The following is a 288,358-nucleotide window of genomic DNA, read 5'->3' as shown; positions in this document are numbered from 1 at the left end:
AGGATGGCTCGACATACTGCATCCTTGAGGGTTTTTGGCTCAAATACCTTGACACCCCCAATTATACGGTTGTTGAAACCTCTAATAAAGTGCTATGTCAACTGAACTAAATTTTTACTGAATCTTGAAAAGGACATGAGCTCATAAAATTTGTGCTCATACTCAATCACTGACATAGTATACTGCCTGAGATTATGGAACTCATCTGCCCTTTGTTGCTTCCATTCGTCTGGTAGGAATCGTTCACAAAAACTCTCTACAAATAGCACCCAAGTGACACTGCTCATATCAATACCCAACTTCTTTTCCTCAATTGTCCACCAAGTGGCCCCAAAATTCTCCAAGTTAGTAATGGTGAATCTTGCCTTAAAATTACTATCAAAGTCTTGCATAGCAAAAATCTTGTCAAGGGCGATAAGCCACTGTTCAGCCACATATTCAGAACCTTTCCCATTAAAGGGCTTGACCTTGGATCTCACAAGGTCCTTCATCTGAGTAGATACAATGGATCTTTTTCAATCCTTCTGAGGGCTCCTAGACTTGGGTCTATGCTCTTGTTTCTATCTGATGTGCTTTAGGCTATTCATGAGCAGGAGGTAGACGATCAAGAATGGTCTGCATCATCTGTCTCAAGTTAACCTCCTCAGATTCAGCTTGGTCCTCTCTACGGCTCTCTTCCTATTGCTTACTAGCATGCTCTCCTCCACTCTCTTGATGAGCAGATCCTTCATGGGAAGACTCATGGACACTGATAGCTCTGCCATGACCATGGCCTCTACCATGGCCTCTACCATAGCCTCTAATAGAAGACCTTGTCCTAGATACAATCCTACAATAGTACAAAGTACTATTACAATCAAAAGACACATGTTTGTAATAGACTAAGTTCAATCCTATGATTAGGTTTCAGTAAAATTTTCAGTTTTGAAAGCTAAGTGTTGAAGTATGAAAAATATGCAAATAACAGTTTTTAAGCTCTGTTTCAGTTCACCTAGTTTTCAAGTTTGAAAGAGATGCACATAATAGTTCAAAGTCCTAGTCTATTCCGAAATACCCAGAGCTCCCAATGTAGAAACTCGGGCTCTGATACCAAATGTAATGCCCCGCCAAGGGATCCAAAGAATTAACCTAAAGTTTCACTAAGTTTGGTAGCATTTTTATTTCTTAAAAAATACATGAAAGTAAAAACTATTTACAACTTATACATAATAATGGAAGCAATTACAAAAGTACAAGTTAAAGTAAACATAACATACATAACTGCTTGTATTCTTCATGGATCCCTTAACGTTGACTTACATCTAAACTAACTAATAATCTAACATCACATCCCCATGAATAAATAATGATACATCCAACGTACTTAAACAATATATAAGTGTCCTTTAAGTGATTACATCTCAGATTTCTCAATCATCCACTGTACATGTCACAGGGTATGAAAGGCATAAAAGAATATAAATATATGAAATAAAGTATATCATCATTCTAAATCTAATCCATGATGCAATAGCATAAATGAATCCAAAAATCATACATGATACATCATCATAAGAGATAACCATAAGCAAACAAACATAATTAACTAAGTGCATGGTTCCTCCCAACCATAAATAGCATCATTAGACCATCGTGGATCCTAGCCATCCCACCCTGCGTAACATTCCAAATTACCGAAGAGATCATTGATATTAACATAGTAGGAATGTCACTTCTAAATCATACTGCATCATTGTAGAAATTAATCTAACATACAAAGTAAAGCATAAGATATCATCATCTAACATATGCAAATACCCAATGTAAGGATACATGTCCACCATCATAATCCATGAAGATAGATGGCAACAAAGAATACATCAGACACGCTGTCTCAGACGGATCTCAAATGATAAGAGTGATAAACACTACCACCCGACCACGTGGAACTTAAATTGTCCACTCCCACTATGCTAAGGAGATAATATTAAGTCCCAAATAGGTTAACAATCACAAAGTATAAATACTCTCTAAGTATAGGAATCTTAAAAGTATACTAACTCAAAGGTTTCAATCACAAAATCAACATCTAATCGCAAAGGCACATAATGACATGTAGGAAACCTACTCTATAAGTGGGAAAGTGTCATCACATAAATCATGTAGAAGTTACCCTCGTAGTTAGCTTAGGACTCTAGGGTCCCTACTAATCCTTATGCAGCCACTAGTATCCTCTCATACTGACAAGGCATACTATGGAATGCAAGGTCGCAAGCAATCATTCTCTCTACTCCCATCCTAGTCTGTACTAGCACTCGAGGCATGGGCGAGAAAAAAACAATTATCTTTTTAGGTTCATTTAGTTAGTATTAGGTGTGAATGTTTTCACTTATTAAGGAAACTTACAATGAGTTACCTTGGCAGCATCTTAGGGCCCCGACCCCCGTTGCAAGCCACTTCCCATCACTACAAGTAGATAACCCACCCTAAGCTCATGGAATCTTAAATCTCAAAATCACAAAAGATAATTTAAACATCAAATCTCCATCAGCAACTGAAAAAAATCATAGATAATCATGACCACAACAGTTCCCTATTAGCAACTGAAGGTATCCCTAATAATCAAAAGTATCCATTGGTTCTCAATAACCAAAATATATCTCAAAATCATACTGATCGAAGATTCCAAAATGGTTGAGTAAAACATGTCACAACATGAAATCATCAAAAGTAAATCAATGTTTCAATCCCATCATGGCAACTGGAAAGTACTCCAAGGATAACTAATCGATGACTCAAAATGAAGTCAAGTGTTTCAGACACATATAACCACCATCACATAACCATGGTTGGGTTTATAAAGATCGAATCAAAAGACATCATCATGACATCACAATCATAAGCCGCAAGCCTCTGGTAGACATCCTATAACTGCTCAACACTAGTCAACCCAAAAATCCAAAACAGATAGCATAAAGAAAACACAATGCAAACGCATGTTTTGGTTTGTTAAAATTGCATAGTTGAGTAATCTATGGAGGTCTCAATTTTCATTTTCAAATTTAGATATTGAATGGAGAAATTCATAATTTTTTTTCTAACCCATGAACTAGTTTAAAATTTCTCATAACTCTAGAATCGATTTTACCAATTATTCTATTGATATTAATAGCTCATGTATGACCCCCATCAAAATTACATAGTAGATTTTTAACATAAGAATTTACCAATTGTTCTTATTATCAATTTTAATGGGTCAATTTTCAATTTCAAGAACCCTAAAATAATTGGTAACTTATAGAATCCCAATAACCTTATTTGAACTCATAAATTTATTGAATCTAAATATAAACAATATTGTTTAATTGGCTTGAATATTAAAATTTCATTAATAATATAATATATGCATACATACATACATACGTACATACGTACATATATATATAAAACCTTTATAAAATATCAAATATTAAAATCAATTTATATATATATATATATATAACTTTTTTAAAATTGTAATTGAAGTTCCATTGACTATTGAAATCACATATTAATCATATTGTAAAATGATATAATAAAACAATGTACTGTGATTGAAGACTGGAACAGGCTTAATGACGTTGCCCAGCATATGTAAAGGGTCGTGCGATTTTGCCTCTACTGCAGGGCCTGCAACGGCAGTCATAGTACCTGTGACAAAAGGCACGGGCTGTCGACAATGTTTAAAGGGTACGGGGTGGGATAAAATGGCCTCGACCTCCCATACCTTGGTATATAATTTTTTTTTTAAATAACATTTTTTCAAAATTATTTACAACTGTGATTTTGATTTTTAAATGTATACTTTCTGCAATGATTTTAACATTTGGTTTATTTTATATATATATATATATATATATATATATATATGTATATATATATATATATGTATATATGTATATATATGTATATATATGTACATATAGATATATATATAGATGTACATACATATATATATATGTACACACACACACACACACACATATATATATATATATATATATGTACATACATATATATATATGTACACACACACACATATATATATATACATATGTACATATATATATATATATATATATGTATATGTACATATATATATATATGTATATACATATATATATATATACATATATATATATATATATTTACATATGTATATATATATATATGTACATATATATATATATATATATATATATTTATATATATATATATATATATATATATATATATGTGTGTGTGTGTATATTTATATTTATGTGAGTGTGTGTGTGTGTGTGTGTATAAATGCAAAGATTTATATTACAGCATAACATGTACATATATATGTAGGTAGATAAAAATATATAAACATGTCTATTTCCATAGAGAACATATTACACAAATTTAAAAAAGGGCTTCCAAATTTGAGAATTTCCTATAAAATATTTGTCTCTAAATTATCCAATAATTCTTCTAATGGGTTTGGCTTTAAATTTTAACCCTAGTTTCATAATTTCTTCGGATCTACGCATGAGGGGTTTTCCAACATAAGAATTGAATATCCATGACTAGATTGAAATAATTGGAACAATCACACATAGAATTCTCAAAAAGTATTCAGAAGACAAAAGAAGACAAGAAGTACAAGAAGCAAAAATAACATTGGTAAAATCATAAGAGTCTACCCGGATTCTGATGCTAATTCGCTTCTCCTCAAAAATTGTAGAGCAAGCTCTTTCCTTCTCCCACGTTCTTGAGTCCTCCAAACACGCTGTCCAAATGTTCTCCCTAAGTTTGTAGCAGTGCTTGAATATAAAAAACTCTAACGAAGCACCAAGAATGTCTCTAGAAACAACTTGAAGGTGTTGACAACTAAGCATGAGTCTATTCCAACCTTCTAGATGAGTCATAAGGTTGTAGACACCATGTGCTTAATTGGTGCACTAACTCCTGTGTTGTTGACATATGTGCAATCAAGAGGTGCATTTACTCGTAGGAAAGCTTATAACTTTTATTATTATTATTTATTTATTACTTTATTATTTTTTATTATTAATAATTTTAATTTCTACTTTCTTTTATTTAATTCTTTTTCTCAATTAATTCTCATTTAATTAATTAAAATCAAAATATCTAAAGGTCACGATATTATATTAATTTTTCTCAAATAATTTATTTATTAATTAAATCCATTTATTAAGACTTAATTAATAGAAAATTCACCATAGAACTCCAAGATAAAATATGAAAACCCATCATAAAACAATTCATACAAAATCAGTCTAAAGGGTTAAAAATCTCGAAATATTTTATCCAACACATTCAAAAGGTAAAATGTCTAGATACTTGTCCTACCTTAGTAGGAAAAATGGTTTAAGGGTTTGGAATTTGGATTTGAGAATTTATCTCCCTTCTCTTATCATTGAGATAGTGTAATAGGGTACGCTCATCCTAGCAATTTGGGGAAATCAATACCCGGTACATGCAACCTAAATAAAAACTATGCATGTACATACAATATATATATATATATATATATATATATATATATATATAATGCTAAGCTAAATAGGCAATGGCAAGAAGTGGTACATTGTGGAGATCCCGACTAGCAGGTGACTATGACTCCCTTCTTTAACCACATCAGAAACACCATACATAAGAACAAACATGCACACCATACACATGCAAGTATGGGGTAAGTATCCATAATAAAACACATGTGATCATAAACCATTTAACTAATCATCATCAATAACTGAACGCAATGTAATAACCATCATGCATACATAAAAAGTAGAGTCTAATTAATCTCATCATACATCAACTGAATCCATAACATAGTGTCTGATAGTCTCAAAAAAATGCTACTAATCCATCAACATAAACTAGTCTAACATAGTCTGATAATAATAGCGACAATATGTCCAAAAAGATGTGAATGAGGGTAGGCACTATTCTGTGTGTGTGTGTGTGTGTGTGTGTGTGTGTGTGTGTGTGTGCGCGCGCGCGCGCGCGTGCGCGTGCATGCGTGTGTGTGTGTGTGTGTGTGTGTGTGAAAATGAATTAAAAGCCCTCTAATAAAGAGTCATAACCCTAACTAGGGTTTCGATTCCCCAATTACTAAAAGTTGTTGACTTTACGAAATAATAATATTTAATAATTTTATCCTTTCACATACACTTAAGAAAGATTTTAATTATTTTCTTTTTTCCTCCACTTATTAATCAAGTACTATTTAAAGTATAGTTTATGATTTAAATCAATAATACTAATAAAAAATAATTATTTAAATTAATAATACCAATTAAAACTAATTATTTAAATGCAACTCTAATTTTATTATTATTAATCAAGTAATTATAAGAAATGAATATTAAATCTTTAATCTTTTAATTTTTTAATTCAAATTTTCAAAATAGATCTTTTAAACTAAAACACATATCTAATTAATTTCTAACTAATTTATTATCCTAGTAATTAGGCTATGGATGGGATTTGACCTGAACATTATCTCCTCATTCCTACCATTTAGTTATTGTGATAGGGCACACTCATCCTAGCAATTCAAGGAAGTTGTTGCCCAGTCGCTGTAATAGATACATAAAAGGTGTGTGTGTGTGTGTGCGCGCGCATATGCGTGCATGCGCACCCTAAACAAATAATGGAGGGGAGTGCTATATCGTGTATATCCTAACTACCATGGGACTATGACTCCCTCCCTCAACCACATCAAACACATCAAATAGAAATGTAAAATAGACACACACCATACACATGCAAGTATGGGGTAATATAATAGTAAATCCTAAATATAAATAGTATCAAAATCTAACATAAACATCTCATCATCTTGAGGATATAATAAACATCTTTTGAAGACACACCATATGACATCATCATGAAAGTAATTTCATTAATGAACTAAGAGAAATTAAATCATAATCATTGCAAGTATGTAATCATTACTACCTGACATTATCAACTCCTCAACATATCAAAGTATTACATTTCAATTATTAATTAAGAGCTAACATATCCACAAGAGAGTTATATAGAACTTTAACAACTAAATATACAATGATAGAAAAGGATGGATATTACATATCCAACATATTCTTAATAGAAATTATTTAATTGTAAACACAATTATCAATGACAATAATAAGCTCCTCTTTTCCTTAACTTTGGTGATAGTATTCTTGCCATATATGGTTGGAATGAAATCGAAATACCTTGCACCCTTAGTATCCTTAACTAGATGGACCTCCTTAGATTTAGACGCCGAATATTGCACAATATTCAAGTCAAGGGTTTCCATCCTATTATCATTTTTGTTGTCTTTTTTGTTCGTAGCTGAATTTTCCTTGCCAATCTCTTGAGCATCTTTCATATTTTTTTGTAGCAAAGGAGGAAGTTTTTTGTTTTTTTGACAGGAGGAGTCTTCTCACTCTCATCCCTCACTTCCATCATGTTCCATCATCACCCACTAATCCATGAAAGCCCTATCTTCCTGTGTATCTACCGAGGTGGCCTCTTCCTCGCCCCCTATATGGATCCGAGTATCTTTATTCTCAATACGATTTTTCCCCTTATCATAACTAGAGAATTTGTCTTTACTCAAAGACCCACTTTCCCTTTTAGATTTCAGACTCGGTAAGAATTCTAGTGTTACATTATTCAGAAATGAGAAGAGTAAGGCCTTCATAAAAGATGGGACGTATTATTAGAAAATCTAAATCAAGAGGGGGCTTTTTTTTGTTTCTTTCCTAATCGTCCCCTCCCCTAATACGATGAGTGGATAAAAGCTGGCATCAAAGTGGTGATGTCACGCTTACATATACTTTATTTTGTTGATATTTGATATGTCAAAGTATTTGCACTTCGATAAGGAGCGATGCTAATGCACGAAGGTGTTATATATATCCTATTTCTGTGGCGTTTAGTACAGATGAATTAAGAAGGAGAACAAAAGAGGCTTTCCATATATCACAAGGAAAGCAGCGCCGTTTACCACAATTCCCAAAATGAGGAAACATTCGAGCTGGGAATGTGGGGAGACGCACACAATGTTTGTGAGAGCAAATGAATCAAACTTTAAAAGCACTGTACAGCAATTGACAGGACTGCCAACGGTGAAGAAGAAGAACGCAGAGTTGATTGAAAGGCCAAAGATAATGAAGCCCGTAGCCATGAGACCCATAGTAAACAAATTACGCGGTAGCAATTGCTCATGGATTGATTCACTCATTGATTCCATATGTGAAGATATCCCTCCCATATGAATATAAAATTTTAAATTTTAAATACATTTTTTTATTGAAAATATTAAGAATGATTTTATTTTTTCAACATACTTAATTTATTGAAAATATTAAGAATGATTTTATTTTTTCAACATACTAATTTATTGAAAATATTAAGAATGATTTTATTTTCTCAACATACTTAATTTATTGAATATAATTGTTATTTTTGTTGAAAAATATGGAGAGAAATGTAAAAGTCTTTCTGTTATGCTTATAGAGAAGTAGATTTTGAACATTCAACATGGTTATTTTTAATTAAATAAGGTAATAATATTTTATATACCGGCCTTATGTTTAAACATTCAAATAGAAATGTTGAAAAGAAATACATGTTGTTCCACTTATTCAACCCCAAAATGATTACACAGTAAAGGACACCATAAAAATAAAATAAACATACAGAACAAACTAAGAGGGATTTATATTGTTCACAATCATAGAACTTAACTTGTTAGCAACTAGGCTTTATCTTTTATTCTACATTTTGAAAGATATTTTCTCATTACACTTTTCACTTCATAGAATTTATTTATCTTTTTTTTCTTGTTTTTGCTTTTTGTGTTCTCCACCTTTCAATTTTTTTTGTTGTGACCTTCGTATAAATTATTCATGGAGAACTTCATGAGGTATTTGATTATATAGAGTAACATGACTAACGATTCATTAATTTGAAAAAATCTCTAATTGATTAAGTTAATTTTTTGGTCTATATTACATTGTTTACTCTCTATGTAGTAATAAACACTATCATCCTTTCTCTGCACTCTTATTATTCTATGAATTTTCAAACAGTGATGATAATTGAGATCATGAATCCCAAAGTTAGTTTTAAAAGAATCTTCCTTTGTAATCGTCTAATGGGACTTTGAGATGTTTATAGGTGGTAAATCCATGAAGATTTGATTAGTAAATTCAAATTAATCTTATAGGTAGTACATCCATGAAGATTTCATTAGTAAATTCAAATTAATCTCCTTGACTTTCATTAGAAACGTCCAAGATGACTTATATACTATTATTTTTAATTTTTTCACCTTTTACCTCATTATAGGTACATTTATTTTTATTGTTAACCAAGAATGTTTCATAAACCTCCTCTTTTCCCTTTCATTCTAATCATTTTCCTTTTCCTCATTATGATATAGCTCTTGAACCTTTCACTATTTAGATCTTTTCTTTTTACTTTGATGGGTATTCAATTATTTTAAAAATCATTCTCCTTTATCCTCACTACAAGAACTATACTCTTAAGAGAGTATGCACTCCTAGATACCTTTTCATGTTCACCTTGCCTCTTTTCAACACAATCCTTATCTATGCTTTTCCCTAAAGTTAAATTATGATCATCCAAAACAAAAAGGTAGTTGAAATCACTAATATTTGATAGTTCCAAACTCTTTCACACCATCTAATTTGCACAAAATATGATGAGTGTTGAAAAAATGATGGCACGGTAAATATTTCACTCAAAACTAGAAACATTTCAATCTAGAGAAGATGATTCTTTTTTAATATAGTAAAAGTAGGTTTTGACATGACCCAAAACTCTTGAGCATCAAAACAACACAAGAGATTAGAGAATATACATGAAACAAAGAATACATACCTAGAAAGGTGAGAAATGTTATGATAACAATGAGATAGAGAGAAATAATGGTATTCAAAGACTATAATTAATGACATCTATTGAAAAAATAGGGATCACAAGAGAAATAGTGGATGAGCTAGACTAGATCTTTAAGATCTTAGACACATGAACCTCTAGAAAGGATGTTTTCCTTGCCACCTTCTTCAAGTCCATATGCACCATGGGCATAGTAGGAACCTTCCTCTTCAAGCTATAATTTCTCATGTTCTTCTAATAAAATGTATCTTGGTTCTTTTCATTCTCTAACATGATCAATTTTTTCTTCTAGTGAGCCTTGTCTATATCCACCAAGAGGATGATGGATTAAAACATTTTCTTGATGCTTTTGTGACATTGAGACATCACTATATGAAAAAGACATTTTATACTTTCCCAAAATTCTCAATGTGGTTAAAGTTGTTCTTAGTATCATCCTATGGATTCTCCAAATCCATATTAGTTGACTTGAGGACCTTGAAAACTAATAATTTATATTACAAAATTGACAAACTTTAATAAAGACCACCACTAGAATCATCACTAGCCTAGGCAGAGCCATGAGAGATACATCTAGTCACATGATTCTCTATAAATTTAATTCTAAAAGTCATGCCTCCTTGTTTCATTTTGATCTATTTCATTTCTTTTGAAAATCATTTGAAAATGGAGAATAATTCAATAACATTTGCCATAGCTATGCCAACAACATACATATAATCCTAAAGATCAAACTTAAAATATTGGAACTGGGTCTTAATTCCAATGAGGATACAAATTTATCCTCCCTTGGAGGTATGTCCTTGGAGAATGAGTATGGCTAGTGCCAAGAGAGGGAATAACTTAAATTCCAACTTGTAATTAATTACCCTTATTTTTCTCAACCACCATCCTTTTATCCTTAATGTCACACTCTTTTCCATCAAATGCAAAATATCAAGTGAGTAGGGTCATCTTTTTCATGGGGTTTAAAGACCCTATGCTTCAATATTTATTTTCTTGAATTTTGTAATCTTTCTAAAATCACTAATGGGTTGCTTTGATATTTGAGGATGGGACATACTCCTACTCATTAGGCTTTGTGCCCCTTTACCTCCTAATATTCATAGTTTTCCCCTTATTTCATGGAATTTTCTTTTCTTAAAAATAGGGGCTCATCTTACTCCTCTTCAAAATTAGTTTCTTGGTACCCCAAAAATTATGAATTTGTCTATCTCATCATTGTTCCATCATTATTAAAGAGAATGCTAGGGTTTGAAGAAACAAATATAATTGTAAAGTAGCTAAAGGTGAGGATAAGAGTTCCCTCATGAAGAATGAGGTTTTTTAAAGGGGTTGTTCTATGAATTTTCAAACTATATTTCAAAGAGGACAAAAGATAGAAAGGTAGTCAAATCATTTTTACATGGAACAAAGATCCAACAAAATAAATGATGACCAAAAGATCTAGTGAAATGTCCATCAAGAGTAGAATATTGCATAATAACCCTCAAAATATAACTCCAAACAGATTTTATAATGGTCAAGTCATATATTATCTTGTTCTCTTCATCTTCTTCCAATCACCCAATTCCTCACACTCTTCCTTAGTTATTCGAAACCTATAAATTGCCCTAAATTCTAAGGAATTTGAGTTATTTTTCTATACCACTCTTATAGAAAAGAACCTTTCTCCAAAAAAATGCTATAGTCCCATCCTTTAATCCCTATCAAATAATTAAATAATTTTAGCATCTCAACCATGTGAAGTCATTGTAGATAAGTATTTGAGCCCCTTTCCTTCAAATGTTACGAACTTTATTATTGGACATGAGACTATTGTAGTCAATTGGCTCAACCTACTTATGATCATTACCCTTTTTAGATTTATAACTCTAAACCATACCAAACTCACTACCATAAAAATGAAAAAAACTAGGTAAAAAAGAGGGTAGAATGCAACCAAAATCCATGCAAACGATCAATGAAATTATGAAGTGATGTGTTGTAAATAGAACCCAAAGTGTCTAAAATAACACCACACATAACAATAATACATTTTTTTTTTCAAAATTAAACTTCAAAAATAAATAGAGTGGTACTTATAAGTCATGTTATTCTATTATTGAGTAAAAAAATGATGAGCCTATCCATGTAAAGTAGCCTATACTTCTAACCCCCTTGTTGGAAAACTACATAACAAATTTTCCTGTCTCTTGATATATGGGATATGTAGTTACATTTTTCAAATGAGAGAAAATAAATTTATTTGTTTTTAAATCCAATAATTCTCTATACTCCAAGAAGGTTCATTTTTACCTCATAGATGATTTATGTTGTTTTTTGGAGTCATTTTCATGTCATATATTTTTTAAGTTCATTGGGTATGCTGACCTAATTCCCTGTAAGGCACTGATGGCTTTGGGTAGACAATTTATTTGAACGACCAAGGTGAGAGTCACCATGAATATAAAAAATGTTATTATCATCTCTCAACACCCTGTCACTCTTTTGTGGTATAGAATTTCTATGGACTGCCCCATCAAGATTAAGTTTCATGAAACCATGTGCTAGAGGAATACATAGATAGTCATGCCTTAGGTTCTTCATAGTAATAGGAGGCAATGCTTTTAGGAATTTAAAATATTCTTCCTCTTAAAGGAGCTTTACCATGTGACATTGTTGATATTCTCATAAATGGATCCAGAAAATTTCCAAAAATTAAAGTACAAAGGAAAATAACTATCTAAATTATTTTGTTTGTCTAATTGAAAATACCCCCAAGTTTGTGTGGGAGAAGAAAGGATCATATCATAGTAAGAAAATGATTGGAAGTTGGAGAAAATCATTGAGAAACAAACTTAGAAAATGATAGAGGGGATACAAACCTAAGATTCCATGTTTAAAAAATGGTTTTCCATATCTTCATAGCCCAAGAGAAATGAAGAATTAGGCGGAAGTGAAATTTAATGTCAAAATAGGAAAGTTAACATTTTTTTAGGATGAAAAAGACTAATGCAAATATTGTAAATAATAAGAATGGTATTTCTATGGATAATAAAAAACACAAAATTCACCATAGGAATACAATTATTAACCACACATTATCCCACTAAGGAGAAGCCTTGTTAGGAGACTAGAAAAGAAAGAAATAAAACAAACAAAGAGACAATATAGGATATGTATGATTCATCTAAGAGGGAATCAATAGTTAAATATTTTTTGGTGCTAATGAAGGGACTGATGGGGAGCCAGTTTGAAGTGAAAAATATGCCTCATTGTGGGTCCATTGGGTCCAACATTTACATATTGGATTGTTTATGTTAGCTAGGACTTGGCATGGTTTATATTGTAAACTTTTAGTAATCCAAGTGTTGGACAAAGTAATAAGTGAGAAGATGCGATGCTAGGGAAACCTATCATTCTCATAGAAACCATCTCGAAAGTCGCACATAGAAACCCGTCATGTAGTTTATCATAAATTGATACGTTAGGAGAATTTCCATATATCTCAACTTATAAGGAACTAGGATTTGCGCCTTAGAAAAAAGGAAGTACTTTAGGTCCTCTTCAATTTATGAAGTGCACAACCTCTAACCCATTGCATAAAATTAGTTACATAGTTTGCAATAGGCACCAAGAAACTAGAAAAATGTAGTTCAAACTTAAACTCAATCCATCCAATATCTATGAAATCATGAGGAAAGGTTCTCCAATTTGTCTCCAACACATTCCTAACCATGAAAACATAACTCCAAAAAAATCCAAGCTCAAAGTTCCTCAAACCTTAACCAAAATCCCTCCAAACATGCACGATTTTAGTCAAGCCTAGGATTCTCCTACATTAAACACCATAAGTTTGAAAAGATGTTATAGTAAATTGAAGAAAATATTCTAGGATTCAACACATAAATCCCAAATTGGTTCTTCACATACATGTCCTCTAAGTCTTCAACTTGCACACTCGTTCCCTTATTTTTCTTCTTCTTCTTCACATCCATGTTAGAATTCTTTAAGAATAATTGAGAGGAGGGTGAATCAATTATTCAAGGTCCAATAGTGTCCAATACAAATTTTTCTTTCTAGCCTTTTTACTTTCTTTTCAAATCATCAATGGCATATAATTAAAATTATCATGCATGCAAGTAAACATTAAACAATCATGAAAAGCAAACATGCATCACCACATAACACAAAGGATTTTGGTGACACAGAAACCCTTTAGGAATAAGAAGGTAAAACTGAGGTGGGGAAGACACCCACAAAATAACTGTGCAATTGATTTCAACCACTTCTGATGGTTTGCCCTGTTAAAGGCTTTACACACTATAAGATGTGACCCTATTAAAGGATTTATACACCCTATTAGGAGTGTGCCCTGTTAGAGGACTTAAGAACATTCAACTTGGAATGCCACCCATTTAAAGGATTTACATAGAGCTGTTAGGCCCACCCAAGTCCATGGTATTTACAGTCACCTTCTCAAAAGAATGTTTTATCCCTCTCTAAGGATCTCCTATCCTTCTCCTAGGGATCTCTTATCCTTCTCCTAGGGATCTTTTATCCTTTTCCTAAGGCTTATCCACCTAGCTGTTAAGATAACCTAGCAATGTAGGATTTCAATGTCTAATAAAATGGTAAGAAAGTATTAGAAAGGTTTTGAAATGATAAAGATTGAAACTCTAACCTTGCAGATTTCATATCACTCTTCAGTTCTTTTCTTTGCTTGGCTTTTCTTCCTTGCAATGTTGACAGCTTGTCCACCCTTCAAGATCTGTCTCCTTGAGTTCTTCCAATCGTTATACCAATGCATTCTATGGTCACCTGATCAACTCAGAGTCTTGATGCTCTATGCTTACTCTTCACTATGTCCTCTTCTTGACACTTCACACTAGCCTTCTCTGGGCTTCTTCACATGACCACACTTATGACCAAATACCTCTACACTTTTGATCTCTGACCTATAACTCCTTATAAAGAAGTTTTTTTCTTCATTTCCTGCTCAAATCTTCCCAGTCATTAATTTGATTTGATCTAGGAGAACGATATTGTTTTCCCTCCCAATTGCCTTTTTCAAAAACTTCATGATAAGTTCATCAGTATTCACCTTGAGTTGGTTTGAATGGTTTACATAAAATTTTGTGACATCTACTCATCATCCTTATCTTCCAACTAATTCACAAAATTCAATGTAACAAACTTATCGTTACTAATCTAGCAAATCTTTTGACTTAACAAATAATGCAGCAACTCGGCATCATTTGTTTACTGATGCTCGACATTAACTAGGTTACTCACCACTTGAACAATCCTATGTTACTCGGCACCTAAACAATCCTGTGTTACTCGACACCTGAACAATCCTATGTTACTTGGCACATGAACAATCTTGTGTTACTCAGCACCTCAAGTATTTCTTGACACACACTGAAGTTGAAATTTCTTGGCTCCAACTAAGAATTTTCTCAACTTCAACTAGCTTGCTCAACTCTCTCAGATGAGCTTAGTTAAACCTTACATCTTTGATGTGTCTTAGTGTGTCCATTCCCTATGTCTTAGAGTATGTCATCAATACACTATTTCATCAATGGCATAGCTGATCCTGATACTTCATTACAACATCATAACTTCAACCTTTCTCTAGGTGCTCTAGTTACATCTTATTGATTGCCCCCTCCTTGTCAATCAACCAATTGATAGTATTTGGATCACTTAAGCAATTGTCATTCATAGAAGTGGCAAGTTTGACATCAATGACAAAAAAATGATTGAAAACATTCTTTACCAGTTCCATTATTCTTCATTCATGATCTTTTCAATCATTTCCAACAATCTCCCTCTTTGGCATTGATGGCAAACTAAACTGATCAATTGATTGAGCTAATCAACTTAGTTACCACCAAAATTATATACCAAATAGAAAACTTGTTTTCATTACATATGTTCCTTTTTGTATCATGTCTCCCTCTTTTACTGATACAAACTCAATCCTTTGTTATGCTTCTCCCTCTTGACTGTTGCATCCTTACTCTGTATTCCTAATTCTTCATAGCTGTTCCCTGATCAGTTTCTTATCTCTTCTGAATCTCCCTCTTTCATTTCTCCTTTCATTGATCAATTTCTCATAAATCTCCCTCTTTGACATAAGTTCCAAAGAAGTAGTATCTTCAACATGATAAATATAAGCTTTGCATCTCGAGTTTTCTCCCTCTGTCACCATGCTTGTGACTGATTTGGAGTTTCTGCTCCTGTTAATATCCTCTGCATCATTCTTTTGATATTTCAATGACCTATTCCTTGTTGATGTAGGAAAGCTCCTTTGTTGCTTTATACTACTTGAGTTAGGGGCATTACCCCCAACTTGCCTCTAAGATATTCATAAGTATCCTTGGGCATTGGTTTGATTAAGATATCTACAATTTTTTCCTTTGTGCGAATGTACTCCATCTTCACTTGTTTGTGTTCCACCAATTCTCGAACATAGTGATACTTGATTGCAATATGCTTAGTTTTTGCATGCATTACTGGAATCTTGGATATGTTTATAGCACTTGTATTATCACAATACAGTATCATGGGTTTGGTTACCTCTTCTTTCATTCCTTTCAATAGATGTTTGAGCCACAAAATGTTTGTGCAATTGACTGCTACTACCACATATTCTGCTTCTGTAGTGGACTGAGATGTGCATGTTTGTTTCTTGCTAGTCTAAGTAACTAGCCTTTTACCTAAGAATAATGCTCCTCCACTTGTACCTTTCCTATCATCAATGTTGCCTCCCCAATCTACATCTGTGTATGCATTGAGCTCCAACTTCTCATTCTTTTTGTAGTATAGGCCAAAATCATCAGTTCCTTTGAGCTACCTCATTATCCTTTTTACTACCATGAGATCATTTTCTCTATGATTAGTAGAGAATCTAGCCACTATTTCAACTGCTAATGCTATGTCTGGTCTGCTATGTACAACATATTATAGTTTTCCAATCATGGACCTGTACATTGTTTGATTGACTTCAGTTGATTCATTATTTTTGGATAGCTTATGTCTTGTTGCCATTGGTGTGCTGATAGGTTTGGAATCTTCCAATCCAAATGTCTTTAATATCTCTTTGATGTATTTTGATTGTGTCACGAATATACCATGTTCTAGTTGATGTAATTGTAATCCAAAAAAGAACTTGATTTCTCCAAACATAGACATCTCAAACTTATGTTTCATTTTGTTGGTAAAACTTTTGCAAAGTGCTTCCTTTCCTCCAAAAACTATGTCATCCACAAAGATTTCAGATACAAGGATATTCTTACCTTCTTTTGATTTGATGTACATGTTGTTGTATCATCAGTTCTTTCAAATCCTATTTGCACTAGATACTTGTGAAGTCTCTCATACCAAGCTCTAGGTGCTTGCTTTAATCCATATAGAGCCTTATGCAATTTACATACCTTGTTTTTGTTATTTTCATCAACAAATCCTTCTGGTTGCTCTATGTAGACTTCCTCTTCAAGTATACCATTCAGAAATGCAGATTTAATATCCATTTGATAGACATTAAATTATTTGAAGGTTGCATATGCTAGTAAGGTCCTTACTCCTTCCATTCTAGCAACTAGAGCAAAAGTTTCTCCATAGTGTAGTCCTTCTTCTTGTGCATACCCTTTATAGACTAGTCTTGCCTTGTTCCTTGCGATTTCATCATTTTTATCTAACTTGTTTCTAAACACCCACTTGGTTCCAATTTGATTCTTGTCAACTGGTCTTGAGACTAAGGTCCATGTCTTGTTCTTCTTAATTTGTTCTATTTATTCTTTCATAGCATTGTACCAGTCATCATCTTTTATGGCTTTAATTACTATTTTTGGTGTCATTTTACTAAGAAGACATGTCTCACTTCTGAATCTATTCCTTGTCATTGGTCCTGCCTCTTTGTTTCCAATAATTTGATCTATAGGATGATGTCTTCTTACATACTTTACCAATACTGGTACTTTTCTTGTTTGCATGTTGTCTCTTTTAGAATCTGAATCTTCATGTGTATTTTCATCAGATATTTCTTCATTTCCTTCATGTTGATAGTTCTCAGAATCTGAATGAACATTCTTTGTATTCTACAACTCGATTTCTGAATGTGTCTATTACTTGACATTCATTGTTTGTGACTTAGCAAATACTAGATTTTGTTGCTAATTGTCATTCTGAGTTGCAACTTCACCATTATTAGGTATACCTTCATAAAAGTATACAAAGGTCTTGTATTCTTCTTCTTTCTTGGTGTTCTCAACACTTTAAACTTCTACAAGCTCATCAAATTTCACATTTGTGCTTTCTACTACTTTGTTAATGTTAACATTCAAGCACTTATAAGCTTTGCTTCTAGTAGAATAACTAAGAAATTTTCCTTCCTCACTCTTTGCATCAAACTTTCCATTTCTAGACTCTTTATATATGAAGCATTTGTATCCAAATATTTTGAAATATTTTACATTAGGAGAATGCCCATACCATAATTCAAAAGGTGTTGTATTTGTCACTTTCTTGACTTGAACTCTATTGAGTGTGTAAACTACAGTACTTACAGCTTCTCTCCAGTACTTGAGTGCAACATTTTTCTCCATCATTAAGGTCCTGGCACAGTCAATAATTGATCTATTCCTTCTTTTTGCTATACCATCCTGAGGTGGAGTCCTAGGTGCTTATGTCTGCCTTTTGATTCCTCTTTCATTTTAGAATTTTCCAAATTCTCTTGATGTGAATTCACCTCCTATATTAGATCTAAGACATTTTAGGCTCTTCCTAGACTATTTCTCAACTCTGGCCAAGTACCATTTAAACATTTGGAACACATATGATTTTTGTTTTAGAAACATGACTGTCATCATCCTTGAATAGTCATCTACAAATAGCATTATGTATCTGTCACCTTTGTAGCTTTACACTTCAATAGGACCACACAAGTTAGTATGAACTAGCTCTAATACTTCATTAGAAGTATAAGCCTTGCTTTTTAAAGTTGACTTGGTCATCTTCCCTAGTTCACATTGTTTGCACATGGTGTTATCAGGCTTCTTCAACTTTGGTAGACCTCTGACTTTCTTCATTTTTCTAATGATTATCAGATTGTAAAAATTTACATGACATAGCCTCTTGTTCCATAACCATACACCATCAATTTGAACAATGAGTCAAGAAGCATCTTCCACATCTAGGTAGAACAAATAAATCCTAGTCTAGTCACCTTTTCCTATTAGACTTCCTTGAGAATCATAGATCTTGGCAACTCCATTTAAAAATTCAATCTTGCATCCTATGTTGCCTAACTGTGAGACACTTAACAAGTAATAATTTAGGCCTTCAACATAGTATGCATTATCACATGATATGTCTTCAGTAAGCTTGATACTACCTTTCCCTTTGATCTGACATGGTGCATTGTTACCAAATCTAACACTATTTCCTTCATATTGAGCAAAGGAAATGAACTTACTTTTATCTCTAGTCATGTGATGAGAGCATCTGCTATCTGTGATCCATTTGTTATTCTTGTTCATACAGGTTACCAGGGAAATTCCTTCATCTTCATCTAATTCATCTTTCATAGCCACATAGACTACTTCATCATCATTCTTGTCAAAGTCTTCTTCAACAATGTAGCATCTTTTGCCTTTACCTCTGTAGTCCTTGTTGTCCTCTTTCTTGTTCTTGAGGTTGCCTCCATCCTTGTAATTTTTCTTTTGTGTGCATCTGGCTATAATGTGACTAACTTCATTACAATTGAAACAAATGATTGGTCACTTACCTTTGAATTTGCCTCTTCCTCTGTGAAATCTTCTTGCTAGTAATGCCTCCAATCGGTCTACATCATCTTCGTCAGTGTTGCTATCACTAGATACATACTTTCCTTTTCCATTCTTTTTCTTTGTTTGCACCTCATCATTGTCTTTTATTGTCATTTTGGCTTTGAATGCAAATTCAAAGTTTTCTGGCTTGTAGTTGTCAAATTTGGATAGCTCAAAGGAAATGAGTCTTCCAATTATTCCTTCAAATGAAAATGTGTTGCCTAGTACACACCTTAGCTATTGGATGGATGATACTCTAATAGCATAGATAGGAAGCAAAGTTCTCAAGTATTTGCTGCATACTATTTCTTCTAATAACTGTCCTCCTAGGAATCTTATGGCACTTACCACTTCTTTCATCCTTGCACCATACTGAGCAACATTCTCTCCTTCTTCCATTTTCATGTCATCAAACATTCCTCTTAGGCTCTCTCTCTTTTGGCTCTCTTGACATTGTCATCTCCTTCATAGATTCTTTATATTGTTTCCAACATTTGATGTGCAGTACCACATTCTTTGGTGTCATCATACTTGACATAGCTTAGTGCTGAAGCAATATCTAACATTGCTTGATTGTACTCCTTCTTACTCATGTCTTCTATAGTGAGGGGTCCTACAGGGCCTACATGATCAACTATGATTGAGGTCTATGCATAGTCACCTATTGATCCAAGGTGCAACTTCATCAGACTTTGCCATGCAACAAAGTTGTCTGTGTTTAGCTTGGGAACTTCTCTCTTGGACATCTTGATCTTCCTATTGCTAGTACCTTGAAACAAATCAAAAGTGGGCTCTAATACCAATTGTTAGAATTATTTTAGAATAACTGAGAGGTCGGTGAATTACTTATTCAAGGTACAATAATGTCCAATACAATTTTTTCTTTCTAGCCTTTTTATTTTCTTGTCAAATCCTTAATGGCATATAATTGAAATTATCATGCATGCAATTAAACATTAAACAATCATGAAAAGTAAACATGCATCACCACATAACACAAAGGATTTTGGTGACCCAGAAACCCTCCAAGAATAAGAAGGTAAAACTGGGGTGGGGATGACACCCACAAAATAATTGCGCAATTGATTTCAACCATTTCTGATGGTTTTCCCTGTTAAAGGCCTGCCCTATTAAAGGCTTTACACAGTATAAGATGTGACCCTGTAAAAGGATTTCTACACCTATTAGGAGTGTGCCCTGTTAGAGGACATAAGAACATTCAACTTAAAATTCCACCCTATTAAAGGATTTACATAGAGTTGTTAGGCCCACCCAAGTCCATGGGATTTACAATCACCTTCTCAAAAGAATCTTTTATCCCTCTCTAAGGATCTCCCATCCTTCTCTTGGGGATTTTCTATCCTTTTCCCGAGGCTTATCCACGTAGGTATTAAGGTAACCTAGCAATGTAGGATTTCAATGTCTAATACAATGGTAAGAAAGTATTAGAAAGGTTTTGACCTGATAAAGATTGCAACTCTAACCTTGCAGATTTTAGATCACTCTTCAGTTCTTTTCTTTGCTTGGGTTTTCTTCCTTGCAATGCTGAGAGCTTGTCCACCCTTCAAGATCTATATCTTTGATTTCTTCCACTCGTTATGCCAATGCACTCTATGGTCACTTGATCAACTCAGAGTCTTGATGCTCTGTGCTTGCTCCTCACTGTGTCCTCTTCTTGACACTTCACACTAGCCTTCTCTTGGCTTCTTCACACAACCACACTTATGACCAACTCCCTCTACACTTTCAATTTCTGACCTATAACTCCTTATAAAGAAGTTATGTTCTTAATTTCCTACTCAAATCTTCTCACTCATTAATTTGATTTGATCTAGGAGAAGGATATTATTTTCCCTCCAAATTTCTTCTTCTAGAAACTTCATAATAAGTCCATCAGTATTTGCCTTGAATTGGTTTGCATGGTTTACGTAAATATTTTTACATCTACTCATCATCCTTATCATTCAAGTAAATAACAAAATTCAGTGTAACAAACTTATCATTATTGATTTGGAAAATCTTTTGACTTAACAAATAATTCAACAACTTGGCATCATTGGTTTACTGATGCTCAGCATTAACTAGGTTACTCAACACTTGAACAATCCTATGTTAATCGGCACCTGAACAATCCTGTGTTACTTGGCACTTGAACAATCCTGTGTTAGTAGGCACCTGAATAATCTTGTGTTACTCAACACCTCAAGGATTGCTCGGCACACACTAAAGTTGAACTTTCTCAGCTTCAACTAAAAATTTGCTCAGCTTCAACTAGCTTACTTGGCTCTCTCAAATGAACTTAGTTAAACCTTACATCTTTGATGTGTCTTAGTGTATCCATTCCCTATGTCTTAGAGTATGTCGTCAATACACTATTTCATCAATGGCATAGCTGATCCTGATACTTTGTTACAACATCATAACTTCAACCTTTCTCTAGGTGCTCTAGTTACATCTTATTGATTGCCTCCTCCTTGTCAATCAACCAATTGATAGTATTTGGATCACTTAAGTAATTGTCATTCCTAGAAGTAGCAAGTTTGACATCAATGACAAAATAATGATTGAAAACATTCTTTACCAATTCTATTATTCTTCATTCATGATCTTTTCAATCATTTCCAACAATCCACCCATGTGTTCCATAGGTCTACTTTCCATGCTAATATCCAACCTTCTTAGAATCTATCAACTCAACTCAGTTGCCAATACTCAAGTTCATCCTACCAATCTCTTCATTTTGCAAAGGAATCAGGGAAAACCTCTTGCCACCTTTCTCAACAATATACACGTTCTTGACACAATCATACACAACCCTATAATCATACTGCCAAGGTCTACCAAGAAACACATGACAACTATTTATGTCCACAATATCAAACAACACTTGATGCTTATGCTATCCAATATTGAAATTAACAAGGCACTGCTCTCTCACTTCCAAAGCATGCACACCTTGCAACTAGTAAATCTTATAGGGATAAGGATGTCTCACTCTCTTCAAAACAAATTTTTGAACCATCTCTTTAGCAATAAGGTTATCAATACTATCACCTTGCAGATTTTGCCACCAGATTTAAAACAAGTCATGAACAAACTAGACCTCCAACAAGAATCAAATGTCCTCTCACCAATCAGTACTTGTTGAGCCAACCAACTCTCTCCTTGCTCAGGCTGACTATCTTGGACAAAAACCTCATTCAAAATAGTAGATGTCCTACCAATTGGACATTGAAAATATCTATGCCCTTCTTGACCACACCTGAAATAATTACCTTTGAACCCACCTCCACCTGTCCTTCATTTCTTTTCAATAGGTTTTGGTTCACCTTCTTATTTTTGTTTAGCTTGTGCTAAACTAACCTACTTCTCCTTCCCTCAGGAACTACCTTGATTCTTCCTCTTTAGCTTCTTCTCTGCTCTCAAAGCATATTGATAAGCATCCTCAACTGTTAAAATATTTAGCATACCAACATCATCTTGAATATTGAATCTCAAACCATTAATACATCGAGCTACCTTCTCTTTTGACAATTCTTTATCCCTAGATTGAATAGTCAACTTGTAGAACTCCTTGGTATAACTCTCACATTCGTATCTTTCTGTTTCAAATTCTATAACTTCTTAAACAACTCAAGTTCATAATTATAAAGAATGAACTTAGCTTTCAACTTAGTCACCATCAATCTCCACCTAGTGATCTTCTTTTCACCTTCTTCCTCTATATCTTTTTGTAGTTCTTTCCACCAAAGAGCATCATGTCCTTCTAGTTTAGTCTGTGCCAACCTTACTCTGAGTGGATCCTCAATATCATCAAGCTCAAAGTAGTCTTCCAATTCACTAATCCAATCAATCAAGTCATCAGGATTCAAAGTACCTAAAAAACTAGAAACCTCAATCTTATACTTTAGCTTCAACTAAGATCCTAGTTGAGCAAATTGACTAGCCCTAATTCCAATAGGTCTCTCCACATGATCAATTTAGTCCTCACTACTCCATCCAGCAACTTCAAAGTCTTTGACAACTTCTTGATAACTACCTTTAGTACCCACATGCTTAGGTATGCCACCAAAAGCACTTAGAATTTCACCAACCATGTCACTCTTCATTAATGTTATCTAAGATCTTAAACTAGCTTTAACCTCCTCCATCTTAGATCTAAAATTTGCTTTAACCTTCTCTAAGATCCATTCTTCTACAACATCACTAAGGTCAGCAATTTCCCTAGGGTCCAATCTTCATGGAGCCATCTTCAAAAATTTTGGTAGACCTTAAGCAACAAATCCACCAATCTAGAAGATCAATCAACCACAAGATCAGCCTTCTTTGCAAATACTAGTATAAATTGGCTCAGCTTCAGCCATCTGTCAACACACTCGTGAACAACCTTTGCTCTGATGCCATCTAATGCAGTGCAAGGTAGGAGTATCCCCAAAGGATATTTCCTAGCCCCCAACAATATAACTACATAGTGGAAACACAATAGCAAGAAGTAGTAATGTACGATCTAATACTAAATACAATAATTTGTTGATAAAATATAACTGATTACATGCAATATGCCCAACTATAAGGCCTTTCGAGTTAGGGCCAAATACAAACAACAATTACAAAATAAGTTCTGCAAGATCCAACAAGATCCAATTTATAAAACTGATCTCAGCTGGTCTAGATACACAACTAGATAAGAACACCAAGAAGAATCCACACTTGTACCCTTAGGTCCACCAAGATATCCTCTAGTTCCTAAGCTGCAACCCTAGCTCTTTAAATTCGTATCTATCCTTCATTCCATCCCCAACTAAATGACTAAAAGACTCCACAAGACCCCTACTCATACCAATCTAAGCCACAAGTTGGCCTAGAACACAAATTAAATACTCATACATAAATGAAATGCCACAAGTCGGCCTATAACAGCAATTAAATGTCCAAAAATTGATATTTGAGAAAAATTGAGATATATCCTAGATCTAATTGAATTAGAACTTGTTCTTCAAATTATAGTTAATTCACAAAGGCTGATTCCCTAAGGAAAAATGTTCATCCATCCTGAAAGTCATGCACAGTCTGTCAAAAATTGACACTTTAGGAAAATTGCCTTATCTCCCAACTTATAAGGAATTAAGACTTACGCCTTTGATAAAAGGAATTAATCTAGATCCTCTTCAATCGTTGAAGTGTTCAGCTTCTAACCAATTGTAGAAAATTAGTTATATGGTCTGCAATAGGCACCTAGAAATGAGAAAAACATAGTTCTAGTAGCAAGGTAAAAATAGTTCAAACTTCAACTCAATCCATCTAATATCTATGAAATCATGAGGAAAGGTTCTCCAATGTGTCTCCGACACATCCCCAACTAGGAAAACATAACTTCACCAAAATTAAAGATCAAAGCTCCTGAACACTTAACCAAAGTCCCTCCAAACATGCAAGATTACAAGCAAGCCTATGATGCTCTTGCATTAATAGTCCCATCTGTTAATCCCTATCAAATATAATTAAATTATTTTAGGGTCTTAACCATGTGAATCCATTCTAGATAAGTATTTAATCCTCTTTCCTTCAAATGTTGCAAACCTTATTACTAGACATGAGATTATTGTCATCAATTGGCTCAACCTACTTATGATCACTACCCTTTTTGGAACTATAGCTCTAAACCATACCAAACTCACTGCCATAAAAGTGAAAAAAAAAAGGTATAAAAGTGAGTAGAATGCAACCAAAATACATGCTAACCATCAACAAAATGATGAACCGATGTGTTGTAAACATAACCCAAAGCGTCTAAAATAACACCACACATAACAATAATATAAAATTTCATTTCAAAGTCAATCTTCACAAATAAATTGAGTCATACATATAGGTCATGTTAGTCTATTCCTGAGTAAAAAAAAGATGACCTCATAATGCAACATGGTTTTACCTCTCCATGTAGAGTAGCATATATTTCTAACCCCCCTTGTTGGAAAACTACACAACAAATCTTCTTGTCTCCTAATATGTGGGATATGTAGTTACATTTTACAAATTAGGAACAAAAAATTTATTGATTTTTAAATCCAATAATTCTCTACACTCTAAGAAGGTTCATTTTTACCACATAGATGATTTATGTTGTGTTTTGGAGTCACTTTCATGTCATATATGTTTTTAAGTTCATTGGGTAAGCCAAGCAAATCTAATTCCCTATAAGGCACTCATGGATTTGGGTGGAAAATTTATTTTAATGACCAAGGGGATAGTCACCATGACTATAAAAATGCTATTATCATCTCTCAACACCTTATCACTCTTTTGTGGTATAGGGTTTCAGTGAGCTGCCTCATCAATATTAAGTTTTATGAATCCTTGTGCTAGAGGAATACATACACAATCACACCTTGGGTTCCCCATAGTCATAGGAGGCAATGCTTTTAGGAATTGAAAGAATTCTTTCTCTTAAAGGAGCTTGACCATGTGGCCATGTTGATATTCTCATAAATGGGTCTAAAAACCTTCCCAAAATTAAAGTACAATGGAAAATAACTATCCAATTTATTTTTTGTTCCTCTAATTGAAAATACCCCAAGTCGGTGAGGGAGAAGAAAGGATAATATCATAGTGAGAAAATGATTAGATGTTAGAGAAAATCACTGAGAAGAAAACTTACAAAATGATAGAGGGGATACCAACTTAAGATTCCATGACTAAAAAATGGTGTTCCATATCTCTATAGCCCAAGAGAAATGAATAATTGGATGGAAGTAAAATTTAATGTCAAAATAGAAAAGTTAGCATTTGTTAGGGATGAAAAAGCCTCATGCAAATATTGTAAGTAATAAGATTTGTATGTTTATGGATACTAAAAAACATAAAATTCATCATAGGAATATAGTTACTAACCACACATTATCCCACTAAGGAGGAGCCTTATTAGGAGACTAGAAAAGAAACAAACAAACAAACAAAGAGACAATATAGGATATGTACGATTCATCTTAGAGGGAATCAATAGTAAAGATTTCTTGGTGTTGAAAAAGGGACTAATGGGGAGCCAGTTTGAAGTGAGAGATATGCCTTGTTGTGGGTCCATTAGGTCCAATTTTTACAAATTGGATTGTTTATGTTAGCTAGGACTTGGCGTGGTTTATATTGTAAACCTAAAGTCATGCAAGTGTTTGACAAAGGAATAAGTGAGAAGATGCAGTGCTACAGAAACCTATCATTCTCACAGGATACTAAAATGGGAGTCACTACACTTGGAAGATAAATGAGTAGGTCAGAATTCAATTCCATTTCTAATGTACTTTTCTTTAAACTTGAAATTTATAAGGAAGCTATCAAATAATCTTTATATTGAGATATTTTTGTTTGTTTATAACATTTAAATTCTATATCCATAACTGCACATGTGTCTATCTTCAATTGATAGAAACCATGAATTAATAATTAGCACTGGATTTCTTAAACAACAATTTAGTGTAGATAAAGAAAAACTTATTAAGAATGAGTCATTAGAACTATTTGAGTGTGAAAGAATCAAATCAAACAACACATTTTAGTGTGTCATTTTTTATAAAGAGGCATCCATGAAAACATAGGTTCAAATTTAAAAGAGCCTTTTTAAAATTATTCTTTCCATAATATTCAATAAGACTAGAATGTAATCTGATCTATGATTTAGTAGAATGGAGAAATAGAACTTGTTATGAAAAATAAGGCATTAATTAGCGATATGAAAATGATGAATTCATTTTATAATTTAATGAAAATTAGATCTTTTATTCTTCTATGTGAAACATACTTGGTTTTGGACACACATCCACCAACCTATTATTAAGCTAAATCAGTCATGATCATAACTTTCTCTGATTCAAGAATTCATCTTATTTTTCCCTAATGATCAAAATGGATGAAGATTTTCATTTTGAATTTGATTGTTCTTCAGAGATCTTACCTTGCAGTTTCTCAAAGACCAAGCAGACTATTGAGATAATGGGCATTGTACACATTACATAATATTGTTATAATATATCATTTTATTTTATTATGTAATGTTGCACCTAGATGCGTATCCAACATGAAAGATTCCCATGGGATATACTTGATGAGTTGTATTGTAATATTGTGATAATATTTCATGTAACTATTTAATATTGGAGAAAAGAATTAAATTTCCAATATTAAATGTGGGATCAATGAGGTAGGTAGCACACAGTTGATTTAATATCACTTGGTGGTTCTGTGAGACTTTATATTATATAAGCAGCCACAAGGGTAGTTTTTTATGTGAAGAAAGAAGACAAAAATGGAAAAGAGTCGAGTGGGACAATACTTGATAGGTTAGCCAAGGGAGCATTTGTGAAGGTTAGAAGCATGGCATGGGACGTGTGGATTCATGCTTGTTGACATGGATTTATTTGTTGTGGCTATGACATTGAAGGCTTCCATGGTTGTATTGCAATATTTTTTTTTTTGTTGAATAATACATGGTGATGGATGCTTTTGAAGGTTGGTTTCTTTTTCCCTCAATGAGGGTTTCCCAGGGAATATCTTGTATCACAATTTTGTGGGTATGTTGTATATTCTCTTGCATGTGGATTTCAATTGCATATTTATTTTAGATCTATTATGGGTTATGTGGAAATGGTTATATTATTTGTTGCATTTTTTATTACAAGTGGTATCAGAGCCATGGTTTTATTATTGTAACCCTAGATTGAATCCATGGGAATGCATGAGAGGATAAAAGAAAGGGAAATATATATGAATTTTATAGGTTGTTTATTGTACATTTGAGAGGTTTAAGTTTTCTGTTATGATGGGATATTGGTGGATTTTGGGCATGTAAAATTATTGGAGAAAAGATTTTTTTAGATGTTTCATTTAAATGACACTTTTAGGGGGAGCTTCTAGAAATGACCTCTTGTGTAAAACCAAACCTCACCATTGGATCTAAGTCAACATTTTCATAAATTTTGATATATAATATGCCCTAGTTTGGCCATGTTAAGAGGAAATGAAAGATTTTTTTAGTTTTAGCCTATGATGGTCATCAAATTTTATCTTGTCAAAATTTTTTGTCACAAAAAAATATCACAATAAAACTAGTAAAAAGATTGATTTAGTAAAATGACCATAACTTTCTTTCAAGATATCATATTTTAGACTTCTTATAGGTGTTGGAAAGATAATTCAAAGTACTACAACTTGGTGTAGGTGTGGTTCTATGATTTTCATATTAAAAAAAGGTTTTAAGAGCCCAAATGTCATATTTTATTTATTTTGAGCACAAATTAGGGCATAACTTGGGAATACAAAGTCAATTTTTGACTTCGAGTAGTCAATAGAAAGATCTTGGAGAGCTCTACATATTGGTTTAGATTTGGTGTAAGTTTGGCATGGTTTATTGGGTGATGTATTGATGTGAATTTAGTTTATGGTATATATTGACTATGGTAGCATTATGATTTTATGACATTGTATGTTTGGAGATTTAAGATTTGATTTCATTGTTTACTTAGTTCATATTTTAGAGTGGTCTCATGATGATATGATTATTAGTGTTTGATTTGGATATGTATGATGACTTTTTGGGTCCACAAGTTGTGCAGTGTTGTAAGCGGTCTATACTTACAGGTTGTATTTATAGCATGGTTATGGATTGTCTTTGCCTATTGATCTATAATTATTGATGCATATTTAGATTGGTGGCTTGGATTTGGGTTGTCTATACCCTAAGTCACATGATTTTCTAATTTTTTCCCTTCATGTAGAAGGTTATGAGATGTTGTTACCAAGTATAGTCATGGTGGAGGATTGTGGTTGACTATTTTATACTGATAGGTTGGACACACTTTAAGAGTTAGATGTTTGGTTCGTTGATGTAATCATAATGACATGGATTTTGGCATGACATGATTGGATATATAGATACATTCTTAATGTTCATTAGTTTAAATTTTTGATTTGGTTATGGTAGTATATCTTCTTGGTTGAGGATCATGCTCATTTGGTTTCTTTTGAGGAGCTCATGATGTGCACTTTGACTTCTTTGATGGTTTGATGCCTTGGTTGATTCTCATGGTTAGATGATGGTTTTTCATCATGATGCCATGGATATCTTGGATACATGGTTTCGTGGGAACTTGTGATAGTGATGAGGTGACAGTGCAGGATTAGTTTCTGGTTTGGTTTGTATCTTCTTAGTTTGGAGATCTTGGTTTCACTTGGTATTGATACTTTGGTTGTGTGAGTGTAGACCTAGAGGATCTTCATATAAAAGATGGATTTTATGATGACATAGGTGACTTGGAATCACGGGTGAGTGAGAGCTTTTTTGCATTGATATATTTATTGAGTATTTGTAGATGTTGGAGATTTGTCTTAGATCTTGTTGCTAGGAAAGAATATTTGGCATTTAGATGGTGCACTTGGTTATCTTCATGGTGTGTGAATATGGTTAGATCTTGAGGACTCGTGGGATTCTTGGTTATCTTCATGGTGTGTGGAGATGGTTTTTCATGGTATGTGGAAATGTTTTTTTCTTCATGGTATGTCGAGATAGTTGCATCTTGAGGACTAATGGGTTTCTTTGTAAAGGTATGGTTTATGATTTTATTTGGCATGTTATCCTTGGCGTGAGGGAAGTTTCATTATTATTCCATTGTATATTCTTGATACACATTTAGAGTGCTAACATGTTATAGTATGTTCATATGGAGCATGTTATATCTTTGGTTGAGATGGTTTAGATGATGTTGTCATGTTTATGTTCCTTAGGCCATGGTTGGAACTTTGAGAGTGATCTTGGTTTAGTTTCTTGGTATTAAGTACATTGATCATAAGCTAAATACTTCATGATATTGCTATGTTGGATTTGGAGTTGGCATGGATTGATTGGTTATCGACACTAATGCATACTTAGAGATGGTGGTGATGCTGATTTCTCTTGCATTACAGAAGAATTTGCTGGGACAATTATTTGGTTTCAGAAAGAAGTCTGAGGGGCATTCACTTGATATGGACTTGAGAGGAGATTTTTCTTAGATGAGTCTTGGTTGGAGAGTTTGATATCTTGATGAGGATTCTCATTCCCCACTCTTGGTCTACTCAATAGTTTTCTACTTGAGAGGTATAATTCATTGTTTCTCTCAAGTGCATTATAAATTTATGTTTTTCTTTCATGGATATGGATCTTGAGCTAAAATACATTAATTACTTTTGGAGGGTTCATTTGAGAGATGGTTTAGCATTGGTTATCTCCATTTTCATATGTTGTTATGTTGGTTGAGTTTGGGAGATGATTTTATATTGGGCATATTCATTGTTTTAGGAATAGTTTATGAGTTTGATATTCTTGTGAGAGGCTTACATCCATGATTAGTTATATGGTATGGTTTGGGTATTGTTGGGCCTTCTTGATTGGATTTTTATGGAGGAAATAATACTTGCATAGTTTACATCTATAGGTGTGTGTAGAAGCACATGATACATGTTTTTTATTTGCATGGTTTCACTCTGGTCTTGGTTTATCTTCCTGGATGTTCATTTTCACTTACATTGGATTTGAGTTTGGTTAAAGATTGTGATCACTAGTTTGTGCTCATGGATATCATGTAAGAGATGATAAGGTTATTTCTTTATCTCCTTTCTCTATTGGTTGTAGAGAGCTTGGGAGACTGTTGAAGATTTTTTATGAGATTTTTTCTTATAGGTCATTGGTTTATGTGTTGCAGATGTCCTTGAGACTAGATGGATTTACTTCTTTGAGATGTTGTGAGTGGATTGGTTATAGATTTGATACTATCTTTTGTAGTGGAAGCTTTTTGGTATATATTTTGTAAGTATTTCTCTTGAGGATTGTGATTGCAAGTTATAGATCAGATATGTTGATGATGTGAGACTCACTTGGTATACCTTTGGAGGTATAGATAGTTGGATGAGTTTGGCACTTGTTGTGGTTGTTATTTCAGCTATGGATATTTTGAAAACTACAGATACATGTGATTACCTTTGGATCAACTTTTTTGTGCTTGGCATTTTAGTTGGTACATGATTTTATGATCTTCTAATGTGATAGGTTGGGTGGATTTCTCTTTGAATGACTTCTAGGTATATATAGTGGTAGTGGCATCATAGGAGGTTAGATTATTCATGTTTGAGATGCTGGATACTTAGATTTTTTTGTGGGTACCAAGATGGAGCACTTCATGTACACTGATCCATGATGGTAGATGTGTTAAGAAGGATTTTTTGCTTATTCATTTATGCAGCTATAGATTGACCCTATGCAATGTATACAACAAGTGGGAGATTATTGAGATAATGGGTGTTGCACACATTGCATAATATTGTGTTAGAAACAATAGTCCACCAAGATAACTAATGTGGGGGGAGGTGCATCATTTATCCAACAATTAAAATGGAAACCCTTGTCAGAGGGAAAACCCTGGTGGGAATGATGCCCACAAGATGATTTACTAATATAAATATTCCTTGTTCGAGGATGGACATTGTTAGGAGTCTATTACAATATTTAGTACAATGAATCCATGTTAGGAGACTTTGAATACATGTTAGGAGATTCCAATCCTATTGGGAGTTTCAGAACAATGTATACAAGAAGAGTCCACTACCCAAACATGCAACGTTAACTACAAAAGAGCTCATTTCTCAAACAAATAGTTTACTATTATTTTCTTATTTTCTTATTCTTTCCTCTATCCTATCAACTAGACCAACCACTGTTAGACCTTTTAGACTAGGTTGCAAACCTTGGATCCAAATACCAAGCCTCATATCACTCAGTAAAACCTCAGCAATGAAGTTTCCTTCACTTTTGCACTACTTTTCTCAACTTTGCATTCCACACTCTTTGCTGCTTTTTGAACATTCATAATTTGTATTTATCCATTCATGGTAAAGGAAAATATCCTTCCTTTATACCAAGTCCATCAAAAAATTCCATGAGTCGATTGTTAGACCTTCTAAATTAATGATTATAGGTCCATATTAAGAACACGTTACACATAGTGATAACCTTAACCTCAATTCTCAATATATCAACTTTTCTAGGAAATATAACAACTTTACCAGAACATGTCTCTGTAAAATCTATCTTAGAATATACATCACCAAAAATTACATAACTTCTTCCAGACTTATCCTTTTTTGCCTCTAATGTTAACTGCATGTGTTAGATACTCAAAAATATCTCCCATGACCTCGGGAGGTTATCATGCTCAACTAGTCGTCCAGACCAACTTGATCTTTCCACTATTCTTCTGTCAAATACCATAGAAGACATCAATGAAAAATTGAGTCATGAATGTAACATATCATCATCAGACCAATCTTCTAAGAATCTCCCCTTCTAGCATTGATGGAAACATAGATGAAAAACATCTAGTTCCAAGAATACCAACAAAAGGTTGTTCATCTTCAAATCCTCTTCATCAATCATACTACCCTATTGATATATCTCAATGTGGTCTATACCAAACTATTATTTCACATACATGCTTATGTTGAACATCTTCCATAGCATACTGCCAAAAATTTTAGCATAATTTTTTCTTGTAATGCTTCTCCCCCATTTAGCACAATATTTTCATGCCAGACTTCTACCCCATTGATATCAATGTCAAAGGTTTCTGCAACCAATATCTCTACATCAAACTCTGCAACAACTGATACTTATTTATCTCAAGTGCCAAAAGATACTATTCACAACAATATCAATCAAGAGTCCTAGATGACTCTGTCCATCATAGATACTCCCCCATATAGTAAGCATCAGCATCCAATCTAGACAAACAATGGTGCTATCTTACCCTAGGTTGATGCATTCTTGCAACTTCTAATCTGATGTAGGAAGGGGCATAACCCGAAGCATACTTCATAAATCTACAATATTCTCTTTTGTGCTCACATACTCCAATCTAATTTATTTTTCTACAACTTTTTCTCTCAACATATGATACTTAATATAACTGTTCTTAGTCCTCGAATGCAACACTGGATTCTTAGACATAGTTACCATGCTTGTGTTGTCACAATCTATAACAACGGGTTCACTGATTTTTATCCTTATATCCTTCAACATCCACTTCATCCAAATAACTTGATTGCAATTATTTGCTACTACAACATACACTCCTTCTACTATACTTTGAGATGTATAATCCAACTTCTTGCATAACCAAGAGACCAATCTTCCACCAAGAAAGAAAGCTCCTCCACTGGTGCTCTTTTCGTCATCCATAGTACTTGCCCAATCTGCATCAATATAAGCACTTAGAGTAAAATTATTATATCTATCATACAAAAATCCAAATTTTGATATTCCTTTCATATATCTAAATATCCTTTTCACTACTGCATATTGTGCTTCTCTAGGATTAGCCTAGAATCTTACAAAAATTTTAATTATATTTTATATATCTGGCCTTGTGTCAGTTAGATATTGAAATCCTCTGATCATAGATCTATACCTTTTTTGTCAATAGTAGGTGTCTCATCCTTTATAGATAACTTGTCTCTAGTTACCATAGGTGTTCCAAACCAAACCTTTTTAATAAATCCTTTAATTACTTAGTCTGAGAAATAAAGATTCCTTCTTTATTCCATACTATCTGCAATCCTAGGAAATATATTATTTCTCCTATCATACTCATTTTAAATTCTTTCTTGATTTCTTCTGTAGACTTCTTGTTTTCTTCATTATTACCTCCAATGTTATCAATAAAATTACCAAAATCATCAATCCATCATCAATTTATTTCTAATACAGATTACTATCTGCCATACCTTTTCTATATTTGAGCTTTTTCAAATGCATGCCTAACCTTGCATACAGGTTTTAAGTGCTTGCTTCAATCCATACAATGCTTTCCTTAATCTACATGCTATTTCCTCATCATCTATCAAAGGACATCCTTCAAGTTGCTGAATGAATGTATCTCTTCTTCAAGGTCTCCATTTAGAAATGTTGACTTGACAACCATTTGATATACATTGAATTTCTTCTATGTTGCATAGCTAAAAATAGTCTTATTACTTCTATTCTAGCCATTGGAGCATAAGTCTCCTCATAATCTATTCCTTCTTGCTATGAGTAACCTTTACATACCAATCTTGCTTTGTCTCTTACAACTTCTCCTTGCTCATTCATCTTGTTCCTGAATACCCATTTGGTTCCTATAACATTCTTGTCTGCTAGTTTAGGGATCAATTCCCATGTTCCATTCTTTTCTATCTAATCTAATTCCTCTTTCATATGTTGTTTCTAGTAGTCATTTTTACATGCTTCATCTGCATTCTTTGGTTCAACTTGAGATATCAATCATAGTTCTTCGTTCACTCTGCTCCTTGTCATTACACCTTTGTCTTTGCTTTCGATGATCTATTTGGATGGGTGGTTCTTTATCTTGTTCTTTCCTAAAGTAGGGTTTGCTATCTCTACTCTTCATTCTACTGAAGGTTCTAAGCTTTGTCCCTACCTTGGCTCTCCTTCATTCTGCAAATCATTGTTAGTATCAAGATATATCTCATCATGTCAAGGCTTAATAAAAACATCGTCATCTAAATTTTAGTAAACTATTCTCTCTTGTATTCTAAATTTTTCATCAATTCTCACATTTGCACTTTCCATAATAGTCCTAGTTCTCTGATTATAACACCTATAAGCCTTTATTTTCAATGAATAACTAAGAAACATACCATCATCACATCTAGCATCAAACTTACCAATATCATCATCTCCTTTTATGTAACACTTACTTCTAAATATTATGAAATACTTAACTATAGGTGAGTGTCCAAACCATAGTTCATAAGGTATCTTGTTTGTGTCCTTCATGACTTGCACTTTATTCATAGTGTAGATTGTTGTATTCATAGCTTCTCTCAAAAATGTCTTGGATACATCATTGTCTACTAACATAGGTATTGCAGCCTTTGTAATGGACTTGTTCTTTCTCTTTGCAATGCCATTCTATTTAGGGGTTCTCAGAGCTAATAGCTATCTTTTAATTATATTTTCTTCAAAAAACATGTTAAACTCATCTAAAGTAAATTCTCCTCCTCTATTTGATATTAAACATTTAATCTTCACACTAGATTCATTCTCAACTTTATTCTTTATTTTTGAACTTTTCAAATGCCTTAGATTTCTCTTTAAGAAATGCAACCTACATCATTATATAAAAATCATCAACTAGAATCATAAAATACCTTTCACCATAGAATCCTCTAGATTGTAGGACTACTGAGATTTGTCTGTATAGTCTCCAACTCAGTTGTAGTGGTAAACCTCTTGCTAGGAAAATAAGTTCTGTTATTCTTTGCCAAAACACAATCCTTGCAAATTATGTTAGTAGGCTTTACAATTTTTGGCAAATCTCTAACAACAAAAATTCTACTTTTCCTCATAATACTATCAACGTTTATATGATAGAATCTCTTATTCCATAACCAACTATCATCTATTTTTGCAACCAAACATGTCATTTAGTAGGATTCAACTAAAATACATTACCTTTAGATCTAGTTCTTGTTCTGATTCCCTTTCCATCTTTATCTCTGATCATGCATGTCCTTTTTGTGAATTGCAACTAATAACCTTTGTCTACTAGTTTTCCAACACTCAAAAGATTGTTCTTTAAACCATTAAAAAAGTATACATCCTCAGTATTAGTTTTATCATCAAGAGTTACAAATCCAATATATTTTACCTAACATGTTGCATTGTTTCCAACTCTGACGATCCTCCATCCTGGCTTTTGAAGTCAACAAATTTGTTCATGTCACTAGTCATATGATGCAAACAACCACTGCCAATTATCCAATTAGATTTATTCTCAACCTATGATACCAAAGCTACCTTTTTTCTGATGCAGGAGCATCTTGCATGGGAAAATTAAATTATTAGAAAAAAAAAAAAATAGAAAAAAAAGAAGAAAAATTATGGAGGAGAGAGAAAGTGACGAAAATGGAAGGAAAACAATTAAAAATAGAAAATAGGAAAAGTGGAGAAAAGAGGAATCTCTATTTTCAAGGTGCATGGGTGGCATAAATAGAAAATAATAAAAATAGTTGTCATTCCATTAATCGAGGTGTGTAGGTGGCATCTTAGAAGTTTGTGGAAGTTCCTTAAATCATGCATTTAATATTTGTTGGGTGCTTAGTTGTATTTGGGTGGGAATTTAATATTTATTTAAAGGTAGTTGTATTTACCTTTTATCCCACATTGGTTGTGTTTGTAATGTCTTGGGTTAGAAGTGCCTATTTAAGCAAGACTTATTATCATTTGTAATCAAGTTCAAGAAATGGAAGCTCTTCTAATGGAAGTTGGAGAAATGGAAGCTCTTCTAATGGAAGTTCGAGAAATAGAAGTTCTTGAATTGTAAGCTCTTCAAATGTAATCTCTTCTAATGGATTTCAAGTATTAATGGATGCTTTATGAAGCATTTTTTTGTGATCTCTCTATCTCCATCTTGTTGCATTTTTTTGTGTTAGTTGGTACAGGTGGTGTGGCTCGTCATCAGTGGTATCAGAGCGGGAGTTCTTGAGCGTGCGGACAGATCACCGAACATGAGGCAGTTTGCACCAGGACCTTGAGTTGGGAGAATTTTGTCAAGAAGTTCTTGATTGTGTAGACATAGCGCCAACTGTGAGGCAGTTTGCACAAGGTTCTTGTGTTGCATGAGATTTTTCTTCTAAAGACTTGATTATGGAGAAGAGAAAGAAGAAGATGACTTTTCTGATTGGATGGATTCTGAGGATTCTTCGACTTGAGAAATTTAGAGCAAGAAATCAACAACCATTGCTAGTTGATTTGCAGAAGCAAGTGAATGAATTAGAAGCTGAGTTGCGGAAACAAAGAGCATGTCACCAGAAAAGAGATGTTGATAATTCCTTGGATGTGGAAAAGAAAGATGATCCAGTGGAAGAGCAAGCAGATGAAGAGGAGATCATTTGCAAACCTAAAGTTGAAGAAGATGAATGAGAAGAGGAAGAGCATAAAGATGACAATACTTACGAACCTGAAGTAGATCAAGATGATTTGAAGATTGCAGCAATGGAGGAGAAGTATAGTGCCTTAGTTGGAGATCAAGCAAGTGGAGTAGTTATGTGCATTGTTGATGACATAAAAGAGGCAAGCAAAGATGAAGATGTCAAATAGGTAAATTCTTATGAATCATGAGATGTTGTCTTTGATATGAGTTTAAAAGATATTAATGATGGTTTGCATGAGGATCTTGTTAGTCATGTGTGGTATGCAAAGGAAGATTGGTATGGTGTTACTGGGTTTATTACAGGTGTGATTAATTCAACAAAATTGGATGAGGATGAGAGTTATACTTAGTTAGAGTTCATTGCGAAGGATTATTTTCAGCAGCAAACACTTGTTCTAGCCAGGTGTTGGAAAAGAAGAAAGAAGGAAATATATCGGCATTCGATACTTGTTCCAGCTATGCGTTGGAGGAAGAGAAAAAAAAAAAATGTCAACAGTGCCGACTTCATTTTGTGAATCCATATTCACAAAATTTTTCCTACCATGGGAGTCGGATGCAGGAGCATCATGCATCAGCAGAAAAAAAAATGTGGAAGATTTGCATGTTGGTTTTCTTGTCCCTATTGAGGTGGAAGCTTGTGGTGAAGATGAAAATGGTTCTATATCTTTCTTTTGACATCAAAGTGTGGGACACACTTTTCTATCTACCAAGGGAGTCTGATGCAGGAGCATCTTGCATGGGAAAATTAAATTATTAAAAAAAAAAAAAAAAAAAAAAAGAGAAAATAAAATAAAATAAAATAAATTATGGAGGAGAGAGAAAGTGACGAAAATGGAAGGAAAACAATTAAAAATAGAAAATAGGAAAAGTGGAGAAAAGAGGAATCTCTATTTTCAAGGTGCATGGGTGGCATAAATAGAAAATAATAAAAATAGTTGTCATTCCATTAATCGAGGTGTGTAGGTGGCATCTTAGAAGTTTGTGGAAGTTCCTTAAATCATGCATTTAATATTTGTTGGGTTTTTAGTTGTATTTGGGTAGGAATTTAATATTTATTTAAAGGTAGTTGTATTTACCTTTTATCCCACATTGGTTGTGTTTGTAATGTCTTGGGTTAGAAGTGCCTATTTAAGCAAGGCTTATTATCATTTGTAATCAAGTTCAAGAAATGGAAGCTCTTCTAATGGAAGTTGGAGAAATGGAAGCTCTTCTAATGGAAGTTCGAGAAATAGAAGTTCTTGAATTGTAAGCTCTTCAAATGTAATCTATTCTTTTCACACATAGGTTTCTGGATATTAATATTGCTATGTACACTAAGGTGTGTCTTTGTAATAATGTAATTATGCAGATTCTAGTGCAAGCTAACAAAGTGGCCTTGGAGGTGGCTCGCCTATAGGAGCTACTAAATCACTAGGGCAATGCCCCCTACATTATTGCCAAAGTTCCTCTAGATGCCTCAGCTAATACTTCAATGCGTTGAGGCCACTGTCTATGACACCATTCCTCAAGTCACCACTTGCACACTCCACACTCCCAAGATTCCCATCACTGCTCCCCTAGTGGTGCCTATGGTGGATGGAGGTACCGCTCAACTTCCTCATCTCATGATGGCTCTAGCTAGTGCATGGCTCTCCTCCTAGTGCTCGGTGGGTGCTTTCTGGAAAATGGCGTCGCTTGGTTCTAGCGATTTCTCCTCCACGGCCAAAGTTAAAAGATGTATAGGCTGCCATTGATCCTCCTACTACTAGTATTGACGATGGCTAGTCTATTCCCAACCCACCCCCAATTGAAAATATGATTGGCGCTTCCATGATCATGATGAACCACCACCCTCAGCAGACACTACTTTGGTTGGTTGAGGTTACTTTATATGTTTTCCATATATGCTTTTTTTTTTATGAATAGTGTTTGATTTTAACTGTGGCCATATGAACTTTTCGCGGGGTGATCTTGTATCCCCCGACCCCTTTTTGTGAATTGTAATCTTAGCATATTATTTATTAATAGAAAAGGACTATTCATAAAAAATAAATTAAATTTTCTAACATGTACACATGTATTTAAAGACAAAATAAATAATAATAATAATAATGGAAATATCTTGTTTATTCTAAAAATGTTACAACTTGCAAAGCTTAAATAGAATGTAAGAAAGAATGAAGTAAATGAAGAGCACTCATGTGTAGATGTATTAAGAGAAGGAAACATTGCTACTTACCTACAACATTGAGACAGCAAGTGAATTCAATGCTCTTCTGTTATGAGTAGAATTAGAAGAAGACTCTAGAGGAAAATCTAGTTGTCTTCCTCCACATATTTGGAAAATATTTGAAAAATAGTTGATTTGGGAAAGGATATTAAGTAGGTAAGGGGAATGAGAGGATGGGAAAGTGGGAGGAATCAGTAAACAAATTTTTGGTTTATTTTTCCCTCTTCTTTCTTGTAGTGTTAGGGTTTGGCTATTTGCAATAGTTTTGTGATGGTTCAGTTGTCATTTTACTTTGTTAATAAACAATGACACTAACATGCGGGGTCATTTTTCTTAGTGCTCATGTAGAAAATTATTTTATTTTTTATAATGGCTATTTTTAATGAGTGGCCGATGTGAGGTATGATGTAAAGGAGGTGAGATAAGTGAGATAACGCTCTCGCTCAGTAAAGAATAAGGGCACTATCTATAGTGCAACTTATATGCACCTTTTTAAAGTGTATTTCATTTTTATATTAAAGACTTTAGACTATTTAACACTAGTCTAGGTGCATATAAGTTGCACCATAGCAGGGCATTTTCATTTTGGGGTTACATTAATGTTTTATTAAAGTACACTTCATTTACTAGTAGTAGTTTCCATCTCCCCCATTTTATATTTATATTAGGATAAGTTAATCCTTTGAAAAATCATGAATGTTATGCACATATCTATTCATATAATAAATGCTATCATATTCATACTTATCTTATGTATGATGATGCAAGAGACTGAATAGACTTAAGGGAACAAATTTCTTAGCTAGTCTTTAAAAAAAAAAAAACTAATCTCCACCCAAAATTTGAAATCAATTTCTTCCTTTTATAGTTGTAAATCCTCCTTTTTCCACTCTCATTTATTCATTTACAGACCATTCATTTCGGAGCTTCTAAAATGTCACTTTTACACTCTCATAATTTTTATGTTGTTGTAGATCTAAAGTAATGTATTCTTGTTCTTTCTTATATTGTGTGTTTAATTATAAAAAAATATATTTTTAGATGATTTACAAAGGATTTTTTGTAGATATATTCTAAATTTTAAAAATATTTGCAAGAAATTTAGCAATGGAAGAAGCAGTCTCCTAAGTAGTGAGAGCAATCAATATTTGGTATATTCTTTAATTTGGTTATTGTAGAGGATGGAAACCAAGACTTGTGAGAGGAAATCACCACATCTTTATATGAAGTTCTCATTCATAGAGATGATCAATATTTATGTCCTCTTCATTTAGATTCTGAAATTTGTATATTTAGATTTGAGTATAGGAGGCAATAGATGTTGTTTGAACACTAGAAATCACAAAGGGCGCTTAATGGTTGTATTATGAATTTTGGAAAGCATGGTGGAGAACATGAACTTTTAAGTGGAATTTTCTATAGGCTGATGCAACACATGTCATCATTAGAAGATTTTCTGAAGAAACTACAATGGGAAAGAAGTGCAGAGGCAAAGGGAAAAGGAGAAATACACATGTCAGATGGAGATGGATTGAGGGTTCCAATTTATTATCTAAGCTATACAAAGGCAGAGTACAAATCAATGGAGGAGTGGAGGCTTGATTATCTATTTTATTGGTATGTCTTGGACATCACCGACAATATGGGGTACAAGTTAAACTATGCATTTGATGCCTTTCCCCGACTTAATTAGAACCTTTGTAATACATTCTTAGTAGGGTTTTCAAGTGTAGTGCTTTTGGTTTATATTTTAAGGTAATTAGGAGATATAAATTGTAAGGTATCTATAATCATTCACTTATTAATAGAAATAAACTACATCTATTTTGTTATCTTCAAGTTTTAAAATGTCTTTCTTAGTGGCTAGTTTATATAAGAAATCTTTGGATGTATCGTATATGAAGAGATTTTTGTTTAAGTTGTGAAGAATATTATTATCATTTATTTTTTGAATCAACCAACAAATTATTCTCTTATTTGGATTTCCTAGATCACACTAAGATTTTTCTCTCATCACATCCACTTGTGATCATGCAAATAGTCAAAAATATAAAAAAATTGTCTCTTTTTTAGTTTCAATATGTCTTTTTTAATTGGTGATTTATATAAGTAATCTTAAGATTTTTTGTATATGAAGAGATTTTTGTTTAAGTTGTGAAGACTATTTTTATCAATGTTTTTGGAATCATTCTATAATTTATTGTCTTATTCATATTTGGCAACATAGCACCAAGAAATACCTTCCTTCTCATAGACCTTATGATGTTACAAAAACACAAAAATACACTACATTTTTGGCCTACGTAACATCACAACACGAAATCCCTTCTTGCACAAAAGACTTGCGATGTTGTGCAAGCATGAAAATAAACTAGCATAACATAGACACAACATGAATTTACTTTCTTCACTAATGACTTGTGATGTTATGAAAAGTATGAAAATATATTGGTGAAACATCAAAACATGATTTCCTTTGGCTCGCAAAAGACCCACGACGTTGTGTTTCAATATGTCTTTTTTAATAGACAATTTATATAATTAATTTGTAGATGGTCTTTATATGAAGAGATCTTTGTTTAAGGAGTGAGGAATATTTTTATATTATGCATTACAATGGATACTCAAGAAAAATTATTGACTATACTCATAAGAGGAAGAAAAGATACTTCAACATTTTTTTCTTCAATTTAATTACTTGTCATTTTTTCTCTTCTTCACTAAATAATCTTACACTATAATTCCAAATAATGTGATTCAATTTTTTCCATGCTTATGGTTGCAAACTAATTTTTATCATTATTTGAATTGTTGACATTTTTATTCATCATTTATCCCATTACAAATAATCGATCAAAGATATATTTCATGGGATAAGTGCTGCAATTTTTGGCTAGATACAGTTGTGCAGTTTTAGGCATTCTTGGGTACAAATAAATATTGTGTAGTTTGGTGTGTCAAAGGAACTACATTGAATGATTCAAATATCAAATGAATATCTTTCTTCTTATTCAACATTTGTAGGCTAGAATCAGTGGTGCATTTTCTTTCCTCCACAAGGTCACAAGATTATTAGAAGTGAAGAGACTCCTTGTTGCGATCTTACAATGTTGTATAGTTTTGTGCATCAAAGAAACTTCATCGAGCGAGTTGTCTTGTCGAAGGAATAGTTTTTTTGTTATTCGACACTGTGAAGTTGTGAAGTTATGCAAGCCAAAATCGTAGAGTATTTTTTTTGCTTGCATGACATTGCAAGTATTTTCTTAGGAAAATGAAATCATGTTGCATTGTTACATAGGCCACAATTGTACTATATTTACATACTTGCATGACATCATGTGTCATTTATATAGGAAAAAGCTTCATGTTGTGATGTTACATAGGTCAAAACTATTGTCCATTTTTAGACATCATAAGACCTTTTCAAATGAGTTTGGCTTATTACATGAAGCCCTTTTTGTTCATTCAATGTTGCAAAGCCCTTTTTGCTCATTCAATGTTGCAATGTTACACAAATCAAAATTATAGCATATTTTCATGCATGCATGGCATCATAGGTCATTTGTTCAAGAAGGGATTTCATGTCAGGATGTTTCACATGTCAAAAATGTTTAGCTTTTTTAGACATTATAAGAGCCTTTCGAATGAGTTTGCCTTATTGTAGGAAACCATTTTTTCTCATTCAATGTTGCGATATTATGCAGGCAAAAACTGTAACATATTTTCATTTTGCATGATATTGCAAGTCATTTTTGCATGTAGGGATTTTGCAAGATCACAACAAGATTTTTCTCTCTTTAGACCCACTTACGATCATGTAAAAATTCAAAAATATACAATTTAAGTGTGTGATCATGTCAAATGAGAAATAAACTCTTCCTATGATAAGTTGAAATCCTTTGATGTTGAAAAAACACCATATTTTTTAGCACCTAACTATAATTTTTTTTTTGTGATCATGTCAAATGAGTAATAAAATGTCTGTATGATAAGTCACTCCTTTGATTTCAAAACACACAATTTAAGATAATAATTTTAAAATGTGAAAATAATAATAATGTAAAATAATAGTAATTGAAAAAGAAATATCAAAGAAGGATTTCCTTTTAAAACTAAAATATTCATTTCATGTGTGATGAATTTCCATCAATCAAATTGGGTCTTCTTAAACCAACAAAGTATTCTCCACTAACTCCATTTGTTATGTTAAAGATGGATGGTATGTATGAATAGTTCTTATTTTCTAGTACAAATGGATGATTCTTTGAGAGGATAGTTGTGTCCTTTTATATTTAGATATCACTGAATCTTCATACCTCTCTCTACTCTTTATGGTTAAAAACTACACTTACTAATTTTATAATTATAAATTAATATTATGAAATGTAATGTTAAAATTTTAGCATAAAATGACTAATTTTTTTTTCACTAAAAGATCGTAGATCTTTGGTTAATATTAAAAACTGATTTATATTGAAAATTACTTAAAAAATTTTAAATTACATTATAGTAATTATGATCCATGACATCATAAAAATTTGAATAAAAAAGATGGGGCAAAGCTCAAACCTCAATAGTTGGAGTCCAATGCATGTTACCTTAAATGAAGATGCTTGAAATGAGGGATATTGTCAATGTCTAACAGATTAAATCAAAACAATAGCTTGGGATATTTCAACCACACCCCATCTCATGTTACCCATTTCTTTCAACACATTTGACATTGATTCTCATCAACTTTTTTGGATCATTGAAATTGATGTCACCTTCAAATAGTAGGGAAATGTGATGCTAATATGATAATATCTTATAGATAATTTGGCCATGAGAATACAAATGGTGAAAAGGAATTTTTTATTCCAAAATAACAAATTTCAAATTTGTTATTCTAGACTCATTTGTTTTGGAGAAAATTAAGATTACAAGTATAGTTGAAATCAAAAAATTTAATTGGAATTATAGGTCAAAAGATTCTAGTTGCTATCAATGGTGACTCCAAGGAGATGAAGAAATTTTCTTTACAAGTGGCCTCTATGGGAGATTTTTGTTCCTTAATTTTCCCCATCAAAGTAAGCTCAAAACTATATGGTTCAAAAATATTAAGTATGCATAAAATATAAGTAAGAGTATTATGTAAAAAAATTATTCAATTTGAAGAATTTGGATATTCAGTTGAACAAATCCTCACATAAAACCTTGTGCATTCTTCTTACTTATCTAAGAAACAACTTTACTCTACTAATTTATCTTGCGTAGATCCAACATCCATCTCCACCATTATTTCAAATCCCTCCACCTTAAGGTCATGTGTTGATTCATGTCACACAAACAAAATATGAACGAAGCCTCATATTTTGGCTCACTTCAAGCTGATGAGAAAGGATGAAATAACATTTCCACACATAGAGAAACACAAGGGTGATGATGATTATACTATGTTGGATCACCCTTAGTCATTTTTAGTCTTCCATGGTATCTTTTACAACCTATATTTTCCCTCTTGAAACTTGTGTAGGTCAAGATGGACTTCAAAATTGTATCAAATAGTCAAAAGTAAAATGACAATATGAATAGGAATTTTACATTCTACCTATTTACTTTGAATAGAAAAATGCTCATTTTTGGGAAATGATTGGAATATTTATTCCTTGTCTAAATTCTAATTTGAAGCATCCAAATGGAAGATTCAAAATGTAAAAAATTTACAGATGCCTATTCTAGTCCAATTTCTCCTGCCAAACAAATAATTAGAGTCAGAAGACGTGAAGAATGAAGAGAAATATGTGTATTTTATTGTATGTACACATGAAAATTACTAGAAATGTGGCCATTAATTTTATCAAATTTTTTTTGAATACAATATATTCTTTTCCAAAGATTCCCTTCTTTCTCTTCAACCACAAACACCAGAACACTAGAAAAGGGGATATTCTCCTTATAAACTAGAAAATAAGGCTCTTAGACAAGAAGCAACTATGCTTCCAATAAATCAAATAGAGAATTTCGTAAGGAGGTTATCGAGATTAATTGAATTGAAAAATTTTCTAACAAAATATATTAGAAAGAATATTGGGAAAGAAGACAATTTGGAATTTATGTAATTTAATTTTCTTATGACATAATTGAACCTTGAGAAATGTCCAAATGGTCAAAATTGAAACTAGTTATAATTTTATTATTGAGAGCCAACCATACAAATTCCCTTGGCTTTAGAAGAATGACATGATTCTAGTAGAAAGGGAAAGCTCTATATATTTAATGGGGCTCATAAAATATTTACGATTTGGGTACATATTTGAGTACTTAATGGTCGATTTACTTTAAGATCAAATTAGCCAACTTGTTTCCACTAATAAAATTAATATTTTTAAATTAGGAAATTTAAAGGGAGAAGATTTCCCAGGCTATTTGAATAGGTGATATCGGAACCCTTTCCATCAATAAGTGAAAATGCCCCCCTTATGTGATATAGCTATCTTGTTATCAATTTTATAGGCCTGGGTTATTTTTAAAATAGTTTTAGGGTGTTATTAATGGAGGGAAAAAGAAGCCTTTCCATTCTAATATTCCTCCCAAAATAATGCTTTATCACCTCATTTTATCAATGAACCTAGATATGAGAGAGTGACCTCTCTATTTCAGGTAATGATATTCTACATGGTAGATCATATTAGACAGGGATAAAGATTTCTTAGGGGAATTAGTGTCTAGGTATTTAGCTTGAAAGACATTAGACCATTTCAGGAAGGGCAGAATATAAGTTCCAATCTAGGATTGCACCCAAATTGAGATTTATGTTATCAAGGTTATAAATTTCTGATCAACCATCATTTAATATTTTTCAAATGGCTTTACATATGATTTAAATATTTCTCTCATTCTTAATGTTACCTTTTCACAAGAACTCTCTCATAATTTTTTTCAAATGGATGGATAACTTTTGGGTGAGAATTAGTAATGAGATGTTCTTAGGGATGATACTCATGATGACATCTATATAGATTTACATTAAAAATATTATCTTAGATGAAGAAGAGCATATTCAAACAATATGATACTTTTATCTTTTTAGAGTAGGGAACATCAATCCACTTAAAAGAAACAAGTTTCGTGTTTAAAACCCAAAAAATATTTTAGGAAGTTTTCTATTGAAAGTGGTGTGTTGAAATTTTTTTAATTTTATTTTTCTAGACTAATTTTCAATCTAGATGCTAAGAAATATCTCTTCAATTATAGCTTAGCAAAAAGGAGTGTGTACTCCACAAATAATGTATGCATTATAGATATAGAGGTGTTTAATATAATAATTTTGTTGAATGAATCTTTTAAGGCCTTCTATTAAAATGATTAATAGATAAGTTTCTAAAATATCTCCTTAGATCATATTTTTTAAGTAGGAAGAAAAATAATCAATTTTCTTATTTGCTAAATCTTAAAAGCAAGACCATTCATATCAAACAAGCATCCTTTCATTATTTCTCTTCTAGGGAATAATATACCTTATTCAAGAGAGTTAATGGAAGTTATATGAAAAATCACTTGAGGATATTTATTTCACAAAAATATTATGGAAAATATTATATTATGAGATAGGTAAATACTCATTGGAAGAGGGGGGATTACTAATTTCTAAGTCTACAAGACATTCTCTCCCCAAAAATAGAATCAATTTGGTATCCCTAAGCCAAATATTTTTTCTCTCCCTCTTCACCATTTGAATAACTTACAAGTTCTACTTATACACTTCAACAACCTCTTCTAAAATACTTTTTCTTTTAGGGGTTCTTGCATGATTTTATTTAGAAAATGTGTTCTTTCACTTTGCAAGAGTTTTAAAAAATAGGGAATGCTCAAGGGTTTGTTTTATGACCTTAGAAAGCATTTTTTTTTTGGATTTTATGCACATCTCCAATGACTGGAGGGGCTTTCTCTCATGCCTTTTTAGGCACAAGAGAGGGACTATCATTTTAAGGTAGATAGCTCCCCATACTAGGATTATGAAAGTAAACATTATTATATAGGACAAAAATAAGACCTTGGTGGATAGACAAATTATCCTCATAGTTATTATATTAACCAAAAAAGAATATAGAAAAAAAGAACAATGATTTTCTCATGATTCCTTAAAATTTCAAAAAAAGGAAAGTTATAACCATGGTAGGTGGTGAAACACGCTTCCAAGGAAAAACATTTCATAACCCACATGCAAAGAATGGCAAAAGGACTAGGGAGAGAAAGGATATCATACCCATTGTTTGACTTGACCCTTATTGACTCTTCAATATGCTCAAAAAACCTGTGGTTGAATTTTCTCTAGTACCTTGAGTCATTGCTTTCCACTTTCACCCCTTCAAAGGAAAGCTTAGTAGCTTCACCAATAAGTTCCAGAGTCACCATGAACTTAACACTCCCAATAGCCACCTAGCCTTTCTGCCAAGAGTTGGAAAAATTTGAGGGAAGATGAGTATTGTGGACTCTCATTATTTGAATGTAATTATCTAGCCCTACCATTTTGAAGTAGTTGTAAATTTTTATTTTGTAACAATTCTCTACAAATTCTAAGTTTCGTACATTTTGAGAGGGCCTGCAATAATGTAGGCTTTGTCTAATGTATTATTTTCCTCCTCAAGGTCAATATTAATCTTCACAATACTATGATAAAAATTGTTTCTTGTCATTAAAAAACTTAAATTGACATAAATCAACTCATGTAACATAGTTTACCTGAAGAAGGCTTCTAGAGAGCCGATAATCAACAATATTAAATCATAAATGATGGGAAATAATTATGGAAACACTTATAAATATGACATCCACTCTAAAACAAGCCTCCTCAATTCTTGAGGTGTACACATTGATTAATTTGGTAAATTTTCATGTTATATTGGGATATTTAAAATTAATAAAGAATAGGATTTTCTGGTACTTCCATTTTTTTAAAAATTGCTCCAAATTTTTGGTCTTGATTTTCCTAACCTTGAAATTAGTACCTAGCATAAGTTTCATAAATATAGATTTTAGAATTCAGTCTAGTAAAAGTTTAATGATCAACACTAAAAAAGGTATTCTTACTATTTTTCAGAATGCTTCTAAAATTCATGTAGAAGGGTTTAAATAAGTATTGTTTGTGAAATTCCTGCACAAACCAATCTTGACACTTAATAACTTTTTTCCAAGATTTTGGTGCATTAATAATAAAACCCATTTTAGAAAACCCACTGTACACATGTAACTTTTGTGAATACACCTCCCATTTTCCTATGATAGCCCTTAAAATGTTCGTCTATTATTTAAAAAAATCTCCATTAGGTAGTGCATGTATTCCAAAGTCATAATATGATGCCACTCCTCATAGTCTAAGCCCTCGTTAGCCAAATAATCAAAAAAATTCTTTCTTTCTCTCAAGGTGTCTTGAATTATAAATTCTTAAAAGGAGACAAGGTGTATTTTATTGTTACTTAAGAGATTGTATAATCTCCACAGATATTTAGGCTTGTTTTGCAATATATCAATAATAGTCTTTGAATATGCCTCCACCACAATATTGTCTGCTCCATAGTCCTGAAACATTTTGATTCCATACCACATAGCTATTCACTCAACAAAGTCATTGTAGTTAGTTCTTAAATTCTTAGCAAAACCCATAATTACTCCATCAATTCCCATATTCCCTTTAGAATAATTGTCCATGTTTAGCCAATCCTCTTATTGAGGTCTCAAACTATAGTGTATCCTATTCTATATGGTTTTCCAATTAATTTTGTTCAAGTTGTACGTGCTATTCCTGTTATGTTTGATTGTCAAGTCTAGTAGTCCAAGGAACAAAAGAACTTTGGAAAAAGTCACAATATTAATATATAATAAATAATATAAAAATGAATTCTTTATTTTCTTCTCTAAATATTTTGTTGTTTCTTTCTTTCCAAATACTCTAGGACACATTAGGTAAAACTAAAAGCCAAAAATTCCTTAAAATAGAGTGATGAAAAGTGGGTACTTCTAGATAAGAATGAAGCCTTTAATAGAACTAGGCATCATTAAATTGCATTTTAAGTACTACATAACTAAGGTCCATAGTTCACTAGTGTAAGAACAATATATAAATAGATTCTATATTGAATCTACATTTTTTTCAGATAAAACATGTCTATTAACCAAAAAATCTTTTAGAAACTTTATCTAAAGTAAGAATTTTTGCATTAGAAAATGCCATCCAAAAGCAATTTTTTTTATGGGGGCTGTGAGGGATCCAACCCTTATTCCAAAACTTATCTTTACCTCCCAAAGTCTCTATAAATAACTAGATTGAGATGACTGAGAAGAGAAGATTTATGTTGTCTCCTAATCCATTTTTCCTCTTCTTGCTAGATATATAAACTTGGGTCCAATAGTTCATCTACCTAAGAGAGAAGAAATATTCCCTTCTAACATGATCAATCCTCTGGGTTTCCCTATGCTTTTTCCAACTATTAAACAAGTCTACTCATTTCACTTTTACATTATTCCAGTTTGACTAATTCTCCACCTTGTACCTGAGAGTAGCAGCAAGCTAATCAATCAAATAGTGGTTATATATTGTCTCCTTTATTAGAACATCATCATTCAATATCTCATATTAAAGAAAATCTTTTTCCTTTACCAATGAAATTTTTACTTCTTTTTCTAACAATCCCTTTCATTTTTAAAACAATCTTCCACAAAATAGGGAAATCAAATTATAATTATTGATGCTTAGAAGGAGACTGGGAGTATTGTATGACATATATTTAGCTATAATAATTTTTCTCCACTCCTTGCTCCCCTCTTAAATAGACTATCCTACTTTGGAAGCCAATGACTTTTTTATTCCCTTTATACTTGTAAGAATTTTCTTAAGGCAAGAATTCAATGCCAAGATCTGCAAGAAGCTCAGTAAATAGCACAAGAGAGACAAATAGTGATAAAATGAGAATCTCAATAATGATCCAAATGATAATGGACATCAGATGAGTACATCATATAAGTGCCTTGTATATAAAGGAAACTAGAATGACTAGGAGTCAGAAAAGAGAAAATCATTACAATTAAGGACATGTCCACCAAGAGTGGATTATCCTTCATTGTGCATAAATGTACATGCAACAATGAGAGGATAAGAAAATAGCTACTCAATTGGAGTGAAAACAACTATGTTTCCTACATGAAAACTAATGTGCTAAAGCATTAACCTAAGTAAACTTAAGTAAAGTTTAAATAGTAAATACTTATTTACACCAACAACCCCCCCCCCCCCCCCCCACCCAAGTGCAACTTAGGGGAGTGTATTTAAGCTCACAAAAGCTAGATGAAAATGCATGATGGGTCCTAGCTACTAAGACATGTTAGGTACCCATGTACAAAATTCAAAAAGCATGAAAGCTCTCATAAAGCAAAGAAAGAGAGAAAACCTCATGGGAAAAACCCTCCCCAAGAAAGAGAGATGAAAAAATAAGATGCATGGATGGATGGAGTAATAAAGACCCCCCATTACAACATACATAATGCATATACATTAGAGAAGTATAAGCAGAACACAATCCCAAAAGAGGAAAAGGTCCCCCCTATAAGAAAGAAGAAGTAGAAGAAGAAGAAAGGAGACAAGGTAGTCCCCCCCTAAATGTAAAATGCCCAGCAATGATAGCTACTCCAAGATGAATTTAGAAGCTGATCCATGACTATTGAATAATGTTCCTCCCCTTAGGAAGGAATAATGTCATAGTTACATATGAGATGCTTCTCCAATGTGTAGAAAGAATCCTCAAGATGAATGGTGTTTCTAAAAATCGCTCATCCCTGTGTCGATACTAATGGTCACCTCTTCCAATACTACTGAAAAGAAAAAGTTTGGATCTAGCAAGGATGGATGTAGAACATATCCCAAAGAACCAAATATCTTCTCAAATGATAAAGAGACCTCCTACAACTATTGCACATAAGGATCCACAATCATATCAACCTTGAAAGACTGATCATTTAGAGAATGGACAAGAGGGTCAGAGTGTTCTCTTGCAACAACTAATGAAGGAGCTTCTTCATAGAAGTGAAGATGCATATCATCAATAATTTATCCCACATTTTCTATGTAGGACTCCACAAATAAACCTGAAATATCTGTCAAGTAGTCATCCCCTAATGTTGGAACCAGAAGACAAGGTCTACCTAGCTATACTAAATTACATGGACCTATCACTGTAGTAATGTATGCATGTGGAATGTGCTGATGTTGTGACCTTGTTCTTCATCTATTAGAAGGGTCCCCCACAACTGATCCTGTTGAATCACTATCACTTTGGTCACTATTAGTTTCTACAATGTATGAGGTATGGCGAGGATTAGAGGATGAGCTAGGTGAACTTTCCTCAAAGTGAACATTCCCCTCTATGAATATCTCATGAGTCTCAAGATCCATAAGTCTATATGCCTTAAAACTTTTTGCATATCCAATGAAATTAATAGGCCTTGGTGGTGGTACCTTGCATTCCCTTGAACATATGTGTGCCCATGCTAGGCAACCAAAAACTTTGAAGTTTTTCATTATTGGTTTTCTTCTGCACCATACCTCAAAAGGAGACATTCCATCTAAGACGTTATGAGGAGATCTATTAAGGATGTGATTGACACTACTTATATAGCTTCTACCTAAAGTGATGGATCAAGAGACTTAGCTTTAATCATGCACCTTTCCATTTAATGAAGAGTTCTAATCCTCATTACTACTACACTTGTCTTTTTTGGACTAAATGGCACATGATTCTGAAGATCAATACCATCAGTTTGATAAAAGTCTCTAAGTCTTGAGTTCACATATCTACTTTCATTTTCCATATAAATAACCATGATGAGTTTACTTGATTACTTCTCAACATAACTCTTGAAGGCTAGAAACTTATCAAACACTTCATTCTTTTGATCAAGAAGGTAGACTCATGTGTATTGTGAAAATTCATCAATGAAAGTGACGACATAGTGAACCAACTCAAGAACAACAGATGCTTTCCAAGACTTCCCTTTATCAAAGTTCTCTTCTAGATGCATATCCATTGAACAAGTTAAACATTTACCTATAGAAAAGTTAATTGTAGGTAGACCTTTTCCCATTTTTTTGAGCTAAGCTAATGAAGATAGTGGAAGGTAAGATGTCCATACTGATCATACCATAATTTACTTTGTGATTGTACATGTGTCAACAAGGCATGTCAAGGAGACTTGGGCACAAAGTGGGAGAAGGAATAGAACCTTGTGTCATAATTAACTTTACCTACTGCAACCAATGAATCATCCTTAAGATTTCACACCATTACTAAATCAGGAAGGAAATCAACTTTATTTCCACCTCCATAGTGAGTGATTTGGTAAATTGAAAGGAGATTAGTGCTAAGGTGAGGAACATAGATGTAAGGTACCTTAGATTTCCCCAATGAAAAAAAAAATCATTTTGAAGAACCCATATGATGTGAGCCACCTCAGTCAAGAATCCATTCCTCTAAAGAACTTGAACTTTCCATAAGTGCTTTTCTTTTTCCCTTTTAAGTGGATGGATTTGAAGCCTTAGAAGCATTTGGCACATTGATTTCGTTCTTCCTAAGTAAGTTTTCCAACTCATCTATTCTCTTAATCTTGCAGTGATGCTTGTCATTATTTGGTTTCTTGCAATATTCACAAAATAGTTTATCCTGAATTGCCTTCTTGTGAGGAGGAAGATTGTTGTGTCATTAATTGTGATTTTGGCTTCCACTATTTTTTCTTGCATTTGGTAAAACTTTTTTTGCGTTGATTTATTTGGTTCTCATTACTAGCCACAAATGCCTTAGGCTTTGATGACTTGAGAATTCACATATCTATCAACTTGGATTGTTCCAACATCAACATTTCTAAAAATGCATCAAATGAAGGCTTAGTGAAGGCATTTCCCATTGTCAACTTGTGAGTGTTGTGACTCAAAACAAAAGATGTGACGAATCAATCTATCATCCTTCATGGGATTATGCCAATCTTTAAGTAGTGCTCTCAACTCATTGGATTTGTTGACATAGTCTTGAATTGTGTCATAATTCTTAGGATCCAAGAGAAGTAGATCATCCTCAATTTTAAATTTGTTTTCCTCATCCACCTTACTGTACAACCCTTAAAGTTTTTCCCAAGCACCCTTGGCATCCTTAAAGATAGAAATGTGGAAGAAGAGATCTCTATGAACACAACTCTTAATAATTCCTAAGGCCTGGTTGTCTTTAACTTTCCAATCAACTTGTCATATCAGCATTAGTGGGTTTTACAATTGTACCATCAACATATAGATTTAAACATTTTTCCATTAGTCTACTCCATATAATATCTTTCCATGTAGTATAATTGTGTGAAATTAAAAGTGGATTTTTAGGTGAAACCATTATGAAAAATTTAAAAAGAACAAGAGAGAAAGAGAGACACAAGAACACAAGACACCCCTCCCAAATTAATCAATCAAAAAACTCCCCCAAAAGTGATGCTTGTGGCACTTTATATGCAGTGCATTTAAAATTTACCACTTGCCAAAATAGACAAAAGTGGACTTTTGATTTTGATGTTTACAATAGAAAAGATGAAACTATAGCAAACTCAAATACATAAGACACCAGATCTCTCAAGGATCTAAACAAGTAAAAGTGCTAAAATAGGCCAAAAATGACCAAATACTAAAAGTACAATATCTACTTACAATTTCTCTAAAGTGATATCAAATTTGGAAAGAAGACAAAAAATCACACACTTTCAAAAAAAGCACCTAAAAAGGTCTTCATATGAGCCCAAATGAAGCTTCTAAAGTTGTAAAATGTGAGATTGAATAGGAATAGTCACCAAGATCTTCCCATTCTACAAAATTTGTCCACCAAATCCAAAAAAAAACTACACCAATGGAAATATCAACAAATTCTAACCAAAAAATAAATAAAATTGTGCCTGATTTGGAGTTCAGATGAGTGACTTATGGCCTTTTAAAATAACACTACCAAATCAAAAATCAATATGAAGTGAGGTCCAAAATTCAAGTGCTTTTTGACATCAAAAAAACATCATCCTAAATTTGATGGTTTGGGTCCATCAAAGCATAAATTAAAAAGACCACCAAGTACCTCAGATGGGTGTCAAATATTATGTAATGAATATTTCACAAAAATGCAAATTTATAATGAAAATTTACCAATCACCCAAATTCTCACCATGTATTGAGGAATCTGCTACAATAAGAAAATGGATGCCATAAATCACAATGAGGGGAATTAGTTGCCAAGTGGATCTGATGTTGAGTTTGGTTCGCACCCAACAGTTGCAAACAAACACAAGATCGATCAAACTATAGAGGGAAGTTGCCAATAAGAGATTACATGTCAAAAATGGATGCCCGATGTAGATTAGGTAATCATCTCTAGAATGTTGACTATGAGTAATGTTTTTAGCAGATTGGGTCTTCATGCCAAGAAGAATTGTGTGATCTCAACTGTGTGTAGGGTTCACATATTCAATGATCTTCATGCTCAAAATGCTTCCTAGATTTTAAATGCAAAAGACACTGATCAAACAACAATGAATTGCCCATGCTCATATTAGAGTCTTAGATTTGGACTGTGTGACAGAGGCTCAGTTGTGGGTGCCCAATTTTCACAATAATTGAAGCTTGATGTCAATGTGTCATTAAGAATGACCTATCAAATCTATTTTTAAATATACAATCCTAACAATATGGAAGTAAATACATCTACCAATCAATGAGGAGGATCAGGATTGAAGTGTTGAGAATCTCACTATTGTAGAAGGTATGACCAGATCACAAAAATGGATCAAGAAAGACCATGAGTGGAAATCATGGGAGATTAGACACAGTGGAGACTATCAACCCGCAGATGAATTTCCACTATTCAAAGTTGAATCGTGATAAAAAAAATTCATAGAAGACTCTTTGAATGTTGTGTGTTGACTAGCAGGATCTTGGATATCAATGCCAACAGGGAGCTCATAACTCAAAAGTAAATGCTTGAATGTGAGGTTATTTCCCAGGAACTACAAATGATGTTGAACTTCGCCTATAGATGCTAACAAAGATGAAGAGCACTTCTGCCAAAGTATTTTGACATACTTTTTGTAAAATAAAATACCTTAAAAGGCTCTCAAATAATAGAGAATTGAAAATGTGCACCAAATATTGCCAAATTTCAAATATTCAAATAATGGAATATATGGAGATTTGAGAAAAATAATTAAAAATAGATTTTTAATTTAAGAAAAAACTCAAATCCGTACCGCAGCTCACAAGCTCGTCATGAAGAAGATCAAACGTAATCCTCCAAATGGATAAATCGGGCTTCCAAGTGTGATTTGCAAAAAAATTTTGCCTCGAATTTGACTTTTTCCTAAGGCATATTTATAGTCAAAATTTATGGAAATGGCCACCCAAACACAATTGCAAGGTCAGATATTGCTCAAAACACTCTCAATAACTACATATATCTAGATGTATATCATGGCCCTCCAAAATGAAGCAAAATGAAGCTCTCTAATGGCTATGCAATGAAGCTCCAATGGCTCTAACACCATGTAAGAATTTTCTTAAGGCAATAATTCAACGTGAAGATCAAGAAGCTCAGTAGATAGCACAAGAGAGACAAGTAGTGATCAAATGAGAATCTCAATAATGACCAAAATGATAATGGATATTAGATGAATATATCATATAAGTGCCTTGTATATAAAGGAAACTAGAATGCCTAGGAGTCAAAAAAGAGATAATCATCACAACTAAGCACATGTCCACCAAGAGTGGATTATCCTCCATTGTGCATGAATGTACATTAAAAAATGAGAGGATAAGAATACAAAGGTGTATCTTGTAAAGGGATGTAGTAGACAACATGTGCTCAATTCAAGTGAAAACAACTGTGTTTCCTACTTGACAACTCTTATGAATATGCAAACTCCTAGGTGTTTACATGAAAACTAATATGCTAAAGCATTAACCTAAGTAAAATTAAGTAAAGTGTAAATAGTAAATACTTATTTACAATGACAATACTATTGATTTCTAAACCACCTTTGCCTTTTAGTTTGCAAATTTGATTCCAACTAACCAAGACCATTTTCCTCTTTTCCTCAACACTAGACCAAAGGAATTGTATTTGAATTCCCTCAAGCACATCTAAAAAATTTTCTAGCATAAGGGTAAAGGACATAAAATACACTGGCATACTTAGGAGGAATGCTTTTAAAAAAATAAGTTTGCCTCCCAAATGCAAGAGCTTTCCTTTCCACCTAGCTAACTTCCTTTGGAATTTGTCTAGAATCCAATTCCATTATTGAGGAGGAGGTTTTGAGGGGGATAAAAGTAGACCAAGATACATATCAAGGGATTACTGTTATATTATGTTACAAAACAACAAATATTCTTAATTGTATTTAGGCTTGGTATTGAAGAGAAGACTTTACTCTTTTGAAAGTTAATATGTTGTCCTGATTAGGTAACATAATTTGACAGAAGAGTTTTCCAAGAAATAGCCTTTGAGATGATAGAAGAATTGAAAAGAACCATGTTATTAATAAAAAATTTATTTGTGGAGGGAGGAAACGTAGAAGAAGTATTAAGTGCATAGATATAATTGGAGTGACATATCTTTCTTAGATTTCTTCCCATGACTTGATCCACCAAGAAAAAAAGATAAGAAGACGATTAGAGAAGAACTGAGTGAAGGTCCCCCATTATCCAACACCGCATTTTTGGTCATAGTGATACAACTCATAATAATTTTATGAAACCTCCCTTTAAAACCAAATCAAGTGAGGACTTGATCAAGGAAAGACCATTTGAACTACTCATACACTTTAGATATGTCCAACTTTAGGGCCATGGTTGCCTTATAATTAATATTCATTGAGTGGATAACTTCATGTGTAGTAATAACTACATCCATATATTTTCTTCATCCTAGAAAGCCCCTTTAATATTTTGAGAATAATTTATCAAGGATTGATTTTATTTTATTAACCATAACTTTAGTAATAATCTTGTAAATCGTATTAGAGAGGCATATAGGGAGGAAGTCATTCAAGAAAGTTGGATCTCCCTTTTTAAGAACAAGGGCTATATAGGTTTGATTAGTCTTATCTACTATAGAACTATTTCTAAAGAAATGGTAAACAACCTTAGAATCATATTCTTCAATTATCCCCATTAATCTTGAAAAATAGCTCAAGTAAATACATCCTGTCCTAGAGATTTGAACCCTTGTAAAGAAACAAACACTATTTTAATTTTTTCCTTGTTTTCAAGGTCATCAAAGCATTATTTTTCTGAGTAGAAACTAACAAATGGATAGTACCTAATAGATCATGGGGGTCATTAACTCCTAAATCCTATGCTCCCTTCTCAAGAAAGTAATTGATGAGTTTAGCCTTAATATCTTCTTCTTAAGTGACCTTCTCCCCATTAGCACATGTCAAGGATTTGATTATATTTATGCTCCTATGTTTCATCATAATAGGATGGAAAACCCTAGTATTTCTATCACCTTCTTTCAACCATTGAATACTTGAATTTTGTTTCCTGAAAGTCTCTTCCTAAGTTGACAAAGATAACCATTGGTCTCTTAGGGTTTGTTCCTTCAAACTTACATCTCAATTATTATGATTATATTCCATGTTTGTTTGGACTTCAATTAGCTTTCCTTCAAAGACTTTCTTCTTTTCAAAGATTTTACCAAAGGAAACTTTATTCCAATTTTTTACTTTATCCTTGACCACCCCCAACTTCGAGCTTAAGTTAATCATTAGAGTATTCCACCAAGTGCAAATTAGATCTGAAAGATTATTGTTAGACATTCCTCTTTTATTTGGTTAAAAGATGGGTAAGTGCACAAAGATTAGTCTCAATTCCGTAGAAGTCCGTGGATTGAGATCATGCTCTTCTAGAATTCGGCACCCATTTTCTAAAAATGGGCAATTGTATTAGGCTAGGTTGTCTGATTTGAATTTCAAAAAATTGGCACCCATTGTTTTTTAAATTTAGGTGCCTATTTTTGAAAAAATAAAAAAATTGAATTTTTTAAAACCTTGTGCCCATTTTTCAAAAATTGGGTACCTGTTTTCTAAAAAATTATTTTTTGTGATTCAAAATGTGTTTTTAACATTGAAAATACTTTTTCAAAATGAGCACCCTTTTATGCATGCTTGTTTGTTACAACATGGGGTGGGAATTTGTTCTCCCACCTTGAACTTTAGTTCAGGATAGGCTTGGTAAGGCCAAGCCTATGCCTTGAGCTCTTAAGATTTGGCTAAGACATTGAACTAAAAAATTTAGTACTTGCCATAATTTTTAGAGGATCTTCTCAATCAATTATTTTACAAAATAAAAGCCCATTAAAGTTCTCATCATCCTATTTTCAGAAATATAAGTTTTACAGTGTTATGATTTTAGTTATTATTTTTGCATTATTTTTTAATCAAAGCTAGTACCTAAATATAAAATAATAAGGTTCACTAAAACTTTAATAAATTTTTATTTTATGGGTTTTCTAAATTATTTTTTATGTCATCAATCTACATAAAAAACAATTGATGTTAATATTTTTTTTGAAAAAAATTAAATTTTGATCAAATTATAGTGTCTGTACATTAGAGGTTTAAAATTTTACCTATATAGCCAATTAAAAATTAATAATAATAAAATTATTTAGTTAAAAATTAAGAAAAAAAAATTCATCAATCTTTGGTGCATTAGGTAACTTCCTTTAAAAGTATTTACAAAAATTTATTTATTTGTGTCAAATTCTATTGTTCGTACACGAGTGTGGTATGGTCATGAAACAAACATTTTGAAAACGGTGATTTTTAAAAGTCCATACCAAAAACAAATATATCATATGGGTACACAAATAAATTACATATTCAAAAAGTAAATTCCAAGCACTACAACCTTTGTTTCTGATTTTTTTTTATAGACAATATCTAAATACCTCAAATTTTGACATCAATTGAGAAGAAATTTCAAAATTAGGAAAAATACTTCTAGTTTTTGCCCAAAAGTGAGACCCAACTTCTTGCACTTACCCAGATCTTTAGATGAATGGTTCAATAAATAAATCATTCACATTGTTAAACACAAAATATTGAAACAAATATTCAATAGAGATATGCTAGAGAAGAATACATAGAAGATAAATTCTAAATTTATATTGATCAACACATGAATAAATAGCCTTTATTTAAAAGGAATTCACACCAGTAATAGTAGAAATTTACACCAATCACCATATATGATTAGCATGTTAACACTAAATTCCATGTATGCCATCTATAGCTTGATTGGAGGAAATAATGAATTAACTATTCTATGTGGACTTATGCAATGGAACAATTATTTGCATATAATTTGAAATATATGTATTAATATCATTAACTCAAGTTTGATTCAATCATAACTATGTGGAATCTCATTTAAACTGACTCTCCTTATTTGATGGATTAGCTAGATGAGCAATCTATTAAACTAATGCATGAAGTAATTAAGGTTTCCAACACTCACTCTTAATTTCTACCTCAAATATTATTCCATGAACTACTCTTCATCAATCCATGTTGAAATAGTTTGAAGTTTACAACAACCTTTACATACATGATGTGGTGTATCACTGACTACAAACTTTACCAAGAAGTGGTTTCTACTAATCATAAAATAAAAAATTATTAGCATATAATATAGTTAGATTCACCATTTTTTTCCATTTCAATTCAATCAAGTCTTGAAACTTGATCTCCAATCAATTGTAAGTTTAGGTGTTAAAGACTTCTATTTTATCAATACCTCCCATTGAGAAACTCTGCAAGTGTTAGAGGATCCAGAAACTTAGACAAAAGCTTTTATGTACTCATCCAATGTCTTTCTTGTTGTCTAAAAATTGTGGCATTTCTTCAAAATAATAATTTTGAACTTCTTGCAAAATCACTTTCTACATATGTTTTTCTAGACAAAAAACTTGATTTATTCAAACCATTCACAATTCTCCTTGAACCTTCAAAATTTGACAAATTTCTATTATAACTCATACTCAAACATTTATAATTAAATAAATTTTAAACCATACATGTAGTATTCTAAGATTTCAATCCACAACTCTATCCACAATTGATTTTTATGCTTCATTCTTTCTCTCTCTATTCCAACATTTCTTTACATAATGACTTTTCAAACCACAAATGTTGTATGGATTTAGATCTCAATGTCTTTCTTCTCTATTTCCTATTGTGTGACAATGTACACATTTCATAGTCTTCATTCCTTCTACTAATTTTCTTGAACCTATTTTCATCTTTCCTTTGCCTATAGATACCCAAGGCCTTCATACATTAGCCTCCTCATTTTCTTAATTGGATTCATGATCCCTAGTTCATCTTTTCCAAAGCCTTTATCTTTGAAGCCCACTCTTTTCATAATTTTCCAACCAACATTGTCATTAAAACAACTAAAAACATTTGGATTATCATTACATTTTACATGTTCATGAGTGATTAAAATCTCCTACAAAACCTTCATTCTCTACATTTAGCTTTAAGATTTCCTTCTTGTATAAAATACTTTCTTGTTCTAATTTCTTGAATCCTATCATCCAAATCTGTATTTTAATTTCTTAATCTCAATATTTTCATCTTCTAATTTCTTCAATTTCTCTACTAAAGTTTCATGCTTGTGAAGGATTTCAATTCTTCATTTTTCTTATTAATCTCATCAAACACTTTTATCTTTTTCTTTAACTCTTTATTTTCTCCTTCGATTTTCCAAAATCTATCAAAAGAGCATTATTTTTCAAAAAATTCATTAAGCTTGCATTTTCTTTTACTTTATTTTTTCCCATTTTTCCCATTGAAATAAACAACCTAAACTCACCTTATTCTTTCTTCAAACAACATGCGCCCATTGTTGGGATAAGGTGACTTAGCCTTACCATGATTTTGTATTTTATATATGCTTTCTTAGAAAGTTGCTAAATGAAACTAGATTCTTCCAAAAGAAAAGACTTATAGTAGAAAAACAAAAAGCCTCTTTTTTTTGGTGATTTATTCTCTTATGTTTTGTTTTTTATGTAAGGGTTGTCCATAAGGAAGTTTAGAACTAAAATAGTTTGCGGATGCATTGAGTGTAGATGCTTTAGAAACAATTTCCCCTTGTATGAAAACTTTATTAAGTACAAAACATTGTTATAGAGAATCAAGAGAGAGATGAGAAGTTATTTTCATAGGGTTATGCTATCAGATTTTCTCTAGAATGGAGCAAGATGTAAATCTCCATGTGAGGGTTGAAAATGTATTCTAACTAGTTGCTAAATAATATATTAACTTGATGGTTTGGAGGGTGGGGTTTTTACCTATAAAATTTTTCCCATGTATATCTGTGTTCTCTATTTATCTCATTCTTCTAGTTCTATGATTGTACAATAATAATCTGTATGTCATAATACTACTGAAATTTATTTAGATCGATAAATTACAATCACTTTCCTTTAAGCTTTTAATTGTGGGAAATCAACTATGTCTAATTATACTTTTATGGCAAAGTAGTATGCACTTGTATTTGCTTATTAGAAGTTGTCTAAGGAACTATTGGATACAGGTTGTGCATACTAATCTTAGATGAATCTCTGAGGTGCTCTCATTTCCTTTCAATTGGTATCAGAGCCCAATTTTGTGAATAGCATGATTGTTGCATGTAAAGATTCACAATGTTTCTAGTTCTATGTATATATTTTGTTAATATTTCTTAGCTTGCAGATCTTGAAGATTTTTTGAAGAAATTGGCTAATAATTAATCCTTTAATGAGTGGATGTTTGGCAGTTGATTTAGCTTTTTAGGAGACAACAAACATTTGTTGAAGGATGGTAAAGACAGAAAAAAATTAGAGTCAGTCATGTTGACATGACATTGATCTGGAGCTCTTGGTTGACAACAAAATTATTCCTAATGCATCACTATTTGAAGTTGTCTCTTTTGTTACCTATAATGCACAAAGGTTATGGAGTTGATCATTGGATGATCTAGAAGCTTCTGGATAGCCTATCTCTCTCAGATTCATGTACTAGTAGTGATTGTGGAATTGGTTTGCAAGTGGGCCTAAAGTTCCTGTACTATGTTTTCCTCTTTGATGGTTACATACATGGCTTGGATTCATGTTCATTGGATCTAATGGGTTTATAGATTTTCCTAAAAAATCTATGGCAATGTTCATCTATGATAATCCATTATTCTGGGTTCAATTGTTTGGTATTGTTTTCAGACTTTAAGTCTTCCAGATGAGAAGTGGGTGTGGATGTTCATGGTTTTTCTTAAACACAATGTTTTTATAGGTTTTGTATGCTGAAATAAAAAATTGTGGTTTTTTGTGGATACTAAAGAGCTATTTTCTCGACTCATGTTCCTTTAGAGTGGTACTAGATGAGATAGTTGTAGTTCTACATGCATGCATTCTTTGTGCATGGTGAAAGGAGGTGTTTTTTCTTTCTCTTCTTGGAGATGTTGATACGTGATCAGTCACTCAACATTTTTGTGGTTATTCTTTGTTGGATTCTTGGACTATGGTGCTTGATGTGGACATGATTAGCAAATCAAATTTGTGCTTGATCTGGTGTTTGAGTCATATTGTCTACATGATTATTCTATTTGATCTCATTTGTACATGTCACTAATGTGATAGTGGGTTTTCATATTGTAATTATTGGATCTACAAGTTATGCAGTTTGGTAGGTAGGCCACCCATTTAATTGCAGTAAGATAACTTGGATGTGGGCTATCTATGTCCACCAAATTTGATTCAGTGTTGGTGCAAACTTGTTAGTTGTCCTTGTTTGTGGTCACTTGTGTATTTGTGTGGTTACTTTGGGATGAGAGGATGAATGATATTTGAGTACTTGGATAGTCAATTATGGTATCCTAACACATGGTAAATTTCCTTAGTGTGGAGATGTTGGTTTCACCTAGTGTGATGTGTGGGCCTAGATGATTTTTAGATTCAGAGGATGGTGTGTCATATTCTTGGAGAGCTTTTGTCATGTTTCAATGGGAACTTTAGTAGTGGCTGTATTTTTCAATCATATGGTAATGGAGGATCTTCTTTAGTATTATAGATATTGGATGATGCCTTAGGTCCTGTTGCTATAGAGGGGTCTTTCACATTTGTTGGTTCACTAGTTGGAGATGTTGACATCTTTAAGATTCAAGGGGTCCTTGGTAGAGATGTTGTTTATGATTTTATTTGATATGTTATCATGGTGGCTTTTATGTCATGGTTTTCTCTTTATTAATAGTTTAGAGTTGTGACATGATACAATTATTTGATATGATCACATGAAGCATGTTATCTCTTTGGAGGAGATTGTTTAGATCATGATATCATATTTACGTTCCTGATTCCATGGTTGGAGCTTTGACATTGATCTTGGTTTATTTTCTTATTATTGATTACTTTGATCATTTGATTGATACTTCATGACAGTGCTATGTGCAATGGATTATTGCATGGAGTGATTGACTATAGGTGTTTGTCAATACTTGGAGACTTAGGTGAGGCTAGAGTTCTCTTGAGATGAGAGACATGTTGTTGAGATGTATACTCTTGACGAGATTTAAATAGAAAGTCTGAGGAGTCTACACCTTTTTTGGACATGAGTTCAATAGAGACCTATGAGGATATTGCTCTTGGATAAGTCACAAGGTGACTTGCATTTCTTAGAGGAGCATTCTCATTCCCTGCTCTTGGTCTACTCAATAGTTTATCACTTGAGAGGTATTGCCCAATGTTACTTTCGAGTGCTTTATCTTTTCTTTCATATTCATGGATCTTGAGCTAGAGTTAGATGGTTTTGTAGGATTCATTATGAGAGATGGATAACATGATTATCTCCTGAGGTGTATTTTTGTTTATGCTGAAATTAGGAGATGGTAGTGGGCTGATTTCCTAAAATGGGAATGGATTTGTTTGATCTTCTTTGAGAGGCTTACATCCATGTAGATTTATGATATCATGTTATGTTTGATCTCTTGAGGTTGAACAGTTTTGGATTTTGTTTTGGCTTTTCTCTTGGAGTTTTGTAGGAGATCATACTTGGAACAATTGACATTTATAAGTGTTTGTAGAAGGACATTCTACATGCTTATGATTTGTGGTTTCTTTCTTTGGTCTTGGATATTTTGGTTCATGTAACATTGTTTTTGAGATCTGTTGGAGCTATGGTGGTCACTCTTTTGTTGTCACTTTTTATCACTTGTTCATTGTCTTTTTTGATGACAAGGTGGTTCATTTATCTCTTTTCTTTATTGGATGTGGAGAACATGACAGAGTTGTGGAGACTGGACGAGAGAGATGTTTCTTGTAGTGTTTTTGCTATAGGATTTGCATGTCTTTAGGATGGTCTTTGGTACTACATGGTTGTACTTTCTTTGCATTGTTATCAGTAAACTCAGTATGCTTTTGATTTTTCGGATTCGACATTACCCATGCAGTGTTTGGTCTTCATTGATTGGTTTGCACATAAAACTTGAGGTTGCAGTTTATTGGTTGGTTATGCTAATGGCATGAGTTTTCTGGTGTTGGATATGTTTGAGGTATGGGTGATTGGATGGGTTAGCATTTACTATAGATGTTATTCTCCATATTGTGGGTTTATCGGTTGGATTGGACAAATCAGTTTGGTTTTTTTTTCTAGTTGATGTTTTAATTTGTTTTTTGGAGGATGACTTCACAGTTTTGTTGGGATAAAAAGTTGATGTTTTTTATGCTTTTGTGTAGCTCATTAATGCAATAGAGTGGTGATAGTGTTGTGTAACCTTTGTTATTACTAGGATCTTATGCTTGTTTTATTTGGATAGGTGTCTAGTTGGAGCACAAGAGCATGTGTTAAAATTTATGTTGTTTCATGAATGGTTGCGATGATATAGTTTCATCAGTTTGAATCTTGTAAGGTCTTCATCAAGTGGGAGATTGTTGGGATAAAGTAACTCAGCCTTACCATGATTTATTTCTTTATATGTGCTTTCATAGAAAGTTACTAAATGAAACTCGATTCTTCCAAATGAAAAGAGTTGGAGTAGAAAAATAAAAAGCTTCTTTTTTTGGTGATTTATTCTCTTATACTTTTTTTTTAATGTAAGGGTTGTGCATAAGGAAGTTTCTAAAATAGTTTGTAGATGCATTGAATGTAGACACTTTAGAAATGGTTTCCTCTTGTATGAAATCTCTATAAGTACAAAGCATTATTGTAGAGAATTAAGAGAGAGATGAGAAGTTATTTGAACAGGGTATAATGCAGTCAGATTTTCTCTAGAATAGAGCAGATGTAAATCTCCATGTGAAGGCTGAAAATGTATTGTAACTTGTTGCTGAATAATACATTAGCTTGATGGTTTGGAGGGTGGGGTTTTTACCTGGAAAGGTTTTACCCACGTATATATGTGTTCCCTATTCCATCTCATTCTTCTAGTTCTATGATTATAGAATAATAATCTGTATGTCGTAATGTTGCTGAAATTTATTTAGATCGGTAAATTGCAATCGCTTTCCTTTAAGATTTTAATTGTGGGAAATCAACTATGTCTGACTCTACTTTTATGACATAGTAGTATGTACTTGTATTTTCTTATTAGAAGTTGTTCAAAGAACTATTGAATACAGGATGTGCATACTGATCTCAGATAAATTTCTGAGGTGCTCTCATTTCCCTTCACCCATTAAACTATTCTTTCTTCAAATAACATGCACCCTGCATCTTACTCTTCTGCGGGCTACTCTTCTCTTGTCTTCCACAAGAAGAAAAATAGCAATCACCCAGTCTCCCAATTTGCAAACGCTTTTAAATGTGACTTCTTTTGTGACAGCTTTCACTCACCATCTCCTTGACAACAATATACAACTGGAAGCTTATCTCTGATCTGATCACATTCTTCAGCAACGATATGCATCTTATAATCAGCGAGATCTTTAAAAAATACCAGTAAAACACATCTCCCTGATCGGGAGCCTTTCTTTTACAACCTTCGTAGCAACTTTGCAAAAATATACTGATTTCCCTTACCTTTTTACTTCATTAACACAACCCATCTCTGCTCCAGAATATCTAAACAGCTTCAATCCCGAATTAGAAACCTTTAACTATCAGCCCTGAAAATCTTTCGTCTTCAAACACCGTTTCTTTCACAACAAATGCAATCTTTCTGCTCTGATACCACAGTAGATTCCCAACTTATACTTACAGTAGTGTAGATTTCGTTGGCCTCTTTGGATGACATTTTGTTTCAAGAATCATACCCTTTTGATCAATCCTTGATTCCTGAAAGAACAAAGCATAATTATCCACTGCACTAAATGGAACTTATTTTGTAAATTCTTAGGGCAATATTTCATAACATTATCATAGTAATTTAACAAACCTGAAATGGGAATAAACTGGATCTTTAATGTCCAAACCTTCTGAAAAATAACTCTTCATCAAAAATTTTGAACTCCTTTTATTTAATTATGCCGTAGGCGTTTCCTCTATGAAGTTGAGAGGCTCAGTTTGACATCCGACGGTTGACAGCCATGAAGAGCAAATGACTGCCATTGGGACGCTTTCAACCGTCGATCGATTTTCACATTTTCATCGCGCATGACGTACAGAACACTCTGGATTCAACGTCATAAACCAAAAAGACTTGGGTATCAAAAAGTCTCGGTGGAAAGCGGAGTAGGTGTGTGAAAGTTGTGGTGGCGAGGAAAACGTAGTTGAGAGTGAAAACTGAGGGAGGCAGTCCAAACATAATAAAGTACATAATACAAAGTTTGCCACAACGTCACACCATTTCAGTCAATACCCATGGAGACCAGAGTTAAAATGTCCCAGTCATTGACGCAAAACAGAGTTAAATCTGCCAACAGTTATTGCGTGCAATAGCAAGTAGATCCAATTCAAACATAAATTTGAGACGGCGTCGACTTTATTGAATGGGTTTTGCAGCCAAGATGGACAACCAATATAATGTAATCGTTTACGAATGACATGTGGACTTAATTCCTGCGCTCTTCATTAATTTCGATGGTTGAGATTTAAGCAATACTATCCCATACAAAGCCATTTCGTAGAGTGTTGTGTAGAGGGTTTACAAACTTTCTTGGCATGCAAATATGTATTTCATTAACTTAATTAGCACCGTCCTTTACTTGTGTACTTGTACACATGACATGAATATTTGTTAACTTGCATAGACAAGGCATGTTGACTGTTTCGCGGATCCGTTAGAGATATTTGTTAACTTTGCATAGCCAAGGCATAGGATATGAACATAATAATTTGGTGAAAATGCTTTAATTGATCTTAGTCTGAATGTAGCAGCGGGCATAGAGTCAAATTCAACAACCTTTGCAACTATCTTCTGGAGATAACTAATACTTTTATTTTTAAATTTGAAATACTCTCTTTGTATCTTATTATATCTCTATCATATTAATTTTACAACTACTACTGTTTTCAAAAACAGAAAAAAATAGTAAATACTTCTTATATTATTAGAATTGCACCTTTTTTAAAACCCATTTCAAATTTCAAATTTTATATCTCCTTTTATACATCTTTATTTAATTGTAAAGATAGGTTAAAGAGCTTTAAAACTATTTAACATAATTTGACACTTGACTATTCAAGTCATAGCTGAGTTAAAATCCTTACTCCTGAATGACTACTTTAATGCTGCAGATCATCTCTTATTTTATAGAAAATTCAGCTTCGCTGTTTTGACGGATTTGTTTTGTATATTATTGTTTAGTTTTTAGAGGCAAAATAGAAAGTAAATTGGAAATTTGGTGTTGAGCTTCCGGGCAAAACTAGGTCGTCTTGTTCCGGTTTGTTTTAGAATTAAGAATATATATTGAATAATAGTTAGGATTTGATTTCTCCTTGTGTTGAAGATATAGAAAATATTTGTAAAGGAGACATGAGGAAAGAATGAGAGTGAGAGAAAAAGAAAGATGAAGATGGAGAGAGAGAGAGAGAGAGGGAAAATATAGACGGAGTGGTGTAAAGGGAAGAGAATGAGAGAGTAAGGGGTTAGAAAGATGCGTGGAGATGGAGACTGAGAAGAACAAATAAAATGTTTCATTTTTGTTAGTTAAGAACAAATTTTACACCAAAATACGGTGTATCTATTGCACACTAAGGTGCGATTGCTAGTCCTTATGACAGTCTGTATAAAAGTCAATGATAACTGTACACTGTATATTAATGGACACCTCAGCATAATATATAATTGCATAAATTAAATATAAATGTGCACCTCCCAAAAAATAGAGGATGCTTCCAAAATTATATTAGTGGGAGATATACCTATTGAAATATGTGGCTCTTGTACCTTATGTCATATTGCAGAGCCCCTATCATACTGTATAAGGACTCGATCACTCACGAAATAACCTTCTACCATAAACTATGGTTTCTCAATGTAAAACCTTCAGTTTCGGCGTAAAATAAAGTCCTCAACAACCTTTTCTGCTTTTTGGTATATTAATGATGATTTTCCACACAAAGACATTTGAGATTATTAAATTTCGACAAGCTAAAGTGTATGATTTTTAAATCAATTTTTTCGTAAGCGTGACCTCTCACAAATTGCCTCAGCGCTCAAAAGATTTGACCACTGGATTTTCAAATTACATTTCTTCCATAGGCCTAGTCATTTGGTCAAGAAAGAAATCAACTAGATTTATTTTGTTATAGAAATTAATTCTAGAGTCAAATTTGGAGATAAACTAAAATTGTAAATAATTAAATAATATATTTAGAAATATTAATTATATTATTTAAAAAAATATAATTTATAAGTTTACTATTATCATTTGGTTCCTTTTTATAAAATTTAACCACGAGATTCTATCGATCTTGTTAGGTAGTTCTCAATAAATTGATAAGTTTTATAATGTATTTTTAAAATCTCAACTAAAAGTTAAAAGTATTGATGAATTATATTGAATATTTTCTTTCAAAGATTTATCCAAAGAATTCAATTCAAAAATCCAAATTATAAAAATCCAAAGACCAGTCAATAATGAAGAATCAAAGTACATAACTTTAGATTAAGAACATAATAGATCTTAGTTACCTTTAATTTTAAAATGAGTTGTAAACACAATCTATTAAACAAAAACAAAAATATTAAGGTAATCTTATAAGTGGAATTGTTAGCCAAATTGTGAAGTTCGCTAAAAGTGCAAACTTGGAAGAATGGAACAACAATAAAGAGAAAAGAAATAAACACATGATTTTACCGTGGTTCACTACAAATTGTGGCTACGTCCACACTGTAGGGAAGATCTCTATTAATATAAATGTCTAAACTTTACATCACAGCTGTAGCTTCAGCTCTTCGAAATACAATATAATATAATGAACCTCCAATACATATTTATAGAGTCTCAAAGGAAATTAAGAGACGAACAATTTGGAGGGAAACAATAATAAAATGTGTCCAATAAAAGATAGATTATTGGGCTTCACATATACACCCAACAAACCCCCACTTGAAGTCCAACTGTTGTAATGTATGAGTCTCCCTTGAATTCCCCTACTATTATTTCTTTACAACGTTAAGAGAAGCTTGGTAGAACTCGAACTTCTCTTGTGGAACAACCTTTGTAATTGCATAAGCTAGATTCTCCTTGGTGTTAATTTTCAAGACCTAAAGTTTGCCCACGCCAAGTTTATTTCAAATGAAATGATATAGTACCTCAATATGCTTAGTCCTGTTGTGAAACACTACATTTTTAGCTCAGTCAATGGAACTTTTACTATCACAATAGAAGGTTGATCCTTGTTAAGGACAATCAAAATCACCAAATAGGCATTGCAACCATGTCAACTCTTTTGCTCCTTCAGTGAAAGCAATGTATTCAACCTCAGTAGTAGAAAGTGAAACCACCTATTGCAACTTTGATGCCCAACTGATCTCTACTCTAGCAAAGGTAAAAACATAACCAACAATAGATCTTCTATTGTCTAAATTTCTAGCCATATCTAAATCAGTATAACCTTTGAGTGAAGTGTCTTTGCCACCAAAACACAATACAAAATCAAGAGTTATCTTAAAATATCTTAAGATCAACTTAACTGCATCCCAATGTTGTTTACCTAAATTATTCATGAACCTACTAACAACCCGCACTACTTGGGCGGTATCTAGATGAGTGCAAACCATTGAATACATAAGACTACCCACTAGTGAAGAATATGGGATGTTCTTCATGTAGTCTTGTTCTTCTTGTGTCTTGGGATACCTGGCTAAAGCTAATCTGAAATGATCAACAAGAGAAGTGCTAACTAGTTTGGCATTTACCATGCAAAATCTTTCTAATACCTTGAGAATATAGTGTTCTTGAGAAAGCTTTATTTGCCTCTTGTGTCTATCACTGATAATATCCATGCCAAGTATCCATTTTACTGCCTCTAAGCCTTTCATGGAAAACCTTTCTAACATATTTTCTTTCAATTCTGAAATTAGCTTCATAGATGAGCCAGTGACAAGCATGTCACCAACATAGAGCAATAAAAGAATAAAGGAACCATAAGGTAACTTCTTGCAGTAGACACATGGATCAAATTCACACTAAATTATTTTTAGTCATGAATCGATCAAACTTGAGGTACCACTACCTCAGAGCTTGTTTGAAACCATATAAGCTCTTCCTCAATCTGCAACATAAGTTTTCTTTACCATGTTTAATAAATTCCTCGAGCTTCATCATGTATATTTCTTCATTTAGATCACCATGGAGAAATGTTGTTTTGACATCTAGCTACTCAAGTTCAAGATCACGAGCAACAACTAAACCATGAATAGTCCAAATTGTAGTAATCTTGACCATAGGTGAGAAGATTTCATTGAATTTATGCCCTTTTGTTGATCAAAACCTATAACAACCAGCCTAGCTTTATACCACTTCTGATTTTTGCCTTCATCTTTTAACTAATAAATCCGTCAATTTTTTAGTGCTTTTCAATTTGATGGTGAAGGAACCAAATCCCATGTTTTGTTTTGTAACAGAGAATCTGTCTCTTCCTGCATTGCTACCTCCCATTTGTGAGAATCTGATACTTTGTGAGCTTCTTTGGAGCTTGTTGGTTCAACTTGGTCTAAAATAAAAAAATTTTGGCTCTGCTCCGTTGGAGTAAAAGAGTTCAAAGTCAGAGAATCGGGCAAGAAGCCTTCTCTATCTTGTATATTTCCTCCATCCCTGAACATTCTCATTATGATCAGAATGTACATTTTCTTTGTCTAGAGAGTTTTGTGTTTGGAGTTCAAACTTACAACCCTTTGAAGATGTGTAATAGCTCTTCTTAGAATTAGAGTGATTAATATTTGTATCCACAATTCCCATATTTGAATTACTATTGTGTGAGCGACTCTATTCACTTGTAAATTGAGCCTTGGCAGATGAATTATGTACACAACTCTCTATGTTATGTTCACTATTGATATTTCCACCATGTGCCAATAACCATAAGTGAGGAAAACTATTAGCTTGCTGAATAGTAGAGACCTATGGTGGAAAATTTTGTATAGGGTTCTCGTCAACCGCATGAAGAAAATACCCAAGCGTGTGGGAAATTGGAGGATTGATGCATGCTTCATGCAAGTCAATGCCACAGTTAAAAGTCTATTCATACAAGGGACGTGATATAGGAGTATCATAGAGTCTTCCATAGTAAACATTATTTGTATAAAGTGTATTATCCCTATCTTCAGTTGGTGCATCCTTCTAGCCCTAGTCTAGGATGTAGGAGATGTGGGTGACCTTCTGACTATTGGAAGGAGTGGTAAAACCATGTTGAAAGTGGTGATTAGGCTCAATGTGAGAGAGGAAGAGAATAAGTTTCAAATTCTCAATGGTATGCAAGTAAGAATGCACTTCATCTATGTGCGTAGGACTATGAGACAAAGGTTGGTTGTTAGCTAGAGTAATAATATGTCCAATGTGAGGGATAGAACCAAGCTAGTGATCCACTGTGGGCTCCTGACACCAAGTGCCAAGTCTATCATCGAGTTATACATAGTCTTTGGTGTATTGACCAGATGTTCCAATCTTTCTAGTGTAGGGATCTTTTGAAATAACGTGTCTATGACCCAGTGTATTAGCAGGGAGTTTGCCTTGATTAACATATTTTCCAGTGTCTTTGTACTCAAGCAGAGAGTTATCTTCTCTATTCTCATTTGGATTTGAGGAAGAGGTATTATCACTCTGACTGTCATAATTTGAATTTTGGTCATCATGTTCATTCCACATACTATTAGAAGAAGAGGATAGAGGGGCTGGGGCTAACACTAAGGTAGGAGATAATGTGCTAGAATCCAAAACCCATGAGGTTGAAGTAGTCTCAGTTGTAGATAAAATCAAGACACTATCATCTTTTTCATAGATAGTGTTGGCTTGACTTTCCTGCACTCATTCTTGTGTTCTCTTATAACCTCTACAATCCTTTTTCACATGACCACTTTTTCCACAAAACCAACAATCTCATCCTTTCCTTTCCCTCGACTTTAAGCACCTAGTTGATTCTCATCTTCTATGATGATTGTTCCTTCCTCTATTTTTGACACTGACCACTATCAAGGCTTCACTAGATAAGGATTCCTTGTTTCTTCTCTAGATATCCTCAATAAGCAGAGTTGCCATAACTTCATCATAAGCCAGCTTGCTCTTTGAGGAGTTCAAAGTACTAATTGTTGTAACAACAAGATCCTAGTTGTTAGGTAATGAACACAAAAGGATGATAGCTTTAGATTCATCATCTTGTGTCATGCCAGCAAAGGTTGCTTGATATAATAACATGTTCAAATCATTTATATGACTTGACATCCCAATCCCATCCTTCATTTTCAGCTTGTAGATCTTTTTCAAAATAAATATTTTATTTGCAGCTGAGCCCATTTCATACATACTTTGAAGTTTTTCTCAAACTTCCTTAGTCATAGATTCATTGTGAATATTGAATAAAATATTCTATGATAAAGAAAGAAACATTGTTGCCTTTTTCTTTATCATCAATTTTAACCCAATCTTGATCGTTCATTGTGGCTAGTTTCTTTTCTTTTTCCTCAATTGCTACCACCAAGTCTTGCTTGACTAGCAATGAATGCATCTGAACTTTTGACAAACTGAAATTCTATCCTCTAAATTTCTAGACTCGTAAATCTTCCATGACTCTAGATTTTCAAACACTGAAATTGATTCCAGCATCTACGCGAAGTCGAATACCAATTGTGAAGTTTGCTAAAAGTGCAAATTGGAAAGAAGAGAACAACAATAAAGAGAAAAGAAAAAATGCACAATTTTATCATAGTTCACCACAAATTGTGGCTTCATCCACACTCTTGGGAAGATCTCTATTAATGTAAATGTCTAAACTTTACATCACAGTTGTAACTTTAGCTCTTCGAAATACAATACAATGAACCTTTAATACATATTTATAGAGTCTCAAAGGAAATGCAGAGATGAATAATTTGGAGGGAACAAATAATAAAATGTCCATAATAAAAGAGAGACTATTGGGCTTCACATATACAACCAACACAAATAACATAGCATTGTGAGAAAACATATAGATTTATGTTTTAACTTATGTACATAAAATAAGATTTGGATTTTTAATTACTAAAATTCATTTTAAGCTTTATGTTAGGGATATTGAATCATAGTTTGTTTGTAATAGGGATTCTATCAAAAGAGTTTCAATTATGAAAAGAATAAATATTTGAGAGTAAATGGTATAAATATTCATATTTGAAATTCTAGCTACCAATTTTGAAATATAGTTGAAAAGATATTAGAAAAATACTTGAATTATGAACAAGTCTATAACATATTTTGAACAATAATAATAACTAGCTTATATATATATACACAATGTCGATAGTAATCAATATTGTGGTGCCTATTTTTATTTAATCTCAAGGTTATTTTAGTCGTAGTTGGGATTTATGAAAATAGGCTCAAGAATGATTACTTTGGGCATATATATATATAAAAGCTAGTGGTTTTACTTTTTATTTATATTTTGATAAGGTTATTATAAAACTATTAATTAATTTATAATGAGATTTCTATAAAGTTACCATAAAGTTATGTGTCAAAATATTTTATTTTAATTTAATATATGGAGTTTTATATATATATATATATATATTTGGGATATTGTAATGTAAAATGTTATAGTCAAATGTAGATATATGGTTAGGGACAAAGTTACCATTACACTTAATGTTAATCTTAGGGATAGAAATAGGCTTAGGGTTTGAGTAATGGTTAAGGTTAGGGTTAGAGTTATGGTTATGGTTATTGTTAGAGTTATGGTTAAGGTTTCGATTAAAGTTATGTTTATGGTTAAGGTTAGGGTTAGAGTTACTATCATGGTTAAGGTTAGGGTCAGGGTTAGGGTTAGGATTAGGGTTATAGTAAGGATAGGGTTAGGGTTAGGGTTAGGGTTAGGGTTAGAGTCCAATTATGATAGAGTTAAATTTAGGGTCAAAGTTAGGTTTATGGTTAAGATTAGGGACAGAGTTATGTTCATGGTTAAGGTTAGGATTAGAGCTATAGTTATAGTTATGGTTACGGTTAGGGTTAGTGTTATTGTAGGAATAGGGTTATGATTAGGGTTAGGGTTAGGGTTAGGGTTTGAATTAGAGTCAAATTATGGTAGACTTAGTTTTAGGCTTAGAGTTATGTTTATGGTTAAGGTTAGGGTTAGAGTTATGCTCGTGGTTGAGGTTAGGGTTACAGTTATGGTTATAGTTAGGGTTAGGGTCAGGGGTCGAGTTAGGGTTATGGTCTAAGTTATGATTAGGGTTATGCTTAGAGTTTCTATTAAAGTTAGGGTTAGGGTTATGGTTAGAGTCCAATTATGGTAGTGTTAGATTTGGGGTTAGAGTTAGGGGTAGAGGTATGTTTATGGTTAAGGTTAGTGTTAAGGTTAGGGGTAGGGTTAGAGTTAGAGTTAAGGTTAGGGTTAAGGTTAGAATTAGTGTTAGGGTTAGTGTTAAGGTTAGGGTTAGAGTTAGAGTTAGGGTTAGCATTATGATTAAAATTAGGGTGAGGGATAGGGTTTGAATTAGAGTTAGGGTTAGATTTAGGATTATTGTTAGAGTTAGAGTTAGGGTTATATTTGGGGTTAGAATAAAGGTTAGGGTTATAATTAGGGTTAGAATAAGGGTTAGGGTTAGTGTTAGGGTAAGGAATAAGTTTAGGATTAGCATTAAGGTTAGGGTTACAATTAGAGTTAGAGTTAAAATTAGAGGCAGGGTTAGTGTTATTGTTGGTATAAGAGTTAGAGTTAGGGGTAGGGTTAGGGTTAGGATTAGAATTAGAGTTAGAGTTAGGGTTCAAGTTAGAGTTAGAGTAAAAGTTAGATAGAGTTGGAGTTAGGGTTAGATTTAGATTTAGAGCTAGGGATTGAGTTACTTGGTTAGATTTAGGGTTAGAGTTATAGTTAGATTTTTTATTAGCATTAGAATTAGGGTTCGGGTTAGAGTTAGAGATATATGTAGTGTTAGGGTTAGGATTAGGGGTAGGTTTATAGTTAGAGTTAGGGTTAGGTTTAATGTTAGGGTAAGGGTTCTAATTAGAGTTAGAATTAGAGTTAGGGTTAGGGTTAGAATTACGGGTAGGGTTAGAGTTATAGATAGAATTAGAGTTAGATTTAGGGTAAGAATTAAGGTTGGGATTAGGGTTAGGATTAGTATTAGCATTAGACTTAGAGTTAGGGTTAGAATTAGTATTAGAGTTAGGGTTAGGATTAATGTTAGGATGAGAATTATAGTTAGAGTTATAGTTAGATTAGTGTTAGGACTAGAGTTAGAGTTAGAATTAGGTTAGGTTTAGGGCTAGAATTTGGGTTTGGGTTAGAATTAGGATTAGAGTTAAGGTTATATAGGTTAGGGTTAGGGTAAAGGGTATAGTTAGAATTAGAGTTAGGTTTAGAATTGGGGTTACAAATATAATTAGGGTTAGAGATTGAGTTAGAGTTAAGGTTAGAATTAAGGTTAGGATTAGGTTTAGGGTTAGAATTAGCATTAGAGTTATAACTATAGTTAGGATTAAATTTATAGTAGGGCTTAGGGTCAAGGGTAGAATTAAAGTTAGGGTTAGAATTAGGATTGGAGTTAAGGTTATGAATGGTTAAGGTTAAGGTTAGGGGTAGAATTAGAGTAAGAGTTGGAGTTACAGTTAGGGTTAGGGTTAGGGTTAGGTTTAGGATTATAATTAGAATTAAGATTAGGGTTATAATTAGAGTTAGAGTTAGAGTTAGAGTTAAAGTTAGAGTTAGAATTAGAGTTAGAGTTAGGGTTTGTGCTATTATTGCAGTTAAAGTTATTTTTGGGTTAATAATCATATTATAACTGATGTTAGTGTTATTATTACACATTACCTTAGTGTTAGTGTAACTGCCAGGTTGAAATTTTATGTGGGTTAGTTCTATTATAGTGCTCATGACTAGTGCTATTTTGATACATGTTATTAACCTTTCTAATAATCTAGTCTCTCTCTCTCTCTCTCTCTATATATATATATATATATATATATATTCCCACTTATAAAAAATATGTTATCATTTCTAGTTAGTACATATAGGGTTAGGTTAAGGTGTATAATTTACTAAATGGTTAGAACAATGATATATAGAGTAAGAGTTAGATTTAGGATCCAAGGTTTACAATTTCATTTATATGGCACTCAGTGTTTATGATTAAGAAAAATAGGGTTTACAGAGATCCTAAAACCCCAAATTTTTTACAAAAAAGCTAGTAGCATAATATTAAAAAAAGCCCTAACCCAATAATTTTCCCTACATAAGGCCATAATAAAACACAAGGGGTAGAAAGGAAAAACCAACAAACCCAACAGAAAAAAGGATAGGTTAGGAAATGAAACCCTTACTACTCGATCTTCCTATCAAGTTCCTACATGGTTTGAACTACTTCATAAGCACTCTAGATCTCCTTGGTCACACACTCTTGGTTTAGATCATTAGAATGTTCCACTAGGCCCCTGGTCTCATTCATTTCCCCCTTAGTCAACTTGCATTCCTCGTTGACCTTCCCATCCTTTTTCAAACCAATCCCCACATTTTTCAATGATTCATTTAGGCTATTGATGTTCTCATTGAGAGTGTTCGAAGTGGAAATCACCTGATTGGCAAGATTTTTGTTTGATATCTCCATCCTTTGCACCCTTTTCTTGACCTTAGAAAGATGATCCTCCTGGTCAGCTAAAAAACCCTGGTCACTACTCTTCCTTTGGCTTTCCTCTTCACCCTTTTTTTCCTTAAGCTCTTCAATCTCATGGAACAACTACTTAATTGAGCGAAAGTTGTCTATCATACTATTTTTGGAATTATTGAGTAGGTTGAGCCCTATCTCCCTTGCATTGTCTAAAATTACAACCAAATCTAGGTCTATGAGTTCCTCAAAATTAACTTTCCCTCCTTGTCTTCAAGAACTTGAGGATTCATGGTCTCTCTGACAATCCCCATCTTCATAGTTTTAGTATTGAAGTTTCTCCACGGCCTCCTCCTTTCTTTCATTACCTCCTCACCACTATCTTCCACCAAGATCTTCTTTATCTTCCCTTGGGGTGAAGAGAGGGAAGTGGGGTCCAAGAATCTCAGGTGTCTCATCACTTCTCCTTTCTAGAGGCATATCCTACTCAACCTTCTTCTTCTTGGGATTAGTAGGTAGAATAGTAATATCCTCCCGCTTCTTATCATCCTCTAACTCCATTTCTTCCTCATCATCATTATACTCATTCTCCCCCTGTTCCACAGGTTTGGGTGTTAATCCTTTGGGACTCTTCTTGCTTGGAACATTACTAGTGGAGGGAGAAATTTTTTCACCCTTCTTTGGCTTCTTACCCATCGAGGGTGTATTATCCTCTTCCTTCGAGCTAAGACTTTGGATTTCCTTAGAGTCAAAAAAATTTGATCTCCTAGTATCCTCTGAAGCATCTCCAAATTGACCTAAGGATTTTCCGCTGGTCTAGGTCTTAAGATATTCATAAACTAGAAGGAGCAAATCCTCATGAAGAGCTAGGTTTGTGTTGGGTTTCTTCTTGTAACCCGCAATTTTCTTTCTCAAAGAGATAAAAATATAGAAAGGAAAAGATATTTTAATTCCATATCTAAAATGGTTTGTTCTGACTCTGTTGAATATAGTATCCAAGGAAATGAATTCAATGACAACCCTTGAAACATAACTGCACAACTGTTTTATTGAATCCATTTCATAATATGTCTCGACCTTCACTAACTTCTTCTTGTCTTCTACATCCTTCATGAAATCTTTCACTATATTTTTTGACATTTTCTTGTCCCTATAAAAATTTATCCCCTCCTGAGGAATCTTTGTGACAAGACCAATCCTTTCCAAGCTCACCTAGTGTCAAACCCCACCAATTTTAACTCATCCATCCTTCTAGGTGTTCACCATGAGCTTAGTAATATCCTTGTCAAAACCATGGAGTTTTCCAGTGTACCTCACTATTCTACCCTTCTCCAGTCTGTTCTCTTTCTCCATTTTTTTGCCTCCCCAATCAGCTCCTTCCTGCTCCTCTCACCAACCATCTTGATCTCCTATGAGAAAACCCTACACCAATTCTTCAACCCTTCACAATCTTCTACTTTCTAATCTTTTTGATTCACAAAGTCTTTTTTGCCTATAGTATTTTTAATGGAAGATAAAAATGAGACCCATAAAATGTGCCAAAAGTACAAAAAATGATGGTATCTCATTACCTTCCCATGATTCTCATTAAAACCTTGTCTTTCAAATTGTCTTGCATATCTTTCCATTATTAACTCAAGATTACCTTCGTACTTCCCTAGATTCATTCCAGAATTAAAATATCTTTTATAGCCACTGAAAAGTTGTCTCTGCTATGCCACATTATCATCATATTTTTGGTCACCGCTTCATTTGCAAACCAGTCTGCAGTAGAATTTACCTCTCTATACACATGGCTGATGTGGACCCTTTTGAATTTTCACAAATTAGATCAGATCTCCTCCACCACGTTAGCAATTTTCTAAGAAGGATGAAATCATCCTTTTAAACATTTGATTATATTTAAAGAGTATCCCTCCAACCAAAGATTTTCAATCTCGATAGCAAAAGCCAACTTAATAGCATGAAGAGCTAAACTGGTCTTTGTATAGTGGTTCATCTGAGTCCCTATAGGATAGGAAAAGGCCCCTACACCAACCCCATGACAATTTTTGATTATTCCCTCAAAACCAACTGGGACATGGTTCCCTTTTGCTGTGCCACCAAAGTTGGCTTTATGCCATTCTTTAGGGGAAAAAAACCACTTAGCTTCCTATCTTTTCACCTCCCTATCCTTTTTCATTTCCATACTTTTTCCTCCTTCTTCAATATTTCCCCCTTTGTAAGAGCATATTTTTCTCTCATAGTGCTATCTATTTTATCTACAAGAACAAAGGCAAGAGCTTCCCTTTCTTTGAAGATTTAATTATTTCTCCACTTCCATATTGTCCAGTAGAAATGTGTAAGAGTCTAGGAGAAAATCATTCGTGTCTTCATGTCTTTATGAAAACAATCTCATTGACTAAAGATATCTTGGATGTTGGCTAGTTTACACTAGCTGACCCCATAGCCCTTGGTCATAAGTTCCCAAACCTCTAAGGAATAGGGAAAATGAATAAACATGTGGTTAACCATCTCTAGATTATGCTTACAAAGACTGCACCTATTTGGAATATATTGACCTCTCTTAGCTAGGTTATCTAGAGTGAGAATTTTATCTTGTAACATTCACCAAAAGAAGATGTTGATTTTAAGGGTGAGACCAATCATCCAATCCTTAGCCCAAATGAGTCTTTCTATTTTGTTCCAAAGCAAGAAGTAGCTAGAAGCAACTGAGTATAACCCATTGGTATTGTCCCCCCATACAAGTTCATCCATCTTGTTATTTAGAATCATAGCATTTAGTATAATCATTAGAGGTTTGAGGTCATATGATACTAAGGATAGATCTTTCCACCCCTAGTCTATCCTAAAGTCACTAACTTTCAATCCAAATCTTCATATACATGAGTCAGCCCATCTCTCATAATTAGGGAAATCTATACTAAGGATAGATCTTTCCACCCCTAGTCTATCCTAAAGTCACTAACTTTCAATCCAAATCTTCATATACATGAGTCAGCCCATCTCTCATAATTAGGGAAATCTATGAGAAGCCCTTGAATTAACCAGTTATCCTACCAGAAAAGGATGCTTTGACCATTCCCCACTTTTGACTTTGCCTTTGATTTGGCCAAAGATCTTGCCTTGAGAATCCTATTCCAGATAAAAGATCCATGTGGAATATTAGCTTCACTAAGAGAAAAGCTAAGGGAAGGCCTTCTCAAGTACTTCTCTAACATGATATTCTGCCATTCTCCAGTGCTCTAAAAAATGCACCATATCTACTTTGCTAATAGAGCATTATTGAGGTGTCTGATTTTTCTTATACCCATACCACCATAGCATTTGGGGAGGTAGACATTAAACCAAGCCACCAAATGATATATTTTGTTTTCTTCTAATCTTATCCAAAAAAAGTCGCTCTAGATTTTCTCCATTCTATCAGCATATTTAACTAGTATCCCAAATAGGCTTAGAGAACAAGTGGGGAGCTTTTGGAGAGTAGATTTGACTAGGATGCATTTTCTTGCCTTACTAAGGGTGGGTCATTTCCAACCCACCAACTTCTTATTGAATCTATCAATAATTCCATTCTAGAAAGATTCTGGAGGTTTTCACCCCAGGGGCATTCCAAGATAACTAGATGAGAGAGATCCCACTCCACATCCAAGAATTTGAGAAATATTTCTTTGTCAATCATTTGGGGTTTTAACAAATACAACCAAACTTTTCTCCCAATTGATAGACTAGCCTGTACCCCTTGTGGAGATGTCGAGTAAAATATTTAACACTTTAGCCACCTAAACCATAGCTTTCCTACCCAAAATTGTGTCATCCACAAATTGTTGATGGGTGAAATAAACCTGTTTGGAGGAGGGCTTAAGACCATGTAGGGTCCTTTCCTATCTTTTCCTCTAAACTAACCTCCCAATGCACTCTGCCATAATAATGAATAGAATAGGGGATAAAGGATCACCATGTCTAAGCCCTCTCAATGGGAAGAAGAAATTGGAGGGAGCACCACTGACTATAATAGCAAGAGAGGGGGTGGAGAAAAGTTGAAGAATAAGTTTGCATACCTAGGCATCAAATCGAAAAGCTAGGAGAATAGCCTTAAGGAAGTCCTAGTCCACCCTATCATAGGCTTTGGAGAGGTCCAACTTGAGGAGGAAGCCCTCACTTTTCCCTACCTCCAAGGAATGGATGACCTCATGAACCATCATTATTGAGTCTAGGATTTGTCTTCCTAGGACAAAGCCTATTTGCTGTGGGGAGATAATGAAAGGGAGCACATTGAGAATCTTGGTTTTTGGCACTTTCAAAATGATTTCATAGAAATAATTGTATAGGCTAATGCATCTAAACTTATCCATCGAATCAGATGTCGAGGTTTTTGGAATAAGCACCATGAAGGTAGAATTGAGTTCCTTTAATAGATTCTTAGCCCCAAAAAAATCTTGCATTGCCTTCACCACATACCATTTGACCACTTCCCAATATATCTGAAAAAAGAAGGTCAAGAAGCCATTTGGCCTTGAAGCTTTATCAGCTAGGAGTGAAAATAAGGCTTGATTAATTTCATGCAAAGAGGGAATTACCTTCAACATGGAATTATGATGGTCTTGTAATAGATTGGGAATTGAAGCCAAACTTTCTTCTTGGTCCTTCATCGATAGCAAAGAGTCCCTAGATATAAGAGATTAAAAGAATTGCATTGCCTCATCCACAATCTCACTATCATTTGTCAAAATGGCCTAACCCTTCTTTATGCCTAAAATCATTTTATTTGCATAGTGCTTTAAGGTAGAGAGATGAAAGAACCTAGTGTTCTGATACCCCTCTTTGAACTAGTTGATTCTAGAACTTTGGTTCCAAAAGTGCTCTTCCCTACATATGATATTGTGGAGTTCTATAAGGATTGACCTTTCTTTGATCCTATTTAGATCATTGTACCCTTCTTGCTATATCATCTCTTGGACTTGTTGAAGTTGCTCTGTCTTCTCCTTCGTATCTTAGAAGATATGCCCAAAGTCTATCTTGTTCCAGGCTTTGATATTTCTTTTCACATTTTTCAATTTTTGAGCAATCCTAAACATAGTTGTATCTTCCACCTTAATGTTCCACCAAGAGGAAATCTTAGGATTCAAATCTTGGTGGGAAGTCCACATCTTCTCAAAATGGAAAGGGAAGTTCTGTTTGGCCATCAGAGGGCTAAATGAGAGCAAGATCGGCGAGTGATCCGATCCAACTCTAAGAAGAAGGGAGAGTCTGCACATGTAAGTTTGCATCCAGTCTAGAGAAATGAGGTCTCTATCAAGATGAACCTAGATACAATCCCCTCTAGTGCACCTATTTGACCAAGTGAATTGCCCCCCCTGAGAGATCAACAACCATAAAAGCTAGTCTGTTAATAAAAGTTGGAAGATCTAGTTTACTATTCTGATTCGAGGCCAATCCCCTTGATTTTTCATCATTTGAGGGAGGGGTATTGAAGTCCCCCATAATAATACCTTTATTAATGTTACTACTTTGAATTACATCAAGAATTTTTTCCCCAAAAACCCATCTTTCCCTCTTGGAGTTGGGAGCATAAACATTTAAGAAAAACCAAGTGCCACTGCTATAGATATGGAAAACTTTGTAAAAGAGAGCATTACTTTCATTGGGTACTGTGAAGATATGGAAAGCCTTTTTTTTGAAGAGCATAACCACCCGCCCTTACATCTCCCTTCAAGTTTGTAGCCTCACTACTCATATTGCTGCTGAAAGTTAACTTCCCTGCCATGTCTTTTCTCATTTTTGTTTCTTAGATCAGTACAAAATTAGGTCTTTGGTCTTTAATCATATTCCTAACTACCTCCTATTTATGGGCACCATTTGGGCCTGTTATGTTCCAAGAGATGATCTTCATTTCTTTTTAATAGATCATTCCTTAATGGTTCTTTGGCTCCCATCTGCCAAGTTCCTTTTGGCCTCCTCTTGCATTTCTTGGATCAAGCTTTTTCAAACTAATGTCTTAGGTTTTACGCCAACATCAGCTTTGACCCTATTTTTGGTATTTTTGGTAACATTGGGGGATGGGCTTGGTTTTTCTTCCTTTTAACCATAATCGAATTTCCTTTTTTTTCTTGAGAACAACTATTTATCCATTCTTCCAATTTTGAAATCTATTATGGGGAAGAGTTATTGATTAGTTCCAAAAACTTTAACCCAAAATTAATTAAAATTGGCAAATTCCCTAGAGGAACCAATGTGAGATCCAAAGATAGCCCTTGGTCTTACACCTCTCCCACCATCTCCTGCCCCTCTCCTAACTAGCTCACCTCTTCTCCTTTACTTCCTACACTAAGAGGGGGGAAACTATCCTTAGATTGTCATCTTGTTCCACTAGTTGGGTCCATAGTTTTTGGTTTGGACTTGTTCACCATCCAAGAATCCCCCAACATTTTGGCTCCCTGCTCTTGCACAGTCAATGAATCTTTTTCTGTTGCTTCTTTTTCCTAGAGGTCATTCTCTTGATCCCCATTTTTTGATTCTTTTTCCTCCTTACCATCTACATAACTCGGGTGTCCTTCCTACTCGAAGGCCTTTGTCTTCCCCTTAGCCTCCACCTAGTTCTCTAGGTTTTTGGTCTTCTTCTATTTCGAGACCATTTTCTTTTACTTCCCTAAGGTAGTGGTAAGCTTACTCTTGTTCCTCTTTGCTTTGGCTTTAGGGCAATGGTTTGCCTTGTGCCCATATTTTAAATAGTGAAAGCATGCAAAAGGCACCATCTCATAAATCAATTTTTGAACATACACTCTTATCTTTGAATGGAATGTCACAACTTCTGACATGTCCACTCCTTTCCTTACACCTATGCAAATACGAGCATAGGTCAGGCATCTTTTAGAGGCTATAGTTGGGTCAATTGATGGGAGCTTCCCAAAGGAGCTAGCTACCCCCACAAAAAATTCCTCATTCAATAATTCTAGGGGAAGCTCTAGAAGCCTTACCCATACAAGTGCTTGCACAAAGAATGTATCATTCATATTCATCTTTGAAGTCTACTTCTAGAGAACTAGAGTGGAATGACCAATAGTCCACAGTCCCTTGCGCAAAATGTCTATGAGGTCTTCAAGACAAGAAAATTCAATGGACAAGAATCCATTTGCCATAGCTGTAACAGATACTTGACCTTTGAGAGCCCATTTCTTCTTAATGAAAGATCTAACAATATCAATATTTGGCCTTGGCCTTATAAAATTTCCCACCAGAGTTGATGCCATTGACACCATGTTATGATCCACTAGCTCGGCCAGAATGGCAATGCAAAAGATCATTTTTCTACCTCAGGAAGAATCTTAACTACTGGAAAAGAGGGCTTACCTGTAGGCTTGAGACCAAAAAGCAATGACCATTTAGTAGATCCTAGAAGGCCTACCTTGGGAATAAATGGAATCTTTTTCAATACCTTGGGGGGTGCAATTGGGTCCCCATCATCTTTCTCTACCTAGTCCCCTATACCAGAAGATCCCTAACCATCCTCCTTCTATGACCCATGCCCTAGGCCAAGGGCCCAATTCTAACATTCTAGAGAAGTCCCGCCCTAAATAGAATTTGAATTTTGAAAATCTATCTTCCCTCCCTTTCCAATTCTCACCATCACCTCCTCTGTTGTGTTTTAAACTCTAGCCAATAGATGACACTTGGTGTTATTGTTAGGGTTACTAAGTGGTTAAATGTTACACTAAAATAAGGGACATGGTTAAGGGAATTATGAGATTTTGGCACAGTGTTGGAGTATTTGGAGTACAACTATTATCAAACTTGTGATATATGTTATACAAATTAATTGAATAGTGTAAAAGTTTTAATTCATGAAAGGGAAATTATAAGTCCCAACGCAACTATTTAGATGATCTAAAAAGTGTGAAAGAATATAAAAGAATCTTTTTTATGAAACTTATTTCTCCATGATGATGTGCAAACATTGTAAATTGTTGATTTTTTAATAATGCTAATGCAATTTTTATTTCAATGATTAAGAATTGTAAGCAATAAATATGTCTATCATTGAGGACATCTATTTATACTTATGATTCTCTTTCTTAATTAACATATATAGTAGCCACATCCATTTAAGAAATGTGTTTTAGAACAATAAATTATTTCTTTCCTACTCTCTTCTTCATGAAAGTTACATAGAAGAATGGGGAAACAAAACTTCCAATACAACTAATTATAAGTAAAATTCTAAAACCGTAGACAAGAATGAACTATATACAAAAGAATCTCTATAATGGTGTAAATACATGTCACATTCTTCAATGATTAGAATTATTTTGTGACTGTTATGTGGACAATGACTATGAAAGACTTCTTTCATCATTGAGGGAAACCCATCCAATCTTGTAGATATATCATGCAAGAATTTTTATGCATATTTCATATGCATTGCTTCCATTTCCTTAGCATAGTCAATTGAAAATATTGTGTTCTCCACAACTTTAATTATAGTTGTGCACATATTTTTAATTATTTGTAGGCATTTGTCAAACTTAGTCTCAAAGAAATCATTTGAGGTCATTGAAGTAGTCGAGCTACTATTAAATAATGTCTCATTCTCTATTTGAGGCATCCATAACTCAAATAGTATCCTACAAACTTATAAACAAACATCAACATACAAAAATAATCAAAATTAAAATGTATTAATAATTAACATAAATTCTTTCAAATGAATAATGTTCAAAATAACTTAAATAAAAATCAAATTTATTTCAAATGAAATAGTTAGATTGTAAAGTTTGAAATATGGTGGCATTGCCTTCTACTTTTTCAAATTTTACAAACATAAATATTAATGAAAATCTATATATACTATGAAAAATATTTAAATAAAACACAAACATAATCTAATTAAACAATGACAAAATATAAACTAAATATATGATTCATTTATTTAAAATTAATAATTCACTTAAATAAAATACAAATTTTTATTGCTAAGGCGACCTTGCCATCCACATTTATGATAAAATTTAATTATGAAACATGAAAAATATAAATATTTTAAAACATGCAAATATAAAACTATTGTGAAACATACAAATCTAAAACATGCAAACCAAAAGTATTTTGAAATATGCAAATCTAAAACTAATATGAAACGAGCAAATGTAAAATTAAATTCAAATATGCACATTTAAAATGCACAAATGAAATGTCTTATCAAATATCTAAATCAAATAGATTTGAATCAATTTGAAGGCTAAACAATATGAAACTTATTGAAACTGAAATATAAATCAAAGGAGAATATTATAACTAGTTTTGAAGTTAAATCTACATTTAAATATAAATACATAACTAAATCTATATCTAAGTACAATACTAAATTAAAAATAAAAAGTAAAAATAGAAATGTCACATGCAAAAAAATGACTCCAAAACTTTAATCTACTCCTCTTCAAAAACTCTAATATGCTCCAATAATCTTCAGCTCTTCCTCCCTATAAATATACAAAATGAAAATGAAATGAGGAACATTTGTTTCATTACCTATGAGAGACTCTTCATATGCCCCAATAGATGCCATTTGACATTCCACGAATTTGTTTCAAATTCCTCCACTCCCCACAAAAAAAAGCATGAATGTGCATGCAAAAATATATTTAATAAAAATAAAATGTTTTGATTAAATAAAAATAGGTTTTAAAGGACCGAAAACCTTCTACATAATAACAGAAGTAAAAAAGGATAGCATAAAGCTAACAACAAAGTATAATAGCATAGGTCAACAAAAAGAAAATGTTTTATATCAAAAAATTTAGTGAAATTATTTCATCCCTATTTTTTTAGGTTCTATTTTTTTGGCTTTATTTTCTAGGTCCTATTGTTTGGCCCCTTTTTTGGGCCCTATTATTTCAACATCAATTTGGCTTCATATTATTTTGGCCAGCTATTAGTTTGAGAATGTTTTCCTATTTTATAATTTAATAATGATAAAATCTATAGTAGGTATATGATTCATCTACCTTAAATAAACCATTAACTTTAATAAAATACAAATTGTATTGATATGGTGTCATTGTCATCCACATTAATGATAAAATTATACTTTGGAATATGAAAATATAAATACTTTGAAACATGCAAATGTAAAACTATTTTGAAAAATTTAAATCTAAAACATGCAAACCAAAACTATTTTGAAATATGCAAATCTAAACTAATATGAAACATGCAAATCAAAAACTAATTTGTGAAATGCACTTTTAAAAATGCAAATGAAAAGTATTATAAAATATGTAAATCAAATAGATTTTGAATGCAAATCTAAATCTAAATCAAACATGCAAGACTAAATTATTAAATGAAAGCCTAAACAAATTTGAATAGAATTCTAAATCTAAATGAAAATAATTAAAATTGAAATCTAAATCAAAGTAGAATATTGCAACTAATTTTGAATCTACATCTACTTCTAAATCTAAATTAAAATCTAAATTAAAAATAGAAATCTCACTTGCAAAAAAATTACTCCAAATTTTCAATCTACTCCTGTTCAAAAACTCCAATATAATCCTCCAATAATCTCCGCCTCTTCTTTCCTACAAAAACATAAAATGAAAATGAAATGAAGAGCCTTTGTTTTATAACTCATGAGAGGCTCCTCATATCCCCCAATGGATGTATTTTCATATTCCATTAATTTGTTTCAAATTCCCCCACTCCCCACAAAAAATCAGCATGAATGCGCATTGCAAATTATATTTTAAAAAAAATATATTGAAATTATTTTGGCCCTATTTTTTTTGGCCCTACTTTTAGGGACATATTTTTTGGGCATTTTTTTGGGCCTATTGTTTTGGCCTCCATTTGGCTTCCTATTGTTTTGGTCAACTACTATTTGGGAAATGTTTATTTTATTTGATGATTTAATAATTTAATGTTTAATTTAGAAGTTTTTAACTGCTTCCTTTTCTTTTTTATTGACAAGGAATCTTGGCATAGTCCTATGTTGGACATTTGTGCTATCATTGTATAGAACATCTCTCTGCATAATAAATAGATCAATAAGAAAATTATATCAATTCATTTTAAAATATCTTAGATTTAAATTTCACATTATGCATAAAAATAATTAAATTTGTGAATTTTGTGTTAGACTTAATATTATTTTATTGATTATATTTCAATCTTGACAAAATCAAACGATATTTTTTTGCTCAAAATAATAAATTTTATGAATTAACATGATATTTAAGAATAATTCAATATGAAGATACAACTAATATCTATGTAGTAATATCTATACAGTAATATAAAATTTTTGAAAAAAAATATAAAATAATTATAATAAATAAGTATATTCTAGCAAATCCTAGCTTTTATTATTAACATGATACATAATAATAACAATTCAACATGAAGGTACAACTAATATCTATATAGTAATATGAAAATTTAGGAAAAAACTTTAAAAAATTAAAAATTAAATTGCCTGCATAAATTTTGGAAAATATGTTGTTCTCTTGGCTTTTATAATTAGCGTGATATTTAATAATAATAATTCAACATGAAGATACAACTAATATCTATATAGTAATATGAAAAAAATAAAAAATAAATAAACATAATAAAAAATAAATTTGCCTACATAAATTGTGGCAAAAATGTTGTTCTCTTGGCTTTTATTATTAATATGATCAACCCTTTGCTTTGAATACTCCTTTAAGTCTCAATTTAAATGGTAAATATCTTTAGTGATCACATCATAAACACATTGTTAGACTATAAAACATTAGTCACATATTTTATTTTGAAAAAAAAAAATTATATCTACAAATAAAGTATTATTTTGACCGTCAAATGTTCCAGCTAAAATATTTACTTGAACACAAGACAAATCCATCTTAATTTTTCATGATTTTCACACAAGTAGCTTTATATATATATATATATATATATATATATATATATATATAATGCTAAGAGATATCCTTCTCGAGGTCCCTATTGCACTGAGTGAGATTATGAAAATAGGCACCTCGAAAAGGATATCTCTCAACTTATATATATATATATATATATATATATAACCTAGTAGCACTCATGATGCAAAATGAAAGACATTATTTTTTAAATTATAATTTTTTATAGTTAATATATTATGAAAAAAATTAATTAATAAATATTTAATATTATTATGGATGGGTTAGTATATGTTTTATATATTAATTTTAAAATTTGCATAGAGAAAAAAAATAGTAATTTAAAAAGATATTTTAAAATCATATCGATAATTATTTAATGTTAAAAAAATTGAAGAAATGTTATACATTCTATTGCTAAACAATTTGAGCACATTGAAGCAATATAGAAATTTTTATACAAACATTTGTAATAAAGAAATACGTAATAATCATTGAAAGAAATGATGACATAATCCATCGCAAAACTTAATTGTGTAATAGTTAACAGTTATCCCAAAATTGGGTATAATAAAAAATAGTATTTTTCAAAATGTTGACAATACATTGACAAATAATATGTAGAATATTTTTACTTTTTCAACCATGGATGGACTAGTAATAACTCTACATTTCATGAAGAATGTTTCATACTTTAATTGATAGAGTAGAATTTATGTGAAATAATGTAGGTATACCATAATTTGCATGCAACAACCTAAAAGATGGAATGACTTTGTGTATTGTGAACGTGATTGTATAACCAAAATTAAGAGTAGCTATCAACCATTCTTCGAGTGGACCTTGTGATAGCTAATTTTAGATTCTCCTTCAAGAAATTTCATAAACTTTATACCAAGCTCATCAGAGAGTGTGTGCTTGTTGACATTTACTATTGGGATAACGATAATTTTATAAATGCATCCTATAAGATAAAGGTCATGAATCTCACAGTACAAAGCATCTGGCCATCCACAAAAGTCGACAACCTCAATCTGAAGTTGATGAAATTTGACATCTAAGTTCATCTTCACTTTTTTGGGATAATGGAAGTTAAAGTACAAAGCATAGTTATAAAAGTTTAATTGATTGCTCCTTCATCCATTGTTTATAATTTGACTAGTCATTCTATCCCTTATCCAATACGGAACACTCAACTCCACTATACAAAGGATGATGTTTTGTGGAAGTCTACGATGAAAGTCTCACAACCACCAGTAAACCCATTCCAAATGTAATTTGTTTGACATCTTCATAAGCTACATGGAGATTATGGAACTAAATTATATCATTAAAACACGATAAAGAATATGACTTTTTCAAAAAGGGAAGAAATGTTGCATCAAGGACAATAACCATAATCATTAAACTAAGCTATTTTACATGAAATAAACATAAAATATATTTGATCAAATTGATATCTTGAAAAACATTTTTTAAACATTAGTATTTTTTGTCTTGAAGAAAATTATTAACATAGTGTGATACAAACTTATAAGGGCATAAGAAAATAAGTGGTTATTTTCTTTAAAGTAAGGATGCTAAAAAGAATTTACAAGGGTACATATTAAAATTCTATTTATATATTATGGATGTGAAAAAATGTATTTAAAACATTTGAAATGTGATTCATAGTAGTATAAAAGTAAATGAAAACATTATTTAAATACTAAAATCATACAATATTATAGTAAGTATTATAAAAATTACAAAATATTAAAGTGGAAAATTAAAATTGTACTTGCATTGGACAAAGTATTTTAAAAAAAAATATTACATCAATTTTCTTCTAACAACTTAAGTCTGTTTTCTTCATCCTTACACTTGGTGACTTGTCTACCCTTTTTTATTTTCTCATAGCGATCATACGTGAATGGAGGCATTATTCTTAGACACTATAAAGATTTAACACGAGAAATCACCACAAATGTCAATCTTGTTCTTTCTCTTCATCCCATATCAATTATCTCTTTTGGAAGAGTCAAACCCTAAGATTTATGTATAGTCAATGCCCATGCCAATCTTAAAATAAATTGAAGTTTTCTACCCTTTTGTTTTGGTGTTATTGGAATTGTTTTTGGATGATGTTCATCAAATGGTAGTCCAGAATAGTTGTCAAACTCAACCATCACATATGTTGGAGGTTCAGGTGGAGTGCTGCCTTGTTTGTAGACTATATTTCGAACATACCCCAAAGATCCATTTATAAGACCTACATATACCCATAGATTTGAAGTTAGCAAAACCCTTGTATTATTACAAAGTGGAAACTACAGATCAAGCTCATCATTTGAATAATCTTCCAATGCATTACCATGTCCTACTTTTGTCGCAACATTATGTGTAATAGGATACTTCAATGAATGCAACATTTTTTTATTATGACTATGGGGTAGAAGCAAGGAGTTGGGTTGCAATTTCACGAAAGTTCGTAGATTGAGATCACACTCCTTTAGAAATGGGTACCCAGTTTAGGCTCAGGCACTCAATCCTAAATTTAAAATATAGGCACCCATTTTTTATTTTAAAAAAAATGGTACCTATTTTTGAAAACATAAAAAGTTGTATTTTTTAGAAATGGATACCCGTTTTTGAAAAGGAAAAAATGGGTACCTATTTTTTACTTTAAAAAAATAGGTACCCATTTCTAAAAATATTTTTAAAAAAATTTATGAGGATTTTATATGTCGATTTGATATTTTCAAAATAGGTACCCTTTTCTTGAATTTCAAATAATGGGTGCCAGTTTCTTACAACATTGGGTGGGATTTTTTTCTCTAACCTCAGATTTTGGTTCAAGACACGCTTGGTGAGACCAAACCTATGCCTTGATCTCTCAAGATTTGGCTAAGGCATTGAACTGAAAAATTCATGCCTTGCCATAACTTTTAGAAGGTATTCCCGATCAAATTTTTTTATGAAACAAAAACCCATCAGAACTCTCACTGTCTTGATTTCGGAAATATAAATTTTATAGTGCTATGATTTTATTTACTATTTTTGCATTATTTATTAATGAAAGGTGGTACCTAAATCTAGAATACTGAAGTTCACTAGAAATTTAATCACTTTTTAATTTTATAATTTTTCTTAAATTAATTTATTTCAATAATCTAAATACAATTCTTTTGAGATTAATTTTTTTTTTTGAAAAAAGTGAAATTTTGATCAAATTATGGTGTTTGTACACGAGAGGTTTTCAAATTTACCTTTATAGCATATTAATAATTAATAAAAATTAATTATTCAATAAAAAATTAAGGAAAAATATTGTCATCAATCTTAGGTGTATTAGGTAACTTCCTTATAAGGATTTATGAAAATTCATTTATTTGTGTCAAATTATGGTGTCTGTACATGAGTGTGGTTTGGTCCTAAAAAAAAAATTTTGAAAAAGTTGTTTTTAAAGATCTATACTAGAAACAAAATCTATCATATGGATACACAAATAAAGTACATATTGAAAAAGTAGATTCTGAACACTAAAATTTTTATTTCTAGAGTTTTTTTATATTCATTCTCTAAATGCCTCAAATTTTGACATCAATTGACAAAAAATGTCAAAATTTTGAAAAACACTTCGACATTTTGCCCAAAAGTGAAACCCAACTTCTTGCACTTACCCTATGAACATTTTCAATTGTTGAGAATAGATGGACAAAATTTTCAAACTATAAATTTGTTGCAAGATCTATGTTGAGAGGGGTTCTTGTCATTAGCAACCTCCAGTCATCAATATGTGGGTTTGCATCTCTTACATTTACCAAATGTTGAAGAAATCTTTGTTGATCACCATTTTCCCCATCTTGTTTGAATACATAATCCAAAGTAACAACAGTCTTGAATTCCTACCATAGCAACTTTTCCCTTTTATTACTGTCATATGCTAGTCTGTCACTAACTGGAGGAAGCTGGCCCAAATCTCCTACAAAAATAATAGATACACCTGAAATATAAGAATAAAAATATTTATGTTAGAATGAATAATTTCTATTTATATTTTAGTAACATATTAGTCTATATTTTTTACATGGTGCACTTGTTGATGAGGAAAAGTGAAGCCTTTTACCTCCAAAGCTTATATCTGCATTTTGTGGGAATGCTTGTCGAAGTCAAGAGTTTATGTTCTCCAACATGTTCTAACCAATGAAGCTCATTTCATCAATCAAAATATACTTGATATGTGTCATTTCTTCCTAAAAAATGGTGAGTCTTGTTCCTTCTAATTGAGAAATATCTTGTATTGGTATTTTTAATTTTGAATGAACTGTAGAAGCTCCTATTTTGAATGTTGCAACTCCTATTGATGCAAGTAATAGAAGGGGAGATATAAAGGGCATTGTTGTATTTTGAAGTTATTGACTAATGGTGCCAATTAGATATGAGTTTCCAGTGCCTGTTGTTCCTTGAATTATCATAAGCAATAGCTCAAAATTCTGATTTCTATGATAGTGTGTCATAATAATGTCAATTTCCTTTTTCTATTTGTCACCAAGGGTCATGCAATTGATGCATTGGGGAATGTCATCATATATTAGACAACCAAAATTCTTCATATTACTTATAAAATTGATTGATGTTGTAGTGTACTCTTCTCCCTTATAATCAATAGACCAATTTGTATGTTTGGCAATGTCTCTTCTTTCCAACATGTCTATTTCTGAGCACTCTATATTTTGACCACTATGCAACCTAGATATAATTTCCCATTCATGTTTAGTTATATTTCTTTTAACATTGTCATTGTCTTCAGTGTCAGAATCACTTGGGTTTTCATCATTGTCTATCACTATAGTACGTTGGACATGCCAAGGAATGTAATTAAATGTCTCCCAATTTTGCATGATGGTGTCATCATTATGACCAATATCTCATTCTATATCATGGAATGGCTTGTAGTGCAATAAATTTGATAAACAAAAGTCAACCCATTTAGCTAATTCATGTGAAGGCATAGATACAAGTCTAGGAAACACTCTAACTATTGGTGCTTTGTCTATTGGCTCCGATTTATTCTCTTTTCTTCTTTTAGGATTATATATCCATGATCTTGCTACATCAATTAATGTTACAACTTCCATACATAGTGGCCTTTTTTTGTACCCATCAATGAAAGATTTTTTTTGTTCTTCAGTATTCTCTTCATCATTTCCATTTTCATTATTTATAGTTACACATTTGAAGACCTCATGTGAGACATTTAGATTAACCAATCTTCTACTACACTCTACTAATGGAAGCTCTAGTAGCATATGACATGTTTCTTAGTTATAAGTTTCCTATATGTATTTGTAGCTAAATCATCTGGGTCTTCCATGTTGGTGAGGTGCATCAACATTAGGTGGTATGTTTTTGAGCTTTTTTCTGCTTTTTTTGCATATTTGGCAATGTATTTCACCACAACATGTTTGGAAAGAATAGGTTACCGATCTATATTCACTCTCCATAGTTGTAGTACATGGAAATTATGTGAATTGACACTTTCATCATATCTGATTGGTTTGACTTTCTTTACACCTATTTCTCTATCTTCATATAATTTTGTTCCCTCTAGATTTAATGGACAAAGTGCATTATACCTATAATAAATATAAGAGAGACATGAAGTTAGTCATGTCACCCTAGTGACCAATTTGTAATTTTTGTTTGAATATCACACTATAATGAAATGATTACCTACAAACCATATGCCCCCTTTTTTTTGCAAACATTCATCCTCCTTACAAATTGTGTCTTTTTACACAATTTAGGATCTCCTCATAGTCATGATCTAGATTGACCTCTACAAGTTGTCTCGTGTTTTTGAGACATGGGTGTTGTTAAAAATTCATGAAAGGCTACAATTCCAAATGAGTTGAATGAGTAAATCAGGTCATATCAAATTATACCATAGAATATATATTTATAAACATACTTGCATATTTCACTGGTAAGGATCTTCTCTAGGGTTCCATGCATGAACAATAGAATAAAAATATCTTTAAGCACTTTTGCATTCATCCTAATTTGACCAGTCAATGTTCTCCATATTAGGTGCCGCTTTGATCCATATGAATCCATGCACATGTGGGGACCCCCTATGTTGCCATTCATATCTACACCAAAAATCCTTTACATTCATTCCATTTTTTAGAATCTCTTTTCTAAACATAGAGTGTCTCAAGTGCATATAGTGTGCACAATGTGAGGATAATCAATTATATTTTACCTACACCAATTTTGAGCTTCACATGGATTAGTTGGCATAGTTCATGGCATTAGTGCATGTAAATCAGGCCAATACATATATGTTGCACTCAATATGAAAAATATTGTAGGACAATCGATTTGATGAAGCAAATCTATCAATTCTGCATGAGATTTTGCCCAATATGACTTTGTTCCCCTTAGCATTGTATCAAACCGCATCAATTTATCTGCCAATCTAGAGTGAGGTGTAGTTTCCATATGTTGTCAAAACTCATTGATGGTGATTGGCATGTCTTTAAGGTTTCTCTTTACAAACATAGAGGGTGAATTTTGTGCACGATGTCTCATGATATGTTATTTGTGAAATATCTAAATCTGGGAAGTTTTCCAAAATGATGATCACTATATTGCACAAGATTCTTTAAAAATTCATGAAGATATACATGTCACAACCATGGTTCTAACCAATCACAAGTACCATTAAGAAATAGTCACTTGCAATATGGGACTTACACATGCAATTAACATTTCTTCAACTTATGTCAAGTTTTCATGCTCCTCAGGTTGAGGTCCTGGATCTATATTATTTGAAGTTGAGAATTTTTTATTTCCTCTCTCTTGTCAACATATATTACACACTGGACTTTTCGAGCTATGTGAAACTTTCATTCCTAGATAACATTCTTGAAAAATATAATATATATTTGGCATTCTTATGCTATCCAATTTTTGTTGAAACTACATTTGGAATCTATAGAAATTATGATGAATATTTCCATTTGGGTTTTGTGCATTTTCTATATTGCCTTGTCTAGCTAAATTTACCCCAACTTGAGTTGTATGATGGGTTTTTTCAAGAACATGTTCAGTTGTCCTTGAAACTTCATTTTGAAGATCCAATTCCATAATTGTAGTCAATGGTTGATTATACCTCTCACTGAATTGTAAATCCACTCGACATCTTCCTTGTATTTTAGAATGCGACACTCCATCAAATGTTCTTTGACGACAACTTATATTACTATTTTGTTGATCTATATTTTCATATTCCAAATCTTTTACTAATAGTTGTGCCCTTCATCTAGCATAATTTTATCTTTGGAGTTCATTACTCCTCCTTCTTTCATCTTGTCTTTGATCTTTTGTCATTTCTATTGGAACTGATTAACAAGATCATGAGGGATATTGTTGGAAATGACTAAAGAGATCATATATAAAAAGTAATGGAACTGGTAAAGAATGTTCTCAATCATTATTTTGTCATTGATGTCAAACTTGCTACTTGTAGGAATGACAATTGCTTTAGTGATCCAAATACTATCAATTGGTTGATTGACAAGGAGGAGGCAATCAATAAGATGTAACTAGAACACCTAGAGAAAGCTTGAAGTTATGATGTTGTAGTGAAGTATAAGGATCAGCTAAGCCATTGATGAAAAAGTGTATTGAAGACATACTCTAAGACACAGAGAATAATCACACTGAAACATATCAAAGATGTAAGGTTTTAGCTAAGTCATTTGTAAAGCCTAAGTAAGTTCATTGGAGAGAGAGAGAGCCGAGCAAGAAAGTTAGTACCGAACATATTTCTAGTTGATGCTGAGCAAGTTCAACTTCAGATGTCGAGTGATCTTCAAGTGCCGAGTCAAGACAACAAGTGCCGACTAAATGTCAGATGTCACATAAATATCAGATGTTGAGTGATCTTCAGATGCTGAGTAAAGATCAGATGCCAAGCGAAGATCACGTGTTGAGCAAATACAAGTGTTGAGTAACACAGAGATGTCGAGCATCAGTAAACCAATAGTGTTGAGTTGCTGCAATATTTCAAAGATCAAAGATTCAATCTGACAAGGTTGTTATCTTGAATTTTGTGAATCAAATAGAAGATAAGAGTGATGAGCTGGTGGCATAGAACACCATGTAGAATTTTTTTGAAGAATACAACTAGACTCTAGACAAAGTTTCTAGATAAGAGCAAAATATGGGGTATATACATTGTATCTTACCTAATCCATTTGAAACCTTAAAGTTGGAGAGCGAGAATCAAGCGGCAAAGGAAATCCAAATTTCTATTTAAGGAGTCATAAGGTTATGAAGCAAAGAGAGAAGAGGTCAAGCATGAAATAATAAAGTGTTGAAGGAGGTGCTAAGGAGTAAGAAAGCACATTTACTCTGCTTCAACATATGACCACATATATGATTGCATTGGTATGATGAGTAAGAAGACTCAAGGAGATGAAGCTTGAGATGACAAGCTGTTAGAGCTGAAGTGATTAAAGCCAAGAAAAAGGACTGAACTGAAGTGTGATCTGAAATTTGCAAAATATGTTGTAAGTTGTATCAGATCAAAAAGTCATTATTGTTACTCTCTAGCAATTGTAATAGATAGTTTAAATCCTATGGACTTAGGTTGGTTTAATAGCTATATTGTGAATCCTTTAACAGGGTGACATTCGAAGTGAATGTTCTAAAGTCCTTTGACCAGGCCCATTCCTAATAGTATGGTGAAATCCTCTAACAAGGTCACATTTAACAGTGTGTTGTAAGCCTTTAACAGGGCAGGCTTTTAATAGGGCATCACTTTAGAAGAGTGAAAATCAAGTAGCATGTTACTGGTGGTTTTTCCCAAATTGAGTTTCCATGTAAATCATTGTGTCATGTGTCGATCTTGTATGTTTTACATATTGATTTACTATAATTTGCTAATCTTGGATGGATGAAAAGTTTATGGATTCACTATAATTTGAGAAAATATATTATTAGGGCATTTAGACCTTGAATAATTGATTCACCCCCCCCCCCAACCCCCTCTCAGTTATTCTAAAAGAATTCTAACAATTATTATCAGAGCCAAACTTCTGATTCAGTTTAAAGGGACTATAAGCAGGAAAGATCAAAATGCCTAAGAGAGAAGTCCCCAAGCTCAACAAAGACAACTTTGTTGCATGGCAAAGTTTGATGAAGCTACATCTTGGATCCATAACAGATTATGCCCAAAATTCAATTGTTACTAAACATGTTGATCCAACTAGTACCTTACTATAGAAGATTTGAAAAAAAAACAAGAACACAATCAGATGATGCTAGAGATTGCTTCTACACTCAGCTATGCTGAATTTGATGATATCAAAGGATGTGACACTGCATTCAAAATGTGGAATGCCCTATCAGACATCTATGGAGGAGATCAGAATGTCTAAAGAGAAAAAGGAGAAAGCCTCAGAGGAAATTTTGATGATATGAAAATGGTGGAAAGTGAGAATGATGCTCAATATGGTGCAAGAACAAAGGAAGTGGTAAGTGCAATAAGATGTTTGAATGGTCAATTGGATGAAGATACTGTTAATAGTAAGTTCGTAAGAACCTTGCTCCCTATCTATGCTATTAGAGTATCAGCAATACAAGAACTAAGATGTGTACCAGGAAACAATCTAAGTTTTGAAGGAATAGTGGGTAGACTCACTGCATTTGAGTTATCTAACTTCGAAAACTACAGACCTGAGAATGTTGAATCTGCTTTCAAGGCCAAGCTATCACTGAAAGATGCTAAACAGGTGAAATCAAAGAAAGGAAGAAAAATGAAATATGTATCCAGTGATAGTAGCACTAATGAGCAAGATGTGGAACAATTGAAAGCATTGCTAGCTAGAAGATTTCATAGAGGCAAAGGAAAATTCAAGGGTAAGATGCCTATTATTTGTTTCAATTGCAATGAAGTAGGACATATTGCTGCAAGGTGTACACAGAAAAAGGATTACAAGGAAGGCAACAAATACAAATATAGAAGAGAAGATGACAAGAAAGATTACAAAGAAAAAGGCAAGAAGTGTTATTTTGTTGAAGAGAATTATGATGATAATGATGATGAAGTTGTTTATATAGCAATGAAGGACCAGTCTAATGAGGAAGAGCCTACAACACTGGTAACATATATGAATAAAGATGACAGGTGGATCATAGACAGTGGATGCTCACATCACATGACAGGAGACAAAAGTAAGTTTGTTAACTTTACTCAGTATGATGATAATAGTGTTAGATTTGGTAATGATGCTCCATGTCAAATAAAAGAAAAAGGTTCCATTAAACTTATAGAACAAATTTCATGTGATAATGCATACTATGTTGAAGGATTAAACTACAATTTGTTGAGTGTCTCATAGTTAGGCAATGTAGGATGCAAAGTAGAATTTGGAAACAAAACTGCAAAAATCTATGGTACTAATGGTAAATTGATAGGAAAAGGAGATCAAACAAGAAGTAATCTGATGTTTCTTGTTTTGTTACAAAATTTGATGATGAGTGGTTATGGCATAGAAGGCTATGTCATGTCAACTTTTACAATCTGGTCAATATCAGTAAAATGAAGAAAGTCAGAGGTTTACCTAAATTTAAAAAAGCCTGACAATATCATGTGCAAACAATGTTAGCTAGGAAAGATGACAAAGTCAAGTTTCAAAAGTAAGAACTATACATCTAAAGAAGTACTTGAGTTAGTTCATACTGACTTATGTGGTCCAATGGAAGTACAAAGCTACAAAGGAGATAAATACATAATGTTATTTGTTGATGACTATTCCAGGATGATGACTATTATGTTCTTAAAGAAAAAGTCTGATGCTTTTCAAATGTTTAAGTGGTATGTGGCTAGAGTTGAAAAGGAAACAGGAAAAAGTTTGAAATTCTTGAGATTAGACAGAGGTGGTGAATTCACATCAAACGAATTCAAGATATTTTGTAATGAAAAAGGAATCAAAAGACAAACATCAACTCCTAGAACTCCCCCATGGAATGGAATTGCTAACATAAGAAATAGATCTGTGATTGACTGTGCCAAAACATTAATGATGGACAAGAATATTTCTCTAAAATACTGGAGAGAAGTTGTAAGTGTAGTTGTTCATACACTGAACCGAGTACAAGTCAAGAAATGTACAAATGCAACACCTTTTGAATTATGGTATGGTCACTCACCCAATGTAAAACATTTCAAAGTATTTGGTAGCAAATTCTTTATCCTTAAAGCTGCTAGAAATGGGAAATTTGATGCAAAAAGTAATGAAGGTATATTCCTTGGTTACTCCACTAGAAGTAAAGCATATAAGTGTTTGAATACTAACACTAACAAAATTGTGGAAAGTGCAAATGTAAACTTTGATGAGCATACAGAAGTCCAAGCTGAAGAACCAAAGAGAATGAATGAATACAGAACCTTTGTGTATTCTTATGAAGAAATGCTTGTTGACAAGGATGCTATCAATTAAATTGAAATTCCACAACAAATATTAGTTTCAACTGAGTCAGAACCAGTGAATGCCAAGTTACATTCAGAAGCTAAGTTATAGAATGAAGAAAATGCAAAATCTGATCTTGAAGTTAGTACATATGAAATAGATGAAGAACAACTTGACAAAAAAGTACATAGTGACCCTGAATTTGAAAGATCAAACATGAAAACAAGGATAGAACCAAGATTATCCAAATATGTAAAAAGACATCACCCTACTAAACAGATAATTGGTGACAAAGATGCAAGACCAATGACAAGGAATAGACTGAGACATGAATCATGTCTGATCAACAAACTTGTACCTAAGACAGTATATGGTGCATTACAAGATGATGACTGGTATAAAGCTATGGAAGAAGAGATTGATCAAATAAAGAAGAACAAAGCCTGGAGTTTGGTTCGTAGACAAGTTGACAAAAATGTGATTGGCACCAAGTGGGTATTCAGAAACAAGAAAGATGAGAATGGTGAGATTACTAGAAATAAAGCTAGACTAGTATGCAAGGGTTATTCTCAAGAAGAAGGATTAGACTATGGGAAAACATTCGCTCCTATTGCTAGAATGGAAGGAGTAAGAACTTTACTTGCATATGCTACATATAAAGGTTTTAAAGTCTATCAGATGGATGGAAAGTCTTCTTTTTAAAATGGTATTCTAGAAGAAGAAGTCTATATTGAACAACCAGAGGGATTTGTTGATGAGAACAATAGGGATATGGTTTGTAAATTACATAAAGCTCTCTATGGTATGAAACAAGCACCCAGAGCATGGTATGAGAGACTTCACAAGTATCTAGTACAAATAGGATTTGAAAGAACTGATGATAATAGCAACATGTACATCAAATTAGAAGAAGGTAAGGATATTATTATATCTGAGATCTTTGTGGATGACATAGTTTTTGGAGGAAAGGAAGTGCTTTGCAAAGGCTTTGTTGACAAAATGAAACATGAGTTTGAGATGTCTATGTTTGGAGAGATCAAATTTTTTGTTGGATTGCAAGTACATCAACTAAAACATGGTATATTTGTGACACAATCAAAGTACATCAAAGAGATACTTAAAATATTTAGATTGGATGAGTCCAAACCAGTCAGCACACCAGTGGCAATAGGAAATAAGCTATCCAAAAATGATGAATCAGCTGAAGTCAATCAAACAATGTACAGATCCATGATTGGAAAACTACAATATGTTGTACATAGCAGACCAGACATAGCATTAGTAGTTGGAATAGTGGCTAGATTCTCTGCTAATCCCAAAGAAAATCATCTCATAGCAATAAAAAGAAAAATAAGGTATCTCAAAGGAACTGATAACTTTGGTCTCTATTACAAAAAGAATGAGAAGTTTGAGCTCAATGCATATATAGATGCAGATTGGGGAGGTAACATTGATGATAGAAAAATCACAAGTGGAGGTGCATTATTTTTAGGTAAAAGGCTAGTTACTTGGACCAGCAAGAAACAAACATGCACATCCCAGTCCACTATAGAATCAAAATATGTGGCAGCAGTAGTCAATTGTATAAACATTGTGTAGCTCACATATCTATTGAACGGTATGAAAGAAGAGGTAACCAAAGCTATGATATTGTATTGCGATAACACAAGTGCTATAAACATATCCAAAAATATAGTAATGCATGCAAACACCAAGCATATTGCAATCAAGTATCACTATATCAGAGAATTGGTAGAAGACAAACAAGTGAAGTTGGAGTATATTCATACAAAGGAACAAACTACAAATATCTTCACCAAACCATTGCCCAAGGATGCTTATGAATATCTTAGAGGTAAGTTGGGGGTAATGCCCCTAACTCAAGTAGTTTAAAGCAATAAGGTAGCTACCCTGCATCAACAAGAACAAATCATTGAAATATCATAAGAATGATGCAGAGGATGACAGCAAGAGCAGAAACTCCAAATCAGTCACAAGCATAGTGACAGAGGGAGAAAAATATCAGAGCCAAAGCTTATATTTCACATGTTAAAGATGCTACATCTTTGGCGTTTATGTCAAAGAGGGAGAAATATGCAAAAAAATTGATCAATACAAAGAAAGAGGGAGATATATATGAAAGAGGGAGATATATGAGATCAGTAGTAAGGATGCAGCAATCAAGAAAGTAGAAGACAATGTATACAATCTTGGTGGTAACGAAGTTGATCAATTGATCAGTTTGGTTTGCCATCAATGCCAAAGAGGGAGATTGTTAGAACTGATTGAAAAGATCATGAGGGAGATTGTTGGAAATGAATGAAGAGATCATATATAAAAAGTAATGGAATTGGTAAAGAATGGTTTCAATCATTGTTTTGTCATTGATGTCAAACTTGCTACTTGTAGGAATGACAATTGTTTTAGTGATCCAAATACTATCAATTGGTTGATTGACAAGGAGGAGGTAATCAATACAATGTAACTAGAACACCTAGAGAAAGGTTGAAGTTATGATGTTGTAATGAAGTATAAGGATCAGCTAAGCCATTGATGAAAAAGTGTATTGATGACATACTATAAGATACAAAGAATGGGCACACTAAAACATATCAAAGATGTAAGGTTTTAGCTAAGTCATTTGTAAAGCCTAACTATGTTTATTAGAGAGAGAGAGAGCCAAGCAAGCAAGTTAGTGTTGAACAGATTCCTAGTTGAAGCCGAGCAAGTTCAACTTCAGATGATGAGTGATCTTCAAGTGTTGAGTGAATGTCAAATGCTGAGTAAATATCAGATGTCGAGTGATCTTCAAATGCTGAGTAAAGATCATATGTCAAGCGAAGATCAGGTGTTGAGAAAATACAAGTGCTGAGTAACACAGAGATGCTGAGCATCAGTAAACCAATAGTGCCAAGTTACTGCATTATTTCAAAGATCAAAGATTCAAGCTGACGAGGTTCTTATCTTGAATTCTGTGAATCAAATAGAAGACAAGAGTGATGAGCTGGTGGTACAGAACACCATGTAGAACATTTTTGAAGAATACAACTGGACTCTAGATGAAGTTTCTAGATAAGAGCAAAATATGGGGTAGATACATTGTATCTTACCTATTCCATTTGAAATCCTAAAGTTGGAGAGGGAGAATCAAGCGGCAAAGGCAATCCAGATTTCTATTTAAGGAGTCATAAGGTTATGAAGCAAAGAGAGAAGAGGTCAAACATGAAAGCATAAAGTGCTAAAGGAGGTGCTAAGGAGTAAGAAAGCACAATTACTCTGCTTCAACAGATGACCACAGACATGATTGCATTGGTATGATGAGTAAGAAGACTCAAGGAGATGAAGCTTGAGATGACAAGCTGTCAGAGTTGAAGTGATTAAAGCCAAGCAAAAGGACTGAACTGAAGTGTGATATGAAATTTGCAAGATATGTTGTAATTTGTATCAAATCAAAAAGTCATTATTGTTACTCTCTAGCAATTGTAACAGATAGTTTAAATCCTATTGACTTAGGTTGGTTTAATAGCCATGTTGTGAATCCCTTAACAGGGTGACATTCCAAGTAAATGTTCTAAAGTCCTTTGACTAGGCCCATTCCTAACATTATGGTGAAATCCTCTAACAAGGTCACATTTAACAATGTGTTGTAAGTCTTTAACAGAGTAGGCTTTTGATAGGGCATCACTTTAGAAGAGTGAAAATCAAGTAGCATGTTACTGGTGGTTTTTCCCAAATTGGGTTTCCACGTAAATCATTGTGTCATGTGTTGATCTTGTATGTTTTATCTCTGCATATTGATTTACTATAATTTTCTAATCTTGGATGGATGGAAAGTTTATGGATTCACTATAATTTGAGAAAAAGTATTATTAGGGCATTTAGACCTTGAATAACTGATTCACCCCTGCCCCACCCCCCCCTTCTCAGTTATTCTAAAAGAATTCTAACAATTCTCTCTGATGTCTTCAATATTCTCTTTGATATTCTCTCTAATATGCTCTGTGTTTCTCTATTTGATATTGTCCCCTTTCCTCATCAAATTGAAAATTTGGTGGTGATAGACTCATAGCTATAAAGTGAATCAAATCTTCAATTAGTGAGAAATATCTTGCAATTTATGTTGACGACAAACATCTTGGATAAGAAATATGGTGATATTTATTTGATTACCAAATATCAAGCACTTGTAAAAGTAATATAAGAAGAAATTAAAGTTTCATAAATATTGTTTATAAAATTGAAAAACAATTGGGGCCATTGTGTTGTAATTAAGAAACATATTTCCTAAAATAATTGAACAAATTGGAAATAGATAAAGGAGAAAGACATTTTCTCCATAGGAGAAATGCATACGTAAATATATGAAATACTAAACTCCCATTTATATTGAAACATGTATTTAACTTATCTAAGAATCTGTACCCTTCAAAGATGAACTATATAGAAACAAAATTTCCTTAAACATTATATTTCCAAAATATAAGAGTGGTTCACTATTTTGAAAGATCAAAAGTTTATTGCAGTGGTGTAGAAACACTTAGAGTTCTTCAGTGATGAAATCAAAAATTTCTCCATAAGAGAACTACATACATAGATATATGAAATACTTAAAACCCTTTTATCTAGATACATATCTTCAATTTTCCTAAGAATCCATACCCATCAAACATGGATTGTACAAAATTTTTTTTTCCATAAAATGATTAATGTGAAAATAATAGAGTGGTTCATTATTTCATTAGAGCAAGATTTCATTATAGTGGTGTAAAGACACTTGGAATTCTTTAGTGAGGAAATTAGATTATTTTCCTTCCTTATATTGCTCATCATAACACATGCCTTTCATATATTCACAAAATTATACTCCTTTCCTCCATGCCTCATGAATCCCCTTTATATAGTCTTCCATTTGTAGGATTTGAAGATCTTGCACATCTTGAACTTTTAGGCTTGCACCATGCATTTCATTAACTATTAGTTTGCAACACTCTACAATGACTTTTCCCAATCTATCCAAATAGGTTTCCTCATTTCCATCTGATTCAATAGAATCATCTTGAAGCAGTGGGCTACAAATAGTTATTTCAAATTCACTTTGGTCAACGTCCATTTTATTATTTTGGATATGTATAAAATTATGAAACACATAGGAAATTTTAGATTAAAAAATAATAGTCAACTTATATAGATATTAAATTACTTTTTATTTATTTAATTTACACATATGGAAATAAATATAAATAGAAATAAAAAAGTTACAAATATAATTCTTTTTTTTTTTTTTTTGATAAAGTGGCAATAATTTATTCTATGAAAGCAAAATTACAGAAGGCTTCAGGCCCAGAAGAACAAGACACAAACCTAAAAACAATTAAATTCTATCATTTTCCACTAACTACTCAAAAGCCCCAATATAATTAGTAGGAAGATCAGCCCATCCTAAAACATCCCAACCATCTCCTTTCTCTGACGCTCATTTTGCCAAGACATCAACTACTCCATTCCATTCCCTAGGAATATGACAAAAAGAGATCCAATCCAAAAAGCTACTCAAATGAAGAATCTCTCTAACAATAGAGGCTATTTTATAGTTAGAATCATCCACACTTTGGTTATTTATCATATCCACCACAATCTAAAAATCTGACTCACACACCATTTTCCTCCAACCTAGAGGACACCCTCACTCAATAGCTATCTTAATGGCCAAGGCCTCCATCACTTTATTGAAATGAACTCCTTTGTAAATAGAGAACATGAAAATATCATTTCCATCTATACCTCTCCCAATCCCCCCAACACTAGCCTGCCCAGGGTTCCTACAAGAAGAACCATCTGTGTTAATTTTACAGATATCCATCAATGGAGGTCTCTATCTCCCCACCCTACAAACCTTTCTCTTAAGTGGCTGAGATCTCTTACCCCTTGTGCATCACAATCCTTTGTCTACCAATCCCAAATTTTTGACTATACTGTATTCACTAGGGTCCACAAGTTCTATCATATCACACTTGGCATAGATAGTTTCCTGAAGTCTACTCAAAATCATCTGTCGTAGTTTAGTAACTGCCAAACTAGAGTTACAAAAAGTCCTACAACTATGTTCCAACCAAAGATTCTGCAGAATAAAAGTAGGTCCAATAGCCCAAGCCACCTAGAGGAACATAGTTTTCACCAAGGGTCTGCTAAGGCTATCCTAAAACTCAACAAGAGATTCAGCATGAATGCATCCATGACACCACTTGTCCTACCACTTATGCCAAATTTCTCTAGAGAGAGGACATACAAATAATACGTGAGCAACATTCTCTCCATTCTACATATAGAGAACATAGAGAAGGACCCTAGAACCATCTTCTCTAGAGGTTATCCCAAGTAAGACACTTCTTTTGAGCAACCAACCACAAAAAAAAAGTTACATTTCAGCCAAAAGAATTTATTCCAAGCTTTCTTCCACCATGGAATTTCATTTATTCCATGACATTGATTATCCAACCAGGCATAGCCTTGGGCCACACTAAACTTGCCTTTAGTACATGGACCCAAAGCAAGTATGTCTTTGTCCTAAGAAGAACTGCACAACCTACTAGAAAGGAGATTAGCTAGCTCATCCTGAATCTCTAAGGAACCTCCCAAAGGCCATTCATGAGGATCCTTCCAACAATCCATATCCATCGAGCCACACCATTTAACAGTCTTGAAGTAAACAACCTTAGTCCATCCCGCAACTGTAAAAATCTAGATTGGAGATCACACACTCCTAGTCTAGCCCTAGCCGGCCCTAACCCCACATGTCCAACCAAAATCCCCAACCTAACTGCACACACTTCACTCTTGACTCCCTATCGCACACCCACCACTGTTGGCAGCAAGAACTAGTGGCCTTAAACACATGTATGTGTCAGAACTAGACAGGCTTAGGGCACGCAGGCCCTAGCCTCATAGGATGCCCACATTCATAGCAAAGCCATCCAATATTTTAACATTTTCTACAAATATAATTCTAATAATTGATAAAAGAATCAAATTAAATATCCAAAAGGAAAATTTTATTTACTAATTAAATATAGAAAAAAAATTGAAGTTAAGTACATTATTTAACAAGTAGTTGAATGGATTTCAAATGTACTTGATTTCAATAGAAAAGAAATAGTGAGGGATTCAGCAATACTTCAAATAGTAATTTTCAATTCAAACACAAAAAGAACTCAAAATTATCTATCGAGTAGTTAATCCCAATACAAAAATATTGTGATTTGTTCAATATGATTGTGCTAGAATCCATCGACCTCCAACCCATTCTTGTGTTGGTCATAATTGGGAGTGTAAAAATGGTGGTAGAGTATGACTATTAGGAAAATATACTTCATATAGCTTTTTCTTGCTAAGAGGTAACTCAAATGTATCAACAATCACTCCCCTTCACCAACAATCATTTTCTAGTAATTTGACACAAAGGTCAGCTTCTATAATTGAAGGCAATGCTGGCTGACCTCTTCCACAAGGGGCTCTATAATCACTTCATCAGTTATGAAATGCTCATATCTAACATAATACTTGATTTTTGTAGTATTATGAACACATCGTATGAAAGTTGCTTAAAACCAAGCACCCCCAAAACCATTCTCATCAGAACAGACTTCATCCTTCATCCCTATATGCACATCCATGTCTTATATCTTTTGCATAGTTAAAACAATAGAAAAATTTACTTGTTAAAATCATAACACAAATATAATTGTTACTCGTAAATATATTTTATATTATTCATATTAGAGGGAAAAAATAATTTCAAAACATAGAATGTAACAAAAAATAATAGAAAAAATATTAAGTTTATATTAGTTTTTTTTGTGAAATTGGAGTCTCCTAACTGAAACTATACTAAATTACGTAATTATAAATAGGATTTTTAAAATGGAATAAAAAATGGAAAAATATCTCATTTGATTCAGAATAGGATACTGCAAAAAGTTATAAGTAAAATCAATAAATTTAATCTAACTTATAAGACAGGCTATTAAAATTTGAACTAAATCTACTATTTCTTAAAAAAAACTAATTAAAACACTAATATGTTTTGAATGGAATGCAAATAATGACACATAAAATTATAGACTCTAGATCAAATTAGACTTGTAGCTTGAAAAATAATTATTTTATGCTCTTGAAACTATGATACCATTTCTCTATTTGTGGATACTTTAATATTATATCTATTCAATATATTTGAAATTATTAAACAAATTTCACATCTACATCCAACCTTGAGAAAATATATTACAAGTAAATGTAACTAATTTTATTAGGTTTTTAAAGCTTTAAAAATTTGAAGAATATAATCTTTTACAGGCGATAAAGATGTGATCATTCTTTTTAGGAGCACTACCCTTAAGTGGCAACTGTGTATGAGAACATAAGGTTATTCCTTGAATTCAATATCTTGGAAAAAGGGGATTCTTAAGTGGCAACCGTGTATGAGAACATAAGGTTATTCCTTGAATCCAATATCTTGGAAAAAGGGGATTCTAAACCTTTTTTTAATAACTTGATTATTTATAGTTGTCTTTTTCATTTTTTTCTTTAATAAAATATAGTTTTTCTAATACACTTAATATTAATATATTATATGTTAAACAAGTACATGATAATTTTTTAATATTGAACATAATAATTTTTATAGTGGATAAAATAATTGGCCCAAAAGTGATGTAGTCTCATCACAATATAGTTTAAAGGGGAACATATCTGAAAGATATAGAGTTGGGTTTTGGCCAAATGAAATGTACCACTTGAGATTTATCTTGATGATATCATTTGGCAGATCTCTAAGAAGTTATTATACCAAGATTTTCATTCATGGGTTTGTCGAAATATATATGAACATCCCTCCAAATCTTGAAACCACATATGAATGTAATATAGAAATGTTTAATGTTGATGGTTCAGCCCCTTATGGTGAAACTACTGTCAGTAACAACATTACAAACATAACTTGGACCTATTTTTTGTATTCTTCTCATTCATTCACAAATTTATATGAGAACTATGTCATTTTATCAAGGCGGGCACAAAGATTAAGAAATGATAAACAATGCATAAAGATAAATACAACAAGATCAGTCAAAAGTCCACATTCTCACAACACTACACCAATCTACAAAATAAATACTTACTAACTCATTAATGTGATTGGAGATGTGGTTGGATATTTCCCCTATAACCAATAAACAAAAAAAAATCTTATCTAATTATGTCTAATCTAAATATTGATACATTATTCAAAAATTATTTATTTTTCTCATTTTCTTCTTAGAATTGATAAAGTTAAGTCTTCTTTCTATCCTTAACATTTATTAATCTTCTTCTTTTATAAAAAAGAAAAAATGAATTATATTCATTACATATTTAAAGATATCATTAACACATAACTATTTTATAACTGGTTATTAAGTGAAGTATTACAAAATTCTTTCAATATTCTTAAAAAAATGTTAATTAAACATTCTCATAGAAGAACAAAAAAAAGAGATAAAAAAAATTTATTGGCCTGATGCTCCTAATTGAGAAGCCATTGCTAAGATGTCCACAATTAAACCTCCGGTTAATACTGACGATGTGAAATGTATTAACAATGTTATTGGTACTCGAGATTGATCCCTATTATCTGATACCTATTTCTTTTTATGCTCTAGAATTTGATACATCTTTGTATATATGTATGTTTTTCAAATCATGGCTGTGATTAGGAGTGACTAGGACAACTGATAACTTCTAATCAGCTTTTGATACTTCATCAATTAGTCTTTGAATTTCAGCTTTAAAATGACGGTGTAGTAATATTTCTGATATCTAATATATGAAATATATTTGTAAACGTCTATTTCCTGCAAACTGTGCCTTTTTAAAAAAGTGGGACAATAGGTTTTGTATTTATCTAAATTGAGTGTAGAATATTAAATATATGCATGGAAAAGAAACAAAAGTAAAAAATAAACAGTGGGTACCTGTTGTTGACTTGTGCACTTTTGGCCTCTTCCCAAGCAACTGCTTTTGCTTCAATCTTGTCTCTCTTTACTTTCACCAAAGCCAATTCAAATATGATTACCTGTAAAAAAATACAAATGTAGAGGATCACTTGTATAATATATATAAGATTCTTCTTCCCAGTCTTTTTGACTTGTGCACTTTTGGCCTCTTTTCATGCAACTGCTTTTGCTTCAATTTTGTCTCTCTTTACTTTCACCAAAGCCAATTCAGATATGATTACCTGTAAAAATATACAAATGTAGAGGATCACTTGTATAATATATAATATATATAAGATGTTCTTCCCAGTCTTTTAACCGATCAATTAAAAACTATTCACTTCTATTTTAATGAATTTAATTTAATTTAATCAATATTTTCTTCAATGTTTCAAAAATGTAATAGTTTACAAAACGTTGCTATAAATTAAATAAAGTCAGGACATTGCTATTGGAGTGGGTGGGTGGATGTGTTGCCCCATTAACCGGCTCCATTTCTTTCTGAATGATCGTTCAATATTTGGCAGTTGTTGAAGTTTAGCTCTGATCAATTACATGTCAATAAATTCTCTGATTTTCCTAGAGGTTACAAACAAATAGTCTAAACTGGAATCTTTGCATTTCTGAGAGCTTAAAAGAAGTGTTTCATCTTATTCAAAGATAAAGTGATTATTAATGACTTGTAACAGTTTTATTTTTTTGCTTTGAACTTATGAACATGTTGTGATCATTTGATTTGAAGGTTAATAATTACTTTCTGTCACTAATTAAAAAATCACAAACAAATATAGTTGCATGGGGATTAGTTATGATGTCCATGACTTTTAAAGTTTGAATCACTTTTAATGTTAATTTGAACACCTACGTGCATGTCATTTTTTCTAAAAAGTTGCATAAGTTTACATTGATGACTGCTTCAACTGTAGAAAGTCTCTCAGCTTAATAAGCATTATTAAATTTGATGTTCATAAGTAATTATTTTTGTTATTTTCTTTATTAATTTTAAACAGTCTGGTTAATGCTCTTAATTTTTTTTAAGTGAGCAAAAGTACAAAAGATTAAAAAATAATCAGAAATATATTATTCAAAGAAATCATTCAAATGTGTTTATGCTAGGAGTTGCACGCATAATTTGTTAGGAGTTTTTAATTTTTCAAATAATGAAATACAAGAAAATTAAATATTTCCTATCTTAAAATTTATCAATAACATATTAAAAACAATTATTTAATGAATTATTGTCTAAAACCATTTAGTTTTAAAACATATTGATTTAATTTAGATTGATGGAATTGAGATGAATAAAAACTATAGAGAAAACTATTTAAATTTTTAATTGAAAGATTTTGCATGATTACTGATTGGGTGGGTAAAATTAGGGACATTATTAATTTATAAATTTATTTACTCCCTTTCTACAATTATTTATATTCATAAGAAAATGATCAACTTAGACTAATATTTTTATTTAAATATTTATTATATTTTATAAGCTAACAATAAAGGGATAAGAGTGATGCCAAATATAAGATAACTTACTACTTTCCATTTTATAATCATTTGTTAATTTATAACCAAAGAAGATAAATAAAAAATAGAAGTATTTTTTAATTTCTTATTTCAAAAATTTTTTTTTTAGTCTATCCTATTTTCTTAATTAATAATAATAATTTTTTGTATGAACAATCAAAAATCAAATTCTATTTAAAACAGAGTCATTAATCTACTTGTAGATTGAGGGATTTTGGAATCAGAGACATTATTAATTTAATTAATCTACTTTCCTCATTTTTTAATGATTATATTCACTAAATATTTTTATATTATTTAATTCTAATTTAAATAAATATAAACTAAAACATCACTATTTTAAATTAAATTATTTTAGATGAATAAATCCACATATGAATTTTCTCCCTAGAAAATACCAATAATATATTTTTATTTAAAATGATCAACTAACACGAATTCTTTTCCAAAAATCATTTGATGATATAAATCAATAATAGAAAAGTAAGGCAGTTTGTTATTTTTCAATTTAGATCCTTCTAATTTTGAACCAAAAGGAATACAAAGAGACAATATTCTCAAACTTTTATTTTCTTATTTTATTTTTAAAAAAAGAATTAAATAGTATATATTATTAATAAAATATCTATATGTATTAAGAATTAAACAATTTTTTTTAATATAATTATAAATATTATATATAAAAATAAATTATAACAATTTAATATTCTTAACACTATTTTACATGGCTAAAATGAATCTACACTTTTTACAATTTTAAATTTCCTAGGTAAAATTTCATCTCTCAAGACCCTGCAGATAGTCTACACCAATGGAATATAAAACCTTAAAAATAAAATATTTACTATTTAATATTTAGTGAAAACTAATTTGAAGTTATTTTTATTAGATCCACTATTTAATCTATCTTAATTAAACTCATTCAAAGGTCACCAATTTGTTTCACAACCCTTTTTATGGTTAGAACATGGTTAAATCCTCAAATAAATCAGACATGTTTATTATTATAAATTCATAAAAAATAAAATCATAAAAATTATTATAGATTAAACAAAAAACAAAACATTATCATACAATTTAATATAGATGCAAACCAAAATAATCATTTATTGAACTTATGAATTTAAACTACAAAATATGTAATCTTTAAAAATCAACACTTGCATGAATCCAAGCTTCAATTATTACTTGACATCTTGGTTAACTAGAAAAAAATGTCCTTTCATATTGTCTTAAGCAAAATCAAGAAAAAAATATAGTATAAGTTCTTATTATAGTCCATGACATTGGTTTTGGATAAGATCAACAAAAAATAGTTAAAAAGGAAAATTCCTATTTCTTTTTGTCAAATTGTGTTAATTTTAAGGAAAAACCATAAAACATAATTTTGAATCAAAAAATGAAAACTATTTGGCAAGGGATGACAACTATTCGATGAAAATAAAATTAATTCTAGCAAAAAGCTCCCACATATAAGCCTATCATCTTAACAAAAAGAATAAAGACTCAAAAATTATTCTAAGTTTCTGAACTTAAGTAACAAAGATAGAACACTAGTTATAATATCTACACATAATAGATGTTAAAAGAGAGTGTTCTTAGAGTGTCATGACCCAATTTTCGATATGTCAAACAAAGTGATATTTTTTTGCTACATAGATTAGTGACAATTGCATAAAAAATTGGGAATTTAGAAAATTCAGAAACTTTATTTCTTTGTGTAAGATTAACAAATTTCAATTAGGAAACTATGGGAATTGTTTAACAAGTTTTGAAAAGGAATAATTTCGGGGAAATCATAATAAGAAGATAGAGAGAAGTCCAAAAATATAGAGAGAGAATTAGGAGACAACATAAAATTGATCCACTAGGTTTCTCTTTCAATTCTTCTTATATGTTTTATAAATTTTTGGATGGCCATACATGTTCCTGGAATGTTAATATTTTCTCTGTTTTGAAATAATTTAAATTATCGAATCATTTGTTTACTTATTCCTTATGAGTATTGCTTGCATAGAAATCATTTGATTCTTTTATTATATTTTGTTGATTATTTCTTAAACCTATCCTTGTGTTAGAAAATGATTCAATCATTTTTCAAATTCTTGCATCACTCCATGTCTAGATAAAAAAATTTACTCTTCTTTCCACAACTTATTTTCCATATCAATCTCATCATTGGAACATACAAATTCTGTCCTTCATTCGCATTGCATATAGTCTCCTATAATTGCAGTTTTGTTTCCATAGTTTATTGATGTCACTTTCATCTTTCTCGAGCTCTCATCTATTTAGAATAGAAACTGATTGAGAATTGATTCGTAATGAAATTACCTTTCCTCAGCGTATGTGGATTTTTCTGCTCTATTCTTCATATGAACAAGTAAATTTTTTTTTTTGATTTTTTAATTTGTTCAATCTATTTTACTTGTTTGAGAAATAAGACGAGATTATACCTTTGGACTAAAATTTCGATAGACTTTTATAGATATATCTTTAAAAAAAAATAAAGGCATCTATTTTTTAAATAATTTGTTTCTTAAATTTATGTTATTTCTTTATATTTGGATATGTTTTTCCTTGATTGACATAGTGAATTTATTAGTCCTAAAAAGTATTAGTTTTAAAATCTATCATTGATCCAATGTAAGAGGTAAATGAATTCACCCAATCAAATTGTAGAAAACTATTTCCAAAAAATTGTAAAGTTAAAAAACTTGCATCTATAATATGCAATGTAATAATTTTATAAGGAAATTTAAAAAATGATTATTTCAAACACATAGAAAACAAACAATTTAATCACTTGTTAAAGTTTAAAATTCAAAAAGTATCACAATAGTACTTAGCCTACCGGAAAGTACTAATAATTACCTTTGAAACAAGAAAAAATAATAGGAAGTTCTATTACATTTGCAAATATCATTACTCAACATGGTATCAAAGCATTCCATACCAACTTGTTAGATTTAATTAATAATAAAGTTCTAGATATAATTAAGTAATCAGTGTAGACTCAACTTGTTTTTATTTTCATGGTGGCAGTTGGACCCATTTTCAAGCCTATTTTGTAATGGTTAACTTTTGTTTGGCTCCTATCTTGGTTAGTGATTTCTTGTTTTTGTTTTAGCTTTGTAATTGATATTTGTTTTCCATTTAGTTTCATCTCATAATTGTCACTTCTCATAAACTTATTTTATTGTCTTTGAACCTAATCTTACTTTTACTCTAATAGGTTAAAACTCTTCCATCTTTTTTACTTAATCATAATAAGAATAATTAAAATAATGACAATTTAAAACATTCGTTCAAGTGAGGGATATATTTAGCATCGAATTACAACCATGGAAATTTATATTTGTTTCTAGGTTTTGGTGATTCTTCATGAAATAACAAAAGTATAATGATTAAAAATTATTTAAATATGGTTTGGAGTGCATCACATTAGAAATCAAGAACATAGAAGATAATTCATGTGAAGGAGCCATATTTAAATCATAAAGAAGAGAATCAATTCAACTTCAAATCTGATGCTAATCTCAATTGACAAATCCAAAGACAAAATTATATACACTAAATTGGTCAGGTCAAACATTTCTAATTAAACTATGAGATAATATGGTTATGTGTCATGTGTTGAATCTTATGAAAGATAATATGGTTGAAAAGTTAGGTAGCAAGTGAACCATGTTATGACAAGTATCACAAGTTATAGATAGATTTATGAATAGTAGAGACTAATATATACTGATTTGAAATGAAATAAATACCATTACAAAGAGCCATAAAATATATACTTTACTTGTTTATTCACAAGTAGACATGCATACAAAAACAAGGTGTTTAGTTTGCTATTATGTTTACACTAACAAATATACCAATATTGATAGAGAATGTAATTGTGCCAAACATAGGAAAAACCAAAATACACCAAATTAGTAAATAGATAAAGTGAATAAGCGTAAAAAAAATTCTTGGTAAACACAAAGAAAGGTGAAATGATCTAAAGCATTAGGAAAATCAAGTATAGAATATGATCTAGTTAGCTATGAAGAAAAATTCCTGCTGATCAATCTAGGTAAACATAAATAGATAAATACATAAGTGTAATATAATCTAAGTACAACAATGATACTATTCCAAGCAAGGAAACAACTATGCATTCAAAGCATAGGAATAAACCCATTGGAAGACAATTTCCACAAAAAAACACTAAGGATATGTGAAAGGGAAAGAAGAGACAAGGGTTAAATGAAGTTATTAGGAAATACTAATCTTAGTATAAGGCACAATGAGTTAAAACATAGTTACATCATTGAGATGGATTACCATAAATATCACACTATAAACTCATGAATACAACTACAGATGAAACACGAAATATGGTTTATCATAATCTATCTCTCCACTTTTAATTGGTTACACAAAACTCTCAGTATCTCCATCAAAGATTGAATTCCTATCCTCAAATTCAAACCTTGTCTTAAGTCATTTTGTCCTCCAGACTAAAGTTTTAATAATTTTGTAAAATTTTCACAAAATTTTCTTCAACAACTGAGTAGCAAAGAATGTTGAGTTTCTTGGCACCTTAAGGAGCTGACTGATAGGGTGTGTTGAGTTTCTTGAAAATAATATGGTCTAAGTTACTCGATCACCAAAGGCCATCTCAGCTACAATGGGATCGGTTGACACTAAACCAAATAAACTCAATTAACAAAGGAACTGAGTGAGCTCAGTCAACTAGTTCAAGTGAGGGACTTAGTGAGCTCAGTTAGTACTAGGATTGAATGGTTCGAGAAACATGAGAAGAGCTCAGTTAACATTGGGACTGAGATAGAGTAGAGAGCTTGGTTAACAGTGGGTACCAAGTTACTTGGTGACCAACTTACAATCTGGTTTCTTCAACCATTAAAACAAAAAGACAAGAATAGAGAGTTGCAACTCTATCTTTCACAAATACTAAACACAATGCAGAATAGATAAAAATGGAGACAACAATAATCCAAACAATTGGATATTTACTAATATTCCTCCTTGCTTTATTTCTATTTAAAAATTAATTCAACTATTATAAATCACAGAGCATATGGCTTCAAACCTAAACCAAAATACATTAACCTATTACTTCTATTTATAACATGAACTTGGAGTACTAAATGGTTGCATTCATTAAAGCCTCAAGAAATCTCTACTTCAACAAGACAAACAAAATGAGCTTACAAAGAGCAAAAAGATCTAATCCTATGATGTTGCACACTCTGATCTTCTTCTTGGCTTCCTAAACCTTTCTTCAATTCTCTGAATGCTCTACTCTCTTCAACTAATCTCTATCCCTCCATAAAATGAAAGAAAATTCTTCCTTTTTATCTTTTCTCAAAATATTTTTCCTCTCATTTTGAATTTGAACTAATCTACCATGTTTAATGCTTCTGTCAGGTAGGTAGGTGTTTAGCTCAAGGGGAAAACCATCAATTTACAAAACTCCCCCTTTGTCCCTAGAAAACAAGTGAGGATCACTCGTAATCCAAATCAACTATTCCAAGACTTCTTCTTAGGCATACATAACTTTCTATGCCCAATGGCTTAGTGAATATGTCTACTAGCTACTACTTAGACTTACAATTTAATTCCATCTTGATTTCTCCATTCTCCACTAGCTCTCTAATGAAGTGATATTTGATCTCAATGTGCTTGCTTCTCCCATAGAAGAATAGATTTTTTAACAACTCAATTGAGAAATCTTGTCACACAAGATTGTGGTTCCATCCTCATTATTTTCATTCAAATTTACAAATATTTTTCTTACCAAAATAGCTTGATACATTTGCTTCTATGTATTCTACCTTTGCTATAGCTTGAGAAAAAAATGTTTTATTCTTGGATGACAATGCAATTGTATTGGAGCCCATATGAAACATATAATCAGAAGTTCTCTTCCTATCATCTAGGCTTCTAGCCCAATCACTATCAGTGTAACCAATCAACCTAAAATCATTATCAATAGTATACAAAATGCTAAATCCCTCGGTATTATTCACATACATTAGGACCCTTGTTCCCACTTGACAATGGGAATCCTTCGGTGTTTTCATAAATATGGAAATCAAACTTAGTGAATGCTTTATGTCAGGTCAAGTTGCTATCAAATACATCAATCTTTCAACCATGCTTTTATATAATGTTGGATTCACATTTTAGCTACAATCTTCCTTGTTCAACTTTAGACCTATTGTTGTTGGTGTTGGGTCTACTTTACTATTCTTCATTTTGAATCTCTCAAAGATTTGATTTGCATATTTTTCTGGAGAGATGAAGATGCAATCATGCTTTTTTTTTACTTCTATGCCTAGAAATTACTTCAAGAGAACTAAGTCTATCATTTCAAATTCATTCTCCATGGCCTCTTTGAACTCACCAATTAGGAAATTACCATTTCTAGTGAAGATTAAGTCATCTGCACATGAGATAACAATCAAAACCTTACCATTTCTACCTTTATGTAGAGAGTAGGCTCATAGTCACTTTTGCTAAAGCCATTGGGAATCAAGTATGAGTCAATCTTGTTGTACCAAGCCCATGGAGATTTCTCTAGCCCATAGATACCTCTCTTAAACCTATACACCTTGTGTTCCTCACCTACAACTTCATAACTAGGTGGATGCCCCACATATACTTCTTCTTTCAATAATCCATTCAAGAAGCTAAATGTCACATCCATTTGATATACCTTCCATTTGTGTTGGACTAAAATTTCTATGAGAGTATGTATGGTTTCCATTCTTTCAACTGGGACATATCTCTCATCATAATGTCTGCCATATTGTTGCATGTACCCCTTGACTACTAATCATGCCTTATGCCTATCTTTTTTTCCTTCAACATTGTACTTGATCTTGTAAACCCATTTAACTTCAATAGCTGATTTCTTGGGAGGAAGACTAGTTAATTCCCATTTTTCATTTCTTTCTATAGCATTTATTTCCTCATCCATGGCATTACACCATTTCTCCTCTTTAATAGCTTCTTCAAAATAGATTGGGTCACTATGATAAAATAATGCAAAATTAACACTTTTATCATAGTCTTCATCATACCTTTTATCTTGGTATATCTCCCTTGGACTCTTAGGCTTTCTTGGAAATAGGGAGGTGAGAATAGATTCTAAATTTTTAGTATTGTTGTTGCTACTATTATGCATACCAAATTGAAGTTGTTTTGAGCTACTAGGAGCTAAAACTCTATATGTTTGAAGTTGCTTATCTTTTTTCCTTTATCTAAAGTCATGTATATTTGCTGTTCCTTCATTTTTTTGATCACCAATATCATCTTGTTCATCAATAGTTGACACTTTACTTGAAGCACATGAAGATTCATCCACTGAGCCATCCCATGACTGATTTTCAATAAACTCCACATCTCTTGAAATGACGATGTTCTTGGTGATCAGATTGCACAACCTATAAGCCTTTGATTCTAAGCTATAACCTATGAAGATTCACATGACACCTTTGTCATCTAGCTTTTTCCTTTGTCACATATGCATATGCTATACATTCAAACACTCTCAAGTGCTCTACTATCCATTTGTGTCTTGACCATGGCTCAAGAGGAATCTTGTCATAGCCTAGCATTGTAAGAAAATTTATCAAGTATACTTATTTTTCTACAACTTCTCCCCAATATTTAGTTGGGAGTCCCTTTTCTTTCATGATGCTCCTTGCCATCTCAACAATGGTCATATTCTTCCTCTTAACCACTCCATTTTTTTGTGAAGTGTAACTAGTTGTAAGCTCCTTCTTGATGCCATTTTTGCTGCAAAAATTTACAAACAAATTGGAGGTATACTCCCCTCCTCTATCTAACATTAGGACTTTGACATAGTGTCCACATGCTTTTTTAGACAGTACTTTAAATTGAGAAAATTGATCAAATGGTTCAGATTTTCTTTTCAAAAAATATACCCATTTCTTATGATTAAAATCATCTATGAATGTAATAAAATCAGTAGTCCCTCCCAATAGAAGTGGTTTGCATAGGGCCAAATAAATCAGAATGCACCAATTCTTATGGTTTCCTTGCCCTTCTCGAATTGCCAAAATTAAAGGAAAGCCTATGTTGTTTACCCAAAATACAAGCCTCACACTTGTCACATGAATCTATAATGTTTGGAAAACCATCTACCATTGTTTTCTTGGACAATAAATTTAAACCAACAAAGCCAAGATGTCCATACCTAAGATGTCATACCTTGGAGGACTCTTCAATCACACTCTTTAGAGTTAAATTGGTGATGTGTTTTTGTACATGTACATGCATTCTTGGGAGGTGCAAAAATGACTTGAGAAGATAAACATGTCTTTATATTCAATGGGAACATCTGGTTCTTTGTCATTTAGATTGCTACAAAAATCTCCTTACTCCCATCCTTTTAATGAATGATGCACTTGCCATTTTCCATTAGCACCTTGTAACCATATTGAATGAGTTGTCCAACACACATCCAACTATGCTTCATATGTGGGGAAAAATAATTTTTTTGTATCTCCTTCTCACCTTTCTTGGTGTAGACCATGATAGATCCTTTGCCCACAATGGGAATGGTTCCATTGTTTCACATTTTAATTTTAGACTTGAAATTTCTATCAATGAATAAAAATAAAATCTCACTATCACTCGTGGTTGCTGCAACCATTGTCCAAATACCATACCTCAGGGTTGCCTTCTTCACCAATTTTGGACATGATGAAGGCTATGGGATTGTTTACATTTCCTATATTCACATCAACCACATTTGCATTTTTCCTTGACTTATCACCTTGTCTCTTCCAACATTCACTTGCATGATGCCCAAATTTGTGATAGTAATAGAATTCTATATTGATCGTGTTGGAATTGTAGTTCTTCTTGCCTCCTATAGAGTTATTTTGAGAGTTGCTTTCTCCCTCTTGATTTCTCCTCCAATATCCCTCTAACCATTTCTTCCATGACCTCTACTTCTTGACCCTCTACTAGAGCCATTTCTTCCTCTTCCCGTACCTCTTGAATTTTCTTGAGCTTTGAAAGATTGCTCTTGGGAATATGTAGTTTACCTATTAATTTGGTGCTCATGGGTTTGAAGAGTACCCATCAACTCATCTATTGTGAATGTGGTGAGGTCCTTTTCTTCCTCAATGATCATCACAAGATTTTCATACTTTTGAGGTAAGCTCTTCAATATTTTCTCCACTATCATTTTCTCTTCATAATCTTCTTCATTTGATTTGAGTTGGTTTATCACACTAGAGATTCTTGAGTTGAAATCTACAATAGGCTCATTATCCTTCAATTGAAGGTTCTAAAACTCACTTCTAATCATCTATAGCTTCACCAATAAAATCAAACTTTATTAGTTCTTTTGATATTTTTCCCAAGAATATCCCATGCTTCCTCTAAATAGTTATCTTCTTCTATATTAAGAAAAATAGTTTATGTTATGGTTGCCCCAATCAAGATTAGGGCTTTTATATCCCTTCTTCTTGACTCCTTTGGCTGAGTATTCTGATAGTTGCTGATGGAAGCATACTATGTTGGATCAGTTACATTATTAAAACCATTCACCACAAACTCCCACAAATTAATTGCAACCATAATGGTTCTCATTTTCTTTTCCCAAGTGTCATAATTCTATCCATTAAAGGATGGTGGCTACTACCATGTCTTTCATGGATCTCTTGTCATGTGTATTGCAAAAAAGTGTCAAACACTATAATAAAAAGGCCAAACTCATGAGGATGTGGACCCTTAAAGCCATGATATCGTGTAAAATTTTAACAAAGTTTTCTTCAGCAACTGAGTAGCACCAGGGAATACTGAGTTTCTCAACATCTTAAGAAGTTGAGTGACAGGGTATTCTGAGCCACCCAACAAAAATATGGACTGAATTACTCAATCACCAAAGGTTATATCAGCTACAATGGGCTCAATTAATACTAAACTAAGTGTGCTTAGTCATCTTGGTCAAGCAAGGGACTAAGTAAGCTCAATTAATACTAAGATTGAATGGTTTGGTAAACATGAGGAGAACTGGGTTAATATTGGGGCAAAGTTAGAGAAGAGAGCTTGGTTGATGAAGGGTAATGAGTTGCTTAATGACTGACTTACTATCTAGTTTCTTCCACCATTTAAACATAGAGATAGGAATAGAGAGTTGCAACTCTATTTTTCACAAATACAAAACACAATGCATTATAGATAGAAATGGAGACAACAATTTAAGCCATAAAACATGAGATTGACTAATATGCCTTCTTTCTTTCTTTCTATTCAAAAACTAATTCAACTATTACAAATCTAGGAGCATATGGCTTAAAACCAAAACCAAAATACATTAGCTTACTATTTCTATTTATAATATGAACTTGCAACACTAGATGGTTGCATACAATAAAGCCTTGAGCAATCACTACTTTGATAGGACAAAAAAAATGAACTTATAGAGAGCAAAAAGATCTAATCGCATGTTGCTACACACTATGATCTTCTTCCTAGTTTCTTGAACTTTCCTTCTGCTCTCTAAATGATCTTCTCTCTTTAAATGATCTCCCCCCCTGTATGGAATGAATGAATGTTCTTCCTTTTTGTCTTGTCTCAAAAGAATTTCCCCCTCATTTCAAATTCGAACTCACCTGCCATGTTTAATGCTTCTACCAGGTAGGTGGGTGTTTGGCCCAAGGGGAAAATCATCAAATTTTCAATAATTGTAAATAGGCTAGAATTTTAGGATTTTATATTTCCTTTGAGCTAAGCTCTTATAGTTATTGTGCCTGTTCAAATCTCATTCCTCAAGGAATTTGGAGGTGTTGGTTTTATCTTAAAATAAGGATATGCTTATGTAGAGTTTTTTACATCATTTATAAGGTAGAGATTAAGAATTTGGGCCTAATGAATTAGACTACTTATCAATTATATTAATTTGAAATGTAGGGATGTCATCTTGGATGTCAATCCTTAATTATCAATATTTGGTAATTTGTTTTGGATAAGTGTTGAATAAATATCATTATGAAGGTCAACACAACAAAATAATTAGATGATATATAAGAAGTAAATTTGGATGTGCAAAGAAAAACTATGCAATGGCTATGTCATGTGATATTTACATGTATTGTGGTGTATTCATTTATTAATAGTTATATCTAAGAATTGTCTACATGAGCATGATTAGATGCAAAATAAACAATAGACTAATGAGATATTGAAGATATTCATAGAGTCAATATTGGTATTGTATAGATTGTATATCATTGTATGAGTAGTGAGTTCCATTGTAAGACAACTCCTAATGATGTTGATGCCTCTAACAAGATCTAGTCCTCTAACAATTATGCAAGAGCATCATGGGTGTAAGTGCAATTTTGCATCACCCAAAAATATTTTTGTTTTCAGCCTTTTCTATTTTAATAAGGACTAGTAGACATGGCAGTTACTATTTCTTGGAACTTTCTATTTTTAGTAAGTTTATCATATGAGCTCAGAATGTTCTCATTTTCTGGATAAAGTTTCATTTCAAAATTATAAGGGTACCATAAAAATACCATTGCTCTAGCTTAAGTATTAGAAAATTTATTGCAGATTTTCGGTGGAAAAATTTGTAGAAAAATCTCCAAGCTCACCATTGGAGGCCTTAGAGTGTTCATATGAGGAACAAAAACTTAAGGGAAGGGCCCTTATATCATTCTAAGCTTGTAGATCAAGAACTGGCATTTCTGAAAAGTTGTTATAATAGCCAATTAGAGCAACAATTCGAGAGTTATGGCCTTCCAAAGTTGGGCTACCCAAAATATCTAAAATAATTATCAATGATGTATTTGTCCAACTCTATATGTATTGTTAGGGTCAATTGGCCCTAGGTATTAAGTTTCAATGTCTAGAACCTTCTTGAGCGGCATAAAATTGCCTATTTAAGAATGGCCCAAACATTGTCTAGGACAACTCTAGGTTGTAGTTTACAACTTAGTCTTGTAGATTACTATAATGAAGGTGACCGTATGGGTTACCATATTTTACTTGTGAATTATGTAATTCCACATTTTTGACAATAATGATAATTCGATATTTTGTTCTTGCATTTACTGTGGTTTTTTTGTTTCTATTATATGTTTATGGTTTTAAGGGGAGCACCCTTCATCAGTCAAGGACTCATCTACTAAATCTATATAATAGTATCAAAATAGGGTCATCAAATCTTACAAAATATTTTCAAATTATTCTATTATCTTGTGGGTACCATCCCCACTGGGTATTTCCCTTGGCTAGGGTTTCCCTAGTAAAAAACTCATAGTTTTATGAGTTTTATTATGTCCTGTACTCTACTTTTCATTTTAACAATCATTTTTGAAAGTATATATTTAAGTGCCAAAATATATAGCTAGGCAATAAGTGTTAGAGTACTACTTCATCATCCTTCAATATTCTCTAATTCTAATAATATCAGATATCAAATCTATATGATGAAATTACTTAGTATTAGACCCAATTGATTTTATAACTTATCATTCTATGAATGTATGTAAAAGAGTCATATCAATTATTATATTATCATTGATGTCAAATTCTTACATAATTAGACATTATACTAACTTAGGAAATTATGATATCATTTGTTTGATGAAGAGTATTTGAAGAAAGTATGATGAAGTTGGTAATGATATGTATGGTATTCAAATAAGTACTTGGTTGAGCTTGATAATGACCATGTAATATTGGTTTGATTTTTTTATAGTAATCTACTATTGGAATATTTTGAAGATCAGAAGCTAACCTGAGTCATGAGGAAAATAAAAGGAGTCTCTATTCACCAAGTGACTCTAGTACTACAAGTAAGCAGTTGCAAAAAAGAATGAAGAACACAATGTTTTCTGAGCATGTTAGTATAAACAAAGTTATATATCTCCCGAGTAAATGTTATTGAGTAATAGCCAAATGGAAAAGTTTGTGAAATTAGTATCCAAAGCCAATAATTGATAGAAATTTGGAAATTTCAAAATGGTCAAAGAGTCAAAGTCTGTTATGCAATAAATGATGGAGAAAAATAACAAAGGATTTGATGAAAAAAATTGAAGAAGGATAAGGATGGATACAAAGTTCTATGTAAAATTATATTTTCTATGTGTCTAAATTCATTAGATATGAAGGAATTGAGTTTTAAACCCAAGATCGATGATTCTCATTAAGTGACAAAAGAAGGAAGAATCCAAAAGAATTGAGAAATCTATTATAGGAGGAGAAAGTGACATTTTTAGGCTACTAATTCAAAGTGGATAATGAATTCAATGTTGTATTATTCAAGAGTTGATGAAGCTGAAAGACATATCATTGATAGTTGTTGAAGAGAAAAAAGTTATTGAAGGACTAGAGCTAATTGTCGACCCAAGTTAACCAAGCCAAGAAAAGAGATGAAAAGGAAATTTTTGGGTGAGTAGAACACAGAGGTAGAGAAAGAACTGAGATTTGATCAAGAAAAAGTACTTATTATTCTTATAGCTCAATTTATATTATTTATAATTTAACTATTGTAGAAGAAAATATGAGAAGCACTGAGTGGGGCCAACAAGTTTGTGAAATCCTAAGGTAAGAGCAAGAAGATTCTAGTCTTAATTCCATGGAAGTCTTTTTTTTGGATTGAGACTTCTTCATAACTAGGTTCTTGATTAAGGTTTGGTAGCCTGATCCATTTTCAAAAATTGTTCACTTGATTTATGAGTACAAATTGGGCTAGCAAACCAAATCAAGCACTAGATTCTAAACAAATTGACAGCTGATTTGTTCAAAATTAGCCATTTGATTTGTAAAATCCCAAAAAGTGAATTTTGAGCATTTTTATATTATTTTCACTATTATAATTTTAGAACAGTGATATTTGGAGATAGGAGGTTAGTTTTTAGGTTCCTATTAACACCCTTGTGCCCAACTAATTTTTTCACTTTTCTAGGCATATCTATTTGTTTTCTATTATTTTATTTCATTTTTTTCTTTTTTACTTAAAAATTAAGTCAATTTTATTGATTTTTTTCATCATTATTATTTTTGTATCAATAATTAGGTCTCTATTGTATTTACTTTATAAAAAAATTCTTTAAGTTTAGTGTACAAAACATCAAATAGATAAATTATAAATGAAAACATTAATCATAGGTTCAACTAATACCTAAAACATAAGCTATAGGTTCAATTTCAATTCAAAAACATAAGCATCAACATTAGGTAAACAAAAAAAAACACACAGACACACACATCAAAATTACATAAAACAATTTTTAAAAAAACTTCATCATGCTAAACAAATATAAATTTGAAAATTCAAAACATAGAAAACCAAAAGACGTATAAATTCACATTCATATTGTGTTGTCCTTGAGATCCTTCCTTTCTCTCACTTTTCATCCCCATTCATCATTTTTGAAAAAAAAAGGAAGGATAGAGAAAAAAGAGAGGGAGAAGAGAGAAAAAGATGGGGCTCTCCTCCCACTCTTTTTCCTCTCTCCTCTCCACCTTTATCTTTCTCCTCCCTCTATTTTTTTCTCTAGATCCTTCCTCTCTTTTTTCTTTCCCCTCCCTTTCTCTCTCTTCTCTTTCTCTCTTCTCCCTTTCTATCTCCTTCCTATCTCTCTCCTACCTATGACCTATATTAGAAATGATCTTATCCAGTAAGTCCATGATGTATAGAAATTAATAAATTCACCTGTCATAACCATTCATTAAGATAAATTTATCTTACAATCTCTTTCCATTTAAATCAAACAATATATTAATATTTATTTAAACAATATGTCAATAAGCATTAAATATTGATGTTCATTTAGTTATATAATATTAGCTATAATTTAATTTCTCTCCTCCCATTTTTTAAATATTTGTAGTTAAAGACGTATTAGATATTTAGATGGTTTTAAATATGTGAAATATTTTGTATTTATGCTTGAGATTTAAACATGAATTATGTTGGAATTACAATAGGAAAGGTGAACTTCTAGGGGGTGAGTCAATGGTTCAAACTTGGACCCATAAAACTTTAATCATTCATTCATCACATGCATTAAAAAGTAGGTTGAAATAACATGTTAAGCGCATACATCTAAAACATATAACCATGTAAACATTCACACACATAATACCTAATATAATTACTTAGAAACCCTTCAAGTGAGAAGGTAAAACTAGGGTGGGTATGACACCCACAAATATTCACTATTGTAGAAATAAATTGTATCCAATGAAGGTTACAATGTTTTAATGAGCATGAAACATGATCTTCCCTATGAAAGGTTTTCCCTGTTAAAGCTTACAAACACTTTTAGGTCTCACCTTGTTAGAGGATTTTAACACCCTATTAAAAGTGTACCTTGTTAGAGGACATCAACTTACAATTAAGTAAGCACCTTGTTAAAGGATTTCATACAACCTATTAGGACTACTCTGTAAAGAGATTTAACTAAAATCACTTGTTAAAGTGTCTCATCACAGATCTCATAGTTGGCACTTTCTTGCCTAATAATAGATCACCTCTAAATAATGTCTTTCTTGATCCTTCTTGATCAGTTGTTTCAATTTTGTATCCTTTTATCTATCCTTTGTTCTTCTCTAACTAATTCTGCAATTCACTCTTTCTTCTAATTCATCTTGAATGCTATGCATGGAAACTATCTTCTTCACTCCTTCAATTCATTCTCCTCTTCTCATTTCATCTGTCATTAAATTTAGAGATTTTTCCTTCTTAAAAAGCCTTAGGTGGCTTAGGGTTAGATTTGAATCTATAGCTGAGATTCATCCATTTTGCCACTTAATCCTTCCTATTTTCTGATTGGTTGCACGTAATTGCATAGGGAATTCAAATAGAAATTTGTCCTTATCTTTAAATATTGAAATATGATCTTTAAGTCTTCTCAAAAATGGTTTACATAGTTGTTTGTCCCATTATAAACAACTATGTCAAATTTGTGTTACTTGGCATATGAAGTATCTGATGCTCGACTTGCACTACTCTGTATACTATGACTCGACATCTGTATTGCTCGGTATCCACTATTTACTCGGTTCTTGGATTACTCATCATGGTGACACTTGAGTGAATCAACACTCATTGTAACTTGGCATGTTCTAATATTTACATGTGCTTGGCATGTATTACTAGTTCAACATGAACTAAGTAAATGGCTTAAATGTGTTGACACTCACTTGTCAAAACTGATTTGAGATCAACAATCTCCCCCTTTGACATGAGTGTTAAAAAAACTTAAATATATAATATTGTCCCTAATTTCTCAAGCATAACACATCTATGACTCAGCTTATATACAAAGCCTCAAATTTTCAAAAAATTTGTAATAGCTTACATACCTCAAAATTTGATAACTCCCCCTGATTTAGTATGTCTATTCTATATCAAAAAAATTGTGCTCCTTTTAGAGTAAATGTGTCTCTATTGATATATGTTGACTTCACGCTCTTTTTTGTGTCTCTGCTCATATGTGGATATGTTCTGATATGCTTCCCCTTTGTTCTTTCTTTTACTCTCTCCTTATTTCTATTTCTCTCCCTTTACTCTTACTCTCCTATGTATTTTCTCTTCCTTTCTTATTACACTCCCCCTTTGTATTACTCTCCTCCTTTTTAGGACTCTCTCCCTTTGTATTACTCTACTCCTTTTTAGGGCTCTTCCCCTTTGTATTACTCTCCCCCTTTTTTGACATTTATGTCAAATGGGTTATACACCTATGGTGTGTTTATCTAGAAAGTATTTATGGACTTCCATTATTATCTTGAGGGATGCATCCTAGTTATCACATTCTACATTCAATTATTTAATTTGGATTGCAAGCTCGGTAGCAAGGTGTACTCGACCATCTAAGGTAGAAAGATTCGGGTCTTTCTTTAGTAAGGTCTAGTTCCTTGTATATTATTTCCATGTAGGGAGTAAGTGTAGTCTAAATGCTTGTCAATTTGGCTCTAGCATTAGCCTCATTTTCTGTTAAGCTAGGTAACTCACTTTGTGTCTACAACAATGTCCTAAAATGTTGCACACCCTGAGCTAGATTTGATGGTATTGTTGCACCTAATGTAGATATTTTCTCATTTACGTAGCCTTGAAATTTGTTTTTAGACCATTCTGAGAGTTTTGCATTAGTATCCAGGTCTTCATTGCTGAACTTTTCTACTATATCAGTCAATTGCTCTATGAGTAGCCTAGTCTCTTCAAGAGTTAGTAGGCTAAATGCATCTAAAAAGATGTCTTTTATATCTTGAAGTGCTTACTTCTACCTATGTTCTCTCCTAAGCATTTCTTGATGCTTTCTCCTTTTCAAGGCATGTTGGAAAATGCCTATTTGTTATTATGTCATAGTTTCATAGTTATATTTTGGAATAACAATTTCTTCATCAAGGCTTATGTCTCCATAATGTATTACCTTATCTACCTTTGATGAGTTGGGACTTGGTAGTGATATCTGCAATGGAATGGCTTCTGTGCCTAGATTTTGAAGAGTTTGAATAGAAGGAGTGCTAGATGTTGGTAAGGCTACCAAAGCTTAAATGGACACTTATTCCTTCACCTTAGGTTCTATCTCTTCCGGATGACCCTGATCTATCACATTACTTAGCTAGAAGCTATTCTTGTGTTGTAGGTTCAAATGAGTCTATTTGACCTATTTCTTTTGTAGTTGTTCTTGTTTCTTCTACTTTCATCTCAACAATATCTATTTTAACAATTGTATAAATCTTGGTAGATGTGATATCAAGCATTTGAATGAAATATTCATTTGTAACTAAAGGGATTATGGAAGGTGGCTATTGTGGACTCACCTTTCCCTTTGTGATATCAGTTACTACTTTCTACAATTCCTCTGCACTGACCAAAACTGGATTTCCACATGGTTGTGCTTGGAGTGTAGACATTTCTAGAATCTTCTTCAAATCTTCTGCCATTAGTTGATTGATGTTCTAAGCTGATGCATCAGAAACATCTTGTAGAATTATCGCTTCAATAGATTTGATTATGTCATGGGGAGGACCGACACTCAGTACTTGTGTGAATTGCACACTCTGTTCATCTTGCTGCTTAAGCTTAGTTGTTGCCATGTCATCATATTTCTTTTCTATCACTTCCCCAACTATTTTGTCTTCTTCTTGGCATCATCTTTGTCATCTTCATCCTTTTCATCATCTCTACCACCCAAAGGGTCAACTTCTCCTTGTTTGACTATGGTCAACCCGTAAATGAGTTGCCAAATCTATGTTGACTTTTTCACAACATCTTCAATATTATTTTGAAGAATTTTGAATGCTCTATATTTTGGTTTGAACTTGGTTGCATACTTCTTCACAGCTTTAACAATCTATCCTTTTGTTAGCTCTAGCATTATGTAGGCTAAAGTGGTTTCCCTTATTATTCTTTCCATATCTAGAAAATAATGCCATTTTTTCTGAACTAAGTCATAGAGACTCTTAGATACAAAGTTGGAAAATTCTAATGGTGTTGTCTCAAATTTTGACATCATTTCATATAGGGCTTCTTCCACTTGATTTTTCTCTTCTTTGCCCAAATCATTAAAATTTACATGACAAAAGCCTGATAAGTCTCCACTATTCTTAACATTTTTACAGAAATCCTCAAGATCAAAGAGAGGATTGTGACTTACCACTTTGAATTCGCTTATATCGTTTGATTCAATCTTTTCTTCATCAGAATCTAGTTGTGCCACATACTTTTCTACCTTCTATATTACCATCCTCCTTGCTCTATCTATTTGGATTTTTTTTAGCCTTTTGAGTGGTTGCATGTGTGATGGCTTTGGTGGCAGGTGCACTCAGCTTGGCTTGGCTAGGTTTGATAATCTTCTTTGCCTTAGCTATTGGTTGTACCTTAGCCTTCCTCTTATTTGACTCAGTAGGTGTAGGTGGCTCTTTGACCTATTTTCCCTCTAAACCTTTAGTTTCTTCCTCTTCTTTATATTCCCCCATGCCTTGAGTTAAATCAAGGGGCTCTTGTGTTTGTGGTTCATCTTCCTCTTCATCCTCTTCTTCTTCTTCCCCTTCCTTCTCAACACCTTCTCCAAATTTGGATTTTAGTTTCTTCACCGGCCTATCCTTTTTTCTTGATTCTAGAGGAAGTCTTTAATTCCATAGAAATCTTTAATTTCATCACCTCATAGTTCCCAAAGACTTTAGCAATTTTATCTACTTCCTCTGCAAGTAGAGCTATGATGGCCATAAAAAGCTTCATCCAAATTTATTTCATATCCTATGGGTCTCAGCCATCTTACCCTTGGTATGCCAGCTTGCACATATGTATAATCAACATCAACAAGAAAACATATATCATCATAATGTTTTTCCACTAAGAAAACTAGTATTCTCATCCTTCCTTTCATTGATTCCTTGAAATCTTCAAAATAACTTGTCATGATGATTTCAAAGGTGTCTCCCATCTATTCAATGAATTCACTAATTTTCACTCCAACAGGTCTATTTTTTTTCCATCCAACTATACCAAATTAGGGAAATGTGTTATGTACATAAAAGAATATGGAAACTAGTATAGAAGTAAACTTGCATTGTGCACTCTTTGCTTTCCTTATAGCTCCAAGGTTCTCCATAAGTTTTTGTAATTGAATTTCTTCTAGATCATATACATGATCTTTCTTTGCAATTTTGTAACCAATATCCACGGCTATATAGGGCACACCATTCAATCTACTAGATTGATAGAATTTATGTGTGATTACCCTTATACAAAATTTTAGCAATGGATGAGTGATGGTATCTATAGTCGTATCTCTTTTATTCTAGACCACTCCATATTCTTCTCAATTATTTCCTTTGAATCACTTCTGAGTGTCTTTGGTCGATCTAGGGTTGGATAACTTGTTACCCTGTTAATTATTGTCTTGGCGATCTTGATCTGTCCTCCTTTAAGACACAAGGAATCATCCTAAATTTGGCTTAGAACAATGTGTATCCACTCTGTTTTGAAAAAAAATGGAAAATCTAGGGCTAATGTTAAACCCTTTTTCTCTACAATTTTGTATTCTTTCTCTAAAACACCATTCTTACACAATCTATTGTATGTGCCTCTTATCTCCATGTCTCCTATGCTTCCTATCTTGCAATTGTAACGTTTCCTCACATTTTGCACAATTATCACATTTGGTAGGATCATAGACAATGTGCCTAACGAGTCTTGTTTGTAATTGATATCAGGAATGGCTTTAAATATAGGTTAATTCAAAACTTCCTTCCCTTCAACATTTCTCTAACTTGATGTTAGTTTGACAAGCTGGGGTTTAAGAAAATTTAAACTGCATAGCTCAACACTTGATAAATACCTTTGAAAATCTTTCAAACTAGCAATGAATCACTACTTCAATCTTTTTGCAAATGCTTCTGACAGATTTCTAGGTCACTTCTAGCTATTCTTGTTCTTACTCAATTTTGAAATAAGGAAAAATAAGCTCAAATCGATATTAGACCCTATGAAAAGCTTGCATTTAATGCTAAGTGCTTACATAGCTATAAACTTGGCAATAATTGATTTTGGTTTCATGTGGCATCCATTCATATTCTCATCATTCACCAACTACTATGAGTTTGACATCCTCTAAATCATTCTGATAGCTCATCATCAACTAACATTACACTCAACAAATATAGGAAACATTTCATACTCGGAAACAACATGAAAAACTTGAAGATTTGTCTTGAATTTCTACCATCTTCTTTCATCTTTTATTCATTCTAATGTAATATTTTTAGTACTATCTTCTTTTGGAACCAATGCATGATATAACCTTTAAATGTGAGTCCCACATACCTCTTTTTTGCCTAGTTTGATGAGGAGTGATCACTTGACCTATTGGGTGAAGTGATCCCTTCTATATTTGATGTGTTGCAAACATATTTATTTTTCCATGTCTTGTTCATATCATCTTTGATGTGTTCAACATTCGCCTTGCCTTTGCCTTTGTCTAATTCACAACTTGGTTCCTTTGACTTTTTTTGGCAATGCCTATTGATATGACCATTTTTCAAATAGAAAAAACATTTTATTTGACTTTACCATCTTTGATAGTTGCCTCTGAGGTGTGTCCTAATAAAATTCTGAAGAACATGTCCATATTCTTGACAATAATGATAGTTATGTCTTGTGTTATAATCCCAATTATAAGAGTTGCCATTGTGTCTTACCTTTTTTGGCTAGTTTGAGGACCACATAGACTTGGATCTACATTCAAAAGCTCTATGTCCATAATTTTGACAATTGTAGCAATATTCATCAAGTCTCTATGTATACATGGTCCTAGTTTTGCATTTATGTGTCTGATGGCCTTGCTTGTTGCACTTATGACAATGAGTCATGTTCTTAATCTTGATATTCTAATTTGTAAACTTTCTCCTACACAAATTAGAAGTATGTCCTTTCGTATCACAATTATGACAAGTAGGTTTGGAGTTCTTACCTTTGATGTTCCTTGCTTTTGCAACTTTGGATGATTCTCCTTCTTCAGTGTTTGTGTAGCCCAATCCTGATCTATCATTATTGGATCTAGGGTATCTCAATAATTGCTCAAAATATTAGATGGCTTCATTTGGCTTGTTGAAACTTTCAAAAAATTATTTTTATCTTTTTAGGCCATTCTACAATTGTTCATTCTGCAACTTCAATTCGGTTATCTTGATGTCTTTGACATTTAACTCATGGTGAGCATTCATCATTTAGCTTAGAGTATTCAACTACATGTCGGAGATAATGGTTAGCTCTATTGACTTCTCTTCTAATCTATTTTCTAGAATTCTTTTGTCTTCTTCAATCATGGCCTTGTCCTCCATAGCTTTATTTTTTTGTTCAGTTACCTCACATAGCATCATGGCTTGAGATTCTTGTTGTAGCTTGAGATTTCTTATTTCTTTATCTTTTACATTTTTCTTTTCCATCAAATTTGCAATTTTTGCATCAAATTCATTGGAGTTACCATTGGCAAATAGCTTGGTAGTGTCGATCTCTTTGTATTGTGGGTCATTCTCTGCAATAACAATTTCTTTCCTTCTCTTCAAGAACTTATTTAATTTCTCTCTGGCTTCATCTAATTGATGTAGAATGAGTTGTATGTCAATTCTTTGATTCTGAATAATCTTTCCCAATTTGTAGAATTCCATTTCAATTTCTTTTCCTCAAAACTGTAAAGCTTTTCCTTTTGACAACTTAGCTCTGATACCAAATTTTGAAAGTATAATAGGAAAGGTGAACTTTTGGGGGGATGGGTGAATCAGTAGTTCAAAATTGGACCCATAAAAATTTTAGAATTCATTCATCACATGCATTAAAAAGTAATCTAAAATAACATGTAAAGAATATGCATCTATAACATATTACCATGTAAACATTCACACACATAAAACCTAATATGATTACCCAGAAACCATCCAAGTGAGAAGGTAACATTGGGGTGGGTGTGACACCCACAAATCTTCACTACTACATCAATAAAGTGTATCTAATGAAGGTTATAATGTTTTGACCATGAAACATGATCTACCTTGTGAAAGGTCTGCCCTATTCAAGGCTTACAAAGACTGTTAGGTCTCATCTTGTTAGAGGATTTTAACACCATATTAAAAGTATGCCTTGTTAGAGAACTTCAACTTACAATTAAGTAAGCACCCTATTAAAGAATTTCATTCAGCCTATTAGGAATACTCTGTAAAGAGATTTAACTAAAATCACTTATTAAAATGTCTTAGCATAGATGTTGTAGTTGGCACTTCCTTGCTTGATAATAGATCACCTCTAAACAATGTCTTTCTTGATCCTTGTTGATCAAATGTGTCAATGTTGTATCCTTTTCTTTGTCCTCTGTTCTTCTCTATTTGATTCTACAAGTCACTCTTTCCTCTAAGTCACCTTGAATGCTTTGCATAAAAATTATCTTGTTCATTCCTTCAATTCCTTCTCCTCTTCTCATTTCATCTATCTTTGAATTTAGAGATTCATCCTTCTTAAAACGACTTAGTTGGCTTATGGTTAGGTATCAATCCATGATTGAGATTCATCCATTTTGTCAGTTAATCCTTCCTATTTTCTAATTGGTTACATGTAATTGCATAGGGAATCCAAATAGAGATTCGTCCTTATCTCCAAATATCAAAATTTGATCTCTAAGTTGAATAAAAAATGGTTTACATAGTTTTTTGTGCCATTACAAACAAATATGTCAAAACTATGTTACTCAACATATGAAGTATCTAATGCTCAACATGCATTGCTCTATATAATGTGACTCAACATCTATATTGCTCGACATCCACTATTTACTCAATTCCTAAATTACTCAGCATGGTCTATCTACTCAGCACTTGAGTGACTTAGCACTCATTGCAACTCGACATGGTTTGATATTTTCATGTTGCACTTGGCATGTATTACTAGTTCAACATGAACTAAGTAAATGGCTTAAGTGTGTTGAAACTCACTTGTCAAAACTAATTTGAGATCAATAAAATATATATACATTTATCCCAGTTTTAACCCTAACCATAACCTAATCCTAACTAGAGTCACATTACTATCTTGAACTCTAATTAATACATAATCTCAAACCTTATCCTAATTCTAAAACTAACCCTAAATGAAAAATGCATAGAACTACATAATAACTTTGATTCTTAAATGAGCCCTAAACCTCAGATGCATGGAACTAGATAATAATCCTACCATCATCCTTCTCTCTCATCATGCCCTCTTTCTCTCTCCTCCCATCATCTTTTGTGCTCCTACCATCATCTTTCTCTCTCCTCCCTTCCTCTTTCTTTATCCTCTATTTATCTTTCATAACATTTTCTTTCTCTCTCCTCCCTTTCTCTCTCATCCCCTCCTCTTTCTCTCTCCTTCCACCATATTTTCTCTCCTCCCTCTCTTTTTTCTCTCTTCTCCTTCTCCTTTCTCTCTCTCTCTCTATCATTTCTCTCTCCTCCCCATCTTTCTTTATCTTTCTTGCCTCTCTTTTTCTCACTCCTCTTTTTCTCTCTCTTCATTCTCTCTCTTTCTCTCTCCTCCATAGGACCTATATTGGTGATGGACATCTCATATAATTCCATGTATATAAATGAATAACTTCACTTTTTATAACCATAAATTAAGATAAATTTTATTTTACAATCTCTTTTCTTTTAAATTAAAGAATATAGTAACTTTTCTTTAAACAATATTTATCAATAAGCATATAAAATTGATATTCATTTAATTATATAGTTAATTAAAGTTTAATATCTTTCCTCCCCTTTTTGTATATTTGTAGTTAACGACATATTATATGTTTAGATGGTTTTAAAGATGTAATTATATTTATGTTTTATATTTAAAAATGAAATAAATATAAATTGATCCTAGTTTGAACCCTAACAATAATATACTCCTAACTATAGTCACATTAGTCATTTGAAACCTAACTAATACATAATCCCAAACCCTTACTTGAATTATAAAACCAACCCAAAACCTCAAATGTGTAGAACTACATAATAGCTCTAATTCTAAAACTAGCCCTAAACCTCAAATGCATAGAATTACATAATTATCCTACCATCATATTTCTCTATCATCCCTTTCTCTTTCCCTCTCCTCCCTTCCACTTTCTCTCTCCTAGCATCTATAGAGCTATAGAAGTTAGCATGCAAAGAACATTAAATAAATACTATAACATTCACAAACAAATAACAAAACACACATATAGATTAGATGAAAGCAGGTGCAAAAGAGAGTTCAAATCGAAGGAAAAGCTCACTCAACAATAGTCCTTGATTGTGTACATCCATCCAATGATGGGGACTTATGTCCAAATGGGCTTTAATACTTCAATGGCCAAAACATGGTGTATAGGGTGAGTGAGGGTTCCTACATGGTAAGGGTCTGATTCAATGATTTTTTCTTTACAGGACCATTATGAGTTCACATGAAAGTTGATTATTGTCTTAAATGGAATTATGACTTTAGCTTCAAGGGTGAATAATTTGTGAAAGGTGAGATATTCAATTTATAGGTCAAAGATGTGAGGAAGGAGAGCCAGAATGCGAGGATGGAGGAAGGATGAAGGAAGGCTAGGATGCAAGGAGGGGGAAGCACATGGATTGTGCTTCTTCAAATCCATAGCCTTGTGAAAAAAGTCACAAGGGGATTGGATGTGAGGGGATGGCCAAAGTGGACAAATAAAGTGGGTTATGAGGGAGAATGAGTTTGGAAGAGGGACGTAAGAGGCCTTAAAGATCTTTTAATTCATGTAAGAGCGTTAAAATATTTTGGATAGGAAAGTAAGAGGGATAGGCTAGAAGTTTGAATTTGGTTTGGTTTAGGATTTCTTAACCCTTGATTAAATTTGTGCACATGTTTAGGGAAGGGATCAGGCTTATCTTAGCAGGGAATTATGATGCAAGTGGCATGTTAGAGGGATGCAAGTGGACCACTTCTTATGATGTGGGTTAATTAGTTTGCTAGGTTGGATTATTTTGAGTGAATGGGTTGGACTTAGCTAATGATGGTGATTTAGGGATAGTTAGAGGTTGGGGATTTGATTTTAATTTTTTTTTATTAAACCAAAGGGAATTTTAGGATTAAATTATCTAGATGTTATGCATTATTTAATTTATTAGGAAAATAGGGATTTAGTTGATAAATAGACTTTGGGTTTGGCATTTGATTTTATCAGTTGGAATATAGTCAATTAAATGAATTAATTAACTAGGGGATGGCATTGAACTAATTCAATATTAAATACTTAATCAATGATGCCTTAGGATATGACTAAATAGGATTACATAATGATGTAATCAGATTTAGGTGTCTACACTAACATATTTATCGCTCCTCTGTTTCTCTCTCCTCTGTTTCTCTCTCCTACTATCATTCTTCTACAATCCCTACACCTCAAAGGTCTAACTAGATAATAACTTATATTAATACCAATGTAGATAAAAAAATAAGTTTCCATTTTTTAAATTAGCACCAACCTAGATTTCTCTCTCCTCCATTCCTCTTTCAGTCTCCTTTATTCAGATATGTATTAATATGTTTATATAGTTTTAGCATTAAAGTTGTATTTTTAGTTAAAAATGTGTATTAAGATATTTAAATATTTGTAACTTTTCATGTAATTGGATTTATGTTTTAGTTTTTTTAATTAAACATTAATTTTGTGAAATTTGATGGTGTGTGTGTGTGTTTCATGGATGACATATTTATTGAGGACCCAACACTAGCTCCTCTGCCTCCATCCCCACCTCTAGGACCTCCTAGTCCTCCTCAACCACCTACCCCTCATGGAGTTACATGAGAACATAAGGAACAACATCCATGACCTCATAAGGTACATCCTCCTCCCTAGCTATTTTTCCTTGTAGATATCATGGAAGGAATTTTACACTATGCAAATAACTTGGACTAAGAGATAGAGAGGTTTTAGGCATGGAGGGAAGACATGCATACATTTTATTCTAATAGCCTATCTTATAAATAGGTATGTCACTTAAAAATAAATAAAGATGATTTAAAAAGATATTTTAAGAACCCAAAGGTGGGTGAGGAGATAATTGAGAAGAATCCCCATATCCCTATTATATGTTGTACACACAATCAAATATTAGAGTATTTTTGGGAGTGGTGGTGGATGATATTTGATAATCCAACACATTCTAATCATGAAGTTTCCATATAATTTCTTAAGAAATTATGGGAAGAGTTTGAACTGGGTTAGAAACCTAATTATTTTGATATGAAAGCAACTCAGGGACTCAGTAGAGGGATACTATAGGATAGGTATAGAGAAAATATTAGTGATAATACTAGGAATCATCCAAACCCTCAGCCTTGTGTTTCTCTTCTTGCACTTATTGTTCTAGCACCTATCAATCATTGAGCACCCTTTTAGGAGATTTAGTACATCAATGGACACAAGCTATGGATACTCGCCCCCTTGGTCACATTGGTACCAATTGTGGGGATATATGTAGAGGCCCCCAAAGAAATCTAGATATAGCACATGATGCCCAACCTACCAAGGATGGTGATTTTGATGATAGTGACGATGAGTCATATCCTTCTCATGGTGGTGATGATTTTGATATGTTATCACATGTTGACAATCTTTGTGTATAGGACGACAATCAAGAGAACCATGTTAAAATTTAATTATAATCTATAAAGTACATAATTATTTATATTCTAGATACACATAATTGTATCAATCATACAATATATTTATTTTGAATGACCAAAGGATGGATGATACTATTCCTCCTAAGAGTCTATATAGACTTTTTTTAGGACCTTCAAGCATTGGCATCCCTAATACGGTATGTACTTTGAATTATACATAAAATAATATGCATTGGAACTAAAATTTAATAACATGTGCTAATAGATTCTTTTTATTTTATTGTGTAGGGATTGTCATCTATTGCACAGTTAGGTGCTTCTATAGGTATTGATCCATCCACTAGCAAGGGAAAGCCTCAAATACATATGGTATGAACTTTTAAAGAAAATTTCTTTTTACTATTTTTATTTAAACATTCTTATTAAGTTCTCTTCAACTTTGATTCATGTATAATAATGTATGTTAATTTTAAGAGTAGGGGATTGATGGTGTTGTTCCATCTTGGCCTTCATATATTCTCTTTTCAAGACCTTCAACTTTTGGTAGTTTTGGACATGTTGGTGCTTCCAATAGTGAGGTTCAGCTTCAAATGCCTATTGTATGTGCAATTTCAAGATTGTTTTGATACATACATGCTTACTAATTTTATATCTATGAATTTGATTCATCTTTGTGTAATATAATTGTAGGCCATTGGAGTATATTATCATTATGCTAGAAGCATATTTTTTGACTCATCTATGATATTGAGTAGTACTCAAGTATGATATATATGCTTTTATTTCATAATTTTGTACTATAAATTATGTACTTTTTCAATTATGCACTTTAATATTCACTGAAGGTTTATGTATTCATGATTTTAGGAGGATATAACAATGAGCATTGTTGGGAGTATAGGACTGAGCAAGATGGAGGTACACACATAATCCTTTGAGGTCAATATTGATATTAATGGAGTTCAGTATGATATTTATCAAATTTTTAAAATTGATGTGCTCTCTTGTAGAACTTGACCACTTCCACATTCAATGGCTATGAGAATGCATGTCCTGCGCTCAGAAAGGGATGCCAATCTAACATGGTAAAATTTTAAATAAGTTCATTATTTAATTTTATTTCAAAATTAGATAATGAAAAAAATTCCAATTAAGTATGTACATATTGTTCTTAAGATGCTACATAAGATGTTGTGGAAAATGCCCCACACGATGACACACATGATGTTACACGATATGCTCCATCCGAGTCCTCTTTAGGTGGAGTAAAGAGGACTACGAATAAGATATATTAGGTCTTTTGACACATTTATATTGTATATCTATCAAACATTTTGTTTATTATGATACACTCTATATTAGGATACTTATCTGTATTATTTTTGTATGACTTTATATCATGTTATCATAAATTAGACATTGTTATACTTTTACGACTTGTTATCATGATGGTATACGGTATCTTCTTATGTTATCATATTGTAAGTTTGATATATATATTTTTATAATGATATATTTTATTTATTGTGACACATTTTTTTAGTAACTGATATAAGCAATAACTTAATGTTGAGAGTAATCATTCTCAAGGTCCCTATCTTTATTTAATCCCAAGTTTTTCTTTCTCAGTTGGGATTAATGAAAATAGGCACCTTGAGAATTATTACTCTTGGTGTAAGACATACACATGCGCGTGCGCGCGCATGCACGTGCGCGCATACACACACGCACACACATGGATGCGCACACACATGTATGTATGTATTAATATATGTACATGTGTATATATGTGTATATATGTATATAAATATGTATGTATATACATATGCATACATACACACACACATATGTATGTATATATATGTGTGTATACACACACACACACACATATATATATGTATATTTATTTGTATATACACACATAGATATATATATATATGTGTGTGTGTGTGTGTATGTATGTATATTTTTGTATGTACATATATGTATATATAAATATGTGTGTATTTATATAGACGTATACATGTATATCAACATATACATGCACACACATTTATATACATACATATATACATATATGTATATATGTACATATGTATATGCATTAAAAATAATTATTTTATTTTTATTTTTATAATGTTAGTATAAAATTGTTAATAATTTTTTAATTAATTTTGTATAATGTTACTATAAAATTATGCTTCAAAATTTTTATGCTTCAGCATTGTAATTTTTAATCTTATATATGTAGTTTAATTTGCATAGATTTTATTATTATTTTATTTTAAGGATACTATTACATAAAATGTTATTGTCAGACATAGAAATGTATCATTTAGGTTGGAGACACCATTAGAGTTAATGTTAACCTTGGGGTTAGAATTAAGGTTAGGGTTGGAGTTAGGCTTAGGGTTTGACATAGAGTTAAGGTTAGGGTTAGAGTTATGGTTATGGTTATGGTTATAGTTATGGTTAAGGTCGGGATTAGAATTGTGATTATAGTTAAGGTTAGGGTTAGAGTTATGGTTAGAGTTAGGGTTATGGTTATGGTTGGGTTTATATTTAGTGCTAGAGTTAAGGTTAAGGTTAGGGTTTGAGTTAGGGTTAGGGGTAGGGTTTAATTTAAGGTTATGGTTAGACTTAGGGTTAGGGTTGGGGTTAGGGTAAGGTTTGTGGTTAGAGTATAATTATGCTAGAGTTATATTTAGGGTTAGAGTTAGGGGTAGGGTTAGGGTAGGATTAATATTAGAGTTAGGGTTAATGTTAGGGTTAGATTTAGTGTTAGGTTTAGGGTTAGATTTGGGGATAGGGGTAGGGAAATTATTAGAATTAGTGTTAGGGATAGGGTTAGGTTTAAAATTAGAGTTAGGGTTATATTTATTAGTAACATCATGATTATAGTTAGACACACAATGAAGGTTAGTATCTAGGTACAATTATTCACATTAAATAATTTAAGTGAAAATTGAAAGATGTGACTTAACTATATGGGGCATATTTTAATTTATGGTTAATGGAAGGGTGGAAATCAAGAATAGGGTTTGATTTAGGGTTAAGGTTAGCATTATCTAGTTATGGGGATGGTTAGAATTAGGGCTAGGGTTAGGGTTAGGGGTAGGGTTAGGGTTAGTGTTTGGTTTATAATTAGAGTGAGAGTTATACTTAGGGTACAAGTATTCACATTAAGTAATAAGTAAAACTTAAAAGATGTAAAATCACTATATGGAGCATATTTTTATTTAGGATCAATGGAAAATGAGGAGTTAGGGTTAGGGTTTGAGTAACGATTAAGGTTAGGGTTGGGGTTACGATTATGGTTAACATTAGGGTTAGGACCTAGGTTATGGTTAGGGTTAGGGATAGGAATAGTGTTAAGGATAAAGGTCAAGGTTATGATTATGGTTAAGGTTAGAGTAAGGGTTATGGTTAGGGTTAGAGTTAGCTATAGGGGTGTAGAAAGGGTTAAAATTAGAGTTAAGGTTAGTATTAGGTTTGTAATTAGATTTAGGGTTATATTTAGGGTTAACATCAGGGTTATAATTAGATTCATAGTTAGGGTTAGGTTACAATTATTCACATTCAGTATTTAGTGAAAATTGAAAGAGGTGAATTCACTATATGGAGTATTTTTAATTTAGGGTTAGGTTTTAAGTTAAGGTGAAGGTTAGGGTTAGAGTTATGCTTATAGTTAGTGTTACATATAGGGTTAGTGTTATGGTTATTGTATAACTATTCTAGCATTAGATTTGTTAGAGTAATTATTTATTTATGCTTATTAATTAGATGGTCTTGATTTAATTAATTAAGTTGTCTATTGCTCTAGTTTACTTAAGCTATCTCTTAGATGCATATAGTTAATATTTTATATTAATTATAATGCTCAACCTAGTTTCTTTTCCCTTTTCAGGGTTTCATTCACCTTTAAGGTTGAAGCCTTGTATTTTTCTTTTCATGATCTTTGAATACATTTTTGTCTCACTCCATGGAGATTTCCAAGCTATGATTTTTCCCTCTTTGGTTTCCCTTTAGCAATAGGCTATTTGCATGTAGGTGTTCTTGGAAAACTGTTAAGTTAGTTTTTCTCAACTTATACATGGTATTAGAGCCTCCCTGATACTACTTGGTGTAGAGATCTTGAAGTTGTGAGTTGAAGATGAAAAACCCAAAATTTCATGGGCTTTTCTCTTAAATCTAGAGGGGGTTCCTTTTTCTGGTGCACTTTGGGAAAAAATAGATGCCACCATTGCACTCAAAAGGCATGGTATAGTCAAAATCAATATAAAATTCATTACTTTTGGCCATAGTAGCCTTTGATTTATTTTTGCCTCCAAAGGTCATGCGGCTAAAATAATCAAAAAATAAAATAAAAAAGTTTTTTAAAGAGCTTTGTCGGTTGGCCACCTATGCACCACCAGTGCATAGCCCACATGTAGCATGTGCCTTGTCACCACTAGTGCACCATCATAGCCCAGCTTGACTTCTGTTGATGTCATCCCACTGCCACCATCGGCTCAGCTCTACCTAGTGATCGCTGTAACCACTACTCTTCCACTTAGCAATAGTCGCTAGACTATGACCACCACTAGTGGTGATGTTATTTTTTGGTTAGGTGATGTTAGTTTTCTAATGGTAATGTCATCATTACATTACTACAAAAGATTTCAGTAGTGTGGATTTTTTGGCAAGTTTTTCTGGCGACTAGATTTTTTTCCTAGTGGACAGCCATCTGATAACCATATGGCCGTCAATTTTTTTGAGTGTCTATAGTTTTCAAGAGAGCTCATTCTTTGGAGGGGTAGTTAGTTTATTGGCCATATCTTTTGCATACATTGTCTGTTTTTGAAAATAAAATCATCAAAAAGCTAGTTCCAAGCTAGAGATGATGATTTTTGTTTTATTTTATGACGTGGCCATTTGAGCTAGTATTTTTTGGCATTGAAGTAGAGGCTTCAATTTCCTCCCTCTCTACATCTAGCATTTAGGTTTTCTTCTAAGTTTTTGTGCTTTTCTTCGTTGTTTCTTTGGTTTACGAGGGATAAATTTATACTTTGTGGGTGGGTGCATTTTCCTTTCTATAATTTATTTTTAAAATGACCATTCTACTTCCATCTTCTTCTTTCAATGTTAGACCCCTCTGTGCTCTGGATAACACTACACAACTACCACAATTGGAAAGCACACTTCACTTGAATTCTTATGTCACATGGTTTGTGGTCATGTCTAGATGAAAATTAACCTTTCCTCTATTGCCCCTTTGAGGTTCTTCAGCACAAAAACAAAATGGATGAAGCCATGGACTTGATTGTACTGAACATTTCTGATAGTCTCTTATTTCACCTGGATGGTTTGGCCACTCCTCAGGCTATTTGGACCAAGTTTCACAACTTGTTTGGCATAGAAAATGAGTTTTAGGCACTACAACTTGATGCAAAGTTGATTTTGTTGACACCTACAAGCTTTCCCACCATTGAGGACTTCTTGATGAAGTTTAGATCTATGCATTTAGTTTTGTAGGTATGTAGGAAAAACAAAATAAATGATGAGTATATTTTTTTGATACTCTCAAAGTTACAAGGATAGTATCAGATCTTTTCTTCCACTTTCTACTCCACTATGGATGTGTTGGGCAACATACATCAAATGCCCTCTTTTGAGACATTTTGTGATTAGTTGACATGGGAATAGGCAAAGATCCAATAGGTGGATGCTTCTGGCTCTACCAAACAAGCATTGGTTTCTCAGTGTTCTTAGGGGAAACCAAAATTGAAAGCCAAACCAAAGAAAGATACACCAAAAATTGATCCCAAACCTCTAGCTAACCCTTTCAAGGGTAAGTCTTCTTCAAAGTCTACTGAGTCTTCCTTCAAGACTAAGAAGAAATCAATTGAGACCTACAAGTTTTATTGAAAGGATGGACATCTCATTTCCAAGTGTTAGAAACGTTTGGAGGATTTAGAGGAAGCCATGCTAGAGCATCACATTTATGCTCCTAAGTCTTCATCCCCTCTATAGGGAGGGATCACACTCTTATGACATGAGCTATAACTTCTAGGCCTACCTAGATTCTTGATTCTAGTGCCTCTCACTATTATGACTCACACTCAGCAGTTGGTCACCTCACTTGTTCCTTGTGCTACTTCATAGATTTTTGTTGGGAACTCATCACATCTTTTAGTCTTGGGTTCTGGTTTTGTTGCATTAGCTAGTGGTTCTCTCTAGGATATTCTTTTTGTCCCTAACATCTTAATCAATCTATTGTCCATTTACCAGATTTTCCACTTTGGCTCTGGTAAGATAGTTTAGTCCACACCACATGATGTGGTTATTTGGAACTTACATGATAATAATTTTATTCTGGGTACTGGAAGTGTTGACTTTGCATCTCAATTATACATATTTCAGGTATTTGAGTCTTATGATGGCACAGGTTCCTCTCTTGTAGCACATGCAGATTAAGGGAGAAGACTTTGGCATGAGTGTTTTGGCCATGTCAATTACATATATCTTCAGTAGATGAGCACACAAGAATTTATTTTTAGGATTCCTTAGATTTCTTATACTGATGGTGTTTGTCAGGGTTGTGCCCTTGGCAAACAACATAGGGATCCTTTTTCTCATAGACGATTTACTAGTGCTTTGGCACTATTGGCATTGACTCATAGTGACTTCATGTCATTTACCACTCCTTTCTCTAGTGCTAGATATGTGCTTACTTTCATTAATGACTTCTCTAGACATTCATGGGTGTACTTTTTGAAGTACAAGTTTGATGTCATTGATTCATTTTGAGTCTTGAAATGATTTGTGAAGAAGCAATCTAGTCTTTCTATTAAGCATATATGCACAGATAATGGGGGCAGTATGTGAACCAAGCTTTCAAGGATTTTTGCTCTGAACATTTCTTCAGCATTAGTTTTTAGTGCCCTACACCCCTTGGCAGAATGGTGTGGCAAAGAGAAATAACATAACACTTTCAAAGATGACTAATTATATGATACAATCCAAGTCCATGGATTCTTCTTTTTGGGTAGAGGCAGTTAATTGAGCCAACTATATTCAGAATCAAATGCCTCACAAGTTAGTTCAACATATGACTCTTGAGGAGGCTTGGTCTCATGTCAAGCTTGATGTATCTTCATTCTAATTTTTTGGTAGTGAAACATGGGCATTTGTACCCAATTCTCAGAGGAGAGTAATGGAGTGGAAGAGCTAACACCTCATTTTTGTTGGATACTTGAGCATGCTAAGGCATATAGGTTCTTTGATCCTAATTCCAAAGAGGTTCTATTTTGATAGGATGTCCAATTTGATGAGTGCCTTCTTGCAATAGATACCTTGGCTCTAGAGTTTGCTTCACTTACCACTACTCCCTCATCCTTTCCAATCTCTTTTCTAGATGATGAGGATTATGATCTTGGTGATCCCCATTTACCTCCACTATAGGATCCTCCATAGATGCCTAAATGGGATTGTGTTATAGTTGAGGCTGCAAGATCTCTAGCTAGCGATCCTTCCACTTCCCATCACACCCAATCTCATATTGTGCATTCTAGTCCTCTAAATTATGCTATTTGTGATGATCCTTGGACATTTATAGTAGTGATATTACATTCTAAGTGGGATAATGCTATGGTGGAATAGTATTCTTCTTTGATGAAAAATCACACTTGGGATCTTTGTCATCTTCCTAAGGGAAAAAAGTTAGTGTGATGTAAATGGTTATATCGTACTAAGTTTTTTGCTGATGGTTCTATTCATAAGTACAAGGCATGTCTTGTTACAAAGGATTTTTCATAGGTTGAGGATCTATTGATTACACTTAGACATTTTCCCTTGTCGCCAAGATGAACTTTATTCACCTTGTCTTATCCCTCACAGCTTCTCAGGGATGGCCTATTTTTTAGATGGATGAAAAGTGTGCATTTTTTCACAGTGATCTTATGGAGGAGATTTACATGAAGAATTCTTGGGGATTTGTGTAGGATTCCTCCTTAGTTTAAAGACTTTGACACTCATTATATGGTCTCAAGTAGGCCCCTTGAGCTTGGTATGAGAAGATGGACTCCTTTCTACTTTCTATAGGCTTCACATACTATCATTTTGATCCTATAGCATACATTCAGTGTCTTGAGGCTAAGGTTTTGATCCGTGTGCTATATGTTGATGATCTTATCCTCATAGGTAGCTCATCCTCTATGCTTTAATATGTTCAATTTGCATGATGGAATAGTTTGAGATGACTAATCTTGGTTTGTTACACTACTTTCTTGGTCTACAAATTGTTCAGTCCTCTATTGGGATCTTTGTTTACAAATAGAAGTATGCTCTTGAAATTCTTTGACACTTTGAAATTCTTGATTGCAAGCCTACTCCCACATCTTTTTAGTCGAGTGTTACCTTGTATACCTCTTATACTTTTGCCTTCAGTGGGTCCCACATTGTATTGGTAGTTGGTTGGTAGTTTGCTGTATTTGACACATACTTGTCTTGATCTCTCCTTTGATGTTGGTCTTGTCTCTCAGTTCTCACATGGGCCTCATGAGAGTCATTGGGAAGATCTCAAGCATATTTTGAGATACATTTATGGCATACTTAAGTATGGTATTCATTACACATCTAGAAATCCTCACATTGTTGGCTTCACTAACTCAGATTGGGTTGGTGATGCTGATGATTAGAAGTCTACTTCTGGCATTTTATTTTTTCTTGGCTCTGGTCCTATCACCTGGTCATGCAAGAAGCAATATTCTCATGCACTTCTATCTATAGAGGCTAAGTATATAGCAAAAATGCTTGCTAGTCAGGAGATTTTATGGCTTTGGCAGTTGATGGCTAAGTTTGGTTTTCCTCCTTATCATCTCATCATTTTGTTGTGCGATAATCAGAGTGCTATTCATACTTCCCACAATCCGGTGGAGCATCAATGCACTAAACACATTGAGCTTCATATGCATTTCATCTATTAGCAGATTCAAGATGGTGTTCTGTCTTTGGAGTATATTCCCACTGACATGTAGGTTGCTGACATCTTCACCAAACCTTTTGCATTGTAAGGATATCTTTAGCTGTTATCTATGCTTGGGGTTACAGAAGTTGTCCTTGGGGGGTCTTGTTGAGGCCTTCCTTCCTTCATGTTTTTTTTCAGCATGTTTTTTATATCCATTCTTGGAGTACGGTCTTTCACATTGGGTTTTCTCTATTTCTCTAGTTTATAGAGATTTTCTTGTTTTGGACAACTAATCAAGCCTTATTGTCAGGACCCATTTTTCTGCTTTCATAGCTTCTCTAGGTTAGCTTACATCCCCAGCTTTTCTTAATGGGGATGTTAGAGTAATTATTTATTTATGTTTATTAATTAGATCATCTTGATTTACTTAATTAAGCTTTTTATTACTCTAGCTTACTTCAGCTATCTCTTAGGTGCATATAATTAATATTTTATATTAATTATAATGTGCAACCTAGTTTCTTTTCCCTTTTTAGGGTTTCATTAACCTTTAAGATTGAACTCTTGTATTTTTCTTTTCCATGATCTTGGAATATATTTTTCTCTCACTCTGTTGAGATTTCCAAGCTGCACTTTTTCCCTTTTTGGTTTCATTTCAACAACAGGTTATTTGCATGCAGGTATTCTTGGCAAATTGTGAAGTTGGTTTATCTCAACTTATACAAGATTTAGGTTTAGAGTTAAGGGTAGCATTGGGATTAGGGTTCAAGTTAGGGTTAATGTTAGGGTTAGATTTAAGGTAATGATTAGAGTTAGACTTAGAGTTAGGGGTAGAGAAAGGGTTAAAATTAAGGTTAGGGTTAGGATTAGGTTTATAATTAGAGTTAGGGTTATGTTTAGGGTTAACTCAACATTATAGCTAGAGTCATGATTAAGGTTAGTGTTAAGGTATAACTATTCACACTTGAGAATTTTGAAATACTAAATTTACTAAATGGAGTATATTTATAATTAGGGTTAAGGAAAGGGATAGAGTTAGGGTTATGGATTGTGTTAAGGTCAAGGTTAGGCTTAGAGTTAGAGTTATGGTTAACATTAGATATAGGGTTAGCATTAGGATTTGGAATTAGGTTAGGGTTAGGGCCAATGATAAGGTTAGTGTTAGGGTTAGCAATAGGTTAAGATCAAGATTAGGGTCATGGTTAGGGTTAGGGTTAGGGTTAGCACCTTTACTATTGATTAAGTTATAGATAGATGTAAGGTGTAGGAAACATGATTGGAAAAAGGGTTACATTTAGAAGTTTTCTTAGGGTAAAGATTATAGTTAGGAGGTGAGAAAAGGTTAAGATTTTAGATTATATTTATTATTATATAAGGTTCGCTATATAATATTAAGTATGTTCTCACTATCCTGGGCAAGGTTACAGAAAGATGTAGGACCATGGTTATAGTTAAAGTTAGTGTTAGGTTTAGAGATTAAATGAGGCTTAGGTTTAGACTTATTATTAAGGTGATGATTATGTTTAGACTTATAGTTAGTAGGATATATTTTTCTTGTGACACATGCCTCTTATCATAAAAGAGAAATATAAGGATTATAATGTTCCTTAAGTAGTATTATGATTTTGGAATTACGATGTTCTTGAAGTAGTATTATTATTTTCTTTGTAACATTTATAAATATACCATTGGTTAATGATAATTATTCTAAGAATAATTAATCTACAATGAATGGCTACTTAATGCTATTGAGGTAATGATTACACTTAAAATTGGTATACAAATTAATATTGTGCTTTAGAGTAGGTTAATAGTTAGAAATAACACATTTATTTCATATATAATTTAATGATAAACATTGTAGTGATATTTGTCATGTAAAGGCTTTAATATTACAAATAGAAAGGTAAAGGTAGCACATTTTAAATGTTTGCAAGTATACTTGAGAAAATTTTCAACTAAATAGTGAAATTTTATTTTATTTTTCTCATACATAGATGAATGGAGAACTATATCTCCTAGTACAATTATTCACATGAAGTAAGAAGTGAAAATTGAAAAATGTAAACTCACTATAAGGACCACTTTTCCATAACAATGTAAATACATCCCATATTCTTTTTAGATTAAAATAGTATTGTGACCTTTATTTTACAATGATCATCATAGACTTCTTTCATCATGGATGAAAAAGTGTCTACGTTTTAATATGTGTTATGTACAAATCTAGCAACATATTCCATCTATATTATCTCATCCTCTTGTACATGATTAATTGATAAATCCACATTCTCAAGAGCTTTGACCATAATTGTACAAAACACTTTAGTTATTTTTGTGCACTTGTCAAATTGAGTCTCAATAAAATTAATTTGATCATAAAAAAGTAGTTGAGCTCATGTTGACGATGCTTGACTATGTATCAAATGCTATCATATCTTAAACAATTCATGGAATTTTTTTTAGGAAGCATCAAGACCAACACAAAATAAGAACAAATATATACTTAATTGGATGGATATAAATTTAAAATTAATAATGGGTTTTACAAACATAATAGGTCACTTGGTATAATCAAGTGTGGAGAAAATCAATTTGTTTAAACCATATTGTATTAAATATGTGATGAAATTTTTGGTATGGAAACATGACAATATTATGATCATTCATAGACAATGAAGAATATGTGAACACAATTTTCAATTATTGACTAGAATTGCATTAGTTAAAAGTAATAATTCATAATTATATGATTTATTTTAATTGAAGTGGTCTTTTTTATTTGAATTACTATTATGGTGACATAAATTTGATGACCCAGTTGATGATCATAGTTAAATTTAGAAATTAGAGAATTAGTATCACGTTGTTTTCACTTATATGCTGTCATGTTTCTTAGACACATTCTATAGATGGAGAGCCTTCATACACTCAATGTTTAGATTATTGTTTATATTTGTAGGATGCTCATGTATGTCACTTGGTTGCACTTTTGTGTCTTGTACTTGACATCTCTATGCATCTAGAAGGATCCTATCAAAAGTACATTTATGATTGTTTATTTGTACATTTATGTGATCTCAATTTTTCATTTCTAATTGTGTAACGGTTACGTCTGACCTTCTTCTTGCATAAATTTTCCTATCTCCTTAATTTAATATTATTATTTCTTATTCTCTTTTAATTTTTGTCTATTGTTATACATTTGACCAAGAGCTAAATTTTCTTATATTGGTACAAATGATACTTCTCAAAGTGGCATTGCAAAACTTTGGAACCCATACAAGGCTATGGGAAGGGTGATCATCCTTAATACCCTTATTGTGGTGATGAGATTCACCTCCCAAGCTAGCAACTGGAATTTCTTTAACTTCTATGCCCCCAATACCCACAGTGGTATGCTGGTGATTTGGGATGAGGCAACAAAAGTGGTAGATTTGATGAGGTAGGATAACATTTTGTGTATGGGGGAATTTAACACTCCTCTTTACCCTTCCAAGAAAATGGGTGGCCTGGAGGACTTCTCTGAGATTAAGCATGACTTGGAGGGATTCCTTAGGAGTAATGATTTGATTGATATCAACCTTCAAGGAGCCATTTTCACATGGTTTAATAATAGAATGGGAAACAATATGAACCAAGTTAGGCTTGATCGGGTCCTCATCTTGGTTGACTAGGACATTCTCCTATATACCTTCCTAAAGGTAGATCTGAGGACCATCTCAGACAACTCTATGTTGTTTTTCTCATACATATAGAAGAAAAATAATAGACATAGTTCCTTTAGGTATGAAATCATGTGCCACTCACACCCAAAGTTTAGGGATTGTATTGAATGGTGGTGGAATATTTTGGTCAAAGGAAAGACTATGTTCCATATTGTTAGGAAACTTGAAAGAATTTGCAAAGAGGTTAGAGGATGGAACAAATCTTCATTTGGTAACATTTCCAAGGAAATGAAGACTACTAAGAAGAAGTTAGAATCTCTTCAAAAATGTCTGGCAATAGGTAATGCTTCCATTGAACATCAGCAATAGAAGAGGGATTGCTGGGACAAGTGGAAGACTCATATAGAATGGGAGGAAATATTCTTGAAGTAGAGATCTAGGGTTTAGTGGTTGGAGGAGGGTGATCAAAATATGATATTCTTCCATAGATCAACATCAAGAAGAAAATAGATGAACACCATAAACCTTCTAGTGGATACTAATGGTTAGGAAATAACAGAGGTGGAGGGTATTGAGGATTAAGTCAATAATCGCTTTGAGGAGATTTACAACAACCTAGTTAATCATGCTCGTAGCAACATGCAAAAAAGTATTTTAAGGTTAGTGAACCCAGTGGTAAGTGTCCAAATAAATGAGGCCATGATTGGTAAGACCAAGGAGGAGGATATCAGAATGGTAATGTTTAGTATGCACCAATACAAAACCCCAGGACTTGATGGGTTTCCCTTGGCCTTTTTTAAAGGAATTCTAGGAGATCATTAAGTATGACATTTTTCACACTACAAATGACTTTTTCAGAACAAGGAATTCATTGAAGGAACTTAACCAAACCTATATAGTGTTAATACCTAAGATAGATGACCCAATATATCTTGAAGATTTTAGACCCATATGTCTCTGCAACATAATTTATGAAGTCCTTGCCAAGGTTATGGTGAACCACAGCTAGCTTCTTCTTGATAATTTTATAGGTTCACACTAGAATGGTTTTGTCCTAGGGTGATAGACTTTGGATGTGCTCATTTACCACACATGAGGTAATCCACTCTATGGAGAGGGTTAGGAGTCCAAGTATGGGCCTAAAACTTTACATACACAAGGCTTATGATAATGTCATGAGATGATTTCTTTTTGATAGTCTGACCAAGTTAGGATTGAATGCGAATTGCATTAAGATTATCAAGGTTGCTATGAATACTATTGAAATTTTTTGGTTGTAGTCAATGAGGCCCCAGGAATATTTTTAACCTACTTTAAAGGTCTACATCAAGGTGACCCCCTATCACCTTACCTATTCATCATTTTGGTGAAGGTGTTGAGCATAAATTTAATGGCCCTGACTAATTCTCGTAGAATAAAAGGCATAAAACCTACATCCTTGTGTCCTCCATAGGTTATCCAACAATTTTTTGATGACACCTTCTTATTTGGCATATCATTAGTCCATGAAGCTAGAGAGTGGAAAGAAATTTTGAATCAGTATGAGAAGGTTTTTGGATAATGTATGAATTATTAGAAAAGTAAAGTTTATTTGTTCAAAATAGGCAGTAGCCTAAGAAAAAAGTCACCAGAATCCTAGAATGCCAAGAGGAAAAAAATATGTATATCTATCTTGGCATCCTGCTCATTATTAAGAAAGTTTCCACATAGTTTTGGAATAGTCTGTTTGAATGCTTTCAAGAAAAGCTTGTAGGCTGGAAATGAAAACTCTTGAACATTGTAAGGAAACTCCAGCTTCTCTCAGCCTCTTTGAAGGGTATTATGGTTTATTTCCTCTCTACTTTTAAAATTCTAGGAAGATATAGGGATATTATGGAAAAAAAATCCAAAGAAATTTCTTGTGGTCTAGATTAGAAGAGAAGAACAAAATGAGTTTGGTGAGTTGGGAAAAAGTATGCCAACCTAAGGCCCTAGGTTTATTGAATAGCAAAAGGATATGCCATCTGAATAAGGGCCTTCTAACTAAGGTTGGTTGGAGATTGATGAAATCCTTGGCTAATTGGTGAACTATTGTGAAAGCCATGTATTTTGGAGGGGGCTCCTTCTAGCGTCATCTTTGGACCCATGCTCTTCCCTATTGTTTTAAAATTTGGAACAATGTGGTGCACACCCATAAGCCTCTAAAGATGGGTACTCACTAGTTGTTTGGGATGGAAATAACATCAACTTTTGGGAAGACCAATGGTTACAAGAGATCCCCCTCATGCACACCAGGTTCCAACCTTTGAGAGAGGCTTGTACTAGACATAATGGTCCTGATTAGATGTTATATCACCCCTAATAGAGAATAGAAAATAGTTTATATTCTGGTGAATGCTAGGATGGGGATCACTCTATAGCTCTAGAAACTACTTCAGAGTTATTGCATCCCTTACATCTAGATTTTTGACTCTTTGTTTTGGAGACTTACCCCTTTAAGATAATTCATGATGAAATATTCTTATCTTTGTTATCTTATGGGGGATGTAGCCAAGGGGATTGGAGGAAAGTCTAGCACCCATGGGTCCTACCAAAGATAAATTTCTTCTAGTGAAGGTCCCTCCATGGGAGAATTCTTACTATTAATAATCTTCAAAAGAGAGGGTGTCAGCTAGCTAGTTGTTGTGTGTTATGTTATACAGAAGATAAATCTATCCCAAACCTCCTCATTCACTATTTTTTTGTGTCATAAGTATGGAATGGAATACTTACATTATGTGGGGTAAAATGGTGTATTGATGAAAACTTACATCAATTTATTAACTGGTATGGGTCCTCTTATGGAGAATAATTCCCCCATATGTCTCGTGGACAATTTGGAAGGAGAGAAATAAAATAATCTTCAAGGATAAAGTCACTCCTAGATTATTAGTGTTTTAGTAGGTAACAAAGCTCTTAAAGGAATGTAGTAGGAGTTGGTGATGGAAACCCCGCCCCCTCTAGAATCCCTTGAGAAGACAAGAAATGAAGTGAGAGTTTGCTTGGGACTTAAGACCGATGGTGGAAAATTTTGATAACCCCAAAGCTATGAGTAGGTGTAGAACAAATTGGCACCACCCTCTTAATGCGTGGATAGAACTAAATTTTGATGGGTCAGCCTTGGTGGGAGTATAGTGGTTGAGGGTATCTTCTAGAGTAATGTTGCAAAGATGGTGTTTGCCTATACTGGGAACTATAGATGGGGGTCAAACAATGAAGCTAGAGCTCTATCCCTACTATGGGGAATGAGAATTATGAGAGATAGATGATTTAATAGATTGATAATCGAGGGGGGATTCAATGTTGATTATCAAAGTAGTGGAAGGAGAGGGCTAGTGTAGATGTAAGATCAAAACAATAATAGACAAAATAAACACTTTGAAGGAGGGATGTTTAGAGGTCTAGTGGGCCGTATCTACCAAAGGAAATGGAGTGGTAGATGATTTGGAAAAAATTGGCCACAATGTCATGAACATGATAGAATAGGAGGATGTCATCCAAACTCCATCATCAACTCAAGTGATGGTGGAAAGTAAGCATACTTCTCATGAATCTTCATGAATCATTATAATAGGTGGCACAGTAATGTGAATCTGTGTGGGTAGGAAAAACATCAGACTTTTTATCATAATTTTGATCTTTGGCAAGATTGTGTGAGGATTTTATTTTGGGATTTTATTACCAAGAGAATTAATTATTTCTAGAAATGGACAAGAGGCCCAAATTATACCAAAATCAAAAAAATGATACAAAGGTTTGCAAGGACACTTTTATGAAGCCTCACTCCAACTACAATCGTTGATGGATAATTTTGGATGCAAAGGTATCGATCACACATTACACAAAGAAAGGGCTTTTAGAAACTATGAAACCTTCTGATTTTAAGATGGGCTTTGGTTGCATTCACAATTTTAGCTTAAACATGAAAAGCTTAATCTTTTGTGACTACTACAATTTGGTCTGTAACAAGGGGATGTTAGAATAAGTTGGTGGTTGATCTTGGTGAAGAAATGGGTGCCAGTGACTGCATAGAACTAGTGAAGATTGAGGATTATATAAGAAGGAGAAATGTTGCATTGGTTTACCTAAGGGAAAGATGTTTGTTTTCATTCATGGAAGGCATGGAAGAGCATGATGAGCACATCCCCATGCAATTCATCAACTCTTGCAATGATAGGAAGGTAAACATTAATGGGATGGTTTTTGAAATAATGGAGGAGCTCATCACTAGGGTTGGATAGTTATTCTTGGAGGGAAAGAATTGGCACAAGTAGGCCAATGTGTTTGATGAAATGAGACTGATGAAGTTCTTTTGACCTATAGAAGAGGTGATCTACATGAGAGGTGGGTATTCCAAACAAGATCTACCAAAGCCCTAGAATGTGATTTTTTTTATCCCATTATGTGGTATATTACCCTTGAAGGTTGGTTCCAGGTACCATGCTACTATCATGTTCCCATTCTGAACCACTATAGGAATCAAGATTTAATTTCCTTTCCACACCTTATTCTACATTCCATGGAAGACTATATTTTTAAGGCTAGAAAAAAGAAAGAGGTGAAAAAAACCTTGGTTTTGAGGTGAAAATAATTGTCATTGAGTCTAACACGAACATGAGGTGGAAAATAACTACTAGGAGAGCCAGTAAATGACTTCAAATGGAAAAAATCAAACCTCCTCTGAACATGATTTTAGCTTTGATTCCACTGACATTGAGAAAAATCCCACTAAAATGAAGAGGCAACACTTGAAAACTAGGAAGAGGGTAGTGCCTAGACCCTCACATATCTCAGACTCCATAGAAATTGTCTTGTACTTGAATGGAAGTGAGGGGGAGGATATCCCCTCTCCCATGAAAGAAACTAGTTCTCAAATGTGTGGGGAAGAAAGGGAGACATAGCCACAAATAGAGTTAAACCAATGCTTGGTTGAAGAGGATGGAGAACTCAGTAAAGGAGCTTGCAAATAACCACATTGGCATTTGGAAAAAAATTAATAGTTTGGAAAAATTCACCATGAAGGTCATGGACTCTATTTCCATCACCCTCTATTTTTTGCAGGTAAACGAGGACAAGAAAGATATGGGCAAAGAGAATAAAATTACCCGCTCCATCTATTGTTTCCTAGTGAAGGATTGGCTAAAGATGTTGCTTGATAAACCTAGCAAAGAGGAGGGGAGGACTTCAATAGGGAGAAGCATAAGTAAAAATAGGAGGAACAAGGAGAGAAAGCAGAAAATTAGCTCCAAGTTCTTTAGTTTTTTGATATTTTGTTATGGTTTGGATCATATTGAACTTGGTGCCCTATGGATTTTTTATTTTATATATGATCATGAACTAGACTAGTAGCAGAAATAATTTTTATGGTTATTGGTATAATTTTCCATTTTATATTTTTAGTAGGGATAGGATTTTTGATAAGGGTTACACTTTTTTGGAGCTAGAATTTATTTGGTTTTTGAAGAATAAAACTAGTATCAATTAGATAAGTGGGCAGTGACTCTCGACTATTCTTCATCCTTTTTGTACTTCGAGGCCAACCCCCCATTCTTGTGGATGCTAGCTAATACCTTAAAAATAAATAGAAATCAAAATAAATATATGATTACTCTAATTTTAATATACTAAAATTTAAACTAAAATTATGATTTTTCATACTTACAAACAACAAAACTCATACCTAAATAAATCAATTGGAAAATGTTGGCATTGCTATTAACTTTTCAAACAAGTATGTATAGGATCATGAGGGACTAGAAGGTGGCGATATGAAAAAAATCACTTTTCATCTCAAATTAATGAAATGAAAAGGGTTTCTTACATAAGTTTAGCATATTTCCATCAATATAATTTCTATCAGATTATGTGGTTAGTAAGTAATTATAATGTACTCTCTAATAGAGTTAGTTGGAAAGCCTTGATTTTCATTTTCATTAAAATATATTGTAACTTTAAAATGGTATAAACTTTTCACAATATGAAAGATGCATCACATTCTATACTTTCCTTGCTACGAAGAAAGAAATTTTTTTTTAAAATTTTGTATCATTTTGAATTAGCTAAGGCAGTCCAACATGAAAGTTTTTTTATTCCAAAATATATTGTATACAAAAAATCAAAATTAATTATTTACATAGAATAAAACAACAAAATATATATGACATCTAGGTATGAGTCTTATTCTTATATCTAGAATCTATAAAAAATAATAAGTTATTTGATTATGATTAAGGTAGTCAAACATACACCTACTTCTTATTTATTCCTGATGTTTTCATAGATTTGCATTGAAATTCCATATTTTGACTAATTAATTTTGTTTTTATCAAACTAGTACATGTATTATAAAAATTAAATTTAATTTATTAGAGATTCTATTTTTACAATTTTTTTAAATAATGTTCATAACTAGTTGAAGATTTCACATTAATTTCACTACTAGTCATGTCTTATTTTTTCCATTATCACTTAAGGCCATAGTTTGGCCCATGATGATCCTACACATACCCAAACATTAATAACTAAAGATTAATATTAATATTAATATAAATTAAAAAACTAATATATTCAAAATAGTAATCTAAATCAAAATAGTAATGTATATGAAATATATTATTCTAAACCAATATAATAATCTTAATCAAAATACTATTATAAATGAAACTACTATTGTAAATCAAAACAGTATGCATTAAATCCATGGATCATTTTGTGCAATAAAATTGTTAAGAATATTTATATGGTGGCATTGCCATCGATATGAAATATTACCAAAACTAAATTAACAATAATTGAAAAAAATACAGTGCAAACTATGAATGAACAATAATCTACATAGATCAAATCTAAATATGTAACATGCAACTAATCTTAAATAATTTACCTAACATGAAAATGTAATTTTAAATACAAAGTTATAAAAAATTATAACATGCGACTAAATGCAAATAGTGTGCCTACTATTCTAAATGTAAATATTAATCTAAATGGGAAATATAACTAAATGAAAAATAAAAAACCATTATAATAAGATATATTTTTTCTCTTTGATCTCTCTTCTTGATCCTCAAATTTGCAATGTTTCTTTCCAAATTTGCATCCAAATTATTTATCTTTCTCTCTTCCTCCTAAAAAAAATAGCTATTCTACCTCTTTTGAAATGTCAAATCTTTACTCTGAAGATCAAGTCATTCTCTCTAAATCTAATCTTGTGAAAATACAAAACAAAAATGAAAGAAGAGAAGAGTATTTTATAATCACAAAAAAAAAAAAAAATCATCTCCTACAAAAAGGCTCTTGATTGTCTATGAAAAGACTCTTCATTTTCCATGAAAAGGCTCTTCAATCTCCACTCAAAACTCTTCATTTTTCATGCCTCGACTCTCTTATAAAAATTTCAAATATTAAATTTAATTTAAAATTCCATTAAACATTATTCTAAACAAACATTTTATTAAAAAATTCCGACCACTATGTGGTGGACATTTTTTTTTTGTTTAAACATAATAAACCTATGATGAGGCCACCACCCCATGCCACCTGATCACACATCAAATATTGGGTAGGGGCAATTGTTGTCATTATTGTTAGCAGTAGTTACTACTACCTCTTACATGACATTAATTACCACTAAAAAAGAGAACAATGGTGGGATATCTTTATAAGTCCACCCATTTTTTTTTTTCTTTTTAAAAAAAATTAATTTTAAATCCAAGTTTTTATTATTTTTTAAAACAAATTTTTAAATTTCAAAAATATTTTTACTATGAATTCAATTTTTATTTTATTTTTTCTTATTGATTTTAGTTTCGGTAGTTTTTTTTTTACAGTTATTTTATTATGTCGAGAGGCATTTTATACAATTGTAGCACAAATGCCCAACATAGGAATATGCCAAGATTCCTTGTCAATATGAAAGAAAAGGGAGAAGTTACAAAGTTCTAAATTAAATATTGAATTATTAAATCATAAAATAATAAAAACATTCACAAAATAATAGTTTGCTGAAATAATAGGAAGCCAAATAGAGGCTAAAATAATAGGCCCTAAAAAATAGGGCCTAAGAAAGTAGAACCCAAAAAAGTAGGGCCCAAAAAATATGCCTATAAAATTAAGGCCTAAAAAATAGGGCCAAAATAATATCTATATATTTTTTTGTTAAATATAATTTTGCATGCACATTCATGCTTATTTTTTGTGGGGAGTGAGGGAATTTGAAACAAAGTCATGGAATGTAAAGAGATATCCATTGGGGGATATAAGGAGCCTCTCACTAGTTATAAAACAAAGACTCCTCATTTCATTTTCATTTTATGTTTTTCTAGAAGGGAAGAGGTGGAGATTATTGGAGGATTAGATTGGAGTTTTTGAACAGGAGTAGATTAAAATGTTGGAGTAAATTTTTGCAAGTGTGATTTCTATTTTTATTTAGATTTTCATTTAGATTTAGATTTAGACGTAGATGTAGATTTAAAATTAGTTATAATATCCTACTTTGATTTATATTTCAATTTTAATTAGTTTCATTTAGATTTAGAATTCTATTCAAATTTGTTTAGGCTTGCATTTAATAGTTTAGTCTCACATGTGTGACTTACATTTAGATTTGCATTCAAAATCTATTGATTTATATATTTTATAATACTTGTCATTTGCATATTAGTGCATCTTTCAAATTATCTTTAGATTTAAACCTTTCATATTAGTTTTAGATTTGCATATTTTAAAATAGTTTTGATTTGCATGTTTTAGATTTGAATGTTTCATAATAGTTTTACATTTGCATGTTTCAAAGTATTTATGTTTTCATGTTTCAAACAATTTGTATTTTATTAAAGTTAATGATTTATTTAAAGTAGATGAATCATATATTTAGTATATGTATTTTATCATTATTAAATTATAAAATAGAAAAAAGTTCATAAAATAATAACTAGCCAAAATAATGTGAAGCCAAATGGATGTTGAAATAATAAGGCCCAAAAAAGGGTCCAAAAAATAGGACCCAAAAAATAAGGCCAAAAAAATAGAACCCAAAAAAATAGGGCTGAAATAATTTCATTAAATTTTTAAATATAAAATAATTTCTTTTTGTTATATATATTTTTGTATGCACATTCATGCTTTTTTTTTGTGGAAAGTGGGGCAATTTGAAAGAAATTCATGGAATGTCAAAAGACATCTATTGGTGGATATGAGGAGTCTCTCATAGGTTACAAAATAAATTCTCCCCATTTCATTTTTATTTTATGTTTTTTGTAGGAAGGAAGAGGTGCAGATTATTCGAGGATTAGATTGGAGTTTTTGAATAGGAGTAGATTAAAAATCTAGAGTAATTTTTTACAGGTGAGATTTCTATTTTTATTTAGATTTTCATTTAGATTTAGACGTAGACGTAGATGTAGATTTAAAATTAGTTATAATATTCTACTTTGATTTATATTTCAATTTTAATTAGTTTCGTTTAGATTTAGAATTCTATTCAAATTTGTTTAGGCTTGCATTTAATAGTTTAGCCTTGCATGTGTGATTTAGATTCAGATTTGCATTCAAAATCTATTGATTTATATATTTTATAATACTTTTCATTTGCATATTAGTGCATATTTCAAATTAGCTTTAGAGATTAATGTTTCATATTAGTTTTAGATTTGCATATTTCAAATTAGTTTTGATTTGCATGTTTTAGATTTGAATGTCTCATAATAGTTTTACATTTGCATGTTTCAAAGTATTTATATTTTCATGTTTCAAAGTATAATTTTATCATTAATGTGGATTGCAATGACACCATATCAATACAATTTGTATTTTATTAAAGTTAATGATTTATTTAAAGTAGATGAATCATATATTTAGTATATATATTTTATCATTATTAAATTATAAAATAGAAAAATGTTCTGCAAATAATAGCTAGTCAAAATAATATGAAGTCAAATGGATGTTGAAATAATAGGGTCCGAAAAAGGGTCCAAAAAATAGGACCCAAAAAATAAGGCCAAAAAAATAGAACCCAAAAAAAATAGGGCTAAAATAATTTCATTAAATTTTTAAATATAAAATATTTTCTTTTTGTTATATATATTTTTGCATGTTCATTCATGCTTATTTTTTGTGGGGAGTGGAGCAATTTGAAACAAATTTGTGGAATGTCAAAAGACATCTATTAGGGGATATGAGGAGTCTCTCATAGGTTATAAAATAAATTCTCCTCATTTCATTTTCATTTTGTGTTTTTACGGGGAGAAGAGGTGAGGATTATTGGAGTAGATTAGAGTTTTTGAAGAGGAGTAGATTAAAGTTTTGAAGTCATTTTTTGCATGTGAGATATCTATTTTTTATTTTTATTTTTTATTTAGTTTTGCATTTAGATTTAGATTTAGTTATGCACTTAGATGTAAATGTATATTTAGTTTCAAAACTAGTTATAATATTCTCCTTTGATTTTGATTTCAATTTCATGAAGTTTCATATAATTTAGCCTTGCATGTTTGGTTTATATTTAGAATTCAAATTGATTCAAAATCTATTTGATTTAGCTATTTGATAACACATTTCATTTGCACCTTTTTAATGTGCATGTTTCAATCTAGTTTTACATTTATATGTTTCATATTAGTTTTAGATTTGCATATTTCAAAATGCTTGTGGTTTGCATGTTTTAGATTTGTATGTTTCATAATTAAATTTTATCATTAATGTGGACGAAAATGCTGCCTTATCAATAAAATTTGTATTTTATTTAAGTTAATGGCCAATTTCAAATAAGTGAACCATATATTTAGTTTATGTTTTATCATTATTTAATTAGATTATGTATGTGTTTTATTTAAATATTTTTCATGGTATATATAGATTTTTCTTAATATTTATGTTTGTAATGTCTGAAAAGTGGAAGGCAATGCCACCAAATTTCAAAGATTACAATATAACTATTTCATTTGAAATAGTATTGATTTTTTTATATATTATTTTGAACATTATTCATTTGAAAGAATTTATGTTAATTATTAATAATTTTTTTATTTTGATTATTTCTATATGTTGATGTTTGTTTATAAGTTTGTGGGTTATTGTTTGAGTTATGGATGCCTTGAACAGAGAATCAAGCATTATTTGATACTAGCCTGACTACTTCAATGACCTCAAATGATTTCTTTTAGACTAAGTTTGACAAATGCCTACAAATTAGTAAAGAAACATGCACAAATATAATTAAAGTTGTGTAGAATGCAATATTTCCAATTAACTATATTGAGGAAACGGAAGGAATGCATATGAAAGATGCATAAAAATTCCTGCGTGATACATCCACAAAACTAGATGGGTTCACCTCAATGATGAAAGAAGTCTTTTGCAGTCATTGTTCAAATAAAGGTCACAAAATAATTCTAATTATTGAATAATGTGACATTTATTTTCAACATTATAGAGATTTTTTATGTATATAGATCATTCTTTTCTTTGGTTTTAGAATTTTACTTATAAATAGTTGTATTGGCAGTTTTGTTTCCCCATTGTTCTATGTAACTTTCATGAAGAAGAGAATAGGAAAAAATAAATTTATTGTTGTACAAAAAAATTCTTCAATGGATGTGACTACTATATATGTTAATTAACAAAGAAAAATATTAGTCCAAACAAATGTCCTTAATGATAGGCATATTTATTGATTATAATTCTTAATAATTGCAATAAAAATTGCATTAGCATTTTAAAAAATTCAATAATATATAACGTTCTCACATCATCATGGAGAAATAATTTCCATAAATTAATTATTTTATATTCTTTCACACTTTTTACATCATCTAAATAGTTGTGTTGGGACTTATAATTTCCCTTTCGTGAATTAAATTTTTTTCACTATTTGAGTAATTTGTATAACATATATCCCAAATTTGACCATAGTTTTACTCCAAATACTTCAAAACTACACCTAAATCTCATACTTCCCTTAGCCATGTCCCTTATTTTAGTGTAATATTTAACAACTTATTAACCCTAACCATAACACTGAGTGTCATATAAATGAAATTGTAAGCCTTGGATCCTAACTCTAACTCTTACTCTATATATGACTATACTAAGCATTTAGCAAATTATACACCTTAACCTAAACCTATAAGTATTGGTAACTAGAAATAATATTATATTATTTATAAGTGGGAATGTGTGTGTGTGTGTAGAGAGAGAGAGAGAGAGAGAGAGAGAGAGAGAGAGAGAGAGAGAGAGAGAGAGAGAGAGAGAGAGAGAGAGAGAGAGAGAGAGAGAGAGAGAGAGAGAGAGAGAGAGCATATCTGTAGACAAGAGAGAGCTCATATTATGTTTCTTATAGAGACATGTTTTTAGTAAAGAGAGATATTAGAGATAAGTAAAGAGATAGTCATATGATGATGCATCTAGAGAGAGAGAGAGAGAGAGAGAGAGATTAGGGTTGTATCTAGATAGCATAGAGGGAGAGAGAGATTAGGAGGTGTATCTAGAGAGTAAGGTGAGAGATATAAGGGGGTGTGTCTAGATATTGGAGATATGTATTAGGCACCATATACAAAGACTAGAGAGAGAGAGAGAGAGAGAGAGAGAGAGAGAGAGAGAGAGAGAGAGAGAGAGAGAGAGAGAGAGAGAGAGAGAGAGAGAGAGAGATTACAGGGTGTATTTAGATAGGGGATATATTAATGGATGAAGTTAGAGAGAGAGAGAGAGAGAGAGAGAGAGAGAGAGAATACGTTATTAAACAAGTTAATAACTTGTATCATAATAACACTAATCATGAGCACTATAATAGAACCAACCCACATAAAAATTTAACCTACCAGTTACCCTAACAATAAGATAAAGTATAATAATAGCACTACCATTAGTTATAATATGATTAGTACCCAAAAAAAAACCTTAACCACAATAATAACACAAATCCTAATTCTAATTCTAATTATAACTCAAAATCAAACTCTAACTCTAACTCCAACTCTAACTCTAACTCTAACTCTAACTCTAACTCTAACTCTAACTCTAACTCTAACTCTAACTCTACCTCCAACTCTAACTCTAACTCTTATTCTAACTCTAACTCTAACTCTAACTCTACCTCTAATTATAACCCTAACCCTAATTCTAATTCTAACCCTAACCCTAATCCTAACCCTAACCCTAACCCTAAACCTAATCCTAACCCTAACTATAACCCTAACCCTAATCGTAACTCTAATTCTACCCCTACCCCTAACCTTAACTCTTTCTAACCCTTACTATGATCCTAATTCTAACCATAACCCTAGTTATGGCCCTAACCCTAAGCCTTACTATAACTCTAATTCTAACTCTAATGCTAATTCTAACCCTAAACCTAACCCTAATTTTAATTCATATTCTAATTATAACCCTAACTCTAACTCCAACTCTATCTCTAACCCTAACCCTAACCCTAACCCTAGTTCTAACCCTATCTCTAGCTCTAACTCTTACCCTAACTATAACTATAACTATAACACTAATTATAACCCTAATCCTAACATTAACCCTAACCCTAACCCTAAGTCAAATCCTAACTCTACCTCTAATCCTAACCCTAACATTATATATAATGTTAATCTTAACCCTAACACTATATGTAACTCTAACTATAACTGTAACCCTAATTCTAATCCTATCCTAAACTCTAATTGTAACACTAACCCTATCTCTATCCTTAAATCTAACCCTAACTCTAACCCTAAATATAACCCTAACTCCACCCCTACCCTTAAATCTAACCCTAGCCCCAACTCTATCTAAAACTTTAACTTTACCTCTAAGTCTAATTCTAACCCTAACCCTAATCCTAACCTCAATTCTCACTCTAATTCTAACCCTAACACTAGCACTAACTCTAATACTAACACTAGCATTAACACTAACAATAATTATAACCCTAACACTAATGTTAACCCTAACTCTAATTGTAACCCTTGTGCTAACCCTAACCCTTACCCTAGCTCTAACCCTAACTCTAACTCTAACCTTTGTTCTAACTCTAATTCTAACTCTAACTCTAATTCTAGCTCAAAACCTAACTCTAAATCTAACCCTAACACTAACCCTAATTCTAACCCTCACTATATTTGTAACCCTAATTCTAGCCCTAACCCTAATTCTTATCCTTACCCTAACCCTTACTCTAACTTAATCTCTAACCCTAATTATATTTGTAGCCCTTATTCTAACCTTGACCTAATACCAACTCTAACTCTAATTGTAACTTTGATTTTTACTCCTACCCTAACCCTACCTCTAATTCTAGTTCTAACCCTAACCCCAATTATAGCAATAACCCTAACCTAATTATAACCCTAACTATAACTAATCCTAAGTATAACTCTAACTTTAATTCTCACCCTAACCTTAAACCTAACTCTAACACTAATTCTAACCCTAACTCTAGCTCTAATGCTAATTCTAAACCCAACACTGATTCTAACACTAATTCTAACCCTATATGTAACACTAACTCTAACTCTAACTCTAACTCTAACTCTAACTTTATCTCTAATTCTAACCCTACCCCTAATTCTAACCCTAACTCTAACTCTAACTCTAACTCTAACTCTAATTGTAAACCTAACCCTAACATTAACCCTAACCCTAACTCTAACTCTAAACCTACCCCTAATCCTAACCATAACACTATATATAACTCTAACTCCAACCCTAAACCCTAATTGTAATCCTAATCCCAATCCTAACCCTAAATCTAACTAACTATAACCCTAACTCTAAATCTAATCCTAACTCCAACTCTATCTCTAACTTTAACTCTAACTCTAACTTGAATCCTAACTCTAACTCTAATTCTAACCCTAACTTTAACCCTAACCCTAAACCAAAACCTATCCTCAATTCTAACCCTAACCCTAATGCTAACTCTAACACTAACTCTAACTCTAACTCTTATACCAACACTAACACTAGCTTTACCTCTAATTTTAACTCTAAATCTAATTGTAACCCTAACCCTAATGCTAACCTTGACCCTATTTGTAACCCTAACACTAACCCAAACCCTAACTCTAATCCTAATTCTAACTATAATCTTAATTCTAATCATAAATATAACCCTAACTCTAACTCTAACTCTAACCCTCATTCTAACTCTAACTCTAACTCTAACTCTAACTCTAACCCTTATTCTAACCCTAACTCTAACTCTAATTCTAACTCTAACTCAAACTCAGACCCAAACTCTTATTTCAACCCTAACCCTAACCCTAATTATATTTGTAAGCCTAATTCTAATCCTGACCCTAATTCTTACCCTTATCCTAATCCTATTCTAATCCTAACCCTAACCCTAACCCTAACCCTAACTATAACTCTAACCCTAATGCTAACTCTAGCTCTAACTATAACCCTAACCCTAAATCTAACCCTAACTATAACTCAAACCCTATCCCTCACCTTAATTTTAATCCTAATGCTAACTCCAACTCTAACTCTAACCTTAACCCTAACCTTAACACTAACCCTAACCCTAATTCTAACCTTAACCCTAACCTTAACTCTAACACTAACCCTAACCCTAACCTTAACACTAACCTTAACTGTAAACATAACTCTACTCGTAAGTCCAACTCTAAATCTAATTATACCATAATTAGACTAACCATAATGCTAACCCTAAATTTAATCCCAACTCAAACCCTAACTCTAACTATAACTCTAACCTGTCCATAACTCAAACCCTAACCCTAGCCCTAATATAACCCTAACCCTAACTATAACCATAACTATAACCCTAACCTTAACCTTAACCATGAGCATAACTCTAAACCAAACCTTAACCATAAACATAACTCTACTCCTAACTCTAAGCCTAAGTCTAACTCTCCATAGTTGGACTCTAACTCTCATCCTACCCTAACCCTAACTTTAATCATGACTCAAAACCTAACCTTAATCCTAACTCTAACCTTAACCCTAACTCAAACCCTAACCCGAACCCTAACCCTAGCCCTTACCCTAGCCCTATAATAACCCTAACTCTAACCTTAACTATAACCATAACTCTAACCCTAACTTTAACCATGAGCATAACTCTAACCCTAACCTTAACCATAAACCTAACTCTAACCTTAAATTTAACTCTACCATAATTGGACTCTAACCCTTACCCTAACCCTAACTCTAACCTTAACCCTGACTCAAACCCTAACCCTAACCCTAACCCTAACTCTAGCCTTACTATGACTATAACCATTACCCTAACCCTAACCTTAACCATGAACATGACCATGACCACAACTCTAACCCTAACCTTAATCATTACTCAAACCCTTACCCTAATGTTGACCATAACCTTAATTCTATCGCTAAGGTTAACATTAACTGTAATGGTAACTTTGTCCCTAACCATATATCTACATATGACTAGAATATTTTACATTACAATATCCCAAAAACAAAAATAATTTTTTAATCTAGATTAAACTCCATATATTAAATTAAAAAAATTATTTTGAAGCATGAATTTATAGTAACTTTATACAACTCTAATTAAAAAATAATTAACAATTTTATAATAACCTTATCAAAATATAAATAAAAAGTAAATGTTTTTCCTATTCTGTCATGACTGTCACTACCTTATATATATATATATATAATGTTGAGAGTAAATGTTCTTGAGGTGCCTATTTTCATAAATCTCCATTGTGATTAGAATAACCTTGGGCTTAAATAAAAATAGGTGCCTCAAGAATAATTAGTAGTTTATTTATTTAAAAGTCCTTAGTTATTTTATTTTTAATGAATTTAAATTTATCTTTTTCATTTTTTAGTTTTTAATTTTTAGGGTTCTATTTTTTCAGGACTAATTATTCTAGTCCCTATTTTTTTGGCCTAATTTTTTTTTACATCTATTATTTTTGCCTCACCATTTGTCTTCCTATAATTAATCCAGCTATTATTTCAGGAGTGTTCTTGTTGGAAATATTATGATAGGCTAATTTAATAAGAGTAGAGGGGTGAATCAGTAACCAATAAAATTTTATCCTTAATGAGAAATTAATCCTTTATGTGTATTCTAATCTAATTGCATGTATGAGAAACTAAAAAATATTAAAGCACACATAACACTTGACACACAATTTGGTGACGCAGAAGCCTTCCAAATAGAAAGTAAAACTAGGGTGGGGATGATACCCACAAGCTTTAGTATTGTAGTATAAAGTTTTCCTATTAAGACTTACAATGATCACTTTTGATGATCTACCCTATTAGGAGCAATAAGGAAAGCTAGGTCCACGTTGTTAAAGGATATACAAACATACAATGAAGTATGCACTTGATAAAGAGATTAACATAAGATTGTTAGGTCTACCTTGTTAAAGGATTTGATTCATCCACCTATTAGGATGAAATAATAGTTGATCTTTGATCTATAGCTTGGTTTTCTGTATGAGATTCATTTGAGTGTAAAAAATCACCTTGATGTGATAGATAAATCTTCGCTACTCCTTATACTACTTGTACCCTTGCACTTTGCTCTTCTTCTCTTTTCTAATTGTTATCTCTCTTTTATTCATTACTTCTTACTTACATTGGATGCAATACATTACATATATACTAATCCAATTAAAAAATTACAAAGTTGGGCACAATACAAGTTTACAAAATGCACAAAGTCAGCCCACACTACAAGAGCTCGCATTCTGAAGACTGACTTGATGAGGTTCTAATACTCGACATCCACTGTCAATTCTTAACATATAAAATGAATTACTTGGTTAAGACCAGATTCTCATTGTTGTAACTAAGAACTCAATAACTATTACATGACTTGGTTTATACTGATAAACTTGGCATACACTAAGATGCTCAATTTATACCATTGATCATCACCGTAGTAGTAACTACTTGGTGCAAACTAAAAAGTGTCCCTTGGACTCGTAGCAACTATAGAGCTCTATAGATATTGAAATGCTTGGTTAACACTGTTAGCTATACAATATGCTCGGTAGATGCTTACAATCTGAATAAGTGTATGTCACTAATAACAAACATGATTATAATGTCAAGAATCTTCCCCTTTGGAATTAGTGACAAAAACACTTATTACTTAAAACTAAATTCAAAATGTATAGGAACACTTTTCATCCATCACCCTATTTCTCTAACTCGGTAGAGTATACTGTTTTGAGATTTTTCAAAATTGGTTTTGGAAGAGATGTACCTCTAAGTATATGTACATGAATAATATTATAATGCTCCCCCATACATAATATTCAGTATACTATACATTTTCTCTTCTTTTCTGTATATCTTCTCCCCTTTACAAAATATACATTATACATATTTTTCTACAATCTTCTCCCCCTTTTTGACATTAATTCCAAAGATGTATTCTATATATACACTATACAGTAATGCCAAAATGTGACAAGAAATCTGAATGTTCCTTCAAAATTAATGTCATTGTCTTGTCCCAATTCTCTTGCAACACCTTGCATGTGTGCAATGCAATTTACACCTCTACTGACGGATGTTTCATGTGGTTTCCAATTGAGAAGTTGTTGTCATGGATGAGTTTTTTAGCATGTGAAATTTGTTTCTATAATGCATCCATACTTGGGAGAATCATGCCCTGTATTTCTATCAATGTAGATCTTATTCTAGCTTCTTCTCTCAGCAATTCTACCTCCATATTAGTTAGAAATTTGATCTTGTTGTAATGGGTAGAGATGTAGCTTGGGTCAAGTTGCAATTTTTGTGCACTTGCCTTTAGTTCCTAATCAATCTTTTATAGTTTATCTTTTATTTCCTTAGTGAAAATTGAAATATCACAAAGTTTACCAAATAGTGAAGACACATTATTGCAAAAGGTCTCCAGTGAGCCTAGAAAAGTAGATAATTCTGCTTGATGGATAGCAATTTGCTGAGCACTATGTTCCAAAACTTTGTTCTCAATTTTCTTCTTAGCCCTCAATAACAATTTATCTTGACCATTCATATCTTCATTAAATTTTTGAACTGCCTTTGCTAGCTGAGTCAAAATTGGTTGAGAAGTGTCAATCTCTATATTTAGAGCCTTGTCAAGGATATTGTTTACATCTTCTACTATTTGAAATTCCTTATTTCTTTCTTTTCTAAGCCTTTTTCCTTGGCTTTCTTTTGTAGGAGTTCTCCAAATGTTTGTATTTGATTAGGATTGAAATTGGAGATATCCAAGTAAGGAATAATAATCTCCTCATCAAGATCAATGGCATATTCTTGTTATTTTCCTTTACTCAAAAATTTGTGCTCGGTTGAGGCTTGATCTCAACTATCATTGCACTTATTGATTGCTTTCTAGGAATGGAAAATATTATAGAAATAGTAGGACTTGCTGAAAATATAGATACTACACTTATTACTGAAATAAAAATAGTAGAAATACCTAGAGTTACCAAAATTGATGTAGAGGGAAGTGATTGTGTCTTAGTAGATGAAGTGCTTGTCACTTCAATCAATGAAGTATTGAGTTGGACAATGCAAGAATTGATTGAGCACTTCTACTAACTGTGCTTTTCACAATGAATCCTACTAAAGCTTTCTTCGAACTTGATGTTGTCACTATTTGGCTTGAAGAATGAGGAATTGAGGCAATGACTGCTGCAACAATTTTCTCTATGTCAGTCTCCTCAGTATCTAGAACATCTGGTAAATCTTCCTTGATAACTTCCTATCCTTGTTCTTCCTCTTTATCGTCTACATTGTCAAAATGTGTGACTTCTTTATCATCAATTTCCTCATCTTTTTCTTTTTCATCCTCCTCCTTATCACTAACATGCACTACAAAATCACTCGACTTATGAAGAAGATAAATTTTCTTGTAGTATTCTTTACTATGTGTTTAATGTCACTCAACAATAGAAGACAAATGTCAAATCTTAGAATAAGCTTTTTCTCATTTCTCTTCAAAGATTCCTTGACCTCCTTGTCATTCAAACTCAGAATGAGTTGCCTTAGGGTTTTCTCATATATGTCTTTTGGAGTTTTCATGGAATTCTCCCATATTTTCCTAATTTATTCCATAAAAAAATTAGGAATTTGATGAGCAAGATGATATGGGGAATATTTTCATTTTCCCATGTTAGATATTACCTCGAGTCTTCTATTTTCTACTACTCCTCTTCAATCCTATTTTCATACTTCAGTGCCTTGAAGTTTGTTATGCTAGCCCTTGATTCTAATTCTTTCATCCATTCGTAGAAGGTGGATGGAGGCCTCTTAAAGATTATATCTCCTCCTTCTTTATCTTCTTTCTTCCTAGATGATCTTCTTGTAAACACAAAAGTGGATGTCTTGGCAGGCTTGGTAATAATTATCTTACCTTTCTTCTTCAATGGCTCTTCATCCTCTAATTTATCTTCACCTTTACCTTTAGTCAACAGAAGAGTGAAACTAGTTTTTGGTTTGGTAATTCTCTTCTTTCCTTTGTTGATTGTCTGAGAAAGTTTGATTTCAAGTTCAATTCTAGCCTTTGCCTCATCATAAGTACTAAAATATGTATCTTTAGGGTTTATAGGATCATTCATTAGTTCCTTAATTATGTCCTTGTTTTCATCTATTTTTACCTCATAACCAAGAATTTTTACTCATGCTATCCTCGATCTAACTGCCTAAATATATACTTTGTCACTATCAACCATAAAATAAACATCTTTGTAATCATCAACTAATTTCTTGGGAATCCTAAATCTTTTATTCGTCTTCTCTTTGAATTCTTCAAAGTAATTTTCCATAATACTTGCATAGTTTTCTCCCATTTCAGCCATATACTCATTAATCTAATAAAGAACAGGTACATCCTTTCTCCATACTACTGTACCTTTAGATGGAAACACAATTGTACATAGAAAAATAGACAACTCAAAATTTAACTAAACTTACATGGATTTTTTTGGAAGTTCTTATACTCTCCATGTTCTTGTTGAATTAGTTTAGCATTAACTCGGCAAGGTCAAGTGATAGATTATTCTTGACCACTTTGTATGCCAAATTCACTACTTCACATGGCACGTTGTTCAGTTTGTTTAAGCTATGAATCTTGTGAGTGATGACATGTATCCCACATTTGAGTTCCATATCTATGACATAGCTAATCTTCATTCCCCTTCCATCCCACTCGATAAGGGTTTTTTTCTCCAATTTGACCCAACTTAAGGTTTTGGTTGTTTTTTTCTTTTGCCAAAATAAGAAGACCAATAATCCTATTGATTATCTTCTTGGTTATCAAAATGGGTTAATCTAACTACAATTAACCATTGTGCACTCAACTAAGAATATATCTTATCCAATTGATTTGAAAATCCCATGGCATATGTGGAATGTGAGTTAAACCTTTTGTTTCAAGATGTTGATGTTTTGGTTTTGACACACCATTGACACATAAATTTTCTAGGGTTTAATCCATTTCCAATGTTTTGATATCTGGAATAACACACTTAAAATGTGAACAAATATCATTGATTAATAGTACCTTTAGTGGAATTTTCAATTGAGTTCTCTTGGATCTAGGGTTTTAGTGAAGATAGGAAAAAACTTGAAATCTAGTGCCTTCTACTCCACAATTCAAACTCACATGTTAGATCCTTTATTCAATTTGCTACTAGTGGATGTCATTTTTACTCAGTAGGGTTTTCAAGAATATGATAATCTTCAATAACTCACTCGAATCACTTGAATGCTCTAAAGATCATTCTGCACATATAGCTTTTCAAAAAAGTTTAGTGAGAAATGATTTTGATTTCTCCTATTTTTATCAAAATTTTCCATAAATGCTTGGTATGATTGTTCACTCAAACAATAAAGTGTCATCCATTTTTCTTGCATTGAATGCTTGACAGAGTCATTCATGACTCAGTAACCATACAAAGCTTAGTTAATCTTGATCTTGCTCAATGGGGTCCTACAACCCAACCTCACTCGGTAAGGTTGCCAATCTAACCATACTCGGTAATGGTGATCCCTTTGCATCTTAAATGTTGATTTGGGTCTTCCATTCTGCTAACTAGAACTGATGTGAGATATCTTCAAAATCCTCGTTCTTGTTCTCTTATGAGAGATCAAATAGAAAAGGTGGAGTCACCTAATTCTTGAGTGATTTGTTCATCATTGCTCAGATCTGCATTCGTAGAAGATTTTGGAACCCATTGTTGTCTCATTTTTTTAAATAATGTTATCAGCTTTTTCCTTCTTTTCATCTTTAATTCTTCTAATATTCATATAGTTATTGGCAAGATGACCAAATTCTATACAAATGAAACATCTTCTAATAGTGTCTCTTATCCTCATGTGATGTTTCACACAATTTATTCCAATGTGTCCAAATTCCTCACAACAATGACATTTGCACCAAGTGTTATAGTCCCAACCAAATATAGCTTTCACAATTTTTTCTACTGGGTTCAATATCTTAGTTTTTCATTTTGAGGATTTGTGCCCATGCTTCTTACATTTTTGATATTTACCTTTAAACTTAAGTTTTTCTTTGCATTCATTAACCCTATGACCATGATTGCTACAATTGTAGCACTTTCCATTGAATTTTTCTTTTCCATTTCTCCAACATTTGTTTGATGTATGACCTATCTTACCATAGTGACTACAAGTAGGTCTTTTATTCTTTTGAGCTCCTTGTTTGGATGATTCATCTTCTTCTATATATTCAATTCCTACTTTACCATTTTGTCTAGAGTGATTTTTCTCATTTAATTGATTGATGTCTACTTGAGATTTCATCATACTTTCATTGGTTTTCCTTTTATTGTTTAAATCATTCAATAGCCTTTCATTTTCTGATCTTAGATTCATGATTTCTTCATTTTTGCTTCTCCTTATACTACGTGTAGCCTTGTAATTTTCTCTTCTATTCTTTTGTACTTGTTATCTCTCCTCTATTCATTACTTCTTACTTACATTGGATGTAATACATTACATATATACCAATCCAATTAAAAAATTACAAAGTCAGCCATAATACAAGCTTACAAAATGCACAAAGTTAGCCCACACTACAGGAACTCACATTCTAAAGACTAGTTCAGTGGGGTTATGATACTCGACATCCACTGTTAATGCTTAGCAATGTCATGCACTTAGTAGACATAGAGGCTCAGTCCATACTAATCACTTCCAAGTAGTCTTGAGCTCGGTTTGCACTGGTGACTTGGTGAATATTGTGAAACTCAACATAAAAAATGAATCACTTGATTAACGCTGAGTGGTTCAGTCAACATTGGATTCTCATTATTGTAACTAAGAACTAAGTAAGCACTGTATGACTCGATTTATATCAATAAGCTCAGCATACACGAAGATGCTTATTTTATACTAGTGATCATCACCATAGTAGTAACTACTCGGTGCAAACTAAAATTGTCCCTTGGACTTGGTAGCAACTGTAGAACTTGGTAGATGTTGAAATGCATGGTTAACATTGTTAACTATACAATATGCTTGGTAGAAGCTTACAATCTAAATAAGTATATGTCACTAATAAAAAACATGACTATAATGTTGACAGTTCTTTTGTTTCATGATTTCATAAATTTATATAAATAAATTGTTTGTAATCTCTTTCAATTTATTTTTTCTCGTGGAGAATCTTTTTGGCATATTGTCATTTTTTGATTTAGGATTTGTTGTCATTGCGTAGAATGTCTCTCGATGTAATTAAACATAGGAACATTAATTTGAATATGCTTTAATGTAAAATAAATGGAACCATATAGTAGATCATTACAAATTGAGAATAAATTTAATATCAAGAGCACACCAATAACTTTCAAATAGAAGTGAACTCGTATATTTTACACAATTGAAATCATATATCTAAAAAACCGGTAGAGTCATATTTTTAAAACAAGTGCACTAATATATGTAAAATAATATGAAGCACACAAATAGAACTGAACTAATGTTTTTAAATTTTTACAACATGTTTCAATTCCAATAAAAAAATTGATGAACACATTCATTTAAATGGGGTCCTACAATTTATTTATTTTAAATGGATTTTTTGAAATGTTAGTAAAAGCATAATTTTATTACTCCTATATGTATATTGTAAATACGTTTAATGTACACACTCACCATGAACAATTGCCCAAGATGTTGATGTTGGATCGATGGCTTCATCTAAATTTGTATAAGTTGTACTTGAGACCTAAACAAGAGGTTTATAAACTTTAGTTTACTATTGAATATAATTACATACATTTTTTTATTTAACTACATATAAAAAGAGCACAAAAGAAAAAACTAGCATGTGTTTATTTTGTAGTCAACCTATTGTACCATCTACATCATCTACTTTTGCAATGCATCTATGATTCCCCCATGCTCTTCCATTGAAATTTTCCATAGTACTTAATTGGTGGATCTCCCTTTGTAACTTTCTAGTTTGATATTTGTTGCCATAACCAAATCAGAATAGTGTAATTAGTTTTCTTTTCTGATTGTTAGTCTTCAATTGTTGGTAAACCATTTCTTCTTGTTACATATATATGTATCCAGGTGCCAACTACAATGATAGACCCAATTAGATACTCAAAACCATCATCATCTACTTGATGACATATCAACTTTTTCTTAGGTTCCACACATCTGGCTAGCTAGTACTCAATCTATTCATCATTATCATCATGTGCAACAACAAAATAAACATGTTCTACAAGATAAGATAAAGTACACATGCATGTACTTGAATTATATTAATGACATACATAAATAAATTTAATATAAATTGAAGCACAATCACAAAAAAATTAATTAGATTGTACATACTAGGTTGTATGAAGTCTAAAACACAACCATACTCTTCTAATGTGAATATAACATTTAGGTCTTCATTTACGATATCATATTCAATGTGTATGTCATTAGGTGCTAATGATTGTTTTTGTCATTCTTCAACCCATTTTATATTCCCGCATTCTGATCATTTTGTATTCTCACATTCTCCCCATTTCATATTTGTGGTGCTAATGATTTATTTTTTCCATTCTTCAACCCATTCTATATTCTTGCATTGAGAGCGTTTAACATATTTTTGTATGATCACACTCTTAAACTCATCCATAAAGGCATGAAAAGTAACCTTTTTTGTAACTAGATCACACCTTATTCAAACCTACCCATCCTTCAATGGATATTCAATGGTTTTGAATCCTTATACATCAACTATATGTTGTTTAAAAGAAGTCAAACAATTTTCATGAAAACATTCTTCTAACAAAGCAATACTGCCACACATATCACATGTAATAGAAAGATGTGCGTTGAAAAGAAAATATTTCTCATTATGTGGCTTAGAAAACAAACCTAATATGAAATACATTATATTTTTAGGTGGTCTTTTTATAAAACATTACTATGACATTTCTTTACTATGCATGATACTATGCATAGATTGAAATACATCAAAATTATAATGAAAAGTTAAACATGAGCTTTACAAGAACATGTGATTGTTTCCTATTTAATCCTTACATGTGATGGCTTACGCTTTTCATAAGATATTTGACTAATCTTAATAGTTAACACCTTATCATCTAAATTTTTTTTGAATAATTTAGTTTAAGTCATGTCCAAAAGGTGTTTAGAATGTCGATCATGTATTTTTGAGCCAACTCTAACTTTAAGAAAATCTCTTGAATTAGATGATACTCTTATATTATCATGCCAAAAAAATTCAACCAAAATTTTGACTTCACTAATTGGAATTTTAATCTCATTTTCACTTTTTCTTTGTATTTACTTTGTGGCTTGAATTTTCATTACAGTTTGTCATGCATGATCATTTGTTAATCTATTCTTATTAACAAAATATGAATCATTTCAATCATAAATCACTCCTATAAAATCACCAATTTCATTTTTAGAATAAACTCAAGGATTTGAAGACACACCTTTATTGAATGTTTGATTGGACTGTGCAACTAAATCTCCTTTTATTAGGTTCTCTTATTTGACATCTTCTCCATCATGGTATCCTCAATTTCCTTCTCTTGTGGAACAATAATTGAAATAAAAAACCCAACATTGCTCAAATCTCTAATTCTTTTTCTTCCCTCTCGTTGATAGTGTATTTTTTTGTCTTTGTTTATTTCAATCTCCTGATCTATTAGAACTTTTAGTTTCTTCTTTCTTCATTGTTTTGATCCAATGTTTGTACAAATTTTTAACTCATATCAATTAGATCTTGCAAAATGCAAACAATGACAAGAAAATATAATATGAAATAATTTTGGTGTTGCAGCTCATGAATGTCGAAGAATGAATGAAATAATTCTTTTGTGCTTTGTGGACCATATTTTAGGGCCCAATAGCTCTATGTAAAAAATGGGTGCAAGATTTATAAATTGGTTGCTTGATTGTTTAAACAACTAGGAAACCAAAAATTCAAATGGCTAAATTAAAATTGAGTGCTCGATTTGTGAATTTAAAAATTAAAGGCACAATTCTAAAGCCATGGGAAGGAATTTCCCATCGGCATTGGGTTATGTCTTGGGGAAAGGAATGGTACATTCTTGGTGGGACCAAGTTTGTGCCTTCATTTATCAAAATTTCACTAAGGAAATTATTCAATGATTTCAACCATTTCTAGAATTTTTAGGGCAGCTTCCTAATCGATTTTTTTGATAGAACAAAAACCCATTACAACTCTTATGTCTTGATTTCATAAAGGGAAATTTTATGGTGTTATGAAATTGTTTTCTATTTTAAATTATTTATTAATGAAAAAACGTAACCCAAACATAAAATAATAAGATTCACTAAGAATTTAATAATATTTTTAGTTTTTTATATTTCCTAAATTAATTTACATATCATCTATCTACACACAATTCATTTGAAGTTTAAAAGATTTTTTTTGGAAAATGTTAAAATTTGATCAAATTATGGTGTCTCTACACAAGAGTTTTTAAAAATTATCTTAATCATCAATTAGAAATTAATAAAAGAAAGTCCAATGAAAAATTAAGGAAAAATACTATCATCGATCTCTAGTTTGTTAGGTAACTTCCTTGAGAATGATTCACAAAATTTATTTATTTGTGTCAAATTATGGTGTTTGTACATGGGCATGGTATGGTCCCAAAAAATGTATTGTACAAAATTTGTTTCCAAAGATCTATATAAAACATAAATAATATGTGATATAAGTACTCCAATAAATTACATATTTAAAAAATAGACTCTGGACACTACAATTACTATTACTGAAGTTTTTTGATATTAAAACTATAAGTGCCTCAAGTTATAATATCATTTGATGAGAAATTCTAAAAATAGAAAAAGACTTCCACTTTTTTGGAAAAAGTGAGACCTAACTTCTTGCACTGACCCCCTATATGGTAACATAAATTAGTGGTTTTTGTAAGTCATTTAAATCAAATAATTCTTTTTGGTCATAGACATAGAGTGATAAGGTCTAGATGATAGTTTTGTGAAATCCTCTGACAAGGTCACTTTAACAAAGTGTATGTAACCTTTAACAAGGTAGTATATTAACATAGATCACTTTAGAAGAATGAAATTTTTGGGTCACCAGTTCCAAGTGGTTTTCCCATCAACATGTTTTCTACTCTAAATATTTGTGTCAAAATTTTGTGGATGTTATTTTTCTTGCTAGTTGATTTACATGTTTTAACAAGTTACTTCAACTTGGTAATAAGTAAGTTATTACTAGGTAATAATTTGAAATTGACTAATAGTCGGTAATGCAAGGAATAGTTTTATAAAAGTTTCAAAGAAGTTTATGTTTTAGCCAAGTTTTATGTTTGATATATCTACCAAGTAATTAGATGTATTGAAGTTATTCTATGTTAATGTCCATATTTATTTGATGTTGATTAAAAGTTCAAGCCTTGAAAATGAGTTAACGAGACATAACTTACAATTATCTAACAATTTGGTATTAGAACATATGTTGTTGAAGGAAGAACTTTACATAAACTTAAGAAAAAAATCAAAATGCATAAGATAGAGGTTCCAAAGTTTAACAAGAAGAAAGTTTCCTCATGGCAATGTTAGAAACAATTGAATAATTGTTTATTGTCTTTAATATTACACAAAATGTCATATCATTTCCAATTAGTGTATGTCGAGCTCATTCGAGTGATGAAGATAGTTCCCTGTGTCTACCAAGCATTCTAAAGTTTTCTTAGTTCAGAAAAAATTGTCTACCTCGAGTTCACTTAGGTGAAAAAAGAAAGTTTGCAAAAGTCTAGTGTTAATCGAGCTCACTTGGTTACCAAAGGAACTTTATGAATATGTAGTGTTAACCAAGTTCACTTAGTTAACACAAGAAAATCTCTTTGAGTTAGTAGCTAATGAGCACACTCGGGTAATGAAGGATTTTCTTCTTTTGGCATATTGATTTCATTTTATTTTTTTGTTGGCTCTAGCCAACTCTAAAGATGACTATCAATTATTCTAAGTTGTATTCAAGTTGATTTGAAAATTTGTAATATATAAATATAAGGTCAACTTGAGCTTTGAATGTGTGGAACATAATATAACAATTTATGGTGCTTAGAGGAAGTGAATTAGAAGGATAACAAGAACAACTGTGTTGAGCTTTATAGATACATCTAATCAATAAGTATCAAGCATAGAAAGAAGAATTGAGATTTTTAATTAGAAATTTAGTTGCATCAAAAATTAGGTCATCAAATTATTACTCTCCAACAATATTAGTAGTTATCTAAATATCTTAATAGAGTTGACTTTTTTGGAAATATAAGAGGATTAACTGAGAGGGGAGGGGTGAATTAGTTACTACAAAAATAAATCCAATATCCCTTAGATATCAATACAAAACAATCTTGTCAAAACTTAATTATGGTAATGTTTAAAAAACAAGGAAATGCTATAACTTGGTAAACACTATAATTTCTTAGCAAACACTTAGCATGCAAAAATTTAGATGTAATATGTGATTATCATTACTTTAACTTAGTTGCAACCATATAAAGGAAATAGAATGGACACATTTGACATCAAGATTTAACATGGAAACCCAATTTGGGAAAAACCACCAATTGCAACTAGTTACTATTTTTCACTCTTCTAGAGTGAGCCCTATTAGGAGAAAACCCTATTAAAAGTTATTAAAAAAACTGTTAGGTGTCACCCTATTAGAGGATTTAATTATCATGTTAGGAGTGGCCTTGTCAGAGGTCTTTGAACAATTCAATAGAAATGCCACCTTGTTAGAGGATTTACATATAGTTGTTAAGCCAACTTTGTTAAGATATTTAGATCATTGCTACAATGATTAGAGAGTAACAATGACATTACCTGATTGGATGCAATTGAATTGATGATTACAGATCTCAATTCTAGCTTATACTTGATCCTTTTTTATCAAATATATTTTTTCTGTTGCACAAGGATATTTTGCTTATCCTTTTGATTCACTTCTACTTGAAATCATCAAATATTCCATGCTCTCACACACTTTTAAATCTCAACTTGACCATATACTTATATCTTTCATATTGTAAAGTCAGCTACAACATAGAATAACTAATATTCATCTTCTCAATCAGCTAGAACCAACAAACAAATAAATTGAACTAAATATGCCAAAACAAGAAAATCCTTTGTTAGCTGACCCTACTCAATAGACATTAACTCAAAAATGATTTTACTTTATTATCCAACTAAAACTTGGTCAATACTGCATACTAGAAAAGTTCCTTTGGTAACCGAGTGAGCTCAGTTAGCACTAGTTCCATCCAATATTTCCTTCATTAACTAAGTGAGCTTTATTAACACTCATCTTCTAAAAACTTTCCTTTGAAGCCCTAGTGAACTTGGTAGATACTACCTTCTAAGCTTGGAAAACTTAGGAACACTCGGTAGACATAGAAAATTGTCTTTAATGCCTGAGTGAGCTCAGAACCCACTTATTGGTAATGATATGACATTTTGTGTAACATAAAAAATAATACACAATTAATCAATTGTATCCAACAATCTCCCTCTTTGGCATTGATGGAAAAACAACATGTCCTAATACAATGATTTTTTCTTGAAGTGGGAACATATCCTTAGTTTCATGAGAATTCCCTCTATCAATGTGAACTCTTTCTATCATCAGTTTCTCCCTCTTTTAGAAAACTTATTTTAACAACATCTTCTACCAAGTTCATTCTCTCTCTTAGACAATTCTTCTCTTCCAATCTTCCTCTTCACTAAGACAACAAAATCCTCCTTCTTTACAACTAAAATTTCTATGAGATATGATAGTATACTTCTCCCTCTTTGACAACACATGCCAAAGATAATACCTCTATTAATATCATTGTTCCTCAAGTAATAATTCATTTGTAGTAAACTCTTTCAATATTGTGCCAACTGAATGATCTATAACATGATCTGGTTGATGTATCACTAAACTTCATTTAGTGAGCTTCAGATAGGGAAATGACCCCTAACTTGCCTCTTAGATACATAAATTCAGCCTTAGGTAATGGCTTGGTGAATATGTCTACATTTTTCTCTTTTGTATTCATATATTTCAGTCTGACTTCTTTATCATGAACCAATTCTCTTAAGAAATGATATTTTATAGCAATGTGCTTTGTTTTGGTATGCATCATTGGATTCTTTAATATATTGATTGCACTGATGTTATTGTAGTATATGACTACTGGATTCTTGATCTTTGTCTTCATTCCTAAAATTAGTTGTTTGAACCAAATGTTAGAGCAATTTACTACTACTACCACATATTCTACCTCTATTGTGGATTGAAAGATACAATTTTGTTTCTTGTTTTTCCAAGACACTAGTCTTTTACCATGAAAGTATTCTCCACCACTAGTGCTCTTCATGTCATCAATACTTCCTACCTAGTCAACATCTATAAATACTTTTAAGTCCAAATTACCTCTTATTTTGTACCATAAACCATAGTCTTTAGTACCTTTCAGATATCTCATGATTCGTTTGACTACCATTAAGTGATTTTCTTTGGGATTTGGTGAAAACCTTACCACTATACCAATTGCTAATACAATATCAAGCCTTGTATAAACTACATACTATAATTTTCCAATCATTGATCTATATGTCGTTTCATCTACCTCTTTGGAATCATCATTCTTGGAAAGTTTATGTACAATAGACATGGGGCTTCCAATTGGACTTGAATCCTCCATTCCAAATTTCTTTAGTATTTCTTTGATGTACTTAGATTAAGTAATGTAGTTACCATTTTTGTTCTATTGAATCTATAGTCCAACAACATTATTTTATCTCACCAAACATACATTTTTCAAATTCTTTACTCATTTCTTCTGAAAATGCCTTGCACAAGTCATCATTTCCTATGAATAAAGTATCATCAACAAATATTTCAACTAGGACAATCTTCTTGTCTGGTCCCTCTTGGATATATATAGGCTACTATTATTATTTGTTCTTTGAAAACTAATCTGTACCAAGTAGTTATTTAGTCTTTCATACCGAGCTCTGGGAGCTTGCTTGAGATGATATAATAAATTGTGTAATTTATACACCATGTCCTTTTTCCTAAAATCAACAAAACCTTCTAGTTATTCAATATAGACTTCCTCATCAAGAATTTCATTCAAAAATGCAGATTTTACATCCATTTGATAAACTTTAAATCCTCTACGTGCTATATATGGTAGCAATGTTCTAACAACTTCTAATCTTGCAACAGGAGAAAATTTTTCACCATAATCAATACCTTCTTCTTGAGAGTAGCCTTTACATACTAATCTTGCTTTGTTTTTGGAGACTTTTCCATCTTCATTCAACTTGTTTCTAAATATGCATTTTGTGCTGATTATATTTGTATCCTTCGGTCTAGGAACAAGAGTCCAAGTTTTGTTCTTCTCTATCTATTTTATTTCATAATTTATTGCTTCAATCCAACTTTCATTATCCAATGTATCTTTGACATTTCTAGGTTGAAATTCAGCAAGTAAACATGTACCTTTCAAAAAAAATTTTTGGCATTGTTCCATCTGATTTGTCTCCAATGATCTGATCAAGTGTACAATACTTTCTAACATATCTTTCTAACACAAGTTCTTTGGATTCGTACTGAGTTTCATTGATTTCATTATCAAGCTCAGGTCCTATTTTTTGTGACTCAGGTCCATCAAACTTAGTTTTCTCTAGCTCAGTAGCCTCTGACCATGGCTTGGGTCCTTTATATTGTAACTCAAGTTGCACTATTTGCAACTTGGTAGTTGTTGGTGATTTTGGGGAATCAAGAGGTGAAGCCTTCTTTCTTTCAAATAGGTTTTCTAGGGTATTAAGTTCATAGTAAACAAATCTTATGTAATCCTTTGGCTTTTTGTTACTCTCTTCTTGTGAGGTCTCACCCCGACCCATCGTAGCATAGTGATACATTGCTATTATTTTGATATTCATGACTCGAGATGTCAAGACATTATCTGATGCTTAGAACATACTACATTATTTCATGTTGTGTGATGTTACTTTCAGATATATTTGGTGTTTTTCATTTAATGTTTCATGTATATGTATATTGATGAAATTAGTAAATGTAGGATTGAGACTTTGATTTAAGAGATTTTAAATGGTTAAGAATTAAGCAGGATGAAGAAACCCTTATTGATGTATGTTTCAATTTATGTGGATTTCTGATATGTATACATATATGTACATGTGATTTTATGGGACTACTGATGTGTGCAATGGGTGTGCAGATATTTTAGCCGAGAAACCCTACGGAGGAACAAAACTGATCTCTATGTGCTAATTTTGGAAACCTTGTTGTTCGTAATTCTACTATTGTATTGTGAGATGTATGCATGTATCTCTCTATTTTCAGTGAATGTTAGTGTCGTAACTATGTTCTTTTAGTGTCGCTTGAAACTCATAAATTATTTATGTTCTTCTATGTACTGATTAGGGTTAGCTGTATAACCTTTGGATTCAAGTTAGACTAAGTTAGTGTCAGTTTGCTAATTTGGTTCTTAATCGAGTTTAGTCATCCCTAATGCAGATTAGTGCTTAATCTACATTGATAGAGTTGTTAAATGGTCCTATTTTATTCCTAGCTTTTTTTTTGGCTCTAAACCTTTTCCTAAGGCTTCAAAACATGAAATAATTATACCCAAGGGGTATGGGTATGGGTTGGGGGTCTTTTCCAACCCCTAAGCCCCTTTTATTGACTTTTGACGCCACTCAAAAAGTCTCTTTTTGCCTTTATGCGAAAACTGACTATGGCTACCATGAGTTTCATCACCCCACCTCCACTTAGTGTTTAACCATAGTGTGGGTTGAGTTAGGAGTTTCTAGAATTGTATGTGGGTGGGATAAGTTATTGATCCCTTTCGTGGTTGAGTTTGAGGCTTATTTAGAGGCCCTTCTTGGTCTAGTAGGGGTTGTTACACAATCTCTACATTTAGAGAGGAGTCTTGGAAGATTGGAGCAAGGAAGAGAAAAGCTCTACTCAAACTTGTTCATTGCCATTACCTCTTTGTGAAGGTAGGAGTTCTCATCTCCCTTGTACAGATTTTCATGTTTGTTTCATGCTTATGCTACCTTGTTGTTATGTGAATATTTGTATGATTGTGGGTATGTTGGGAAGATTTGAAAACCATGTTATTTTGGATGATTTCCTTTCATTTTTATGTTTTCAATTTTGAGGATTTTTTGCATGGGTGTTTTGGTATTACTCACCCTTGGATAGGGTAGAAGTGACCAATTTTGGGAAAGGTATGTTTAGTTGGACTCCAACCAGTGTAGAGTCTCTTCTCAGGATGAGAAGAGGGAGAGAGGGTAGGGTGTTATGGGCCCCTACTTGTCAGCACAAACCTTGTATGAGTATGGTATGTTAAAATGGAAGAACGACAGTTCTTGGTTAATAGCCCCGACTGGGCATCTGATTTGGTGTTGTGCTTGACTTCTCCTGTTGGAAGAATCCACCTTTCCCTAGTATTGATTCATTGTGAATCATATTGTGAAAAGCTTTTATGAATATGCATGTTTGAGTTGTTCTTGGTCATGCTTTTTGTCACTTGATCGGATTCTATTCCCTCCATGATTCTAGAAATCTGTTGCAGAAATTGTTATGAATCCCTTGATGAGGGTCATGAAGAAAATTCAATTTAATTTTTGTAAATTTGGGATTTATATCCTATGTAATTTGTATTTCCATCTTTTTTGTAATGGCAATAAAGCTGAGTTTTCTTCCTGGTTCTTTCCCGGCTGAGCCTTTGAATCAGGTTTGCAAATAAAAATGGAGATTGAGTATGTCTGTTCATCATGAGATTTAATCGTGAAATCTTCAATTAGATGGATGTACATCAAAAAGAATGATGATATGAGGATGGTTTAATTAAGCAAAATATTCAAGTTTCCTTATATGTTCAAAAGAAAATTATGATAAGGAAAAAAAAAAGAAAAAAAAAAGGGGTTATGAATAAAGGTTCAGATTTGGGATTATTGTAAAACACAAAAAAAATCAAACCTGCAATGTTGTTTTATGTATTTATTTAATCTTGGGTATATTTCGTTGTAGTAGGTCCTTATAGATTTTAATAACAAATAAATATATATATTCTCTCTTGCTAATATACCAATTTGAAATCTACACTTAGCATAAATAAAGACCTTTCAAAAAAAAAAATCTATCCTAGAGCCAAAAAGGCCTCTGGATTTTGTATGGAGAAATTATTTAACTTTTCCTTTCAATAGAGAATCTTTAAAGATTCTCTTAACTATGTTTTTTTTAAAATAAAATGAATAAAAAAAATTTGTAATTAATTTAAAATCTATATTTTTGCTTCACAAAATAAAATAAAATAAAGAGGAGTAATTCTAATATCTTCCTAACCCCCCCCCCGCTTATTGCTTACCCTTCTATTCACCAAGAAAACTTTTTAAAACTTATGCCATCCCTTCCTTCCTAGGTGTTGATGGGCAAGGTGCCATCATGATGTGATGACATCATCCTACCATAGCCCTCATGCAGGTCAATGCATGTGATTACCTTATGGTAGTGTTAACTTGTTTTATGTCTTTACTTCCCCTCTTACCTTTTTCCTTAGAAAAGAGGCGTTGATTTTATTGGGTCTATCTTAGTATTGCCCACGTACTTTGACCAAGGCAGATGGACTATGTTTTGCAGACATTGGGCTACGTGGGACAGCCTTGAAATCTACCCAAGCATGTTGGGAGGGAAGTCTAGGGGGATGGGTGGATTTGATAGGTGGGAAAGGAAACCCACTTGTCAAGTGGGCTAGGTTAGTTAGGTTAGATGCTAGGTGTTAGTATAGGATAGAGTTAGATAGGGTACTTAGTATAGGTGTTAGTGTTAGTAGCTAGTTTAAACTTAGTTAGTTGTAATTAGATTTGTTTATTAATTTTTAGTTCTAGTTAAATTTGTTTAAGTGGTTAGCATTATTTTATTTGAAGGATGTATAAGAATTATTTAAGTATTATTTAGTTTTATTTTGGTAATTGTTATTATTAATGGAAATATCTTAATTAAGTTAGATTGCCAATTTAAATGTAATTATATCTTTATGACTAATTTATAATTTTGATAGACGTTGATCTTTAATAGTTAATTACTTTAACTTTAGGAAGTTCTTTTTAATCTCTAATGAAGTATAGTTTTACGCAATATCATAATTAGTATGTTTTATTTTTTTATTCAGTAATGTTAGTATGGTTTGATTTTAATAGATTACAAAGTCAATTGATATTTCTATTTAGAAATAAAGTTTAAGTTTGTTATGATATTTAAGAATAGATTTAAATAATATTGAAATCTTAATCTGAGTTTAATGGTGGATGAAATATTATTTTAATTAGATGATATCTTTTAGTGCAAAAGTTTCAAAATAATTAGACCTCGAATTATAATTGTTATCCAATTGATTTAAGGGTATTAATCCTTATTTCTATTTTAATCATTATTTTTATCCTTTAATGTGAATAAAACATCAATGTGTTAAAACTTTCATAAATTGAATTTGGATTTGTTTAAATTAATTAATCGACTAAACTATGAAAGTTTTAATTTTGATGATCTAATCTTACCCATTGATTTTAGACTCAACCTTATCGAAGTTAGAGAATTTTAATTATTAATTTTTTTTTTAAAAAAATTGTGTTCTTGCCTCGTAGTTTGGGCATGACACTTCTTCACACTTTTCTGCAAACTCATCAATTGTCACATGTGCACTTTCTATGATTTTATGAGTAGAAAAATTCTAATATTTTCATTCTTTACTTGTTGACATTCCAATCATTTTTATTATTAGTGGCATACATTTATTTAGATTGTAAGTATCTACTGAGCTTATTGTATAGTTAATAGTGTTAACCAAACATTTCAATTGCTAACAAGTTCTTCAGTTGCTACCAAGTCCTTTGGATAGATTTCACTTTTCATTGAGTAGTTACTACTATGATGATGATCAAAAATGTAAATTGAACATCTTAGTGTATTTCAATTTTACTAGTGCAAACTAAGTTGTGTAGTGCTTATCGAGTTTTTAGTTGATGTGATGCGAGTTTAGTGTTAACTGAGCTACTCAGTGTTAACCAAGTGATTTAGTTTATATTGACCTCATAGTGATAACATTGACTAAGCTATGTAGTGGGAATCAAATGATCTAGTTCATATGTTGAGTTTCACAATATTCATAGAGTCACCAATACAGACTAAGTTCTAGACTACTTGGAAGCGATCGGTATGGATTGAGCTTCTATATCTACTGAGCCCATGATGATGTCAAGTATTGAAAGTGTATGTTAATTATCGATACCTTACTGAGTCCATTGGACTTAGTTTTCTCTAGCTCAGTAGCCTCTGACTATGGCTTGGGTCATTCAAACTCTGACTCGAGTTGCACTATGTACAACTTGGTAGTTGTTGGAGATTTTGAGGACTCAAGAGGTGAAGCCTCCTTTCTTTTAGATAGATTTGGTAGGGTATTAGCTTCATAGTAAACAAATATTTTGTAATCCTCTAGCTTTTTGTTACTTTCTTCTTCACAATTTTTTGCAAAACAATTCAACCATTTGTATGCTTTAATTGTTGACTCAGGTCCATTATACTCAGTTTTCTCTAGCTCAGTAGCCTCTGAAAAAGGCTTGGGTCCTTCATGTAATCACTTTAAAATGGTCATCTAGACTATTAGCCCCCTTCTTAGCATTGTGTTTAATTTAATCAATTGTTTACTTAGACAGAAATTGCTAATAATCAATTAATTTGATTATAACCTATAGTTTGACTATGCTATCCTAAGTCAATTATTTGATTAAAAGAACATGTCCCCTTTTAATTAAATAAAAGACCCCATTATTTTAAGCCACTTAAAGTGCACACATAAATTCCTTTTTATATTTTACAATTAAAAGAAAGAGCTTTTTAGACTTTTGTCTGATATGACAAGTCATCTCATATTCTATTGGTTGACTTGTGTGTGAACATGGATCCATCCTATTTTCAAATTCAACCATTGATCAGCCACCATATTCATCTTGATCTCTACCATCTATACAACTTTAAAAGGGAGAGAGCTTTCCCCCTCAAATTATCCATCACCATTTGAATATTGTTATGCTATAGGTTTTTTGATAGGTTTCTTGGAGCTTTAAGGAGAACTTCCACTTCTTGTCTTCATTCACTCATTCCACCACATACTAGCATAGTTGCATGTTAATGTAGTTCCTTTGCAATAGCATAAGATCACATATTTTAATTAGAATAGATGTAAAATTTTCATTTGTTTAGCTAATTTGCATTGTGCATTTCATCTTAGCCTACTTTCATTCTTGCATTGCATAATCAAGAGCTCATTGACACTAGCATTCTTTCTCTTATTTAAAGAAACTCCCATCTCATGCCTTACTAGCAAGGGTTGTGTTCGTAAGGCTTAGTTTAGAGCTCTACTTATGCTTATTCGTATGTTCCTTGTACTCCACAACTAGGGATATCTAAGCCATCATTCAAGCTTTCCAATCTATGGAATATCTTGGCTAGAAGGATTTAGAGAAGTACACTTTTTGAGTGTACATTTTTTCCACCCACCATGGGGAAGAACATCTAGTTTTTTCCTCTACTTTTCTATTTCTATTATATTTTTCTACTTATTGTCTACTTCTTTTTCTTTTTCTAGTCGTAGTTCTTGGGTGATATCTTTCCAATTTCACATGATACTTTACATAATTATTAGGTGATACATTTTGGAAAAATATCTCATACATCCATACTGAGAAATATCATGTCGGTATAGAAATTTTCCATTTGGCTTAGAGAAAACTATCAGATAGGAAAGTTTTGTCCCCTACATATAGTGAGAAGTACTATACGATAGTCTTCTGGCATAGACTATCGCCTGATCTAAATTTACTTGTTGTTTGGGCGTTCTGGTCAGTTTTCATTTTCTATTTGCCTCCTTGCTCATTTTTGATAGGTCCTTACATATTTTACAAAGGCTTATTTGTAGATGTCTTTTTTTTTTTGGAGCTAACTCATGGTGCTAATAGTTGTTATTACAGGTTGTTATCTTTCACCTTGCCTAAAAGAATCCATGTCAAAGCTCCAAATAAAAAAGGGCTACTAACACTCATTTTTTAGGGCTACCCAACGCATAAAAAAAACTCACTTGCTTTTTTATTTTCATGTGTAGAATTGACTAATTGTTCATTGTTCATAGACATATTAAACTTGTTAGATTTCTTTGGTAATAGGAGAGCATGCCCTTCAACCTTGTGGTGAATGAAAAATCTTGACTTGCCTTTGGATTTCAAAAACAAGCAAAAAATTGAATCTTCTAGGCATGTTTGGGAGAAACAATTGGAATAAGAGAGTATTTTCTTCACCCTTGCAGTGAATAAGAAATCTTGACTTTTGAAAGTTGATCCACTTATTGTTTAGTTAGGATCCTTTAGAGGGACTACTCTTGGACAACTTGAGAGGAACGATTCAAGTGGGGATAAGCAGAATACATGGCTCTTCCAACCCACTATAAACTCAAGCATACCAAGGATAGAAAACCTTGGTAGGTCTAAGTAGTGTTTTTCTTTTCCTAGTGTGATCACTTGTGGGATTACGATCATGAGGAGATCACTAGAAAAGAACACTTAAGGTGCTCTTGTGGCCATGAGGTCTATTACCCACCACAATTTGGGGTGTCCCTTAATTGGGTACAAGAGGAACATTATGAATAGAAGCCCTATCTAAAAAATCTAAGCTAGTAACTACCCTTTTTAGCTACTTAATTTCTTGGTGTAAGGATTGATCCTAGTGGACTACCTAAATCACCCCATGATTTTACACACACCATATATGTTCCCTTGGTTGTGCTTATGGTACTTCCATGACAAAACCAATATCTCTTCTGGGCAACCACTTGGTTTGAGGAGAAGGATCATCAAGTGTGGGCCAAGTTGTTTAGTAATGTACCATGACTGTAAGGTAGATTGCTTGGTTATTGTTTTTAGATGTGTTGACCAGTGTTAACATTCTTGCAAAATAAAACATATCTATAACATTGATAGGAAGGCTATTATGATATTTCAAATGCATGTTGGCAAGGTTGTTTTTACCCTTGTTCAATTGTTTTGAGATTTGTTAAAACACCTACTGTTTGCAAACTTTTTTGATAATCAACACAAACTAGAAACTTACACTATCTGATCTAAACATTACTTGATTGACTAAATGGAACACAAAAATTTTGAGTCAAAATTGGTCCTTTTAAACAAAAATTGGCATTTTATTTTCTACTCTCATAAGAAATATCTCACAACAAAATTTTTTCCAAAATTGTGTTGCCCTGTTGTTACAAAATCTATTGTCTCAACATTAAACATCTATCATCTTGCCTTGGGTGAACTATTGTCTAGGAGAAAAATATCACCCTCATGTTCTGAAATTTATCATATGACATTTTTTGGTTGTCCTAATGTCACCTAGTCTTTGAAAAAGTATTGCTTGGGGTTATTTGTTGTCCAAACAGCATCTGTGTTCTAATTTTCTTGGTCTAGGGTGTGTCACTTCAGTCTTTGCTAGTCCTGGTTGCATGTCTGTATGTTAGGAAGTTTTCCTAAGTTGAAAAGATGGGTTTAGTCCATCATATATAAGTCTTGAAACATTGTTGATGAAACACTTGTCAAAATTTGGTTACCATTCTATCTTAGCTATCTTCTATTGATCTTCTTGCTCTCTCACTCGGCTTGAGTCACCAATGCTGTAAGTTCTTAAGCATTGTTTGAAAAGCTATCTACTATACTTTTACAAGTGACTAATATTGATTGTAAGAGGTTCAAATATAGTATACTTTCCTTGTCCTATTAAACAAAGATGAATCTTTACATGCCAGTCACAACCAGACATCAAGTTGGTAACAGTGACCATATACCTTTTGTTTTCAAGCAATTCAAGGCATGACCTAAACTTCCTTGCAAACAACCTTCTATGAAAGATCTTGAATCTAATCAAACAAAAATAGCCAACGTATGGCATAATCCACATTACAGCTTTGATAACCCATTTGGTATACCCTCTGAGACACCCAAGGGTGAAAATAGTTTGATCACTATGTGCACCCTGATGAAATCAAATGTCGCTTATAAGAACAAGCATGTAAGAACCAAAAGACCTTGGAAGCTATATACACTATGGAGAGAGAAAATAAATGAGTCAAAACTAAAATCATCCATGCCATGAAGGGAATAAAGGAACCTATTCCCAAAATCCTTTTGATGGCAATGATGGCAAAAACAAGCCTCCAAGGACTCCTAGAGCTACTGTAGGTGTATGTGCTTCACCACATAGACAATCCCATCATGAAATTGATGAAAACGTAACTAGTGAAGATGTTATCAAATTCCAATAAGATGGCTTTGCTCAAAAACTAATGCTCAAAGCCTTAGAGGAAAACAAAGACCAATACTTTTGATACATGGCTATAAGGGGATGGAAACTCCCCCAAGGTTTTGATGTTGAATGCATAATTCATAAATGAAAGCCCACTGAGGCTGAAATCTTAAGGGAAGAAATAAAAGAGCTAAGGAAATAATTTGCACAATTGTAAACTTCAAAAGAGTTGCCTAAGACTTCATTTGTTGACTCAATACGTGCTCTTCTATTTGGTAGGAGTTTGTACATGCTACCACTTCCTAAGGATGTAGAGGTTCCTAAGTATGAAAAATACAATGGAAATGGTGACCCTCATGATCACGTGAGACATTTCTATGCTATTAGAATGGATTTAATGCTTCAAGACACCTTTCTTATGCATTTGTTTCCTAGAAGTCTAAGAGGGCAAGCCATCAAATGGTTCACAAAACTGAGTCCCCCCCTTAAGATGTTTGATGAGCTTGCACAATGCCTTATCCAGAAATATTCATACAACATTCAACATCCTGTGACTATATTGGACTTGTATCAAATTAAGAAAAATTCAGGAGCACCTTTTACAATATACCTCCAATGATTTAGATCCTTATACTCTCGATATCTTCAGCAAGTTCTTGAGGCTAAAAAAATTGACATTTTTTCAATATGCTTATACCTAAGTTTTACTTTGATCTTAGAAAATAGTTATTCACATCCTTCAACACCATGGTTGAAAGTGTGTATCACATTGAGAATGTTCCTGTCAAAAAGGGTGATATTGTTGTAAACAAAGACAAGAATAACAATGGAAATGGTAAAGACAAAGGCAAACCTTGGAATAAAAACAAGTATGTTATCAATGACAGTGTAGTGGACACTCCTAAGACAAAGGAACCTATGTTTAATCTTTCTATTGCAATCCATGGTACAAAACAAAAAGAAGGTTCAAAGCCACAAACCTTTGATAAGAGCTCTGAGTTTACCAAAAAATGACATGTTTATACACGAATGGTTGAGCCTTATAAAGTGGTTTTGAAAACCTTCATTGCAAACAAACTGTTTACTTTACTAGACAACTCTTGTCCTTATGATCTACCCAGTAGGCCTCCATGGTGGAGAGCATACCACCCTTATAGTTATCACCAAAGCAAGGGTCACAACATAGAAAACTACTTCAAACTCAAAGATGTGATTCAAGATCTCATTGAAGCTCATAAAGTTGTCATAGATGGCTTCATCAAGAATGTTGAGCATAAAGCCTTTAAAAAACCCTTGCTAGAATACTAAAAAGGTGAAACCTCTAAAGCTTCTAAAAAGAATCATGATGCCAAGATTAGCTATGCTTATGATGATATAGAAAACCTTATAGGCATGTTTGAGACTATTGAATATATATACATGACAAGTCCTAACAATGACAACTAGCCCAATTATGATGCTAGGCATGAACAACCAAAATTTATTTTTAAAATGTGACCTATTCCTCAACATCATACTAAAATTGGACCTAAGGTGGTAATCTGAGTGGTTAAATATTCCTCTTCCCATAGTGAACCACTTAATGCTATCACTAGGGGGAAATCTAAGGTTTTCCTAAAAGTTTCTCATGATCCTAAGAATGCTTCATCATTTAAACAACTAAATACTTCTAGGATCTTCAACTATGGCCCTGTCAGCCAACTGCAATGTATACTAGCTCAAATTTCCATTTTTGAGTTACTAAAATTATCCCTTTTCCATAAGGATATCCTCAAAAAAGCTTTACACTCTACCAACATTCCCATAGATATTGATGCAGAACAATTCTAGGATATGGTGAACCATATCTCTTCACCTCACTACCTCACTTTTTCTAAAGAAGATGACCAAGCTCTCAATCATCCTCACAACCTTGCTCTCCATGTTGAAGTCCAAATCTTTCGTACTTACATTTGCCAAGTCTTTATAGACATTGGTGCCAGTTTAAACATTATTTCATCTAATGTGATTCAATAGTTGGGCGTGTTAGAATTTGCTATTGACCCTAGGTGCAAGATCATTATAAAATCCTATGCTGAGGTTCAAAGACCTTCCAAGGGTCTAATTATACTTCCAATTAGAGTTGGTCTAATTGAGAAGGATGTTGTTTACCAAGTTCTAAATATACCTCTTGCATACAATTATTTTTTATGATGCCAATGGGTTCATGACATGTAAGAAATGCCTTCTATGTACCATTAGTGCATCAAGTTCCATTTTAATGGCACTAAAATAGTTGTGCTCGGTGACAACTCCATTTCCATCAACACACCATCTACTACTAAAACATTGGTTCCACACAATCACTCTTCTCATGAACTAACATTGTCCTTTATAGAGTGTGAATAGAAATTGAAAATGATGAGCCTTGGTATGGGTGAATACACACTAGACACTATTGCTACTCTATTGGTTTCCCCTTGATCTTATGGGAAATGATCCACCAAAAAGAAGCCTTCCACTTCTGCCATGACTCTTTTTTGGCACTTTTGTATAGTCCTCAATTCCTCTAGAAGCAAAGAAAGAAGAACAAGCAATTAAAGAGTGGATCTATAAAGAAGAGGAAAATGAAGAAGTCATTGTGACTACTCCCATTTCTCCTAAACAATATGGAAAAGAATATAATTTTTTTACAAACATGGGCTATCAAGGCCACATTCCCTTAACCAATAATAAAAAAACTCTAGTTGAACCTTTAAGTCATACCCAAGGTCGTGATACTCAAGACACTGTTGGCTTAGGTTTTGGGCTAGAAAATGACATACCAACATTTGATCAAATATCACCCATGTCCAGTGAATCAAAGGATGATGATCCTACCTTTGTTGCTACCACTTCACAAGATGAGGACATTATCCCTCACTTCCCTCCTTTGGGGAGAAGAAACACCAACTATCAATAATGATGTTGAAACTTCCACCTCTCACCAGCTAGAACAAGAGGAATCTATTTTTGAGGACATGAATGGAGGATGTATCAAACAAAACATTGCTCATCTAATTGCTAGAGATCAAAGTACAGACTCTCATGAATATGAATGGGAAAGTCTTTTGGACACATCTTGTAAGCTAGGAGTGGATTTCATTCACCTCTATGCAACTCAATCGAATATATTTGAAGGGTCAAGTATACTGTTAGACAAGTTTGGCTCACAAAATGTTTTAGTGGATCATGTTGGTCCCTCTAGATCTATTATTTATCTGGACTCCTTAGCAACATTTACTATAGGCTTGACTTCACAGGTCACCAGAGATGACTCTTTCCATGCTAACCATCTTGAAGCTTCCATCTCACTCTCATTGATCCACCATAATTTCATAGATTGATCCCTTCAAAATCAAAGACCTAAAATATAGTCTTTTCAAAATGACTATGAAATCGCTTGTTACCTAAATGCCATTGAACTTGTCACCTCTTCTAGCACCAAACCTATGGTTAACATGAGGGAATTAGATATCAAGTACTTAGTCAAAAAATCAAAAGGAAAAATAAGTGGTTAGATGGTGAAAACCACACTGTGGTAGTATCTAAGCCTCAAAAAAGTTTTTTTAAAAAATGTATCTAATGGAGAAAACCTCCCCGAGGCACCTGCAGGTGAGGTACTTGGTAGTCTATCAAGATACTTTTAGGATAGATCTTTAGTTCTCATCGAACCTACACAGCCTATCAACTTGGGGACAGAGGAATATTCTAAGATTATTTATGTAGCTCAATCATTGTCAAATGAGGAGAAAACACATTTTGTAAAAAATTTTCAAGACAAGAAGATCAATTTTGCATGGACATATTTATATATGTCAGCACTTGACATAGATCTTATCATGCATCACTTATCAATCTCTCTAGATATAAAACCTATCAAAAAAAAATTGAGAAAGATGCATCCACATATAGCCCTATTGGTCAAAGTAGAGTTGGAAAAACTTTTTAGTGCAAACTTTATTGGAGCCATTGACTACGCAGAATGGATTTCCAACATTATACCTATTTCTAAACATGATAAATCTATCCGAGTTTATATTGATTTTAGAGAACTTAACAAAGCATGCCCAAAAGATGACTTTCTACTACCAAACATCAATATGATATTGGACATGATTGTGGGTTATGAAATGTATTCCCTTATGGATGGGTTTTTTGGATATAACCAAATTAAGATAGTTCTAGTAGATCAAGAGAACACAACATTTACATGTGCATGGGGTACTTTCTATTGGAATGTCATTCCTTTTGGGCTCAAAAAAATTGGTGCTACCTATCAAAGAGAAATGACCACCATCTTCCATGATATAATGCATAAAAATATGGAAGACTATGTTGATGACAGACTGGAAAAATCTAGAAAATGAGACATACATCTCAAAGACCTTAGTCTAATATTGGACTATATGGAAGAGTTTCAACTTAGGCTAAACCCCAAAAAGTGTGCCTCTGGTGTCACTTTTGGAAAAATTTTAAGCTACATCATCTTAGCAAAAGGCATTGAGGTTGACCCTAAAAAAGTCTAGGCTATCATGGAAATTCCTCCTAAAAGAAATATCAGTCAACTTAGAAGTTTGCAAGGATGTCTACAATTCATTATAAGATTCATTTCTCAATTGGCCAACAAAGCTCTAGCTTATAACAAAAACATTGCATAAGGGATCTACTCATATCTGGAACAGTGACTGTCAACAAAGTCTAGACCAAATCAAAGGATACTTGGCAAAACCTCTAGTTTTGATGCCACCCATTCTGGGAAAACCTTTGATCTTGTATATCTCATCTACAACTTCTTCTCTAGGAGAACTATTAGCCCAAAGTGATGAAATAGGTAAAGAAAGGGATATATATTATATCACTAGAACTTTGGTTGCTTATGAAATAAACTACACCAGTATAGAGAAAGCATATATTGGTTTAGTCTTTGCTTCTCAAAAAAATTGACATTACATGTTGGTGCATAGAGTTCACCTGGTTATTAAAATTGATCCTTTAGAATATATTTTGAGCAAAGTCATGTTTACTGGTCATTTAGCTAAATGGATGATGATTCTTTCAGAATTTGACATTTAGTACACTAGTACATTTGGGTTCATTTTTTGACCTTTATTGGTTGAATTTTTGACCCAATTTTTGACCAACTTCGACCAGCCCATTGGTCGCTATTTTTTTGGTCAAAATTTTGACCAACTCACTGGTTGGTCAAAATTTTGACCAATGCATTGGTCAAAAACCTACCAAACTCATTGTGTAGGTTCAAATAGGAATTGGTAGAAATTTTGACCAATGAAGGTTGAAATTTTGACCAACAAAGGTAGAAAAAAATTGTGCATTGGTGGAAATTTCAACCAACAAAGGTAGAAAAAAATTTAAGCTTTGGTGGAAATTTTGACCAACAAAGGTAGAAAAAAATTAGGCATTGGTGGAAATTTCGACCAATGAAGGTGAAAATTTTGACCAACAAAGGTAAAAAAAATTTAGGTGTTGGTGGAAATTTTGAGCAATGAAGGTGGAAATTTTGACCAACAAAGGTAGAAAAAAATTTAGGTGTTGGTGGAAATTTTGACCAATGAAGGTGGAAATTTTGACCAATCAAGGTAGAAAAAAATTTAGGCATTGGTGGAAATTTCCACCAACAAAGGTAGAAAAAAATTTAAGCATTGGTGGAAATTTCCACCAACAGCTAGGTGTAAATTTTTTTCAAGCATTCTATAAAAAATTTCACATGCCTTGCCTATGATATGACATTTTACATGCATCCTACACTCTCTCATCCGGCTGATGATGGATTACTCAGAGTGATCTGAAACCATGATTCTAAAAAACACATACAATCAAATCCAAAATGAACTTGCACTACAAATGGATTGTGGAAATTTGATATTGTTAATTTTGCATTCATGTCTACCAGGACAAATATGTGTTTAAGTTGTGATTGTCTTGGTAGACATGCATGCAATTTTACCAATATTAGATTTCCACAATCCATTTGTAGTGCAAGCTCATTTTGGATTTGATTGTGTATTTTTTAGCATCATGGTTTTAGATCACTTTGCATAATCCATCATTAGCCGGATGAGAGAGAGGGCAGGATGCATGCAAAATGTCATATCATATGCAAGACATGTGAACTATTTTATAGAATGCCTAAAAAACACCGACAGTAACTAATATGAAGAATATATAATTAGTTATATGATTGAGACAAATCATGTATCAGTGAGCTTGTTGAAATTTTGACCAAAAAATTTTTGACCAATGGGTTGGTTGAATTTGGTTGAAAATTGGGTCAAAATTTTGACCAATAAAGGTCAAAAGATGAAACCAAATGTACTAGTGCAAGTATGCTCACCAAGTTGGCTCTTTGAGTTCGGTCATCAAGTCACCCCACCAAAGTGCCTCATCAAGGTTATTCTTTAGGTCCACTCATCAAGCTTGCTCACCAAGTTAGCTCGCCATGTTGCATCTCTAAGTGGCCTCGCTAAGTCCGCTCACCAACTTGCCCCACCAACTTGCCACTTTAAGCCCACTCACCATGTTAGGTAATCAGGCCAACTCCCCAAGTGAGCTTGCCAAGCTGATAATTGAAGTACACTCACCAAGTCAACTCTCTAAGTTCTCTCACCAAGTCTGCCCCCTAGGCCAACTCTCCAAGTCATCTCACCAAGTCACCCCCACCTAATCACCTCAACAAGTTGACTCATTAAGTCAGCTCACAAAGTCAACTCACCTAGTGGTTTGACCACCTTGCCCCAGCAAGTGGGCTTACTCAGTGTGCTTGCGAAGTTGGCCCATAGAGTTGCTTCTCTAAGCCTACTCACCATGTAAACTCACTTGGGTAGCATGCCAAGTCGACTTTTCCAGTATGCTCGCCAAGTTGGCTTGCCAAGTCAACTAACGAAGCCACCCCACCAAGTCATGTCACCAAGTCATCTATTCAAGTATGCTCATCAAGTCACCCAACCAAAGTGCCTCATCAAGGTCAGTCTTTAAGTACACTCAGTAGGTTGGCTCACCAAGTTGCTTCATGAAGTCACCTCACCAAGTAGCCTCGATAAGTCAATTCGCCAACTTGCACCACCAAGTCGCTACTTTAAGTTGACTCACTATATCAGCTCATAAGGCTGACTCCCATAGTTAGCTCACGAAGCTGACAATTCAAGTACGCTCACCAAGTTAACTCTTTAAGTTCACTCACCAAGTTTGCCCCCTAGGTCAACTCTCTAGGTTAGCCCACCAAGTCACCCCCACTGACTCACCTCAACAAGTTGACTCTTTAAGTTAGCTCACCATATCGACTCATCTAGTGTTTTCACCACCTTGCCTCAACAAGTTGGCTTGCTATGTGTGCTTGCCAAGTTGCCCCACTAAGTTGCTTCTCTAAGCCCACTCACCATGTCAGCTCACTTTGTTAGCTCACCAAGTCAACTATTCAAATGCGCTCACCAAGTTGACTCTGAGTTCGTTCATCAAGTCACCCCACCAAAGCACCTCATCAAGGTTACTCCTTAAATCTACTCACCAAGTCATCTCACCAAGTTGCCTCACCAAGTTGGCTCACCCACATGTCCCACCAAGTCCCCAAGTCTGCTCGCCAAGTCAACAATTCAAGTGCGCTCACTAAGTCAACTCTTTAAGTTTTCTCACCAAGCCCATCCCCTAGGTCAACTCTCCAGGTCAGCTCACCAAGTCACTCCCACCCAATCACCTTAATGAGTTGAATCTTTCAATCAGCTCACCAAGTCTACTATTCAAGTACGCACACCAAGTCGGCTCGCCAAGCCAGGCCACCAAGTCATGTCACCAAGTCGACTATTCAAGTACACTCACAAAGCTGACTCTTTAAGTTTTCTCATCAAGTCACCCCACCAAAGTGCCTCATCAAGGTCAATCTTTAAGTCTGCTAACCAAGTTAGGTCACCAAGTTTTTCCACTTATAATTGCCACTCAAACAAGTTTTTCCCAGCAACCTACTCTATTTTGAACTTTCTACATATTTTTCGCAAATTACCTATTTGTGAGTAACAAGAAAAAGAGCTAATCAAGAGCTGAGGCCAAGCAAGCATTACTATCACATTCTAGTAGATATAAAGCACCACCTGATGCAACAAGAATGCAAATTAAAAATACAATGAGAACATAAAGCAGGAGAATATCTATATACTAAAAATGAGACTTCAAGACAACCTGTGTGTGATAAATACGATAGGTCATTCCCCAATACTAGCTACAACCAATTTCTTCAACAACATTAGGATCACTTCTTGTTGAAACCCTCAAAGCAAAGAAAGTTAGATTGTATTTTATGTTGCACATATGTTAAATTTTCTCTACTGATATCCATAAATATAGACAGATGCATCTCCAGAGCACCTCACATATATCATAGATAATACCTTTCACTACCATCAATGCTAAAAGGGAATATATGCCATAGTCCAATGCATTCTAATGTAGATTAATCCTTTTAAATCAGAAGTCAGCTCTTAATTGTAATAATGAAGACACCATAAAACACAAAAGTTTAAAAGAAAGCAGTGTGGCAATAAAACTTGAGAAGATCTCACATGTCTTAAATAAGATGGGTAAAACCAGTTTTTAATGGTTAAAACAAAACTTTTTTTTTATACCAATAATCTTATTGGAATTGTTGCCTGGTAAACCCCCAAATTCTAGTTCTTGCAAACAGATATCAAGAAGCATGCCAACTCTTTCAATAAATCAGAAAGATAGTACAAGATAAATTACTTTGAATCCAACAAAGTGCACAACCATAGCTAAACAAAATAGAAAGCCTCCTTTAACAGAATCGTGTACACTAAAGTTGCTAAGTAAAGAAAAAAACATGTATTGAACCATGCTATCTTCAAAAAAATTTAAAAATAGAAGAAAAAAATTGCCTGTGTAAAAATAAAAACCTTAAAATAATCTTACTACTAAATATACTTGAGCAACTGTAACACAATTATTGTTGTTTTCTGAACCTTCATTTTATCACTCTTTATTCTAATGATAGAAGACTTTGTATTTCTCCTTTGTAGTAATGATTAGATGCCTCTTACAAGTACAAGGTAGTCCTATATTAGTACAAGTTCATAGGCCAAAAAAATAGATTTGCAACAGTACTATAGGCAACAGTAACCAACACAAAATTACTAACCAAGCATATGTGAAAATATATCAAATTTAGTTAAACCTAACTAATTTTATGTAAACATAAAGGAGAATTAGAATCCTATAGAAAAGTGCTCTAACTAAGTCATCTTGATGGTTTGTGAAACATAACTAAAACACAATAAGCAGTGAGGTACCAACTACATATGCTTTATATTTGTATACACAACTTTATTGCAGTATTTCTATGGGTAGAAAGAAAGAAAAATCACTATATACTAATACAACTCACTTCCTCAATGAATATGAAGGAACATTTAGGCACTAAAACTTCCATTACATGGTGTAGCCCTAGCCTAGTTGGAATCTTACACTCATGTGAACCTCAAACTGGTTTTAAGGCAGAGACCACACACTGTATTTTTTCTTTTAGAGGCTTATACCATTTCCAAGCAAACATATACTCCAAACTGTCTAATAGAAGGAGTACATAGAAGGGGAACCCCTAGTACTTACTCTTACATTACATAAACTCTTGGTGGCTAAGAAAATCAATTATTAGTGTGTAGATTTCACTAGTGGCTCAAACTGAGAAGAGTCAAGTTATTTGTATGAAGTGGACTTGGGGTGTTAGTTGATTGAGGAGGCTTCTTTAAAAAGAGGCCGGCTATTTGTTTGACAAAATTTCCTAGTTGTTAATGTGTTGACAAAATTTTGTTAGAATTTTGAACAGAAAAGGGGTAGCATCTTTCAGTTTGGAAAAAATAAAATGAGGACAATGGCAGATCAGAATAGTGAACTTTTCTCCAAAGCATTCAATGGTACATTCAATGCTGAATAGCTAAGGGACTTGCAAAATGAAAAAGAAATAGAAAAACTTACTCTATATAATGGTACTACAACTAGAGTCCATGCAATTTCCCAATGGTTTTCTCTGCAACACGGAGGAATTGGATTCATATTTGTCCAAAGTGGACCAGCCAGATTGCAAGCTTCTAAATTGAGCCTTGTAGCCCTCATTGATTTCTTTGGTTTGGTACAAAACATAAAGCTAGGACTCAAGTATACTACTCAAGTATGCTTGCCAAGTCAGCTCGCCAAGTTAGCTCACCAAGTGACCTTAACATTTTGTCAACATTGGTCAACTTGACAACTTCCCACTTGCCATGGTGCCTATCAAAGAAAAAGTCAAAACATCCTAAAAGAAATGCTATGATTATAATAAAAAGGGAATGTATCATAAAAAAGGAACCATACCTTTGATTTCCTAGTCAGCTTGAGTTTATCTACATACTTTGTCACACTCTGTAGGAAATGCATGTGCTTTTATGGTACGTTCAAGTAAAGTATCAATATTGCATTGAAGTGTTAAAAAATTTTCTGTAAGTAGAGGCCCTTAATTTCCATTTCTTCTCTTTTGAGACCAAGCATTCTTTTAACTTTGAAATCTGTCATAACAACTATGATCTAAAGAAAACAAAAAATGAGGTACAAATTACAAGAAGCTACCTTTGCTCCATTTGGAATAATATCCCATAGTTCCTTAACACGATCTTGGATCTATTGCCTACCCTTTGGCCTTAGTCTATAACTCTCACTAGGCTTAGCTTGCTTCCTATTACCTTTTATAGGCTCCCCAGGTCTTTTTGTCTATCTAAACCCATGGTTTTCACAATGAGCCTCACTCACTAGAGATTTCGGCATTGAATTTGTTGAGGACTCACTTGCAAACATTTGTATACCCATGTCCTCATGGAACATAGAAGAAAAGGTTCGATTTGTATAGTCTCCTTAATCAAGGCTTGGAAATGTCTACAGCGATAGACTGTTCCTTCTTAGATGCACTATTTGTTTAAAAATTCTCTACAGCCATAGGCTTGGAAGAAGATATCATTGTTTGTTTAAAAACTATCATAAACCCTGGGTAGGGCAAATGGTGGGCAAATAAATGTAATATCTTTTTGTTTTAATGCATTCAAGACCCCATGTTTGGGAAGGGGATGGGGGATTATGTATATTACCTTGCCATGTTGTGTTCAGGTTTCCATGCAGTCATAAGCACATGGTTTGAAGGAGTTTTGTGACTGGAATGACAGTCATTTTCTGAATATGACACTGGCAGTGAATGACAGTGACAGTGGGTTTTTGGCTTTGTTCACATGTTTGGTGTTGCTATAGGCAATAAGAAAAGAAGGGAGATGGTAGGGTGTGTTGGAAAACCTTTCCATGGTGTTGGTGTGTAGAGGAATCCCTAGAACAAGGATAAAACCATTGAGGTGCAGCAATGTGCAGTGACTACCATTTAGGACAGCAAACCTAGTCTGAAGTATTTATGATTCAGGGATAAAATGAAAGAATAAGATGCTAAAATTTTGGGAGATGATAGATATTGAAGTTACCTACAAAATTTTTATCTTTCCAAAAAAATTAATTTGTACATCTAAGTGGTCATCCGGTGAGATTTCTAGAAACTGGTCCAAGAGGATAGCAAGAAGGTAGTTTTGATTTTATTTAATCAAAGAGTTATGTTTTGGTGAAACCAATGAAGGTGGTGATGGTGAAAAGAGCCTAGGGTAAATGCTAAGTTTTCCTTAATGCCTTTAGGGTTAATAGAACCTATGGTGTGGGTTGAGTAGTTATTTGAAACAAAGTTGTCTTTATACATTTAACTGTCCTAACACAACAAAAATTGAGTTTTTTGTAAAGTTTGTAAACCCAAGGAGTGGGTAGGGGTTTTTGAACCTTGAGCATTGTTTTGGGAAGAGTTTTTCATTATTGCCTTGGTTGTTGTGTGAGATTTTTCATTGATCCAAGAAAAGAGCCTTGTTGAAACCTGGTTGAGTAGGTTGATGTTGGAACCTTGAAACTTGAAACAATATATTATTCAGTCATACAGGCACATATAAGAGACTAACCTAACTAAAACATAACTTGTTTTCAGCATATGAGTTAGACAGTGCAAATCGTACACATGTCCATCTTAGAGATTTTTTTTTAAAAAAACATTAGAAAGCAACATATATACCGTCAGAAGAGTGGAATTGATATAATCTTCCCAATAGAAAGTGGAGTGGTTGAATATTAAAAAGTGATTAGAAATAGAGGGGGAATAGTATAAAACCATCAGCATTCAAATGGAATATAATATGTGTCTAAAAAGAAACAACCATTTAAAGTGCCATCTGGTTTGAAGATTAACACATAGGAAACATCGAGCATAGTGTGGAGAAACATATTAAAGGTATATATTGGCATGTTTGACTGAAATATTTAGAGAAACTTCAGACAATGATAAGAATATCACAATACCATCATTAATACAAAGCAGCAAATGATAAATAATATGGAGTATATGTTTTGTCTTTAAGGAAACTCATTAGGAATGAATCACGATGATAATCATAAATACGAGTGAACAATTTTGAGGATTAAAACCAGTAATATATGTAGAGGATCCATCACAAGTTTGGTATATGCGAAGGACAATGAAAAGAGATTCTCACGATGAAGAGAGAAAGATATACAGGTTGAATAGACAAGACGTGTATTTCAAAAAATTGGAAAACTAGATTAAATAATATTTCAAAATATATTAATAATACTAAACTTCTCTACAAGGAAAATCAGAGGATGAGATCACTATAGGTGAATCCTCAAAATATACTTATAATACTAAACTTCTTTACAAGGAAAATTAGAGTGTGAGATCACTTTAGTTTAAACAAAGGAGTTCATTACACATATCGCATGCTAACGAAAAACTATTTTCAAAATAGTATAAAAGAATTTCATTGCTGAAAAAAAAATTGTGATTATATTTCAAATAGCAAGTACCCCTTTCATATATTTCAAACATGACATAATGACTCAAGACAATGTATAAATCATTCATGAAATATTCCATGCAAAATCTTCTTGCATTAACCCATTTACTAATTTTTTGAGCATTAACATGGATCATTGTTTTCTTTTATCAATTTTATCTTTTAATGACCTGCAGATTAACCAAACAAAAAGTAGCAAGCACATGTTGTATTTGAGCTATCAATCAGTGAAGCACCTAGATGTAATGAGTGTTAAGTGTTCCATTCATTCTCATCAAAGATGGATTCTTGTGAACTCCTACACTTAAAATATGGGTTGATGAGTTTGTCTCAAGATTACACACTTGAATCCTGATAGCAATATCACAAGAAGAAGAGCAGTGAAGAGATCCTAGGCTCCATTTGAAAGTATCTAATATTTAAGGTATAAGATATAGTTGTATACCAAAGATGGTCATGGTGTTGGTAGTTAACTAAAGAGGATAATTTTTACAAGTAGATAAATGACAGTAGCACAGTGCATGAAAACAGACTCCTAATACAAGGAGAGTCTAAGATGCAAAGGATTAAAACAGTGGTATTCACTGTCAACACAAAGACACCAATGAACAAAAAGCATTACAAATGGTGATGTGTTTGCAGTCATGATAATGACATGAAGGTGATGAACAATCATCAAGGACATCAATTAGAGAAAAAATAAATTAAGAGAGCAGATATGAAGAAGTACATTGGATTTCAATGCACCATGACAGAGTGAGATTGGCTATCACAATGGGTATGGTTTTGCTCTTAGGAAAGAAAAATTAGTAGCCAAGGAGCTAAAAGCCATAATTAGGAGCATGGAGACATATTACATGGTAACAGTCAAAAGCTCTTCAACAGGGATTATTCATAGATAGATATGGCTTTTCTTGAGAAGATCCATGCATTGCCTTTGAAAACGAGTCTCATGATTGTCAATCAAAATTTTCTATTGTATTAAAAAGTTCTCTTCATTTTTTTAGCCATGATGGGGTAGAGGAATGCAGCCAATATAGGGAAGAGCTTGACAATAGAAGGAATCACTAAAGAATAAAGGGTACTTTAGAGAAGTTATGACAACTAAAGCAAGTAAAAAAGTTGCAATTGTTAACAACAGAAACATATATTTTGTCAGAGTATAATCATTTGACTTCTTGGTACAAAATTGAGCAAGGAATGAGACTTTGAAGGACATATAAGTACACACCTGGTCATAATATCCCAAGTTGTAGTTTTCTCTACTTCTTTGAAAGCTTTTTGGGACTTGTAAATCCTGCTACATCAATCTCTAGACCAGCCACACCCTTTGGGATAGAAATCAAATCAATCTATATTGTTGTGTTCCTTTTTTGAGCCATTTCTAAGTATGCAAACTTGTGAGGTTAGCCTATAATCTAATTATTTTGTAAAATCTTCCTCATAGCTGAACATTCAAAGATTTTGCATATCACTATTGCAAGGTATCATATTAAGGATGAAAAACTTCAAAAATGAAATCACTTTCTATTAAGGATGAACACTTCAAAAGTGTGTGTATATATATCATTCTGCACTTGCTGGAATCTCAAACCATCTTCCAATCTACCTTAACCTTTTAATTGGAATGAAATCACCTTCCCCATTGTCCATTGTGACTGATCTATTGAATTGTCTAAAATTCGTAAGGCTTAACTTAGTTAGTACCATTCTTTCAGCTCAATCTAGTCAATTCTACATCCTCTAGTACAATAGGGAACTCTATAAAAGGATATAATTTCACACTATTTTATATATTCAATGTATGAACAAACCATTTAAAAGTTGATCTTATTAGACAAATTAAATATTCATACATTTCTATAAGCTCAATATGTCACCCAATATATAGATAAACTAGAGAGCATTAAAATAGAGATGAGATTGTGAACATAAGCTCAAAATAAGTTCACATCAATGATCATTCTTCTAAATGGATCAATCTGCAATTTGGTATTAAACTTTGATGAATGAAAAGAAGACATTCAATATCATCAAAGAAAACTTATTCCCTTGTGAAGTTAATCAGTTATCAGGAAATTAACTACCTTTTCTTTATTAAAAGCTAGTGAAAATGACTCACACCAAAGCTGGTGTTCCTATATAGGAAGACGAAAAATTGAATGAATGGTTCAGTGCATGTTTTTTAGTTGATCTAAAATTATGCTATCACTTGAAAACTAAAATGGTTGATTTCATCAAGTGAAAAGTATACCTGAACCAAATTTATCAAATAAAATCTAATCTGCTAATAAAAGTGACTGTAGTATTCTAACAAAATAAATGAGTAGACATAATTTGTTTGCCAGTTTCAAAAAGTTTCTTTGATAAGCCTAATATATTTAACCATTAAATATTAGGTTTGAAAAAGAGTGTACTGATCTTTCATTCTATTTTTATTTGATGGAATGTCTACCCCACACATATCTTATTTTTGCAGACTGGTACCTGTTACCTCTGGTTTTGCCGCCAAAAGGTTTAAATTCAAATCCGTAGCCTGTTCAACGGTTAGCCAAAAAAAATTTATTTTAATGCCCCGACTCGCCAAGTTCCTCTCTGTCAGATTTTAGATGGATCGATGGTCAGCGCGATCTCATCATCAAAAGTTGCACGGGAGAGTATTAGCGACATCGCGCCCGAACGAGACGTGTTTGGTGGGCCCTGGGGGTGGGTCACAACGGACGGCGGTCGGGAAAGTTTTCCGCCGCCGCAGGCACTATGGTGCTATCGCACGCCAACCAAAAAATATCCATGGCGACATAGCGCCCGGCGGAGATGCTCGCGTCGGTGGGCGGGTCACGTTGCCAAAAAAATGTTGCAACAGTTGGATAAAGTTTGGCGGGCCGGAAAAAATAAACGGCGAGAACTTCAGACAAATATTGGGCCCCATTGCGTACCTCATCTGCCCAGTTGGCGGAGCCCGTGTCACAGCAGCGAATCAAAAGGAACCATGCACAGATAGGGAGATGTCATCGGTTGGGCGCTATGGCACTATGGAAATTTAACCTCGATTTTTCCCATAGCGACATGGCACCTGGTCGACACGTGGTCACCCTGTGAGGCCAAGTCGCAAGATTGCCCAATGGTGTTCCGATGGGCCAGTGAGGAACCGTCGCGTGTAACCAGGCTGGAGTCTCTATCAGTACGGTTGGCACAGTCAAGGTTTGCGATCTCCACTGTCAGATTTGATTACATCAACAGATGGCGCCATCTCGCTATGGAGGAGATGCGCAGATATTATCATGGCGACATAGCGCCCATCCGCCACGTGGCCATTCTACGGATCAAGTCTCGAGTTCACCAACCGGATGATGCCATGCATATATGTCAAGACACAGAAACCACGGGCCCAGTAGTTTTTAGGAGGGACGACGAATGAAGTATGAGGTCACTCTGATCGTCAGATCTGCAAGATCTATGGCTGGCACTATCTCGCCATCAGGAGCTGCCCGAACTTTAGCATCAGCGAGATAGCGCCCGTGTGCCACGTGTCCTGGAGGGGCTGCATTTCATGCCATCAGAAGTAGATACAATAAGGTGACTGACAAACCAACGGAGGGACACCACGTGTTAGCAGGCCTGGCAAATCAATAGGAACGGAGGGTTATAGAAGGTCACGTTCTGTAACCGTCAGATTTGAAGAGATCAATGGTAGGCGCCATGTCGCCTTAGTGAAGCTTGGGGATTTTTACCATGGTGACATCGCGCCTGACTGACACGTGTTAGTGGGGTCAGGTCTCGCCGAATGCATCATTAAGGTGGCGCCGATTCGGATGGGGCCCAGTCACAGGAAGCAGAGTACACGGCGAATCAAAAACAACCACGTGTGCCAAGTCAGAACATATATATGTTGAGGGGGAAAATTTCCTGATATAATCAGTGCATTAAGGGGTGGATTCTCCACCATCAGATCTGCAGGAATCTAGGTCGGCGCTATCTCGCCATGGAGGAACTGCGCGGATTTTATAATAGCGAGTTAGCGCTCAGAAGACACGTGTCCTCACGTTTCGATTTTTGATGTGGCAATTAGCTGACGGCCAGCGGTTAGGTGATAAGGTGGTGCAGTTAGTTTGATGAAGGCGGTCAACCGTGGAAGGACTCTCCAGGTGGCAAGACAAAGGATTACGATTGGTCCACGTGGCCTAGTCAGCTTATAAGGAATTGGGTTGACTGATAGGCTTGGATGATTCATGAACCAAAATGTAGAGGCGATCGACGTATCTTGCGATCTGATCTTTGCGATCATTTCCGACCTACCAGGAATGAATGCAGGACATAAGGACACTCCACCCATCTGGTCGGCCCATCTACCATGTCAGGGAATGTTGTGGCGCCATTTCTATCTTCTCCGGGCTCTTCTCAAAAGAAATGAGATTTCTCGGTATGCAGGCCAGGATGTCAATCCAGATCCCCGATTGGATTCTCAAGAGAGGAAGTTAATGCCAGTAGGTAAGAAGTGAATGTAACACAAAAATCTTCAGTTGTGCCTGATCTATAAAGGCAATTTTGTGATCTATTCAAAAGGTCGATTCTTCCTGATTTCCTCTGCTACTGCTTGCAGACTTGCAGTGTAAAACACCTTTATCTCTGAGCCATGTAATAGCCTGTATTATCTCTTTCAGCCATTACTGTGAATGTACATCACTTTGCCTCCCATTGGTGTATTGTTGAGATCAACGATCTGCATACTGTATCTATCTTTGGCCTATCGAATAATACATAAGTGAAATCTCCTTTTCCTAGTGTCATTTGGTTGGTTTCTTCTGATCTGTATGTGATTACTGATCGATATAAGTCTAGATGTATATGACTTTTGTATGTTATTCTAGTTTTGTAGTATATATATGGGTAGGAATGAATTTGAACACTCTGTCTTGATGCATCACCGCCTTAGATTAGACTAGGTAGATTTTCTTTGATGCTCTCTTTCTCCCTTTCCCTTCTGAGAATAGATAGGTGTGCCCTGACAGTAAGAGGAAGTCGGCCTTCTCTGGAGACTCAACCTCGTAGTTCAAGTCCCACAGCTTGGAGGTTGTTTCCATGTTTCACTAGGTTTTCCTCGCGCATAGGCCTTGGACAAGGGTGAAAACCTAAGTAACAACAGTTTTTGGCACGCCCGGTGGGACCTATATCAAAAGATTTCATGTCTACTGGTGTCAAAAGAAGAAAGAGTTTCTAAGATTAATGCTGAAGAAGTAGTGCTGGCTTCAGTATTCAAGCCTTCAAGAGGCTGATTCATCAAGTACTTGGTGACTCTGAGCATCAACAAATCTGGTTTCAGGCCAAAGTTGCAGAAATTCATGCCTAGAGCTGAAACAAGGGCATCTTCTAGAGGTAATTTTCAATATCAAGAACTCTCACTTTCAAGTCCTAGAAGAAGGAGGGCTAGAGCTTCATTATCACTAGTTAGAGGTGGAGTAACAATCAACATACCTGTGAGATCTGTCTCTACTCCTCCTACTGTCCAAACTCAGCCTAGATTGCCATCAGCACTCATCAATAGAACACTTGTTTATATGGCACAACCAAGAGTTCATCCTTTTGCCACCTTTAATGGTGGAAGTCCTCTGTTGTTAGCCCAAAGACATGATATACCAGTAGCTGCACTAAAAAGCATACCTGATTTTACTGGTAAAATTTCTATTTCCCCCCTAGAGCATATCCAAGAGGTAGCGAATGTCTGCAATATTCATGGTATTACGGAGGATGATGTTGCTGTCAGATTTGTAGCCTCATCTTTAAAAGGAAAAGCATTACAGTGGTATAGAGGCTTAGCTCATGGTTCCATAACCGATTGGGATGGACTAGGAGCAGGATTATGCAAACATTTTGAGGATAAGAGTGACCATTTGTCACTATTAGAGCAGCTGACTACAATAAAAAGAGCCCCCCATGAATGTATGACTGATTTTAATTACAGATTCCAAAAGACATGGGATAGAATACCTACTATAGCGAAACCTACCCCTGGTAATGCCTTCTTGCATTACCTTAGAGCTTTTAATAGTGATATTGCCACTACAATCCAAACTATGGGAGGAGATATATTACCTAATGCTTATGAGACAACCATAAAAGCTAAGAACATTCTAATACAAGGAGGAAAGTTGGCCCCAAGGCCTCCTATGCCTTTCTTTCCTGATGTTCCCAACCACCAACTAGCAATAGCCCCTCTCCCTACAATCTCTACATCGCAAGCCCTTACTCCAGTTCCCCAAGCTTCCACATCCTCAAACGGAATAGATGAACTCAAGGAAATGCTCCAAGGTCTAGTATTGAACGAAGATAAAAGAGAAAAGACCCTGGATAAAAAATTACAAGAGCAGGGGAGGGAGTTGAAGGACCAAGGGAAGAGACTAGAGGATAGTTTTTCTCTAATACAAAAGATGAGTAACAAGGTGGTGGCCTTAGAAAGACAGGAGGCTCAAGGTGGCAAGCCTCCCCAATTGCAATATCAGGCTCCAAGTGGTAGTAGGCATCCTAATCAATGGAATAGCTCTTTTGATCAGAATAGACAGAATAGTCATGCTTCTGCTTCAAGCTCAAATCAGAATAGAGCTATAGTCCCTCAAAATAACTTGGCCCAAGACCAAGATTTTTGTCCCTCATGTAACTATTCTTATACCTACTGCTTGTGTCAGAAAGCAGAATCTTATTTGGCCCTAACTGTCCAGGAGTCCACAGTAAAGCAATCACACAAAGAAGACCATCCCAAGGAGGCCCCATGTGTTCAAAGGCAGGGTGATTGCTCTTTTATGAATCACCAAATGGAGGAACATTGCAACGTAAACCAGGACTCTGTTGCTCATAACACAAGAAGCAAGAAGAGAGCTATGGAACATGTTGCTCCTCCTTCTCCTAAGCAGGCCTCAACTTCAAGTGTTATACCTAACAGACAAACAACAAATGAGCAGATGAACACTTCACAACAGCAAAAGCAAGGTCCAAGAAATGAGGATGCAAGTGATCCTTTTGTTGCCCCATCTCAACCTCTTATAAGTGCAGCCCCCAAAGTTTCTACCAAAATTCCTAGTGCACCATTGAGTGTGGTAGAGCAAATGAAGAAGACCAATGTAAACATTTCCATGTGGGATGTTGTTGCTACCATACCAATGCAGAGGAAGATGCTGCAGCAAGAATTGGAAAGGATTGGGCCCAAGGATCAGTCATCTACCATGGAGAGTGCCACTAGTTTAGTACAACCAGCAAGAGATGTGGAGGCAAATAAAAAGGTTAGACCTCCTCCATTTTATGTTTCTCTGATTATAGGGGGCAAATTAGTCCATAATTGCATGATAGATTCAGGGGCTAGCAGCTCAGTAATGCCTAGGTGTGTTGCTGATGCTTTAGGGATGAAATATGAGCCCATTGTTAGGGATGTGTTACAACTAGATGGGAGTACTGTCAAAACCCTAGGCATCCTTAGAAGTGTGGAAATGGCCCTACATGCATGCCCTGGTTGTACTGTGATTCAAGACATATCTGTGGCTGAGGTTAAGCCCTATTTTTCCATCTATCTTTCGAGAGACTTCACTACTCAAATTGGTGGATTCATATCTGCTGATTGGTCTTACATGTCATTTAAGACCAGATATGCAGCCAATGCTTCAATAAGAGCAGAACCTCAAGCCCTTCACCACACTGAACCCTACACTCCCAACTTCATCAATATGAATTGCCCTATCCTAGAGGTGAACAAAAATAACGTAGTAAACGAGCCTGTCACTTCCATAGCAGGGATTCTTGATTTCTTCTTGGATGAGTGGGAAAATACATGTCAGTTTGAACCTATGTCAGAAACCCTTGAGACAGGCCTTAGTACATATTGCATAATAGAGAAGGAGGTTCAAGTTCCTGACCTTATTAGGACTAATGACAACATAAATGGAGTATGGAGAATGTACTTTGATGGCTCAAGGAATAAAAATGGATCAGGGGCTGGTGTTATGTTGATCTCTCCTACACAAATAGGATACTACTTCTCCTTTAGGTTCCAATTTAGTTGTACCAATAATGTGGCCGAGTATGAATCCTTGATCCAAGGTCTCCTACTTGCCCAAAAGAGGGGAATTCAAGCCTTGAAAGTATATTGGGACAGTGAGTTGGTAGTGAACCAAGTGAGAAATCAGAATATCACCAAAAATGGCCTACTCAAGTCTTATAAACATAGAGTCTGGGATTTTCTCAAGGGTTTCAATGCATTTAACATTCAGAGCATTCCTAGGAAAGAAAATAAACATGCTGATAGACTTGTAGCAGTGGGTGCATCTTATGATTGCAACATGGTGACATGGCGCCTGGTCAACACGTGGTCACCCTGTGAGGCCAAGTCGCAAGATTGCCCACTGGTGTTCTGATGGGCCAATGAGGAACCACCACGTGTAACTAGGCTGGAGTCTCTATCAGTACGGTTGGCACAGTCAAGGTTTGCGATCTCCACCGTCAGATTTGATTGCATCAACGGATGGCGCCATCTCACTATGGAGGAGATGCATAGATATTATCATGGCGACATAGTGCCCATCCGCCGCATGGCCATTCTACGGATCAAGTCTCGGGTTCACCAACTGGATGATGCTATGCGTATATGTCAGGACACGGCAACCACTGGCCTAGTAGTTTTCAAGAGGGACGGTGAATGAAGTACAAGGTCGCTCTGATCGTCAGATTTGCAAGATCTACGGCTGGCACTATCTCGCCATCAGGAGCTGCCCGAACTTTAGCATGAGCGACATAGCGCCCATGCGCCACGTGTCCTGGTGGGGCTGCATTTCATGTCGTCAAAAGCAGATACGGTAAGGTGACTGACAAACCAACGGAGGGACACCACGTGTTAGCAGGCCCAACAAATCAATAGGAATGGAGGGTTATAGAAGGTCAGGTTCTGTAACTGTCAGATTTGAAGAGATCAATGGTAGGCGCCATGTCGCCTTAGTGAAGCTTGGGGATTTTTACCATGGTGACATCACGCTCGACTGACACATGTTGGTGGGGTCAGGTCTCGCCGGATGCATCATTAAGGTGGCGCCGATTCGGATGGGGCCCAGTCACAGGAAGGAGAGTCTACGGCAAATCAGAAACAACCACGTGTGCCAAGTCAGAACACAGATATGTTGAGGGGGCAAATTTCCTGATACAATCAGCGCATTAAGGGGTGGATTCTCCACCATCAGATCTGCAGGAATCTAGGTCAGCGCTATCTCGCCATGGAGGAACTGCGTGGATTTTACTATAGCGAGTTAGAACTTAGAAGACACGTGTCCTCGCATTTTAGTTTTCGACGTGGTAATTAGCTGACGGCCAGCGGTTAGGTGATAAGGTGGCGCGGTTAGTTTGATGAAGGCGGTCAACCGTGGAAGGACTCTCTAGGTGGCAAGACAAAGGATTACGATTGGCCTGCGTGGCCTAGTCGGCTTATAAGGAATCGGGTCGACTGATAGGCTTGGATGATTCATGAACCAAAATGCAGAGGCGATCGACGTATCTTGCGATCTGATCTTCGCGATCATTTTTGACCTACCAGGAATGAATGCAGGACATAAGGACACTCCACCCATCTGGTCGGCCCATCTACCATGTCAGGGAATGTTGTGGCGCCATTTCTATCTTCTCCAAGCTCTTCTCAGAAGAAATGAGATTTCTTGGTATGCAGGCTAAGATGTCAATCCAGATCCCCGATTGGATTCTCAAGACAGGAAGTTAATGCCAGTAGGTAAGAAGTGAATGTAACGCGGAAATCTTTAGTTGTGCCTGATCTATAAAGGCAGTTTCGTGATCTGTTCAAAAGGTTGATTCTTCCTGATTTCCTCTGCTACTGCTTGCAGACTTGCAGTGTAAAACCCCTTTATCTCTAAGCCATGTAATAGCCTGTATCATCTCTTTCAGCCATCAGTGTGAATGTGCATCACTTTGCCTCCCATTGGTGTATTGTTGAGATCAACGATCTGCATACTGTATCTATCTTTGGCCTATCGAATAATACATAAGTGAAATCTCCTTTTCCTAGTGTCATTCGGTTGGTTTCTTCTGATCTGTATGTGATTACTGATCGATATAAGTCTGGATGTGTATGACTTTTGTATGTTATTCTGGTTTTGTAGTATATATATGGGCAGGAATGAATCTGAACACTCTGTCTTGGTGCATCACCGCCTTAGATTAGACTAGGTAGATTTGCTTTGACGCTCTCTTTCTCCCTTTCCCTTCTGAGAATAGATAGGTGTGCCCTAACAGTAAGAGGAAGCCGGCCTTCTCCGGAGACTCAACCTCGTAGTTCAAGTCCCACAGCTTGGAGGTTGTTTCCATGTTTCACTAGGTTGTCCTTGCGCATAGGCCTTGGACAAGGGTGCAAACCTAAGTGACAACAGTACCTACCTCAAATCTATCCTAGAATTACTTTTTAAATGAGGTTCCTAATGAAATTTTGGACAAATCTTAAAAATTTGGACTCACTAAACTGTCTGAGGTAAAATTCTAGGTAAGAAGACACCTTAACAAATAATTGATTTTGGATTCTTTTCTATGAAATTTAGTTAAGCACTAGGCTCCACATTGTAATTCATTTCAAATGGATTTTATTCTTGGAATTCACAAAACCACCCAAGTCCCATCATGATTGATGGCTAGTGCACACTGACCTAGCACTTGTGCACAAAGCATCTTCTTTTTCTCAATGCATGGGATCAAAATTGTGCATTATCTGACTATTATATTTGTAAATTCATTGGATGGAAGGGATGAATTAGGGGTCACATTGAAGGATAAAGATAAATTCATCACTGATATTCCTTTCTTTTCCCACTTTTATTCTCTCCATTCACCAACGCTACCGATTTTTCTTGATACTCGACACCATTCACATGTTATTCAACAACATTCCCCTGCCATTGGGTCTTTTACTTTTATGGAAGATTTCATAAGTTTATTTTTTTTCCTAATATGCATGATAAGTTTATGTCATACTTAATTTTTCTTTTCAATATAGAATCATGAGTTTGTGCTGATACCTCTTTGATTAGAATTTAAAACTAAAAGCTACTTATTTCACTAAATTTGTTTATGATAAAATCTCAGCTTCATTTTTAATATCATATATGAAAATTGAAACTTTTTGTTTGTCATAATCAATCATCCACATTTCAATATCATATTCATTTGACTCCAAAATTGATTTGATGATATATAAAAATTGTGAGAGAGCATTAATTTGGACTCATGTCATGATCAATTCTGGATAAGATTCGGGTGAAAGCAAAGCAAACCATCAATTAGTTACCAACTGAGTTCATGCAAAAGTGACAGAAACCAATATTTATGTGACTTCCAAGAATATTTAGTTTTATAGTTTCTAGAATTACAATCTGGTTACATAAAGATGATTGATTCAAAAGTGTCTTGAGCATCAATTATGAATCAAACCTTAGATTCAAGGTAGACTATTCCATTACCCATTGAACTAATGAACAAGACCTATGATTATGTTTCATGTGGAACTCACTTGGGTTTGAAACCTTGTGTGATCCATCTATTAATTGCTTGTGTAATGTCAAAAGACTTGAATACAATAGAATCAAACTTAAAAAACCCAAGTTCCTGTGCAAGCTAAAACAAAACCTCCAAATAGAGCTCAACAAAAGAGTGTGAAAACAACATTACCATCAAAAACCTGACTCAAATGTTACCAAAGCCTCCATTGTTTAATGATATTCTCCTTGACTAATTGATATGTATATGCTCATTTTCTTAAGCATGACTTGATTTGATAGCATATACTTTTCTCAAACTTGATGGATTCTTAGAATGGATGAGGGAGTGGCTCAATTTATAGAATTTTGGAATGGAGAATGGATAGTAAAGATCTAATGATGAGATAATTGTGAAGGATGGTTGAAAGGATCCCCATAGGATGAAGGTGAAGATGAAAGGTGGAGATTGAAGGTTTTAAAAGGTGGAAACCTTGCTCCTTTGCTCCTTTGATCCTGTAGCTCGCGTGCTCTGTGAAAACCAAAGCAAATGCTTGTGCAGCTCCAGCGCGCACAAAACATAACAATGAAATGGGAAACCTTTTTCTTTTTGACATGTTAAGCTCGTGTTGGTCAAAATTTTGATCAACACAGGCATGGACTTTTAAAAAAACATATTTTTCCTTCCATGTTCTGACCAATCTAAAACATTCTAATAGATGGTCAAAAATTTTGGCCTAAAAATGGGGTCAAATGTACTAGTGAAGGGGAAAAAAAGTAATTAGTTGTATTATTCCAATGATAAATGAGATCAATAAATTCCCAAAGATTTGTATTTGTGTCATTTATGTTATATTACTTTGGCCACTAGTGACCAATTACCTAAATATTACAGGAAGTCATTACATGCATTGACCTTTGACATAAAGTGACTAAAAATGCAAGAACATTTATTTAGATTCTTCACTTGCAATATATATGAGGTGAATAAAAATTGAAATTTATACCTTCTTAGATCATTCAAACATCATGTGTACAAGCTGCAAAGCTACACTGGCAACAGCATTTAGAATTGTAAAGTATATACAAAGTGGAAATGTGGCTAATGGTTATTATTCACACTTAACAAATTAGTGTGAAATTTCATTTGAAACTTTTTGCATACAAATTTAGATGTAGTCAAAGATATCCTACGCAACTGATTCCCGACCAAATCATCACTATCTGAAAGGATGTTTAGCTTCACGACTTCTTTTCAATTGGAAATAATGTATGATTTGCTCATCATGTTACCAATTCCTGAGAAGATCAATGAAGATGTATTGACCTTAAAACAAAAAATCTCAAAACTTAAACAAAGGTACTTAACAATATGATAATTCAAGGATGCCACCCACTATACACTTTACTGTTAAAAGTCTTAAGGTCAATCCACAACATGGACACCTATTACTTGTAGCCATTTGTATAATCCAGCCTGTATTACAAAAACTATGAAGTCAAGAAGTAAAAATAGACAAAGGACAAAAGAATGTGAAGCAAACAAACTACTTGCACTACTTAAGCATAAGAAATAATTTTTGGAACATCACAAACCACCATCACAATACTAGAACTTAAGTTCCATAAACATTAATTGATATGGTGGCATGTGTTTGTTAAAAATGTTGTCACTAAAATCCCAGCAATGAAGAACTAATGATGCATCTGAGAAAAGCATGTTAACCATATTTCAGACTTGAGATGCATCTGAAAAAATTCCATACAAGTTTTCCTCAAGAAAGTTCACCAACAATCAAAATAACTATGAAGAACTAAAGGTATGTATGGAATTTTTTCAGATGCATCTTTAGGTTTTCCTCAAGAAAGTTCAGATGCATTTTTTTGGTTGCAAGTGAACTTTCTTTGAAAACTTGAGATGCAAGAATTCCTCAAGCTCTAGTGATGATTTTGGTAGAATGGAAACTCCTCAGTCTTAAAATAGAGGATTTATTTACCGAATATAAATAGGTGCAAAAAAAAAAGAGAGGTTTGGATGCTTATCCTCCAAACAACGGTAACAAAACACAAAGGATGTTTCATGAAAAACCACATCACACCTGATCTAGAGGATATATTAACCATTAAAAATTGAAATTATACTTAATAACACTTCATTGAGCCAAGTCAAAGTTCATCTAATACATTAATCAAGTGAAACATTGAAAACATTTGCAAATAAATGCATTAAATTTTGAAATTAAAATGCCTGGCTAGCCATGAAAGACACAACATCATTGGTATCTCATCTAAAAGTTTTAAATATTACCTTGTATAATTTTAACTGAAACATTGAAAACATTTGCAAATAAATGCATTAAATTTTGAAATTAAAATGCCATGCTAGCCATGAAAGACACAACATCATTGGTATCTCATCTAAAATTTTTAAATATTCCCTTGTATATTTTTAACCATGTAAAGTTGCTCTAGCATAATTGAAAGAAAACAATATGGAAAATTATACCAATTTTCTACATTCTATATTCTTTTCTACATTCTAATGACCAACTTATAGTTGTACATTACTTCATAGATAAAAAGTGGTTGAGCCTACTGAAGTGAGACCAGCCTATTTATGTTGCATTTGTTAATAATATTTTATAGAATCAACATCATTTAGTTTGAGATGCTTGGTAAAACTAAAAAAATTCATTAATCTTGGGTAGATATATAATACCTTGACAAACAATTTTTTTTTGTTAGTTTACTTGTACAACATTATGAATTTTCACAAGCTCGTGATGGATGGGTCATTAGGCACAAAAAAATTATTGAGTGCTAGATGTAGTCAGTCCAAAAAAATGAAATTTGATGACATTTGAAGTAAAGTGACGATATCAGGGATCATTGACAAATGGGAGAACTACTAGTTTATAGCAAGCAAGAAGGATAAAATTCAGGAGGTGGTGAGGGTAGCAAAAAAAGAGCTTCTATTCCACCAGCCAATGCAGAAACTGATGCCAACACAAATGCAAGGAGATTTCCACCTCCAAATAGTGCATCCCATGGTCCACTTCCTATAGACACAATAATCTAAAGAAGTAGTACAACAAGCTGTATAGAAGATTTGACAGAAAAATTGGGTGGAAGAGAAGAAATTATATGTGACAAACAATTTAAGCATTTTCTATGGAATGACAATTGAAAGATTAAGAACTCCCATAGACAGTCCTGAAATGACAAAAGAAAATTTTAAATGATTATGCCTTTCTTCATTTGAAAATATGATGTTGACTTCAATCAGGGTTAAAACACACATTTGTATCAATTTTTATCAATCAAACACCACAATAAATCAATGAGATAGAAAACTTCTGCAAGTTCACTACCCAATTAAAAGACCAAGGAAACCTAATAATTAAAGTAACTAAAATTATAAACTATGTAGCATGAAGCAATAGAATGAAATTAAAATAATCTAAAACTAAAAATTCAAAGCATAAAAATGTTAGAAAAGATATTAAGATTGTATTTACAGCCAATCTTGTGGAAAGGCTAGTTCATATATTTAGAGCATACTTAAACATGTGAGAAAAATATTAAAATTAAATTTAACACTCACAATCCTAAACCTAAAATTTTTCTCGGCACATGAAGGTTTCGAGTGCTAGTTTTACTTGACACTTGAAGGTTCCGAGTCGCAGACTGCTCGACACTTGATGGTGCCGAGTGGCAGGTTGCTCGGTGTATATGAGCAATGTTAGTATGCTAATAGAAACCAAATTTAAATAAAGCTTCTACAAACTAAAAAAAATTCATAAACTTCAAGATAGACTAAGATGAGCTCTCAATTGAGAATATGAGCCATTAATGGGCTCTCTTTAATGAGAAGCTCTCTTGTTGCGTATCTTTGTCTAAATAGATAGGATGTATGCTCAAGCTTTATGCTTCAAAAAGAGCTTCAAATGGAGTTGGAATTTGGGTGTGAGTGTATGGTTTTGATGTAAAATGGCTTCTTAAAATGGCATTATGACTTTACTTCATGGATTGTGTTATTTTGCAAAGGGGAAGGATCCAATTTATAGGCAACAGGCTTGAGGGATTGAGGGCTAAGATGCAAGGATGGGGAAAAATTCATGGAGGGCTCAGATTGCATGAGAGGAGAGCACATGGATTGTGCTTCCTTAGAACCAATCAGCAAGTGACACATGTCATAGGGTGAGAGGATGGAGGAAAGGGGAAGGATGAGTCAACAAAGGAGGCTCAAGGGATAAAATCTTCATAAAGACCCTCATAATGGCTTGTAAGAGCAATGAAAGGGCTTTGGAAGAGTCACTTATGGCCTAGTGGGCTTCATAAAGTTTTATGGTTGGGATATTATGAGGGAGATGAGAGAAATTTTGACTTGGGCTTGATTAGGAAGGTTTTAAGCTTTCTTAGGCTTGTGTAAATGATTAGAGGATGTATTAGGATGGTTTAGGATTAGCTTAGGGATAGGCAAGTGGATGGCATTTAATGAGGGTGGGTGAAGGAGAAGATATTTGTTAACTTTGGCTTGGGTTAGTAAGTTTTAACCATGTTTAGGGAATGTGACAAGGTTAGGAGGGGATTAGGATTAGGTTTAAAGACATCTTCTAGAAGAGTCTAGACTTTGGATGAGGATAAAGACTTTCTAGAATAGTCTAGAACTTCCTAGAATGAGGATGAAGACTTTCAAGAAGAGTCTAGAACTTCTTAGGATGAGGATAAATTAGATTTTTAGGAAATAAATAAAGTTTTATTTATTTCAAGGGTTTGGGTTGAGGAGATATTTATTAAAACTTTTTTAATAAACATGAGGATTAATATTTAATCTTAATTAAATATTTTGAGTTGGGATTAGGGGTAGGAAATGATGGCATTAGCCTTTAATCAAAATCAAAGAAGGATTAGAAGATTTTGGAAGAGGTTAGTGGTCTTAAAGAAATTGGCCAAGGTTTGGGCAAAAAATAAAATTTTTATTTATTTTGGGTTTCTTAGTCAATTTATTAATTAAATAATTAATAAATAAGGAAATAATGTTTAAATAAGATTTAAATTTTTTAAGAGGGATTCCTTAATTAAATATTTTTAATTAAGATAAAGGGATTTAATGGCATAAAAATAAATAAATTAAATAAATAATTAATTAATTAATAAATGATGATGTCATCAGGGACTTTTTTCAAAAAATAAAAATATTTTATTTTGTAAAGGATTTTTAGGTGTGTACATTTTGCCCCTCTTTGATGTGATTTCACAAGTGGCATGGCATCAAAGATAAAAAAATAAGATGCCCAAGGCTAGAGCAGAAGAGGAGAGAATGGACTGTGAGATGCCCCCTCAAGAAGGTGGGGGAGAGAGAAAGCGAGGCTCAACAACTTCTTGACATGTACAAGAATCTTAGGGGGTCAGAGGATGAAGAGTGTCTTAAGAGAAGAGGTTTAGTTAGCTCAAATGCTCACTATGGGAGAATGATAAAGGAGAATCAGAGGCACAAGAGGAAGCAAGCTTAAGATCTCAGGGATTGCAGAGGATGAAGGAGCAGAGCGCTATAAAAAGGAATCTAGGATAGGGAGATGGATGATGGGATGATAAAGCTGATACAACAGGATTTCAAAGAGTTAGATTGGAAGAAGATGGGTTTTGGAGATCCCTAGGACTAGGATTGTGGAGCTCGAAAGATGAGGCTTGGTGGATTGATTGGATTGGTGGATCCCTAAGACTAGGATTGTGGATCCGTAAAGCTAAGAGTGTAGATTGATTCAAAGAGATGCTGATGCATAAGCTAGGGTAGGAGAGATAGTTGCTGGATATGGATGGGGGATAATGGAGATGAAGGGAAACCATTGAAGCTTTTTTGAGTAGGGGGATACTTCAAAGAGAAGTACCACCATGTAGTTGAGCACTAGATTTTCTATAGGACTGTTGGTTAATTGCCAAGGTTACCAAGAACATCAAGGCTGTGTCACCAACCATCCAGAGGACTAATAGACTAACTTGAAACAAACACACAAGGATTGCCCCAGCATCACACATGAAACTCGGAGGAAACAGTGTGGAACCAACACTGGGTAACCCACAAGCAAAAAAGAAACAAACAAAAGACTTGATCAAAATTGTATGCTCAGAGTGCCCCATTCATAGCATACCATGATATGGAAGATCGTGGCAACCTTGAGGAGGGAACAAAAAGATTTCTTAGAAAAGATACTTCAAGACCCAAAAGGGAAGATTCCAAATCAAAAGAAAGTGAAAATCCAAAAGAGAACCATTTTCCAACGAGATGGGTATGATGAGGTACTAACAGACCAAGATCATACATGAGGAAAGCTATATCCTACAAGGATCTATCAAAGAGAGCATAAGCTGATGGATCTGGGTGAGTGATGTGTTTGGCAAGCTAAACTAAGAAGGATAACACTTTGGTGACATGAGATCTAGCTAAAGAATGCATTGGAATAGCTAACCAAGATGTGTGATGTGTGCAAGATGCTGATCAAGGAGGAACTAACACAAAAGCTAGATAGATACAATGGTACTAAGCTAAAGAGGATGTACAAGTTGATGGACCAAGATATGTTACAAATGTACAAGGTTGTTCATGTTTGGGTTTTGTGAGATGGAAATGTTTGTGAAGGGTGGGATGTCTACAATAGTTGATAGGCAGATAGGTAGATGGTTTGCGAAAAGCTTAAGTGAAAATGTGATTCTTTGTGAGCATGTGATAGGATACAAGCTAGGATACAAGATTTGGCATATAATACAAGCTAGAATATGGTACAAGCATTGGACAAGATTTGGATATACAAGCTATGGTACAAGATTTACAAGGTATAATACAAGCTCCATTAGATTTTGGATATTTGGTTGGAACACCAAAGGAACAAGCAGGTGTGTTATGGGATGGTGGGTGGATGGATGAGGGATAGGATAGTGATAGATAATGGATTAGTCTTAGTACACAAGGTGCCTGAATTACCAAGTTTTCACCAAGGTACCTATCCAAGGTGCTTGAATTGCCAAGTTTTCACCGTTGGACGCTTATTTCTCTTTACTATTTTTTTTGTACTTTTTAAAATTTGGGTATACCAAGGATCTTCAAGCATAGAACTTCTTGAGATGAATGATGTTAGTAGGATCATTCAAGAGGTCTCCTTCTGGTGTAGATAGCTAATAGGCTCCGGAGCCAAAGGATGCAGTGACAACATAAGCACCAAGCCATGTAGGTTCAAACTTGCCTTTCTTTTCTTGATCTACTTGGACTTTCATGTTTTCTTTGAGGACCATGTCACCCGGCTGAAAGTGTCGTGGAAGCACCTTCTTGTTGAAATTCTTTTTGAGATGAGTTTGATAGACTGTGAGATGATCATAGGCTTGTTGTTGCTTCTTGTCTAAGAGATCTAGCTGGGTGAGCTGAGCTACTCTATATTCTTCATCTGATATTTTCCCTTGCAAAGATATGCGCAACGAGGGAAGTTCAACCTTGATGGGTAGTACCACTTCGGCACCATAGACTAGGCAGTATGGAGTTGTGCCTATTGATGTATGAAAGGAGGTTCAATAGGCCCATAGGGCTAGATTTATTTGTAGGTGCCAATCGCGGCTGAAATCATTGACAACTTTGTTTAGGATTTTAAGGAGGGTTTTGTTAGTTGCCTCCGCCTGGCTATTACCTTGTGGGAAATATGGGCTAGAAAAGTGATGATGGATGCAGAGGGAAGTGCATAATTCTTCCATGTTGAGATTTTCAAAGTTACCTCCGTGGTCGATGAAGATGGTGGATGGGATGTCGAAGCGGCAAACAATGTGGTACAAGATAAACTTAGAGACTTGAACTCTTGTAGCTGAGACTAGGGGGACTGCTTCCACCCATTTAGTGAAATAGTCTGTAGCTGTTATTAACCATTTATGTCCATCAGATGAGAGGGGTGTGATAGTTCCAACTAGATCAAGGCCCCAACAAGCAAAAGGCCAAGGTGGTGCAATAGGCTATAGATCTTGTGTTGGAGTGTGCACAAGATTTGTGTGCTGCTGACATGGGAGACACTTTCTGACAAAGTCACAAGAGTCTTCTTCAATGGTAGGCCAATAGTAGCTTGCTCTAAGGATTTTTCATGCTAGGACAATACCACTCATGTGGGCACCGGAAAGTTCAGAGTGTACTTCTTTTAACACCATCGCGGCCTCGTTTTGGTCTAAACATCGAGAGAGAGAGTATCATGATAACCCCAACGATATAGGGTATTGGCTATGATAACATAGCGGAATGATTTTCAAATGAGGTTCTAGCATTGGGTATGTGTGAGGGGAGGGGATATGATACCATTGTTAAGGTAAGTGTGAATCTCATGGTACCAAGGGGATTGGGGACCAACCAAGATACAAACATGGTTTGAATCCTCATTCACATAGGTAGGTGTGAGGAGTTTCTCGACTAAAAAATCATACTATGTAGCTGCATGAGGAATTTCCAAGAGCGAGCCAATAGTAGCCATAGCTTCTGTTGCTTTGTTCTATATTCGAGGCACTTTTGTAAACTGAAGCTTTGTAAAATGTTGGGTTAGCTGATCAACTAGCTCTTTGTAGGGTAATAGCTTTTCATGTTTGGTTTGATATTCATTTAGGGCTTGCTTGATGATGAGCTGAGAATCACCAAAGATTTGTAACTCAGTGATGTTCCATTCTATAGCTATCTTTAATCCTACTATGAGGGCCTCATATTCAACTATATTGTTGGTGTTAGGGAATTGTAGCTTGAAGGCTTTTGGAATGTAATCTCCTTGAGGTGTGACCAACAATATTCTTGCCCCTGATCCATGAGATGTGTATGAGCCATCAAAATAAAGTTTCCATGTGGGCTATTCTTCAATTAGATAGATATGCTCATTTGGAAATTCTATGATCAATGGATAAACATCTATTAGAGTAGCATTAGCTAGGTGATCTACAATAGCTTTCCCTTTGATTGCATTTTTATTCACATAGTGGATGTCAAATTCGCTAAGGAGCATAACCCATTTGGCCGAATAGCCTGTTAGTGTTGTTCTGGAGAGCATATACTTGAGAGGGTCGATCTTGGGGACTAGTTGGATGGTATGACTTAGCATGTAGTGGCGAAGCTTTTGAGTTGAGAAAACAATTGCCAAACAAGCTTTTTCCATAGGAGTGTAATTGAGTTCATAACCAACTAGGGTTCTACTAATGTAGTAGATGGCTCTTTCTCTGCTATAGTCATCAAGCTATGCTAGAAGTGCCCCTAGAGCAGTAGGCATTGCTAATATGTACAAGATCAAGGGACGACCAGGAACTGGTGGAACCAAGATAGGGGGATTGGTGAGATACTGCTTGAGCTGATCAAACCTATGCTGACATAAAGGATCCCACTTGAAGTTCTCATCCTTCTTTACTAAATGTGAGAATGGTGTACACTTATATGCAAGCTGGGAGATGAAGCGCCAGACAGATTGAAGCTTTCTCTGAAGAGAGAAAAGCTATTGCAATGTCTGGGGAGGAGGCATGTCTAAGATAGCCTTGACCTTCTTGGGGTCGATCTCTATACCTCGTTTAGAAACTATAAAGCCTAGAAGCTTGCCAAATGTGACCCCAAAGAAACATTTCTTCGGATTCAGCATGAGATGATATTTGGCTAACCTATCAAAGAATTTCTCCAAGTCAGCAAGATGATCCATGAAGGTATGAGACTTGATCAAGATATCATCCACATAATCCTCCAAAATGCTATGGATGAGATCATGAAAAATGGTTGTCATAGCTCTTTGATAGGTAGCTCCAGCATTCTTTAGGCCAAAAGGCATCATGTTGTAACAAAAGGTTCCCCTAGGGGTAATGAATGATGTCTTATGCTGATCCTCTTTTGCAATCTTGATTTGATTATACCCAGAAAATCCATCCATGAGGGACAAAATTTCATGTCTAGCTATAAGATCTACAATCATATCTATGTTGGGCAAGGGAAAATCATCTTTTGGACAAGCTTTGTTAAGATCTTTGAAATCAGTGCAGATTCTGATGTCACCGGAAGGTTTACTGATGGGGACCATGTTGGAGATCCACTCTGAGTAGTCGATAGGTCGAATAACCTTAGCAGCTAACATTCTTTCTAATTTAGCTTTGACCAGTAATGCCACCTTGGGGTGCATTTTTTTAATCTTTTGTCTGACGGGCTTGATCTTTGGATCAACTACAAGATGATGAACTACAAGCTTTGGATCAAGTCTTGGCATGTCCTGATATGACCATGCAAATCAGCCAATGTTCTCTCTTAAGACCTCAAAGAGGAGGTCAGCTTGGTCTTGTGATAGGGATGCAACAATGTGAACAAGTCTAGGGATCTCTAAAGAACCGATGTTGACTTCTCTAGTATCCTTAATTAGAATAGAAGACACCTCTAGTCAATTAGCTTGAGGAGGCAATGCTAAATCCTCATGTTCTGCTTGTGGATGTGGATGTTCTTGCTAAGGGGTTCTCTTCACTGCCTTAGCTAGTCTTGGATTGACCTTAGTTCCAGTTTTGGGTGTATCAAAACTAGGTTGGGGATTTTCTCCAAAATACCCCTTGGCATCTAGCTTGTAGATATAGGAAAAATCTGGCTTTATTTTCTTATGAGGAATTTCGGCTCCCATGAATCTCAGAAGTGCTTCCTCTGATGTGAACTCATCAATGTGTATGATGCTTGGTTGGTCCCAATCTATGAGTTGTGGATGGGCGAGTGGTAGGTCAATGAAATGGATGGATAGTTCTTGGAGAACAGAGTCTCCTAGGGAGATTTGGTCTAAGATATCATCGTAGGCTCTCTTTTCAACTTCCTCAGGAATGTCTTCGATTTTGACAAGGTCATAGTGAATGTTCAAAAAAGCATGATCGTCTGTATTGGTGCCCCCAGTTGTGGGTATGCCAAAGCCAAGACCTGACTTCAATTCCCACTTGTGTGTGTCGATGGGGCACTGCCTGCCTCTTTCTTCTAGTCCTAGACCACCACCTTGATAGTTCCATTTGTTAGTGATGAATTTATATTCTTGGGGATACTTCTGGCTGAAGTAATCAAGGCATGCTTAATTTATTTAAGGTGCATCCTTATGTAACCAATTGTTGATATCTAGAGTGAGTTCCTCATGAAGAGGGATTTTTGAGGATACAAAGGTTGTTGGGCCAAACTGTTTGTATCGAGGAGGTGGAATCTCCTTAGCTTTGTGATATGTCAATCATCCATGGGCATGTGGATCAAGTGGGAGTGCCCCGACAACAAATACATCTGAAAGACTATACTCTCCACAGCCTTTGTTATTGATCTTCACAGTCGATAGGGTGGAGATGAGGATGGTTTCTAGGTCATTACAAGTGTGGGATGAGCTGACGATGGATGTGCCGATATCAATTCCAAGGCAATGGTTTGTATATGAAGCTTCAACCACATTGTAGTAAGCAAAGGGTTCCAGATTGGCATGGATGGTTACCTCAGTGCCTTGATGTGGAAATTTGACACACTGATGGTAAGTGGATGGAACGGCTTTCATGGCATGAATCCATGGGTGACCGAAGAGAATGTTAAATGGTAGGTTTAGATCAATAACATGACAGAGTGTCTCTTGGATGACTAGCCCAACCTTGATTGGTAGCAAAATAGTTCCTTTTGTGGTTCTTTCCAAGTTGTCATAAGCTCTAATGGTGATAACCTCACTGATGATATCTACCTCAGTATACCTATCTTTTTTTATGAATTTTAGGGTGCAAATATTCAAGGCTGATCCATTATCTATCATTACTCTTTTCATGGAAAAATTGGATACCATGATGGCTATGTGAAGCGGAAGGGTGTGATCTAGCTCGACCACAGGTATGTCGGTGGGTTTGAATGATAGGGCACATGAGGAGGATAGGTGTCCAACAAGATTACAAAAATTAGTAGCATTGATATCTAAAGGGACACGAGATTCTATGAGAGCACTATCAAGGATGTTCTTGTACACAGGACTAGAGCTCTAAAATGGAGATTTGGGCCAGCATGTTCCCAAGGTGTTCCAAGATATTGTACTGGCTTTTTGATGGAGCTAATAGTGCTGGTGAAACTGGTGGGCCTGCGATGTTAAATCGCACTCTTCGAGTGGTGACTGCACACTCATTGTTTGGTCCTTGGATATTGATAACATTGACAAAAGGCTCTTTCTCAGATATACAACCTATGAGGCTACCATAGTCTATGTAGGATGAAGTGTGGTCATTGTTCTTCCCATGCTGTTGGTTTGGCTGGCGGTTGTTGGTGTTGTTGTTGTTGGCTGGATAGGTGCTTTTCCAGGATTTTGGTTGTTGTGAGGAGGAAAAGCATTTTGATAGATCTATAAGCCTGCATTGGGAGAGGTTTGGGCACCAACGGTGATTTCTTTTTGATCAATGAGGTTCTGCACATAATCTTTTAGTTTCATGCATCTGAGGGTAGTGTGACCTTTTACCCTATGAAATTTGTAGTACTCATTGTCTTTGTACCATGTAGCTTTGGATTGGCTTGGGTCGATTTGCTAGGTAGGAGGAAATTTGATGAGGTTTTCCTTGACTAATTTCTTAAAAATGACATCCAAAGGTTCACCAAGGGGTGTATAGCTTTTAGGTGCAGGTTGGAATCTGGGCTTTTGTCCTGCAGCTACATTGATGGCATTAGCTTGATTGTTAGACCTTTGAAAGTTGGGTCCTAGATTGTGGTTTTGATAGCTTTGGTTATTCTACTATTGGTAGTTGATAGCTTGCTAATTTTTTGGTTGATATGGTGGGTTGGACTAGTTTTGAGAAGGACCAACAATATTCACATGTCTGGTGTCAGTGACGCCATCTGTTGCAACATGCTTGTTTTTGTTCCAATACCTAGACTTGTCATTGGAATGTGATTGATTTTGGTTGGCTTCCTTGTAAATCTTGACCACACCATATTTAATGACTCCTTGCTCAAGGATCATTCCTTTCTCTTTGATATCTTTGTAGGTCTCCAAACAGTTCATGATCATGTGGTGAGCCAAGCTAGGATGGGCATTATCAATAAATATTTTCACCAAATGGTGCTCTAGCAAGGTGCAAGATATGCGGGTGGTAAGGGTTTTCCATCTTTGCAGATATTTGGGAAGGCTTTCTCCACCTTTTTGCTTGATGTGGATAAGATCAACTACTGATAGATCTTTTTCAACAAGATGGGCATATTGGGCTACAAATGCCTCAGACAATTCAGCAAAATTTTTAATTGTGCCATAGGGGATTCTACAAAACCATTCAAGAGCTGGTCCGACCAAGCTTTTGGGAAAGAGACGCAAGAGGAAGACGTCATCATATGCCACTTCTTGGTAGTGAATGTAAAATTCTTTGATATGTGTGACAGGGTCTCCTTTTCCTCTGAATTTGTCAAACTTGGGTGTCTCAAAATGCTTGGGAAAATGTGTCATGGTAATGGCTCTGTCAAATGGGTAAGGACACACATTCTCAAACTTGAAGGTTTTTGGATCATTTCCCTCATGGATGTTCTTTAAAGCTATCTTCATGGCTTCCCATTCTAAATTAATGGGTGATGGCTGGGGTGCCCCCAATGTAGGAGTGCCCTGAGGTAGGTATGTGCTAGATGGGGCAATGGAATATGGATGGCTTTGAGGTATGGGCTGGTAGGGATTGTACATGGCTTAGGCAACTGAATGGTGGATGATGGGTTGCTGAGGTGGAGGTGGCACATATTGCTGCATGTGTTGTGAGGCTTGCTGTTGATATTGGATTTGAGGTTGGGATTGAGGAACATAAGCTGGCTGTGGGACAAATGGATTGCTTTGTGGAGGTAAGGTATAAGATGGTTGTGAAGCTTGGGGAAAGGATCGGGGAGCTTGTGGAACTTGACTTTGGATTTGAGGAGTTTGAGCAATATATGTGGGTTGTGCCCCCATTTGGGAAGGTATCTGCATGGCAAAGGAGGCCAAGTAATTGGTGGTTGGTGGTGGTGGGAATTGAAAGCTTGGAAATGGAACTGATGGGGTTTGATAGCTTGGTGGCTGGATTTGAAAGCTTGGTAGAGTGGTGGCAGGATCTTGGGTCACTTGAGAGCTAGGCAGAACATTGGTAGTAGCTTGTGGGGTTTGATAGCTTTGTGGAGTGAGGGTAGTAGCTTGTGGATTTGTGGCTTATGGCACTGAGCTCCAAGGACTGAGTGGAAATGATGGAATCATGTTCTGAGCTAAGGTAAACAAGCTGGGGGTGATGAAAGGTTGATTACTTGGCCCCATGGGTGGCATCCCTATTGTATATTGTTGAGGTTGGCCAAAGATACTAGCACTGATTAGGGAGATGGGTGGATTTGGAAGGCTGGATTGGGGAACAACAACAACAATAGTGAAGGGAGTGAATGATGAGGTTTTTTGGGTGAAGGGGGTTTGGATGGAGTGGTATGGACCAATGGTGGAGTGGTGGTGGCTGGATTGGCTTGTGGAAGGGAGATTTCAACTTGAGTGGAGGATGGTATGTTTGGGTCTATTGGATCATATGGGGTGGGTTGAGGTTCTTATTTTGGAACATATTGAGGATAATTTTAATCATAAGAGCCTATGGATGGTGGGAGTTGCTCAAACAAGGGGTGAGATGGATCTAATAAGGGGCGAGGTCTTCCAAAGTTGAAGGCTCCAATATTGTCCCTTCGAAAGTTAGCCATGATTGTTTCCTTGTTTTTGTCTATAATGGCATTCACCAATACTACATTTCTTGGTTGGTTCATGAAAGCTTCAATATCAGTAGGTGATGGTATAGCATTCTATGGGCTGAAGGATGGTTGAGTGCTCAAGGGGAGCGATGCTGGTGGATCCAAATGATAGGGCTCCATTTTTTCCTTCTTCTTCTTGCCTAAGCGAGTGAGGGGTGGCATGAAAATGCAGAATGTTCCGAGGGATAAGATGCAACAATGCTGATGGATGAAAAAAGGGGGGAAGGCTTTTCTATGCAAATGATTTCCAAGGTTGAGGCAAAGCTATATGATAAAACCTAAGAAGGATTGATTTGGGGATGGTAACTTCAAAGATATGTGCAAGCTTGGTGGTGATTGTGTCAACTTAAGGATAGACTGATGATCCTTTAGGAAGAACATGAGATTGACCACTTGCGGATCCCAACCTTTAGCTCAAGGTGATGAGGGATAACAAGTGACAAAGCTAGATTACCCTAGACAAAGCTCTATCAAAGGGATAACCTTGGTGAGGCTGGTGGATTTGGAAGATGTTAGGAATGGAAAACTATTGGCAAGGTGACAACAATTTTGAAGGCTTGGATTTGAAGATTTTTGGATTGCTGGCTAGATGGTTTGGTTCTAAATGAGATGGATGAACTAAAATTCTTAAGGGGATGACTAAGGATAGCTGGCTTACCTATAAGGATGACTCTAAAGTGAATCTTATGCAAGAAGATGTGGAGAAACAATGGGATCTAATCATAGAAGTCATGCCTAGTTGGTAAGGCATAAGCATTGTTAACTCCTAGATGTTGGCTAAGTTGGATGATGCAATCTAACCAGGCGTCTTAAAGGGCTTCGCCAACAGCTTTGTCCTCTGCTTTGTGGAGTTTGGCAATTCGAGGGCTTGGTGTTAGTTCCTTTCTCTTGGCTGAAAGTTCTTGGTATGCCTGGGATGGCTTGAGTTTACCTTTGTGAAATTTTTGTTTGGGTTTGGGTTGTTCTGACATGAATTTTTGAATCTTCTAAGCTTTGAGAGATCTCGATTGTTTTTCTTCAACTTGTTCAACTTCTAGAATAGGCAGTGACTACACTAAGTGTTCCCTAAGCTAGGATTGACCAATTTTGGCAAACATTCATTCAACAAATAAAAAATCAAGCAATAGATAGGAACAACCAGATAGAAGTTTTGGATTCTCAAAATGTGATACTTGTGCCAAGGAGTGTGTATATTTTACAAATGTTTTGATCAAACACTTCAAACACATTAACATCATAGATGGTTATCTACAAGGCTAACAATTGGTTTAGCTAGGGAGTCCTCAATATACCCAAGGTACGTGAGGCCCAAATCCGTAGATGAAACCAAAACAATGTCACACAGCCGAGAGGAGTGGTAACCCACTTCTCCTCTTTCACTTCTCAAGGGTATAAAGTTCGTTGAGGCTTAGCCTAAGTGACAAAATCTTGATTCCAAGAGAGGTGTCTTTGGATTCACCTCCTGATCTTTATACTCCATCGAAATGCTGGAGTTGAGGTCATCCCAAGGGGTGATGAAATCCCCAAGTAGGCCTCCTAAAAAGAAAAATAAGGTTTTGGATCCTAATCTTATGCACCCAAGATGGCCTCGAAAGACGACAAGGGGAGAGAAGACTTGGATGACCTTGAGGTAAAAAACACGCTTGTTCCTTTTCCAACTGACTCTTATGTGTGCTGATCTAGACTTTGCAAGCACTTATGTTTAAGATGCAAATGTTCAATTCCAACTTTGAAATGCACTAACAAAGAAAAATTGATTGAAGAATGCGAACAAGAAGAAGAGTTAGGGTCAACAAGAAAGTAAACTTGCGCACTCGGAGGCCCTCCACATCAAGTATCGATTAATTTCTTTTAAGGCATTCAAGAGTTGGGGTGATTATGTTTTAATCCCAAAACAAAGATGTGTGAAATTTGATTTCAAGCGCATGCCTGGAGGCCCCCCACATCAAGATTTGTTCAAATTTTAATGCCTAAATGAAGAGTTAGTGAGCCTAATGTGCATTCAAGGAATTTTCTAAGTTAGAAAAACTAATAAAAATACAAGTAAGTGACGTTTGATCTTTGTGGAGTACTTAACACCCTCTTAGGTGGACCCATCCCCATAGATGGAGCTGAGATTGCAACCAATAGTTAAATTGATGGGTGATTAAAGAGGGTGAGTCCAACTACAAACTCACTTAAAGCGTCTTTATTTGGTTTTTATAATTTAGAAAGTTTCTAGAATGTAGATTCTTTTTATGCCCCAAAAGATGATTATTTGATCTATGGCATTCAAGATTGGATTTGTTGTTTTAATCATTCATTCATAAAAAAAACAAACTTGATTTTAATCCATGGCACTCAAGAGTGATTTTAGCAACATGCATTCAAAGACAAGTGATTAAACATTCAAGTTTTTTCCTTTGAGCATTCAAGATTGAGATTTTGTGTGTTGTTTTAAGAACTTTGAAGTGCTTTGTTTTAACCTTAGATCATTCAAGATTGTTTTGGACTCAAAAGTGAAAATGACTCTTTGGAATTTGGTTTTCATTCAAGATTTTGTGTTGTAGTTTGCATATTTTAAACCCAAAAATGATGTTCCTCGATTTTTTTGATGCATGAAAAACCTAAGAAACATTCAAGATTTTGCAACAAGACATTTGTTTTGAACAAATAACAAAGCTTTTAGGACAATTTTTGGCAACCATTTAGGACTCTTAGTTTTCATGAGATTTTTAAAAGAACTTTAAAATATTTGCAAATGAGGTTCATTTTATCCTTGATTGATGCTTTGAGTTTGATTTAGATTTTAGTGTGCACTTAGTGTTGATTTTGAACCTTTTGAAATGGAAACTTGAAGTTCTTTTTAAATTCCCAAAAATGAAGTGTTCCTAACTTTGCATGAATGCATCTAAAACCTTGATGTTGCAAGGATGCAAATGATTGGATTGGTTTATTTTCATTTTAAGCACTAAAAAGAAGTGTGTATGATTTTGCTTCCTTAAAAAAAAATGGCCAAGATCTCCCACAAGAAGAAGAAGAAGTAGTAGATGGAATAAGAAGAATATAGACAAGAAGAGGAAGAAGAATTCCAAGTGCTTTGTCCACCTATAAGCTTGAAAAATCTGCAAATACTATGAAATAGACTATGAGTTCCTTTGTCTTCTTCATGCTCATGTGGACCTACAAAACCAATTTATACAATCCTACCAATCACAAAAATAAGCAAAATTAGCCAAAATTAACAAATGACATACAAAACTTGACTAAAAAAGCTAATGAAGATGACCCATGCGGGGTCCCACCGGGCGTGCCAAAATGTATATGAGCAATGTTAGTATGCTAATAAAAACCAAATTTAAATAAAGATTCTACAAATTAAACAAAATTCATAAACTTCAAGATAGACTAAGATGATCTCTCAATTGAGAATATGAGCAATTAATGGGCTCTCTTCAATGAGTAGCTCTCTTGTTGAGTAGCTTTGTCTAAATAGATAGGATGTATGCTCAAGCTTTATGCTCCAAAAAGGACTTCAAATGGAGTTGGAATTTGGGTGTGAGTGTATAGTTTTGATGTAAAATGGCTTCTTAAAATGGCATTATGACTTTACTTCATGGATTTTGTTATTTTGCAAAGGGGAAGGATCCAATTTATAGGCAAGAGGTTTGAGAGATTGAGGGCTAAGATGCAAGGATGGGAAAAAGCTCATGGAGGGCTTAGATTACATGAGAGGAGAGCACATGGATTGTGCTTCTTTACAACCAATCAGCGAGTGACACATGTCACAAGGTGAGAGGATGGAGGAAAGGAGAAGGATGAGTCAACAAAGGAGGCTCACGGGATAAAATCTTCATAAAGACCTTCATAATGGCTTGTAAGAGCAATGGAAGGGATTTGGAAGAGTCATTTATGGCCTAGTGGGCTTCATAAAGTTTTATGGTGGGATATTTTGAGGGAAATGAGAGAAATTTTGACTTGGGATTGATTAGGAAGGTTTTAAGCTTGCTTAGGCTTGTGCAAATGATTAGAGGATGGATTAAGATGGTTTAAGATTAGCTTAGGGATAGGCAAGTGTATGGCATTTAATGAGGGTGGGTGAAGGAGGAGATATTTGTTAACTTTGGCTTGGGTTAGTAAGTTTTAACCCATGCTTAGGGAATGTGACAAGGTTAGGAGGGGATTATGATTAGGTTTAAAGACATCTTCTAGAAGAGTCTAGACTTTGGATGAGGATAAAGACTTTCTAGAATAGTCGAGAACTTCCTAGGATGAGGATGAAGACTTTCTAGAAGAGTCTAGAACTTCTTAGGATGAGGATAAATTAGATTTTTAGGAAATAAATAAAGTTTTATTTATTTCAAGGGTTTGGGTTGAGGAGATATTTATTAAAACTTTTTTAATAAACATGAGGATTAATATTTAATCTTAATTAAATATTTTGAGTTGGGATTAGGGGTAGGAAATGATGGGATTGGCCTTTAATCAAAATTAAAGAAGGATTAGAAGATTTTGGAAGAGGTTAGTGGTCTTAAGGAAATTGGCCAAGCTTTGGGCAAAAAATAATTTTTTTATTTATTTTGAGTTTTTTGGTCAAATTATTAATTAAATAATTAATAAATAAGGAAATAATGTTTAAATAAGATTTAAACATTTTTGGGAGGGATTCCTTAATTAAATATTTTTAATTAAGATAAAGGGATTTAATGGCATAAAAATAAATAAATGAATTAATTAATTAATTAATTAATTAATGATGATGTCATCAGGGACTTTTTTCAGAAAATAAAAATATTTTATTTTCTAAAGGATTTTTAGGTGTCTAGACTCGGCACTTGAGGGTGTCGAGTGATAGGCAACAGGTGCCGAGTTGGCTCAGCACAAGAAGAGCTTGGCACATAAAATGCTCGGCACTAATGGATGCCGAGTGAGCTTGGCTCCAACTGAGAAAGAGGATGCCGAGTGTTCTGTTCCAAACTGAAAAATTACAACTTAGAGAAATTCAACATGAATGCTTTCACCATTGAAATTAGAAAGCCAAAGCTTTAATCCTTCAATCAAACTTGTCAAATGCAATGAATAGAAGAGGAAGATAGATTCAAGTATGCCTACTTGCTTTCTATTCAATCTTTCATTAAACTATTACAAAATCTAGGAGCATCAGCTTCAACCAAAAAACCCTAAAATTGGTAAAACTTCAAACTTCAATAAACTTTAAACCTGCAACTCTAATGGCTGCATACAATGGTGCCTAGAGAAATCACTGCTTCAATAGGAAAAATCCAAACAAAAACTTATAGAGAGAATAGGAGAAACATGTACAACTACAGGCACAAACTTCTTTTCTTCTTCTTTCTTTTGCTCTGTTCTCCTCTACAACTTTTGATCTGCTTGATCTGCTTAAACTCTTATTAATCTGACTGAATAAAATGAATGAATAAACATTCCTTTTGTCACATTCCATTTTCCCCCTCTTTTCAGAATTTCAAAAAATTCACCTACCCGTATTAATTTTTTTTCTGTTCTGGATGTCAGGGGGTAGGTGAGCATTTGGCTCTAGGGGCAAACATTAACATTGCATTAAATATTCCAACACTCCCCCTTTGTCCTGAGCCAAATAAATAAGGATCACAACTTATCGAAATCAACTACACCAAGACACTCTCTTAGGTGTACAAAAGATCCAATGCCTAAAGGCTTAGTAAAAATGTCTGCTAGCTGCTGCTTAGACTTGCAAAAATCCATCTTGATATCCCCATTCTCCACTAGCTCTCTGATGAAGTGATATTTGATCTCTATGTGTTTGCTTCTCCTATGGAAGACTAGATTCTTGGGCAATGCAATTGATGAGATGTTGTCACAATAAATTGTGGTTCCATCCTCTTTCCTTTCATTCAAATTTGTCAAGATCCTCCTTAGCCAAATTGCTTGACATGCTGCTGCATTTGCTAATATGTATTCAGCCTCTGTTGTAGATCGAGCAACAATAGGTTGATTCTTGGATGCCCATGAAATTGCACCCGATCCCATATGAAACATGTATCCGAAAGTGCTCTTCCTATCATCTATACTTCCAACTCAATCACTATCCGTGTAACCAACCAACTTGAAATCATCATTTGCAGTATAAAGAATCCCAAATTCCTTCGTACCTTTCACATACCTTAGAATCCTTTTTCCTGCTTGCCAATGGGAATCATTTGGTGTTTCCATAAATCTGGAAATCAGACTTACTACATGCATTAGGTCTAGCTGAGTTGCAGTCAAATACATTAGACTTCCAACCATACTCTTGTATAATGTTGGATCTACTCTTTTGGAAGAGTCTTCCTTCCTCAACTTTAGACCTACTGCTATTGCTGTGGGAGCTACCTTACTATTTTGCATTTTAAATTTCTCCAAGATCTACCCTGCATATTTTTCTTGAGAGATGAAAATGCCATCATGCATTTGTTTTACTTCTATGCCTAGAAAGTATTTCAGGAGACCTAGGTTTGTCATTTTAAATTCACTTTTCATGGCCTCTTTAAACTCACCAATTAGAGCCTTGTCATTTTCAGTAAAAATCAATTCATCTACATACAAGACAACAATCAATAGATTACCATCTGCTATCTTGATGTAAAGAGTGGGCTCACCATTATTTTTGCTAAAGCCATTGCTCATCAAATATGAGTCAATCTTATTTTACCATACCTTTGGAGCTTGTTTGAGCCCATAAAGAGCTCTCTTCAATCTATATACTTTGTTCTCTTCACCGGAAACTTCATAACTAGGTGGCTGCTCCACATACACTTCTTCTTTGAATACACCATTTAGGAAGGCAGACTTCACATCCATTTGAAATACCTTCCATTTGTGTTGGGCTGCAATTGCTATGACAACACACACAATTTCCATTCTTACAACAGGGGCATAGGTCTCATCATAGTCTCTTCCATACTGATGTTCGTAGCCCTTGACTACCAGCCTTTCTTTATGCCTATCAATCTTGCCTTCAGCATTGCATTTGGTCTTGTAGACCCATTTCACTCCAATGACATTCTTCTTGGGAGGCAATTCAGTTAGCTCCCATGTCTCATTTCTTTCTATAGCATATATTTCCTCATCCATGGCTTTACACCATTTCTTCTCCTTAATAGCTTCTTCAAAATATATTGCATCACTATGAGAAAATAATGCAAAATTAACACTCTCATCATAATTTTCATACCTTTCATCTTGGTATATCTCTCTAAGACTCTTGCTCTTTCTTGGTAATAGGGAGGAGAGTGTAGGATCAGAATCTTCACTACTGTTGCATTGCCGACAAGCTCGGTCTTCACTGGTACTCGGTACTAACACTCGGTCATGCCTAGAGGAGCTCGACAATGTTTGAATATGCTTGCCTTTTCTTCTATTTGCTCCTTCTTCTGGCTATTCATCAGCATCTTCTTCACTCATAATGGGCACTTTACTTGATGTGCTCGGTGACTCATCAGTTGAACCATACCAAGACTGATTTTCAAGAAATTCTACATCTCTTGAGAGAGTCATCTTGTTGTTCAATGGGTCATGTAATCTGTATGCCTTTAATTTTGAGCTTTACCCTACGAAGATGCACTTCACACCTTTGTCATCCAATTTCTGCCTTTTTCTCTTTAGGCACATGTGCATATGCAACACATCTGAATACCCTTAGGTGTTCAACTGTCCATCTTCCTTGTGACCATGTTTCCACTGGAATTTTGTCACGGACTGCCTTTGTAGGACACCTATTAATTAGGTAGACTACTATTGCCATAGCCTCTCCCCAAAATTCAGTTGGGAGACTTTTCTCCTTCATCATGCTCCTTGCCATTTCAACAATGGTCCTATTCTTTCTTTCAGCCACTCCATTCTGATGTGGTGTGTAGCTATCTGTGAGCTCTTTCTTTATGCCATGTTTCCTACAAAAATTTACAAAAGATTTGGAGGTATACTCCCCTCCTCTATCTGATCTAAGGACCTTGATATAGTGCCCACATTCTCTTTCAGCCTGGGCTTTAAATTCTACAAACTTATCAAATGCTTTAGATTTATTGTTTAAGAAATACACCCATGTCCTACAACTGAAATCATCAATGAATGTCATGAAATAAATACTCCCCCTAATGGAAGTAACTTGCATAGGACCGACTAGGTCAGTATGCACTAACTCTAATGGATATCTAGCCCTCCTAGAATTTTTAGAATTAAAGGGAAGCCTATGTTTCTTACCTAAAATACAAGCCTTACACTTGTCACAAGAATTTCGTACACGTGGCAAACCATCTACCATTCTTTTATTTGACAATAAATTTAAACCATCATTGCCAAGATGACCATACCTGAGATGCCACAATTGTGAAGGGTCTTCAATCACACTCCTTAGAGCTAATTGTGTGGGAGGTGGAGCACCAACTTGAGATGAGAAATATGTCTCTATATTCAAGGGAAACATTCTGTTCTTTATCATTTGAACTGCTGCACTTAAGTTCTTGCTCCCATCCTTTTCATGAATGACACACGTGTCATTTTCCATTAGCACTTTGTATCTATTTTGAATGAGCTGACCAATGCTCATCAAATTTTCCTTCATACCAAGGGCAAAATACACATTTTGTATTTCCTTCTTCTCACCTTTCTTGGTGCGGACCATAATAGATCCTTTGCCCACAACTGGTAGGGTTCTATTGTTACCCATCTTAATTTCTGATTTAAAACTTTTGTCAATGAATGAAAACGAAGTTTCATTACCACTCATGTGGTTGCTACATCCACTGTCAAGGTACCAAACCTCAGGGCTTCTTTCTTCACCAACATTACACATGATGAAGGCAGTGTTTTCACTCCCCATATTCATGTCAGTCACATTTGCTTGTCCTGACTTATCTCTTTCCTTCTTCCAGAATTCACTTGCATAATGCCCATATTTATGATAGTAGTAGCATTCTACATTAATCTTATTTGAGTTGTATTTTTTCTTACCTCCTCTTGAAGTATTTTGTGAGCTACTTGCTCCATCTGCTCTTCCTGAGCTTTCTGTTGCAGCATTTCTTTGTCCTTCATTTCCTTGGCCTCTTCCTCTGGAGTTTCTATCTAAGCCATTTCTTCCTCTCCCCCTTCCTTTTGGATTTGACTGAGCCTTGAATGCTTTCTCTTGGGAAGATGAAGAAGTAGATCTATTGATCCTATGCTCATGGGTTTGAAGTGTACCCATCAACTCATCCATTGTCAAAACAGTGAGGTCTTTTGCCTCTTCTATGGTGATGACCAAATTGTCATATTTATGAGGTAAACTCCTCAATACCTTTTCTACTATCCTCTGCTCTTGATAGTCTTCTCCATTTGACTTCAATTGGTTAATCACATTGGAGGTCCTTGAACTAAAGTCTGCAACTGATTCATTTTCCTTCATCTGAAGGTTCTCAAACTCTCTCCTTATGTTCTGTAGCTTTACTGTATGGACTTTATCAATCCCCTTGAAGTTCATCTCAAGGATATCCCATGCTTCCTTTGCATAATTTGCTACTGCAATCTTTGAGAATATTGTCTCTATCATTGCTACTTCAATCAAACTTAATGCCTTAGCATCCTTCCTCCTTGACTCTTTCAGATGAGTCTTCTGTACATTTGTGAGAGTAGCATACTGAGTTGGGTATGTTACATATTTGAATTCATTGACCACAACTCCCACAAATCATTTGCAACCATTATGGTCTTCATCTTCTTTGCCCATGTATCATAATTTTTCCCATTGAAGGGTGGTGGCTGCTGCCATATCTTTCCTGCATCTCCTGCCATGTCAAATATCCCAAGAAAAAAAAATTCCCTAACTCACTGTGGATGTGGGGCCTCAAATCTCTGATACCATGTGAGAAAAATATTAAAATTAAATTTAACACTCACAACCCTAAACCTAAAATTTTGCTCGGCATTTAAAAGTTGCTCGGCACATGAAGGTGTCGAGTGCCAATTTTACTCGGCACTTGAGGGTGTTGAGTGATAGGCAATAGGTGCCAAGTTGGCTCGGCACAAGAAGAGCTTGGCACACAAAAATAAAAATGGATGTTGAGTGAGCTAGAATCCAATTGAGAAAGAGGATGCCGAGTGTTCTGTTCCAAACTCAAAAATTACAACTTAGAAAAATTCAACGTGAATGCTTTCACCATTAAAACCAGAAAGCCAAAGCTTTAACCTTTCAAAAAAAGTTATCAAATGCAATGAATAGAAGAGGAAGATAGATTCAAGTATGCCTACTTGCTTTCTATTCAATCTTTCATTAAACTATTGCAAAATCTGGGAGCATTCGGCTTCAACCAGAAAATCCTAAAATTGGTAAAAATTCAAACTTCAATAAATTTTAAACCTACATCTCTAATGGCTGCATACAATGGTGCCTGGAGCAATCACTACTTCAACAGGACAAATCCAAACAACAACTTATAGAGAGAATAGAGGAAACACGTGCAACCGCAAGCACAAACTTCTTTTCTTCTTCCTTCTTCTGCTCTGCTCTCCTCTACAACTTTTGATCTGCTTGATCTACTTAAACTTTGATTAATGTAACTGAGTAAAATGAATGAATAAACATTCCTTTTGTCACATTCCATTTTCCCCCTCTTTTCAAAATTTGAAAAACTTCACCTACCCGTATTAATTTTTCTGTCTATTCTAGACGTTAGCAGGGTAGGTGAGCATTTGGCTCTAGGGGCAAACATCAACGCTGCATTAAATATTCCAACAAAATAGAATGGTGAACAAAAAAAATAAGACATTAAAAGCACACTATAAACATTACATGTAAAATGTGATTGCATTGTCATATGAATATCTGATATACAGTAAACTATCTCATTTACCTTTCTGTGACAATCTCAAAACCATGGGTTTCTTTCTTTATAAAACTTTCCAGAGAGAATTTTATCAGTTCCAATACTATTTTGAGATTCTTTGGGCATAAAAAGATTAGATAATCTACATGTGGCAATATTTTTCTACTATCCACCTTGGTTCAAATATATTTGTTACAGGAATCGATCATTGAACTGTGATCTTCTTAACTTACTGAAGAGAAATGAAATGTGTGAAGGTCATGTCAATCTGTTTGATACACAAGTGGCTCTCAACTGTGTTTACTTTGGCTTCACCAATGTAGGCCAGATTTGAGTTTATTTACTTTGGCTCCACCAATGCAAGTTAGATTTGAGACTCAGTAGGGAGAATGTTGCTTGCAATGTAGGAAATCACACAAATCTTCTGGTCCTAGCATGGTAACAATGAAATTAGGGTGCAAAAAAGAGATCTTTTAATTTTGACATAATGGAGCCTGTGTTGGTCAAAATTTTGACCAACATGGGCTCATTATAAATACATGTTCATGTTCGTCAAAATTTCAACCAACATGAGCATGTATTTAAAAAAAAAGATATGTTTCCTTGCATATTCTGACCAATTTGACCCATTTTATTAGATGGTCAAAAATTTTGGTCTAAAAATGGGGTCAAATGTACTAGTGTATATTATTAGTACCCTTCCACCCCCTATAACCTCATGACCATTCTTTCCTACTCTTATCAGAAATAGTTCATCAAGATAGCTCAAGTCCATACTAAATGTCTTAATGATTGAGTTTCTATATATAGTTATCTTATTTTAGGGCACCACTTGTCACTTTTCAATTCAAGCAATGCTCTAAGGGGTAAGCATCAAGACTTCCCAAGAGGGGACTTATCTTGGAACTACTCATACTAAGAATCATTAGGATTGTACAAGGATGGGTGACCTTGTGATATATCATGATGTTTCACCCTTGTGAGCATCACCTAGATGCAATAGATGGAAGGTTGACCATTCATGCCCATAAGAACAAAAGTGATAAAATATGGATCAATGAGTTTGACTTGAAAGATACATAGTTGAATCCTGATAGAATAACATAAAAATCAGTCCTCTAAAATATGTATATATGATATCATTTGTTTGTATTGTATGTGTCTTCTTCCATGCCATTCTATCACTTTGTACATATGATGTTATTTGCGTGTATTGTATTTGTCTTCCTCCACAACCATAGTAAATAACATATTGCAACATAAGACCTTTACATGAATGTCATACATAGAAACCCATAGAAATGCAAGAACAATTTTATAATTGTGAAAAAATATTGTACAAAGATAATCTTCAGGATCTTAAATAGTAAAGAAAAGATATATTAAGACTAAGCCATGCGAAAGCCTCATATACAATTAGCTAATAAGTAGGATATGCCAATTGATCTACAATAGTATATCTATAAGAATACTTAAACATGAAGATGCCCTTATAAAAACTCAGCCTTGCTAAGGATGCAGTTTCTTTATTGTCAAATGAAATTTCAACTTGATGTAATTTAACAACATTAAATATGCTCTATCACAAATCATGCAACACAAGTCACAATTTGAATTGCACAAAACCTTGCAACAATTAGGAAGGTCCTAAAATCAATCAAAATAATTATTTATATGAATTAGTCTCGAAAGAGCATTCAAATGCTAATGAAAACTATTCAAAGTGTTGTATAACAAGAATGGCATATTGAGCATAGTAGTAAATTTAACAGTTGGGAATTGACATAATATAAATGTACCTCTTCAAATATGGGCATTTTGGTAATTCTTTATGTCTTGTTAGATAAATATGTAATCATGTTTAGCAAACAGAAATCCAAAACTAGTAACATACATTACAAAAACCAAAAATTTATGAACATGAAGGGAACAAAAGGATCACTAATTTCAGTATCCCAATGTTTTTAAGTTCCATTCCATTAGAAGTGAGCTATTTGTGCATAGTAAACAACTTTGCCCTGCCTCAGAGAATCATTTCAATATTATGATACATGTAAACACTATATCCATTGTGACACATATTTGAGGGAAATGAGAATAATTTAAGATAAAAGATAGATAAATAGTCATTACCCAAACTCTATATTAAACTAATTCTATACCAGAAACCATGCTATTAATTCACTCCCTAATATGTCTAGTTGTTGTACCCAGAAAAGGAGCTAGCTATTAGTGCATCACAAATTGTAGTTTCCTAATCATGTGTAAAAAGAATGAGATGATTAGAGGTATGAGAATAAGATAATACCATCACAATGCAATTTTAATAGGTGTTGTGAGACATGAAGTGAAGATATCAGCTAGAAATTCAGCACTCTGAGGAAGAATCTCATCTGCCCCACAAGCTGCAAGTAATATACAATCCTTCATTGCAACTGCAGAAGAAATATCAGAACCCCAGTCTTGATGCTGCACATAAACCAAAGACACTATCAAGAAATATATTATATATACTCAAACAAGCAATTAACTTATAAAAGGGCATATGTATCTGTTTGGATTAATCATAGAAGATTCTGTGCACTTCACAATTTATTGAGTAAAACTTACCTCCATAAAAGCATTCATAATCATACCAGCAGTAGAACAATCAAACACATAACTTGAGGGTGTCCCAAGCCATGATTCTAATTCATAAATTGAGGGTGTTTGTTATATTATAATTGTTGGGAATTTGAACATATAGAACAAGATATTTAAGTTTTCCCTAAAATCTAAATGCAATTAGATCTTCATCTTCTGCATAAAGTTTCAGCTCCGAGGTAAACAAGGACCAAAAACTTTAGAGTGTCTAGAAATTGATTTTTTTGACTCATACCCTTTGGAAAAGTCTGCCAAACTCTCAGTAGAATGGGCTTGCCACTCTGCTTGTCTTTGTGCTTCTGCTGTTGGTAATCCTACCTGTCACATGCAAAAGACTTTAGAAGAAAATCATGAATTGAAAATTAAAATCTAGTATACACATTGATTTAAAATAATTCTAGTGAATTAGAGATGCAACATAATTTTGTATAAACATTCTAGTGAATTGCAGATGCAACATTACACCAAGGCAATTAGAAGATGTGGTTTTGTAACCCAAGTTGCTCAACATAGGATTACAGAAAAGAAAGAAAGAAATGGAGATGTCAAAACCTCTCCAAGAGCTACACAAGTGAAGTAAGAATGGCTAAAGGTAAATACAACAAGATAGGGCCACTGAAATAGATTTAGATTATGGGATAATAAAAGGGATGATGTATGACATATAGGCTCAACAAGAAGCCTAGTAAAATCATAAAGCATAAAGTTGAATCCATGAGCCAGACTCTATCCATGAGCTAGAATTTATTAAATATTTGATACAATACAATCCATGACTTAAGTCTGTCATGATCAAAGTGCTAATAGTTATAAGCATTTTAAAATATTCCATCTAACCAATGCAAGGGAAAGTATTACACGCATCCATAAGGAAAGAATGCATGGACATACCCAAAATAAGAAATAAATATGTCAAAATATAAAAAGTCAATAGTAATGATTGAGAACTAAAAGTTACAATGAAACTGTGACCATAGAATATAAGAAGATTTGCAGTTACAAGGCCAATTTTATAATTTCTATTGCAGCAGTTATTTGTAGTGAATCTATATGTTCATTTGTGTAGGCTATCTTGAGTAATCAGTCGATTTGGAAAAAAACATTTCACAGTGAATGGTGTGCATGATTTCTTACAATAATGTTCGACCTATCTTCCATTCTCTTACTTTCCAACTTCCAAAGGGGTTTAAAATAACACTTTGATTATCCATAGTTTTGAGACTCGACGATGACTTGTAGAACCACATCTAGTTAGAATTGACAAGTTTGTAGTCTTCAACTGTAGACTCAACCAAGATAGACAGTGCAGATTCATTAGACTGTTGAAACTTGCAAGCTAAGTTTGTGAAAAAAACAAAAATCAACTTGAAATAAAAAACAAAAGGAAAGCACTTTTTCAAATATTCTTCAGTCGCCAATGAGTGGAAGGGGAGCAGATGATACAAACCCATAAAACATAGCTACCCAAGCAATTTAGAGAATTTACAGTCTCTCAGATGGACTAGAAAAGTGATAGAGAAAGTAGAGACGACAACAAATAGGAAATGATCCCACAAGCGTGAAAAACAACAAACGGGAAATGTTTTAATATTTTACATCTAAGTCCAGTATTGGTCAAAATTTTGACCAACGCGGGGCTTGGATATAAAAAAATAAATTTTTACCTTCTACATTTTGAGCAACCTAAACTTTTTTAGTGGATAGTCAAAAATTTTGGTAGAAAAATAAGGTTAAATGTAGTAGTGGTATCTCAAACATAAGGCCATCAAAGGGTATGCCATAGCTGACCAATTGGCTAATTTTCCACTAAAGGATACAACACCCATGTAAATTAAATTTCTAGATGCCTCAATTATGTACATCAATGAGAGAAATTAGAAATTGTTTTTTGATGGTTCTCATACATAAAATAGAGCTAGCGCAGGTGTCTTGTTTGTTTCCCCTCATGGATATACGATCCCAAAATCTTATAAACTCTTATTCCCTTATACAAATAACATTGCAAAATATGAGGCTCTCATAAAAGGGATCAAAATGGCTCTTAAATGGAGAATAACTCAATTGTACATTTATGGAGATTCCCAAATTGTTATAAACCAAGTAAACAATGAGTATCAAACAAAGGATGAAAATTTGATCCCTTACAAGAAGTTGATAGATGCTCTAAGGAACTATTTCACTTTTGTGACATTCCAGCAAATTCCTAGAGCATAAAAAAAGGCTATCAATGCTATGGCCACTCTAGCATCTATTGTCCAACTACAAGAACATGAATCATGATTTGAGTTCATGGTGGAAGAACTACATCATCCTACCTATGATTCCTCAGATAACCAAGTGATGTGCACTGTTGCAGGTCATGATTCCTCCTGCTATGTGGCTATCTTCTCTTACCTACATGATCAAGTTATTCCCAAAACCCTCACACACAACCAAAAATTCCAACTCCTCCACAATGCTTCACATTACACTTTTGTCTTTGGTAACTTGTATAGGAAGAGTCTAGGTAAAATGTTGCTTAAGTGTTTAGAGATAGAAGATTCTAAAAAGGAACTCACCAAATTCCATGATGGCATTTGTGGGGCACATTCTAATGGCCTTGCACTCACTCAAATTTTTTTTAGGATAGGTTATTACTGTCCTACCATGCACGCTGATGTTGTTCATTATGCCAAGTCTTGGCAAAAATGTTAGCTTCACGGAAACTCTATCCATGTTGTTGGATGCAAGTTAATTCCTTTTGTGACATATAGTCCATTTCAATAATGGGCATTTTTCTTGGTAGGAAAAATTGATCCAATTTCATCTAGAGGTCACAAATTCATTATTACAATGATAGAGTATTTCATCAAATGGGTTGAAGCTATGCCACTATCTACAAGAAAACATGTTTCCCTATTTATACTAAACCACATCATTTGTCATTATGGTATCCCTCCCTCTACTATTACTAATAATGGAGGATAGATAAAAAATAAGGACCTCAAATAGCTATGCAAGGAATTTAGAATCAAACAACATTGGTCCTCTATCTACTACCCTCAAGGGAATGACCAAGCTGAGGCCTCCAACAAAACACTATTGAAAATCCTACACTGAATGATTCATAAATCTGGGAAAGATTGGCACCTATAGATAAATCTAACACTTTGGGCTTACAGAACCATTATTTTTACTCCTATAGGGGCTATACCCTTTTCTCTAGTCTATGGCTCTAAGCCATTCTCCCATTAGAAGTTGAGATACCATCCTTGTGCATCTCCTTACATGGGTTAATAACTGATGAAGAACATAGAGCTATGTGAGTACAGGAACTAGAAACTCTTGATGAATGTCGTAAGGCTACTTTTGATCACATGACAACTTACTAGAAGTGCATGTCTACTCAATATAACAAGAAAGTTCACCCAAGTGAATTTCAAGTTGGTGAACTTGTGCTTAGAGAGAATCCAAAAAATCAGCAACATAGAGAGCAGAAGGGAAACTTTGAACCTAATTGTTAGGCCCATATATTACACAATAGTATTTTGGTTTGGTGCTTATCAATTGTCTACTTCTAAAGGTGAAGAACTTGCAGAGCCTATCAACATCCTACATTTGAAGAAGTTATATGCTTAGAGGCCCATTGCTTAGCTATCTTGTACATATCTATGATCCTAAAAAAATCCTAAAAATCAGAAATTGTCCTAAAAAAAATTATCATCTTAGTGAAAAATTAGCAATATGTACTTTGATGCATCACCAAAAAAATCAAAAAGTTCAAAAAATTAAAAAAAATTGAAAAAATTCCTTAAAAAATATGTGAAGTGGTTAAAACCTAGAAACAGGCATTACTTGAGACCCTTGCACCTTTGTCTATCAGTCTCCATCACCCATTTTGGAACACATTTCCTAGATCGAGATCATTTCTTGTCCTCACCTTAGGGGCACCACTACTTAGTCTCTCTGAGGTATTCTTGTGCATTAGGGTTTCTTTTGACAAACTCACACAAAAGTGTTTCTCAACACTACCCCCACCTTGACATCAAGTGTTTTTCAACACTTTTTCAGATAGTTTACCTATGGTCCCCATTGTTGTGATATTTCTCACTATCAGAATCAAGTCTTGAAGAAATGGCCAAGTAACTTACACACATGCACTTAAACACTTAAATGACTAAGCTATGTTGATCTTTATCTACTTTGTGTACTATCTATGATGATTTGTTTACTATTTTTTCCCTCCCTAATAGTCTTTTGAGAATTTCATTGATTAGAAGACTGGGGGCATGGGGCATGTTTTTTGTATTTATGCATGTGGGTATACTTTATATGTCTATAGTATTTTAAGCATTCATGCTTGTCCTATTTGACACTTTGACTTTTAAAAATATCATCCTTGACTATTTTGCAAGACCATACTCAGGGGTTATCCTGGCACTTAGCCTTGATATAGGTGTAATCTTCCTATACTAAACCTAGGGAATCTAATCACATAGTTATCTTGAGTTACATGTCTTTGATGCTTAGATTGGATTTCCACATACCTATCTGATATCAATCATATTCATATCTTCATAGCTATACTCATGATGATTGTATGTTTTCATGATGTCCCTAATACATGTTCAATGATGAAATAAGAGTTTAGATGTTATGTGTCCCTTGCCAGTAAACCACTTTGCATAAGTAGCTTGCATTATAGGTTCATTTTCTAGTCTTGTCTTGCATTCCTATATATGTGGAGAGCTCTCTCTTCATCCTTTTTGTAGACATATCAGCTAATTCTTTCACTTCTATCTTTTATCTCTTCTTTATCATATCTTTTCCATCTTCTTTATCTTTCACTTCATTTCTTTGCTATCCTGTCATCACAAGGGGTTAATCTAAACATCACATTCAATCTATCCAAGTGTCACATGTTTTCAAGAGCATAAGTCTCTATCATACACATGAGAGCTAAAAAAATCATACATGACAAAGATACATGAGCATTTACATAAGTATTTGAGCAACATATACATGAGAAAACAACAAAAACCAAAACATCACATGAAAATTGAAAATGCTAAAACATCCATTTGAGACAAGTACACAAAACTAAAAATCAAATTCAGTATCTCATATATATATATATATATATATATATATATATATATATATATATATATATATATATATATATATATATATATATATATATATATATATATATATATATATATATATATATATATATATATATATATATATATCAATGTATCATAGTACATATACAAGTGTGAGATTCAAAATCTGGATATTCATCTCAAGAATACATGATCTATAATCTAAAATGTCAAAATTGTCATAATTGACCTATGATTGGATCTCACCCTTTGCAGCTGGTGGTGGATCCTGCCTCCTATCTGATAGTTGTACTATACCCTTTGATATACCTGCCCACTCTGAGTAGTCAAGAAGTCCTTACCCTGGTGGCACTAAACCCCTATAGGTAGCATAACAGTATGTGACACATGTGTTGGTGTTTTAAAAATACTGAACAACAAAATGTTCAACACCAAATTGATAATACTTACACAATATAAGGATTGGCCACTTCCTATTAACAACTCTATGTGCAAACAATTTGGACCAACTTCAACAAAAACAAGAATGGTTTCCTACTCTTTAGGCTCTGCAAAATCAAGGTGGGTTTACCTAGGGGGATGCCTTAGATAACCACTGATATATGAGAATTATATTAGTTTCATTCTGATTCTCATCCTTAATTCCTAACACTTACATAGTTTATCCAATTTTTGATACTTTCAAACTCATATCCATCCCTTATAAGCAGATTTGGTCATAATTCTCCTTAAGTTTACAATTATTTTTGGGAATAGCAGCTACCTAAGATCCATAAATAAAATATAAATGAGTGTTGACCAACATTATAACTTTAGACAAAATGGAACAAGAATGATTTTGAATTTGTGATTAATTTGATATGGAAAAGCATAATTTACCCCAACTCACTCTTGATTCATGAGACTAGTGTCTTATCCATTGAGCAAAAGAATATCTATTGGCAGGAGATCTAATTCAATTAACTTGTAAATAAATTCATCAATTTTAGTCACCTATTTCTATTCTTATGATCTAGCCTATTTATAAACTCATAAACTTGATTGATCTACTAAAGGATTTATATAATTCTTTGAATTAAAAGCAAAAATGGTACCAGCATAAAACCCATCCAGACTACATTCAATCAATTGAACCTTATTCAAATGACATCAAAGTAAACAAACTCAAAAAATGGAGACAAAAATTGATGACACAAATCTAATGTAAATACCCCTTTGTATTATCCTTTTAGATGATTAATATAATGACCAATAGAAATTCAATCAGAAGGCTTGAATATCTTGTTGATTCTATCATTTGTATGTATAATCAAAGAGTACAAGTTTGACAGTAAACTCAACACATCTACATGCAACTAGACCGATTGTACCTTTTTTGACAAGAACCAAAATTATACAACTTTTTGGACCATTTCTCTAGCACTAGGATCTCACTTTTATACTATGAGATACAACAAGCTTTAGCCTCAAATGAATTGACAAGTGTCCGAAAGAAAAAACTTAATGTAATAGAAACCTAACACATCAATATATTCTTTGGTAGGTCTCATTTTTGTTACATCATTACAAGCTATTGGCCCTTTTGACTTGCCATCACTATTCTAACTCTTTGGAATATGCAATTACTAAGCTAGCTAATGATGAATCTTTTTGTAATACTTGTAAATCAACCTCTACCTATGGGCTTTCAGTACTTTCATCTTGAATAGACAAAACTACTTTTACTCTTGATTGTTCTTTTGTCATGTCCACATCTTGGGCTTCTAAACCTATAGCTAGAACTGATTGATGACCTTTTCCTTCCACATTTTCCTTACACTTTTAAGTCTAGTGTTCAAGGAAGTTAATTTCTTAACCTACACTGTATTAGTGGTGGACTCTGAGAGTAATTCTAGCAAATCGTCATGAACGTTTCTATCTGTATAATTCACTTTCCTAGAAAATACTTTCTCAGGAGGCATCTTGACTGTAATTCATAGGAACTAAAATGCTACAGAGGTTATAGTATAAGTACTTACTTGATTTTCTACTAGTTCCTCTCTGTAATTTTGTGATACCTTCATGAACAATAGGAAATTGTTGCACACTCTTTGTTAAGCTCAACACAATATTCTTAGTAATGGCTTTGCTTAGAAAAACTTGAAATCTTTGTTTATGTGAGATGGAACTAATGAAATCTCTTGTATTATACTCTATTTTTCTCACACACGAAGCTTTCATTCCTCATAAATGCACATAGTAGAAAAATAGAGTGGCATCACCTTTATTTTCAAATTTGTACCATTGATCTTTGAAAAATCCTACTATCCAGGGATGCCAGTAGGAATGACTCATGTTCTACTTGACATGTTGGTAGTCAATCCAATGATATTTTGGCATGTGCACCTTTCCCTCATTATTGGCACTTCAAATTGGACCCACTAACTCTTGAGGACATGTGTCACTGAATTGCTACCTTGCTATGCATAAAGAGTGAGCATATTGTCGTAGTGAGGAAGCGATAACCCTGGATCTAATCTTAATCTAATGGCAAGCATTTTACTACATTCCCATTACTATAATGGTGGGTCCCTCCTATATTTTCCTTGTTTGCTATGTCACTATGCATAAAAAGTGAGTAACCTCTAATAGCAACAAAGTGATGATCATTGATTCCCCTTTGATGGAGTGGAGGATATTCAATGCTTTACTTGCTATGTCCTTATACATAACCCTCGAGAAACTCACCATAGTGAGGTAGCGATTATCATTGATCTCATCTTGATCAAATGATCACAATTCTTTACTTGGTTTCTGACTTGGAAGTGGGTCCACATTTCTTGGTGATGCTGAGCTATCTTGACATGCTAGCATATGCATATATATATATATATATAATTTTAATCCTTAGTGACATCATGTCTTCTTTATTTCACCATGTTTCTTATTTTTAGGCAAGTCACAACATCGCTATTGGTGAAGAGTGAAGCTTTTCTAGTCATAACATAGTGACCTCCGGTGGATTCAATGTTTCTAATGTATAAATGCTTAGTAGGATGCCATCATTTCATGGGATCTACACAGCTCATTTCTAATGAAGCATTCAATGGGGCCCACCTTTTGAAACTATTGCTACATCATGACATTCTGATAAGTCATTACATCACTACTGGAAAAAGCCATCAAATTTCCATTTGCAACATAGCAACTTTCGGTGATCCATAAAAGTTTGGTGCCAGTAAAATTTGAATTCTGGTGACACCACTTGCAATTTTCTCCACATGCATCCTTGCTAACACTGACAACTCTAGGATAGAGCACATGACCAAAACATATTCAAATCAATGCAGATTTCTTGCACTGAACCTCACTTTACAATTCCACAACTCAATTTCCAACAGTCGCTATGTCGTTATGGTAAAAGACCTTGCATTTTGTTATAATGATAAAGTGACAACTATGGATCTAACCAAGATCAAATGATGAGGAAAGATTTTGAGAAAGGTATCTTAGCATTGCAAAAACTAAGTAGGAAAGGAATATTCACATTTTAAAAAGATTTCATGGTAGGATAAATTCAAAACTAAACAAGACCTAAGGTTTTGAAAATGTTTTCAAAGGATAAAATCTTCAAGGCCCAAAAACTAGAAAACTTAGCCTCTAACAATGGACTCAAATTTGACTTTTTTATATCTAAAATGGGAAAACTTACCATGCCAAAAATTAGACCAACAATGTGCACCATAATGTGTTGCCTCTTGCCTTGCAACATCTCGCTCCCTTTGGAGCTCATCCCCCATGCCCACTCATCTATGTGTTGTTGATCTCATACCACAATAGCAACTTGAGCTATCTTTAGCTCTGCCTCCAAAGCATGAATCCTCACGTCTTGATCATCATCCCCTCTAGCTGGCTACTCTACCCACACCTCTACCCTCCTTTCTCATTGTCACCTCATTGGCACCTCTTCCTCCTCCTCCTTCTCCTCCAAAATCTCCCTTGCAGCCTATGCCTATGTCCTTCTCCTCCCTAATTGGGACTCCTCTCCAACCTCCATCTATCTGCCACCCCTACCTCTTCCTCTACCTCTACCTCCACAATCTAGTGCATTGAGCTCTATAAATTGAGAGATTGGGTGCCTCTATCTCTCATATAGATATGTGGGGTATACACCTGCATCCACTACATCTAGGTGATAATCCTAGGGAGTTGGTACTAAAGCTACTATCTTTAAGACTACTGTCTAGTAATCCAAAATAGGCAACCATCCTCATGCCTCATTAGAATGAAATTGAGTAGAGGTGGTGGTCTCTACCGATATCACCTATCGCTCTACAAACTACCACCATACCTAGTTGATCATGAACCACTCTACAACCTCTGAGTGCCTCCCCACCAATGGCCTACTATACCTCATATAATCTAGATCCCAAGGATTTGACCATCTATGGAAATCTCGATAGGGCCACCATGTGAAAATTTTCAACTCATTAAAAATTCATTGGTAATAGGTCACATCCCCACTATGAGTCTGTGGGAAAAATCCTCTGTACCCATAAATATATGGCTGGCTATGCTCTCAAGGCTTCACCTATGGTCAAATCAGAGCAATGTTCTCCTAGGTCGAGATCTATGCCAATACTGCTCTACATTCCCAAGAATGACCCTCATGGAACCCTATCTCATGAAGCTCATGGTACATCTCCATAAGTATTACTAGCCCCAATGCTATCCTACATGGCCATGCAATGAAATCTACCACCAATTGACCCCAACCTAGTGGGAAGCCCTTTTGGCCCCTATCTATCACTAAAGCGTAAGCTACTAGAGAACATAGTAGGCTAGGAAGAGGGTAATCTTCTCCATACTCAATAATCAATCACTCCCAACTCAGATGGTGGTCTAGGATGGCGACATCCTAGAATAGTTGTTGCATCATTACTCGTCCCTCTATCAAAGTCTAATCATAGTATACTTGTTACAAATAATCACACTTAACATCAACATAACATCAAAATCCAATTGCAAAAACTTGACAAAGTAATCAAACATGCAACTATCCAGATCACCATAACACGACACTCATAGAATGTGATACACATCCTCTAATGTGATCCAGGCCTCTTCAATCTATAGATGGAAGGTGTTATGCTTGCTATGCCACCACTCACCAAGTGTGGTCAATAGCCCATACTTTGCCTATATATGGGGCATCCAGATGACCCATCACAAGCCCATGGTAGATATAGCACCATGTTGATCATTTGTCAAATTCTATATAACTTGCAACCCCACCACTTTGGGGGCTCTAATAAGAAGTTCTAGAAATACCTCTTGTAAACACAGAACATGTAAACATTAGTCATGCATCACAAACATGATCACAATACAAAAATCAACAAAAACATGCTTAAAAACAATATGTGTGATACTTTTTCCTACTACAAGTGATACAAAATGTTGGAAAGACATTGTATGATACTCTTTCTAAAGTGGCATGATACAATTATGTCACGTGATATTTCACATTGCTACAGGTGACAAATGGGTATGTCCCATACAAAAAACTATGAAACATGCATGCGATGTATTTTGTAACAAAATGTATCATGCAGTATTTGGTGAAGTACCCATGTGATACTTTTTCAATATTACCAAATACTTTGTGTTTGAAACCTACGAATGTGGAAAATGACCAAAAATGCTCGAAAAAATGACAAAGACATTTTTATTTACTAGTGCCCCATAGTTGTCTAGTTGTTCAACCGGCTACACTTGAAATGGTGTCGGTGAAGTAGAATCTTTTCCAAAGCCATGATGCTCTCTTGACCACTCACAAGCTCTCACAAATAACAAAAAGAAAAAATAATTTGAAAATGACATGTGGGCCCCTTTTATAGCCTTCAACCTCATTTTGACCTACTTTTCAAACTTCTTGAAATTCTACAAAAATTGTACCCTTGGTTAATTCGACATCTTGGATCCATTTTCCAGATTAAAGTCAAAATCTAAGTTCATCTTGATAGTTAAAATTGCATTTTGAAAATTCTATCTTATGAGCAATTAGCTGACCTTTTGAGGTCTAATCTCTAAATCATTTCTAGGGCATCTTCATTTCTTCATGTCTTCATCATTTACATGCTTCATATATATTCAAATTCACCTTTTTCATGTCTACAATCATCATTTTACTCGATTTGACCTAATATTGATGTTATATCCTTCATGGTCAACTCTAGTCAACTTGGAGCATTTTGTCACTCTTTAATAGTCACTCTTTGGTTCTAATCATATATTTTTCATCTTGGACATTACTATACTCCAATTTTCTAGCTGGTTTCTACATCCCCTTACCTCATTTTGATTTTGATCCCAAGGGAGCAAAAATACTCTATCATTTCTTGCTATAGCTATCTATTTATTAGGAGAATATGTTTGATCTTTTCATTTGCTCTTGATCTATCTACTTTGCTAGGTGTTAGCATTCTTCTTGAATTATGACATCATCTTTTCCTAGTGTTTAGTACTACTACTATTAGGATGTACATTCAAGATTTGCTACCTTTTTCTGCATTTCATTCTTTAGAATTAGATATCTATATCTATCACTTCTTACTTGGCTTCTATTTTCTTTGACATAATGTGTTCTTAAATCGATCACACATTAGTCAAAGAGGAGCAAATATACTCACCTAAAAATGGTCATTTAAACTATTAGCCTCATTCTTAGCATTTTGGCTAATTTAATTAATCATTTACCTAGACCAAATTGCTAATAATCAATTAATTTGATTATAACCTATAGTTTGACTATGCTATCCTAAGTTCATTATTTGATTAAAAGAACATGTCCCATTTTAATTAAATAAAAGACCCCATTCTTTTAACCCACTTAAAGTGCACACATAATGTCCTTTTTGTATTTTACAATTAAAAGAAAAGGCTTTTGAGACTTTTGTCTTATATGACAAGTCAACTCATATTCTATTGGTTGACTTGTGTGTGCACATAGATCCCTCCTATTTTCAAATTCAACCATTGATCATTCACCATCTTCATCTTGATCTCTACCGTCCATATGACTTTAAAAGGGAGAGAGCTTTCCCCCTCAAAGGATACATCACCATTTGAATATTTTTATTCTACAGGGTTTCTGATAGGTTTCTTGGAGCTTTAAGGAGAACTTCCACTTCTTGTCTTCATTCTTTCATTCCACCACATGCTAGCATAGTTGCATGTCAATGTTGTTCCTTTGCAATAGCATAAGATCACATAGTTTAATTAGCATGGATGTAACATTTTCATTTGTTTAGCTTAGTTTAATTGTGCATTTCATCTTATCTTACTTTCATTCTTGCATCACATACTCAAGAGTTCTTTGACAGTAGCATTCTTGCTCTTGTTTAAAGAATCTCCTATCTCATGGTTTACAAGCAAAGGTTGTGTTCCTAAGGCTTAGCTAAGGGCTCTATTTATGCTTATTCATAAGCCCCATGTACTCCATGAGTAAGGAGCTCTAAGATATCATTCAAGATTTCCAATCTATCAAATGTCTTAGATAGAAGGGTTTAGAGAAGTACACTTTTTGAGTGTACACTTCAGACTGTGACACTAGTTAAAATTTTTGCAACTTGGTAGTTGTTGGATATTTTGGGCACTTGAGAGGTGAAGTCTCCTTTCTTTTAGATAGGTTTGGTAGGGTATCAAGTTCATAGTAAAAAATTATTTTGTAATCCTCTAGCTTTTTGTTACTTTCTTTTTCACACTTTTTTGAGAAACTCATCAATTCTCACATGTGCACTTTTTATGATTTATTAGTAGAAAAATTAAAACATTTGTATGCTTTACTTGTTGATATTCTAGTCATATTTTTTATTAGTGACATACACTTATTCAAATCGTAAATATCTACTAAGCTTATTATATAGTTAATAGTGTTAACCAAGGATTTTAATTGCTACTGAGATCTACAGTTGCTACCGAGTCCTTTGGATAGATTTCAGTTTGTGTTGAGTAGTTACTACTATGATGATGATCAGAAGTGTAAATTAGGCATCTTAGTGTATGCTGATTTTGCTAGTGCAAATGAGTTGTGCGGTGCTTATTGACTTTGTAGTTGATGTGATGTGAGTCTAGTGTTAACCAAGCTACTAAATTTTAATGAAGTGATTTAGTTTATACCGAGATCTTAGTGATAGCATTGATCGAGCTATGCAGTGTGAATCAAGTGATTTAGTTTATATGTCAAGTTTCACAATATCTGTCGAGTCACCAGTACAGACCAAGTTCAAGACTACTTGGAAGTGATTAGTATGGACCGAACTTCTACATTTACCAAGTGCATGATGATGTCAAGTAGTAAAAGTGGATGTTGAGTATTAGAACCTTACTGAGTCAGTCTTCAAAACTTGAGTTCCTACAATATGAACCAAATTTTTAATATTTGTGTAAACTTGTATTGTGACTGACATTGTAATTTTTTAATTGGATTGGTACATATGTAATGTATTGTATCACATCCAAAAAACATATCAAAGAAATGGAAAGTAATTAGAGAAGAGAAAAAGAGTGAATTACAAAGGTTACAACAATATATAGAGTAGTAAAGATTTATCTATCATAGAAAGTTGATTTTTATACTCATAGGTATCTCATTTAGCAAACCTAGTTGCAGATCAAATATTAGCTACTGCTTCATCCAAATAGGTGGATTAGTCAAATCCTTTAACAAGGTATACCTAACAGTCTTATGTATATCTCTGTATCAAGTGCATACTTCATTGTATGTTTGTAAATCCTTTAACAAGGTGGACTTAGCAGTCCTTATTGCTCCTAACAAGGAAGATCATCAGAGGTGATCATTGCAAGCCTTTACAGGCCAACTTCATATTTTAGTACTAAAGCTTGTGGGTATCATCCCCACCCTAGTTTTACTTTCTATTTGGAAGGTTTTTGGGTCACCAAATCTTGTGAGTTAAAATTTTGTGTATGGTTTCATGTTTATAGTTTCTCATGCATACAAATAGATTAGAACACATATGAAGGATGAATTGGTAACTGAAGATTAAATTTTATCTATTACTAATTCACCCCTACCCTCTGAGTAACTTAGCCTTTCATAATATTTCTGACATCACTTCTGTAGGAGTATTCTAGAAATGTGCCTTCATCACCTTTGAGATCATATTTTCCTTTTCTGTATTCTTTAAAAATACAACATTTTCTACCAAATACTTTACATTAACTTAAATTAGGTTTGTAGCCATACCATAGTTCATAATGAGTTTGATTTGAATCATTCTTTAGTTGTACATTGTTTAAGGTATGAACTACAGTGCTGATTGCTTCCTTCTAGTATTTGATTGCAACATTCTTTTTTATCATCAATGTCCTTGCATAATCCATGATGGATCTATTCCTTCTTTTAGCTATACCATTCTGCTACAGTGTACTAGGGATTGATAATTATCTTTTGATTCCTTTTTCAATGTAGAATTCATTGAATTCATTAGAGATGAATTCACCACCTCTGTTTAATCTTAAACATTTCAATATTTTTTCAGTTTCTTTTTCTACTCTTGCCAAGTACCACTTGAATTTTTGAAAGGCTTCTAATTTTTCTTTTAGATACATTAGAGTCATCACTCTAGAACAATCATCAACAAAAATAATGAAAAAAAATTCACCACTATAAAACTCTATTCCAATATGTCCACATAACTCTATGTGAACAAGCTCTAATACTTCTTCAAAATGATAGTTTTTTCTTTTGAAACTAGTCTTTCCCATCTTACCAATTTGGCAATTTTAGCATAAACCCATATCAAGTTTCTTCAAACTAGGAATACCTCTTACTCTTTTATGTTTTCTTATCTTAACAATGTTATAAAAGTTTACATGACATAGTATTTTGTGCCACAACTAGCTTTCATCTACTTGATCAATAAAACATGAATTTTCACTGAGATCAAGATAGAATAGGTTACCTTTTGCTTTTCTCCTAGATCCAACTAGATTTCCTTTTCCATCTACTAGTTTGGCCTTCCCATTTGTGAATTCTACCTTGAATCCAATGTTATTCAATTGTGCCACACTTAAAAGGTTATTCTTTAGTCCTTCAACCCAATAAGCATTATCACATACAAGTTCATTAGTTAAAGAGATACATCCTCTTCCTTTTATGTAACAAGGGTCATTGTTTCAAAATTTTACACTACCACCATCATTATATTCCATGTGTTCAAACATTGATTTATCTCCAGTCATATGATTTGAGTAGCCACTATCAATAATCCATGTATCATTTTTGCTAACATGAGAGATAAGTGCCATCTTATCTCCTTCATCATCTGATTCATCTTTTACAACAATACATACCATTTCATCTTCACTATTTTCAGAATCTTTAGCTATAAAACAAGATTTCTTACCTTTTTTCTTGTAGTCCTTGTAGTTCTTGAATTCCTTCTTTCCTTTGTACTTTTTACTTTTCTTTTCATCTTTATTTTCTCTATTTAGGTACCTAGCAGCAATGTGACCAACTTCTTTCCAAGGAAAAAAGATTAGAAGAATCTTACCTTTATACTTTATTTTGCCTTTAGAATATTTTCTTGCAAGTAGGGCTTCAACTACTTCAAGATCATTGTAAAAAATTTCTTCTATCTCTTCTTCACTTCCTCATTGATAGGTCTTTGATTTCTCATCCTTTTCTTTGAGTGAGACTTTGGCTTCAAATGCAGACTCAATATTTTTTGAACTAGGAACATAATTATGATAGTTATTCAACTCAAAAGTTGTCAATCTTCCAACTAGAGAATCCAAAAAGTTATTTTCTTATTTGGATCACATCTCATCTCTTGAATAGAAGATACTCTAATTGCATAAATAGGAAGAAGAGTCATGAGTACCTTGCTTACAATTGTTTTGCCATCAATGTCTCCTCTAGATGCTTTGATTGTGCTCACACATGCTTTGATTCTTTCTATATATTTTGCAATGTTTTCATCTTCTTTCATTTTCATTTGATCAAATTGGCCTCTAAGACTTTCTTCTTTAACTCTTCTTACATTTTCATCTCCTCGATAAATGTCTTTCAATTTGACCCACTTTCCATGAGTTGTTTTGTAGTCTTTTACTGCATCAAATTTAGAATAACTAAGAGGAGATGCAATGTCAAGCATCATGATGTTATGATTCTTCTTTTCAACAATATCTTCAAGTGATAATGTTCTAGTAGGAGTCTTGTATTCAGCATCAAGATACATACAACCAAAATCACTGATGATTGCCATATGTAACCTCATAACTTCTTGCCATGCTGTAAAGTTATCTCTATTCTGCAAGGAAATCTATCTTCTGTAAGACATCATGATCTTTATCTTAGGTCCTTAAAACCTTCTTTCCAAGCACCAAAATAGCTCTGATACCATTTTTTGAAAATATGAGAGAAGTACCTGAGAGGAGAGGGGTGAATCAACTACTACAAAAATAAACCTCATATCCCTTAGATGCCAATACAAAACAATCCTAATAAAACTTAATTCTATTGATGTTCAGCAAACAAGGAAATGTTATAACTCGATAAACACTTTAATTTTTTAGCAAACATTTAACATGAAAAAATTTAGGTGTAATCTATGATTATCATTACTTTAACTTAGTTGCAAACATAGAAAGGAAATAGCATGAACACATTTGACACCAAGATTTAATGTGGAAACCTAATTTGGAAAAAAACCACCAATTACAACTAGTTACTATTTTTTACTCTTCTAAATTGAGCCTTGTTAGGATCCAACCCTGTTAAAAGTTACAAAACACACTGTTAGGTGTGACCCTATTAGAGGATTTAATCATCCTATTAGGAGTGACCTTGTTAGAGGTCTTTAGACAATTCAATAGAAATTCCACCTTGTTAGAGGATTTACAAATAGTTGTTAAGCCAACTCTGTTAAGAGATTTAGATCACTACTAAAATAATTAGAGAGTAAAAATGGCATGACTTGATTGGATACAACTAAATTTCTGATTATAGATCTCAATTCTAGCTTATAATTGATCCTTTTTGATCAAATATATCTTTTCTACTCCATAAGGATATTTTGCTTATCCATCTGATTCACTTCTTCTTGACATCATCAAATCTTCCATGCTATCACACACTCTTCTAAATATCAACTTGACCTTATACTTATATCCTTCATATTTTCAAGTTGGCTACAACTTAGAATAATCAATATTCATCTTCTTAGTTAGCTAGAACCAACAAACAAATCAATTGAACTTGATATGCCAAAATAAGAAAATCTTTTGTTAGTCAACCCTGCTCAGTAGACACTAACTTAGAAACAATTTTCCTATGTTAACCAACTAAAACTTGGTGAACACTACATACAAGAAAAGTTCCTTTGGTAACTGAGTGAGCTTAGTTAAGACTCATCTTCTGCAAACTTTCCTTTGATGCCCAAGTGAACTCAATAGATACTGCCTTCTAAGCTTGACAAACTTAGGAAAGTTCAGTAGACAAAGAAAATTATTGTCAATGCCCAAGTGAGCTCAGTACCCATTGACTAGTAATGATATGACTTTTTTGTAACATCAAATACAATACATAATTAATCAATTGTATCCAATAGGCTTAACAACTATTTGTAAATCCTCTAACAAGGTGACATTTCTAGATTTAATTGTCTAAAGACCTTTAATAGAGAAACTCCTAATAGGGTGATTAAATTCTCTAATAGGGTCACACCTAATAGTTTCTTTAATAGCCTTTAATAGGGTTGGCTCCTAATAGGGCTCACTTTGGTAGAGTGAAAGTCAATAACTAGTTTCAATTGGTCATTTTTCCAAGTTGGGTTTTCACATTAAATCCTTCTATTAATTGTGTTCATGCTATTTCTTTTATGTGTATGAAAATAATTTAAATTAAGATTAATCATAGATAATATCTTAAGATTTCCATGATAAGCATTTTCTGAGTTATTTTGAGTGTTTACTGAGTGCCTGTATGTTTTTTGACAATCAATAGAATATAGTTTGCATAGTGTTTTGATTTGTATTGACATCTAAGGATATGAAATTTATTTCCATAGTAACTAACTCACCCCTCCCCTCTTAGGTAATCCTCTTATATTTCCAAAAATTGGAGTCAAATCTTCTTGTTACTTGCAGATGAGGTTTTAAGGACCTAAGCTAAAGATTGGGATGTCTTATAGAAAAGATATTCTCAAGTTGAGTAGAGACTACTTTGCAGTATGATAGGAACTTATGAAGTTCAATCTGGAAACCATATTTTTTTCAAGTTTGAAATTCTTAAATGTTGATTATATAGCTCGTACTAGCACAATGTATGTTGAAGAAATTGCTAAAAAAAAAATTCACAATCTCATGATGATTGATATAGCACTAGCTCTTAACTATGTTGGATTTGATGACATCAAAGGATGTTTTATTGCTCATGAAATGTGGACCAAATTGAATGATATCTATGGAGGTGATGATAATGTAAAAAGAGCCAAAGAGAAAAGCTTAAGAGGTTGGTTTGATCAAGTGAAAAAGAGAGAAGATGAAAAATTACAAAATATGTTGATAGAATCAAAGCCAGTGTCAATGCTATAAAAGCCTTGGAGGAGTAATTGATGACGTAGCAGTAATAAGAAAGGTACTCATAACTCTTCTTCCTACCTATACAATTAGAGTGTTTGTTATTCAAGAAATGAGATGTGATCCAAATAACAAAATAACATTGGATGCACTATTTGGAAGGTTGACAACATTTCCACTAGATAACTATGATAATTATATTCCTAGTTCTAGCAAACTAGAGTTTGCATTTGAAGCAAAGGTATCACTCAAGAAGAAAGAAAAAAATCTAAAAGAAAATAATCTAAAAGTGAAGAGGAAGATAGGCTTGATAGTGATCTTGAAGCCATTGAAGCATTACTTGCAAGAAGGTATCCCAAAGGCAAAGGAAAGTATAAAGGTAAAATTCCTTTAATCTATTTGTCTTGTGAATAAGTTGGACATATTTCTACAAGATGACCAAAAAGTGAAGACAAATGCGACAAGAAAAATTGCAAGTTCAAAGGAAAGAAGGATTTCAAAAACTACAAAGACTACAAGGACAAAAGTAATAAATCTTGTTTCCTAGCTAAAGATTTAGATAGTAGTGAAGATGGTGAAATGGTATTTATTATTGTAAAAGATGAATCTAATGATGAAGGAGATAAAATGACACTTATCTCTCATGTTATAAAAAAATGATATATGGATTATTGATAGTGGTTTCTCACATCATATGAATGGTGATAAAACAAAGTTTGAACACAAGTAACATTATAATGGTGGTAGTGTGAGATTTGAAAGTAATGAACCTTGTTGCATAAAGGGAAAATGTTGTATGTCACTAACCAATGAACTTAGATGTGACAATGCTTACTAGGTTGAAGGAATAAAACATAATCTACTAAGTGTGGCACAATTGAACAACATTCTATTCAAGGTAGAATTTATAAATGGAAATGCCAAACTGCTTGATGGAAAAGGAAATCTCGTTAGGTCTAAAAAACAAAGAAAAGGTAATCTATTCGACCTAGATCTTAGTGAAAGTTCATGTTTTATTGCTTGAGTAGAAGAAAGTTGGTTATGGCACAAAAGATCATGTCATGAAAAATTTGATAATCTAATCAAGATAAGAAAGAAGAAAAGAGTACATTGTATTCCTAGTTTGAGAAAACCTAATATGGGTCTATGTAAAAAATGTCAAATTGGTAAAATGAGAAAGAAAATTTTTAGAAGCAAGGACTATCATTTAGAAGAAGTCCTAGAGCTATTTCATAAAGACTTATGTGGACTTATTGTAATAGAGAGTTATAGTGGAAATAAGTATTTTATCTTATTTGTTGATGATTATTCTAGAATGAATGAGAATAATGTATCTAAAAGAAAAATTTGAAGCTCTTCCAAAATTTAAGTGGTATCTAGCAAGAGTAGAAAAAGAAACTAGAAAGAAACTAAAATATTTGAGATCAAATAGAGGTGGTGAATTCATTTCCAATAAATTCAATAAATTATACATTTGAAATGGGATTAAGAGACAAGTATCAACCCTTGGTACACCTCAACAAAATGGTATAGCTGAAAGAAAGAATAGATCCATCATGGATTTTCCAAGAACATTGATAATAGAAAAGAATGTTGTAACCAAATACTAGAAGGAAGTAATTAGTACTATACTGCATACCTTAAATAGAGTACAGTTGAAGAAAGACTCAAATAAAACTCCTTATGAACTATGGTATGGCTACAAATGTAATGTAAGTTACATGAAAGTATTTGGTACCAAATTTCATATCTGGAAGGAATCTAGGAAACATAAATTTGATGTCAAAGGAAATGAAGGCATATTCCTAGGATACTCCTATAGAAGTAAAGCATACAAATATTCATAAAATATAGAAAGTGCACATGTGAGAATTGATGACTTTGTAAAAAAGAGTGAAAAGGAGAGAAATAAAGAACCTAAGGATTATAGAAGATTGGTTTATTATGAATCTAATACTTTCCCAAATCTTCTTGGTAGTTAGGAGGCCTCACCCTCAAGTCCCAAAAATCTCCTAAAGCTACTGAGTTGCATTCAATGCAACCTGAGTCATATTCTAAAGGACTCAAGTCACAGTCAGAAGCTATGGAGATGTGCATAGAAAAAATTGATTCGAATGGACCTAAGTCACAAACAATGGGACCCAAGCTTAATATAGAAGATCATGAAGAGGTTAGTGGAACAAACTCCAAATCTAATGTACTTGTGTTAGAAAGATATTTTAGAAGACATCATGCACCTAATTAGATCATTGGAAACAAGTCAGATGGAACAATGACAAGAAACAAATTGAAAGGTACATGTTTTCTTGTTGAAGTTGAACTTATAAATGTTAAAGAAGCTTTGGATAATGAAAGTTGAATTGAAGCTATGAATTAAGAAATAGAAAATATACAGAAGAATAAGACTTGGAATCTTATTCCAAGACCCAAGGGTAAAAATGTAATTGGAACAAATTGGGTATTAAAAAATAAGGTAAATTAAGATGGGTAAGTTTCCAAAAACAAAGAAAGGTTAGTATGTGAAGATTATTCTCAAGAAGAATGTATTGATTATGGTGAAACTTTTTCTCTTGTTAAAATATTAGAAGGTGTTCAAACTTTACTATCATATCCAGCTCATAGACGAATTAAAGTTTATCAAATGGATGTAAAATTTGCATTCATAAATGGAATTCTTGATGAGGAAGTCTACATAGAATAACTTGAAGGTTTTGTAGATCCTAGAAAAAGAGATATGGTATGAAAATTACACAAGGAATTGTATGGTCTAAAGAAAGCTCCTAAAGCTTGGTATAAAAGACTTCATAACTACTTAATAAAGATTGGTTTTCAAAGAAAAAATGATAACAACAATAAGTATATCAAAGAAAGACCGGACAAGAATATTGTCTTGGCTGAAATATTTGTGGATGTCACTTTATTCATTGGAAATGATGACTTGTGCAAGGCATTTATAGTAGAGATGAGTAAAGAATTTGAGATGTATATGTTTGGAGAGATAAAATTCTTTGTTGGATTACAGATCTAGCAAAAGAAAGATGGTATCTACATTACTCAATCAAAATATATGAAGGAGATACTAAAGAAGTTTGGAATGGAAGGTTTGAGATCAATTGGAACACCTATGTCTATTGGACATAAGATTTTCAATAATTATGATTCCAAGGAGGTAGATTAGACCACATATAAATCAATGATTGGAAATTTGCAATATGTAGTGCAAACAAGGCCTAATATTGCATTAGCAATTGGTACGGTGACAAGATTCTCAACAAATCCCAAAGAAAGCACATGATGGAAATCAAGAGATCATGAAGTATTTGAAAGGTACTGAAGAATATGGTTTATGATACAAAAATGGAGGCAATTTTAATTTTTGACTATTAAAATATGTTGATTAGGTTGGAAGTGTTGATGAAAGATTGAGCACCAATGGTATAGCATTCTTTCTTAGTAAAAGACTAGTGTCTTGGAAAAGTAGGAAAAAAAATTGTATATCTTAGTCCACAACAGAGGTAGAATATGTGGTAGCAATAGTTAATTGTTCAAATGTTGTTTGGTTTAATCAACTATTGGTAGGTATGAAGATTATAGAAATCAAGGATCCATTGGTTATCTTCTGTGATAACACAAGTGCAATAACAAAGAATCTTGTGAGACATACCAAAACCAAGCACATTTCTATAAAATATCATTTTTTGAGAGAATTGGTACAAGATAAAGAGGTAAGATTGGAATATGTGAATACTAAAGAGAAAATTGTAGATATATTCACTAAGCCATTACCTAAGGATGCATTTTTCTATCTAAGAAGTAAGTTAGGGTTCATTTCCCTATCTAAAGCTCACTAAATGAAGTTTAGTGATGCATCAACCAAAGCATGTTGAAGATTAGTTAGTTTATATAGTATTCACAAGAGCACATTAAAAATGAATTAGTGCATGAGGTACATTGATATTCATTGAGTGTTTTCTTTGGCATGAAATTTTAAAGAGGGAGAAGTTTAATGTCATTAATCTCATAGAAATTTTATAAAGAGGGAGAATGAACTTGGTATAATGTCAAAGGAGGGAGGTTTTCTATCAGAAGAAATTGTTGTTGATAGGTTTTTGCTAATAGAGGGATAAACTAAAGGTAGAGGGAGTTCACACTGATAAAGGGAGTTCTCATTGATGAGAATTTGAAAGAAACTAAGGATATCTTCCTTATTTTATTCTTGCTTTAAAAATTTCATTTCATTATGACATGTTGTATTGCCATAAATGCCAAAGAGGGAGATTCCTGGAAATAATTGGTTAATTATGTATTGCCTTTGATGTTACATAAATTATCATATCATTTTTTAGTCAATATATGTTGAGCTCACTTAGGCAATGAAGACAGTTCCCAGTGTCTACCAAGCATTCAAGAGTTTTCTTAGTTCAAAAGACAGTGTCTACCTAGTTCACTCGGGAAAACAAGGAAAGATTGTAGAAGTCCAATGTTAACCAAGATCACTTGGTTACCAAAGTAACATTGTGAATATGCAATGTTAACCAAGTTCACATGGTTAACACAAGAAAATCACTTTGAGTTAGTATATACCAAGCAGGGTCGGCTAACAAAGGATTTTCTTGTTTTGTCATATTGAGTTCAATTGATTTATTTTTTGGTTCTAGCCAACTGATAAGATGAATACTAATTATTCTAAGTTGTTTTCAAGATGACTTGACAATGTGTAAGATATGAATATAAGGTCAAGTTGAGGATTGAATATGTGGAACATAATAGAATATTTTATGATGCCTAGAGGAAGAAAATTAGAAGGATAAGAAAAATATCCTTGTTGAGATGCAGAGATACATTTGATTAGGAAGGATCAAGTATACAAACCAGAATTGAGATATGTAATTAGCAATTTAGTTGCATCAAAAATTAGGTCATCTCATTATTACTCTCTAACAATTGTATCAATGATCTAAATCTCTTAATAAATTTGCCTTAACATCTATTTGTAAATCCTCTAGAACAAGGTGACATTTCTAGATTGAATTGTTTAAATACCTCTAACAAGAGCACTCCTAATAGGGTGATTAAATCCTCTAATAGGGTTACACCTAATAGTGTGTTTTGTAACCTTTAATAGGGTTGGCTCCTAACAAGGCTCACTTTAGAAGAGTGAAAATTAGTAACTAGTTGAAAATGGTGGTTTTTTCCAAGTTGGGTTTCCACTTTAAATCTTGGTGTCAATTGTGTTCATGTTATTTCTTTTATGTGTATGCAACTAAATTAAAGTAAGATTAATGATAGATAATATCTTAATATTTTCATGATAAGAATTTTCCAAGTTATTTCAATTTTTACTGAGTTACAACATTTATTATTGTAAATTGAGTGCATGTGTGTTTGTCGAGTATCATTATAATATAGTTAATATGAGTTTTTATTTGTATTAACATATAAGAGATTTGGGATTTACTTTTGTGGTAATTGGTTTAACTCTCCCCTCTCAGTTACTCCTCTTATATTTCTAATAGGCAAGACATAATTGAGCTACATATTTTAGGTATTGGTGATGATGTCAAATATTGTTTATAAAATGAATATGTTACACCTATTGGTTTTCTTATTCTTGATCAAATAAATGAAAAAAGGAATCATAATAGTGCAATTATTGATATTGCATCTTCTCTCATTGATGTTGAATTTTGTGATGCTCAGAACTACACTACTACAAAGCATATGTGAGACAAACTGAAGCTTTTCTATGGATGAGATGACAATGTAAGAAGAGCTAAAGCTAAAATCATGAGAGGTAAGTATGATAACATGAGATTAGAAGAAGGTGAAAATTCTATACATTATGTAAAATGAATCAAAGATGTTGTGATTTTTATAAGATCTACATGAAGATAAATCTAGGAGTCTAAAATTGTAAGTAAAATCTTAAGAATTCTTTAGCCTAATTATGATATCAAAGTTTCTTCTATTCAAGAAGAAAGATCTATGCCTAGAAATGTGTTGACATATCAATCATTTTTTTAATTAGTGACACACACTTATTTAGATTGTATATAGCTACCGAGCTTATTGTACAACTATTAGTGTTTACCAAGCATTTTAGTTGTTATCGAGTTCCTTGGAAAAATCCCAATTATTACCAAGTAGATTTAGTAAGTGTGAAGATCAACAATGTAAACTAAGCATCTTATTGTAAACTAAATTTACCAGTCTAAGATGAGAAATTCAGTGCTTACTAAGTTTGCAGTTTATGTGATGTAAGTACAGTATTAACAGAGCTCAAGGTGATAATGTTCATCGAGTATTGTAATGGTAAACAAGTGATTTAGTTTATTTTCTAAGCTGCACAATATCTAATAAGTCACAAATGCAGACTGAGTTCAAGATTTAGTTCAAGACTAAGTCACAAATGTAGACTGAGTTCAAGATTTAGTAATTAGTATGGACTGAGCTTCTATGTCTACCGAGTGCATGATGATACCGAGCATTGATAGTGGATGCCATGTATCAGAACCTCACTGAGTTAGTCTTCAAAACCCAAGCATCTTCATGTGGGCCAACTTTGTAATATTTGTGTTAACTTGTATTTTGGCTGACTTTGTAATTTGTAAAATTGGATTAATATATATGTAATGCAGTATATCATATCCAAGCAAGAAAGAAAGTGTGAATATAATGTAATCTTAAGAAGAAAAGAAGAAAGAGAGAATTACAAAGGCTATAGTAGTATAAGGAGAAACAAAGAGATATCTATCATAGTAAGGTGATTAGTACTTAAATGAATCTCATTCAATAGACCAAGTTGCAGATCAAAGATCAACTACTATTTCATCATAACAGGTCGATTAGTCAAATCCATTAACAATATAGACCTAACGGTCTCTTTCAAATCTCTTTACCAAGTGCATACTTCAATCTACGTTTAGAAATCCTTTCACAAGGTGGCCTAGCAGTCCTTATTGCTCCTAATAGGAAAAATCATCAAAAGTGATCACTATAAGCTTTAATAGGCTAACTTTATACTACAGTACTAAATTTTGTGGGTATCATCTCCACCCTAGTTTTACTTTCTATTTGGAAGGTTTTTGGGTCACCAAATCATTGTGTCAAAGTGTTATGAATTCTTCCATGTTTTTAGTTTCTTATGCATGCAATTAGGTTAGATTATATGTGATGAATTAAATACTAATTCGATTATTGGATTAAGGATTGAAATTTTGAAGTTTTAGAAGTTACTCATTCACACCTCTCCTCTCAGTAACTTAGGTTAGTCTTGAATATTTCCAACAATTGGTATCAGAGCTTGTGGTTCTTAGAAGAAAGTTTAACAACTTGAGAAAAAATTAAGGCCATGGAGATATTCATACTTGAAAAAGCTATTGACAATGAGAAGTTTGATTTGGAAATGGCTATTGCCCAACTGAAGAATGAAAAGGAGAAACTCTCCCAATCCCTGAAAAGAAGAAAAGATCTTGCAATTCAAATGAATGATCATCTCTACACTAAAGAAAGAATTAGAGACTTTAATCCTTCAAGAAACTCATGTGAAGCAAATGTTGCAATCAAAGAACTCCTACAGAAGAATGGTTCACGACAAGAAGAAGTGAGAAAACTAAGAAGAGAGCAAGAAATTATGTCAATAAGACTATGTGAAGTCATGGAAGAGAAAAAAAAAACAAAAGTAGAGTTGGAAGGAAAAGTTAATGAGATTCAACATCTATCCCTCTAGCAGACTAACTTCATCAATCAACTCACCAATGCAAATGAAGAAATCATGAAGCTAAGATCTGAGAATGAAAGATTGCAGAATGATTTAAACTCTGAAAAGAAAATCAATGAAAGAATGATGAAATCCCAAGCTGACATGAATTAGTTGAATCAGAAAAATCTCTATAGACAAAACGAAAAAGTAGGAATTGGATACAAAGAAGAAGGTGAATCTTCTAAGCAAGGAGCTCAAAAGAACCAAAGAACTACCTGCAATCATTTTGGTAAGATAGGTCATACATCAAACAAATGTTGGAGTGATGGAAAAATAAAATTGAATGAAAATTGCTACAATTGCAATCAACATTGTTAAAGGGCTAACGAATGTAAAGAGAGACCAAGATTTGAAGGCAAATGTCACAAATGTAAGAAATATTGACACAAGCCATTAGAATGGAAAACCAAGACATTGAATCTTATAGAGAAAATTGGGAAGGCTATATTTAGTTGGGACTACAACACCTAATGCAAATGTCATTACTATGGAGAATTTGAACACATTCATATGAATTGTGTTAAACGTCATATGAGGAAAAGAGACACTACTAAAAGATGTTTCATTTGTACAGAACTTGGTAATCTCACCAAGAACTATATGAATAATGGTAGAATTGAAGAGGAAAAGAAGACAAAGGTTGATAACATCTAAAAGTAGATGAGGCAAAAATTTGTTCCTAAGTCTACTAAGAATTAAAGTTTAACCAATGATGGACAAGTCACTCAAGAATTGGGTGACTCTAGCATTTCTAATTAATTTCTCAAGGGAGAACTAGAACTAGGCTATCAAAGAAAATGTTCAAATGAGTTCTAGCTAAAAGGACACAAAGATCCACATCCATATTCAAGATACAAAGGGATCATTGCGTAAGAATTACATCAACTATTACCAAATTACTTTCCTTATTGAGTGAGGCTAGGTCAAAGACTCTACTAAGCAAGGTTGGGAGTAATGAAGATACATATGGTTACCGAGTCATAAAGACTTCACTAAGAAATCAATGTAAAATAGTGGATGATAGTATGTCAACATGATGTCAATCAATCTCCCTTTTGTACCAATAATTTATGGAATTTTTTTGACAAAAGGCATGGAATTGAAGTCATTTCTTACTGTGAAATTTTAAGTGCTATTGCAAAGTGTGATCTTCAAAACTTCTAAGCAATTTGAGCAAATTTTTGATGAAATTTTTTGAATTCTCTCAAAACCTATTGAGTGAAGATGGCATCTAGTAGTAGTAAGTGTTGGTTTGTGGAATGGAATGGAAGGCACCATATTTCAAGCTCACTCCTATGATTTCCTAAACCTTAGATCCAAATGGAGTGCAATCTCAAATCCCTCCAAAGGTACTTCTAATCAATGATATTCACACTCATTTCAAATGTGTTATTCAAGAGATTGGTACATTGGAAATTGATGATGCCCTAGAAAATTGTATGTTAATGGAGTTTTGAAACCCAAGCGCAAGCACCTAAAAACCAAAGTGTTAACTCGCATCCCTCACATGCCCCATGAATTTCAAATTACATTGATTAGGTTTTGTTGGTGTTTGAAAATGTTACCTATTTCCAATTACCCTGATGAGAACAAGATGCATCTAGGGGCAGCTAACTCCCATTATCAACACATCCATTCAGACACCAGGCCAACTATAAGGCTATACTCCTTCTGCACTTCAGGCTCTGCAAAACCTAGGCGGGTGGACCTATAGATTCTTTATATGGTACCAGTTGTCAAAGCATACACTGAATCTAATGCAAAGCAGATAGAAACCCTTATTTCTCCTAATAACTTATGAAATAACGTATATCTGCAGTAGCTAGATGCAAAACAATGAAATTCATAAGCTGAGTGAGGGCATTCTGTTTAGAGCTCTTCAACATGAAACCGAAATTCATTTGATTAAAGATGTTGATTCAACAAAACTTCAAAAATGCAACAGTATAACCATTGATCCTATAACTGATCAGTGCCTACTCCATTGGGCAATTCCATGAATTCAAAACATACATCTGTGACATCAGGGCGTATCTTATATACCCAGACATTAGATCTATCCAACCACCTTGTGATTCAGACATCAGTGTTCATTTAGGTCTCATTCTCACAAAATATCCTTCTCAAACAACCAGTAACCTTGTTTAAACATATTGAGCATTTACTTGGCCCTTTGGTCCAACAGCAAAATACATCAAACATACAACCTGAAAGGGATGCAAATGGGTCTCAAATCTTTGTTCCAAAACCACATAAGACTTACAGATTGCTGAGACAGGAGACAAGAACCAAAACAAAACTAGTGAAATTGTTGCTCATATGTATTCCTTTCCTTGAAACTATACATTCATATGCATAAAATTAAAACATGAAACAACCTAATATCTCAGAACTATCTATATTATCTCTACAATGCTGTTCACATGAGAGTTCTGCTGAAGAAAATGGTGTCACAGTCATGGAAACATGTCAAAATACTGGAACCAACGGTCTCACAGTGCAAAAACTGGAATCCCCAATGGTATCACAGCAATGAACTTTTTCTTCCCAAAAACTGGAACCCCTAAAAAGTGAAGAAAGAAAGAAAGATATAGCAAGAAATGAATTTCCGGATCTGATATGCAATTGCCAGGTGTCCACTTGAAATCCAATCCTCTATAACTGAAAAACCTCTTTCTTCCCTCTCTCTATCAACTGGCAGATCAAATCTTCATCATTATACCTCTCAAAGGCATCAAAATATCTGAAAAAGTAATGATGAAAAGATGCAACTGATTCTTGATGCATTCACGGTAAGAAGTGAAAAACTAGTTACAATGTGATTTCAAGAAGCCAAGGAAACAACCTCAAATTGATTTTCTTCACCTTAAGATTGCAACTAACCCCTAAAACCATCCTCTAACCCATCTTAATTATCACTGAAGAACTCAGCCTGTTCTGTCGCCAATGCCTTTGATTTCACAAATTGTCCTATAACTTGAACCAAGAAGCACCTGTGCAAAAAAAAAACTCCAGATTTGGAAAGTTCAGGTTCTCCCAGTTCCAACGGTATATTGGAGTGCCTAATTCGGTTAAAAATTTCCCCAGATATGGCCGTTTGAAAATTAGGCCTCTGTTTATGTCTCTATGACAATATTTCACAAATATATGAACTTTCAAAAGTTAAAACTATATCAGAAGTTCAAACTTTATTTAAAAAAAAAAAAAGTCCATGTCAGTTTCTTGGAAAAATAATTTTAAAATGAAAATTTTAAAATCATTTTATTTTCTCTAACCTCTTTAATTTCGGGTCAACTCCAGGTTTGACCAATGCCACGTGTCACTTTCTGATTGGCTGTTGACTCTTGCCGGATTCCTGAGTTTTTCGGCGACCTCGCTATGTCGCTAGCCGGATTTTTCACGATTTTCCGGCAAGCGACATAGCGACCTGCCGAATTTTTGACTTTTTCGGCCGCCTATAAGCTGCTGACGTCATCATTTGGGCATGCATTTTCTTTGAAAATTTACTTCACTCCTTCTAGCTGACAGGGACCCACGTGCACCTACCTTGCCTTTTCAAAATGCTTTGTCTTGTTGACACTATGTGTTTGGGTGCAAAATGATATAAAGACTAAAAATACTTCCCACTTGCTCAATGTGGGATAATGTTCTTCAATGGTTCTTGCTCTTTGTGTTTGCTGTGATTGCTAAATGCATGAGTTTTCTTATTCCAAACATGAAACTCCATCTTGCTGGTCGTTTTTGCTATGAATCTACAGACTTTTCATTGTAATGGTCATTTCTTATGCACATGGTCATTTAAAATGCTGCTACTCCCTTCAAAAACGTGGCTGCACCTTTAGAGAAGCCATGGGCTTGAAAAATGGGGGTTTTTTGCTTCCTTTTGTATGCACATATGGTCTTTTATTGATTGCTTGCTGCAAAAACGTGAATCACATGCTACCTTGAGCTTTGTTTCACCAACAAATTTGTTCATTTCTCTAAAAAACGTGGATGCTTCTTCCTCTGTGGATGTTTGCTGCTGTCCTCTTTGTTTTCTCCAGACATGGAGCACATCTTCTATGTTGAAAACTACCTCTCACCTGCAACTTTCAAATTGAGACTACAATGTGGGAGAGAGCAACCTTTATGCAATCTTTTCCTTAATTCAATGTGCAAACTCACAACAAAAAGCTTCATTGTGCTCGTGGATTTTAATTGATGTGGAAATTTCTTGATTAATACTATCTTTTGAAATTGCCGGCAAATCAGCATCATATTGTGATCCTCTAAACCTCTTTAATGGAACACTTTCCAAATTCTCTCTTTCTTGAATCTTCACATGCTCCTTGTATTTTGCTTTTAAGAAACCATTTCCACCATTTACTTTGTCATAAGATTGAATCATATGCATAATGATCATCAATTCATTATTTTAAACTCACTTTTAATCAATTATACAAATTGTGAATTAGTGTCTGGAGGCCTGCCGGTTGTAATTAAAACTTGATCCAATCAAGTTACCAAGCCACGAAAATCGGCATGAGTGTTCAATCCTGCATACTCTATCACACTGCAAATTTTCAACCCATGATGGATTCCCAGTCAAGAGATTTTAAGTGCCGAGCATCCATACTTCAATTACTCTGCAGGCAAACAATGTTAAAAAAACATAAACTGGGCTCGGGTTCGGCATTATAAACTGGGTTATTGATCACTTGGGGTTTTGAAAACTAGGATATAAGTTCTTTGCCATGAACAGAATATAATTCCATGTTTTCGGCTCATGAAGAATCACAGGGCACATTTGGCGAATTTCCGAAAACAGGCACTTGAAAATTTTAACTGGCAAATGTGTCCAAAAGTGATTTTTGGCAAATGTACGGACATAAGAAAGTATGCAAATGGATTCATCATGACTTAAGAACTGGCATACTTCAAGGATTTCTAGGACACAACACAATGGTACAATCCATTTAGGCTAGCCAATCACACGATCAAAGTTATAACATGCCGAACAGGGGTACGGATCAATCTGGATATCGTAGCCGTAACAAAACAATGCAAACTAGGTTTTTGATCATGTTAGCAAACTGATCAAATGGATTCAACATGATCTCAAAATTGGAACATATGAAGTGTCTTACCCCTAGAACACAATGCAAAAAGGATTTTTTCATTTGGGTCAACTGGGTCAAAGATATGATTGGTCGAACAGGGCTTCCCAGAATTGTGATCAACTAGTTAAATAGACAAAACAGTAAATGACCAACTTTGCGGGGTGCAAAACCTAGTCAAACGGATTCGAAAAGACTTTAAAATTGAAACATAGGTTCTTTGTTATACACACTAAACATCCCCAAAGTGACTAATCATGACACAGTCCTGGGTAAAAGATATTCAGATGCAAACTAAGCCTCTGATCGCTATTTGACACTTGGTAGAATTGCAAATTTTGACACTAGCTCAAAATGGGACTTCACAGAATGATTCGGGATGACAAAATAACATTGTGGATCATATGCATATGTCAAATGAAAGGTGTTAAGCCACTCAAACACCATCTAGGCCTCAAGCTACCAACTGACCACATGCATAAAAGGCACTTTAGGACATGATTTTCCAAAATTTTCAAAATGTGACTAAAAATGAAGCATGCAATTTTTAGTCCCAACAGGTTTATCCTCAGTCGGGTGCATAATGGTCAGTTGTGGTTGGAACAACCAATGTTGATAAAAAAGAAGATGATTCATTGAATCACTAGTCTCACAATGCTAACAAAAGACAAAATGAAACCCTAGTAGAATGGGACGATAGAGGAATGAAAATAAGGAGTGTTTTAGATATGGAATTGAAGTTTGGTATTCACATCATTGCACACAAGATATATAGCTCTAGCAAATTGAACAGTGCATCATGTGAAGCTGTAGACTTGGCATATAAGGTGGTAAAGAAATTTTTTTCATTTGACCTTGCCAATCTATTATTGAAACAGTTTAACAAAAATATGGAAAGCATAAGGACATCAAAGAATAACTCATGTAATTTTGGTTCTTTGTTAACTTATCTATTCTTTTATGTTCAAAAATTCTTCCCTTATAAAGACACTATAGTTTACAAAAAAGATGTGCTTGTGCTTTATCAAATCAATGAGTATATTGTTGAGATGGGTGAGAATTATAATAATATCATGGAAAACTACTTCAATGTATTTAAGGAGAAAATGAACAATAGGTTCCAAATTCCCAAGAAGTTAGTTGAAGATTATAAGGATGATATATGTTTCATGGTGGATAGTGACAAAGTGTACATTCAGGTAGTTAGGCCTGGAATTGTGTGGGTAAAACCTCTTGGTTATGAGGTCAATACTGATGAAACAAAGGATATCATTGAAGCTCTTGTCAATGAACCAGTTGATCCTAAGGCTACATATTTTGGAACATACAATGAAGTAAACGCTAGGATTGAGCTTGAAATAAAGCTCCCTTAGGCGGTCAATGAAGGAAAGAAAAGAATTGCAAAATTGAAATCAAGTTCAATGCTTTTGTTAACTGAAGGAAAAGGTGAGGATGATGAAGAAATAGAGGATGAAGAAGAATCTAAAAAAGAGGAGCCTCTGAAGAAAAAGGGAAGAGTTATCATCACCAAGCTAGCAAAACCATCCACTACTATGTTCACAAGGAGATAAAGGAAGATAGGAGGAGACATTATATTCAGTAGACCTCCATCCTTCTTCCAAAATAGATTAAAATAACTTCAAGCTGGAGTAGGGACAATAAATTTTAAGGCATTGAAATATGAAACTAGGACTAAGGTAGACTAGAAGAAAATAGAATATTTGGTCATGGACAAAATGGGTAAGTGGAAGTACTCACGTGACCAAATTATATCTCACATCCCTAATATCTTAATGGAGAAAATCAAGCCAAGATGGGAATCTGCCATGAAAATTGTCTAGGACATATATCAAAAAAATTTGAGGTATCTATTACTGAGCATATCAGATGCAAAGGTAAAAGAGTCACTAAAGAAGAATGAAGAAAAATTTACTCTGAAGTTTAATACCTATCTAATTTTGATGAAGGATATTGAACATGTTGTAAGGAATGCAACAAACACTTGGAAGAATATCTATCAATTACATAAACTGAGCGATTTTCCTGTTGATATAAAAGATGATAATGATGATGATGATGATGATGATGATGATGATGATGATGATGATGATGAAGATAAGGATAAGTAGGACGGTGAAGGATCAACACATTTTGTTATTTTTTATTATGAAGAGTACAAGGAGAAAGAGCCTATCAAGGAAGCAACTCAAGATGATGAGGAGACTGACCTAGTGAAGATAGCTGCAATAGTCATTGCCTCACTTCCTCACTACCCAAGCAAAATAGTGTCAATATCAAGCACAAAGACAACCCCAAAAATTTTTATTGTGACCACTAGTGACAACTCTAATTTCCAATCACTCTTTTCTCCTATACAGCTTAGCACATCATTGACTAAAGTGACCTCCACTTCATCTACCGAGCTATAGACTCCTCCTTCATTAACTGAGTTGGCTACATCTGTTTTGAATACTATAGCTTTGAACACATCAATTTTGGATTCTTCAGGTATTTCTATAAATATTCCTTCAATAAGCACTATATCTATTTTTTCAACTAGCCCTAGTATGTCTACAATTGTTTCTATTCTGGGCTCACAAGCAATAAGTGTTAGGATAAACCACGAACAGAAATAAAAACTACATGCAAATATAACCAATAATAGAAAAAATAATAGAACAAATAGAAATGAACACAAGGCACCAAGATTTAATGTGGTTCACCCAATCCCTGGGCTACGTCCACCAAACAACAAGTTTGATCTTATTACAATCCAGTGATTACAACCTGATTACAATCCGTAATCCCTTACAGCTCAATACCGCCGCAAGAACCAATTTTTGTATCACAACCTTATGAAAAATACCCAACCCTAAGCCCTTTTATACAAGTATTAAACTGCTTTAGGGTTATAACATGTCAGCCATATGTCGGCCATAATATGTTGGCTACCATGTTAGCTACTGCCCAAAAAAAAAATTTCGGGCCGATGCCCCGAACTCCACTATTTATGAAGTATGTACAGTACTTTCCTGATCAGTCACCACAATTTAACAATAAGTGCTAGGAAATTTGAGACCAAGGCTCAACCAAGCACAAAAATTTTAGGAAAAGAAAAGAAATGGAAGATGACATAGACTTAGATGAGGAAATAGTAATCCCTAATTGGGATATTTACAAGCTCACTCTAGATCAAATGCAGACATTTGGTGAACTCCTCTAGAAGAAAGCTAAACAAAAAAGACTAAGAGAGGAGAGAGATAAGGAATTCAAGATAATTGAAGATGGAAAGAACATTTTGGAAGAGGCCATAGCTATTGAGGTTGACTGTTCACAGCTGATTTTGTATTAGCTAGCAGAGGTAGTCCAAAAATTTAATGAAGATACTAATGGATAAGATAAGCTAGTGCAAAAGGTAGAAAAGAAGTTTGATAATAAAGTGTTGGAACACCATGCTCAGAAAATAGCCATATATCAAGTAGAAATTTCTACAATTTTGGGAAATTTAGAAGCATCTTGTTCAAATGTGTCATCACATTTTGGAAAGCTATGTGATGTTTCTAAGTTTACTAAGGAAATAAAGGACAAATTTTCCAAAATAGATAAACATCTAAAGGCTAGTGCTCAACAATTACAACTTGATCCTAGTTCAAGCTCTGGACATTTCAAGAAAATAAGATCTTTGTCAAACATGCAAGAAAAATTTCTCAAAGAAGAAGCAAGGATTAGATCCACATTGATAGATATACAAAATATGATTCTTCCCATCATGGATGCACTGCAGAAACATATTGCACATTCAAAAACTTTCATACATGGCAATAACTTCTCCATTGTGGACCATTTGATAAAATTGTTAGCAGAAGTCTAAATTGCACTTCACACATGTAAGGTATTGCAAGATAATTAGGGTAAAACCTTGGCAATCATTCTCAAGGTACATTCTAAATTTTTATCTCATAATGGCATTGACATGTACATATATAGAATAAATCTTTGGTATTAGTGTCAAAAAGGGGGAAAGAGATATGTGTGTATAGGAGAAGATAGATATATGTGGAGAAAGATATGTATGGGGGAGAACATGTTGTGAAAACAATGGGGGAGAAAGATATGTATAGTCAGCATATATTGTATATAGCAAAGGAGATGTATAATATACTTACAAAACCATTTTTGAAAAATCTCAAAATTAGTATACTCTATCGAGCCAGTACCACAAAGTGATGGATATAAGGTATTCAAGAAACCTTTTAAATTTAGTTTTGGCTGATAAGTGTTTTTGAAACTAATGCCAAAGGGGGAGATTGTTGACATATCAGTCAAGTTTGTTATTAGTGACACACACTTATTTAGATTGTATATATCTACCAAGCTTATTGTAGAGCTATTAGTGTTTACCAAGTATTTCAGTTGTTACCGAGTTCCTTGGACAAATATCAGCTATTACTGAGTAGATTTAGTCAGTGTGAAGATCAATAGTGTAAACCAAGCATCTCAGTGTAAACTGAGTTTACCAGTGTCATATAAGTACTTTAGCGCTTACTGAGTTCGCAGTTCATGTGATGTGAGTACAGTGTTAACCAAGCTCAAGGTGATAATGTTTACTAGTATTTCCATGGTAAACAATCAATTTAGTTTATTTTCCAAGTTGCATAGTATCTACCGAGTCACTAGTGCAGATTGAGTTAAAGACTACTTGAAAGTGATTAGTATGGATTGAGCTTCTATTTCTACCAAGTACATGACGATGCCCAGCATTGATAGTGGATGTCATGTATCAGAACCTCACCGAGTTAGTATTCAAAACATGAGTGTCTTCATGTGGGCCAACTTTGTAATAGTTGTGTTAACTTGTATTATGGTCAACTTTGTACTTTGTATAAATGGATTGATATATATGTAATAAATTATATCATATCCAAGAAAGAAAGCAAGTGTGAATATAATGTCATCTTCAGAAGAAAAGTAGAAAGAGTGAATTACAAAGGCTACAATAGTATAAGGAGTAGCAAAGAGATATCTATTGCAGCAAGGTGATTAGTACTTAAAGGAATCTCATTTAGCAAACCAAGATCAGCTACTATTTCATCCTAACAGGTGGATCAGTCAAATCCTTTAACAAGGTAGACCTAATAGTCTTTTTCAAGTCTCTTTACGGAGTGCATACTTCATTTTATTTTTTAAAATCCTTTCATTAGGTGGACCTAGCAGTCCTTATTGCTCCTAATTGGGCAGATCATCAAAAGTGATCATTGTAATCTTTAATAGGCTAACTTTATACTGCAGTACTAAAGTTTGTGGATATCATCCCTACCCCATTTTTACTTTCTATTTGGAAGGTTTTTGGGTAACCAAATCATTTTGTCAAATTTTTATGAATGCTTTCATTTTTTTAATTTCTTATGCATGCAATTAGAAAAAATTATATGTGATGAATTAAATGCTAATCGAATTATTGGATTAAGGATTGAAATTGTTGAAGTTTTAGAAGTTATTGAATCACCCCTCTTCTCTCATTAACTTAGCTTAGTCTTGAAAATTTCCAATAGAAATGATGTAACACTTCACGGTCTAGTTGGTCAGTTGATTGCATTTAAGTTGAAAATTTACAATAACATTATGGTTTTCGATGTATCAAATAGAATCCAAAAAAAAGAGGGTAGACCCTGAGTTACAATAGGTTAGAGGCCAGCCAGTAGTCTTTTAAATATAGCTCATCCTATTCCTTTTCTAAATATAAAAAATAACCCACCATCAAAAGAAAGATCAAATACTTATATTACTAAAAGTACTAACAAAATTTATCATAGTATCTAACTAGACCCAAAAAAATAGTAGTAACTCATACTACTGGTGTTTCTATAAATCTATTAGTATTTTAAATTATACAAATTAACCCCATTGGCCATATAGTTTATAAAATACCAAATCATATCAAAACATTTTAAAAAAAATTACAAGGGCTAGCTCTCCACTTTTTCTCCTCGATCATTGTTAATAACCTTGTATTCGTACTCTTTCACAAGTTTTTCAAGTAGGGTTTTAAATGAGTCATCCACCTAAAAAATGTGGAGAGAGAGAGAGAGAGAGAGAGAGAGAGAGAGAGAGAGAGAGAGAGAGAGAGAGAGAGAGAGAGAGAGATGTTGGATGCAATTGGTTAATTGTTTTTTTTCTTTGATGTTACACAAATGTCATATCAATTATTAGTTAGTGCATGTCGAGCTCACTCGAGTAGTAAAGACAATTTTCCATGTCTACCAAGTCCTCTCGGGCATCGAAGGAAATCATGTACAAGATGAGTGTTAACCGAGCTCACTCAATTAATCAAGGAAAGTTAGATGGAAATAGTGTTACCTGAGCTCACTTGGTTACAATTTAAGGATTTTCTTAACTTTGCAGTGTTAACCAAGCTTCTATCGATTTTCATAAGAAATTGCTTCTGAGTTAATTTCTACTGAGCTAGGTTGGTGAACAAACAATTTTCATATTTTATCATATTAAGTTGAATTGATTTATCTATTAGTTCTAGCCGACTATGGTGATGAATATTAATTATTCTAAGTTGTATTTGAGCCAACTTGACAATGTGAAAGATATAATTAAAAGGTCAAGTTGTGATTTCAAAGTGTGTGTAAGATGTGAAAATAATTTTGTGAGGAATAAAGAGAGGAAGTAAAATTGAAGAATAAGAAAAATATCGTTGAGGAGCAGAAAAGCTATATTTGATTAGGAAGGATCAAGTATGTTCCCAAATAGAGATCTATAATCAGCAATTTAGTTGCATCTCAATTAGGTCATTTTATTGTTACTTTCTGACCATTGTAGTAGTGATATAAATCTCTTAACATAGTTGGTTTAGTAGTCATTTGTAAATCCTCTAACAAGGTGGCATTTCTATTGAATTTTCAAAAAGCCTCTCACAAGGCCACTCCTTATAGGGTGATCAAATCCTCTAATAGGGTCACACCGAATAGTGTGTTTTGTAACCTTTAATAAGGTTGGCTCCTAATAGGGCTCACTTCAGAAAAGTGAAAAATAATAACTAGTTGTAATTGGTGGTTTGGGTTTCGAAGTTAAATCTTGGTGTCATATGTGTTCATACTATTTATTTCATGCTTGAAATTAAGATTAATTAATATTAATCACTAACAATATCTTAAGATCTACAAAGTTAATTGATTACTGAGTACATTCAATATTTATCAAGTTACAACATTAACTGTATATTTACAGAGCATCATTATTTAGTTTTCAGATTGTGATTTGTGTTGACATATAAGGGATTAGGGATTTGTTTTAGGAGTAATTGATTCACCCCTCGCCTCTTAGTTACTCCTTTTATATTTCCAACAATTGGTTTTGGAGTTTTTTGTTCTTGTAGAGAAGGTCTCAAGAACCTAAGCTTAAGATTAGGATGTCTTATAAGAGAGAGATTCCAAAGCTAAATAGAGAAAACTTTGTAGCATGGTAAGGACTCATGAGGCTTCATCTAGCTACTATCACTAATTTATGTTGTAAATATCTTGATGCTAAATACAAAACTCCCACTGGAACTTTATCAGTTGAAACAATTGCTGAGAAGAAGAACCATAACATCATGATGATTGGCATTGCATCTACTCTTAGTTACACTAAATTTGATGAGGTAAAATATTATAAAATTACTCATGAAATGTGGACCAAATTGAAAGATATCTATTGAGGAGATGATAATGTAAGAAAACCAAAGAAGAAAGTCTTAGAGGACAATTTGACCAAATGAAGACGAGAGAAGATGACAACATTGCAAAATATGTGGAAAGAATTAAGGCTAGTGTAAGTGCAATCAAAGCATCTAGAGGAGTGTTGGTGTTGATAATTATTCAATATTTACACTTACTTTAGTTTACTTAGGTTAATGCATATTTTTTATTAATTATTTATTAGTCACCTAGGAGTATGTTCACTCTTGTGAGTTGTCATGTTGACAACATAGGGTTCTGCACCTCTTTTATGCACATGGTGTCTACAACCTTCTCATTCTTATCCACTCACCTAAAATGTTGGATAAGGTTTGTGCTTAGTTGCCAATGCTTATCTTATCTCTTGGTTGTTTCTAGAGACATTCTAGGTGTTTCCTAAGAGGCCTTTATATACGTGTACTCCTAGTTTGGTTGGACATATTGAATAGAGCAATGTATTTGGACATACTCTGAGTAATAGATTATATTGATTTTTGGTCTATAGTTGTGCTTGTGTTGAGTTCTACGATCTTGGGTGAATTTTTCCCTTAGGAAAATTCTTACATGGTATCAGAATTGTACCAATTTCTTACAAGGAGACATTAAGGACGAAACTATTGTAAGTAAGGTACTCAAAATTGTTCTTCCTATCTATGCAATTAGAGTATCTTCTATCCAAGAAATGAAATGTGATCCAAATAATAAATTAACCTTCGGTGCTCTAGTTGGAAGATTGACAACTTTTGAACTAGATAAATATGATAACTATGTTCTTGTTTCCAAAAATATTGAGTCTGCAAAAGACAAACTTTTATTCAAGGAAAAGGACAAGAAATCAGAGGTAAATCAATCAAGAATTGAGGAAGAAATTGAAGAAATTTATGATAGTGATCTTGAAATTGTTGAAGCCTTACTTGCAAAGAAATATTCCAAAGGTAGAGAAAAGTATAAAGGAAAAATCCCTCAAATCTATTGTTCTTGTAAAGAAATTGGTCATATTACTACTAGGTGTCCAAACAAAGAAAGAAAGGATGAGAAGAAATCTTACAAGTACAAAGGTAAGAAGGAATTGGAAAGTCTCAAATCCTACAAGAACAAAGGTAAGAAAACATGTTTCATGGCTAAATATTTTGATAACAATGAAGATGAAATGGTATACATTGTTGTGAAAGATGAATCTGATGATGAAGAAGATAAGATGTCACTTATGGGTATGTGTAGGATCATGGTGTGCCAAAAAGTGGCAATTTTAAAAATTAGTAGTTTTGAAATATCTCACACCATTTCAAAATTTATTCCAACTTTTTTCTTACCCACCCTGATACTAAATGAAAACAATTAATATCTTTATAAGGTCTGCTATGTTTTTTGATACCAAACCTATATGGTCAACTTTAAAAACATCATAAAAATGTGCCCTTGGCCTATTTTTATGTAATTTTTACTTCAAACATGTAGCTAACAACTATTTTAAAACCAAAAAGTTGATGAAATAAAAAGGGTTTCTTAAGAATGTTCGTATCTTTCCATAAATGTAAGGTTTGTCAAATTATGAGTTTACTAAGTAATTATTACTTATTTTCTAATGGAGTTACGTGTAAAGTGTCGACTGAAACACTACTTGAAAAACAACTATAACTTTCAAATGGTACAACATTTTTTAAATCCAAGAGATGCATCACATTCTATGTTTCTTCTACTATAAAGGAAAATAATGAAAAAATGAATTTTGTAGAGTTTTGAATTAGTTAAGGTGGTCAGACACGAGAGTTTTTTTATTCCAAAAATACTAAAGTCAAAAATTATTTATTAATTAATTATTTAGAATAAAAATACCCAAAAATATGTGTCAGATCTAGGCATAAGTCTACTACTTATATCAAGAATATTATTAAAACATATTATCATTTGATTTTGATTAAGGTGGTCAGACATATGTCTACTTCTTATTTCTGTTCTAAAATGTTTCTAATATCGCATTAAAATTCAAAATTTTGACCAATCAATTTTTTTTTTTTTGAGATAAGTCCTAGTATTTCAAAAACTAGATTCAATTTGCTAGAGATTCTTTTCTCTCAAATTTTTGATATAAAGTTAATAACAAGTAGAAAATTGCATGTCAAGTTGACATAACCTTGATTTTCTAATTTTTTATTGCCACTTTAGAGCATGGTTTGGTTGACCATGATCCTACACATACCCTTATCTCTCATGTTAGCAAGAATGATACATGAATTATTGGCAGTGGATGATCACATCATATGACTAGAGATAAATCAAAATTTGAGCATTTTGAATACCATGATGGAGGTAATGTAAAGTTTGGAAACAATGAACCTTGTTGCATAAAAGGAAAACGTCATATCTCATTAACCAATGGAGTTGTTTGTGATAATGCCTATCGAGTTGAAGGATTAAAGCATAATCTACAAAGTGTGGCATAATTGAAAAACATTGGATTCAAGGTTGAATTCATGAATGCCAAGGCAAAGTTGCTGGATGAAAAAGGAAATCTGATTGGATTAGGCAAGAAAACAAAAGGTAATCTATTTTATCTTGATCTTGGTGAATGCTCATGTTTTATTGCTCAAGTAG

This window comes from Cupressus sempervirens, chromosome 8 (assembly GCF_028749045.1).
Source record: "Cupressus sempervirens isolate cs-2001-9-10 chromosome 8, ASM2874904v1, whole genome shotgun sequence".
NCBI lineage: Eukaryota > Viridiplantae > Streptophyta > Pinopsida > Cupressales > Cupressaceae > Cupressus > Cupressus sempervirens.
The sequence above is the reverse complement of the archived record's forward strand: the minus strand, read 5'-3'. Positions refer to the sequence as shown.